The sequence below is a fragment of the Apteryx mantelli genome, chromosome Z, assembly GCF_036417845.1.
Source record: "Apteryx mantelli isolate bAptMan1 chromosome Z, bAptMan1.hap1, whole genome shotgun sequence".
NCBI lineage: Eukaryota > Metazoa > Chordata > Aves > Apterygiformes > Apterygidae > Apteryx > Apteryx mantelli.
In genome coordinates, this window is record NC_090020.1 from 60,705,951 (window position 1) to 60,969,134 (window position 263,184).

Genomic DNA, 263,184 nt, shown 5'->3' on the forward strand with positions numbered 1-263,184 from the left:
CTGAACCATTCACCAACTAACGCGTCTGTCTGGCAGTCAGCTGACTGTGGTGACAGCTGCCACCTCCTCCTCCTTCAAATCTGACCACGTTGCACATGGATGGAAATTACACTGTGCATATCCCATTCCTCCACCTTGTCTCCTACTGTTCTCTTCCGCCACTGCCTGACAGCAGGACACAGTAGGAAAACAGCTTGTGGTGACAGCCAAGGCGGCTGAACATGTTTCCCCCAGCTAGCAGGGATGTACGGCTCTCCTCCACCCCCTCAGTTTTCAGCTGCTACAAACCATTAGGAGCACACACTGTTTTAAGCGCTGGCATCATTTTTTTGTTCTCTTTTGGCTGCTTAAACTTTATGATCCATTATTTTAAAATGAAGTTTACAACTCGTAGCTCATAGGTCCATCATCAGGCAGTTTTTTAACAAAAAGATAATGCAATTCATTGCACTGAATGCAGTTCAATACAAAGGAGTGGATGAAATCTCTACACTGTCAGAACGTATTTTCCTCCAGGTCAGCTCTCTTGTTTATGTATATTTATTAAGTAAAAACATCTGGATACACACAGAAGAATTACCTGAAATGAAGCAGGTGTTGATACAGCAAATACACCGATTCTCAGCTGGCAAGGCATATCTTCCCAGTGAGACACTATGGAGGAGCAAAACTGAAGTCTGAAACAATGCTTTTGATTTTAACATCTCTTAGGACCTACTGTCCACACTGGAGCTTTATCCTTTTGTACAAAAATGCTTTAAAGCAGGGAAGCTACATATATTTCCTGCCTATTCCCTTTCAGTTAGGATACAAACAGCTGCAGATTTGCCTCTTGCCTGCTTTTGTAGGTCACCCTCCAGAGTTCATGCACTGGATTCTGGCAGTTTCTGGTCAGGATGGTACTTAATGAGCTATGAATGAGCGCATGACCCAGTTGCCTTTGCAGTAAAAAGTAGTGTTCATGTTAAAATAACACAGCAACACACAGTGATTTTCCAGCTTGCATGCTTTTGGGCTTATTATTTATTGAATAGGATTCATTTTTCAGCAGTTGCAGGAAGCAAGTTAATAAAGACAGCACTGCATCAGCTTCTAACTCATAGACTAAAAGTGTTGTGTTACCTGCTCTCTACAAGAGCTATGTAAGATTCAAGTCTGCTCGTGTTGGAGTGAGGTCTAACCTGAAATTTTTTGTAGTCTCAGTTGCTATCAAGACTTAGTATGCAACAGCATGATGCCCAACAAACTAAAAACATTCTAGAAGCACCTGGATAGATTGCAGTGACAAAAATAATCACTGTTTTGAGTGCTGAGAACAAAACTTGAAAGGCAAAGAAGCATCCCATTTTTTCCAACAACTGAAAAACAGGAGACAGAAGCGTGGCTACAGTTTTGGGGGCTGCATCATCACACACTGCAAACTCAGAAGCTGTCATCCTCTTGGAGAATCTTTCAACTCTGCAAAAAGCAGTTATCAAGGAAAGGCCAAAATTAACAAAATTGCATCTGGTGTAAAAAAGAAACCAATACACTACTTCAAATAGTAGACTGAATGCATACTCCCTCTATAGGCTAGTGCATGACTAGGGACACATCAGCCAGCAGCATCGGGTCTCCATATTTGTAATATAGTCACTGTTGCCAGTATTATTCCAGGTTTAAAAACTATTGTGATATATTTCTTGATTCTGGAGCAACATGTAAAGTGACAAAGGATACAAAGTTTACTGTTGGTCAGCAATTAAGAAGCCTTGTTCTCATCAGAGACGAAGCACAGTTAAGAAACAGAGCTCAGTGAGGTAAATTATCGTATTCAGATGTGGCTATGGGGAAAAGTCCAAGAATCCTCTGCAGCTGCTTCTAGCAACCCCAGTATTGGAAATTTATGCAGGAGTGAAAAACTACAATTCTTTACACAGGTTTAACACAGTAGTCTTGAATGCTGTTAAGACAGCTAAAATTGAAATACTCTCAGGACGCTGCAGTTTCTAGCCAGGATACGAAATAGTTCTTCACAGTATAGACTGAAAAATTGCCAAAAAAAAATGGGAAGGAAAAAATGTGCTGTACTTTTGTACAAGGCTATGCTGTGTACAGACAAGGCCTTTGGCTAGACCACCACCAACCCCAGCAGTGCAGTCGTGTGAAACACAAACACAAGCATCCAATGCTCGGATCAAAGGCAGACACCGGGCTAAAGCTGTTCAAAGATTTTGAACATTTTCAGCCCTGAGATGGTTTCATGCATGCTTTAACTCCTCATTTCTCCTTAGCAGCATCTGGGCGTCACCCAGAATTACGCAGCTCCCACAGAGAGCAACCGCTGCCCTGGGACGGGGCCTCCAAGGGCCCTGGGGGCAACCAGCTAAATATTTACGAGTTTTAGTTGAAAGTTGCTCCCTTTAGCTTTCGCTCTTCGTAGCTGTTTCCGTCGGGCGCCCTTTCCGGCCGCGTTAACAGCTACTACAAATTCTGCAGTGGGCCCCGCCCCTCCCCGCAGGCCCCGCCCCCACAGGGTCGCTCAGGCGTCGCCTAGCAACCGCGGCAGGGGCCAGGCGCCTGCGCGCCCTGCGCCCCGCCGTGGCGTCCCTTCCTGCTGCTGCGGGTCCCTTCCGGGTTGCGCCGCGTTCCCCCCCCGCGGGCCGGTGCTGGCGCTGCTGCGGCGCCGCTGGGCCGAGCTCGCGCGCGGCGGGGCGCGAGCTCGCCGCCGCCATTGCTGCCCTCGCGCCCGGCCGGGACGCCATGGCCGGGGCCGGCGGGCGGGGCCGCGGCCGCCGCTTTGTCCCGTGCGCCGGGCGGCGGCTGGGGAGCGGGCGCTGAGGAGCGGCCGGGCATGGCCTCCCCGCCCGGCGCGGAGCTGCGGGCCCTGCGCGACCAGGTGGCGGCGCTGGAGGCGGAGCTGGGCTCCTGCCGCGGGCAGCTGGAGCGGGCGAAGCGCCGGCTGCGCCGCACCGAGCGCCTCTACCGCGAGGCGCGGGACGGCGGCGAGGCGCTGAGGAGACAGGTCGGTGCCCGCTGCCCGCCCCGGGCCCGGCCCTGCCCTGGGCCGTCTCTCCTCCGCCGCGCTGGGCGGCACCTTCGGCCCCCGGCCCGACCCGGGGGCTCCCGCCGCCCTCCGAGCCCCCGCTGCGGCCGTCCCCTGCCCCCCTGCCCGGCACTGCCCCGCCGGTGCGCCGCCCCGGCCGTACCCCTGCTGCCGCCCCCGCGCCGGTGAAGCGGGCCGCCCCTGGGACCCCTCGCCGGGCGGGCTGCGCTCCTGGGCCGGGCACAGCGCTAGTGCGGCTGGCGGGAGCTGGCTTGCCCCAGTCGGTGCCTCACGTCTGGCTCTAGCAGCCAGGACTGGCGGGTGTGTGGGGGGAGGATGGTGAAGTCTTCAGAGCCACGGGTTGGTGTCTCAGGAAAAGCGACGTTAGCAGAAGGAAAGTAGCTCAAGAAATGAGGAGAGGTAAAGGAAGAGTGGAAGAACCGCCACACGGATACTTGTGGCAAAGTAGAGAAGTTCTGTGATTCTTATTTGTTTTAGGTCTTGTCAAAACTGCTGCCATGTGGTTTGAATATCACAGTTCATCACTGCGTAACAGTGGTTATTGCTTGAAATTCAGCTTTGCAAGCTGGCTATTTTAAAGATAACTTGGGTTAAGTTTTCTCCCAAGTGTTTGTCTCTAATTAAAGTAATTGCCTTTACTCTTTGTAAGTAGAAATTATGTTTTTCATTATCATAACTATTCACGTGGAAAATTGTCTCCTGCAAAGCAGAGATCAGTTGGAACAGCTATGATGCAATTATTTCTTGTCTGAATTGTGGAAAATAAAATAGGGTGGTATTTTTCTCTGACACCTACCACTAGATCATTCTTTTGTGTTCTGTACCATGCTGTTTTTCTTTCAGGTAGAAGAGCTCACTAAGGAAGTCCATAATAGGAAGAAGAAGGAGAAAGATACATCTAGTGTGGAAGTACAGACAGATGACTATGCTGCATGGTCACAAACAGGTAGAGGATGGTAATTGCTTAAATAGGTGCCTAGGACAGTGACATTAACTGATATATTTTTTGTTTGTTTGTTTGTTTTAATAAAAATTACATTTTGGTATCCTTAGCTGCATCAAACTCAGTAATCTCATACAGTCTTTCAAACCATTTCCTGTTCACCTAAGCCATATATTTTAGAGCTTCTGTCATATCAAATACTGATATATTGTTATGTGAGTAGCTGTTGTGTTTGTTCTGCCAACAGTGTAGCTTAGGCTGTCGTCCTTTCTTTGAAGCCTGTGTTCTTTTGCTATCTATGCTTATGTGATATCCCTGCACAGTTTGGAAAGGGGTTTTCAGTCAAAGTTTTGCTGATGAAACTTGTGTATTTCACTGACTGCCTTTGATTTGGCAAGCGTTGAACTGAAACTTATGCTTCTGAAAGAAATTTGAGAAGCATGTGGAAAACATGATAAACCAGCATTGACTGTAGCAGAATTCATGCCATAGTAATCTGATAGTATTCTTTGATGCACAGTTTGAGTTTCTTTTTTTCTTTGATGGGAATTCATAATTTTAATTTGTTTGCTCTTCCAATTCATTCTTTTGTCTGTTTCTCATGTTCTGTGTCTCACTTAAAGGCTGTAAATTTCCAGGATTGTGACATTTTCATGTGATAATTTCTTGCAACAGTTTCTTTACTTGTTTGTATAGTGTCCTAGTGCAGTGGAATTCTGTTCTGTAAGTATTAGTTTTTAAGTTTTTCTGGAGAAAAAGAAAAAAACATACATATATGTGTGTTTTACCAATTTTTGAAGTACGTTAAAGCAAGAATTGATTTATTCAGTGAGATTAAAATAAATACAAATTGGTGACACTATCTAGTAGTTGATTTTGGTTAGACTACTTATATGCATACATTTTGAGATTAAATCTAGGATCCTTAAATTGTTTTGTGTAAAATACTGCTTTGCTGATTTATGTAACTTCAGCTTTTTCCCTGCAGATTATTACTACTATGAAAATTATTACAATACTGACACTCAAGATTGTGCATCTGAACTATCAGTGCAGCACAATCAGGGGACTGAAGGCACTGAGCATAATTTGACAGAAGAATCACAGGCAACTGGTAATATTCCTTTAGAGGTGGATAGCACTGAAGTTGCCGAATGTGGGAAGGAGGAAAACTTCATCCAGAATTCACAGGTCATAGAACTGCTTGGGGTTTTACAAATTTTGAAGTCATTACTTTATTAATGTTTCTCACTTAGTATACACGCTTTTGATTTTGATGTCACATGGAAATGATTTTTTTTCTTGTGATGGTCTGATGCTAATAATTGCAGACAAGCATCTTCCTTTGTGCTTTGGAACTCAGGGTTTTTTCTAGTATGTTCCATGTGTAAGTTTAGTTCTAGAATTGTGAAAATGTGTGCATGTTCTGAAGTGTATTTTCATTATATTTTGTCAATACCAAATACTGTCATTGGACATCTAAATAAAGGTAGAAAGAAGTAGTTGTCTGAGGCTGTGTTGTTTAAGAAGGCTGTGGGTAGCATTTGCCCATGCTAAAGACCCCAGAATTTGGGGAGGCCATGACCAAAAAAAAAAACCAAAAAACCCCACAAAACTTAATTTTCATTCTTTCAGCCTCTCCATCTTTGATTATGGTGTTCTAGCAGCAGTGAAGTTAAAATGATGACATTCATACATATGGAATAAAATTTGATTCCTTTCTGTTAAGTGTATTTTAAAGAAAGTATTCATAAATGTTAACAAGCATTCTATAGGTGTTTTAATACATTAATAGTTATATTCAATCCATTAGTTTTCCTTCAGTAGCCACAGTTACATGTAGGGTTGCATAAATAACTTGCCTCTAATTCAAGTTTCTATACTCAAATCTGTAACATTTTCATTAGTCTTTAAGCTGTTGGTAAAAACACTTTTCATATAGCATGTGGATGAATTTTTATATGGTTTAGATAGCATTAAAACTTCGTTATGTATAAGCATTCTCAGTGTTCCTAAGAAAAATGTAGATCATACTACTGGATTGGAAGCACTGAAAGCATGGCATGTTTTTATCAACAGATTATGTTTAATATGGCCATGCAGACTCTTGCTTTCTCACATTTATTTTTTTTTGTTTCCATTGATATAAAAGGGCAATGTATAAGGAGAAGGTAATTGGTTTTCTGCTATTCAGCCTTCTCCTTAGATCATCTCACTCACTTGGGTTTTTTTGCGATTTAGCTTGTAGCAACTAAAATGAAACTGGTAGCGAAAATTTATTTTAGAAATGTAATGAAATACACTGTGTTTAGTTTTGACATGAACTACTTTTGAAAATGAAAGGCATAGGATGGCATCTTGGTCGCACTGAAATCAGTGGGAGTTTATCAGCAAATTACAACTAGAGTTAACCTTCCTTCTAATATTCCCTGAAACAATCTAAATCCATAGAGCACTAATTTGTTCTATTTAAAATAGAACATTCTAAAAACTCATTGGTTAAACCTTTTGTTATTTTCTTTGTGGAAGAAAATTTAATTTCTTGCTTCTTGGTCTTAGGAAGCAGAAAATACTTCAGTACCAGAGGGTTCATTGGCAGAGAGCTTGAGAGCTGCTGCAGAAGCTGCTGTTTCACAAACTGGATTTATTTATGATGAAAATACAGGATTGTATTATGACCATAGCACTGGATTCTACTATAATTCGGTAAATATCTTGTTCAAAATCCGTAGCATTTTCCTCTATTGCAAAAGTCAAAGTAATAAAAATTGATATGAATGGCGAAGTAAGATCCAAGCTGATCTGATGATTTGAAGAGTATCTTAATGAAGGCTAGCAATAATGAAAGCTTGTTAATTAGAGTTACTGAATTATTTAGGTCAAATTAAAAGTGTCGGGCTAAGAAATAAATGTAGGCTTTCATCCGGTTCTTTGATGTCTCCTAGATTTTTAACTTAGCATTCTTGTAGAAAAATTAAATAATATACTGCAGAAATTTTATAATATAAATCTTCTTTGTAACTCTTTCGAAATTAAGAACTTGAGCTAAAAAGATGTGACTAATTTTGAACAAGACAAATTGCTGAACCTGTGTCAGTGACTTCTCCACAGTGAAAAACATGTTGAGAGAAAATACAAGAAATGGGTAATTTAAATGAGTACTATTACCAACTAGTTGCTCGTTATAGGAAAGAAAATATATCTATAAAAATAAAGATGTCAGATAGTGGATCCATATTCCATAATGGTTAATTTCTGCAATACATTTTTCATAAGACAGCAGTTTTGTTTTGTTTGGCCTATGAACTGTGTGTGTATGTATATATATGAGTGTAGAGATATACATATATACCTATATATATCTATATATATTATTAGAGAGAGAGAGATGTATACACATGCACTGTCACAGAACCTAGTGGAACTACTCTGCTGAAAAAGAAAACTGGTATGTTTGCAGTACTACGTACCACTCAAAGTTATATATGTAGTGCTTCCAAAAGAAGTCAGGTAGACTAAAAGTTGAGAACTATTTCATATGGACTTTGAAGCATTACTGCTATGTCTCTATCCCCACTACGTGGTGTTTCAAAGGGAATGTGCAGTGTACTCTGAATAGCCACAAGTTTGGGGGTCTAAAGTTGATGTCACTTGAACTCATTTGCACAGGAGCCACCTGCAGCTACAAGTGTGCTCATTAGTTGACCTAAGAAAACAGGAGGTATTGTTTTGCTTGCAAGGATGTTTCTGTACTTTGATTTTGTTACTTATTTTTTAAAGTTCTGAAAATGATATCAGAAGTGATGATATTATTTGTGGATGTAGTTAGGTATGTAAATGTTTGTGTGATTGGAGTTAAAGATTTCAGCTTATAAAACAATTACACAAAAAAATAAAGTAAGTTTTCTTTTCTGTGCCTGTTCTGAATTACAGGAAATATTCTTTAGTACCTCAATTATTTCTTAAAACTTAGTGTGTGGTTAACTGGGTGTTTCATTAAACTATTTATTTATTTAGCATTGTATTTATCAAATAATGATAGCATTGTGCTTTGTTTTTCTTTTAAAGGAAAACCAACTGTATTATGATCCAGCAACCGGAATTTATTACTATTGTGATGTGGAAAGTGGCCGATACCAGTTTCATTCACGAGTGGATCTGCAGTCTTATCAGGCTTCTGGTACTCAGCATGCCAAGGATAAAAAAGGGAAAAAGAAGAGAAAAGATCCGGAGTGGATTATCTCAAATGAGTATAAGGTAACTGTAGAACTGAAAGATATGAAATGCAGAACCTATTCTTTCATGATGCAAATTAAGCTTTATTGGGGTTTTTGTTGTTTTGGATATTTTTAGTGGATATATGTTTATGTTCTGAAGGATTCAAATGTCTTTGAACTATATACAACAGGCTGCTGAAAGGTAGTTAAAATCAAACCCTATCACAAAAGCATTAAAATAACTTTCCCATTGAATGATTAAGGATAGAACTTTAGACTTGGATTCTGTTACTCTTTCAGTATTATTTTAATAAAATACAACTATAGATCTTTACATTGGCATGTTAATGAAACTCTAATAGGTAAACACATTGGGGTGAACTATGTTAGCATGTGGACTTAAGTTTTAAATATAACTGGTTTTGTGTCAGCAACTCAGTGTTACCTTAATGTCGTGTTTTTTTAATTTGTTTGTTGAATACAAAAACTTAGGGTTTTTTTTTTTAAAACAACTTCTTTGTGACTCTGTATTCCAAAACTCATTCCATTGATGTTTTACTGTATCTCTTCCATCATTGGGATTGATGAAATGTGTATGAAGTTTTAATTCCTTTCATATTACGCTCTTTGATTGATATTTTATTTAAGACATTTTGTTGTCCACAGTGTGAGTTAACTGTACATCTTAACAAATAAATGCCCACTGTAATTAACTTGTATTTTAAGTTATGAAAAATAACACTTTCCTATCTATTGTCTTCTGATTGCTAAGAAAGCATACCATATATTACATAATTAGTGAGTACCTTGAAAAATATTGCTCGCTTCTAAACACCAGAATTTCTGTTGTCACACATCTGTTAAGATTCAAGAAGCATTTTCTTGATGAATGTTATTACCAATGTTGAATCAAATTCATCTGGTGCTCTTCCGCAAATCTGTTTTGTTACTTAAGATTTAGTTGAATGTATTGGCTTCTTTAGTTTGCAGGGCTCCTTAGCCTGCATTTCTAAAACTGTTTGGTTAACTATTGCATAATTTCACTGTATAGGCCTCAGCCAAGCTGACAGGTTGAAATCCGAAATAATTATGTTAGTGTACAGGTATTCTTACCCAGTAGTTACACATCATCGGTGCAGAGTTCAAAAAAATTTGCGTAGAGAGTTAGGCCTTCTGAAAGATTTGAAAAATGGAAGCTTTATATTAAGAACTGGTGAAGGAAGGTTATGTGGATAGAGGTAATTGTTCATTAAATCCATGATGAACCAGCTTGTGGCTGATATGGGAATTTCTGCTCTGAGGTCACTTCAAGTGGGCCGTTCCAAGCTTGAGGTGGGATACTCAGCAACAACTGAGTACAACAATCCTGTAGACTTGTGCGAGGGAACTAATGAGGTTGAAGCTAGGGGTTTTACCAGCATTTGTGTTCTGTACCTAGTGTCTGCTGTGTGCAAGTATTGAGTTATTCTGCCACTCTAAAAGGCATCGCAAATACAGAATTTAATTCATTTTCTGTCAGGCCACAAAATGGAAAAGTTGTACGAACAAGCCTTTGTCTTATGGTGCAAATAGTAAGCCATTTAAATTTAGTTCTGTGATGAACTGTTACATATTGACCTAAATCTAAAAGCATATTTAGAAAAGTTCTGTGGCATTGCTTTGACCTAGCAATTAACGTTGGATACTTTCGGGAATCCTGTCACCTTCCACTTATATTGTCTGGTTGTACTGCAAATAGCTACTTCTCCTGAGCTCATTTTATATTAATAAAACATTCTTATGCAAAGGGTCATTAGTGCAAACTTCACATGAAAGATCTAATTTGCTATCACAAGGTAGGAGGTAAACATCCACTTTTTACGATGTGTTTTATTGATGGTGAATTGAGTACTTACTTTTATTTGTGAATTAATTTGTTAGCAGGAAAAACAATCAAAATAAAATTTATGGTGCACAGATTTGTGCATCTCTAAACAGTAAATAAATGATGGTATCATAGTAAGAAACAAGGCCGCCTTCAGTTTTGGAAAAAAAAAATACAAAGTGAAATTTAAAACAATTACTCTCCACTTTGAAACTTGAAAAGAATAGAAAGCCTTCTGTCAGTGCGCTTTTCTTTAAATGTACTGTTAAGATTCAGAAACAAAGCATCTTACTGTTGCATCTTGCAATTGGGTGCAAACACAATTGCAAACAAATATTCTCAGTGTTTTATCATTAAGAAATGCATTTGTTATTTTAAAAACAAGTTACAATAGATTAAAAGATAAGATGGTGCCCTACTGTGAAGGATTTTTCAGTTATAAAACTGAAAAATAGTTTGTTAGCTGCACAATGCAGTTTATAGATGTATGGTATTTCTTGGCAATATTGTTGTTGTCCAGTTCTGTCTGGTATTGTTAAAGGTGTTAATTAGTTCATACTAGTATTGTATCACTTAAATGTATCCAGAGACAAAAATGAAAAAGCTCTTTTTTCAGTAGTATTTTTATGATCAAAGTATTATATATTGAAATGCTTTTCTGCATACCTATGCCCAGCTGTTCTCTCTTTTTCTTTCAGTCCCTCTTCAATGCTTGACAAAAGAAATATAATGTTAAAATATAAGCTATCCCTGAATATTGATTGATTCATTAAAGTTGCTACAATTATTTTGAAAACTAAGTATTTCATTATTGTTTTTCCCAGTGTGTTAAAGTGCACTTTTAACCTGAAAAGTGACTCCAAACAATAGTTAATTTCTTGACTAAAGTAAGTTTTACTCCTACCTACCTTTACTGGCTGTAGAAAAGGAAGTAAAATTGAGAATGATGTGGGATTTTTTTGGCCTGTGTACTGCCAACAGGGTTCACCCTGTTGGGGTGAAAGCAATACCAGAATCTAATTCTGGGAATGTGTCAGAACCCACCTGAGCTGCTTTATTCCTGGATGAAAACTGGCAGGTTTATAAGAGTACGTATCCTAAGTGGAGAAAGACTTAAATATAGAACCTCAAGTACACGAACATTTGTTAAACTGGTTTCCTTTCTTTTTCAACTAAGGGATTAGAGTATTACAAGTAAACAAGTATTGATATATATTCAGAATTATTCAAGAGTTGTCAAACACAGAAAATAAGGAAATTCAGTAGCTGAGTGGGGTTTTTTTTACAGCAAATATATAAACATATACAATACTGGTATCTGTCCAGTTTTTAAAAAAAAGCCTGCTTTTTAAAAGACTTATTCTATTTAAAACAAAGTTAATCACTTTTAATCTAAAAAAGGCAATAATGGACCAGTCTGTGTTAATCTTCTGTTTCTGGTCAGCTGGGTTTTTTTTGTTGTTGTTTGTTGGGGGGTGTTTTTTCAATTTAGTTTGCAGCCATTGTGAAGCCTTGTATGCTTAGCTATCTTACATATATTATTATTTTTTTTAAAGTAGCATGTTGGGATACTTAATGCTACAGAAATAGCAAATGTTTTCCTCAGGAATAAATCAGTGTTTTTAAAAAAGTGAATATAAATCTGAAAATTCAAAAAAATAAAATGTAATCTGTTGAAATAGTATTGTATTTTTAACAAGCTGAATTGCCAAACAAGAAAGAACTAGTGAGCTTTTGCCAGAGTGAATGTACTTTTAACTGCAAAAAATAATGGAGGGGAAATCGCATGTTTAGTATCTCCTAAAGAGTTTTCCTGACTTATAAGAAAGCTTTCCTTAAAAACAGATTCTTTTCAATCACCAAAATTTTGTATTACAAATAGCTTTATTTTGAATTGTGAAACTAAGCATTCTGCCCACATGCTTTTGTTAAATAGAGAATCAAAGTTTGTATTTGACAGGATGGAAAATTAGATAGCCTACATTCAACTCACTTTAGGGGGATCAGTTGGATACTTAAGAATTTTTTAGTTCAGTTCCAATTTCTTTTTGTAGTGGTAGGTCAAAAATTTTTGAAGAGAATTATTATAATTATCTGCTGCAAGAGGAAGACCTTTAAATATGTTAACTTGGAAAAGTTAAGGGAAAAAAGGAGGGGAGGGGACTTTTTAAAAAGGTGACTAAACAACATGGCATAAATAATAATACAATCCCTGGGCTAATAACTAGATTCAGGGTTTTCATGCAGGTTGAAGAAAAGTCGGTGTGCAAGGGTGATGATTATTTAGCTCTAATTGCATGAATGGGACCTTCAGAAATACGGAACAAGATTGATATATGGAACCTTTAGAAATATATAGCAAAATTGTTATGTCAAAGCCTGCTGGCTACATCCATGACATTTTTTTTCATAAATGATTTTTACAAGTCTATGCAAACAGTTCATTTTAAAATATTGTCTAATAAATTTTATTCCAATGTGCTGCTGTAAATTCACTTCTGCTGTCATCTTTTCCATTGTAGATGCATCCCAGGTACTTCTCTAAGAGAGGCTAGGCTTTTGTAGTAGTATTTCCCATGGAACTCTTGAAGCAGTGATTTTTTTTTTTTTTTAACTATTATTATTTTTAATCATGTGTAGTTTACTTTTTGCTGATATTCATCCCATCTTTAGGTACGTCAGTTGACAGAAACCATGGCTAATCTGAAGATTTCTTCTTTTGGATTGGCAGCTTCTGGTGAAGGTAGAGTTGAGACACCAAACACACTCTGTGGATGTTTACCTTTAACCTTGATATATTTATTAAAAAAAAATAGTACCTGGTAGTTAATGTTTAGATACCTATTTACATAGAAGAATTACTAAATTTTTTGCTGGTTTTTGTTTGGAATCAATTCATTTGAGAAGTAGTTTCAGATATATTTGAAATATTGTGTGAGTAAAACATCTGAAGAAAACTTTGATGGCACTCTATAATATTTGGGAATAGATATATTTAGCTCACTGTAGTAATATCAAGTGTCTCGACTAATCACTTTATGTGTTCTTTAGATAAGGCAAATTTGTGCTTGTACTTCAGCACTGCCTGCCAGTTGATAAAATGGCTTCTTTATGATATGGGAAGAGGAATTTTACTCTAGTATAGCTTTTAATCAGTTTTTTTGCATTGGAAATTCCATCTTCCAGCCTACACGGTACTGGTAACTGGAGTGCTTGTAAAATAGTACTATCAAACAAGTGAAAGACCCATTTGAAGCTCTTAGAAAGTGTTTCTTTAGTAAAATACTTAGTTTCAGATTAATATTTCAAATTGAGAAATTCAGTGCTAAAGATTTAATATTCGGCCCTTTCAATGAGTGTTAAGTACCCGTGTTATATTCAGTTAAATCATCTGCTGAACTTGCAGCAAAACCAAGAAGCAACAGACTTGACGTTTCTGAAGAGCTGCTTATATAGAGATTTTGTGTAAATTCAGTTGAGCTAGATAACAATATAGTTGAATCAGTGCATTTGCTAGAACTGAGCCAACTATGCTGATGATAACTTTAAAGTTCTAATGTGCAGACATGCTGAAGAGCTGCATGAAAATATATGTAGATCAGGCATAATACAGAAAAATAAGGTGTTCTGAAAGAGAAAATGTTTGGGTTTTGCTCTGTCACAGAAAAGCAAGAACTTAACAAAAAAATCAAAATTTTAAGCATTTTTAAAACTCTTCAGTTATGATTATTCATGTATATATTGTAAGTAGACCAGTCTACACTTCCAGAAGGTCTTTGTTACCTGTTCTTTATAAAGCAAAACCGTCAATTCTTATCATATGACAACGACTTGTAATTCTTAAAAGATCCCCACTTTATGGGATACATAAAATGACATGCTGGTCACGAACCTTTTCACAGAATCATAAAATAATTGAGGTTGGATGGGACCTCTGGAGAACCATCTAGGCCAGCCCCCTTGCTCAAAGCAGGGTTGACTAGAGCAAGTTAGTCGGGACATTGTCCAGTCGGGTTTTGAGCATCTCCGAGGATGGAGACTCCACAGCCTCTCTGGGCAGCCTGTTCTAAAGTTCAACCACCCTCACAGTAAAGAAGTGTTTTCTTAAGTTCAAGTGGAATTTTCTGTGTTTCAGTTTGTGCCCATTGCCTCTCATTCTGTCACTGGGCACCACTGAGAAGAATCTGGTCCCATTCTCTTTACACCCTCCCCTCAGATATTTCAACATACTGTTAAGACACTACCGCCCCACCAGAGCCTTCTCTTCTCTAGGCTAAACAATCTCAGCTCTCTTGACCTCTGCTTCTCATATGAGAAATGATCCAGTCTCTTTGTCATTGTTATGGCCCCTTTGCTGGACTCACTCCAGTAAGTCCATGTCTCTCTTGAAGAACTGGATGCAGTACTCCAGATACGTCTCACTAGTACTGAGTAGAGAGGAAGGATCATTTTCCTTGACCTGCTGGCAGCACTTTCCCTAATGTGGCCCAGGATGCTGTTGGCCACCTTTGCCGCAAGGGCACATTGCTGGCCCATGTTCAACTTGTCAGCCAGGACCCCAGGGCTTTTTCTGCCAAACTGCTCTCCAGCCATGCGGCCCACAGCCTGTAATGGTGTACAGGGTGATTCCTGCCCAGAATTCACTTGCGTCTTTGGCTGTGTCTTTGCCAGGAATGTAGAACTATAAATTGACTCCATCCTGCAGTTAAGAAATAGTTTATTGTGGAACAGATTCATCTCACCTCTCAACTTTGTTCACACTTTGTTAGCGAAAAGCCAGAGATTGTGTGGTGATACCCAGTAGAACAAAGTTATTGAAAGCCGCATCAGGCAGAGGCGGTCTCTCCCCAACATAAGGCTATTGGGGTAGGCCTACTAACCATTTAGATATATTGGGCAAAACAGCATACAAAGAAAAGTATGTGCCTAGTATTATGGTGTAATAAGAACATGGCTGTAAAGGAGCATGGACTTGCATATTTTTCATGATGTGTCATGAGCTTGGGAAGAAGAGTTAAATATCCTCACACTGGAAAAGAAAATGTATTGCTATTATTTCTTAGATAATTCAGGGTTATATTCACAGCATATTTTGTTTACTGCTGGTTCCTTTTTCTAAGCAGTGGCAGTACAGAGGGAAGTTATTAGCTGTTGTTTCCGTAGTTAGACTCACACGCACTAGTACTACAAGTCATATATAATGAAAAAGGGCTTCTTCAGCACAAGTAAAGACACCCCCAATGCTTTGAGAATGCATTTAGCATCCCCAGGCTTAACATTTAGAGAGCATCAAGGTGTGCATTTTAATAGCGATCTGTGAAAATATAAAGGGCTCAATCCATATTCTTTGGGAAAATAATATTAAAAACCTCAAAATCTTGTACAAGGATTTCTAAACATATTTGTTGTATCTAGAACATTTCAGAAGCTTACCTAAAAGTATAAAGATAATAACTTCCCCCCAAAACAACTTTGTTTTTGAGATCCTGAACTTGCAAAGGAGTCTCTTACTGTAAATCCTTGCCAGAAACAAGCTTCCATGCTTGACTTCAGCAGAACAAAGTATATTGATGCTTTGTGGCATCAAGTCTAAACTGATGGGTTCAAGGAATCTGCATCCTGCTGATTCAAGTGTTTAAACAAGAACTGTATTATGCAGCTGTTCAGCTAATTCATCATGTGTGTTTCACTTAATTTCAGTGAACAATACTGTCCTAAGTTTGTTCTGGTTGATCTCAATAGGAGAAATAGTGGGCCCAGAATTGTAATAACTCTGACATTGTTCATATTGGTTTGAATACAACTATCTATGCTTACTGTTACAACTTCAGTAAGTTTTTCTTGCCCTAATTAAATGGGCAAGTAGTCATTACCTCTCGTGCTGACTTGCTGTTTTTCTTTTATACAGATGTATTGAGTCATTTTGACTTGTTTGCTTGAGGTGTGTAAGGATACAGTTTCTTCAGAAGATGGGGAATGTGAAGATTACCTTTATATCAGCACTTAATAAATAACAGAACTATTTGCTTTCTTAAGAGCTGATTATACTAAAATCCAGAAACTGCTGAGAACAGGTTTAATGGTCATATTGGCAGAATGATGTATAGTCTTTGATCCATTTACAAGAACACTTTTTTAAATTGCTGCTTTCATTCCAGAACAGAAAGAGTATTGCCTATTTTTCAGTAGCCAGGCTTTGAAACAATTGACACGTTTTTATTTTGTAACTTAAAATATATGAAGTGTTCCTAAAAAATCAGTATCACCTGATCCACTGTGGGGAAAGAGCTGAGTGGCTGGAGTGTTACACTTGGGCGGCAGCGCGTCAGTCGCTTGCTGTTTTGCCACACTCGTGATTTGAGCAGACCACTTAGATTCTTTGACTTCAGACTGGATTAATAACACCTCTGTAGCTCGCAGTATTGCAGAGAGAAATACAACCAGAATTGTAGAGCACCTTGGTTTGGCTAGTGTGGACCTGAAGTTCATACCAAATAATAGATATAGACAAAAGTACACTGGAAAAGATCACTGGTAAAAGCTATAATTTGGTTTGTCAGAAAGGCTTCTACAGGGATATTATTTATCTGACACGAATGAACTGTGCGGTCTTACTTTTGGCCAGGTTACTACATCACTTGCTTAAAATAAAAACATAGGCAGTAGCCTTATGTTCCTGTCTATTCGTAGTTACAATACTTGTAGTGTTCAGGGAGGAGGGCTACTGATGGTAGAGAATCCCTAAACAAGCCTGAGTGGTGCAGGTTGATAGTTCTTCAGTTAAAGCATTGTGAGGCCTTTCGGTATTCACTGATTATTAATGAGAATCTGCTGTGCTATTCAAAATGTCTCAAAAGCACAGTGTAAGGTGCCATCCAGTAGCTTGACTACAGAGCTGAGAGGAATTTTTGTGTTTGTCTTAAAGCTGTGCCATTGATAAGCTTTTACAATTTTGGTCCAATTCACCTTTTATACTGGTAAAATAAGAATGCTTTAATAATTTCCACAGGGTTGATATTCACATTAATTCATGTATCTTAAATTGTAAAATATTCTATACTTGATTGGAGGGAAAAAAAGGAAGCTTTTTGCTTTATCTTCTGTTTATTGTTTATCTACAATTCAGGACAATTAAATGCATTCATTCTGAATTCAAGATGGCAAATAATAAAATCTAAGGGTTTTTTATTTAACTTGTAAAGTCATTTCGTTCCTCTTTAAGAAGATTGTCAGGGTTAGTCAATTGAGAACTACATTTTCAAGGTATTCTGACAAAATTGATTTAAGTTTTTGTGAAGAGATTTTTCAGTTCAAGGAATCTTGATTTCCCCATCCCCCCCACCCTCATCCCTGTTCGTGCAATCAAGTGGTGATGGAAGAACCTACAATAAACTGGTCTGTGTGGTGTTACAGTGGGGAAAAAATATCTCAGTGAATGGCTTTGTTAAAGCTGCAGTTTGAAAAGAGGAAGACTAGATCATTAGACAAGCATTGGTGGACGTTCCAGGTGTTTGGGACCATTATGGAAAAAAATGAGAAGACAGAAACAGGAGGAAGATATGAAGATCAACTAAAGATGTTTAAAATGAGTCACAAGAATTAAGTAAGAGAGGGACAAAAGTAGGAGTCATAAAAACAAAACCTGAAAATATTCAAGATGGTGTCGTACAAGTTTGAAAGTGAGGACAAGGATTTTGAAGTTTTGTGTGAGAAAATAAAAGTAAAGGTTAGAAGAGAGTACAGTCGCACTTTCCCAAATAGAAGATGATTTTAGTCATGCCTAATAGGATATGGAAAAGGTTTCTACTGAAATGTGTCCGTTGTCTGCATGCACTAAACTTTTTTGAATTTTGAAGTCATTCCCTAGCTGTTCCTAGTGAAAATAATTGCTAGTGAAAATTTTGATTTCAGGCTAGTAGTAGAGTTTAGAATAACTCAATCTGTAAAGAATGTCACATTCCTCAAGTTTGATTTCTATAAATCTTCTCCAGGATTTGGACACAGAAGAGCAGAAATCTGCTAACAGTCTGAATTGCTTTTCCACTACTGAGCAAGTAAGTTCTACTGAAGAAGAAGAATCTCCAAATGTGAGAAAGAAGGCTAAAATGGACACAAACATACGAAACAGTACAATAGCCAAAGAATCAGTTTCTACAGACAATGTAAATTCACATTCAAGGAAAAGTACACCAGATACTGCAGCATGCACAGATGACAGTAAAACCATAGATACAGAAAGTGAGCCAGAAGAAGGTGAAATTATGGATTCTGAGTGTGAAGAGTATAGCAGTGAGGAGGAAGTGACAAGTGAAGAAACTGCCGATTCAGAAGTCTCAGAAAATGAAGGTGAATTATTGTGGCTTTTATGTACAATATTTATTTTTTCAGGAGCCCATTAACAAGAAAATAATTTGGATATTTAAAAGTAAAATAAAAGTGTCTGACTTGAGATATTTTGGGTTAAGCACTGCTGTATATATTAATAATGTTTGTTTTCATTCTCTCCCCTTCTGCTATAGTCAGAACTAAGCAGTAATGTTTTTTTCAAAGCTGTTACAGGTGTAATAGAATAAGGTTTGTTCAGATTAGTGACTGGGGAAGTGAAAGTGTATTGCTAAAACAGATTCTAGTACAGTCCCTACGGTAATTCTGTGGATTAACTCTTCAATTAATATATAGTATTTTTAATGCTCTTGATAAATACTCATGTATAATTCAATGCAAGAGTGAAATTCACTGTGGTGAAAAGGTGAATGTGAAATACTCTGTACTACCCAAAATCCTATTTTCTGTGTATTTCAGTGGCAGTGTGTAAGAAGTGGGTATAGAAAGGAAACTGTATACTTTTTTTGTATCAAAGAAAGTGTTTTCATAGGTTCTCAAGACCTCCTCAAAAATTGAATAGTCTCACAAAAAGATTAACCTGTGGAAAAGGGACCATGTATATGCAAAGGCTATTCCAGATCACAGAATGAAATACAAGCTATGGAAGTCTTTACTGCAGCCTGTTTCCTGGTCACAGTTAACAGTTGCAGTTTCTTTCTCTTCCTTTTATTACTTCATTTACTCATCCACTCAGATTCTGAGTGATTAACACCATTTAAAATGTGCTTGCTACACTCAGGCTTTTCGATTAATTTTTCTTCTTTCACTATTTTTCTAATTATCAACTCTGCAACAATGCCAGAGTAATAGAAACTGGAGACAGCTTCTCTCCTAGTATTTTGTGAGCTGGTCTCTTCCCAGCTTGCCCTGTCTGTTCCTATATCAGCTCATTGGAGGCTGTTTCTACAAATGTACGTCCAGGAACAAAATTCATACAGCTGTTACAATGTAATTAACACATACTGAGACAAAGAGCGTGTGCATCTGTAGTCCCATCTATTATCTCTTTTATTAGCACCAATACAGATAAAAACATAGTAAAAATGCAACATTTGCCAAGAAATAATAAGGTATAAAGGTTTATATGCATTGGGATTATGATTTGGTGAACAAAAAGGTGTTGTCAGTGCTCAGAGTAAAATTGTGTTGATTGAGGCAGTATCCCTGGTCAGTTATAACTAATGGGCCACAAATTTATTGTGTATTAGTTAGTTCTGTGAATTTATTTATATTTTATTGCTGTACATATACATGTGTGTACATGTAAATCAGAACTAGGAAAACCTTTCTAATTGATAATTTAGTATGGAAGCAGAAAGCCTTTGAAATGGTAGTTACATCAGAGTTTTCTCTCAGATGTGCTTATGTTTCCTTTTTTGAAAGATTTTTGCCAGATTATTTCAACTAATTGTGATTCAAGTTTTATGGCCAAATGTAAACCAGTTGTTTGAAAATCATGGACTATAGAAGTAAAATTGTGATTTGGTAGCAATGATTTTTATTATTATTTATTTATTTTTTTGTTACTATAGATGAAGAAAAAATTTGGCCTCCTTGTATCAGAGTAATTGTAATAAGATCACCAGTACTACAGACTGGATCACTTTATATTATCACAGCTGTGAAACCTGCTACAATTGGAAGGTAAAACTGAATGGAATTTATTATATATATCTTCAGTTATCCCTGGCTTTGAAAGCTATATAAGCTGCTCAGTGTTGTTCCTCCCTACTGTTCATGCTTGTTCTAGCCTGCAGCAGTTTTGAGGTACTGTGATAAGCCTACAATAAGAGATTTAAGTCAAGTCACATAATATCATGTCTGCTATCCTAACAGCATGTGCATATGCAGTTAACATAGCTCAGCAAGCTGTGAAAATTAGTTAGCTAGTGGGAACTACTGAATTGTAGTGGATCATTTGTCTAAGGCTTAATGGCAGGCGTAGTTGCAAGTAATTTTTTGAAAACCCTTCTTTCTTAGACAGTGAATAATTTCTGGGCCACTAAGTGAATTTTTCAGAAATGAAAGAATACATTTCAGAAATTCAGGATCTCAAGGAAGCATAGTAGGTGTCTTTGCAAACCTGGACTCGTCACACATTCACATTCCAGTAGAGTCAATTCATCACTTTGAAATAGTAAGTTTAGTTTTGTGGTAGCCTGTATGCATTCTATTTGTTCTGTTATTTTTAAAAAAAATCTTGTTTGTTCATTGTGGATATTAAAGAACTGCTGAATTCAGTGATGCATTAAGGCTTCTTCAGTGTTTACTGAAATCATCACCTCTTTTCAGCTGCTTTTGGTTGGTGCTGGTAGTGTCTTTTGATTTGCTCTTACAACTGGAGCTTCCTAGGTCCATCTGTTGGAAGTTTAACAGATGACAATGCTTGCGATTTGCATGTAGGTCTTTTAATAACTGCACTAAGACACTAATCCCTTCCTACTTCCCACTGCAGTAGTTTTGACTGATTACATCTATACAGATTACGCTTTCATTGCTTGTATTACCTGCCTAATGCTATTAAGAATTGAACTCTATCCTCAAAGACTGATGTTAAGATGCACTGAAAAGCATGAATGATGCAGAGTTCGCAGGCTATTATTTACAGGACTTGTATGAGATTAAAAGTTCAGGTAGAAATATCAGATTTCTGGATAAACGTTTAAATGTACAACTTTATCATGTGTACATTGCCAGCTGTTTAGATTATAGTTTATAGATGGATGAAGGCATGTGAAGCAATTCTGTACATCATATATTGCAACACAATACTTTTACATCCGTAAAGCTCCCTGATACCTCAAAGGGAAACACCTTTTGTAAGTCATTACAAGAAATATTCCTACTTTGTCATGATTTATATGTCGACTTTCCCTTTCCAGGGAAAAAGATGTTGGACATACACTTCAGATTCCTGAAGTTGGAGTCAGTAAGGTAAGTCTTGTTTTTGTCTAATAGAACATAGATGAATATATGGATGAAGCTTTAGATTTTTATGGTTTTAAATTTTATCGAATCTTATGTTAATTTTTTTTAAAGAAGTTCTAGAGTAAGATGTGATTTCATCTACTTCTGTGAAGGTATAAAAATATGCAGCATTTTGCTGAATGGGAACTTGATGCAAACAGCAGTGTGAGTTCAGTGTCACACTTGCTTGAAGATTGAACAGGTTGAATTCAAACTCTAGGAAAGCTAAACAATTTTTTTTAATTGGAGTTTATCCACAGTAAAAAATTACACTCTGAATCTTGAATTTCTTAGTTAATGAACTTGAAAGTGTATTATTTTTGTTGGGGTACTGATGGTAAAATATTCGTGTTGGCTATAGGACTTTCTTGTCATAAAGTAGTCCAGTCCTTGCAGTTTAGCTTACATCAACATGCTTTATCTTATTTTTCTTCAAGGCAACGGTATGAAAAGTGACGTGCAGGTAGTTTGAAAATATAATAGAATTCTTTTTAGCAACAGATCATAATGGACAAATATCTTTTTCTAGTTAAGAGGGGATTAAAAATAAATTGTATGCTCTGTTATGCTAAATACTTCGGCACAGACAGTTAATATAACACTCTTAATTAAAGAAAATGAAAATTAACAAAGACGTGTGATCTAGACAAAAAAGTTGATAAAAACAACTGCATATGCAATTATCTGAAATACACTTTTGTACCATATTCGTATTAAAGAATTTCCAGTGAAAATGAGTTTTTCAGAGATGTATTTTAAATTGGGCATATGAAACAGCCAAAGGGTTTTTATTTTTCTGCAATGTTACCATTTTTCTCTATTGTTTTGTGGTTTGGATAACAACATTTACCAATGCTTTATGGGCACCTGATTTGCTTTAAAATACCTTTCATTCGAATAATTCACTGTCTGCAACTGTCTACATTAGAAGTTATCTCACTTTGCAGATGAAGATTCAAAGGCAGGAAGTTAAATGACTTATCTGTCTGTAGAAATATAAAATGTTAGTATCAATTTGTTTTCCTTCCTGTTCATAGTTGATAGATGTGGACTGTTCTGGTTGCTTTACATAAAGTTAAAATGAGGAATTAAATAAAGTAACATCCTGCAGATATAGCATCTTTAGAAGAAGTTTGGGTTTATCGTATTCAGTGAAACAGAGGTAGAAATTAAATTCTCTCTTAAGTGATCTACTCTGCCTTTTGACCATTATAGGTGTATTCCCATTGTAAATTTGTGGAATCCAATCTACAAAACACAGAATTTTTTCTTCTATTCCTGAATGTAGCAACTGTTCTTGCTCAAAGTTAAGCAGGGAATTGGTTTTAAATGAGAACTTTCTCCCCAGGTTGACTGCTGTTTTTTTTTTTCTCCACTATAGCAAAAGGAATTTTTGTTTGTCATATTTAAAACTATCACTGTTTTTAGACCCTTGTCTTTTAGTGGGAGCCTTAATGGCTACAGAAGTTAATATTTTGTTTTGTTTATTTGCCATTTTTATAGGTAGTATGTGTTTGTCAGTAGGTTTATATGTTATAATAAGACAAGTAGTTTGGCATGGAATTCTGTCTTTTCTACTCTATCTGGGCTTAGTGCAAGAAAGTTTTAATTAGACTGTTAGTCTTAATGTCAGAAAGGCAATAAAAGGAACAGCAGATGATGGACAGGAACTGTTGTGTCCTGGGTTTAAGGTACACATCTTAGTACATCTGCTTCAGCTGTGAAGGCCCATGTAACATGTGAAGCTGTGGAATGAGATCAGATTTAAAAAAAAAAAAATTGCAGATCTTCATGTATCTCTTGAATGTATGCCACGAGGACAGGAAAAAGTTAGAATGCTGTTAAAATCCTTTATTTCCTTCTCTTGGAATACTTTAGGTAAAACACACTTACCATACTGGAAGTGTATACTTTCTCAATTTTGAAATTTTATTTATTGAATTTAATAAAATCAACTTATAGTCACAATAGTTATACTATTAATAAAATACTTTAGTTCATGTTGTTGCAGCCCAGTCATTTACATCTCAAATGGCTGAGATCATAAAGTATGGCATAATGTGGCTATTAATGTAGAGTACCAGAACCACTCTGTTAAAAGGTCCCTAAAATACCTTCCGAAATCTTACTTTAAAATAGTGTGTAAACTGTGAAATATTTACTTAATGAAAACATTTCACTTAAATTCTTGTATTTATCAGTTCCATGCAGAAGTATATTTTGACCACGATTTGCAAAATTATGTTCTTGTGGATCAAGGGAGTCAGAATGGAACAGTTGTTAACGGAAATCAGATTCTCCAGGTGAGTACTTTAAGTTGTTATAATGCTTATGTATGTTAAAGCAAAGTGTAGTCACGGTCATTTTAAATATGTTAGGATAAATCACTAACAACAGGTTTCTTTCATACATTAATCGCTTCTTCAGTTCCCTTCTCTTTTTAGGATCAATTGTAACACTTTGTTTATTTTATATTATAAATTAGGAAAAATCCATTCCAGTTACAGTAGCTAGACTGAAATGCCCACTTGAAGTTTTTGCCTGGATTTATGGAGCCAAACTGAATCATTAAAGTATTAGCAGTATTCATGTAATACAGTTTTTGCCCTTCGTTAGTTACTGTTGTGACGGAGTGATGCACCTCATTCGTAAGAGGGAAGCAGCACTATGTTTATTGCGGTAAGATAGCAACTTAACAAAGTTCAATCGCAAATAAGAATGATTTAACAAAGTTAAATCAAGTTGCTTGATTGGCAAGGTTCACTCAGTTATTTACTGCATGAAGGACTGGGTCAGATGCATGTGCAACGGAGACCCTCCCATTGAGTCACAAGGTTCAGAAAGAACCCCCTTGCTTTCTAAACTCCTTCTGAGAGGAGCCTAGGTGTGGCTGGATCCAATCTTAGTCCCAGATTTGGTCAACGGTTCATGTCTAAAGGAGTGTGTGCGAAGGGAACCCTTCCATTGAGTCACAAGGTTCAGACTGGACCCCCTTGCTTTCCAAACTCCCCCTTAGAGGAGCCTGGGTGCGGCAGGATCCAGTCCTAGTCCCAGACTTGGTCAACGGTTTATGTCTAAAGTAGTGTGTGTGAAGGAGACCCTCCCATTGAGTCACAAGGTTCGGAAAGGACTCCCTTGCTTTCTAAACTCCTTCTGAGAGGAGCCTAGGTGTGGCTGGATCCGATCCTATTCTCAGACTTGGTCAGCAGTTTATGTCTAAGGGGTTATGTGCACAATTAATCAGAGATAAAACTCAGCAAAGTTTCGCGAAGTTCGCAAAAGTTCAGCATGCTATTAGTCAGTTACCGAGGATCTGTTGCAGGTAAGGAATCTCACAACCTTGAGAGATGTCCCTGCTCAAGAGGAGGTTCTGCAGTGCAGCCTGCTGCCGTGCAGGAGAGCTCAAGGGGCTCTGGGCTGCCCCCTGTTTATGGGGGGGAGATGATTGACTCATAGTCATATTTGCATACTAGATGGGCCTCAGTTGGTGCATGCTCAATTAGCCCCTGCATACGTGCTGTTTATAGGGAGGTCAGGTTGAGGGGGAGAGAGCACATCAGTGGGGGGGAAAGGAGCACACCATCAGAGTAACCGATAAACATGCCTGCCAAAACTTTCTTTTGTTGTAGCCCAAAACAAAATGTGATCCCTACATCCTGGAGCATGGAGATGAAGTGAAGATTGGTGAAACTGTACTTTCTTTTCATATACATCCTGGCAGTGATACTTGTGATGGTTGTGAACCAGGACAAGTCAGAGCACATCTTCGCCTGGATAGGAAAAAGGAATCGTCTGGTTAGTCATGTTATCACTGGATATATTTTGACAATAGTTCTTTACTTTATTGACATAATAATTACTTCAGATGGTTTTAATCTTGCAATTTTCTTATCAGCTGGAAATAGGTCTACAATGCATGATGACGTATTTTCTTTTGGTATGTGTGTCTATGTGTAATAATGTTAGAACAAAATTTCTGTCCATCTTAATGTTTAAAAATACTGTTACCTTATTGTTTAATTAAGTTCAGTCCTGTGTTCTTCCTTTTAGTTTGCCCAGCACTTAGCAAAGAAGAGAGAGAGTTAGTCAGAAGAAAAGCATTAAAACAAATACGGGTAAAATATGGTTTACAGGTGAGTTTACAGTGAATGTTGGTTAAGTGTTTGAAGACTACACCCACTCTGTGATTCCTATTTTAAGCCATGGAGACTTCAGTGAATTAGCAAGTTTTTCAAAAACCTTGAGCCTGGTGGTTTAATGCGCACTTGTCTCTTGTATACTAACTAAACTAGTCATTATTTATAAATGCCTAAAGAGAGAGATGATGATAACAGGACATGGAAGATCTGTTTAAAATTTTAGGAAAGTATCATCTGTTTCAATGTATACAAGATTCTTATCCTTTTGCAGTTAATATTTCTTTGGACACTGTATTTTTCTTTCTGCAATTAAAATGCACTGCAATTTAGTGCAAACTTTATTTGGAAAGGGAAAAAATGATGGAAGTAAGAGGGTTTTTGTTTTTGCCATAAAAGAATGCCAACATGAATGTACAGGCAATATAGTGTGTAAGTATGCAAGTTACTTAGGTTTTAGAGGTGATTTTAGCTACAGAGTTGCATCTAGCAGTTGTAACAGTTATTCGTGAGGAAAAAAATACCATCATTTTTCTCATTCTTCAGCTACTGAAATCACATTGATGCAAAATGCGTACAAGTGCTTTAGTTCTGTCATCTATTCTGAAGAAGTAGGTGCTGAGAGACAGGCTATATGTTTAAAAAAAGTATCGTGGAATTTTCAGTGGCTTGTCGATATGATTTTGTGCTTAATATGAGGAGATTGATTCTTCATATGAAGAGAAGATTCAAGAGAATCTATTAATTTATAGTCTCTATGAAATTGATGAATTTGGCAATATTACATTATTATGTGATGATGGCAATAACAAACTACTGAATGAGAACTCTGTAGTATTTTGTTACAAGATTTAGAATTAATAAAATAGGATGAAGCTGCTGCACTTATGGGGGAGGAAGGAATCAAGTTATCAAAGAAGAGACCTTAAAGCCAGCCATCTTTGCCCTGATGAAATTTCTTCTGTTCATAAAGAACACAGAGTATGAAGACAACAAAGCAGTGAAGAATCCAAAGTACAAAGACAGAGCAGGAAAACGCAGAGAGACTATTGGAAGTGAGGGAACTTTCCAGAGAGATGATACTCCAGCTTCTGTCCATACGTAAGTTTGTAAAAATCTTCTTCTGTGTCCTTTGATGGTGGATCCTTAAAAATGGTGTACAGTAAATATTAATGGATAGTTTGTTACACTGTGAATTATATGAGCATAATGAGTTAGTGGAGCTGGAAAATAAGTTGTTATTCTCACTTTCCAATTCAGATACTATTATTAACTCCTCACCTTCCATACAGAACTTCTTACTTGACATTAGGAGTGCTTAAGATGACTTTCTTATCAACTCAAAAAATCAAGGAACTCACCAGATGCACTGCTGACATCTGCAACTTCAGTTTCTATTTTTCTATCCAGTCCCAGTAAAACCACGTATGCAAACTCTTCACTTGAATAGTTTTTCATTTTCAATATCCAGCCTATCACAGGACTTGAATTTACACACCTCTCATTGGAAACTTACTTTAATCTTCCCATTTAATTATTTCTTTGCATCTGTGCTTTTTTAAGGAACATGGACTTGTAGATCTAACTAAATTTGTAAGTTAGTAAAAGGAAGTTCAGGGCAATGAAATGAGGATTGGGATGATTTGGTGGTGAGGTATTTACTGCCTTTTCACTAGTGCAGTTGATTCCCACCCACATTGTATTTTGTAATTCCTAAAGTAACCAGGTAGTTCAGAAGGATTTTAAGAAGTCAGTAAAAAAAGATTTGGAATAGTAGACCAACGTACCAAAGATATGCATGGGAGAACTTGCAACAGGTAGCACTACAGTCTTCTAGATAGTTCTTGATGCAAGTAGGAACAGCAGAGTGGTAGTTGGTTCCTGATTTCTAGCACAGTGGATGCATGTGCATTTCTGTCCTTTAATATTTGAAAACAGTATATGCTTTGTATTAACTCTTGCTTATCAGTTATCTTAAACTTTCTTTAAAGTGAAATCAGCAACAGCAACAAAGGACATAAAATGTTGGAGAAGATGGGATGGAAGAAAGGGGAAGGCCTGGGCAAGGATGGTGGTGGTATGAAGGATCCGGTAGGTCTATCTGGTTTTTGCTTGGAACACATAGAAACTGAAATGCACTTGCAGTGATAATGTCCAGTTGTAAGCCATGATTCACTTTAAACACTTCAAAATCATCGGTAGTAAGGAATAGTCTCAGTAGGACTAATCTCAAATCATTCTTGACTTCAGTCAAATTTTGTGAAAGCTTTCAATGACTGCGTCAGTCCAGTGGAAAACACCGGTAATGTTTGTTGTTGTTTGTTATGAAACCAAGCAAGGGAAGACAGACAGTTTCTAGCCATGTGAATAATCTCGTGTTTGAGCCTGGAGGAAGACTGAAATCACTTTAAGTGATGTGAATTCATTTTAAGTTGGGCTCACTTTCAGAGAAGGATGTAGCGCAAAATTCAAACTAGTTGACAAGCGATGAGAGAGAAAAGCTGGCTATAAGTCACTGCTTGTAGCCTCCAAGGTCTGCGCTGCTGTGGCAGTCATCTTAGCCCCTTTTTTGTCAGGAGAGCCATGTGTTGTATTTTGGCAGTAGCCTGCTCAGAGCCACACCTTGCTTTGGGTTGCCAAACTGTGCCCTTTGCAGGGCTTATTTGCTATTTACTGCACTCAACGAATGAGGAGTACTTCATGGGTTAGGAAGTGGCAGGTAACATCATTCAGCACTTCATATTGCAATTTTAAAGATGGTAAGTGATTCAACAGATTGTTTTAATAGTACTTTAGATGTCAGTCTATGATCTGGGTTTATGACTGTTAGAACCTTAAACAGAAGTGTTTGGGAAGGGGGATTGGTATTATCAAACATGATTTAAAGTATTTAAAACACCTAACTTACAGTTACAGCAATTTTTAATGTATTTGACAGATCCACCTTCAGTTACATAAGATGCATGCAGGTTTGGGTACAAGTAGACCAGCCTCAATCGAAGATGTTCAGATCATCCAGAGCAAGAATAAAAAGAACTGGGATAAAGCAAGAGAAAGGTTTGCTGAAAACTTCCAAGAGGCTAAAACACAGAAGGATACTCCTAAGGTCATGCCTTGGGTTAGAGGGACTGCAGAATAAAAGTGACTGGTCCCACAGCAGGGTAATTCCTGCGTGTAAATAGTTGGGAGAGAATTTATTTTTATTTTTATTTTTTCTTTTGCTAAAGCAGAAGTTTGGTGATATGTAACATACCGTTGTGAAAAACCTCTTCAAGACTAACTCCAGTATGTTCATTGGTTTTCTGTAGTCTTCACGCTTTTATAAAATCACATTTTTAATAAGAATTGAATGAAATTTAGAGGGATATTTAAATGCAAGTACTTGAGAGTGATTCTGTCATGAGCAGGAATTTTCTTCAGTTGTGTTTTTAACACAATACTTCATGGAAAGTCAGACAAAACATCTGTTACATTTAAACTTAAAAACAATACCCTTAACTTTGGAGCAGTGGTTTAAAAGCAATCTGAAGAGAGGAAAAAAAACAACAAAACAACAAAACAACCCTCACCCAAAGCTGACTTACAGAACAGTGCAAGAGCTTCATATTGCCTTTTCCTGTGTGTGGAACGCTCAACAAGAGCACACCAATATTAAACTCATGCAATTCAGTAATAGTCAAATGCCTCAGCCTACATTCAGAGAAGAGAAATTTGGTATTTCTAATGATCCATCACTAGTGTTTATAGTAATAAATACTGTACTCCATGAAGTTAGTTGCCAACATTGGTGAAGAAAAATGTTCAGAGGACAGCTTGTAGCAAATTTTCTTCTGTGAAGAACCTGCTTGAGAGTTTAGTAAATTTGTATCATACCTTTAAAAGCGGAGGTATGTTTAGAGAACTGCTGTCTGTGTGCATTATTTATTAATTTCTTTGATGCATCCATTGCCGGCAATGGAGTTTATGCCAGAAAAAAAGAACCAACCAACCAGATTTTCAGTGGGAAAGGATTGCCAAACTGAAGCTAAAAGCTTGGTATTTATTGAATGTGCCTAAAGAGAATAAATTATTGTCAATTTAAGCAGTGTGCTTCTTGATACTATCTTGTGCATATGCTGGATACGAGTGTTCTTGTAAAATAAGAAAACTTAATCCAGTTTTAGTCAAGTTACAATTCTGATACTTGTCAAAGTAAAGTAAACAGTAGTCTCGCCATCCTACTGTATCATGCAGGCAACTGTCAACTAGTTTTTAGTAAAACTGGGACAGGTTGCTAGGTGTTTATCTTAATATCTTCAGACTCATATACTGTAAGAGAAACATTCAAGCTATGCTATTTAAATCATGAGAGCACACCTTTTCTAACAACCTGAAGTACACCTTACTTCAGCAGTGTACAGCTGGAGGTATGGCTGGGAGTGGTCTGAATGCCTGCAGCAGTATTGGTTAATTCCATTAAAATCAGTTTGCCATTTGCCTTTGTAAGCAGTTATCTTTTCACCATTATAACTGTAGTTATGAACTGCTGGCTTACTTTGCCATTACACTCCTTTATATTGACAACTTCAAAATTTTCAAAGGCTATGTATTTCTAGCTGAGAGTAAGTATATTCTTTATGAAGGAGTTCAGTATGTTTAGTTCCGTAGGTATATAAAAAGGCTCTTCTACTAGGAAAAAAAAAGTGCAAGTTAAAGGAATGGTTTTACTCTTACTTAAAAATTATTAGAAAGTGTGTTCATTAATGTTCAGTAGACGTCTGTGATCTTGATACTAAATCAAACCATAAATTTTATTCTGAAGTGACAGAAAGACATCCTGTACATACAGTAGTAACCTTAGTTTCTCCTCCCTCCAGTTATGTTACAGCTCTTTAAAAAAAAAAAAAAAAAGTCAATCACTGGTTTACTAGTGCCAAACAAAGAAGAACCTTGAAAGGATTTATTTGAATTTAACAGAGTTTGCATTTCATAAATTTTTTGAAGTAAGACAACATTCCCCTTTTTTGAGAAGCCTGGTCTGTAAGAAGCTCGTGGTCAAGCACTGAGAGCCTGTTTTCAGTACTGTAATTTCCTCTTTCTGCAAACAGGTTCCATATAAAGGGCTGAAGCTTAGACTCAGTTTAGCATTCACACAACAGATCCCAGTATGTCTTGATGCAGCCTGGTAAAGTGAAAAAAGCAGTGCCATTAATATGCACCATTGTTACCAAAACAACCAGAAATAAGGTCTGATTAATCAATTCTTATCAAGCAGTTGTGTCCCTTCAGTGAGTAAGAGGCCTTTTTGTGAGCTAAACGGGGCTTTTGGCTCCCTACCTTAGTGACCCCATAAGTGGTAAGTTTAAGTACCAATGACAAGTCTTATGTGCAAACACAGTACTGTTTTCCCTCAAGTCAGGAGGGGAACATGAGCTGCCATTGCACTACTATAATTTTGGAGGCTATAACCAGTAAGATACAGCATAAAGTATAACTGTCTTACCTTCTCAGTCCTCCAACCATCCTGTTGTCATCTTTTCAAATTCACACTACTTAAGCAATTTTGTCTGTAAGTGATGAATATTATCTATACATCCACAGTAAAAAGCTTTAGTAGTTTACTCTGTATGTATAAAGTAATGTTGCTAGTGAATATATATCAAGTCTTAAAGCTGTTCAGAATAACACAACATCAGTTTATATAAACAATTTTCTGTACTCCTAAAAGTGAATTTTGCAAAGCACCAACTTACCAAACATATTTCTGAAATTTAAAACAAAAACTAAGAGCAGCAGGTACATTCACACCTTCAGTGCTGAATGCCCAAGCAGGCAAGTAGAAACAGCACATTCATAATCTTCTGAAAGCCCCTGGACTAAACACCCACTGTTCCACCAAAGGCTCTGAATTATTGTAGAGATACAAAATATTTTTCCAAAACACACTATAGTTCAAACTGGAGTTCCTGTTCCAGCAAGAAGAAACTTTGCTGCTGCAGCTGGTTGTATTAAATGTACCCAACACAGGCTTTCAGCCAGCAGGTAACGAAAGCATGGCAGCAGGAAGAGATGTCAAAAATAGTATCCTATTATAAACAAGTTACATTTAAGATCACATTTGCATGCCAACAATTTTTCTGATTTACACGATTTTTTCTATTAGTTTTTCATATCTTTATGTGACAAAGAATGTATGTTTCTTTCTCATCCAGTTAAAAATCGTAATTTCTTTGGAAATCAGAGGGATATGGGCAGCAGAGCAACCCTGCCATCTTCAGAATCTGGCAAAACAACTACACAGACACCCAAACAACAGTCCTGGTTTGTAATACTGTCCTAAGGAAGCGGGAGTTACCATCACATGTAAAGCAACTGTCCGTGTGGCATCAGTTTCTAATGCTGCATTGCCTTCATCCTCTCTGCCCCTTTTATTATTTATAAATATATATATATATACGCACACATGTTTTTCATATATTGCACCTTATTTTAATCTGACAATACCTCTGTTCATAAACATACCTGTGTATTTGCCTAGGTGGAACAACTAGCATTAATCTTGATGCAGCCCTACAGTGTAACAGGGCATCTTCGCTTAGCATCTGTTGGGGAGGCAGTGTAGCTGGGTGGCTTCAGCACTGCAAGTAGGACATGCCCTGTCCCTGCTGCTGCTCCTCGAGCGTGTTGGTTAAGGCAGGAAGAAAATTAGGAAAGTTACACAAATAGCAAACAGGGCAAGTGCACCACTGGCATGGCTAAAAGACGCCTGCGAGCAAACGCCCGGAAGCGCGTATCCCGAAGGGAAGCCGAGGGTCTGCTGGGCCGCTCCCGCGGCTCCGCTCCGCTCCGCTCCGCTCCGCCCCGCCCCGCCCGCCGGGGAGCAGGCGGGGGCGGCCCGGCCCCGCCGCTGCCCCCGCGGCTCCCGCGCCGGCTCCCTCGGGCCCCGTCGCCGCCCCCCCCGCGGGCTGGGGTCCGGCCCGCCGCGGGCGGCCCCTACCTCGCCGGCGGCGCCCGCGGCCATCTTGGCTCGGCTCGTCTTGTCTCGGCTCGGCGGCAGGCGGCGGGGCCGAGGGAGGAGCGCCGCGCCGCGGCCTGCGCTCGGCACCTCCGTCTCGGTCTTCACTTTTCCTCCTTCCTCTTCGCCTGCGCCTCCTCCCCGCGGCCGCGCTCTGTGCGCTTCGGCGGGGCCGGGCCGGGCCGGGCCGCGCTGTGGGGCAGCCGTGGGCTGCTGGGGCGCAGGCAGCGGGTGCGGTGGCGGCTGGTGCCCTGCCAGCCCCGCGCCGGGCTCCCGCCTCCAGTGGGTGGAAGCCTCACGTGGGGACTGGCTCGGTCCTGCTCCCACGGCCAGACCTCGTCCATCACTTGCGTGGCCCTTGGTCGGTGGGTTTGCGTGGTATGAGTGACCCTGCATGCATCCGGGGCGGCTTTTTGCAATGTTTTGTGCGCCCTCGCGCTGGCCAGCCGTGCCCCTGGGCTCAGGACCCCGGGAAGGGGCACTGGTGGGGGCACCGAGGGGTGGCCTGGGCCTGGGAGAGGCTGGCGGAGGGAGCAAAGCCACCCAGGGCCACCTCGGAGGCACCACGGCGTACGGGCTGGCTGCCCTCTCGCCAGGGTACAGCCGCGCACGCCGTACCGCTCGCTCATCGCTGGGCCTGTGTGCCAAGGCAAAGATTTGGGATTTTATCCTGAGTTCGTAGTACGTGATGTTCTCCTCCTTAGCAGCTCTGAAGGAGCAGGATGAGTAGGGAGCCCTTCACAGAAGGGGGAGAGCATGATCAAAGGCCAGACAGCCACAAGATGAAACATAATCCATAAATACTATTTTAAAAATACATCTGAATGATTTTTTGAACAGTTGGGACTAGAAATACAAGAAAAATACCAGGGAGGGGCCAGCACAACTGACCAAAGGAGCTGGTGTAGAAGAAGCCTCAGCCTATTCATGGACCAGCAGTGTCAGTCCCACCAGATCATCTTGTCAAGAACTGGCTCTTACCATGCTGTTCCCTGCCCCTCTGTTGTAAATGTCTCAGGCTCCCTCTGCTCACCCTCCATGTTTCCTTTATCTTTTTTATTCAGGCTGTAAAGACAAAGGCAGGAATAGCCGCTAAAGCGCCCAACACTGCTGAGTTAGGTTTACTGTGAATCAGAATTACAGCAGTAGTTTCTTAACTTCATTGACAAACCACTAATCTTTTTGTTTCATTCTTTATCTGCACAGTGGAAATAATAGTACCTCTTTACCACAGAAGGTGTTGCAAGAGGAATTTGTGAAGAACTGTCTGGCAGTTGGGTACTACAGGGATGGAGGCCACAGATGTATCTATAGAGGCAGAAAAAAGCCTTGAACTAAAGACGGTAAGAAAATCAACAAAGAGGCTGAGTGAGAATGGCCAGTTCAAGACTAAGAGAAGGAAGTAGTATGTTACCCAGCCTACACTTTGCTAGAGGAACTCACTGCTACCAGTTATCCTTGAGGTCTGGATTCATGACTCCGGAGAGGTTAGGATATCTGGAGAACAGCAAGCATGTGAAGAGTTTGAACAGTAAGTATTAAATGAGAGTTTTGAAAAGTATATGAGTTATTCTTTAGTGTAAATGCCAACCTTTTGATTGGAAAGGCTGGAATGAAACTCACAGAGACAGCTTTAGTCATACCCTCTCAAACCTTCCCTGAAGCAGTTGTGCTACCACAGAGGCAGATGTCATCAGCCAACATCTCTTCCAGCATGGCAAGTCCAGTGTTCCTCTGTACAACATAACAAAGAAACAGTAGGTTTTAAAAAAAAGGAATACGGTTCACAATGCAGAAATAAGTGGCACAGCACTGGGTCATTTTGACTTTTTGAAACATTGTCGCATGTTTTATAATGAGCAATTCTCCCTTGCCTGACAGTAACAGCAGGAGTATAAACTCCTGGTGTTGCAGAACTTTTGCTCAGAGATGAGCATGAATAGGGCACCCTATTCCTAGAATAATAGTTTGTAAGTGTGACATTAGGTGCACTGATCCTCCACAAAGGCAGTGACAGGGAAAATACTGCTGAGGTGCTTCTGTGGTATGTTTTATGTTTGGGGGGGGAGGGGAGGGAGGGTGTTGAGAGATCTGATCCTTGTGAAAAAAGAGTTGTTTTGGCATGGCTGTTGTGGGAAAACAGAAGTTTTGGCTGAGCGAGTTACTTGATCATGAATTGTTGTTAGAGCATTCTGCTGAGGAGGTCTGTATGATATGGAAATGATGACCGGGAAGCAGCATAGATGGGATTCTTGTGTTTGAGTTGAGCACAAGACAGTTGGGTGGATGAGGCCCCTGTCTGGCTTTTTAGGGCTTATTTAAAGAACTTCATGAGAAGGAAAGTGCGGTTGGGGATTTTTGAAAAACACAAGTTTTCAGAGACAGTTGTTCCATTTTTCATTTTATTATATAAATGCTTCTGCTTCGTTTTAGGCTTCTTCTGTCTTTATAGAACAAAGACTTGACTTTGTAACGCTATGCATCAGGAGGAAAATCGCAAGTTCTTTAAAAGATCTTCAGCCAGCACATGTCCTCAGTGTCAAATATTGGAGGTATTTAAAGGATAGCTTTTCTGGTGAATTTGAAATATTTGGGATTTATTATGGATCAAGATATTCCATCTATGTTTTGACTTGACTGAGAAACATATGTGAAAGATGAATGTGACTTTCAGCTTTATCTACTTTCCCACATATTCTGTACATATGGCACCCTGCAGAGATCCTGCCACTGGGCTGAAACCTGAAATCCACACCTTACTTGTTCAAACACTGGTTTGCTCTGAGTTTTGCCACAGCAAGAATTGAGTGAAAACTGTATGTACTTTTGGGCTTGTGATCTTTTGGGTAGCCATTGCTGGTTCTTCCTGCAAAACCAAGGTTAGCCTTTTTCTTCTAAGACTGTATACTTGGAATTATTCAGGGGAAAGTGGAACAGTTGCAAAAATATTTAAAGAATTGTCTAGGAAATGTGATGTGAGTCTCTCCTGTTTCTTAGCTGTCCTATGACCTGTATTCAGGAAAATGCTTACTTTTCCCTAGACACTGCTAACACCTGGCTGTGGTAATATTCAAATTCCCAGTATTCACCATTAAAAATAATGAACTGTTGAAGCCTAGATAAATCATTTTAGTCATTACAAATAAAGATTAAGAAGGCTTAACTGAGTGTAAGGCTGATTTTAAAAACGCTGCAGTGGATGCATTGTCAGGAGACCTTTAAGTTTAAGATTTCAGTACACTTGAAGAGGCCTCTTGTAACACCTGGCAGTATTATTAATAGCTGCCACAATTGATTTAGATAAAGAATGTGTTTTCTTGGGGGATTTCCACTAATGAGTCATGTCATTTTGTTCACCTTAGTTTTTTGTTGTTGTTTTTGTTTTGCTTTGAAAGGAAGAAGTTTTTGTTATGCAGACACGGGAAATATAGGCAGTGCATCTGGGTTTGAAAGCTCAGAAAATCAGCCCACAAATTCCAAATATAAGGACTGGAGTCTCCTCTGGGGTTGTCAACATTGTCTTCGGTGAGTACATGCCAAATCACATCAGCTAATGATCTGGACCCAGATACTTCTAGGGCAGTGTTAGTAAATAAATAATAGAGTGGATGTTGGTGCACAAATCTTTACACATATGCACATGCCCTGACTCTTCAAACTGAAGGAGAAATTAAAATATTTATGCCTGGCATCAGAAGAACAACACAACCCCAAACTGAGAAATGTATCCCTCTTTCCCAGCACCATCCTCCTGCCAAATTATGTATGTGGCAGCACAGCAGTTAGCTAAGGAAAATCATTCTATTATCATTCATTTAGGAGCCATGATATGTTTGTTCACCTAAATGAAGCATTTACCCCCTGCTTGTGTTCAGCATTTTGGACGACAGCTGCACTAATAGTTGGCATAATCGTAGTGCCAGCCAAATTGCAGCAATGTTACAGGTGTCAGGATGCTTGCTTATTTTCAAAACACTGCACATTTCAGATTGAGCATTTCTCATTTGAATGATTATGTGTTTCATGTTCTTTTAAATATAGTTAAAAATAGTCCAGAGCTTGAAAACTGGTATCTCTGACAGCTGCGCTGGCATGATTTTTGACTGGCTTCAGTAAGAGTGACTCAGTCATTTGACAATTAGCAACGATTTTATATAAAAGCATATTTTGGAATCTGCAAGAGTCATTTAGAGTAAAAATCCTTTTCTGCAGAGTGAAGACGGCAGTCTTCACTTTGGGCTTTCACACTGGTGTTTTTCACCAGCTACTTGCTGCTTTCAGTCTCCATTGGTTGTGTAAGAATTGGGTATCATTTCATTGATGCTTTCATCAATTTTTTATGATTGCAGCTCTACTGTGTTCAATTCAGTTACTTGGAATTAACAGAAATAGAGTCCCACCCCTAGATCCCCAAAATGGGAGGTAGTTACCAAAATACATCTGAGCACCCTGATATTTATATCACACACAAAATCAATATGAAAAGTATATTGTTAACATGGCACTCAGGCCATCAAATATTGAAGAAATGCAAGAACCAAAGTTGCCTGTCCGTTTATTAGAATTTCCAGCTGCTGGATGCTTTACTGAATGTTGCTAACAGTGTTGTTTCAGATGCAGCTTTCTTGCCTTATGATTCAACGTATAATTATATTCTCGTGCCCTCTTTATTTCCAGAGGCTCTCTACTGCCTTTAGTGCACAGAAAGGAATGTACTTAGCTAGCAAGCAACTGAATGAGAGTTTTTCTCTTCACTTTCCCTTTTCTTTTCCCGACTCACAACTTTCTTCACATCTTCCATTCTGCACCAAAAATCCCACACTTAGACTTTCCCTTTTTTTCACCATTAGGATTCCCTTGTTGTCTGCATTGGACCATCTGTTCTACACCAGTACAGTGACAAAGAGTACATGAAATATGTCTGAAGAAGTTGCAGTAAATGGTGCTGAGAGTTGAATAAATTTAAATTTATAGTTTTAAATTTAAGCACATGAGTCCAACTACAGTTCTCCAGTCCCGTTGCTTATTCATGTATTTAAAGTCAGTCATCACACTTTAGTGTTTTATGTCCAAAGCCTAACTTTGAAGGCTCTGATCAGTATATGGCCAGCAGTTTATTGTGCTGCTGTCTTCTGAAAGAGATGAAAAAGCAATATCCTAGCCACTTTGGGCTGCTAAAGTTTCCATAAGAGTTTTTGTACCCATACAAGTATTCTGACCAAATTCCAACCTTGAGAATCACAATTCCGTATGGCTAGATTTTCCCTACACTTATCATTGTTGCTTCTTGACAGAAGTAGTCGTGCCATACCTGTGCACTGACATACCATTGCCTCATTCCCCTACAATAGTGACAGTATTACCAGGAGTGCAATACATTACGACCACTGTTTGTTCATCTGCTCTTTATCTGTACATGGCCATATCAGTGAGGAGTGCAGTCAGAGCAATGGCACAGAGGAACGGGCCTGCACAGCATCTGCAAGGCACAGAAGAGATTTCTGCGCTCACTTGGCATGGGCTGTTACAAGGAGCTGAGGCAGAAGCAGAGTGAAGGGATGCAGGGAATCGGTTCTCACCAGTCTGGTGGCCTCAGTACCCTTCAGAATTGCAGTGGCAGCTGGAAGGGCAGCTGCTTGTCTAGCTGATGATCAGGGGAACAAGATACCTGAGTTGCCTCAGCTTGGAAGAGTGGATTACATGTCTCTTCTGCCATCTTCCTTCTGCAAAGACAAAGCCTTTGGTCTGCATGTAGGAAGAATATTAGAAATTCTGCAAAGAACAGTTTCATCAAATGGATGGCAGTGCTTTTCCTGCTCATCTACAGCTTCATTTAAACAGCCTTTTCTTTCATTGGCCCGTTATCTGTGCAACCCCACCATTCACCCTGTACTGAGCCAGAAGTTAGAAAGGGTCTGGAGGACCATAGCAAGAATGACCGGAGGACTGGAAAACATGGCTGGGAGGTCAGGTTTATTCTAAAACAAAAGAAGAATGAGGAGGCATGGACACAGGCTTTGGAGGTATGGTGTTGAAGAGGTTGACAGTCAATTATTTGCCATGTATATGAGGAAAAGCCTAACGTGCAGCGAAAGATGACCTAGTTTGGAAAACTTTCCCATTCCATGGGCCAGTGTTATGGAATCTCCAGGCAGAGTGGAGGTTTCTGACAGTGGGTTGGACAGCTGTCCCCAGGGGATCCTCTTGTACCAGATCCTGCCTCCGAGAAGGAGGCTAGGTTAGAGCTCCTGAAACCTCCTTCAAGCCCTGTCCTCCCCGCTATTTCATGTTGCGGGGAACTTGCACAGGAGCCACTTAGCAATGTTGTTGGATTTCTCAGGGGTTAGCTTAGAGATCAGGTAGGGGTGACGCTAGTTCATCCCTTGAATTGCTCTCTACCCTTAATTGTAAATTTTAAAATACTCATGGATTTTTTTTTGATCTGCCTTTCATCCTGTTTTTGGTACCTCTCTCAGACTCCACCATTACTGACATTTGCAAAAGCTACAGAAACTTATTATTTTTCTGAAGACTTTCTCATAACTAAATGAATTCATACAATTTTACTGACTCTCATACTGTGCAACTTTTGCATCTTGATGGAGTCAGACTGCCCGTTTTGCATTTCATTTCAGTGCATTCTGTGAAACTAACTAGAACTTACTAGGAAATTGATTTTTTTCTAAATGATTTTTCTAATTTGTCTCCCTTGATCATGTTTTCCAGTTCTTCTCTGATTTCACATCTCTCCATGTTCTTGGTCTCAGTTTTTCCTGCTGAGTAGTGCTGACTGCTGTGCAGCATATATTTTTCCTGCAGAAACAGCTAGAATAGTAAATGTTTCTCTTCAGTCTTTTCTCTGCATTAAAAAAAAAAAAAATCTTTGTATTAATCAAGGAAGAACGTGTCCCCAGCAGCTTCTCTTCAATCTGAGTCTGACATGGAGGCTGATATAACAACTTGCAGTACTGATTTAAGTGCTGCATCTGTTACTGAGAAAGAAAAGTCTACTAAGTGAATATCCCTCCATGAAATGTTAACCCTTGTGTAAAGACTGGTTTACACATCTGAAAACTTGAAAGTATTCTTAGCTGATATAAATCAGCATAGGCCCAGCTATGCAGTTTTACAACAGCTAGTCAGTTTTACAACAACCATTCTCTTTTATGCTGGCATTTTTATTTCTGAGTATGCTGAACTATAATATATAGATCTGTGATGCAAACATCTGTGTTGGCACCTGGGGATGTAGCCAAGCAACCCCCAGCAGATCAAAAGCTCTGGAGCAAGATTTTCTTTTAAACAGGCTTCTTTCTCTAGCCTCACCTTTTACATTACTGTGTTTTGATGATTAGTCTCCTAACATTGCTCAGGGAGAACAAATTGAACAAATTCATCTTATGTTATTAGCTGCCAGGATTCCTGTTGCAGAGGTCCTTCAGGAGCCTAATGCCCCTTCAGACAGTTTCCAGAAATTTGGAAAGAGGAAGTGAATTACAAGATGTGGTTTTGAGCCTATGGTAGCCTGAATTCCTCCATCTGTGCAGGACCTGGGAGCAGGTCTTGTCTGCGCATGTTTGAAGTGGGTTAGTCAGAGCACTGTTAGCCTGTATGCAGACCTTATTTTGGTCTGAATGGCTTATTTCAAGATAAGCTTGTGCCTGTCTGACTTAAACATAATAAAAATAAGCTGAGTTTAAACTAAAGGAAGACTGATTTTCACAGGCTTTTGCACTAATTTGGATAAATCAGGTTTTAAATCACACTTTGAAAAAAGATCCTACAACTCTGCATGCAGGCAAGCCTTTAAGCTTGATTTTGTTTGTGTGATGTACAGACCAGAGAGTACAAAGGGCACTGTTGTTCTCTTCCAGGCTCTGATCCATGTGTCTCTTTCTTTCTTCACTTGTTATTTTCTGCTGGACTCATGAGGTCATCTCAGTTTGACTGTTCATTTGTGACTGCAATAATAATTTTTTAGAAAATGTCACGTGTGGTGAAAACACCTGTCCCAATACTGTTAACAGCATGGTGAAAGACAGGCAGATCTTTACTTGGACAGGGTTGGAAGCAGGCTCTGGAGGTGCTGTGTTTTCCTTATCTGGGACTGACTCCAGTCTCAAGCCTGTTTGCCTATGTGACATATCATCAAATCTGCAAAATACTCAGAGGAAAGATTTGCACTTATAGCTGCACACTGCTCAGTGCCCCCTCTACTACCCCTCCCCCAGCTCATTAACATGCATGTCTTTCCTTATTAGTGTTTGTCATTATGTGAACAGCTGGTAACTGTTCTGTTTTCCTTCTCTTCAAAAAGAGGGCTTCACAGTCATGAGGAAAATTAGTATTAGGTAAAAGCAATTTTTAATACTGACTGCAGGTTCATTAGTTTGTTCATTATCGTTATCATCGTCATCATGGCAAGGGTGGGCAGGTAGGCTGTGGGCCTGATTCTCATGTTACTCAAAAGAGTATAAGGGGAGAAAAACTCTTCTGGAGGTAGCAGGGTTACACCAATACAAACCTGGGGTAAGTGTGAATCAGAATCTGCCTCTCATTACTTTTTACATGGCTGCCTTTAAAATATGAGCAGTTTCTCTTCCAAATCCATTTTAACAGTAATTAACTGTAATGAAGATTTTTTTTCTGCTTGCATTTCTCAAATACATGCTCCACCAAAGATTTTAAATGATCCCTTTAGCTGTATATCTTATGATCAAGGTAGAAATTATTTTTCTCACTTGTTCAATAAGGAGAAGATGAATAAGCAAGAGAAAATTGGAAACTAGGATAACATGTTTGCTAGGGTCCTCACTTAGATTTTTTCCTCAGTAAATGACTGGTTAAGATGGAATAGGCATTTTTAGTGGATCATGGCTCTATTCAGGACTCTGTGCAGTGGCCAGGTGATCAGACTATGTAGACTGACTGAAGCATCTCAGATCTAAAGATCTCCATCTTGCAGGTTGAAGACAGTTCTGGAGTGATATTTTACCCTGGATTTTGAAACAGCACATAGGACAGTAATTGTCTTCCATGCCTTTCATCCAGGACATAGGAGCGTCTCCATTTTCACTTCTCAAGACACAACCCTGAGAGCTTATTTATTTTCCATAGGAATAAGCAGCAATATACTCATCTCCAGTTTTTCCCTGGTGTGGGAAACTCAGCTACACACAGTGTGGTAGAGGGGGTCTGTACTTTCCACTCTCCCCGTGGAAAAAAAAGGGAGTGGCAAGAGTCCTGGTCCTAAGGACATAGCCTAACTGAGGATAAGGGATGTCTTCAGTTATGTGATTTAATAGAGATGTGCCTCCATTCACATGATCTTACACAGGACAGGAGCACTTGGGCTGCCTTTCACCTTTTGAAGTGATCATTTTTTGTTGTTGCTCTTCAAATCTGGTAACTGGCAAGACAGGTACCAAAGATACATATCTCAATTGCAGGATGCCTTATCTATGGTTCTACCTTTCTTCAGGGAGCCTAGGCCCTGCTATAGGATTGATTTGATGTTCCTATGTGTTAAGCATCCCCACAATAACAGATATATCCCTCTTCTTCTAAACTGTTCTGTTTAGACAGGTTAGCATTACCTTGGAGGAGGTTGTCCACAGTCCCAGAGCTGGGAGAATGAAAGAACTGAAATTTTGTCTGGCAGTGCATGGGTTGAGAAGGAAGATAAGTTCATTTCTTTCTTCCTCTTCCTTTTGCTCACATTTGCACATGGAGGACCTCAAGAAAGGCAGATAAGATTCATCTTTTTGAAAGACTGCTTTGTCTGAAGAGAATTATTCTTCCTTCTACTAATGTATAGTGCTTGCAAGAGGCACAGATATCCCTAAACATCAATGCCAGACCTGTCCCACTGTGGCTTTGTCCTTTCAGCTCTTCCTGCACAAGGAGACCCAAGGCACAAGGAGACCCAGGGACCTTCCTGTCCAAAGCTGGCTTGTTCATCACTTCCTGATAAAAGGTGCCTTCACTATGGCAAAGTTTCCACCATGTGCGGTGGATCTAGAAATGCCATTTTGAATAGGATGTTTTCATAGGAAATAAGAGTTCTTACTCTCTCTAGGATGAATGATATTAAAAAGAAGTAAAAATAATTCATAACTCTAACACCATCAACTTACTAGCCTACATTTCTTGTATGTCAAACCCCACTGATAATAATTAGACACTGTAAGTCAAATACATTGTGGGAAAGACCAAACATGGAGTATACTCAGCACAGATATAAAATGCATTTAAAAATTTCCCTGAAAATATTAAACTATAAAGCTGTGATCTGTGATCACTGCATGATTAGACCAGTCTCCATTCCTTTTCCAGATTAAATACAAATGCGAAAGAGTGAAGAGCCTCCTCTTCAAACTGACAAACTTTGTCAGAATCTATCTGCAGTTAAGTAGCAATTGGCACCAAGAGGATTAGAACTCAATTGAATTGATTTCTGCTTGCTTTAAATCTTTATTCTTATAAAGATTTCTTTATTCATTTGACTCTAATCTTCCTTTCCCAAAGAACATTAGTTTAAAATAAATTGATAGAATACTTCTAAATGAATAGAAGTCTTTAACCAATAGGGTGACATGCAAATTAAGGAAATGTTGGGAATACAATGCCAGAAGATAAATGACAAAATATTTTGTGGCATGTTGAGTTACTTTGCTGTCTTTCAAGTGGAAAATTCATGTACAGTGACTGTCCAAAGAAAATCAACCAGATACTACATCTTCTGCTTATTTTTTCTCTCTGATACGACATATCTGTTTATCCTCAAACGTATACCACTAGAGGGTGCTCAGATAGCAGTATTCCTGGGAATTTATAAATTGTTGTATCTGGCTTGATTAGAAATTTTGGCTTTTATGCAGCTGGCTGGGGCCTTAATTCTCATCTTCCCAGTAACGCTGTTTTGTTTTTGTTTGTTTGTTTGTTTGCTTCTTTGTTTCCCTCTGTCTTTTTATTTAAAGTTTAGGCAAGCTGAGAGACTCCTGCTGAATGAGTTACTACTTCATCATCTTGGTGCTATTTGAATGGCATTCATCAGCACAGCATGAACAGTCTCACAGCGTCTCTTCTCACATCACAGCCAAATATGACTTACCTCTCCACAAAAATGAAACTAGCATTAAATAACAACTTTCAAGTGATGAGAATAGATGTGGTAGAATTCTAGAATCCAGGACTATTTCAGGGTAAGCGAACCTGAGTATTTGGCTTGCTTCTCCTCCATCCCCTCCAAAAACTAAGCATATTTATATTCTCTGGCCTTAATCATCTTCCATTTCCTGTACAGAGAGACATTCCAAGTCATAAAATTACTCACTTTGTCACCCATACTAAAAAGTCTAAGCAAATACACAACACTGTGTTAAAGAACCTCCACCAGGTAAGAGTGTTTGTGATGACTTTGAAAAACCTTGCATGTACACTGTTCATAAGCCCTCCAGGGACAAGGAGAAGAAATTCTTCGTAGTCAGGGAAGCTGAAGTAGAATAGTAAGCGATCAGCCTTGTAGCTGAACTAGTCTTTGTCAATAATCAGTAATCTGTGTAATACCACATAGCTACACAGTACCCAAGAAAACCAAAATGACATTATATTTTTCTGGGTTTGTTCCAGTCTACAAGATAGGTCAAGACATGGCAAAGAACAGGTATTGTGAGATTATAGCTGAAAAAAACCTTCTAGGGGATTTCTGGAATAAATGAATTGGAAGGAAAGAGAATATCTTATGGACAAGAACAAATGCATGCGTAACTGCAGGCAAGAGGATTCAGAGACAGGTGGGAAAAAGGAGGTAAAGCATCTGTAATGAAAGAGGCAAGGAAAAATGTCTAGCCACCCTGTGGATGCAGAACTGAGTGTTTCTGCTCTATACAGCTCTGCAGGCATGTGGATTAAATTGCTCCAGGGTAAACCATACCTTTTACTTATATGGCTAAGAATAAAATCTTTCAGGGACAAAGACAAGGAGTTTTCTTAAAGTTTCAATGAAGTCACTTCCTTTGATACTGGATTGTGCCTCAGATTCTTTTTCTCTATTGGGGAAGATCATTATTGGCTCTCTGTAGAAGAACAGGATATCACATTTCCTCAGGGAGGTTTTGTTGACCCTCTGCTGAAGAAAATATAGCTGTATAATGGTGGTCATATTAACTACTGGCTGATGTTAAACTACTTGTAGGAAGGATGATAAGAAGGCAATCCATTTGCCTTCAGTGTTTCCTATCAGTCTTATTTCAGAGCCATGTGAGTGAAAGAGCAGTGGTGGCTGTAGACAGTGGTCTTCTTGCAATGGACAAGAGTAGCATATGAATACTGTTAGATGGATTTTAGATTGATCATCCTGCTACCTGTGGCCGTGAAATAGGATGAGCATGCAAGGGTGGTCACAGATACGAAGAGACAGAATTGCTTGGGCTACTTTTGCTCCCTTTGTTGCATTTATTCATTCTTTGTTTCCAACTGATCTTCATTTTCCTGTACTTAGAATCATACTTCCGCCTGTGCTCAGACAACTGAGCAATCCTGATTCCCCTGTATGAGTGAATGGTCAGTGTCACTATTTACTCTTCCAGCAGTATGGGGATTCAGATAGATGGATATCATGATATGAGAAGCGTAGTTGGATGGAACAGAGAGAAAGCAGAAGCCAAGAGACCTGGTTTAAGGAATCATCATTTAATTACAGGAAAATTAAATAGCAAGAGTGAACAACATAATCCACAATTCTGTAGGTGAGAGAAGGCTGACAAGAGAAGACAATAGTTTGAAAACCAGTTATTGCTGAGGAGAAGGTTTTTAGAATAGAAAGTCCCAGGTCCCCTGTAGGCAAATGGAGGAAAAGGCAGAAACTGTAAAAGACGAACGGCTTAAAGAGAGAAAAGGAAAAAGATACAAGGCAAGGAGAAGTAACAGGATGAATTTGGAAGTTTGGAGGCAAAATGAAGCAGGATAATCTCAAAGCAAATCTCTTTTGTAATAAAAATTAACTGATACTGTCATAAATCTAAGGCAGCATGATTTTTCCTGGAGTTGGTTTCCTTCTCTAGCTCCAGTTGTGATATTTATTATTATCTGAAATTGCCCACTATGGAAAAATAATCACTCTCATACAATGCATTAAGAAACCTATTATGTCATTTTAAAGGTCAGATTTTAAAATGGGTTTGAACTTGGTTCATTGATATTAGCTTGGAAATGTTGCACACAATGATTTGTGTCTGCAGATAAAGAACATTTTCCCTACCTGACTTGTGGGTGAAAATGGTTTGGGTCATCAAACAAGTTGCAAATAGCTAAACATTGTTGCAGATGGTCTTGCACCCTGGATTACATGGGAGAATTAAAAAGCCTGGTTTTTTTTATTATTATTTTGTATTGGAAGTTAATTACATTTCCTGGAAAGAATTTTCCAGAAATCAGTAGGACAGCCCTCTGCCCTGACATTTCATATGCTCACTCTATTACCAGAAGAGAAATTTGTGGAGAAGTTGTAGCTTTCATACCCTTCGTCCTTATATCAGGAGCCTTCACTCAATTGGCAAGAGAATCAAACAGCATCTCATGCTACAGAGAAATCCTTCATGAAAGGAAGAGTCAGTCGATGCAGCAAACTTCATTGCTGTCTTATTTTAAGAAATTGCCACAGCCACCCCAACCTTCAGCAACAACCACCCTAATCAGTCAGCAGCCATCAACATCGAGGCAAGACCCTCCATCAGCAAAAAGATTACGACTCGCTGAAGGCTCAGATGATGGTTAGCATTTTTTAGCAATGAAGTATTTTTAAATTAAGGTATGTGCTTTGTTTTTTTTAGATATAATGCTATTGCACAATTAATAGACTACAGTATAGTGTAAACATAACTTTTATATGCACTAGCAAACCAAAAAATTTGTGTGACTCGCGTAATGTGAAATTCGCTTTATTGCAGTGGTCTGGAACCAAACCCACAATATCTCCAATATGCCTGTATATGTAGATAGCCATGATTTGCAGATCTGAATACCGATCTTTTGATCCAGTGGCACTGGGTTAGACACTGTAGTGTGGAAAGAAAAGGATTCCTTTGCTTTGTCTGTCTCCTTAACTGTTCAGGAATTTTTGTGTTCGTGCAGCTACATTCAGTTATTACAAACAGCTGAAAAAAATCAGAATATAGTTCTATATGCTGAGATGGGTAGTGGTTTCTCAGAGCTGTAATGCTGGATATATTTCAAACATACAACTGCTGGAGAGATTTCAAACACACCTGTTAAATATTTGTATTGTAGCAAATGCAGAAGCAGTCATTTGTAAGCATCACATTAACACTATTTTGCCCACATATATTGTCCTTCGTCCCATAACCCCAATGAGGTTTGCAAATATTAATGACTTGTGTGAAGTTTGTGCTGGCCATATCTGCCTCAGAATGAACCCTGTGCCTGTCCTCTCATGCATGGATGTTGCACAGGTACAGTCTGTGATGTAATCATTTTATATAAACATATACATACATACATTTACACATATACATATACATACACATATATATCTTTTACAGAGGATTACTTACAACACAGACCTGCTGTGGTTTGTTTTAAAATAGTGGAATCAATGTGTGTTTGAAGCATTACCCAAGAGTTTACAGAGACAAAATGATTCATGTTACTTCCTTCTTTTGTGCCATTGCCAAATAACAGAGTTCTGCCAAGTACTGTAGCTCTTGAAAGCCATGCTCATATCTTCAGTTAGTGAACAGCCCGCCAGAATGAGTAGAAAAGGAATGTCCCTCTGATGGCTAAGACGTATACTCTTAATACTATGTTATAGTAAAATGTATGTCTGTGGCTATTCAATGGCAAATCCCCATGCCATTAGTTTGTTTTGGGGAGGGGGCTCTGAAAGGGTAAGGAATATTGCTTGAGCAAGAGAAGATTTTTATTTCACACTGCTTTTAATATGAATTTGCTGTGCTGTGGGGAAATAAATTTCCAGAAAAAAAAATGATTTTTTGATGACACAGCAGTACAAATAAGGAACTACTGGGTTTCTTAAAACTGCTTTTTAGTTAGAGAATGCATCCTGCATCTGGTTTATTAGTGGCACAATTCATGCCAGAGCCAGGAGAGGACCAAATAATCCACAAAAACCTCCTTGTGTTTCCTCCTCATGAGAGAACAAGACAATGTCTTTGTGTGAACTTCACTGGCAAAAGGACCAGCGCTTAGGACCATTACAGAGGAAAAATGAAATCACTGTCATCTCCAGCCGTGTGGGCAGCTTTTCTCATTAATTGTTTATATACATCATGATTTTTATGTTCTATATTCTAGCTACAAATGTCTTAGTTCTGCTTAGTTTTGCTATATTGGCACACTGAGTTGAGTGTTTCTGTATCTTTAGTTCTTGGTGTGGCATAATGTTCTCTTCTGATTTGTGGTAAGTCTGTATCTATTGAGGTAAGTCCTCATGAGTGTTTGCTTTGTGTGATGTTTGTGGCTTTCTGAGTTGTAGTTTACAAATTTTCCTATGCTAAAGTATTTTTACAGTTCATTACTTTTTATTTACTTCATAAGAACATAAAGGAGTCCAATCAGACTTTCAGTTCAGGATGCATTTAACAATAAATTGATTGTCTACCAACCAAATGAACCACTACAAGGCAAGACAAGAAACTACTGTACATGTCATCTGATGCAATTTATAGCTGACTTTAAATATTATGGTGTTGACTGCACACAAAGAGTACACTGTAAAAGATTAACTAGGGCAAATTAAAAGCAAATTAAATAACTGATACACTCTGAAGCCTATAGATAACAACAGGATTAATGCAGGATCCTGTAGCCTTTTACTCACGTTAGCAGTCCCAGAAAAGTCAAAGGCCATCAGGACTATCTGAAGCCTGCTGGAAATTCTTTGAATGGAGACCTCACACTCACAAGTGAACAGTGGCTTCTTAGTACCATCCCCTTGTTTCTGCAGGCCAGACTCAAGAAGTGGGACTGTGAGTGACTCAACTCTTTTATGCTTATTTTTTTGACAAAAAGTCTATGGAGATGTGTGGCAGTGTGGGACAGAATTGGCCTTTCATTTCCCCTGAAGGTTTCTGAGATAGCATCAAGCAAGGGAGAAGCTTGGAAATGCAATGAATATCCAAGAACAGGGCACCTAAAATGCAACATCAAGCCCACAGCTTTATTGGCTTTATATAAAATAGCAATGACTTGTTCAGGAGTGCAAATCTATTACTACTACTACTACTACTACTACTACTATTATTGAATGACACTTCCTACTCTGAAGAATGGTCCTTTCATAGCTAGTGACAAAAGCAATGCTTTTTTGAGTACACATCACATGACATATCTGTGTTGGGCACTGTCCTATTCATGCAGCTGTGTTCTGCCAGGGAATATTGTTAGATATTTGTCTCAGCTTCTAATGTCAACCTTTAAAAATTTTTTTCTGTTTGCCTTTGTCATGACCTGAAAGCCTCAGAAGAGATTAAACCAAAGTTAGTGCAATCTATGAGGACTGGGTGAAAAAAAATAGCAAGAATGGAACAATATTCTCCTGTGCTACCATTTGGCTTGCAGTCTGGTAAATCATTGCCTTTTCAGGATTAATATTTTAACCCATATATAGATTATGTATATTCATAAATAAAAATTGTTCATTTTAAGCACAGCTAGTTTTGGATGATGATTTCTTATCTATTGAGATCCAACAGCATTTTCAATGCTGGCCAAACATAAATGAAAAAAAAACAACAGTTCTTGTTTAAGTGGCACAGAAATCCTGCTCCTGCCTACAATGAAATCAGAGGAGGAAACTCTAATGGTAGAGAATGAGTGAGGATATGTGTATTTTCATTTTTCATGGGAGTGGGTCTAACTGCAAGACCAGGAATGTTTACCATATGCTTTGCTAAGACAAAGCAGATGGTCAAGTGCAGACTTAGTCTGAGCTCTGGAGTCTGCTTGAGTGCCAATCTAGGAGCCTAGCACAGGACCAGGCTCTTGTCCTTGCAGTCTGGACAGGAAGGAGTGTCTGGACAAGCTTACCTCAGCCTGTCCGCCATACCTTGAGCTTGTGTCTTCCTAAACTAAATGCAGATGCTATGAGTACACCCAGGCTGCAGCCAGATAAGGAGGTAGAAATGGATTATGGCACTTACTGTACTTAGGCCTGGTTGTCTCCTGCTGGAGTTTGTCATTGACTTCTGTAGACTAGGGAATTCGCCCATAAAAGTAGTATCTTGGAACTTATCTATATGACATGGTCTTGGATACCATCTTAAAAAGTCCCAGAATCAGCGGGCATTTTGCTTGCATAAGAAACATGAGCTCTTTTATTGTCACAGTACGGTTCAGGCACAGATGATGTGCTCATCATCATCCCTGTCCCCTCAGGGAGACAGGAAAATGCTGACTTTCTTTCTTTTTGTACAATTGTAATAACTTCTCAAGAATGGGGTCTTCACAAATAGGCTTGTGGAAGACAGGTATTTTAACAGCAGATTCACGCACATCAAAAACATGAAGGTGACATATTCAGAACATTTCAGCACAGTTGGCTGTGTGGAAGAAAGAGCAACGATAATGTAAGAAAGAAATAAGAGACTTCTAGAAATATAAAAATGTTGAAAATTGCCTCCTTGATAGTGACAGAAGAAAGTCCCAAAGAAATGAACACGAAAATGCAACCCTAAGGAGAGCTGAAGTCTGTATACATTACCCTCTAGGAGGCACAATGTTTGCATACTAGAATTTAAAGATATTCTGGACACTAGAGTGTACTTACAATGTTCTTAGAACATAGCAGAGCACATTAAGAATGATAAAATAGATTAATAAAAATGGGAGTAAAAAGGGCATAAAGTTCAAACAAAGGGCCTGATTCAATCCCTATTAAAATATAAATAGCTTACACACTCCCATTAAGTTCAGTGGGAATAGGATACTGAGCCTGAAGTAGGGTCCTCAGTGCATGATAAAGTCTACATGCATGCAAAATGTAATACAAAACCAGAGAATTTACTTTTTATTTTACTTCTACGACTAAAAGAAAGTAGACAGAATAATCTCTTGCATTTGGGCTGTTTTCCCAGAAACAGAGCACTTAATTAATTTTTTTTCTTCTAAATCATTGAAGCTATTGCCAGCAGTGCAGTCCCAAACCAAAAATGAATAAGAAATGAGTGGGTCTGAGCCTGTACTCTTTGTTCAGGCAAAACTCTTGCTGACAGCACAGCTGCTGCAGAATGGTGTCCACCCTTTAGAGTGCATGCAAAATGCTGTTTGCCTGCCACATACTGAGTGTGGTTGTTAGCAACGGGGCTAATCCTTCTGTGATTCCTGTGTCAGCTTCTTGGTGCTTGGAAAGAGCTGACACTCCGGCTGGTCTCAGCATTCCTCTAGCAAGTCCTCAAAAGCCATGTCAGTTTGAAAGGGAAGATGCAAGGAGAAATGCAGGGAAAGGCCTATGTGGAAACTGTGGCACTGTGAGCACTTCTGAGCCCTTGTGTTCAGATGAGCGCCTTGGCAACATCCTGATTCCACATCTGGGTGAGATCTGGGCACACCCCAGCCCCTTCCTCCTTCTCCCTGTGTCTTAGTTGGGAAGGCAACCTGGATGTACAGAATGGCAGGAGTAAAAAGCTGGCTTCAATTAGTCCCTAATCTGTATGACTGGAGAAATGGGGACCCCAGGGCAGGCAGTGATGCTGCTCCATCTGGATGCAGCTAATCTAAAAATCTTATGAATTAACTGGGCAAAGCTGGTTCTGAGGTTTGCAGTTAAAGGCTGGTTGACACCTTGAACTTGTGCAGATGCATTGAACAGGAAAGGACATACCTCCTCTGAGACCACACCAGTGCTTCAGTCCCAGGTATCCAAGACCTTGGTTGTGCACTGCTGAAGTTACAGTAAACCTTCCTCATGAATCTAGGATCATGACCTTTGAGGGAGCGCAAAGCACATAGCTCCCAGACATCAGTTCTTGCAGATGTATGGCCAAAAAAAGGGGAATGTGCTGACCTCCTATCAAGGATATTTCAATATGTGCACTGCCTAGGGTTTCTGGGGAGCTCAAGAAGGATTGTGTTTGCTGACTATGTTTTTTCTCCTCTGAAAGTAGGGCAGCTCTTCACAGTCCCTAGCCTCAATCTGACATAACTTGCTGACCCACAGTGTTTCCACTTCTCCTCTGTAGAACTGGCTTTCTGTCCATGTTCGGTGCCTTGGATTTATTTTGTGTTGTGGTCTGTGATTTTGTGGGGGTTTTGCTAGACAGATTCTGTGCCTTGCCCCACTGTTCCCAGTCATCTTACTGTTACCTTACTTTTGTGGCATCCAGTTGCTCTCCACTGGTACAAGTTTGGGCTCTTTTTGGCAGGGATTGCTTTTGGTCATGTTTGCTGAGTGTCTTACACAGTTCCTTTGCTGAGGCCTTGGGTATCACTGCAGAGCAATGATAGCATTAACAGTATTAATGAACTCCCAAGAAGTAACAATACTCTGAAGAAAAATAGCAATATTGATAAGCTGTTCTTAAAGCAGGAAAGAGCAATGGGGTGAGAGAGTAAAGTCTAGTCAAGCCCAGAGACATCATTCCTGAGGTGACATATTCCACGTCCCTGGTACCTGTTGCAAACTAGAATATCTCAAAGATGAAAATACGCTCTTTGAACTCTAGTTTCAGCTTTGATTTTCTCTAGATCAGGGTCATGCTGCCCTCTTCAACTCCAGGCAATTCATCTCCCCTCTCCTTGACTATGATGCTGGATTTTGAGAATCCTGGAAAGCATGGGCCACAAGCTATCCTCACCCTGGGTGGATTTACCATGCTCTCCAGGGGGCTGTAAGGGTTTGCCATTTTCCAAAGGCTGTGTAAGTATTAGCATATTGAAGCAAGCTAGGCTCAGAGCACTTGCTTCACCTTACCTTTTCCGAGTGGTTTTCCCCATTCCAAATGTTCCTGATCAGGGTAGAAAATGAGCTAAAGGGCACAGGAGGGGGCAAGGGCTGGGAGTCCAGGACAACTCGGGCACCGGGAAGCCAGTCCGCCCTCTTCCCCATCAGTGCCCGGGGGGGGGACTCTTTCCCTGGAGCACTCCAGGGCGGGAGGCTCCAGCCGAGCGGCGCCGGCGCTGTCGGGAGGGGGCGGCGGGGGAGCCCCGGGCCGCGGGCCGGGCCGGCCCCAGGGGAGGCGCCGCTAGCGGCGGCGGCGGCGGCGGGGTCCCGCCCCGCTCACCTGGGCGGCTCGGCGGCCGCGCCGGAGCGCCGGTCCCGCTCCCTTCCGCTCCTCGGAGGATGAACGGGCCCGGCTGCGCGCTGGAGCTGCTGAACGGGCCCGGGAGGAAGGTGAGGAGAGGCTGGTCCCGGGGGCTGGGGGGGAGGGCCGGGCCGGAGCCCCCGCGGGCAGCCTGGATCCAAGCGAGGGTTTCGCGCTCCTTCCTCCCGCCTGCTTCGGGGCCCCCGGCTGCGTGCGCGGCGGGGCGACTGCCTGGAGTTTGCTTTTGGGGAGGGGAGGCCAAAAATTGGCTGGACCTAGTGGCTGGCGCCGATGTCCCGGGACAGCTGCCCCGCGGAGCGCAGGGGTGCCCGGCTTGGCACGGCGCCTGCTTGTTGGTGCTGCGCGGCTTGCTGGAGAGCTTGGGTCCGCACACCGGGGAGCTCCTCGCCTTCCCCCTCCGCCACGCCAGCGGGGTGCGCCTCGAGCTCTGGCGCGGCCGGAGCCGGCGGCAGCTGCCGGGCCCGGGAGCCCGCCCGGCACGGCAGCCAGCCCGCGGGCGCCCCGGAGCCTTTGCAGCCCGGGCGGCGGGGCCGTGCTGTCCCCGCTGCTGCATCGGCGCCGAGAGGGGCTGGGAAACCCTCCCTCCCGGCTCCGTCTGCTCGCCCTGGGGCTTCCCCCGGCGGTGGTGCCCTCGGGGCGATCCCCCTTGCCCGCACCCGGCGCGGCGGCACCCGCTAGCGGAGGGCAGGTCCCGGCAGCACCGGGGCCGGGCCGCCTCAGCCCGCCTCTCACTGTGAACCCTCGGAGCCGCGACCCGCCCCGATGCAAGCGCCTGTGTCCGCTGCTCTAAAGCGCCCGCTTGACCTCGTTCAACACAGCTGGCCGCGAGGTGCTTTTAGAGGTGCCTCATGCACATAGCACCGAGCCAAAAGCTTCCTACAAATACAATAACCACCCAATGGTATTTGCCTTGCAAATATGCCCATTGAACAATGAAGCAATGGAGAACAGTTGTGTTATTAAAACTGTAGCAATCAAATAACAAGCTTATTATGAGAAAATGACCACTGAAGTGTTGCTGGGGGACTTCTCAGTGCTGTTAGGAGAACAGTAGATTGTTTTGTTTTGTTTTTAAGTGCAGTGAAGTACTTGATGCAATCCTGTTCTAAGGCAAACCAAAGGGCTCTTTTATATGTGGCATCTTATACGTGACATGCTTGCTGTTGTCATAGAAAATTCACTTTATAACTAAAAGTATCCAGCCAGTATCCTGCCAAATATTGAGTTCCTCAAGGTGAATAATGCTGTCTAACAACATAATGCTACTGCTAGTGATGGAAGCACCGTGTATTTCTGTATGTTATTCTTCATTCTCAAAGCACTGTGCTAAAGCCAATGGGCTGGCTGGGTCTCTCAAGAACATGCTGATACAAGGACAGTGCCAAACTGGCCCGTGCTAGGGAATGGGCTGCAGGCGTCTGTCCCCAAGGGGAATCCGCATCCCTGCATTCCCTATGGCAGCTTGTGGTTTGGGCTCCTGTCCCTGTCAGTAGCGAGGAGGCAAAGCCCAAGGTTGAACCTTTTACCACCCCTGGGGAGAGAGAAGCAGCTGCAGCCACAAGAGAGCAGGAACTGCAGCTCTTCCTTGCTCTCGCAGAAAGGGGTGAAAAAGGTGAAGGAGAGCAGAGGTCCCTCCTGCCCCTCGGTGCACTCTCAGCACAATTTGTGCCCCAGCAGCATTTGCAGCAGCCCAGGGTGCAGGCTGCTAGCGGAAAGGGAACGGGACTGAGTTCCCTCTTCAGCTCTGCTTGCCTGAGTGATCTCAGCAAGAGACTTTTCTGTGACTCAGTTTCCCTGCTTGTAAAATATGCATAGTGTAAAGTAATTTAAGGTAAAAAGTGAGATAGTTTTTATTGTCCAAGCCAACCAAAATCTGCCTGTAAAAGAAGGCCAAAGTCTGACAGGTTTTATAATGTGAGGAATTATTGAGCAATTCCAGCAAATCCATTCAACCTGAGCAATGCTTACTTCCATCTTTACTCCCTGGGAGTATCTTATTGCAGAATGTTGCTATTGGGAGATTTTGCTCATAGCACTCACAGAATTTAGTACACATACAGAGTATAATAAATCCATAGTAAATTAAAACATAGTTTTGTTGTAGCAAATAATTTTTTCAAAATTATGAAGTGGAAGTAGCTTCGGACAGACTGAAAAAATACAGGACTTGATTTTGCTTTTGGTTGAATTGGAGGAAGTTCATTGCTTTCAGTGAACTTGCTCCTGATTACATTGGTGTAAGTGAGAATCATCAGATTTGTGGATTGGAAAATACATTCTGCTCTTCCTCAGGCAAAAGAAATAACCTTCACCTTTCATATTCAACATGTTTTCCAAACAACATAATTTCTTGTATTGTTGAGGAATAAAAGCACAAGGTTAGTGTTTGAAAATCTATTATTATAGTTTCAAAAAAATGGAGGTGTACATAGAAGGCTTCCATTCTAGATATCATGATTATTATTTTCCTTATAACTATTTTGAGTTAAAAACACAGTATGTAGTCTAGATAATTTAAATTATTTTTTAAGTATTTACTTTGCTCTAATCTAGGTATGCAGCATGTTAGTTTTCACTGTAGTTTAGAAATCTGGACTGATATGAAAGGACTGAGAAACTGTTGAGCCTCGTAAGAGCTCAGATCCTGTTCCTAGTAACTTTTTTTCTATACAGGCTTATTTATACATTCTTAAACTGGTTTTATGGTAAATGAACCAAGAATAGAGGTAACTGTCTTCAGAAGCTGGTTGTCAAGTTCCAGATTTTTAAGTCTCTGTAAAATGCAACCTCTGAATTAGTATATTCTTACTGCAATGAACTGGGATTTACAGACGTTACTTCCAATAATGCCAGCATAAACTTACCAATCTACTCGTAGCATAAAGTCTTAATATTGAGGTCTGTGTGAAGCTTATGACTGCTTTGGAAGGGATATAAAGTTTGGAGGAGTATATTTTCCTCATTGTGGAGGGATTTATAGGCTTAAATCCCATAGAGAATGTATATCCCCTGCTTTTTACTGGAAAAAAGACTAGATGCTTGTGTTCCGCTGACTTCTTCCAGAATCATTCATATGCTTAAATCCCTCATGCTAAAATTAGTCATGTAAAAGAAATTGTTTTCATGTAAGGGTAAAATTTGTTAGGATTTTTTAGTTTACAACTAAGGCCAGTGAAGGCACTTTTTTAGTAGGAAAAATTGCTGCATGTTAATGTCTGCCAGTGGTCGCAAGCACTGGCTTAATTCTGGAGCTATACAAAATGTAGGTTCCTGAGGGCAGTCTGCTTCAGTGCATTGACTGTACCTCCCATAAGTCCCCGGTGTTCACACATGCTGCTCACACTTAGCCTATATCAGTCGGGGCAGACTGCAGCCAGATGACAGCAAGAGCAGCATTTGATGGAGAAGTGTGTGCCATGAGAGGTGGAGCAAGTGAATGTATGTGAAAGTGTGTGTGAGAAATATTCCCTCTTCTCCAATGTTCAGTAAATCTGCAGCTGTCTTCTCACAGGAGAGATGCAGCAAGAATATAGATGCTATGAAAAAGAATTTCTAACATTCCTTTCCATTTTTTCACCTCCTATTTCAGCTGTAGACAGTCATCTTTCTCCTCTGCACCTGCTCACTTTGCCCCACTCCATGAGCCTGTGCTCATGCTAATCAACACTTACTTATACTGTCTCTCCTTCTGCTGTCAGATAAAGCATTACTCTCCTCTTTTCTGCTGCCTTTCAGCAATCCGTATAGTTCCCCCATCCTGCAGCCTACCCTGCTCTTAAGTGCTCTGGCACCTCTTACAGGCAGGTCCATACCCTTCTATGATGATCCTTCCCCATTACCCAGAACAGCAAAGTAAGAGCTACTCAAGAGTTATACTTGGCAAAGAATCTCCAGACCTGCAACTTCTTGTTCTTATGACTTATTCTCTGACATAACTGGAATGTTATTCACAAACAAAGGAAATCCATGTGCAAAGGGGCAGGTGTCTGCAGTCCTATCTGAAAACAATAGCAAAGCTGTCACAGAATTCAATAGGAACAGGAGGGAACCCTGAGCATTGGGATGTTAAGGAAGTCTAGGCATTGAGCGTCTGATGAAATAACTTCTCACTGGTGTTGATTTAGAAAAATGGACTGTGAATAGCTAGCAACACTGTTTAGAGTTCAATCTGACATTTTCACCAAGCTCAGTCTGCAAAATCGAGATACTGTTTACTTTCACGTTCTTTATTAAAATTCTAAATACTCCTGATACCTGGAGTAGGTAAATTCCTGTGAGGTAGGTCTCAAACCAGACACTCAACAGCTCTTAAAGGCCTTTCTGGGCAACTTCATTTACAGCTACTGTGTGGATTCTGACTGTGATGATCCTGGGTCCTGCTCCTGCTTCTGTTGCAAATCTCAGGTGTGGCCTAGGGCAAATAACTTAATTCCTCAACTTCACTTTCCCAGTCATTAACAGAAAGGTTAGTTCTATAGTGTAATGAGACCAAAATGAAGAGGGTCTTTAAAATATTGTAAGAAATAAATACTTCTTGTTGCTTTATTGATTATTAAATGCAAATATAGGATTTGTTTGTCTGCAACTAAATGCATTAGGTTCATCCACCAGCAACAAAGACTGCACAGTTGGGTGACAAATTGTAGTCTACTTCATTTTGCTTCTACTGAGCCTGTCTTCAAGCTGGTCCTCAAAGTGAGCTACCAGCAGAGCAGCGTGGCACCACACAAACATGCAGCATATGCAGATATGAACCACAACTTGGTTTGTGAACTTTGACAGCTGCCAGGGAAAAAAATTACTTGAAATTTGAAATTTCCAAGAAATTTGATTGCTAGGGCCAACACAGGCTATCTCCGGTAAATGAAAAAAAGTAGTTTGTCAAATAGGTTGATGATCTCAGTCCCATTCTTGAGGAATGAATGTCCATAATGGCACAACTACAATGACCTGTGGGCAGGATGAGAAGAGATAGAGGCGAACGGCTGATAGTCTCTCTAAACTGAGGCATCTTAGATGTGAAGCTATCACTGCTGCTGTAGTGAACAAACTGGTCTAATCATGAATGTACTTCAGGAATATTAGACATCAACATAAAATGTTTGGTGCATTTTGTCATTCTGCATCGCAATCTTTGCACCAACCATGCTTCATTTTTCTAGCATTTTTAGTTCATTTATTAAAACCTAGATGGAGAGGCCCTGCTTAAATATCAGGTAACACTCCAAGAAGACAAAAAGGTGAATAGAGAACTGTTGGTTGGTAACCGTGTGTCAGATGAATGCTTTGTTAGGCAGCAAGCGTACTGCTTGGATGTCATTACCAATTCTTGAAGGATTTATATTATGCCATTGAAAACAGAGGGATTTAAACTAAAATCTTGCAAAGACTTAAAAAACGCATGTTTAACTTTACACCTCATATGCAGTTCCACTGAGGGCAATGAAGCTATTCACTGCAGAAAGTTAAGTGTGTGTGTAAATCTCAGCAGGCTTAAGGATTTAGCTTGATTATCTCCCCAGGGATTGGAAACAGGGGCTGGTAGTTATCAGATGTATAGCCCAATAGATCAGAGACAGTTTGTGTCTTTGAATATTGGTCTAATTGAAGATCAGCATTAAATTGTTGAACAATCCTGTTTTTTTCCCCCTAAACTTGCAGTAGGTTTTGTGTGGCTACAAGCTCTTACTTAAAAATCCCCATATCAATTGAAATTTGCTTCCTGATGGCAAAGAAAAACAGGTGTGTTTTGATTTTTAAAGCAAGTGTTTTTAACAGCTTTGAGGGGAAAAACTAGTATTTGACACAGCTGGTGGGGAGGGTGGGTTTTTTTTTTGGGGGGGGGGAATATATTGAATGTAGCAAAGTCTGGAAACCAGCCCCTCCCGCAGGGGCTGTACCAGGGAAGAGAGCTCTCCTCCTCCTCGGCTGAAGGAGCCCACGGCCGCACCACAGAGGCCATGTGGTGGAAGGGGCCGGGCAGGTTCCTGCTCGCCCCTCTGTGCCCCGGGCAGCCCCGGGGCCCTGATCCCGGCACGCAGAGAGGCGGCAGCAGCCCCGCACCCTGGGGGGAGATGGGCTGCCCCCGGGCGGGCGGCACCTGCCGCTCGCCGGCGACGGCGGCCCAGGGCGGCTGGGCTGGGCCGGGCCGGGCCGGGCCGCGCGCGAGGCGCAGCCTGAGGGGCGCGAGGCGCCAACGGCCGCCCCGCCCCCCGCCGCCTCGGGGGCGTCGGCGGCGAACTGGGGGGCGAGGCCGGGGCGGTTCAGGGCGGCGGGGCGAGGGGGCTGGAGGCGCCGGGCGGACAGAGGGTGAAGAGCGAGGTCCTCGGGCTGCGAGGCGGGCGGGGGGGAGCCGCGGCCTCGCTCCCCGCGCCGGCGCGGCTATGGCCAGGGTGCCGGGGAGGCGTTGCGGGGCGAGGTGGGCGCTGCATGGGCGGGCGCGGCCGGGGCAGCGCCACAGGCGCGGCGGCGGCGGGAGGTGGTGCCGCGGGGTGCGCGGCGCAGGGCGGCGGCCCCGCAGCCCCGGCGGGCGGCAGGGGGGAGCGGGCCGCGCCGCGGTGGCCGGGGCAGCGGGGGCGTGTGGGGAAGGGATGGGCTGCGCCCCCAGCATCCACGTCTCGCAGAGCGGCGTGATTTACTGCCGGGACTCGGACGAGTCCAGTTCTCCGCACCAGACCACCACCATCTCGCAGGGCACCGCCGCCCTGCACGGCCTTCTCATCAAGACCGACGCGGCCGACTCCATCCCCTCGGTCCTCGCCTACCAGAGCCGGCAGCCGCCGCCCTGCGCCGGCCCCCGCCGCAAGGAGCGCGGGGAGCCCGGCGCCTCCTCCAGGGCCCGGGCGCCCCACTGCTGCCGCATCGAGGCGGAGACCCAGACCAGCCACAACAGCATCAAGGTAACAGGGGCGGGAGACAGGCGGCCCAGGCGAGAGAAGGGGGAAGGTCTCGGCGGGTCCCGCGGGGCCGAGCCTTGCCCCGCCGGCCGCGGCGCAGGGCAGCGCCGCGGGGAAGGCAGCAGCCGTGGCGGCGTCCTCCTCCTCCTGCTCCTCCTGGGCTGGGAGGGCGATGCCGCCGCACATGGGCTGCAGCTGCGAGGCGCCGTTGCCGTGGTGCCCAGGGGCTCGCCGCAGCTGCGGGGCCGCGCCGCGGGGCGCGTGGACCCCGGCGCAGCCCAGGGCAGGCTGGGCGCCGGGCGCTGGAGCAGCTCCTGGGGCTGCCCCGGCGCAGAAGGGCGTATTTCGACCTTTGCGGTTGATAGCGGGGAGCGGGCATCTGGGAGAGACGCCAGTATGCTGGAATAAAATCCCCCCCCCCCCCAGTATAATACTCAACAGCGAAAAGCAAGTACTTGATGTTGGGGGGGGGGGGGTTCTTCCTTTTTCTTTTTTCCTCCCCCCTGTATGTAGTTAAAACGAACTCTTGTTGCCATAGATGAATGTTCAGCTGAAAAACAAACCGTTTAGATGGGCACACTCATGCAAATACCCTCGTTGCTGTAGGGCTAGCAGTAACTCCTGGAGCGGGTGAGCAGAAGGCTGTGTCTGTAGGGTTTGCTCGCTTTCGAAGCTGGAAGCCTTGTGTCTGCCCATCGGTGGCTAAGGCAGGTGCCGCAGCAATCTGCACATCGTCTTCACTTGAATCTGGCAGTTAAAAAGATGGTTGCTCTGGATTTTGTTTTTTTTTGTTTGTTCTTTTAGTAATATGAAAGTAGATTCTTCATTAATTTCCCCCAAAGTTTTGTAAGAATTACATTTTGTGATGTTGCCGTATTCCAAAGCTTATAATTCATTATGAAATCTAATGGTGTCGTGATCGCCACTGTACCTTAAGTTACTTTTCTGTTGTAGTAATAAAGCAGGATATCGTGTCACAAAGTAATTCTATTGATTTAAATACATCATATTTGTAATATAATTAAGAAATTAAAAGATTAGTGTAAACTCAATATAATCTATTTCTATAATTAAATCAAGAAATCATCTAAGGAAAATGTGAGTGAAAGAGATCACAGGGGAAAAAAAAGAGAACAACTCCTAGTTAGGTTGTTTGGTTGTAGGGTGAGAAACTTGTAGGGATGTCTGTGGTTATGTTGAGTGTTTTTCTCATTCAGAGGCAGAACCTGCATAATCAGGGATATGAATACAAATTGAAAAGGACTGGAGTAATAACTTGTTAAATTTCTTGGGGGTTTTGAAGTTTTTAGAAAAACTTCAGAATGGGAGGAGATGCTTCTTAAAAGACTTTTTTTTTTTATGAGGAGAGCAAAGTAGATGTTCTTGCACAATTCTTTATAAGTTGTGATTTGGAAAAAGGCTTTCTAAAGTGGTAATACCTGTTTATTTTCTTCTAAATGGTTTATTATATGTTGTTACATAGTAATCTGCTCTTATAAGTCAATATATTTGTCAACTCTTTGGTTATTAGAAGTGAATGTACTTCAGATGTTGTTCAACTTTGTAATTGGCACTCTAATCTCATTTTGCGTAGTTTCAGGTTCTTTTTACAATTTTTGAGTCCCAAGCACCTCAGGTAAATGATGCTTTAAAAAAAAAAAGCTGTTTCAGTGATACAGCAAAAATGTTTCCATCTCATAAGAATTAAGATCTATAAAATATTTTTATATTGATTTTGAAGGAAGCTAGAGCTTCTCTTCTAGCCACTACTCCTGGCACAGTTTCATAGAGGGTGATACCGAGTTATGTATCTGTGTGAGCAAAGTGAGGTTTGAATATTGCAGAGCTATCATAAATACAAAATACTGTCTGGCTATAAGAAATGGAAAAGCTTGATGCTATGGTTCTCCTGTAATACATGTCGCAAAATTTATTTTCAAGGAAGTTAAAAATTGAAGAAAAATAGTAGTAATTTCAGTACAGAGAATATATCTACTAATAGCTCATGTTTTAATTTTTATAGTGCTTAGTTGTATATAAGCTGTGTTGAAATCTTGTCTAACTGTATTTAGGGGGAGGAAACACAGATGTGGGTTGAAAGGCTGCTAGCATTGTTATAGATTAATATCATTCTGGTTGTGTAACTATTCAGCACACTTAAACCATGCTGCTTCATTTGTCTTTATTTTCTGTTCTTAACTGTTCTTTCATTGTTTACACAATCAAGTACTGCTTTTGCATTTCACCTTATATTTCTAAGATGTTTTAAAACTTATCTGTATCATAATATTAAATTGGCATTAAAAGAAATCAATCTGTAATGATTTCATTCCAATGTAAGTCAAATAAAAAACAAGAAAGTTCAATTGTTGCTTGAACTACATGGCTTGCCTGAACTTTACTTTTAAGTCCATGTAATCTGTACTTGTTGGGGTGAGGTCAGTGTTACAAAGATATTCTGTGTTTTGTCCCCTTCCCCCCCCCTTTAATAAAAGAAGTTCTGAATCGTTCCAAGCATTCAGGTGTGCTGGTCAAGTCCTACTCATATCAGCTGTGAGTAACCATTTGATATTTCTAGTGTGTGTGCATGCTTCTTTGTGGGTGTCAGAAGTTTTGTAACAATTATCTACAGGTTAGTTGACAAAGATGTAAGTGGACTTGTTAAGTATTATGAGGTGAGTCTGTGCTGTAACTTGAAATAGCACTCAATTTCTGGTGCCTAGCTGTATGCTATGTTACTAAGTTACTTGGGTGCAAACACTGAAGTAAAATACAGACTTTCCTGGCCCAGGCTCGCTCCTTAATAAAGCCTGTACTGACCATGTCTTTTATGGCCGACGGAGAATTGTAATGTACATACAACTGGTGCAGGTATGTAGTAGATGTGTTCTTCTGTCAGGAGCTGACCCTGTAACATTTACTATTTCCTGCAGACTGTGAGAAAAATATCATGGCAGCAAGCAGTAGCCTGTGTCAACTTTACATAGATATACATGCCATTTTACTTACTTCAGTGAAGCGTAACATGGCGTGTGGGAAAACACTGAGCATATGATGGTTGCTTGACCCTTTGCCCAAAGGTTGCCACTCCTGAAGTGCAACAGTACCAGCTGTTTAGCAAGAAGTAAACAGTTTCTTGTTAAGGCAAGAAGTGAAGAATATTGCATCTAATTGAAAATTGGCCTGAGTAAACAGTTCTGTTCTAATGACTGAGAGCACTTTTTTTTATGGCAAATGGTTGGTGATCGTCCATTTTAATATTTCCTCTCTACTAAAAAATGGTAATTTTGTCTCTAGCATGGCTACTATATATACAGAAGGCTTTCAGTTGTTTATTTGAGTTTTCAATAAAAATATTCATTTAAACAGTTCCTTGGTCATCTGAAAAGATAATAGAAGCTTTACCTATTTATGCTTATTCTTTAGGACTTAAAGACTTATATGTGCAAACACTTTTTTTTTAATCATTGACAAGTACAAATCTTAAGCAAAAGTATGTACTTAGATATGCTTTTCTTTAACATCTTGATACTTAAATGTTAGCCAAACTTACAACTAGAAGAGCAAACAAACTTTAAGGCTATTGTTGTTAACCCATAGCCAAGTGAAAAAAAATGCAGTCTTCTACTGATTACTTTATCCTTTCTCTTTTGAAATGAGAAGCACAACAAGTGCAATGGCTTGATTCACTCATGCCACGTTCTTGGCGGAAGAAGAAGAAAATCTGTGTATGAACCTCTCTTGAAAGTCAGTCATAGCAAAAACAATTTTTGACAGTTTTCAGGCTTTTCCATATCAGAATAATTATTAGAGGCAAAGCTCGGAAATAGAAAGCAATGCAATGGGACAGACTCTCGCTTATTGGCTATGCAGTGTTGGCCTGTGTTGATTTCCAAGGTGGAAGCAGTGAGGTGAAGGATGCTCCTCAACATGTCAAGTGCTTGCTTTTACTGATTTTTAAAGAAAGGGGCGGGGGAAGAAGAAGGATGCAGCTGCCAGTTACAACTCTGAGGACAAAGCGCTATGGAGAGCTTGGAGAAATCCAAGTACTGAGAGAGTTGTATTGGGCCCATGGGCCCTGGAAAAATGTAACTCTAAGCATTGCCGTGATCTAAAATATGGTTCTTCTCTTTAAAGCAGTATCATGTCCAAGAACAGGAATAAATCACTGGAGTTCTTGTTCTGTTCAAACTATGCTATCATTTAACTGGCTGCTAGTATGTTCCATCAGCTAGATTTGAAAAAACTTAAGGCTGTGCCAACGAGAAATCTCCTTGCTTTGTGACTCAGTGTGACAAAGGTCAGTTTCACAACTAGATACGACATCTAAGGCATTGCAGTCCTCTTGAACATGTTCTGGGGGTGCAAAGCTGTCAGAAAAATTCTTGGAGCAGGCTGAAAAGTGTTAGTACATTGAGCTATGTTACAGTGCAGAGCCTTTTCAACTTAGCTGTTCTCTGAGAGGAGTAGGCCTCAATGACTCTTACCACAAAAAAAAAAGATCGCTAGCCCTAGAAGTGCTTTCTTTGGACTAAGTCCAGACTTCTTAAATGAGTACTCTAAAAAGACTTGCAGAGAGTTGCTGCTCCATATCTGACCTTTCTTTTTTTTTCTTTTTTCTTCCCTTCCCCTTCAAGTGGCACAGGTGAATTTTAACAAGTTCTGTAACCGTTCTGTTAAGCAGTGCTAGACAGGAGAAATGCATATATTGAAGTGTTACAGGATGGAGGAACACTTTTCCATAGAAAATAACAAGCCACTTGACAAAGAAAACAGAGCAACCGGGTAGATTAAACTTACTTGGTACTGAGTCCTTAAGAGAACCATCTGGACTTCCAAAACTGTTCTGGGTGATAGGCATTTCTATCATTATATACAAAACACATCTTTTCTTTCTTAGTTTTCAGCTGAATTGGTTCCATGAATGCGCTCATGAGTGTTAATGCTGCTACAGAGTACTACTTTTCTCCTGCTCATTCAAGGCAGCACTAGCTTAACTGAACACTTGTTCGGGCCGGGGGGTGGAGGGGGGTGAGGGGAGTGTACAAAAAAAGTTAATTATCTTTTCATCAGATAAGGTGAAAAGATAAGTTATTCAAAGGATTTCTTGGATTGTTCCATTATTTCACTAATCATTCACCATAAAATTATTTGTTTTAGGAGCATACTGTCAACCTTATAGAAGGAGAAAAGGCTACTAGAGAACAATGACCATGTGGGATAATTTTAACATATTAGACAACAGAGGTGCGGCAAACTGATCTGCTGAGATAAGCTCATGAGAGACCAGTCCATTTCCTGGCTCTCAGTTTTTTGTGATTCTGATGTTCACTTTCCCTCTGTGGAAATGTTCATCAGTCCTAGCTATCAGCTTAGGAGAGTCAACTGGAGCAAAAGAGAGGATAGGAGAAGAGATGTTGAAGACACTGATTGTCAGATGGAAAAGAGAAACCAGTTGTTGCACGTAGGCAGAGAGTAAAATGTAAGCCCCTCTTGGAAACTTTGAAGGGAACAATGTACTTTAACCACTCAGGCGTTTAGAGTCAACAGGCATCTTAGTACTCCTGCACCCCCCCGCCAAGTCCTCTAGCAAAAAGTTACCTGGGAGTATCTGCTCTCTATACCCAAAGGATCCAACTGTTTTAGCTAAACTGAGCTTGTTTACTACTTTTTGTCTGTTTTCAACTTTGTGCCATTTGCTGTGCACAAAATGAGACTGTGAGGCTTTGCCTTCTGATATGGATCTCTTGATAATTCCTAATGCTCCTTGACCACGCTGAATGCAGAGCAGAGCAGGTGGATTTCAAATAAAACTGACCACATGGCTGAAAGTAATGCGAACAGAGAAGCTGTGCACTATAACCTGGGGAACAGTGCATGTTTCTGGGGTGCAGGAGATAGGTTTGAATTCCTGCAGCTGAGAAGGGTCTAGAATACCTTCAAATTCCTGCATGCTTAATAATCACTAGGGTGTTATACAGAAGATGGACACCATTTTCCTCTCTTTCAGGAGAGTAATAATCTAGTCATCTTTCATACCCACAGTAGTGGTTTGGGCAGTAGAAAATGGAGCAATTTTAGGCTGTGAATCTAAATATTCCACCTGTTCTGCAGGTAGTCTGAGAGACAGGCAAAAATATCAAACATCTCTTGTAAGCATTTCTTATCAGTTGGTCTGATAAGAACTCCCCACCCCTCCATGTACATGTGTCACATTGAAGTGCTGATCTTGCCCCATTTACTGTAAGGGGCATTTAAGAGCCTGACTCACAATAATGTTTGCTGTTGCTGGTTGAGGTCCTTTGATTTCTCATCAGAGTTTATTAGTTCAGACAGATTGCCATACCTCCTCTACTTCCAAAAGGGCACAGTTGGTCCTAGATCAGATCGCTAGGGTGCACTGTACAGTGTAGGCATTCCTGAAGTAGCGAGTAATGCAAGTGCATTTTTTAGTAACTGTAATGTTCTGTAGAATCAAATAGTTATCAATTTTATGTGACAATATCTAAAGCCCATAGAAGTCAATAGGAGTATTTTTACTAGATCCTGGTGATTTCCCTACAACAGGACCTAATATTTTATAAGCTTCTTAAATGAACGCTGTAACACAGCCCTAACAAGCCACACTCACATGCTGCCTTGGGTTATATCTTCCTCTTGTGTCACCTGCACTGCTGCCAGATCTTGGGGTATTTTATTTTCCGTATAGATCATTCTCTGCTTGTATTTCCTGTCTACCTCTTGGTCACTCCTCTTTTTTCTCAGAGACTCAACTCCGTCTCAGTTATAGGCTTTCTCAGTGATGCCTGAAGTGAAATGCATGTTGTGTATGTCAGTTTTGTCGAATTATCTTTAATATATATGTAACTTTCTGAAATTGCTTTCAGTGAAGCCTCTATATACCTGTGTGGTTGCTAGGAGATAGCATGTGAAGTGTTTCATGGTGTAGCAGAATTTAACTCATTTGGGGGAGTGTTGTCATGGTGACCAAAATCAGTATTTTCTGGACTTCAGAATAACTCAGTGCTAGCAGGATTATGGCTTTAGAAAATATATAGTCACCTTTATGGATGTAAAAATAAAGGTGCTATACTGAGACCTTGTAGAATGCAGCATGTGCTTAAAATGCGTTATTTTATGATTGAGAATATGAGTTTGCAGTAATGATTGTCAAGTGATTGTCTCCTATGCGTTACTGCCCTTCCCTTGCCCAGTTTAGTAGCTGCATTTCTATCTCAGTGAGTCATCTGTCTTGCCGTGTAGCAATAGCTGACTCTGTTTCCCCATTTTTCTGGGAGCAGCTTGTTCGGGGCAATTCTTACAATACTAGAAGCTCATTCTGTAGGAGCTTTCACCACCCCCCGAAAAGCTCTGTTGCTTTTGGCTTGTGAAGCTTGAGTCACCTTTTCTTTCAGGAGAGGAAGGAGTGCTATCCGGAGGTATATTATTTTTTCTGAGTGACATAACATGCTGCACAGCCTTCTGGAGGTAGTCTCTAGTGCAGGTAACTATTTTCAGCTGAGAGGAGCAGTTAGTCCATGTGTTCACAAGCTGTATTTTTCCCTTGCAGAGTCAACCACTGATACAGCCTTTCAGCATCCAAATATTTCTAATTTTTTTTCCTGCCTGTACTGTCAGTTATTAAAGAACAAAATATATTAGAGACATGGTGTTCCTTTAGGTCACCTTAGTTTTCTGTGAATAGAGAGTTATTCTGTAAACTGTTCAAAAAATCCGTGCATACCTCTACTCACTGATTCGCTCATCCAGTGCCAAGTATCCTGTATCTTGAATATGGGAAAGGTAGAGCTTAGATTTGCTTTGAGAAACCTCTCAGCTATATGGTGCTACTTTAGAAACAGACTCAATATGAAGCTCTTCATTACTTGAGTTACTTGCTTCTTTCAAAGTACAGAATGAATTTTGATGCTGATTTACATTTTTGTTGATGGCTTTCCGATACAGTCTCTTGCCTTGGATTCATACTGCAGCTGAGGAAGCAGCACTGTTTCTAAAAGGGTGGGAAAGTTGGACCAACATCAGTTTCTTTCATAGCATGGAAGAGTGGGAGCAGGATTTGCAGAGATATGGGACATCTGAACTCCTGCGCAAAAATCCCAAGTAGATCCCCTAGAATAGCGTAGAACAACTGTTTGCTCCTTGGTTTCTATGAATTTACAGAGTACACAGCCAAGCGTGTGTGTGCATGTATATTATAAAGCAGCATTTAAATAAGAAATCCAAAGACGTTGCAGTTGGCTTAGACACTCTGCATTATTGGAGTCAGTAATGTCTGTTATGAGGTAGGGGAATGAGATGAAATGGGCAGAATGGAGTTTTGAAGCAATGTAGCTATTGGAAAACAAGCTGTTAAACAGCTATTTATAAGCCTAGGACAAACTGTGCTTGCAGCCAGTTTGCATGTAGAGCTGTAACCTGTTAAACTTAATTGCAATTTGTTTGGTTTTTTTGGAGGGGCAGGGAGAAGAATGAGTGTGAAGGTCAAGGGGCTGATTCCCTCTTATTTTATGCATGTTTTAATCAAAATAGCGAAATGCTTACCACTAGCATACAATTCAGTGCTGAAAAAAGATCATGTTAATCTGATGTGGAACTGTGCACTCACTCTCTAAAGTTAACTTTGGAGCTCCTTCCAGCACTTGCTTTTCCCTTTGTTCTTAGGTCAGCCAGTTTGCCACAGGGACTGCTGAAGAGGCTTTCTTCTCCCCACCTTTGCCGATTTAGAAGTCTGTCTGTTGGAAGGCACCACTGAACTTGAACTTTGTCAATGCTCATCATTCTCCTGCAGTTATATTTAATAATAATCATTGTGCGCATTTATAAAATGCGACTTATCTAATCAAGCCATTGTGCTAGCCAGAAAAACAAGAAATCTCTTTTAGAAAAACAGAAGTAAAATGAGGCTTCAGAGTTTGTGCATGTTTATTTTTGAAGTGTAACAAAGCTCTTTTGAAACTTTGAGATAGAAGCTTTCCCCAGATTAGATGATGGCATGGTAGCTTAGGTGTTTTCTGGAAATGGGACACCCAGGTTCAGTTCTCTGTTTTGCAAGAGTCTGAAGAGGTTCTCCCCCTTGAGTTCCCAGCCTCCTGGGTTGTTGGCTATTGTGGATTTGTCTTCCTCTAGTCTCTAAGAGCTTCCCTGAAATCTGTCCATTTCCAAAGAGTTCCTGTCCTGATGAATTACTACTTCCTGATGTCACAAAGAAAGTAGTTTCATGAGCTATGTAATTACATTGGAAAATACCACAAGCTTTCAGGAAAAGGTGTTATATTCCATTTCAGAATAAAATCATTCATATATGTTAAGTAGTTAGAGCTGTGTTTTGTGCTAAGCTGTGTTGTAAACTTGTGGAAGAGGTGAGCAAATGGGATGCAGAACACCTTGCCACTGATTCATTTCAGGCTGCTTCCTGTTACCTCAGAGGATGCAGTGGGAGAGGCCAGGATGACAAGGCAAGAGATCTCAAGAGTGTTGATTTCTTTAGTTCTCAAGGTCTTACAGCAGTGGGCGAGTTGGGGAGGCAGAGGGGCTGGCTGCAGCTGCTGGACAGCTCACACGCTCCCCAGCACTCTGGTAAGGGAGATGCGCTGTGCTCACCAGCACCTTGCAGGCTTCCTTTAGGAGAACTGAAGGACCAAGTTGGCTGTCTTTTTCTTTCTTTTTTTTTTTTTTCCCAGACATAAAAGCTGAACTAAAGTACAGAAAAGCATCAGAATGCAGTGGCTGGTTAGAGAAGAAGTAGTTGAAGACCTGAAATGGGCTAAGCAGAGTGCGAAATAATTATTTAAACAAAAAGAAAGCAATCAGTCTAGCAGAGGTTGGGACAGTTGTGAAAGTATCTGTCATGGGATGGAGTAGACTGGAATAGGGACTTAAAAGGGAGTGGGGCTGGAGGGCACATGAGAGGAATTTTGGAAAAAAGATAAGTCTTGGTGGCACAGAATGCTCATGAGACTTGGGAGTCTTGAGGAGATGTGGCATCTGAATTTAGTGATTTCTGCCCAGATCCTATAGCTACACAGCAATAACGTAGCTTGCAACTCAGTGCTGAGAATTTTACGTATTATAGCAATCTTCTTGGAAATACTGTTTCTGGAGTTTATTTATAGGCATCTTACTGAGCTTATAAAGTTATTCAATATACATCTGTTTCACTGCAATAGGGAATGTATAGGAGGTGTTCTGTTTTGTAAATTTGTAGTAACATGTCCACTGCTGCCTAAAGCCACCTAATCATCTGTGCTTCTCTGTGTTTTTACTTTTTTTCCCATCAAAACAACAGAGAACTCTCTAAATCTATATAAATCTATATAAATTTATATTTGAGAGTGAGAGAGAGAAGTATGTATTTTTTATCCAGACAAGTTGAAGGCTACTAATCAGTCTGTTTGCCAGTGCAAGCTGTACATCCTTGAAAAGAAAAAATTTCTCGGCTTTGCCTGTTTTTTTCCTTGTCTGAAGTGCTGCTCCAGACAAATCATACTACCTTGTTGTGGCATCAGGATATTTGGGGGAGAGATGTTGTTAGCTAAATGGATGTTTTTACTGTAAGACAGGAAAGGGAGCTGACTGGGAGGGTCTTGCTGCCCTGAAGAGAGCCCTGAAAAGAGAGGCATTAAAAAAAAAAAAGCGGGGCATAGCCATCAAAATTATTGTGAAATAAAATGGGAATACTTCTGGTAAAACTTAAGTGAGATGACATTGTTTAATCCTGGGCTCCAAGCCCAAATGGGATATTCCCAAGAGAGGATTTGCACAGTGTATTAGCTCTATGGGTCTGATACACAGGAATGAATTTAATCCATAGTGTCTTCTTTTGAAAGTGACTTTGTATAAAAGTTGTCATTTTATTTGGCGCAGCAGGTTTTTTTGTGGATTCTGACATTTCTGCTCATTTCAGTTATAGATAAGCTGGAGTGAGCAACAGAACTTTTTTTTTTTTCATGCACCATCAGTGGAGTTGTTCACATTTCAAAAAGATTTTATTTTCTAATGTGATTGAAAACTCTGAGTTTGATAGATACCACTAAAGGGACAAACTGAAGACAACAGTTGTGCCAGTCTTAAAATAAAAATATAATACTTAAAAATCTATCATTTTAAGTTAGATTATGTGCATTCAGGTGTTGGAGATGTCAGGCTTTTTCAGGCAGGCAGCAAGCTTAGTTAATTAACTGAAGATTTCAGGTATGAAGCCAGATTCTTAAGCTTTAAGAAGGTCAAATATCATACAATTAGCAATAAAATAAAAACTAACCAGACTGATCAATGTTACGCTTGACCAGAAAGTGTGGGGATGTTGTATGGCCTTTAGTAAGATCATGCAGTGAATTAGACCTACATGCTGCTCTTGGAGGTCTGGGTCTTCCCTGATGTATGAGGAACAAAGTTATGTGTTTCGAGGGTGTTCATGGGTTTTGTCCTAATACCTATCATTTTGTCCTGACAAATGCTTACAGAGCTGGGGCGGGGGGGGGAAGCAGGTGATGAGAAATTCTCTTAACAAAAATAGTTCAAACCAGCAATTTTAGGCTTTAGGCTTAAATTTGTTTCTTTCTTTCCTGCCCTATCAACTTAGAAGGTTCCGTTTTCGCCTGTTTGCACATACACTGTTAATTGAAACAGCTGATCTACATGCAGATCTTTTATGGCCCTCTGGCATTTTAGTGGCTTAGGGACCATCCATACAGTTCAAAGAGCTCAGTGATGAATCATCGTCAAAGAGGGGAATCCTTTTCTTGGGTTCCACCACATTTATACAAGAAGTTATTTTTAGATCAAGGATTTTTTTCATTTAGAGCATTAAGACATCTGTGGCCTCGCCTTAGATTTGAAAAATCTGCTATGCTGAAAGTAATTCCTTCAAGGCCATCCTTTTATGTTCACTTTAATGTTGGTTTTCATTTGATTGCAAATAGTCTGCAGACATCTTAAAATCAAAGAGGGCTCTGTATTTCTATAGCTTGTGCGTAAAGTCCTGTCAGAGAACACTGTTTTCGTGTATGGTTAATGCAGATGGTTGCCTATGTTAGAATGACGCTTAATCACCATGCTAACATTTGCTCTTTGGTGTCAATGCATGATGCAGTTTAACTATTTGAGTCTGAGATACATGTATGTTTACAACTTGGTATTTTATGAAGCACGTGCAGTTTTTGGCATATAGCATATTAAATAGCAAGTGAATAAAGAATGTCTTCAGGACACCCTTGTTTTATTTGGGAACTTTTGAAGTATAGCTGCACAGGATCCACTGGAATAAAATGAAGGAGGATGGAGGCAACACGCTCATAGTTGCAAAGTGTTTCAATCTGTGTTACTGGTGAAGTAAAATGGATGTTAGAGATACGTTATCACCTTTGAGTTTGGGCAGGAGAGCTACGCCTGGAAGATATTGCCATCAGGCAGATTTAGGAATGTCTGAGTGGTAAAGAAGAACAAAAAAACTGTGCACTTCAGAAACTTTTAGGAGAAATCAGGTTAGCTTTGACTATGGGTATACACTGTAAGAACATTTAACATTTAACAGAACTAGCTTTCTAACTGGACACCAGAACATGAAGAAGATGTGGGAATTTTTTTTTTATATCACTTCTTATCAATAAAGGAAAAACAGTATTTTATTTCAAAATTTAATAAAAGCTTAAAATACAAAACAGTGTTCAATGATACATCAATAAAAACTTTGTACCTTTTTGTACTTTCTGCCCCAGTGCAGAAATGTGCAATTCATACATGTAGTCTGGGAAGAACAGCCAAATTGGCATGCTTTTGAGTGAAGCATCTGGACTGATGCCTGAGCCACCTAGGAGCACCCGGAGGAAGAGGCAAGTGATAGGAGGGAGTGACTGCAGGGGACAGAGGCACCCATCTGCTGACCTGACCTGCTCTCTAGAGAGGTTTGCTGCTTGCTGGGGGCTTGGATCTGAGTTGTTGTGGAGAGACTGACAAAGTTTGTCTGCCCCTCTGACTATTAGCCGCTGCTGCTCTTTGTGGGCATCAATGATATTGCCAAGAGCAACTTGGAAAGTATCAAATGTGACCACAGAGCTCTGGAGGAGGTGGTCAGGGGTATGGGGGCTCAAGTGGTTTTCTCCTTGATCTGGCCAGTGAGGGGGAAGGATGTGAGAAGGAGTAGAAGGATATTGCGAGTCAACAATTGGCTGTGCAGCTGGAGTTGGCAACAGGGTTTTGGTTTCTGTGACCATGTGACCCTATTTGAAGATCAACATCTGCTTGGGAGAGATGGGATCCACTTCATTAAGCGGAGCACACGCATTCTTTTCCAACAGTCTGGCCAACTTGGTAAGGAGGTCTTTAATCTAGGAAAAATGGGCAAAGAGGAGAATTATAGGGATCATGCAATCAACAAAACAGGCTTAAGCGAGGGTACCTCAAGCATTTGCATGCAGGCAAGGAAATGCCTACAAGACTATGGGGAAACTCTTGCACCCCTTCTGGGAAATTGGTACACTTGGATGCTTCTCTGAAGCACCTGTATACAAATGCATGCAGCATGGGGAATAAACAGGAGGAATTAGAAATCTGTGTGCAGTTGCAGGGCTATGATCTTATTGCAATTACAGAGACATGGTGGGATAGCTTGCATGACAGGAATGCTGCAATGGATGGCTACAGGCTCTTTAGGAAGGACACACCAGGAAGGCGAGGAGGGGGAGTCACCCTTTATGTGAGAGAGCAGCTGGAATGTGTGGAGCTCTGCCTAGGGCTGGACGATGAGCTGACTGAGAGCTTATGGATAAGGATTAAGGGGCAGGCTGACAAGGGTGACACCGTTGTGGGTGTTTGCTGCAGGCCATCTGATCAGGAAGAAGTAGATGAGGGCTTCTACAGAAAACTGGAAGTAGCCTCACATTTGCAGGCCCTGGTCTTCATGAGGGACTTTAACCACCTGATATCTGCTGGCGGGACAACACAGCAAGGCAAAAGCAATTCAGCAGGTTCTTGGAGAGCATCAGTGACAACTTCCTGATACAGGTGGTAGAGGAGCCAATGAGGAGAGGTGCTCTACTGGACCTCAGACTTGCAAACAAGGAAGGGCTGGTTGGAGACGTGAAGGTTGGGAGCAGCCTTGGCTGCGGCGACCATAAGATGGTAGAGTTCGGGATCCTGAGAGGAGGGAGCAGGACAAAGAGCAGTATCATAATCCTAGGCTTCAGAAGAGCAGACTTTGGCTTCTACAGGGACCTGCTTGGAAGAGTGCCATAGGATAGAAGGAAGAGGGGGCCCAGAAAGCTGATTGATATTCAAGGATCACCTCCAAGCTCAAAAACAGTCCATCCCAGTGAGCAAAAGTCAAGCAAAGGGGGCGGGAGACATGCATGAATCAACAAGGAACTCCTGGCAAAACTCAGACATAAGAAGGAAGTATACAGATGGTGGAAGCAGGGACAGGTAACCTGGGAGGAATATAGGGCTTGTTTAATATAGTTGTCTGAGTATGCAGGGATGGGGCTTTGAAGGCCAAGGCCCATCTAGAGTTTAATTTGGTGAGGGATGTCAAGAATAACAAGAAGGGCTTCTATAAATAGTAACAAAAGGAAGACTAGGGGAAATGTGGGCCTGCTGCTGAATGAGGCAGGGGCCCTGGTGACAAAGGATAATGAAAAGGCAGAGATACTGAATGCCGCTTTTGCCTCAGTCTGTACTGGTAAGACCGGCCCTCAGGAATCCCAGGCCCTGGGGAACAGGGAGAAGGTCTGGAGAAAGGAAGACTCCTTTGGTGGAGGAGGAGGATTGGGTTAGGGATCACTTAAGTAAACTGCACATACATAAGTCCATGAGCCCTGATGGGGGGGGATACACCAATGAGTGCTGAGGGAGCTGGCTGATGTCATTGCAAGGCCACTCTCAATCATCTTTGAAAGGTCATGGCAATCAGGAGAGGTGTCTGAGGACTGGAAGAAAGCAAATGTCACTCCAGTCTTCAAAAAGGGCAAGAAAGAGGACCCAGATGGAGGACAGCCCAGTCAGCCTCACCTCAATGCCTGGGAAGGTGATGGAGCAGCTCATCCTAGATAGCATTTCCAAGTACAGGAAGGACAAGAATAAGATCAGGAGTCATCAGCATGGATTCTCCAAGAGGAAATCATGCTTAACCAATCTGATAGCCTTCTGTGATGGAATGGCTGGCTGGGTAGATGAGTGGATGTTGTCTACCTCAACTTCAGTAAGACTTGACACTGTCTCCCATAACATCCTCATAGGCAAGCTGATGAAGTATGGGTTAGATGAGTAGACAGTGAGGTGGACATGGACTGAAAACTGACTGAATGGCAGAGCTCAGAGAGTTGTGATCAGTGGCACAAAGTCTAGTAGGAGGCCTGTAGCTAGCAGTGTCCCCCAAAGATCAATACTGGATCCAACCCTGTTCAACTTATTCATCAGTTACCTGGATGAAGGGACAGAGTGAACCCTCAGCAAGTTTGCTGATGATACAAAACTGGGAGGAGTGGCTGATACACCAGAGGGCTGTGCTGCCATTCAGAGAGACCTGGACAGGCTGGAGAGGTGGGCGGAGAGGAACCTCATGAAGTTCAACAAAGGCAAGTGCAGGGTCCTGCACCTGGGGAGGAATAACCCCCTGCACCAGTACAGGTTGGGGGTTGACCTGCTGGAGAGCAGCTCTGCCGAGAAGGACCTGGGAGTGCTGGTGGACACCAAGTTAAGCATGAGGCAGCAATGTGCCCTTGTGGCCAAGGACACCAATGGCATCCTGGGCTGCGTCAGGAAGAGTGTTGCCAGCAGGTGGAGGGAGGTGATTCTCCCCCTCTACTCAGCCCTGGGGAGGCCACATCTGGAGTACTGCGTCCATTTCTGGGCTCCCTGGTACAAGAGTGATGTGGCACTACTGGAGCAAGTCCAGCCAAGGGCTACAAAGGTTATTAAGGGACTGGAACATCTCTCTTATGAGGAAGGGCTGAGAGAGCTGGCACTGTTTAGCCTGGAGAAGGGAAGACTTGGGGAGGATCTTATCAATGCATTTAAATATCTAAAGGGAGGGTGTAAAGATATGGGACCAGACTCTTTTCAGTGGTGCCCAGTGATAGGATGAGAGACAATGGGCACACATTGAAACACAGGAAGTTCCATCCAAACATACGGAAAAGCTTCTTTCTTGTGAGGGTGACTGAGTGCCCAGAGAGGTTGTGGAGTCTCTTTCCTTGGAGATATTCAAAAGCTGCCTGATAGGGTCTTAGGCAACGTGCTGTAGGTGACCCTGCTTGAGCAGGGGGGTTGGACTAGATGATCTTTAAAGGTCCCTTCCAACTCAACCATTCTGTGATTCTGTGAATTCAAAATTCATTGCTTCACATGTTAGGATTGAAATCGTGCTCCTGGAAAGACATCAGTGAGATGAAGGTTTTGTCTTTGTCAGATAGGGAGGTAGCGATAGGGTTTGGTTAGCAATGGCTAACCAAATTTTTGAAAAGGTCACAATGTTTTATTTTTAATTTGATGGAAATAAATGATTGAGCCCTGATATCTCCTCTCCTGTTTGATGGGCAGTCAGGGACCAAAACAGCTGACAGCGCATCTCCCACTCAGCCCTTAGCTATTCCAGCTGTAGCTAGCGGTTGGGCTGGGTAGTGCTGCTCCTCCAAATGCCTTGTTCCCAATTCTCCCTGATAAGTGTTCAACCTCTGTTAGTGAGTAAAAGAGGTAGTGGCATGGCATAGATGCAGCATTCTAGCTTTGTATGACTTGAAGGTGTGAGCAGCACTTCTTGCCACCACACTCTTTTGTTGATCTGACAATCTTTCTCTTACAGGATCTTTATTTTCCACCCATTCTTTCAGCGTAAGATCACTGAAGAGGATAGTTTGTCTTCTTTGGATGGTGGAAGATCTTTTTGTGTGTTTTTATGCATGCTTCGTAGTCTGCAGGTTGATTGAGCCATCTCTGGTCATCTCTTCTCTTTATTTATTTATTTTTTTTCCCCTCTCCATTGACCAGTTGCAGAAGTGTTTCCATTTCTGCAAGTGGGATCAAAGCAGGTTACTTTTACATGTGTGGACTTCTTCCTGGTTCTTTTTGGTCGCCTTCACATCCAAATGTGTCTACCAGTTGCCAAGTCTCTCCATTCATTCTTTAATGATCAGTTACTTTCTCACTCTGGATGAGAGCAGTTCTACCTGTGTTTATTCCAAGTATCATAGAAACTGATGATTATTGACAAGGGTAGACAGATCTTTTCTCCCACCAGCGTGTATGCCATGGACAGCATCAGACAGGGAAAAAATTGTTGCACAGTTATGTGACTTAGAACAGTACTTCCATTGCTGCCCTTCAGAGCATAAAACAAGAAGGAGAGTTTTTTGTGTTCACTCTCTACACTCCTTCTAAACATTTTGTTGCTTGTCTGCTCAGCAATTTGCTTGGCAGCTGACTTGAATGTTGATGAGAAGTTTGTGGGAACTGAATTTCCTGCATATTTGGAAATGTCACTTCAAAAAGAGAAATATTTCAAAGACAAAACTCTGGAAAAATGTTTCAAGTCAACCAGAACTTATTACAGTCAATCTTAGATTCTGTTTATATTTTGATAAAAATGTCCACCTGACTTATTGCTTCTGCAAAAGGCTTCAGTTCTAACAAAGCAAAATTTTCTAGGGGCTGAGAGGATGCAGCTGGAAAACTTCTAACTGCTAGTAATGCTAACCTCACTGTTCAGCTGCAGTTGGGAGGTCTAATGACATGTTACTCTAGAGATACCTACAGTAGTTTTAAACCAACTTTAAAATACTAAAACTTGAGAGCTAATAATTACAGTAACTGTAAAACAGCTGTAAAACACACTGGGAGGCTGAATATATGCTTCAGCAGCTGACTGCAGTGTGTACTCCTAATTGCAGCCCAGTTTTGTATGCTTTGAGATTTGAAACACAGGACACCAACAGCCTTGTATATAGGGGTGGTGACCAGGTGCCCAAACCTCTCAGCTGTATCACCATTGTAGAGGACAAATGAGTGACATTTGACAAATGGATCAGATCTACAAATGTCTCCTGGCTCCAAAAATAGGATTGCATTGCTTGCTGCTGCCCCTTCTCATCTTCATTTGGTAACTGACTTGATTTTTTTACTTTTTGCAATGATATATCTTGCCTCTTTGGTTGTGGTTGAGCTGTTAAATCCACGTTCAGAGTGAGGAATGAGTGACTCTTCCTATGGCCAGCTGTAACATCATATTCATTGTTACAGATTTGGCTTTGCTGTCTGTGTTTAATGCTTGCAACTGTATTTAGTGAGCCATATGGAAATGAAAAATCCTTCCCTTTGAAGGAAAAGATCAATTGGAGCACTAAGGAGAAGAATTTAGCAAGCTACCTTTAAATAAATATGGCTTCTGACTTGGTTTGCATCTCAGTCCAAATCGGTCAAAAGAAGCCAAGCAAGGTTTTGAACTGGCCCAGTAGGCTGTTACTCAATCCACTGTTGTTATGTTTTTTTTCATGGAGAACCTTGTCATATGAGGAAGCATATGAATGAAATGCTTATTTGATATTACTGTCAGCAACAGAATTGTGAAGTGACCAACAGCCAATAGTGTGTGTTCTACTGTACAAAAAAATTCATGGAGACTTCTGCAACACTTCATGTTGTACACATTTTAGTGATAAGTAATAATCTCAGAAATGTCTGTAATCTACCTTTCAACAGTAGCATAGATAATCATTAAACCAAGCCATCTTAAATAAGATAGATAGACGCTCTTGCAGCTGTTTCATTTTCTCAGAATGAGTCTTTTCACTAGACCTCAGCTATAAATCTGTGCCAAGTAGAGTGTATTTATTCTATTTCTGTACACAGTCACAGTATCTTCACTAGTCTTGCAAAGATAATGAAATTATTTGTGGTGGGTACCATTGAAATCCTATTGTTCACAGTATAGTCTAGTTACTTGAACCTGCCTACAATTCATTGCAATTTATAGCAAGCGTCTTTTGCAACATAGAAAAAATGAATTAAAGTAACTGGCATGTGTAAGAAATGGAGGAACAATTGTTATTTGCCATGAATGTAGGTAAGGCTCCCATTCTAATATCATGTTTTCACCTTCTTAATCTGCTAAAATGATCAACAGATACAAAACTGTAAGTTTTATTAAGTGTAGAAATAGGGTAACCTTTTTTGTGATCTGATATACACAAAGTCAGTTCAAGAGTTCTGTGTCCAAAGTTCTGAGATTGCCTGATGTCTTTAATACTGTGGCTTTTGCCTCCTCTGAGATAGCCGGCTACAAAGAGAGTTCCTGCTTTGTGATGAGGATTCCTGCTCCATCACAGAGGTTTTTCCAATGCAGTTAAGTGGGAGAAAGATCTTACCTAACTCCTACTTGGTTGGGAGGATAGTTCCCAATCCAGAGAAGATCCCACTCTGGAGAAAAATGGGAACTGTGTCTAGAATCATTAACTTCAAAAACTTCCCTAGCTGGCTCTGGTAAGTGTTTTGTTGAGAAAACCCTTGTTGTAAGAATTGTATCTGCAAATACATGTGTCTCATTGTTGGAAACTGAAAATATTCTAAAATAGGAAACAGTAAGGATAACCCAGCAATCAAACTTTTATATGGGAATGGTGCTTTTTCAGCATTTTGTGTGTATCCATTTCACATTAAAAAAAAAAAAAGAAAAGAAGTGGATCAAATGCAGCTTTCCATAAGGTCCCTACTGTTCTTGTCACTAGCAAAATGACTTCTCCCCATCTTTCTCATCCTTATTCCTTTTTTTTTTTTTTTTTTTTTTTTTTAGGCCTAAGGTCACTCCTAAAATCAGATAATGGTCCTAATTCAGATCTAAGCAGCAACATTCACACAGTTTCTGTAGGGGAAGAAAAATCACTGTACAAGATGCACGTAAGTGGTGAACCAAGGCCCCTTTTATTTTAGAGTACACAAGGCCAGCTCCCATTTCTGAACAGAGCTCTCTGCAAGATAAGTTATCATGCTGGCTGTTAAATTTTCTTAAAGGCTAGTAGAACAGTTGTCTCAGACCTGGTGTAGATTCAGGAACATCTAACTGTGTTGAAGTAATGTTGAAAATATGACTTCATCTTCACAATCTTGAGGACTTGAAAGTGGCTTTGCTTGATTTTTAATGTAAGTTTTCGGAGTAATCTGTACCCCATATATGGTAGTTTCTGTGAAAAACACAATGATTGCAAACAAAACAATGTGTCAGACTGTGCATTCCTTTAAACCTATAAATACAAAAAGGAGGTAGTCTTCCAAAAAACATGTAGCATGAGTTCACAAGGATACTAGACAAATGAGTGAAAGAAAGATCTTTTGAAGATTAATAAATCAAAAATGGCTTGTATATATGTTAGGAAATATCTGAGGCTTGCATCCCCCCTTTGGGGAATGGATGCAGGAGGTAACATGTGCTTGCCCTGGTCTTATACTCTTCCCTTGGTGTCCAGTGTTGTCCATTCTCAGAGACATGATATTAGCTCAGTGGCTTGATGTGACCTAGTACAGCTGCTCTTATGTCTTTGTGATCCTGGCCTCCATCGAAGCCTGACTTAGCAAAATATTAAAGCACTTGAATAAAACCATGCAGCTTGACTGGAAAAACCAGCGCACTAGTTTGACTTTACTTTTCCTCAGGGTCATTGCACTTGGAAGAAGTCTAAAACAGCCTTGGGGCAGTTTTAACCTGTGTCTGGCATCTAAATATAGAACAATAGGTTAGCTCTGTGTCACTAGAAAGGTCTAAAAAGGAGTGCAGTGAGAAGTGACATTTCCCTAAGAAGAGCTGTATATGTAAGCATTTTTTGTTACAGTAACGTTATGTGGATCATGAAGACTTGCGGCCTAATTCTGTGGTGAGCAATATTAATGTATTTGCAATACCAAAACTGATATAGTCAATGCTATGCTTGTGTTACTCAGTGTGGAGAATCCAGCTATCCTTACTGCATTATCATTTAATCACAGGGGTTCCGCAGAGGTGGCCAGACTGTTTTATGTATGCCCAGAAATGAGCTTTTTAGGTTCAATGACCATAACAATTACAGATGTTTCATTACAGATGTATTTTGTTGTGAGGCCCCTAGCCCCACGTCTCGTTTATTTTTGGAGAAGCATTTAAACTTTAACAGCAATTTGCTGTGTAAAGTAAAGTGCAATATCTGGAAAGGTCTCCTGGGTCAGAGAAGAGTTCCCTGCAGTTTTAGGAAACCATCTTCTGTAATCCTTTTATTTACCAAAGTCGTGAAAAAGTTTACTTTTGGTCCTCTCTGATTTACTGAACTGGAGTTCTAGAAGATTACTCTGAGGAACAGAAGTTTCCCTCTACTTTTCAGGTAAGCTCTCCTCTCCTCTGGTCATCCCTGCTTTTTCTGTTATATCCAGCTAAGAACCTTCCAACATATAGTAACATACCCAAGTGCATGATGTGGCACTTCATAGTGTTCAAATTTCAGCCCCTTTCTAATACTCCTGCCCTCAAGGTTCACTGTGATCCTGCCCACCTTGCAGTTCTTTTACTTACCCCGTTTTTTATAGCTTTTAAAATAACTTTTCCTTTGACATCCCAACAAATGCTGTTCTGCAGTCTTGAACAGGCCAGATTTATTGAATTTCCTCTAGAAAATCACTTTGCTTTTATCAGATCTTATATTAGGCCGACCCAGTAAGTTTGGTAAAACTTTATTGAATTTCATCTTCTATTCAATAAACTCAGTGACTTTTTTCTTCCGTACAACTCTGGAACAGATTTTTAGCATGAATGCTAAAGTGTTGGGCCTGTAGTTGCCTGGATTGCTTTCCCTGCTCTCTTAGCAGCTCATTCTCCCCAGCTCATGTCAGATATTTCTCAGCTTAGAAAACTGACTGTGACTCAGCAAGACATTTATAGATGTTATTATTTTCTGTATTGTGATGTGCATTCATGAAAAAATAGAATATTAAGAGGAAATAAAACATTTATCTATTCAGAGGCCATCTAAAGAGAGTTGTAAAGTAAAGATATAGAGAACTCCAGCAGTATATTCTCCTTCTTCTGAGTCCTCATGGGCTGTAGTGTCAGACTGTAAATAATTTATGCTTAAGTAGTTCTTCAGTGGAATTGTATAAAACACTGAGTCTAATCCACTAAGGTGAAGAAACCATACCTGAATAAAAGCTTTGTTGGTGAAAACTTTGTCGGTTAATTGGAACTAAAATCTTGCATGACTTTTAGAGACAGGAATTCTAGGTAAAGTGGTTGGAAAGTGTGAGGCTTTGAACTGTTTGAGAATTTCAAAACCTATCTAATCTCTTGAAAAAAAGGTTAATATTCTACAGTTTATTGTATATATATTTATATATGTATGTTTGTGTGTGTATATATATGTATGTGTATATATCTATGAGATAAATTCCTTGGGACAGGAACCATTTTTGGTATGTGTACTGCCTTAGCTCTTGCAAGATTGTTTTCTGTGAATGGGGATCTTAGATTTGTTTGCACTCCAGTAACAGAAATAAAAATAATGCCAGAGAATTTCATGACTCGGAACAACAGTAGATGAGGGAAGGGTGCAGCTGTAAGACACAAGGCTCCCTGTGATCAATATAAGAAATGTTTCCCACAGCTCTGGTTTTGCTTAATTCTGCGAAATACTGAACGTTCTGGCCATGCTATCTTTAAGTGTACAAGAAGCCCTTTTTGTCTTCAGTGATACTGCTCGTAAAATAAATAAAATTTAACAGGTCGCTGGACTGAGACCATAGTGCATAAGATTAAGATAAGATTTCTGCAGTGTAAGGTGGGTGATGGCGTTCAAAGTAGACACCTGTACCTACTTTGGGGGGAGAAGGTGTGGTAGTCAACACTGCGTTCTGCAACCAGAACTTCTGCCTTTAACTCTTGAGCATGGAAGTTCATGTACTGTCCATGTGCAGAATCCATGGGAGAAATCCACTGCTGACACATTTTTTAGGGAATTGTGTTTTGCTACCTGTGAATAGTATAACAGGGTAATTTTCTATTCTTTGAGTAATGTGTTGGGAGTGAGTTGAATAATACATCCTAATGATGGACAGGCAGTCTGCTCAAATAGATCTTAGCAAATAAAAACTGGAGTAATAGTAAGAGCTCTCTGTAGAACATTTGCATGTCTCTGTAATGATAGTTCTGGAAAGTGACACTTAAATTTGGTTGCATTTCCCCTTGCTAAAACTGGAATAAAATGACAAAAAAATATTTTTTTCAGAAAACTTTTAATGATTTCCCCCCACCCTGTGAAAATAATGATGACTAATACAGAAACTGTTATTGCTTGCTGCATAAGTAATAATTTGCTCTGGTGCAGCAGGACAGCTCAAGGACTATGCAATGCCTTCTTTCTGTACTTTTGCAGAGTTTATCTGGGATGCAGCTGTATGCAAAAATTAAATTTTAACATTAGATGCTGATCCTACCAATGTTTACATGAGTTAAATAGGAGCAGTGAAGTCAATATGACTGCATTCTGGTTTTTAAGACTGGGTAATTAGATCTCCAGGTTTGTAAGACTGGGTAAGTAAGTTTACAGACTTATCAGGGCAGATCTTACCTTGCAAGATATGAATACTTCAGGTACATCTAACACGCACTATTTTGTGTTCTGCCAGGCTAGACCTTCTCCTTCCCCTGACCACTTCATGATGTGCTGCTTTACCCACCTTGTATCACTACTATTTCCACTCTTACTCACTCTGCATTTGTATTTGGGTGGTGCTTATAGGATCAGTCAGCCTGTGTGCCCTATTGTACAAGGCATTATAAAAGTGAGAGGTGATCTTTGCCTCTGAGACTTATAACTTAAATAGATGAGACAAGCTGCATTAACATTTTAGTTTTGAATGACAAAATAGAGAGGTTTAAAATGCTGGTTTTGGGTAACAGCCCTGTGGCTCAGTTAGATAACTCACCAGCAAGCAAGGCACTGTGTTCTTTCCATAAGGTGATATCCAGATGCTGCTGGCTGAATTATCTGCAATAGCTTCATCAAAATTAAAATAGAAACTTAAACAATTAAATGTGATCATGAATAAGTCAGTACAAAGGTCTCTGAGATATTTATTTTGATGATAATTTGGCTTTAATTTTTGTTATCCCCACATTTTTTAGTGTGTGACATAGCACAAACTTTTATGCTAATAATTTATAACTGTGTAATAAAAGGATTTGGTGAGCTGGAGGCTTTGTTATTGGGGAGAGCATCACCCTTGATATTTGAGATTGTAGGGTCTACTTTGGGATTACTTGTTCTCTTTATAGGTTTCTGATAAAAGGATTGGCAGCAAAATTTAAACATAGTTAATGAAGACATTTATATGCTAGTTTTAGATTTTAGAATCAATGCTTGACTGTAATGGAAGAAGTGCACATACAGATCGGTTATCCTGAAAACTCAGGAAGCTAATACTCCTTGCTTTACCTGGTGGTTGTACTGTGTATTTACAATTTAGAAGTCTTTATTTTTATATATATTTTTAATAAAGTTTCTAGGTATAATTCCAGGGCATACCCTGTGGATGCTGAAACTCGAATTAAACAGGCCAAACTAATGGGCTTCAGCTGCCTTTCCCCAGACTCAAGCAATCAAGACAGAAGAATTGTGAAGCAAACACTGCCTGACAGTGGGAAGGAGTGGGGGAGAGAAGCTAAAGAGACAATATTATGTTTTTGAAGAAAGTGAGGAGTACCCTATTCTTGACTAGTGCTTATCTTGCCGATTATGTAAGATGTAGATCAAAGTTCACATCTGAGGTTTTTTTTAAGTGAAAATTCAGAAAGCTACAAGAAGTGACTAACACTCATTGCAACACCTCTTTGTTATGTTTTTTGTTTTCTGTGTTCCAGCAGGAGGAATATAGTGTTGTTTTGGGGCTGAGATAGGATGTAGATGCCTTAAAGGGGCTGGCAAAGGAAGAGATAAACGGTCTTTGCTGAACCTGGAAGTATTTCTTTCCAGCTATGCCCAGCTGGGATAAGAAATAAGAGGAAGTGGTAGTAAGCCAAAGCTCTGGTAGTAGTGTCTGTCATTTGTCTCTAAAGGAGAAGCCTGCTAACTACTCAGGCTTAGTAGATAGTAGTACCTGCATTGAATATTGTTGGAGAAAAGGTAAACTAAAAAACATGCATGCCTTAGGTCAAAAAGTTGTCTTGCTTTTAACCCTTGAAGTAGTTAGTGTCTGGCATAATACTTACGTTTACACTTGCAAATCAGTATTTGAAGCTCTGCTTCTGACTGCTCTCAGAATATTGAGAGGCATAGTCTTAGTGCTTTTGAAGGCAAGAGAGAACATTCCCATGTTCTCTCAATTATACTATCGTAAAAGCAGTGTGAAATTATTTGAGAACACACCGTTTCTTGTCAAAATCCCCTTGAACTAAAAGAATCCTCCCAAGAAGCAGCAGCCAAAGGCAGCAGTATATTAAATGAAGAGAGAGGAGACAAACTGCCCATTAGTAGTAGAGTACAGAGCTGTGGAAAACTCCTGAATATTTATCATATTAAAATATTTAACTTTCTCCTTCCCTAACTTCCAGGAGGAATTTCAGATATAGTAACTGTCTTCCAGCAAACTCTTACTGATGTCACAGAGCCCTGGAAGTATGCCCCCCTAACGCAGCACAGAGGAGGGACTTGACATTTCTTTTGGCAGCACCTTCTGTGTGAGATGAAGGGAACTGAATAGGCTCTCAAGCAAATGCTAAGCTGGCAACCCCTGAGGTGTATGCATACAGCCTCCTGATGGTTTTCTCTTGGTCATTCTTTGGAAGGCAAAGTTAATCCTACATTTTAAAATGATTTGTTTGATTTCAGCCTAATAGTATGTTTCACAAGTTATGAATATTTATCTAGGCCAGGAGCTAATGGAAGGACATTAGGATTATTTAGTTAGCAGCTTGCTGCAAATTATTGTTCTTGCTGTTATTTCCATTTATACTTTGTACAATCATATTACCCAGATCTTCCAGTATTGAAATTCGCTTCATATCTTTTTGTATCAATTTTAAGTCATGCCCAAGATTACTATACTGTATCAAACTGTAGTTCTGCCAGCCCAGTACCTTGTCCTCAACAAGAGCAAAGAGCATTATCCAACAGGTAGGTAAGGGGGCACATACAAACTGATCCTTCCCTGGGTCTGTCTTCCCAGCCTCTGTTAGCCTGTAACTTAAGGGTTTCTGAATTGAGGTTATGTTCCTGCTGTCATGTTTCATAGCAACATACAGGCCTATCTTGGGTAAGTTTTGTTCAATTGCTTTTTGAACAGCACCTCCTCCACCCATCTGAAGTGGAAGCTTCCTACTTCTTGTATTCAAAAGAATACTGGAGAGTCATTCTTCATTCAGCTCTACACCATTCATGATTTCATAGATGTCTGTTCTATTCCTCCGTAGCTGCCTTTCTTCCTGGCTGAAGAATCCTAGTCTTATCAGTTCTCTGGAGATATCTTGGCATATCTGTGATTATTTTTGTTGCTTTCTCTTTAATTTTTCCAGTTTTGATTTTCTTATCTCAGGGGAAAAAAAGACAACATACAGTGTGGAAAATGTGGGATCACCATGAATTTAAATGGCAGCATAGATTTGTTGTTTAGCTCTTTTTTCCTTTTGTCATGTTGGTTGCTTTTCTAACTGTGGCTGAGCATATGAAAGTGAAAATAAGATTAATTACAAAATCTTGCTGTTTCTAATCAAAGTTTTGGATTTTGCTCTCTCCTAAGCACCAGCAGGTGTATTTCTGTAACAGTTCGGGCTTAGTTGCTGTCTTTTTCCCTAAGGCTGACGTAACCAAATTTGACTGGATTCATCAATAACATGTGTGACTCATTCTCTTAAGAAGTTGAGAATGGACAGTAATGACAAATGGATTTACAGAATGAGGTCTCGTCGTGCTGAGATCCACAAGTTTTGGGCAAATTCTGCTTACTTTGACAGATGTTCAGAAAAGTTCATTTTCCCCCGCCTCTTAATATTACAAGGATGCTAACGTAACTTACCATGTGTATTTAGTGACATGAATGTGTGTGCTAACAAAACAAATATCCTTTCAGAGAAACTTTTTTTGACAAAGTCAATATTCAAAATAAGCCCCATGTCACTGGGGACTGCATTCTGTAATTGGTTTTCTTTCCACAGGCCTAAAAAATTTGCTACTCATGAAGTGAGCCTGTCTGTTACTTGTTTGCTGCTAGATTAAAATGCGGAAGTGTATTTTTCTTAAAGAAGTTGTCATTTGTGAACTTGTCACAACTGTTGTACATAGAACTACTGAAGTTTCTTATCTCTGGAGGAGTGCATAGGGTCTGTTCAGCCCTAAAACATTTGTAACTGGAACAGCATTCACTTTTTAAAATATTTTAAAATAAAATTTGTTTGCAGTTTTTCCACAAGATGTACAAATTTGGTCCAAATTTGCTCAATATTGCAGGCAGGGGGAGGGAGTGAAATAAAACAGGGCTACATTATGATGAGCAGGTATTCCCCTCTTACACGTTAGTTCAGAAAGTTAAAGCATTTGGCCAGTATATAGATTTTAATTCCTTTCTCATCAGTACAGGCTGGGAGATGATTGTCTGTGCAATAGTCATGCTGAAAAGGGCTAGATAAAGGCACTGGTGACCTGATCTAGTGTTGTGATAGCACCACTTGGAGGTACTAAATGGCCTTCAGACCAGTGTTTCTGTGATTCTTTACCCACTGAGATTTGAATGTGCATCTCAAAGATGTCATGACTCTTCTTCCTATTCTGAGTACTAGGGGGGAAGGGGAGAAAGTTTCCTACTGTTGTAGACCTTGAGGCCTTATGGTTCTTAAATTAGATTCTCTGAATTAACCAACTAGGAAGCCTAGGCTTTTAAACCGGGCACTACGTTAAGAAATTGAAAGATTGAAAGTTCTCTCCCTCTTATTCCATAATTAAATATCCACTTCAGCAGGGACTGGAACCCAAATGTCTGACCTCCCAAGGGGATATCCAGCCACTAGGTTATAGAGTCCTTCTTAGTTGTTGACTTTTTGTCTTACAAATGTTTAAATATTTTTATATAGAGCAGAATAGCTCCAGCTGGAGAAGTCAAAGAATCCCCTGTATTGGGTTTGCTGGGTATGGATCTGAAAGGTAGAAAATCCTTACTTCAACTCCATTCTCTCTCTGGTTCAGGTGGTTTTCCTAGAGGTGACTAGGAACTCTTCAGAAAAGTGGGGAAAAAAAGACTGAATCTCTCAACCACAAGAATAAATAAGATTTATCTGCTGTTCCTGTAACAGTTTTGTGACTCTAGCCCTTGGTTTTTCCTAAAGTGCCATTACCAAAGGATTCCATTCTGTACTAAACAGATGGTCTGTTTGGCTGATGAGGGAGAGTGGGAAGTGTTTGAGCCAAATTCCATAACTATGTATTCACATTGCTTGTAACATCCTATTGTTAAATTGTAAAAATTTGTAAAATTGCAATTAATCTTATGCTGCTACATGAGCAGGAAAACATAGTCAAAATCCGTAGTCAAAATATTGTTGGAAATGAATGGATTAGATTTTTTGTCATGATGTATTCCTCTGATTAGGAAGAAATTTTGCAGGGTTTTTGAACAAATTAACCACATATGTGGATAAGTGGCTGTTATCTTAAAATGAAATACTACTCACTACTAACTTGTCACAGCCAGTTTGGTTTCTCAAATACTGAATTCCTATGATACAGAAATCTAGCCCAGTTCTAGGCAAATATACCTTTAAACTTCTAATCAAACACAAGAATAAGAAACCCGTAATATCTTAAGAGTAGCTTAATGTAAAAAGGAATAAATGCTTTGTTTTCTCATTGAAAGACAGGAGATAAGCCAATTGTGCTGTATTTTTCTTGTTTCTGTAGGCTTGTTTGTGAGACATGAATGAGAAAGACCATTAAGATATATTACTTTTTTCTTAAAATCAATGCTGAATTTAGATTGAGAAAGACAAGATCCATCAAAGATAGATTTTTCTCGAAAGAAAAATGTTTGCTATCAGACTGTGGTGCAGCATTTTGTAATTTGATGTCTTCCTGGGTATATATTTTACCTATTAAAATACATGTATTTATACATTTTTGTTATACTTAATTTTTTCATGGCACTGACATAAAAATTTCACTGACAGTGAGTACACTGACAATGATAACTATATCCTTTGGGACCACGTCATGCTTAAGCAATGCAAACAGCTCAAAAGTCAGCGGAACCAGCTCCCTGTGCACTCTGCTCTTGAAGAGTCGGTGGTGAAGAGTCAGTTTGGCTTTTCTAAAAGGAGGTCAAACTGAGATGGTCTATCAGGGACAGTGTTGCTCTGTGCTCTGTGCATTCTTCCACTTGGCATCTGCTGATGGCCACTCCTGGAGACAGGATGTTGGGCCAAGATTGATTTGGTCTGACCGGTTTTGGCTGTTTTTCCAGAACCCTTACGTGGACTTGGGAATGTGTCTAGAAATCTCCCCTGAGATTTATGGATTTATATTCAAGGATGTCTTAACAGTGTTTGACCAACCATACATAAGGATAGCTTTGACTCAGACACCAAATCTATTTTGTGCTAACATCAAAAAACAGAGTCCTAATACTGGTCCTACTAGGACCAATGCACAGGTGAAGGGCCTTGAATCCATGTAAGAAAAATCTGGGTGGGGGAGAAATTGTCTGTACAAACTTGCAGGATTGCTTCCAACTTCTTTTGGAAGCCCTAATTTACAAATTGTGGCAATAAATGGGACTCAGACTACTCTTTATGGATTGTGTGTGTGTGGTTTTTGTTTTTTGTTTTTTTTTAATCTCACAGCTGCTGCTGTGAGCAGAATTGAGGACTGATCCACAATGGCAGCTTGTATGCCTAAATTAGCAAAATAATACAGATGTCTTTTCTACTTGAGTATTTTACTGCCTATTATGATAATGTATTCATAAAGAAGCTGCTATCAGTGTTTGAACAGAATGCAGAAAGTCTTAATATAATATTCTTGCTTCACTTGTCATTTTATACCAGGCATACATTTGTTACATTAGAGCTCAAAGAATTATTTTACAAGTGTCAGCTTGCTTGTTCAAGAGATTGTCTAAAATCACTAGCAATTTGGTGTCAGTGCATTTGGTCTTTTTCAGTTCCTTTTTTCTTAAGGATGTTCCAGGTTTTGTGACCTGTTCTTGATAGCTGCCCTTTGTTCCCCTCTCTTTCCCCCTTCTCTTCCAAAGGTTTACCTACATCCCACTGGTTTACTTCTCTTTCCTTACCACTGATTAGAGATTGCATACAGCAAGATTTGACTGTCACTACTCTCTATAATTGCTTAAAAATTGATTAGTTATGTTGCAGGGGGAAAAACAGAGTGAGAAATACACAGAAAACAAATCTGTCTTGTAGTACTTACTTTCCTAATTTTTAATTTGAGACACAAGGTAGGAAACCATGTAGAGTGGAATGAGGATGAAGGAAGAAAGATACAAATCCTAACATCTGTTCCTGCAACTCACTCCAATCAGACAGATCTTTGCAGCTTTGCACAGAATCAGTTATAAGGGCAGACTCTGAGAACCAAATTCAAAAACAACTTAAACATCCAATATGTTGTCAGCTGTGTAATTCATGGAAATCCTGCTTAGCCATTTGATCCCTAGACTTCTAGGTTTTTATGAGTAGTTCTACATATCCCCAGTGGCCTGCTCCAATCTTAGCTGTGCTAAGATAGGTGGTGTTTGTACATACCTCACACTGAAGAATATATGGAGGTCACAGCCAGAGACATTTCTATAGCAGGTCTCCTGAAGGACCCAGTCAGGTTAGAAGTCTCAGAGTGCATGTGACATGCAGGGACAGCATGGGCTGGCTCTGCAGCAGTGACCACTTTCATTCAAAAACACGGCTAGGGTGAGAGGGAGAGAATCATTCGTCTGGTGTATGATATCCTGTGCCCAGTCTACCCTGAAAGCTTCAAATGCATCTCTCCTGGGAGAATTCTCCCCCACCAGGTGAAGGCAAGGTTGGTGAGTGCGAGGGACGGGGAAAGGAAAAGGAAAAAAGAAAGGAAATTGCCTAAGGTCCCTGTTAAGGCATAGATCACTGCAAAAAGGAATGCAAGGATCATGGGTGAGGGAGAGAGTATGCAACACGAACCTGACTTCGTAGCCCAGTGGCGAGGGCAGTCTTGGAAGGGAAGGGTCTTCTTTCCTTTTACATTCTTCCTCTCCCTCACAGATTTTGCATTCCCTTGTGTGACACAGCTGTAATAGGAGGTATTGAAAGGCCCCTGTCCCAATTATGCTTGCTTTTGGGAAGCAGCAGAACTGATTGCAGGTTTGTAAACTCTACCCTTGAGCTAGGTGCATGAAAGTGAGGTAGAGCTTGCCAGGCCTGTGTTTCTTTGTGGCTTGGGTCCTATTTATTGCCCATATATATCATGTTTTCATGCTTCAAACCTCAGTTTGTGGTGTCCTGAGCTGAGGATTTGACCCAATTGTCATTGAATGCAATGAAAGTTGTATGCATGATAACTACATAAGTAAAAAACATTATCTTTTCAAGGAAATTTTGAGCTTTGTTGCTTAGCAACAAAAAATGTATGTAGTATCCTTAAGAGGTGAATCTGTTCTGAATCATGAATTTTGCTTGTATATATGTGAAGAGTACTCTCAAAACTATGTAGTAAGACATTCCTGACTTGTAGATAAGCTTTAAATGATTAAACCATTAGATGGGGGAAATGCTACACTGTGAATTAAAACTAAGGTATAAATATATCACAGACCTCTTAAATGAGTGCCAAGTTACTATATTAAAAAAATCTGCTTATCTTAGAATTTAATATTATTCTTCATGAAACATGCTGTAGGAAAAGATTTAATTCTTGGGTTTTTATAGGATCAGATAATTTGAGGTACTACATTTTAAATAATGCCTTCTTAAAACAGAAGCCATTCTGAAATTTAGCTGAAAGTTTTGCAGACCAAAAAGACCTACGTTCTAAGCAATCAGACCCAATTTGCCCCAATTTGTAATTGTATAATCATGGGGAAAGAGGGGGTTATTTTCAAAATATTCCCAATATCCTTTCAAGAGTGTCTGGTTCTGTTTGTATTCTCTGCAGTAGTAAGAGCAGGACTGATATCTGAATACATGGAAGATACCAATTTTTTTGCAAGGTTTATAAAAATTTGGGGCTTTATTTTTTATAAATCAATATCTGAAAAAAGTTGGTTGCACTTCCCCTTCTAATTTACAAAATTTTTGCACTCTGATGCTTTATATAAATATGTTGGAGTGGGATTTTTCTGTTTTTAAGGTAGAAAAGTCATTAAAATTTTCTTGGGCCCAAAAAGTATAAAGTGAGATGATAAATTTTAGTTAAGAACCCAAATATGCAGAGAGCCTTCAAAAGAATAAACTAGCAAAATGATGAAAATGTTGCAGGTACTGACTTTTTTGAACATACTGGCTCTGGGTGTGTTTGCTTCCCAACAAAGCAAAAAGCCCAGCCATGAATATCTGCTGTTTTTTCTTTATTTTTTAAAAGGCCAGGGTCCCACCTGTGGAAGGGCTGTACAGCTTGTACAACACAAGCTGGAACAACTGTTGGTGGAGTTTAACAGAGGCACAGATGAGAGGAAGGAGGCTGGCGTATCAGTAAAGTCTAAGCACTGTCAGCAGCGTGGTTTTTTGGATTGCTTTTTGTTGTTTATAGGCATTGCAAAAAAGGAAACTGATTTTTAAAAAACAGAAGTTAATTCTGTGTATGTTTGCAGAGAACTTCACCCAAGCATGACAGAGGATTTGGTAGAGCTCATGAAAACTTGAAAACTTAACAGACAGGACAGCCTGACATCCCAAGCAAGACGTGAGACCGTTACCAAAGTCAAAGGGTATTCTGTGGAGGATCTTCTGAAGGGATGAAAAGAAAGGTAGGAATGATCTTAGGGTAGATGGGGATCTATGAAAACCAAAGTCAGGCTAGATTTCAAACAATACAATGTCAGTAATGTGAAAGGAAGTGATGTGAGCATGGAATAGGACCATAGGGTACTGCTGAGCTTTGACTCTAGAGAGGGACTAGAGACTCCTGTTTGAGGGGAGTGCAAAGAGAAACTGAGTTCAAGACAGTTAAGGAAGGAAAGGGATGCAAGTCTTATTAGGCTGAATCTAAAGCCTAGATAATTTTGTGGTCTTGGTAGCAGATGTGTGAATTTGTAATCATTTATAAACAAGGCCTGTGAAGTACAACCAGTTATGTTACTACAAATGGAAGCCCATGCAAGGGTTACAGATACATTGTGGGTCTGCAATGGTCTTGATTTCTTGGTTCCAAATACTCTACACAAAGACGATACTTGCTGCTTTTGCTAATGTTTCTGACTTGTGCAAAGCTGGTCACATGTGCCAAGAATAAGTTAGCTCCTCAAAATGCATATGCATTTTTTGCCAGTTCTGATGCACTTGCTGTTTAACACTGCAAAAACACTTCATGACATATTGATTGGTAAGGCTTCCATTATAGCTGCATGCAGAATTTGCAGTGGCTAATCAGCTAAGTCAATGATGAATCCTTATCTCTTCCACTTAATATGTGTGTTTGATCATTATTTTTGGTTAAGAAAATAGCATACATTAATCTTAGACTTGAGCTATCCAAATGTTTATGTAGAGGCTCCTCTGGACTCCTTGGAAAAGTACCAGCTGGATACATGCTGGCACTGAGGGAAGCAGCTTGTGGAGTAGAGTGAATTAGCAGCCTTCTGATGGGAACCAGGGAGATGTGGGGCATAAGCAGGTGAGAAAACAAAAGCACAAATCAACTGGAAGTCATAGGAAGGGAAGAATAAAAAATCAGGAGGGAGAAAAATGTAAAGGTGTAAGCAGTGCTCAGATTGACTGGGCAGAACTTGGCAAAAGAGATAGTAGAGAGCAGTGCTTGCTGAAAGAGAGCTGAGAGAGCGGCTCTGTTGGTGGGAGAAGAGGATGACCTGAGGCAGTTATCAGATGAATTGGAGAAGGATGGTGCGTGGAAAAGCCATGGAGGTCAGGCCAAAAGCCATTTAGCTCAGTACCTGGTCTTCCACAGAAGAAGCCCTGGGAGGAGGCAGGCGTGCAGTGATATATCCCTAGTTTATTCTCTGAGCCTTTATCAGTTTATGATTAAGGGGCTTTCTGAGTCAGAGGTGGTATATTTGGGATAATAGCTCTTCATTTTTCTCCTGTAAATTTATCCCTTCTTGAAGCTGTGTAAATTGCTATTCAGGCCAAGTGATATTCTCTGTAACAGCTGGAGTTGACAAAGAAGCAAGTGGGAGACTGCAAACAGAGAGAGAGTGGCCAGGTGTTAAACTACAGAAAAATGCCAGTGGATGGGAGTTGAATGAACCAGAAGCAACAAAAACATAGAAGGAAAGAAGAAAGACTGGGATATAGGTCTGTTAAAAAAGACAAGACAGAAAGAAAAGAAGAGAAAGAAGAGAGGAGTGGAAGGTTGCTGAACACTGGAAGAGAAGCTGGATACCCTGGTCATAGACTGATCCACAACAGGGATGTTAGAGAACAGCTGTGGACCCTGTGTCCCTAAGGGAATTCAATGTTCTGAGAGAGCGTAAGGCTAAGACCAGTGCTGAGGTCACACTTTTGTATTTTTTTTCAGAACTGGAGTTGGGCCAGGAAAAAAGGGAAGGGATTAGAGGTTGTAAATAGTGACATAACAGGGTATGGAAATGGGAATAACCAAGGGATGGGCTTGAGGGGTCAACCCTAAGCGGACATGTGGATGGGAGGAGGGGAAAAGTTGAACTGGAGAATACTGTGAAGGAGGCCTAAGCAGGAAAGGTAGAGCCAAGGTGTGAAAGGAAGCAGGGAGCGCAGTGGTGTATGTAGTGAGAGCCCTAGCTCAGTTACCAGTTAGAAAACCAAAGGGACAGAAGTCTGAAAATGCACTACAAAGGTGAAGGGAAGAGGTGTGTTAGTACGGGAGTAGTTCCAGTGGCTCACCTTGGCTGTCAGTAAGTAATAGAGGAGAGAGATGTAGCTGGTAGAAGGAAGGAGCCTTCAGGACAAAGGAATCTCTAGGCCCCCTTGGCATCTGCACGGTGCCAGCTGCCTGCCCGTGTACAGATACGGCTTCTCAGCCAGCCTTTCTGTCTGGACCTTTTCCAGGAGACTGAACTTCCCAAACAGATTTGCTTCATCTCTAGTTGGCTCTAGTTGCTGTTCATTCTCTGGAACAATGAAGAACTATCCAAGACCTTTTCACTCTACTAAGTAGTCGTTATCTTTACACTGTCTGTGTCACTGATTACTGATGGTTTGTAGGTTGCAGAGGCTGTGTACATCTTCAGTCCTTTGGTGGGGTAATGAGTGCTGTATTGGTGATTTAAAAGGGTGGAACTTCAATGAAGTGGTAAGTACGTTTTGCTTAATGGTACTGCTATGATAATAAGGTAATGGATGATCACTGATTTATTTAAAAACAGGATTTAAGAAAATACAGTTAACTTTGTCTTTTATTCCTTGCTTAATAGCTGATTCCTATGGAAATGGTCTAGGAGGCTACAGAGATATTGGAAATAATATTGGACAGTTTAAAATGTTAAAACAAAAAAAATTTGAGTGTTTTTAAGCTTTTATTATTCTCAGATGGTTTGTTTATTTATGATTTCTTTGCTTCCAATCCCGTGTCTGTTCCTTTGCTCATTGAAATCAGGAATTTCTGGTTCCTCTGTGGAACCAGGCTTGTCTCCACATGTTTTACCAGAAAAGTTTATCATGAGCTACTGTACTAATTGATTTAGGTTGCAAGTCTATTTGCAGTCCTTCCTGGCAGTCAATAAAATAGTGAGAGATTTATTGAAATTGGAAATCATCAGCAATGAGATATTCACTTAAGTCAGGAAATGAGCAGAGATATGGTTGTGGTATCACTAATATGCAACATCCACATGGTCAGATTCTTCTGGGAGTTAGGAAGATGTGAACTTGAGTTCCTTCAGGCCAAGGAGAGACATGTAGGACTTTTATGGAGGCTAGGCACTCATATCATCATTCTTGCTGCCTCCTCCAGGCGTGTTTTAAAAGAGAAAAGTGAGTCAGTCATTTGTACCCAAAGCAATTTGGGCATACAGATCGAGTGATTCAGCTTGTGAAACCAAGCTCAGAACTCCAAGTTCAGGAAGGAGGATTTCAGACATACTCTTTGCTGTTTCCAATTAGATGGTTTATTAATCCTTCCTCTGCTCAGGATCATTACCAGTCTTAATTTGGGGGTCCCAGCTGTCTCTGTGTGTTGTATAAGAAAGGTAGTTGACCAACTTAGGGCCTTCTGTGGAGGTTTATTTTTGTTTGTTTGTTTTAAAATACCCAGGCTAAGGGAAGTGGCCACTCTTTGAAGGAAACACTGTGAAGGGATTGGTAGACTTGCATGCACAGATCGATGTTTTAGATACAATTGTTCCCTTTTGGACAAAAATGAGTAAATCAAACCTGGTTGTCCTCTGAGGTGGCAGCACAGTGTAAATAGTGCATTTATGGTGTCAATTCCCTATTAACATTAAAAAAACAGATAATAAAATGGGTATCTGTGTCCTAACTGCCTTTTGTGGAGGCTCCCAGGCTCTTGATCAATATATTTTAGGATAGTCAGAGCTGTGTATTTTTAAAAAGAAGCTTTTGGCTGATATTGTGTCTATTGTGTATTCCTCTTATTACAGAATCTTCTAATGAAACTACTTAAACTATTTATTTTTTTTAATCAAAGTGAGTCATGATAAAAGAATGTATTTAGGAGTTTCCTGTATAATACCACTGGAGGGTGAATGTGTTTAGTTTTTCTTTTTCTGTGTGTGTGGGGGGGAAGTTGGGAGCTTTCAGAGAACTCTGTTTCTGTAACCTTATTTATTACCTTTTAGTTGATGTTCAGTGTTAACTTTCATTTCTATTCTGATACACTTACTTGCATTAAGTTCCATTCCCACACAGCAGCAGCTCAAGTGGGAAGTGAAACTTTTGTATGAGAGAAGGAGAGGTTAACTACAGATATATTGGGGGCAGTTTTTGCTTTGGAAAACAGTGACAGGCTCTTTGTAGTTTAATCTCTTGGAGTTCTGCCTGTAGCCACCTTCTGATGTACATTGTTGGGCTGAGAAGAATCAACCCTCAGTGATGCATGAAAGTCCAGCATGTCAGTAATAGCTATACATAATTCCACTCTCACATGCAAGTAAGGCTGTTAATACTTAACAAGGTATTGTATTTTATAAGGAAGAAAACTGGTTGCCAGTAACTTCATCCATATTAAATGTTTATACACATTTGAAAAATACTAGATTTAAAAACGAGGCAATACCCCAACAAAAGACTCAAACTGACAAGCAATGCAGAGCAGAGTGCTGCAGAAATAAGATTCCAGGATTCCTGAGTGTCAGAGCCAATCCTAGGAATCTGCCTGCAAGCAGGGTTTTTTTCTATACGTGACTTGTAGGGCTTAGGTACTTGGGGGAACTGGTGTCAGAAAAGCAGAGACTCTGTCCTTTTAGAGACTGTGAACTTGTAAATAATCCTCCGTACGGGTAAGGGGAGGAATATTTTAAGGATGCACTGATTCTTTTTCGTTACATACACACATCCATGGGAGGATACAGGTATTGCTCAGTTGGTCACCAATATTCTGTAACTAATGATCTGAAGTGAAACAAATTAGTAGTGTACAGGAGAAGTGTATTGAAATGTATCAGTGCACAAGAAGTATAAAAGGTTGTCCAGCTCCTAGGAAATATGGCAATAAAGCAGCCATGACCAATGTTTGCTGGCTTTCTTGTGGTAGCATTAAATTATGATGTTCTCTCATGCTCTCATGTCTTCTGAAAATGTCATGACTCACATGGTAGCAAAGTTTTTTTCTTGCAAACTAAAGGCTATGGTTCTGGAAAACAATTCTAAATCTGTAATCCAAACAATTTTTCTTGTCTGGGAAATTACTTTTTTTTTAACCAAACACAATAAAACATTAGTCTCAAATATATGTCACAAGATTTTGAAGCTCTGTTTTATGTTCAAATGATTTTTGAAGGCAATTTTTTAGCCAGAAAAAAGAACTTTGTGTAGTCTTAAGCAAAATATAAGTCTTTTCGTGTAACCAGGGTACTCTGTTCTGGGGAGAGGAAGAAAAGGGAGAGGTATTTCTTCTTCTTTAAAGCCCTACAATTTTTCAACATAAAGGCAAAGACAAAATTAAGAGTTTAGTAAAACATGTTCATCAAAGATGTACTTCAAAGTAACTAAAACAAGGCTGCTAGTCATGTGCCTTTCTTTGAGAATCCTTCATAGTTCTTTCTGATCTTTCATTCTTGCTTCTAAAAAGCAATCTTGTTAAGAACTAGACTGAAAAAAAATCTGTATTACTCTTATTTAGCAGGCTTCAACTACAGAGATACAAATTGGGCCCATGAGACTGACACAAGATCCAATTCAGGTAAGATGTTCTTTCAGTTTCTTGATACAATCAATTTGGTTTTAATGGGTGAAGAAATTAAGGTTCAACCCTTATAGTTAAGCATAATGTTTTCATTTTGCTTGTGCAAGGACTGTGAGATGGATAATTGGTATTTTGGTTTATCTAATTGCCTGAGGAGAGACCTGCAGGTAAAGTAAATTGGTAAACAAGGTGCTCAGATTTCCACTAACGTAAAATCATTCCTTTTATATGTCCTGTCAGTAGGAATGTGTTTGTATGTGCATTAGCAAATCTGGCAAGCATTGCACACGTCCACTCATTTAACAACATGTGCATTAATCTTATTCCATCTTAACAAGAGTTGCGTATTTCTCTATGCAGTGCGAACAGCTACTGAATATCATGTTTTAAATGTCTGTTTGTTGGTGCTTAATTGTATCCATAATTGTCTGATAAGTTAGTTTAGCTTACTAAAACAATTTTCTCTGAGGCTTTTCTTAGCAGTGTTCATTTATTCTGGTGCATGTTTTAAACTATTGTTTGGCACCAGAACACCTATGCCAACCTGGAAATGGCCTGTATTTTTTGCCTGAGAGGTGACCTTTGTTGTGACTATGACCTGCCATAAACCATTTAATAGATTCCTAACTAGACTTTATGACCATCTGTGTCTAGAGGACAAATCTATTTTGGTTTGTACTAGATTATGACTCAGGTACTCTAGACCTGAAGAGAAAAGGACAAGGGGAAGTGTCTGAAGAAAACCTACCAACTCCTACCATCCAGAAGCCCTCCCATCCTGTTTCTTGTACATGCAGCTTATGTGCATCTACCCAAATTTTGTGCTCTAGGCTGGAAAATAGGCACAGATTAGTTTTGAGACCTTAGAAATGACCCTGAAAAAAGTGTGTGTAAATGTGCTGTGTCTCCAGAGTACACAGGAGAAAGCTGTTTTGTAAACATTTGGTACACACAAAAAGCTGTCTTATCCGTCTGCAGAACTATTTATTAGGGCTGTCAAAGATTTGGATGTAGTGCTTTTATATAAGATTCTTGAGCTAGCACCATACATGATTAAAAGATCAGAAGAAAAGGCTAAAACAGGCCAGATGATAATTTGGGAAAATCACTGGATATGTTTAGTCTTGGAGCTTCTCTTGGATTTTTCCTTTTGGTAGAATGAAGATGGTTTCTGATGGCCAAAGAGTTGACTTGCATCAAGTCTCATTCGTGCTTGTGGCTGAATTGATTGAAGTCAAACCTTTTATGCAGCTGATTAATGTGAGGTTAATTTGTGGGACTGAACAATAGATAAAATCCATTTTCAGTTTCTGTGGAGTACCTTGCAAAACAAGGGAAAAAAAACTCCATCTGCAACCGTAACTGTTGATAACTGTTAAAATAAAGCCAGAGAGTGAGTGGACAGGCTTTAATGTGACAACATATAAACCAGATGTTTTTAAAGCAATGACCAATGGGAATGTTATTGCACAGTTTTAATTCTTATTTTTATTAAATTGAAACCATGTATGTGCCGGTATTTTCCCTAATGACCAAAGGGTTAGAGGTTTGGAGTGGGATAGAGAGAATGGTGGGGCAAGGCACGGAAATTGTAATAATAAGCACTATCAAAGCAAGCATTTAAGGTGAAGTTTGGCATCATCTGCTTAGAACTTTTCATATACAAATGTAATTCTGGTTGTGTATTAGTAGACTTACTGTGGTGCTGATCCTGCATTCCTGGATTTAACGAGGGCACTGAAGCACTGACACTTTTTTTTATCACTGTACTTCTTGTCTTGCATACTAGTAACTGCATTCTCTCTTTTTGGTCTTAGCAAATACAGCTTGCTTTCTTTCAGAAAACTGCTACAGAGTTTTTCTGGCACCTATGATCATTTCTTTACCACATAGTCTTGTCCCCCATTCAAATACCACACTCCCCTCTTAAAGCCTTTGTTGCTCATCACCTCTTTTACAGCATTGACGTCAAACTCCATTTCTGTTCTGCTAATGATGATCTCCCCTACAGAACTGTGACTGAAGCATTTATATGATGCCCAGCATTTAACTATTCTCGCATGCCAATTTTAGGTGTAACAAGAGCTTCCTCTTAACTAATTCAAAGCCATTGATGGCTTCTACTTTTAAAACTCTTTTGCTGTGATGCCTGCAAGTACTTAAAAATAATTAGGTAATCTGTGCTGTGACTTCTTAAGTTGCTGTTTGTAACATTTTCGTTGTTTCCTTGTGGTATCCTACGTGTTTTTTGTTTTATTTTGAGATCTTTGAGGCAGATCTGTCCATTTTCTATATTTGCATGATAAACTGAGGCCAAGACACGTAATAGCTGTGCAGCACAAATACTCAAAAAGATGGTAAGATTTCAATATATCACCAGAAATGTGAATTATCTCAGCAGGAGAAGTCTGCACTGCTCCTAACTGAGCAAAATGATAAATTTACAATAAAAATGAATAATTATATATCAAAAAACATAAAAATATCTTTCACCAAGAGACATGCGTTGAATTCAAGCTTTTCCTTGACAGTGTGATTCATACAGATTGTTAAATTTTTACCTTGATTTTGAGAGTGTATCTTGCAGTATACCAGCATAGTTCTAGTTAGTCTGTTTTAATGGTTTAAAGTAAACTTCATACAATTTTTAATAAGAAAGCATGGTAATAATACTTTATTGGTACCTTTTAAAGTTAATATTCTCAGAAGGATTCACACACTCGTAGTTAGCTACCAGTGGGGGATTGGGCAGTTTAATTATGCTCCAGTATTTTGCAGCTGATAAATGATTGAATTTTGCAATCTTTTATTTCCAAAATGGGGATGTCAAGAGAAGGAAAAAGGCAAAAAAAATGCACCATGAAAAACCTGTTTGCTGACCACATTGTACTGATCAAACTAGGAAAAAAATAAAGCTAATAGCAGTTGGAACCAAAGAGAAGATTGTATCAGAGTAAGGGCTTGACCTGAGTATCCGCAGACAGAGGTCTACAGCTTAACCATGTAACTGCTTTCAGAGACTCTGATAGATGTAAGTAAGTGAGCAACTGGGTAGAGTGACAACTGTTACCTTGGATACTAAGTGACAGTAACCCAAATCTGCTTATTGTTAACTACAATTAAAAATACTTTTTCTAATAAATTAAAACTTCTAGATGTATTTTTTAATATTTATTGAAAATCCTAGCACATAACTTTCTTCTCTGTTTAAGGAAACCTTGAATGATAGTGCTGCCACAGTAATATTAATTGCTTTGTTTATTGTTTAGAATTCAACAATCTAGTCAGTTCAAGATAAGAGAAAAATTATGGTCACCTTGTCTAGCTTCTAGGCTGATGGTGTTGAATTTCACATGGTGACACCACAGCTACACAGAACAGCACTGATAAAAGGTTGTTGACCTTTCCCACGGGCATCTTGGGCAAAATATTGCATACTTTGCTCAGGCAGATCATTTCAGTGAAGTTGGGGGTGACTTTTATGTGTGAAATGAATAGGATTTTGCTTTACACATAGATTATTCTCAGTCTGATGCCTTTCTATGCGATTTGAATAGCTGTGGAAAAACTTTTGCTTTCTTGAGGCCTTTCTTTCTCTCAGCATGTTTCTGCTATACTAATCTTCTTCTGTAGCACAGGGTGGCATGGTTGGTGATAGACTGCTGTGGTAAATATGTGCAAATTGTGAAGGGGTGTGTGTACGTGACTTGCGTTGCTAACTATGTAATTTATACACTGATAATAAGCATTATAGGGCAAGACTGAAAAACTCTTTCCTTCTAAAAATGTGTTTTCTTAAAAATCAGAAGCACACAATTACAGCTGTGTTCAGCATGTATTCTGTGTGTCACTTAGCAAAGAGACTTCCTACAGTATCAAATTTGCTTTTTAGAACAGCATCTCAGCAAGCATCCTAACTGATGTTCTGTTTGTGTGTGAGCAGTTCCTTAAGTGTGCAGCTGACGTTGATAAAACTACTACATATAGTTACATAATTTAGGAAAAATTATTGGGCAAAAATTGTGATGTTTGGATCAGGGTTTTTTCCCCACCTGGCTCTGTCCATACCTGCCTGTCTGTTGCTGTCCTTTTTGAAGGAATGACTTACCTCCATTTTGCTGTACATCAAAGGAGAAATAATGAATAAAACAATGTTACGTTAATTATTTGTCCGTGAAGAGTGATAATTAAGGCTGTTACATTTCAGACAGTTTCTTGCAATTAAAAATATGTGTAGATGGGATGGCCTAATGAGAGTGGTAATGCTTTTGAACATTTCCTCCAATCTACCTTGGGTGTCTCCTGACTGAATTTGAACATGAGTTGGAAGAGACTTGGTTATCATCTGGAAGCTGATTCTGTGGTCTCGGTCCTAATGGATAAATGCCTGTGTGACAAAACCTTCCTTAATAGAGGAGGCGTTCCTGAAGCCATGATGCTCAAAGAATGAGCAAGGCAAAGTAACCTCTCATCACCTAGGCTAACTACAGGCACATTTGCATCCAGAACAAACACAGTGGATTTGAAAGCAGTAAATATCAGTCCTACAAAATTAACACTCTTAATAGATACAGTGATGATAAAGTCATGCTTCTACATTAGCTGTTTTAAAATCTGTAGTCCGATCTTTCTGCTTTCAAAAAAGACTCAATCTTTCATATGGTAGAAGTGTGTTTGTCACAGTTAAGATTTGCACCATGCAGAGAACTATTTTGTATGTTTAAGGTGGTGCTGCTGTTTTGCATACTTTACAGGTGTTGCTCATCTTTGCAAAAGAAGACAACCAGAGTGATGGTTTCTGGTGGGCTTGTGACAGAGCTGGATACAGGTGCAATATTGCCCGGACACCAGAGTCAGCGCTTGAATGTTTTCTTGATAAGCACCAGGAAATAATTGTTATAGATCACAGGAACTCCAGATATTTTGATGCAGAAGCTATCTGCAGGTAACCTAATGGACCTTCTGCTTCTCTTGAACTTCATAATATTTTGTACAAAACCCCTAATTGTACAAAAAGAATCTTTAAAGCCAAAAAACTGTAGTAAACTGGAAGTTTGGAGATTGGGGCCAGGAGGTTTGCAATGCTCTATCATTGGGAGGAAGGATAAAAACTGTGGTGGGGACTCAGAAAGTGAGATGGGAAAGAAAGATAGATTAAATTTATCACATACATACATCTGGAAGGAGAATACAATTTGAAAAATACACTTTTGGCAAGGCTGAAATTTGACTTGTAGAATTATCTTTTTAGGTCACGGGCTTCCATCGCAGCATAAGTCAGAGCTGTTGTGAAATCATTCCATGCAGTCTGTATCTGTTACAGAAACTTCTTCTTTGGGTTACTGCTGCAGCAAAACCTGAAGCTGCAGGGCCTCAAAGGAATGCTACTGTTTGTCCTCTAGATCAGGCACACTTCACTAAGAACTCTTCTTTTTGCAAAAGTTCACATCACTTTTTGATGCACATGACTGTCTTAATAGCTCTAAGTTTGTAAGCATTTAGTATTCTAACATTCTGTGCTAAGATACACTTTTTAAGCTGAAGCATACACTTTGTACCATATATCATGCTGTGCTTCCCAGTCCATCATGAGCACAATTTTGCCATGTTTGTCACAAATAGTATTTTAAAACTCAAATATTTGTGCTGACGGAAGTACTTCTAAAAGACTGACAAATAAATATATATAAGGACTCTTTATTCAGGAGAATGTGATGTTTGAAAAAAAAAGTCCTTTACCACTGAAAGATGAATGACATATTCTTCTGTATTTGATAGTTGGTCATATTTTCTTTCAGTTCCTTGGTAAGATCTCTCTCTCTTCAATGGTGGTAAAGTTCTGCTTATTTTTCTATCATAGACAAGTACTCAGTTGTTTTTGTTATACCCTCTTTTCTTATGTGCATGCCTCGAAAGCACTTCCTACTCTTTAAAGAAAATTTTACAGTCTCTGTAAATAATAATTGTAGGAGATTGTGATGGAGAGATTTTAGGGTAGATCAAGTAATGGGTATTGAAAACATGTTGCAGAGACTGACTCTTTTCAACTCACACATTCAGGGCAGTCTGCCCCAATTGAGCTAGGTGAACAGGGCAAACATTTGCTGGGTTGGAAGAATGTGTTTGAAGAGTTGCTGTTCATGCCCTATGTGTTTGAATCTTATTGCCTCTATATCCTCTTTGTGGTGCAAAAACGAGGAGTCTGGTAACAAAATGGAAACTGAGTATCTAAGAGGGGTAGGTAGCTTTTGGCAGTATGACATCCTATATTCTAAATTCAGTGGAACCTTTCAGGCTTGGTTTTCTTTTATATTGTTCATGAAGATATTATAAGTAACGTTGAGAAAGCATGTGATGCAGTTGAGAAATTTTTCTTCTTTAGGTCTCTTCGTGCCACAAAGCCATCAGAACACACTGTAATACTTGCTGTGGTTCCACGCACGTAAGTATTTCTCTTAGTGAAAGATTTTTATTTTTAGAAAAATGTAATGTCTTATAATTGTCTAATAACAGGTAGTATCTTATTAGCAAGTCTTACAGAGTAAGTTTAATATTAGTTATTTTTACCTGAATAGATAAGAGATGTTGCATATGGCCTACTTAAATATTTGATAACTTTCCATTAACACAGAATAAAACTATCCCTACAACCTTTTCTTCAGAGGATCATAACGTAATGGCTTGTGTACTAAGAAAAATTAGAAAGCTGTGTGTTAGTTTGTAAAGGAAATACTAGATGAGATGTTGTGGTTCTTAGGGAACTGGGTAATGGAATAAACTTAATTTCTGTTGATACTAAACTCACCAGAATGTTTCTTGAAATCCTTCTTCAGGAATTCATACCCTTATATATTCAGGCAAAATTCTTACTAACTTAAATGAATATGTTGTTTATCAAATGGCTTAGAAGAAGAGAACTTTCCTGTCTTTGTTAAAACTCCTGCACACTGCTAATACATTCTAATTTTGTTAATTTCCTAACTCAATATAACATTAGCAAATTGAGTGGAAGGACAAGAACTATTTCTGCCAAGATTAGAATATAGAGACCAAGTTTGGTGCTGATTAAGGTTTTACAATATGTTTCATATTTTACTTAAAAACACCTTCTAAGATTCTTTCTCACAGGGTGTCACAGGATATCTTTTATCTCCTTCATGCTTTGTTTTTGTAATACCTTTGTATGTTTGTGAAGAGAGACAGGACTTCTCTTGAATATCTATGAGTTTTGCCATAGGAATAATCAGCAGATTGTAATAACAGTTGCACATACCTATATAGGAAGACTGTGTAGCATCTTGAAATATATTGACAGGATCAACTTCTGGAATTGCATGATTTTTATATGTATTTTATGCAATATTGTTCTCACTGTAATATGTTTAGGTAACTGTCAAATTGATACCAAATGTTATGTGAGCATATCTTTTCTTTCTGCAGATCTTCTGACCAAGAAGAGGCTTCTGTTCTTCCCCTTCTTCATGCAGGCTTTGACAGAGTATGTATAAAACACGTATTTAATATAGTAACCATGATTGCCTATAAGTTACAAACACTTTGGCTTCTGCTTCTTCAAATGGAAAATGAATCCTTCATGTAAATCACACATTTGCTCCTATCAGAAATGTTATTTTTTTGATAGGAAAATAGTGGCTGTTGATTGAGTACCCTTTCTTCTTTTTAACAAAACACCTGAGAAGCATATGGCGTAAGAGAATCCGTACCTAGCTAATCCTTCTAGAAGAAGCAGGAATAGTGTGAGATTATTTTCTTGCAGGCAGGGCAAATGGTGGGGGGGTTTTGTTTATGAGTGCATTGAAAAAATAATGGTATGGAACCCTGATTAATATGTACTGCATGCCACAGCATGCTGCCTGATCATCTGGACCTCAGTGTGCCACTGATTGCTAGAATTCCCCTTCTAAAAGGAATACAAGCCTTGTCTAGCTCCTGCTGAAATTAAGAGGAATTCTTGTTTTCAGTGAGATTTGACTTGTCTGTTATTTGGCTTGAATCCTTTCTTTTCAGGACAGCGTTAGAAACTGTTCTGTACAGGAGACAGGGGAAAATCAACTGTTCATACAGTTTCTCAGCACAGCTTTGTAGAAGAGAGCAGAATAGGTAGTAGTTCTCAGCTCTGAAAATCACAGAATCACAGAACGGCTGAGGTTGGAAGGGACCTCTGGAGATCATCTAGTCCAACCCCCCCTGCTCAAGCAGGGTCACCTAGGGCACGTTGCACAGGATCGCGTCCAGGTGGGTTTTGAATATCTCCAGAGAAGGAGACTCCACAACCTCTCGGGGCAACCTGTTCCAGTGCTCTGTCACCCTCACAGTGAAAAAGTTTTTCCTCATGTTCAGATGGAAGCGTCTGTGTTTCAGTTTGTGCCCATTGCCTCGCGTCCTGTCGCTGGGCACCACTGAAAAGAGTCTGGTCCCGTCCTCTCGACACCCTCCCTTCAGATACTTGTACACGTTGATAAGATCTCCTCTCAGCCTTCTCTTCTCCAAGCTAAACAGGCCCAGCTCTCTCAGCCTTTCCTCATAAGAGAGATGCTCCAGTCCCCTAATCATCTTTGTAGCCCTTGGCTGGACTCTCTCCAGTAGTGCCACATCCCTCTTGTACCGGGGAGCCCAGAACTGGACGCAGTACTCCAGATGTGGCCTCACCAGGGCTGAGCAGAGGGGGAGGATCACCTCCCTCGACCTGCTGGCAACACTCTTCCTGATGCACCCCAGGATGCCATTGGCCTTCTTGGCCACAAGGACACATTGCTGCCTCATGCTTAACTTGGTGTCCACCAGCACTCCCAGGTCCTTCTCAGCAGAGCTGCTTTCCAGCAGGTCAACCCCCAACCTGTACTGGTGCCAGGGGTTATTCCTCCCCAGGTGCAGGACCCTGCACTTGCCTTTGTTGAACTTCATGAGGTTCCTCTCCGCCCACCTCTCCAGCCTGTCCAGGTCTCTCTGAATGGCAGCACAGCCCTCTGGCGTATCAGCCACTCCTCCCAGTTTTGTATCGTCAGCAAACTTGCTGAGGGTGCACTCTGTGCCTTCATCCAGGTCATTGATGAAGAAGTTGAACAAGACTGGACCCAGTACTGACCCCTGGGGGACACCGCTAGCTACAGGCCTCCAACTAGACTCTGTGCCACTGATCACAACTCTCTGAGCTCTGCCATTCAGCCAGTTCTCAATCCACCTCACTGTCCACTCATCTAGCCCACACTTCCTGAGCTTGTCTATGAGGATGCTCTGGGAGACAGTGTCAAAAGCCTTGCTGAAGTCTAGGTAGACAACATCCACTGCTCTCCCCTCATCTACCCAGCCAGTCATTCCATCATAGAAGGCTATCAGATTGGTTAAGCATGATTTCCCCTAGGTGAAGCCATGCTGACTACTCCTGATCACCTTCTTGTCCTCCACATGCTTGGAGATGGCCTCCAGGCTGAGCTGCTCCATCACCTTTCCAGGGATGGAGGTGAAGCTGACTGGCCTGTAGTTCCCTGGGTCCTCCTTCTTGCCCTTTTTGAAGACTGGAGTGACATTGGCTTTCTTCCAGTCCTCAGGCTCACCTCTCCTGTCCTCCATGACCTTTCAAAGATGATGAAGAGTGGCTTAGCAATAACATCTGCCAGCTCCCTCAGCACTCGTGGGTGCATCCCATCAGGGCCCATGGATTTGTGGGTGACAAGTTTGCTTAAATGATCTCTAACCCACTCCTCCTCCACCAAGGGAAAGTCTTCCTCTCTCCAGACTTTCTCTCTTGCCTCCAGGATCTGGGGCTCCTGAGGGCTGGCCTGAGCAGTAAAGACTGAAGCAAAGAAGGCATTCAGTAGCTCTGCCTTCTCTGTATCCTTCGTCACCAGGGCACCCACCCCATTCAGCAAAGGGCCCACATTTTCCCTAGTCTTCTTCTTGCTGCTGATGTATTTGAAGAAGCCCTTCTTGCTGTCCTTGACATCTCTAGCCAGATTTAATTCCAAACGGGCTTTAGCCTTCCTCATCGCATCCCTGCATACTCTGACAACGTATCTATATTCCTCCCAAGTGGCCTGTCCCCCTTTCCACTTTCTGTATACTTCCTTCTTCTGGTTGAGTTTTGCCAGGAGCTCCTTGCTCATCCATGCAGGTCTCCTGCCCCCTTTGCTTGACTTCCTACTCATAGGGATGCACCAATCTTGAGCTTGGAGGAAGCAATGCTTGAATATTAATCAGCTCTCTTGAACCCCCCTTCCTTCTAGGACCCTAACCCATGGGATTCCTCCAAGTAGGTCCCTGAAGAGGCTAAAGTTTGCTCTCCTGAAGTCCAGGGTTGCGATCCTACTTGGTGCCCTGCCTCCTCCTCGCAGGATCCTGAACTCCACCATCTCATGGTCACTGCAGTCAAGGCTGCCCCCGACCATCACATCTTCCACCAGTCCTTCTTTGTTTGTTAGTACAAGGTCCAGCAGCACACCTCTCCTTGTTGGCTCCTCCACCACCTGTGTCAAAAAGTTGTCACCGATGCTCTGCAGGAACCTCCAGGACTGTTTGTGCCTAGCTGTATTGTCTTTCCAGCAGATATGTAGGTTCAGTTGCTTGCTCTCTCCCAACGTTTGTGTGTGTGGCTTTGGGTAGGTATTAAAGGTTAGGTTAATGTAATATAAAATAGTTGCAGTGTTCAAGCTAGACCTTTATAAGGAAGCTGATGTATTGAAACAGTAGAAGCACATTAGTAGACACTGTAGTTAGGAGAATTAACTGTAGTTAGGAGAATTAATTGTAGTAAGGAGAATTAGAGAAGCAAAGGAATTAGTCCAGACAGAATGCCATGCTAATGTGCATATGTATTATGTGCATAATGTGCTTGAGTCCAATATCTGACCTAATTCATAGTTAGTTTGAGTTTCATTGCAAAGCAAGACATGCACTTCAGTCACCATTTACAGATAATCTCCAAAAGGAGGCAATAGATCTCGCCTCTCTTGGAGGGGTACTATTAGGACAAAAGCATTAAAGGTTTCTGAGGAGCTCATATGCTGTGATAATTGGAAAAGTAGAGGCTGAGAGAAAGGGTCAGCCCAAGAATTCAAGTGTTTTCTTAGTGTAGTTTGCTCTCTCAACCCAAAAAGCTTTAATGTTTCTAACAGCAGTCTTTTCATTTCCTCTGAAGTCCGGTATTCCATTAAAAAAATGCAGGGCAATATGTTCTGCAAGCTAGATGCACTGCTAGGTGCAGTACTGAGTACAGCACCAGGAGACACTGCGTGACTTTGAGACACATCTCAGAGTCATGCTTTCTTTTCAGGGAAGTAAAAGTGGTGCGGTCTTTCTGCACTTGATCAGTTGCTGTGGCAAGTGAACAGGAAAGGCTCTGTACAGCTTCTAGCCATTCCCTCCAGCTGTCTCCCTTTATCAGGGAGTTTGCATAACATAATAATTCCCCACTGGAATTATTTTCAAGCTTTTAAGACATGTCTGATGTCAAAGAACCTGTTTTGGCAGTAGGGTGGATGTAAAAATTGTTTCTGCTTGGATGGGGATCTGTAGGCCCTAAGTCCATTAACAAAAACACAAAACAAAAAAGAATCCCCAAACGCACCCCCCAAAAAAAGTCACAGCAAAAACAAGCAAACAAAAAACATCCCTCCCTAAATAAATAAATAAATAAAACCCAGCATATGCAGAGACTAGGATTTTTGAAAAATCCTATCTTCTGAAATTATATATTTCCCTTAACTATTTTTATTTTTACAGTCCCGTTTTTCTGGTAGCTTTATTTTGCAGTACCACTGTTCATCATATCAGCCTTTGTTATCTTTTTTCCTCATTTTCCTCCTCCTTCTCCCTTGACAAAACACTGATTGCAGTCACTCTGTCTAGTGGTGGCTGCCTTCTAAATGCATCTGCAACTTGAAGACTCAGATCTTGTAGTCAATTAGTATGTCACCTTTCTGTAATCAGACTTTTGACATCAGGTTTAGATCCAAAGGTTTATGAAAACTCCTTTAATCTTTTTGGGGAGGTATCTTGCAAATAAAATATATCAAATATATTTTTTTTTTCTGTAATGAATAGCTGGTTCTTCTGCTTAAAAATATTGTTACCTTCATTTGTATTTATGTTAGAGAAATATCTTTCTACTTTTATGTGTACGTATATAATATATTGTAAGTAATCTTAAAGAAATCACTTCAAATTTCTTCTAATGAAATTAATGATGAAAAGATGTTATGAACACCATCTAAAGAGACATTTCAGGAGTGTTTTCTGTTCATTTTATAAATTTGTTTGGCATCCTATCTTTTTTTTAATGCTGAGGAACAAATCATTTTGTTTATTCTTTTTTTTGATTCCTTCTTCTTAGGTTAAAAACCCAGGATTTTCTTATCTTCTGAATTTTTTCCTGTATCATTAATGGATTTTGTGTTATTCAATTAATGCTCTCGTTAATGCAGTGTCTTTATTATGCTTATATTTTCCCCCTCAGCCTCAAAGGTCTAACAGTAATGGCCTACTTAGGATGGACTAATTTAAATAATAGTGATTTAACTTCCTGACTGATTTTTAACTATGATTTAAATTAGGAAGCAGGAGGCCTTAATGTTTGCATTTGCTCAATTGCAGTCTTGTTTTGCATTTTGAATTTTAGTTCTTTTTGTAATCAAATGTTGATTCTTGTTGACCAATTACTATTAAAACTTTCTGGTTTGCAAATAAATAAATCTTTAATGTTAAACCTAGTACTTCTTGCCAAGCAAGATGAATGATGCATTTGTACTAGCTGATTAATCTTGTGATTTGTTTCAAGTTCTGTATAGGACGGAAGTGGAATACAATTAAAATGAACTAAAATGTAATTTAAAAGTATATGTTAGTTAAATAAAAATGTACTGTATAAATAGTAAACGTTTTGCTTTATTTTTTAAAAAAAGGAAGTCTTATTGTCTGCCTTCTAATATGTGAGAGTTAATAGATCTTCATCTTCTGATGCCTCATTTATATGCACAGATTAGAAAAAAGAAAATAAATTTCCTGCTTTTGTCAGCTCCCAGTTGGTTTCCCAGCTTTTGAGTGAACTCGAATGGGTGAATGAACTTAACTAGTGTTGTAAACTTAAATAAAGATATTCTGTGATTCTGTGATAAGGATATACAGCAGTCAAAAGCAGATTTAGCACTTCAGCAAACTTTAATTCTTGATTCCTAGCTAGTGGATTGTGCTAATATGGGGGTTTGATTTTTCTCTTTAAATTCTGGCAATAAACAGTACTACTTTAAAATGCATTTTAGAAAAAGATCTTTAGTATGTTCTAGTAAATTGTGTCCATAAAATAGATTACTGTTATTGTTTAAATTGTATTTTTAATAGATTTATATTGTCTTAAATTTAAAACAAGTATATTTGAATGTTTAAAATATTCATCCTAAAACTGAAAATCTAAATCTACAGTGCCATAGAAGAACAGTATGCTTGGGGACGGTTTATTATGCAAAAACATATCATTATTTGCACCTTACCTTCTGCCAAGTTGATACTGTGCCTTTTGGTTTCCTATGCATTCACTTATGTGAAGTGAGAGTTACAGAAATATTTTAAGATGTTAACACTAAGGAGTGAACTAGACCTGTGTTAACAGTTTGTTGGGGGGGTTTTTAATTGACTTTTTACATATTGCTGGCAATTTGGGATGAAGCCATTGATATGCCTTTTTCATAAAAGAGGGAAATGTAGGTTTTTCTAAAATTGGTCTTTGTTCTTCAGAGGTTTGACTGCTGGCTCACAGTGCAGCATGCAGCTGTACTGTGAGAACTAATGACATCACAGAGTATTTTCTGTGGAAAAACAGAAAATCTATGCATGTATTTATAAAGGGATGGTTTGGCTCTTCATAGTAAAAGTTTCCTCATGAGCAGTCTGCTTTAACTGAAATCAGAGAATCAACTATTTCTTTGTGATTGACATCTAATTTCTAATTTCAGCAGGACCAAGCACAATTCAGCTTACTACCTTTGCTGAATAGAGGACATTCTGTCCTTCATAAACATAAAAGTTTTGTTAACTGTTGTCAGCATGTTCCTTACTTTAAATACCTTTTCACACTTCAGAATTCAAAAGCTACAGCTCAGCGAGATTATTTGCAGAGCAAAGTTACTATACCTTGTGTGTTTCAGCTGCTATAGTTCTTGGGAAAAAAAAGTGAAATATCAAGTGTATTTTTTTTTTTCTGTTTTAGCATGAATGTGTTACATCTTTAAGGTATTCCATTTCCATTCTGAATTAAGAGGTAGATGTCCAAAATGAAACATCAATGCAATATTAGTTTTGTGTGAGACTGTTTTTTCTGTACTGTCTATACCTAACTGGGTTCGTAAAACCAAATGGGAAAATTCACAGTTGTTGTTTAGTATATTGTCATTTAGCATATTGTTTAACTAGCAATGCTCTCTTGACAACTATTAAATCATTCCTGTGGAAAAGATGATTACTGAACACAAAGGGTACAACTAAGTTAGAGTTTTGGTTGCAGGAAGAGAAATAATAGTTTAAAAACATTCAGATCTATTTTATGCACTCCTCCTGATTTCTCTTCCAGCGATTCATGGAGAATAGCAGCATAACTGCTTGTTACAATGAACTGATTCAAATAGAACATGGGGAAGTGCGATCTCAGTTCAAATTACGGTATGTAGAAGTGTAAGAAGCTGCAAACATAAATTGTTTGGTCTACATAATTGTATTGGTTTACTTTCTGCTTCTTCCCAACTATGTATATATGTGCTTTGTATCTATATGTTAATTAATTACTATAGCCTTTTTTTCTTGTTCAATCATTTTGTAAGGGATGAAGTCAAGCATTATATTGATTGGTACCCTGAGAAAGCTTAGTTAGTGTGTCTTATACCCTAGTGGTTTAGATGATAGTTTTCCTTAATGCAAAATGTAGTACATGTCCTTTATTCTAATACTTGCTTGTGCCCCATGTGTCTTGAGGTGTCCATATTGAATTTGGCAACGTTCTAGCAGCCTTTACTAATGCAAATCTGGGTGAGATCCTTTAGCAAAAATATTGCAGAATAACGACTTCTGCTCATGTAGTCAAGAAGGGAGCATTTTAAAAAATGCTGTCTTGTGCATAAGGTTTATGGGCTAAAAACTTACATGACAATAAAACTTCATGAAGTCATTCTTAATCTCATATGTCTGAGATTTCATATCTGACAGCTTGTGATGAACACCCTCTTGAGCCAGATCTTCATACCCTGAGTTTTTAGTTTTCTTGCTTGGACAAGATTCATACCAGGATCACTGATTTTTATCTTAGTGAGAAATTAAAGATAGATGACCTTCATTCCACTATCACTTTTTATTTAATGAGACTAATTATATATTTAATATAGGTGCTTATACATACATGTAAATGTGTTTGCAGTTCGACTATATGAGGAAACAACCCTTGAATTTGAGTGTCACACAGAGAAGATGCAGTTCTCTAGGTCTCGTCATTGAATTACAGTTCCATCTGCAGCAAATTCTATAATGTGACCTAATTTTTAATTTTTTTTATCATTTGAGTCAGAGAAGCAAGATAGGGGCCGCTAAAGGATTCAGTGCTGCTATTTAAGCAGCAGGCTTTTCTAAGACCTTGTTTTCGAAAGGATCTCAAGGTGACTTCATGTTCAAATGAATGTTTTGATACATGAAGAATGCAATTAAAATAAAACTTATAGACGAAAACAGGGTTTGTGCTTACACAGTTATTTAATAGGTGTTTTCCAAGGCTCACCAGGAAAATAAAGCAGTTGTGAAATCTTAGAAGTTAATTAGGTGTTATGGTGGTCCTGACTTGCATTACTCTTCGGCAGTACAATGTGAAATATATGACTGCTAAATTAAGTCGGCATGGTTCAAAAGCATTAGTTTATATTTAAGATTAAGCTGTCACACACACAATACCTGTAGTTTATATATAGTAGAAAAGAATTTGTAATAAGAGGAATACTATAGTCTGAAAGGAAACTTATTCAAGCTGTTGGACATAATTTTCAAGATTACTGTCCTCACAAATTTAGTCAATACTACTGTTATAGAACTTTGTTGCCCAATGTTGCTCAAAGTGAGATTCCTGTCAGAAACTGCAAATTTGTGCAAATGACCTCCTTAATTTCTTAGCTGAGGGGAGTTACTGCATTCTTCACTTTGTATTGTCTGTGTAGAAGCTTTTTGGCATTGCCACCTGTCTCTTACTGTTTACCAAAATGTACAAGCATTTAAATTATCCTTTTTTTTCTTTAAAGTATTAACAGAAGTGTCAATGGTCTCTTATTATATGTTTTGTTTTCGTTTGTTTTGTTTTCTACTAATTATTGCATCCTCCTCATTCAAACTTCCTGCTTTAACACATAGAATAATTCATGTCAAGAACGGAATGCTAATGTAGTATCTGTCACTGAGACAGGTTGTTTCACACAATACAAAATCACACTGTGGAGCTGGCCTGGATTGCTAGAGCATCCTTTGTAAAATGACAATAGGAGCTCTTTGTTGTACGAGCTGAAATACTGCTGTTTCCTTCTGTATGCAATACTTCTTCCTACAAATCGTCATCAACGTGGTTGTGTGTATATGTCTTTGCGTATGCTATTTATTTTTGAGTTACTTTCATGATGAGCAGAACTAGCAATACTGGTATTTCTTTAATCCTGAGGCAGAATGCTTCTCTGCTAATGAATCGCTAGTCATCAGTACTTAATTCAAACTCAGCAATGCAGTCTGTGAGTAAAATGTTCCTTTTAGGTAATAATTATATACAAGAATGTTTATGCATGGCTCTTGTTATGCTTCCTACAGTGAGAGATAGAACGATATACATAAAAGATATTTAGTTTGTGTTTAGTCCAAATCGAAGATAAAGTACTGGCATCTATCAGAGCAGAAATGTCTGGGATGTTTCTTTTAGTATGTGTTATATAACTATAGTTTGCTTTCTAATATTAGGAGCCTACATTAATGTTAATCCCATCCTGGGTAGATTATAATTTAAGCAATTTAAATGCTATAGCAAAAAAGTAAGTGTTTTGTTTTCCTGCATTAGCTCAAGGAGAGCCCTGAAAAAATGGGAAATGGAGATCATTTCGGCCCTTATTTAAGATCAGGATGTACAGAAATAAAGTCACTGAATTATTACATGGAGGCAAAAAAGTGAAATTTTTGTGGCTAGGACTTTGAGATGGCTTCAATTGTTTCCTCAAAATTTAAGCAACCAAAAATTGTTTAAATTTTATTATATTGCCACTTCTTTGATAGTGCAGATCTATTTACTATATTGAAAACTTTGTATATATCTGCTGCAATGGTTTTTGTATTCACTATCTTTAATGATCATAAAACTTCTACTATTCTGATGTAGCAGCACAAAATCATTTGTTATTTTTACTGCTAATTGTTAATTCCTGCTGTCTAGAGCATGTTTGGAGAAAGAAACCCACTATTAACATGATGCAATACCCGCGAACAATTTTACAATGTCATCTGCAGTAAAAATACGTGAAAAACAGGAATGTCTGAAGCTGAATTTCCTGAAAAAAATGATCATAATGGAGGTGGTTACATGGTTTAGTCAAAACAATGTACTAATTTGTGATTCATCTACTGATAAATACAATGTAATAATATATTTATAGTGAGGAAAATATTTTAACAATAAAACTAATGTGAATCATTTACTAATTTCAGGGCTTGTAATGCAGTGTTTACAGCATTAGAACATTGTCAGGAAGCTATAGAAATAACCAGTGAAGATCATGTCATTCAGGTAGGGAAACAAAAGCCAATCATTTTATAAAATGTGAAGAGAAGAATCCCAGAGAGATCTTTGCCCAGTAGTTCTTGTTTTATTTTGGTATTTTAGTTTTGTTGCCCATTAGAAAGCTCTGTGCAATGAATTGGCTTATTTCTGGATGCTGTATGTTAACACTGGCTGAATTTTTAAGACCTTTCCTTTAGTAACTTTATTTAAATGATAATTTCTAGTGAATTAATGTTACTTATGCTAAAACCAGCATGAAATCTATAACAGAACTAGATAACCTGTACAGTAAGGAGCTTTGTTCTGTTTCTGTGCTTTTTGATAACAGTTTATGTATCTCCTTCTGTTTTCAGAAATGTTTCACCACTTGCACAGTATTTTTATATGAAAAGCCCTAAATTGTAGGGATGTGTGGTTATGGCTTTAGGTGCATATCTTTTAACACTTTGATATTTTTATGTAAGTAAATATCTTTTAAGTATGTTCTTTTCCACATTATTCTAAAGTACTTTTCTGTTTGACAGTATGTTAATCCAGCCTTTGAACGGATGATGGGATATCATAAGGGAGAGCTTATTGGCAAGGAACTTACTGAACTACCAAAAAGCGATAAAAACCGTGCAGATCTGTTAGACACTATCAATACATTTATTAAAAAAGGAAAGGTAAGTAAATTATAAAATAAAGCTGTGCAAAATTTAAGTTTCTAATCTGCTTTATTTGTAATGCTGTAGGGTTAAAAACAGAAGATGGTACTTTCATGAGTTGCATATATATGACCAGAATTCTGCTCCTCTGATGTCTTAGGACCAGAATAACCCATTCCTCAGACCAGCGCCTACAAATTTCTTTAGCTTTTGCTTTTAGGGTCTGATTGAACCTCTCAACCCGTTTGTTGGTTTAAGATTAATATAGGGAAGTTTTCTGTGCTTCTCTTTTGGTGAGAGCACATGGCTCTTTTGGTAGTTGGAACATACTGTTTGTCCCTCAGTCAGTCTCTCAAGTAGCGTCATCATCCAAGCAAAAGGTTTAACAGTTCTGTCGTAACTGTGGAACCTTCACTCACTGCATGCTCAAAGCAACGTGTGACAATCTGTTGTGACCAAAATATATCAGCACCCAGTGCGGTTTCTTTTTCTAACTGTGGTTAGAATATCTGTGGACTCCTGTGGTGGCGGGCCATCTGAACATGACAATGAGGCTATATGTTCCTGGCCATACATCCCCCTGGTACATGGAACAGGCTCTTGTCCTGTCTCCCATGGGTTGCAGAAGTACCTCTAGTCCTTCCCTGCCCCCTTCTGCATCACAAACTGTGGGGCATTCTTCAGTCTTTGAGTCACTTTCAGCAATGGCCTGAGCTTTTGGGAGCCATTGCCTCCAGTTTGCAGGTTCACCTTGGTTCATTAGCAGTACCTGCAGGCCACTCTTGCTTTGCTTCTTATTGCTATAGGCTGCCCACCTGCTAGCATTGCCTGCTTAGTGGCCCTCTGCTTCCTCTGCACTGGGAGGTAGTGGTCTCAATCTTTGGCTGCAACAGAGATGAGAGAGCTGATCTTCCATCCAGTTCCCTACTTCATCCTACTCTGCTGTCAAGTAGTTCCCCCCTTAAAATCTCTCTTCTTTGAGGCGATAAGGGAAGGGAAGCCTTCTGGTTTCTCTTCCTTCCTTTTCCAATCCGTATCTGAGTATAGTCTTGTATTTCTGCATCAGTGGACTGCTTAATGCTGGTGCATATATGGCCCCCAGTTAGTTTTTAGTCCTCTTTATGTTTTCCTGTAGCAGTGGGAATGGAAAGGAAATGAATGGCTGGATAGACAAACAGGCATTTTCATGGGAAAACAGGATAAAAAAATGCCATAAAGAAATGGTTGCTTCCATGTGCTAGTCTAGAGAGCCTTGAATATCCAAGGTCATTGGAAAACAGTCATGGGGTGAAACAGATTGTTGGTTACCTGAGGTTCTGTAGGTCAACAGCTTCTGAAAACCTAGCATGCATATCACTAGAGGGACCGCTGACTTCAGAGCTGTATGGTGCTCAAGCAGAGCTCCATATGTATGGTGCTTACAGTTTGGATTTACCAGTACCAGAGAGATATTCTCTGGAACTGTTGTAGACACCACTGCTTATTGTGGTACCTAGCAAAAATGTTTGTAACCCCTTGAAATAGATGATTCCTAAAATTCCTTGTAAAAATTGTGAACTCTCTAACAAGAGAAACATATGAAACAATTTTACATTGTCCTTAGGTATGTAAAATGTCTGTTAAAGATGATACTCTATATTAATAAATTTTACACTATTAAAAAAATTAAAACTGTGAAATAGACTGTTTAATAATAAATGAATGTTTGACTGCAAGCTAAGTATTCTTAAATGCTGTCTCTGTTATGTTTGTTTGCTTAGGAATGGCAAGGGGTTTACCATGCAAGAAGAAAATCGGGAGACAGTATCCAGCAGCATGTGAAGATAACACCCGTGATTGGTCAAGGAGGGTAACTAACTTGCCCAGAATATAGTTGCTTTCTCGTTTTTAGATTCTTCTCTCTTCTTTTCCCACCTGTGAGTTTGGCATGAACCCCCATGTATTTAGTAGCAGGGTGATCATATAACTACTGACTATAAAGAATATGGACAGAATAAGTGATGTTCAGAAGGTCATGCTTTTTGCTGATGTTTGTCTGTTTCAGTGTTGTCATATGCTGGCTAAAAGAACTGTGTATAAAACCATAACAATGAATAGTGTCACTACTCCAGATACCTACAAATTGAAGTTTAGGTTCATGTTACCATGCCTTATTTATGCAGTTATTCTCCATTATCCAAACTGTTACTAAGTCAGTTGGAAATATCAGCAGCTGGGTGATTCTCTTGTTTGTATGTGTGCTTGTATGCGCTTGCACCTTTACAGTGTATTATATGCATATGGCCAAATTCTACTCCCAGATGTGCAGGTGAATTCCTGCAGGAGGAAAAGAACCAAGTATCCTGGGACAAAAACATACAACATTGAAGGAGTGCTTGTTGCTTAGTAGTCTGTTTGGTTTTGGTTTTGATATCTGGTTTCGTAAAGGCATCAAGAACTCTGCTTTAGGAAAATAACAGTATATCTTCTCTCATAAACATTTGCTGTGGTAACAATTGATTATTTCTATTGCTAGGAAAATAAGACACTTTGTGTCGCTCAAAAGGCTGCGTTGTACCAATGAAAACAACAAACAGGTATTGTATTTCTTTCATGTCATAAATTTCATCATTTTTATTCTTAGTAAACTGATATTTTTTTGTTTTAGAAATTAATATCACATCCTCTTGGGAAAATAATGAAATTCTCATTGTTTGAGCAAGCAAGAAAGCTTTTGCATTTGCTTCAAGCTCAGCTTTTTGCTAGTGACTTACTCTTCTTTTGTAGGACTGGTGAGTGGAGGAAAAAAGGTTTTTATTCTCTGGAGCATGGATATGACAGTTCAGTCTGTGATATTGTGGAGCAGCATAGACCATAGTTTGGAGGCAGCTTAGGGGCTTTTTTCTAGAGCTACTCCTGTTGCAAGTCTGAACTGCCATACTTATGTCTAATAATGACCAATGTTCAGCTGTCACAAGGTTTGCCAATATGTGGTTCTTGAATAATTTAAGCATAGCATTCATGGAGGATTTGAGATATCACATCCTCAACAGAACATGTGTGTTGTGAAGGAGTGTAATCTAAGCCACCCTCAGCCATGGGAGGAAGTATACCAGCAGTAGCTGTTGACCCTGTTGTCTATGGTCCAGGCACATCTTCACCCAAGCAATGGGTCCTGCAGTGAATCTGGTGGTGTGGGGAGCTGTTTGTTTTGATCTTCTCCTTGGCCACTCCCTTTGTAAGTGTCTCTGCATAAACTCATTGTATCTCATGTTTTGCCTCAAGAATACTGTACATGGCCTGGAGTCAGGAAGTTTGGACTTCTCTGAGCAAAGGAGTGAAATCTATCTTTAGCCTGTGGTCTGTAGGAATGAGAGACAGAAAGTAAGGAGCATAGGAAGTAGCTGGCAACATTTTAGACTGAGCATGTGTTTGGGAAACATCATACATTTCCGTGTATCTTGTTTTATCTAGAATTTTAAATATGCTTTTATTCATGATGTGGAGAAGGACATTTGTGCTTAAAATGTATTTAGGTGGTCACTTCTTTCTTTAGGTGCCCCTTCTTCAGTATATTAATCCTATCCATATTAATACATCATTGGAAAAATTCTACTATTGGAAGAAGTTAATAGGTGGTGTTCTGTAAAATTTGAATCTGTTAGTTGAAACCACACCCCTTGCACAAACTTTAATGGGAGCGGACAGTAACAAATCAAGGGAGACAGCTGCACAACTTTCAAGAGAAATTTGAAGCTCTATCACTGAAAAGAGAGCTCAATATACATTAAATTGACCTCAGCTTTGGACTAAAAACATACATTGGTGGTAAAGTATCATTTACAGTAGCAGGTTGTTAAATATGCTCAGCCTAGCTCATGGGAGATTTTTGAAACAAAAGAAGTGCTAAAGTTGTATGTATTTCTTTTTAGTTCATTAATAAAACATAATCTTTGATTTTGCTCTGTTTGCAGCTGCTTTGATGTTGATTTGACAGTGAGATACTATTTGATAATGATTTTTTTCTATAATACACACCCAGCTGAAGGACTGGTACAGGGAAGCATAGATGTGATACTGTTAATGCAAGATAGGCAGTACAAAACAATTACAAACTTGCAGCCATATGTAAAAAGCAGCAGTAGGAATATAGATAAAAGTTCCTTTGTTTTCTGTTTTTCATCTTCCAGTTCATTGATCTGCCAAAGCAAGTAAGTTTAAGAATAACATTTTACTTCGGAAATTGAGTATAAGACCAGATTCATATTCTCTATATTACTAGCCCCATCCATTCATGGTTTTTAGTATTGGTCCATGAACGGTTATTGGTAAATAAAGCCCTGATGGAACGGGTTTATAGGCAGGCCTGAGGAGCTTTACACATCTGGAGAGCCCAGGGACCTTTAAAGGGTTTTGAACTCTTAGAGATCTGTGTAAGGATCTACCACAAAGATTAAAGACCACAGCCTAATGGAAAACGTAATCTGTGGAGATTTAAGGTCCATAGGGGAAAAATCAAGGTGAATCCAACAGAACTAGATAATTATTCTTTTTCACTTTTCTGATGGAAGTCTCTCCTTCTTGTTGTAGGGTATCAGGTGCTCTGTTGCTGCAAAGAGAATTCTAACAGTGTCTTGTTTTGTTTTGTTTTTTTAATTTTAGATAGGGTGGTGACAGTGATGTATAATAATACCTATATTATATTCATAATACTTAAAATTATTTTTGTAGCAGTAATACTTTGATGAAATTAATCCTGTTCAGCCTTTAGACTCTGCAGTTTTGCACCCTCTGGTGGCAAAGAGTGGTTCAACCAAAGAGAAAGCACAACTCTTAAGAAACTGCTCCAAGCTCAAACTAAAATTTGCATGAAGACCTCTGCAGCAGTTAGTGAGGCAGACTGAAAATCCAGAAAAAGCTTGATGAAAAGGGAGAATTATTGCCAATTATTGAATTAATATTAATATAATGGCTCCTGGGATTTTATTTGATTATTTGATATAAATTTTAATTCAGTCATTTTTATGGTACCCCTTATATTTGTAATTTTCAGTATACTACATTTTCCAATGTAGTGCACCGTCCTCTTGGAAAAGTTGTCAGGGAAAGGAAGAGGTATGTCTGGGGTTGTGTAGGCTTTCTGCATTCATGATATGGAGAGGAATGTTTTTAGGGATTGAGAGATTAGACAGTTGCTAGCACTCTGTCTTCAGTTAGAGACAGCTGAGATGATAAAACCATAGGTGTAGCTTTTGCTGAGATGGAGCCATTTTCTCTTTCCTCTGCTCCTAATGCAGTGGAGATGTGCTGCGCTGGGTTAAAATGAGACTTTATCAAAGGATAAAATAGATTAAAGTCTCAAATGTAGGCAAGCCCATCGCTGGCACTTCTGTTGTTTGGTTTCGGAGCTAGTAACCTATCCCATCTATTCATTTAGACCCCTCAGAAGTCATTCTCAGACTCTGCTGGAAGGCAGTTCCTTGCTTTCATCTGCCGTTTTATATCAGTACATTCCTGAAAAAGGAACATCCCTCATCCTTTGTAATACAGCAGCTGTGCAAGTTGATAATGTGCCTGCAGGCACTGCAGATTGCTTAGGGTGCGACAGGGCACAGCTTGACTTTTCCTTAAGGTGGAGCTTGAATAGGCCCAGTAGCTTGGGCTTGACTTGGCTTCCTTTCAGATGAGGGGACCCACACAGGCGTTGAGAGGTCAGCATTTGAGCTACAGCTTCTGGTGACCAGGAGGCCTCAGTTAGCCTGCTAGGAGCATCCATAGCATATAGTGCCAAGATTCTGCCTCTTGCAGAGCCGTTTTGTCCTATCCAGCTGGTGGTGTGGGTGCAGTTTGTGAAGCTTTCAGGCTGCCATTCCCTTCCTCTCTTCTCTCTGATAGATTGATACCTTGTGAGGTGAACACTGAGACTGGCCTAAATTCTTTCTTTTCCAACACTGCAATAAATAGTCAATGCTTGGGTTCGTTGAGATTCATGCTTTATGTAGGACATCCACCTGGCTCATGATCCCACAGCACAGTGCTGTCAGTTCACATATTTTTGCTTCAGCACGATAGCTTCCATGACCTTTTGTGCCAGACATGGTGCTCACCAGCCAGCTGCGTCTGCCAGGCGGGTGTGAGCCTGTGGCTCTGGGCAGCAGCTGTGCAGCGAGTACCTGCTGAGGGAGCCTGGCCCCTTGAAGCCTGCTGCAAGAACGCCCCTTCTGGCTTTAGCCTTGTGCTGTGGCCACCTGTTGCACGACCTTATGCAGTGGTGGGGGCACAGTCTCTTCATATCAATGCACTGAACAAAGCCTGTTTGCTGATAAAGTTAAGAGGGCTAAATGCACCAAAAGAGTAACATGGGAGAAGGGGAGGCAATATGTTTCCAAAATACCTAACTCAGAAGGGTAGCTGATGGTGATGGGTTTGTTGTCTTGCACACACTCTACTCCAGAAATGCTTGATCAGCCTCGACAATCCACTTGTGGTCATACCGAGTGATTAGCTCTGAAAAATACCATCAGAAATTTGAGTAAGTTGGTTCCAATATCAGCTCCTTCTTATGTAAAGCTGGAATAACTCCACTGGACAACTCCACAGTCATCATGACACTATTGTATAATGAACTCTATACATCTGTGGTCTTTATCGCCAAGAGAGTTGAAGATGAAATGGGACTTCAGTTCTAAAATAAGTCAGTTGTTGTGTTTAATCACATTTTAAAGAGATGGTGTTTTGCAATAAAACTCATAATTTTTTTTCTCTAGCCATATGGATGTCTTTAGCAGTGAAACAAAAGAGAGTGCTACATTTCTTAACACTTAAATATTTCTTTTTTTGCAGAACAAAAGCTATAAAAACCTCTTTTGTGGCAAATACAATACTTGTGGTGCTCTTTTCTGTCTATAGTTAAACCAGCTTTCTGTCTATAATTAAATCCAGCTTTTGTTGATTTTTTTTTTAATTTTTCTTCTCAAAACAGTTTTTGGGGAAAATTGAGCCCATAAGGCAGTCAGGTATTTAATTAAATCCTAAAACCACACCTAAGTATTTGCAGCAGTAGAACTCTGTGCTAAAAAATTACTAGGTTTCTCTTCAAGCCAAAGATAATTCTTTATGGAAGGATTAGAAGAAATCGATGACTATATTTAGTTACAGGGCAATAAAAGCTGCCACAATTCGAATTTTGATCCAAATGCCTTGTGTTTCACTATGTCAACATAATCCTAAATGTCTTAGACTCAGCATTTAGGCACTGTGTGTAGACATATAAGCATCCTTATATTATTATGCATTGTTTCACATGAAATATTGTAGGCATGTTCTTTGTCATTACTGACAGTCTCCATAAGGGATATCACAGTACAGTTAGAAATCACTGTGTAGGAACCTTCATGGATTTCTGTACCAGATTTACTGCATACAAAAATTAAGCATGTTAGATTTATGCATGGAAAATAATACATCTGAGAATGCAGTAAGTGTTCCTACACTGAAGATTTATGAATGGGAATTGACTTTTCATGTGACTAGTCCCATGTGCTGAAGCCTAGGTAATGATTAATGCTGCCTTTGTGAACTGGGACCTGGCAGGTTTGAGTCCAGTGTTTGCACATTCATAAACTTATAGCAGAGGTGATGTTTCTCCTTTTAAGAACATGTCAGTTCAAGTTTAACTGTGTAACTGCCCTCGTAGCTTACCTTATGTGGCTTTTTCAGGTCATGCCTACTGAAGGGATAAAAGAAGTATTCAGAACTGGAATGCAGTTTGTTTTATTTTTTTGATGGGGCACTTTAGAGAAATGAGTCAAGGTTTTCTGTCAGTCATACAGTAGAGAGAGAGAGAGAGACAGAGAGAGAGAGAGAGAGACACATCTCCAAGCACTCTGAGAGAAGCTCTAGTTTGGGACCAGAGTGAGCAGTTCAGATGTCTTGTGTCAGTGTACCCTATATGATGAGCTTCCTCAGTATTACTCTGTTTGAGCCAGATGATTTCTTTGAGAGTTCTTGCAATTCCCTCTCTTTATGTGATTACAGGAGAGGTGTTCTAAGCTTTTAAAATTAGTTTTCTGTGGGAGAGTAGCTCCTTACCCTCCTGCAAACAAGATTTGTATGGAATATGAGTGCAGGATTTCCCCTTCCTTTTTTTTTTTTTTTTCTTTCTAATCATCATGTTAAAAGTTTGCCACTCATGAATTTTGTTTTTTGTCTTTCCATTTTCTTCTCTTTTGTTTTCATTGTCTTCTCCTCCTTCCCCCAGTAGTGAAAAGGAAAAAAGATGGGAGGGATGGAAGAATGATGGAAAAGAGAACTTGCATAATTCCTTTCTTTCCTTAATAATCCCCATTAGGACCCTTGCAGCATGTGGTGTCAAATACTGATATGAGCATTAAGAGATAAATGCAGCCTTGCAGTACTCTCCCTTTAACTTGCAAGTTGCAATCATGACTTCATGTTTCCATGCAACCTCGTGCTTTGCTATAGGCATGTGATGAATTTGGTCAAAGGAACTAACTATCATAGATTAGGTGACTGTGCTGGATTCCTAAATTTCATGTTTAATGTAGACTGCATGAATATCTTTTAAGTGCAGTGCCAAATACAGAAGTTTATTCATCTGAAGTAAATGGTGTGTATACCTTCTCTAGTGACTATAGTGTAAAAAAAAAAAAAAAAAAAAAAACCTTAGTCCTCTTCTTCTGTGGCTTTTTTAGCTATACCTAATTAGAGCATGAGGACCTGAAAGTTCTGTTCAGTTTTCCTATTTGAACAGAAGTACTTTTTGCAACCAAGTAACAAAGGAATGGGGTGAAGTGATTAACAGATATTAAAACTGTCACATATTGGACAGAATGTGCTGTTGTTTCTGAGCAGGTTGGAAACACAGAGAAGCATTTAACCTGTGTTCCTGGGGACCAAGCAATAGGTGTCAACTTTAAAGTGCTGGAAATGTCTTACCTAAATTCTATGAAATATTGAAATATGTATTCGTGGAGCTACCCAAGATGTTTCAGAAGCACAAAAAAAAAAGATTTTTTTATTTAACTTTTTCATTCATGGGGATGATTAAAAATCAGAATTAAAGAAGATCCCTCAGTTCTGATGGATTATACCTATCTCTATCCTCCAGTTGCTGGGGGGGGGGTTCTGTTTTATGAGAACTGTCCAGTTTATCACAGATCCATGAGAGAATGTTTGTAAAATTGGCTTAAATAGGCTAAGAACTGTACAAAGGGCAAGAATGAATAACCTTTTAGAATCTTTTTTCTTTTTGCATTTTATTCCTGGAATCTTTTAGGTTTATTTAAGATTTGTCCTTAAAACATTATTTGAAAATGAATGTCATTTCTCCTACAGACACAGGCATTAAAAAGGAACTTAGTACATAAAAGCACTATTGTGTTTGTGATTTCCTGCATTGTATGTCTGTTTACTTTCATATTAGTCCTCTATATCTAATTACACCTAAAGAAGAGTTTACCAATTTTTTTTAAATAACGGAACAGGAAATGTTGAATAAGAATGGTGTTGAATTTTGCCCTTTTAAAATCTTTTTGTATTATTTTTCCTTACATATGTTTTTTTTTTACTCTTGATGCGTCTTCAGCTCTACAAGAGCCACTGTGATGAGAAGTATACAGGAGACAATTCTCAGTCAGGTCAGAATATTATCATTTACCTTCACGTACTTGCATGCTTAAAACAGTGGCAACAGTTTCTTTGTTGGTATTAATTCTCTCTTCACTGTCGAGTCAAGTCTGTGGTCCAAAAAGATGGCCTGTGACTGATGCCAGCTGCTCTAATGATGCACCATGAATTGGGTTTGTAAAATTAATATTTCCATCTACTGTGCAGAGCTCTTGCCCGGCGTTCAGAGTTAAGATGCATTGCCCTTGGTTGTATTAAAACACTGTGTCTTTTCCCACAGCTGGTGTAAATTGGTATCCCTTACTGCTTGAAATAAATGTGGAACTGTACTGATTCATGCCAGCAGAAGATCTGCCACAGTGTTTCCAAGTTTATGACATGTCAGCAGGACTTATTAGTCTGGGCTCAGCATGGGGCTAAGATACCGGTGTAGTATCCAGGCCACAGCTAGCTCATGTCCAGTCAGTGCTGAGCATGATGGAGTTGTTGCTGTGTGTCTGCACCACCCTCTGTATCCCAGGCAGGTTTGCTTACTTGCAGACAGCACATTTGAGCTCTCAGTCAAAAGCTATCTGCAGAAGTTACTAAATGTTTTGAGTATAAGGGGATAATCACTTTCTCCAATGCTGTGTACTGTTTGGAATATCACTTTTCCCTGAGGAAGGAGGTATAAAAGGCCATTTTTGAGCTTTTAATGGTCTTCTATTGATCTAAGCTAGATGCAGCATTGCTGCCTTACTCTGAGTGAATAGTTTCTCATTCCTGTTACCCTTTAGCACCTGAAGCCCTTCCCACGCTGAAACAGTGGGCATGTTGCTGCACATTGTCAGCCAGCTTCTGATTTTCACATGGAAGAACATAACATATCAAAGCGTGTGGGAAGTGACCTCTTGACATTTCCTACTTTTTAAATGAAGTAGCGTAAGAGTATGTAAAAGCACTGGAGAGCTTAGTGGTGCAAAAGTATAATGGGGGTCAGGGGAGAGACAATATATGCAATTTGCTATTCTCATTACCTTCATTGCCATTAGAACTGATCCATGCTGTGTTGAACTGTTTGCTTGCTCCTGTGCTTCTGTAATAAATGCTATCCTTCTTTCTCACTGTTTCTTTCCTGGTTGTGGAGTCTGCAGACAGGGGAAGGTGGGAATGCCTGTGAATCAAATTGCAGAACACTGGAATAGAACTGTTATTAGTTTACTGATGTCTTTTACAGATTACATGAGGCATTTAGATTCAGTCGTTATTGTGACAGATTTCAGCAAGACTAGGAAGCCACATGACTTGACGTCATGTTGATGACTGTGGTACACTGAAAACGGGCAACTTTATCTCATTAAAGTCACATGGCTGTGGTATTGGCTATGCTGCAAGAATAAATGCCTAGAACCATCTAAAGGCATATGCCAGTATGTTATGAGGGTAGTACGGTGATCCACGTGTATCCTGCTGTTTGTGATGATGTGTTTCACAACACATCTGGATGGGGAGACATTTCACTCACCGAGAAAAGGATAAATTTTTACATAAGTTTTTAAGAGAAATCTGCAACTAAAACTGTAGCCTGGCATAGAGTAGCTTTTATGCACCTGTGTCTCTCTAGGTGGCACTAGCAAAGCTTCCAACTCGCTAGTTGGTATTTAACATGTAAGGAGTATCTTGTCTGCTACCACCCTGCAGCTGTGTTTATGTCCAAGGGTTCACTCTCCCTCAAGTGCCTTATGTTAAACTCTTGCGTATGTTAACACAGGAGAGGGGTTTAAAAGAGGAGACCTACCAAATAAATGAACAAAATAATAAAATAATTTAGCATGTATTAGCTATGGCTAGCTCTTCAGTGAATAAACCTACATGATAGTTGCAACAAGCACCAAAAGTGCAACAGAGGAAAATGCTTTCAGTTTCTCCAGTATGGTATAAAGCGAAACAAAAAGACCCAAACTTACTTGTAAATTCTTGGTAAAGAAAGTAATTCTTAACACAGAAACTGTATTTCAATCATTTTTAAGATTGATATATTTTTAATTCTGGAGCATTGGATGAAATTTAATTTTGTTAAAGACACATCACATAAAATTTATCTTATAACATGGATATGTAGCTCTGTCCTTATGTTGAGGATATCGGTTTTATGATGTTTCTGACTCTTCACATAATCACAGAATCACAGAATCGCTGAGGTTGGAAGGGACCTCTGGAGATCATCTAGTCCAACCCCCCCTGCTCAAGCAGGGTCACCTAGAGCACATTGCACAGGATTGCATCAAGGCGCGTTTTGAATATCTCCAGAGAAGGAGACTCCACAACCTCTCTGGGCAACCTGTTCCAGTGCTCTGTCACCCTCACAGTGAAAAAGTTTTTCCTCATGTTCAGATGGAACTTCCTGTGTTTCAGTTTGTGCCCGTTGCCTCGCGTCCTGTCGCTGGGCACCACTGAAAAGAGTCTGGTCCCATCCTCTCGACACCCTCCCTTCAGATACTTGTACACATTGATAAGATCTCCTCTCAGCCTTCTCTTCTCCAAGCTAAACAGGCCCAGCTCTCTCAGCCTTTCCTCATAAGAGAGATGCTCCAGTCCCCTAATCATCTTTGCGGCCCTTCGCTGGACTTGCTCCAGTAGTGCCGCATCCCTCTTGTACTGGGGAGCCCAGAACTGGACGCAGTACTCCAGATGTGGCCTCCCCAGGGCTGAGTAGAGGGGGAGAATAACCTCCCTTGACCTGCTGGCAACACTCTTCCTGATGCACCCCAGGATGCCATTGGCCTTCTTGGCCACAAGGGCACATTGCTGCCTCATGCTTAACTTGGTGTCCACCAGCACTCCCAGGTCCTTCTCCGCAGAGCTGCTCTCCAGCAGGTCAACCCCCAACCTGTACTGGTGCCAGGGGTTATTCCTCCCCAGGTGCAGGACCCTGCACTTGCCTTTGTTGAACTTCATGAGGTTCCTCTCCGCCCACCTCTCCAGCCTGTCCAGGTCTCTCTGAATGGCAGCACAGCCCTCTGGTGTATCCGCCACTCCTCCCAGTTTTGTATCGTCAGCAAACTTGCTGAGGGTGCACTCTGTGCCTTCATCCAGGTCATTGATGAAGAAGTTGAACAAGACTGGACCCAGTACTGACCCCTGGGGGACACCGCTAGCTACAGGCCTCCAACTAGACTCTGTGCCACTGATCACAACTCTCTGAGCTCTGCCATTCAGCCAGTTCTCAATCCACCTCACTGTCCACTCATCTAGCCCACACTTCCTGAGCTTGTCTATGAGGATGCTCTGGGAGACAGTGTCAAAAGCCTTGCTGAAGTCTAGGTAGACAACATCCACTGCTCTCCCCTCATCTACCCAGCCAGTCATTCCATCATAGAAGGCTATCAGATTGGTTAAGCATGATTTCCCCTAGGTGAAGCCATGCTGACTACTCCTGATCACCTTCTTGTCCTCCACATGCTTGGGATGGCCTCCAGGCTGAGCTGCTCCATCACCTTTCCAGGGATGGAGGTGAGGCTGACTGGCCTGTAGTTCCCTGGGTCCTCCTTCTTGCCCTTTTTGAAGACTGGAGTGACATTGGTTTTCTTCCAGTCCTCAGGCTCACCTCTCCTGTCCTCCATGACCTTTCAAAGATGATGAAGAGTGGCTTAGCAATAACATCTGCCAGCTCCCTCAGCACTCGTGGGTGCATCCCATCAGGGCCCATGGATTTGTGGGTGACAAGTTTGCTTAAATGATCTCTAACCCACTCCTCCTCCACCAAGGGAAAGTCTTCCTCTCTCCAGACTTTCTCTCTTGCCTCCAGGATCTGGGGCTCCTGAGGGCTGGCCTGAGCAGTAAAGACTGAAGCAAAGAAGGCATTCAGTAGCTCTGCCTTCTCTGTATCCTTCGTCACCAGGGCACCCACCCCATTCAGCAAAGGGCCCACATTTTCCCTAGTCTTCCTCTTGCTGCTGATGTATTTGAAGAAGCCCTTCTTGCTGTCCTTGACATCTCTAGCCAGATTCAATTCCAAACGGGCTTTAGCCTTCCTCATCGCATCCCTGCATACTCTGACAACATTCCTATATTCCTCCCAAGTGGCCTGTCCCCCTTTCCACTTTCTGTATACTTCCTTCTTCTGGTTGAGTTTTGCCAGGAGCTCCTTGCTCATCCATGCAGGTCTCCTGCCTCCTTTGCTTGACTTCCTACTCATAGGGATGCACCGCTCTTGAGCCTGGAAGAAGTGATGTTTGAATATTAATCAGCTCTCTTGAACCCCCCTTCCTTCTAGGGCCCTAACCCATGGGATTCCTCCAAGTAGGTCCCTGAAGAGGCCAAAATTTGCTCTCCTCAAGTCCAGGGTTGCGATCCTACTTGGTGCCCTGCCTCCTCCTCGCAGGATCCTGAACTCCACCATCTCATGGTCACTGCAGCCAAGGCAGCCCCCAACCTTCACATCTCCAACCAGTCCTTCTTTGTTTGTTAGTACAAGGTCCAGCAGCACACCTCTCCTTGTTGGCTCCTCCACCACCTGTGTCAAGAAGTTGTCACCGATGCTCTGCAGGAACCTCCAGGACTGTTTGTGCCTAGCTGTGTTGTCTTTCCAGCAGATATCGGGTTTGTTGAAGTCCCCCATGAGAACCAGGGCCTGGGATCGTGAGGCTACTTCCAGCTGTCTGTAGAAGGCCTCATCAACTTCCTCATCCTGATCAGGTGGCCTGTAGTAAACACCCACAACAGTGTCCCCCATGCTAGCCTGCCCTTTGATCCTTACCCATAAGCTCTCGACTCGCTCTTCATCCACCCCTAGGCACAGCTCAATACATTCCAGTTGCTCTCTCACATAAAGAGCAACTCCACCACCTCGCTTTCCTGGCCTGTCTTTCCTAAAAAGCACGTAGCCATCCATGGCAGCACTCCAGTCATGCGAGCTATCCCACCATGTCTCTGTAATGGCAATGAGATCATGGCCCTGCGACCACACACATATCTCTAGTTCTTCCTGTTTGTTCCCCAAGCTGCGTGCATTGGTGTACAGGCCAATAGTTACCTCCTTTTGAAAGCTTTCTGTGGTCTCTGATCTTTGAGTGACATTTCAGATAGTCTGGGAATAGGCACTTTAGAGACCCTTGCAAAGGGATGCATAGATATCTGGGATTGTTGTTTTTATAAACATAAGAGAGCATGCAGACTGTAAGGTTTTAGAGACAATTGAAACTTATTTATTGAGAATCTGTCCAGGCATTTGTATGAGTAAGTTTCATCTGGCTTTTGCATCTGTCTGGGTGTGATGATTTCTCTTGTTTCACTAAACGGCAGTTCCAAGAATGACAGCTTGGTGTGCAGTTAATTTTGGCAGTGACTAAATAGATTATAAATAATCCTTGTCATTGTGTTGGATTTGTCTTAAACTCAAAATACAAATAATTATTGAAATAAAAAGCGAAAGCTGTCTGAGTATGAGGAGGCTAGAATAGTTCTTGTACTTGGGCTTCCAAGGTGGGAGTTTTCTCACTTAGCCAAATTTCTAGGCAGCTAAAGGTACATAATCCTGAAAACTTACTTGTTCAGTGGTCAGTGCAGCGCAAAAGGAATTTGCAGGAGGGATTCAACCCACCTACCTTAGACATCTCCTAAAGTAGACTGAACTGTTCTGTGGTTGTGCCCCAGCCTGTCCCCATTAATTTAGAGGCATCTTTGACAACTACCTTAGACAAAGACAATCTGAAAGACTGCTGCTTTTAGGCAGCTAAAGTTAGGTGAAGTGAGTCTGCTGTTCAGTAAATTGTCTTGCCTTTCCTGAGAAACAACTTCCCAGGTGACTTTAGACAAGTTGCTATAAGTTGATAGATACTTAGTTTATGTCTCAGTCCCTTGTTCTGAAGTGTAGACATTACAATATTTCCCTGCCTTATGTGACGCTGAGATCATTTAACCTTTGTAATTTTTAGGATGGAGGAGGCTGTAGAAGTATTTATTACAGACACATTTTTAAAGCTTTTGTTTTGTATTTACAGAATCCTATTCCTTCAGATGCAAGAACAGAAGAAAAGACTCGATTGATGTTAAGTCAATAACATCTCAAAGTAGTGATGGTAAGAAAATAGAAACCTATCAAAAGAAAGGTTAGAAATAAATAATGTAATTGCCCTAGGCAATAGAAATGCAGAGTGAAAGGGGAGCCAGACAGATTCGCAGCTGATTAAACAGAGATTTCTCTAGTTTCTTGTAACTTCTTAAAAATCTCTTTATTCTGAATTGTAAATCATTGCCCCATCATGAGCATCCATGTCACTATAAGATGCATGGCAGTGCATGGTGCCTTTACAGAGAGGAGGGGCTTGCTGCAGCAGAGAGGGTGTGTGTGTGTGTGTGTGTGTGTGTGTGTGTGAGTGTGTGACCTGCTGGAAAGCAGCTCTGCGGAGAAGGACCTGGGAGTGCTGGTGGACACCAAGTTAAGCATGAGGCAGCAATGTGCCCTTGTGGCCAAGAAGGCCAATGGCATCCTGGGGTGCATCAGGAAGAGTGTTGCCAGCAGGTCGAGGGAGGTGATTCTCCCCCTCTACTCAGCCCTGGGGAGGCCACATCTGGAGTACTGCGTCCAGTTCTGGGCTCCCCAGTACAAGAGGGATGCGGCACTACTGGAGCAAGTCCAGCGAAGGGCCGCAAAGATGATTAGGGGACTGGAGCATCTCTCTTATGAGGAAAGGCTGAGAGAGCTGGGCCTGTTTAGCTTGGAGAAGAGAAGGCTGAGAGGAGATCTTATCAACGTGTACAAGTATCTTAAGGGAGGGTGTCGAGAGGATGGGACCAGACTCTTTTCAGTGGTGCCCAGCGACAGGACGCGAGGCAACGGGCACAAACTGAAACACAGACAGTTCCATCTGAACATGAGGAAAAACTTTTTCACTGTGAGGGTGACAGAGCACTGGAACAGGTTGCCCAGAGAGGTTGTGGAGTCTCCTTCTCTGGAGATATTCAAAACGCACCTGGATGCAATCCTGTGCAACGTGCTCTAGGTGATCCTGCTTGAGCAGGGGGGGTTGGACTAGATGATCTCCAGAGGTCCCTTCCAACCTCAGTGATTCTGTGATTCTGTGATTCTGTGTGTGTGTGTGTGTGTGTTTGTTTTAAGGAGCGTATGGTGAAGCACCAGTTCCACCTGCCTTGGAAAGCTGCAGCTTGTGCTCCATAGATAGTGTTTTGATTTCAGTAGACAGTGGCACATGAAGGAATCTATTGCTACTGGTTACTTGAGAACAGCACTTCTGCTCCTGATCCCATTTGTGGTTGGCTGCCAGGCTGAGATGGTGGCAGAGATTTCTTTTTGCCACAGTATACAGTGAAAGAAGGACAGCTTACAGGGAGCAGTAATGGGTTTCATTTGAGCAGCTGCCATCACTGGGGTGAGATGGGCACACACTCTCACAGGACAAACCATGGCATGCAGAGATCCATTTGCAAACAAATGGAGAGTGGCAAGTGCTGGGCATGAAGGAGCATAGCTGGAGTGAAGGATGGATAGAAAAACTGACAGTGGAAGTGAGAGGTGGCTGCAAAGGAGACAGGTACCACTGTGAGAAATGAAACAGTAAAGAGAGAAGTGGCAGAAGGGGACATACGGGAGAAATAGGAGACGAGCCTGGATTCTGTCATGCTGTTCCCTAATGACAGTGTTTGGCACACTTGAAATGGCATCATATGATTTACACTCTGCAGCGTGTAAACAGTGCTCTCTTTAATGGCAGCCCCAAGTTTGCAGACCCGTCGGTACTCTTCGATGGCAAGAATCCACTCAATGACAATAGAAGCTCCTATCACAAAGGTGAGTCCTGAGCATTGCTTTCTCCACAAACTTGGATTTTAGAGTTGCTCTTATAGGGAAATACATCATTAATGGCAGTATTTACAGCCAAGGGATTATATATACTGCACCTTGTATCTAACAGAATAATTAAAATCAATCCTCATTTTCTTTTTTCCTTCCAACTTTCTGCATCTCATTCCTAGTCATAGTCATGAGGAAGGGTGACCTTGCTATGTTTGTTCAGCTACACTGCTTGTGGCAGGAAGAGGACCCTACTCTGTTGGGCTGTGCATGTGCAGGAGGACATGTGCTTCCAACAGTCTCTGCTGTTACACCACATTCCGTCACCCACTTTCCTGTACTTGTTCTTCTCCACATGTTTTACCCAAATTCTGCTGTTCCAAACCAGCTGCCTACTCACCCTTCCCACAAACCAGGGTGCCTGCCATCTTCCACCCGCAAGTCATTTTTTTTCTCCCCATCTTCTCTTCCCATCTTCAAGCCCTTTGCCTCCAAGCACCAACCTGCCTGATAAAGCAACTAGTTCCTTTCCTTTTCTTTCACCCTCAGGATCTTCACATACATGCAGGGAGGTCTGTAGTACCCCTAGAGCAGCTTCTGGTTGCTAGAGAGGACACTGGGGCTTTATTCCTCTCAGTCCTAGTGCTGCTGTGTCATTGCTGATTTTCCGATTTGCAGCTGAGATGCATTGTGGAAGGCAGGAAAGAGCCATCGTTTTCTCCCTCAGCCATAGCCTGGTTGTTGCTGCTCTCTGCCCTTCCTTTCCATATTGAATAAATAAAGCCTTTACATCCAATATCAGGATATCTGAATCCTGTCCAGCAGTCCTTTTATTCTCTAGGGACTATTTGATTGGGTCTGAGCAGCCCTGCCTATGTTGAAGGACTATGACATGGCCAGTTGTTGGTCCATCCATCTGGGACTGCTTAAGATATTTTGCACCCTCCCTTCTGCTGCCCCTTCATAGGAGTTTGCCAGTTACAAACAGTAGCTGGGTAGCTGGGAATCAAAGCACAAATTTTCATTTTCATGGTTGTACTCAGAGGGTTAGGGGGAATTACATAGGACTTACTAAGTGGGAAGTAGCATAACATAAAGATTTTGCCAACAGTAAGATTTTGTAATAAGAAAAGAAAAATGTGGCACTCACTCTTCCTAACCCACCTCCCTAATCTGCTTTCAGGTTATTAATATAATTAATGCTGCCCAGGAGAACAGCCCCATCACAGTAGCAGAGGCCTTGGACAGAGTTCTGGAAATCTTGCGGACAACAGAACTTTACTCCCCTCAACTAGGTACCAAAGATGAAGATCCTCACACAAGTGATCTTGTTGGAGGTCTGATGACTGTAAGTAAAATGAGTAAAGAATAAAGTAAAGTCACTGCTACTAGTGTCCTGCATCACTGTTCAGTGATCTTCTGGGCTAAAAGTTTTCAAGCAGTGGGAGGGAGAGGTTGCAATTCATCACAATTTCACTGCTTAGTATTTTGGCCTCTCTACCAACAATAAGCACCAAGATGTAGTAAGGTATATTATGGCAATGTGTTAGTCCACTGGATGCTTTCATCCTCATATATAAGTGAACTTGGATACCACTAGAAACTGTATCATCTAATCTGCTTTGTCTCAAGGAGATACTTTTTAGAAGCCCTAGGAGCTTAGATGCTGCATTAGAGGGATTGCTCTACATCTGCTGTACCCAACAATTAGGTGAGAACAGTAAAACTGAGTTTTACTTTCCTCAGGTTCTAACTTTAGTTTCCTAACAGTAGCAACACTGCCTTACAGAGAGAGATTAGATTAGATTTCATCATAGATTACCTTGTTTTTTGATGAACACTGAGCTGATCTGTGTCAAATTAATATAAAGAAAATGAAAAATAAATTGTATTAGTTAATGTGAATGACAAAGTCCTGCAGACACCAATAAAAGGAGCAAGGAGGGCAGTACACTGTACAGTACACTGTAGACTGTATCAGATCTCTTTTCTGGAGTCCAGTTGAAAGCAGTTATCACTTCTGTCAAACTTGCCAAATCAGAGAAGACGCAGCTGGAATTTACAACCTTCTTGTTGTGTAGTGGAAGACCTCAAAACAAAGATGGTGCTTATGACACTACAGTAGGAGTAATGTTCTCAATACCCAGTGCCTGAAGAGAAAATGCATGTCGTGTTTTTACAATTAATCATGCATGTGTACTGTGTTTGTCTAAAACTTGCATCTTTGCTTATTTCAGGATGGCTTGAGAAGACTGTCAGGAAATGAGTATGTGTTTTCTAAGAGTAAGCTGCCATTTTAAACTCCCCTTTACCGGTGTTACTTCATTTGCAGATGATGATGATGTAGAGAGCTGTGCTAGTTTGCAGTGTGGCATAAATCTTTGGAAATGGTTGTCTAAGTGACTGTAGAACAAGTGCTGGATTGTGTCTATTTCGGAGTTGAAGCAGGTTAAAATGATTAAAATAACACATTTTAAAATGCAGAAAATCAAACTAAAAAATAACTAAGTTCTCACTCAAAGAGATGATCACCAATTTGTTTGTTCTTTTTGGTGTATGTCCAAATAACATATAATAATATAAACCATAGATACTGTAGGTTTTTACAGATTTTTTCCAACTAGATTTTGTCTTGAAAAAAGAGTTGTTTTCTAAATTGAATTCTACATGCGGAATAAAATCCAGAAGTGTTGTAATTCACATTCCATTTCAACAGATATGAACCTGAGCCATAGTCACCTTTCAGTGCCAATTACCATCAATGATGTTCCACCTTGTATCGCGCAGCTCCTGGGTAATGAAGAAAGCTGGGACTTCAATATTTTTGAATTAGAGGCTGTTACAAATAAAAGGTACTGGACCCCTTTCCCTGGGTGCCTCTAATAAAGCTGTTGAGGTGCTGTGGCAGAAAGTGCTTTGCTCTGGAAGAACTGAAGCAAGATATAGCAAATCTGTGAGAGCAATCTTCCTTTTTTTTTTTGTGCGTGTGTGTGTTGATATTACTTGTCCCATTTATACAAGCCACACACACACTGTGGTCAGGATGCATGCACAGGCACTGAAGAACCCCATGCAGACTGTTGTCTTTCCTGACAGCATCTACAGCCCTTCACAATTGTTTCCTTTTCAATTTTTTGCTTGTCTGTACCCCATCTACTCTATCCAGGTGACACTGTTTGGCATGGACTGGTGGTGTTACATTCTGGATGTCCCACAGGTGCTCCTTTTTCTGCTCCTGCACAAATAGTCTTGCTGGAAAAAGCAAGCCACTCACTTCATCCCCCATGATTTAAGCAGCTCTGGGGCAGCTACGGCTTTTGATTATGGCTTGGAAGATTGGGATGGGGGACAAACCAGTTAAAGGGCCAAGAGAGCCTGAGATTTTTGAAGACTGTGACGAAAGGAGGCACCAGTATATTTGGTCTCATACAGATCATAAAAATAAACATGTCATCCAGAGAGAAAAGTGATTTTGATTCCAAGATGCAAGGAACTGGGGTGACTAACAGCTCTCTGGTATTATGTCCCAGAGGTTAGTCACCTTGTCTGTTTAAAGAAGGTGTCTGTTTTATGAATTTGCATTTGTCTGGTTTTAATTTGTAGATGTTGGCTTTTGGTTATTGCTCTTCTCAGCTCAGGAGCTCTGTAGGGCATCTTGCAGGAACAAAAATTGTGACAGATACATGTGATTCTGTCACGGGCAAGACTGTAAATAAATGACAACCTGTAGTGGATCTGGATTTAAGAACTACTGAGATGAGAGCTTTTACCACACTTGCTTATTTCACGCACTTGCTCCCCTCTGCCAGCATTACCCACCTTCCCTCCCCAGCAGGGAGATCACTGGTGGTCTGGGAAAGTTGGGCACAAAGTGAAGCCCATCTGTGCTGTGCAGCCGCTCGCAGTTGCCAGTCTCAGGCCTCACTGGCCAAGGTGCCTGGGCATCTCCAGCATTCACCTCCATGCAGCGCTTGGATCTGCAGGATCTTCCCCCACTCCCAGGATCCTTCCTCCAGCCAGGAGCTTCACCTGCTTGTTTCTAGGCCCCCTTTTTCTTTCCAAGACCCCTTCTGTTTGGGCACCTTCTTTTTCAGCACCAGTTCTTTCCAGAATCCCAAGCCCCTGGTTTTCCCAATTTAAATAGTTTGTGTGGAGAAGGATGACGCGCAATCAGCCTGCAAAGTGGTGCTTCTGTCTCATGTCTCTTTATTAACTGAGGGATTCAGGAAGTGCCACTTTGGTTTAGTCCAGCCTGTACCAGGTGTGGCTAGCAAGTTGCAGGCTTCTGCTTGAGAGTTCAGAAGTTCAATTTCAGACATTAACATACATGCGCACGCACACACACACACACGTGCACACTCTCTCTCTCTCTCTCTCTCACCTGCTGCCTGTTAGTACTCCCAGTGCAAACTTTTTTTTTTGTCTCTGACAGACTCCTGTCTCATTTCTAGAAAGAGATCCAGTCCTGCTAAAGCTGGAACAGTTTACATGAAATAGTGACCTGATGCTCAGAGCTTCTGCAAGAAACATCAATATACCTTGTATATTACCAGCTTTAAATATTCAGGGTTAGGAGTCTGGACCCCATAAAGTCACAATGTTATTTAAAACAGTAAATGTTTGGCTCTTTGTTTTGTGGCTTTTTAGGCTTCGGAATGTGCCTGGGTCATGTTTCAAGTTTGTTTCTTCTTTGCAGAAAAAATGTATTTTTGATTGATTGACAAATAATTACAAGACACAAGAACCAAGCTTTTAATAAATTTTTATGTTAGGCAGCAAAAGGTTTAAAATAAAATCACAGTAATTGGTGATGCTGCAATGGAACTTTGCCATTTCTGCAAAACATTATAATAATGTCTGAAAGGATGGTAAATTGTAATAATTTGTAACCTTGTTGGCTAAGCTTTTTAGAGGTTATAAATGTGCAAGTAAGATTTTTTTTCCATTCCCCCTCTTTTTTTTTTTAATAGTGTGTTCAGAAGGTGTCCTGAAGAGGAATGTTATGCATTTAATGCGTTTAAGGTGTTGTTGATTTCTCTGTTGAAAGGCATCATCTTTCAGAACTTTGTGTTTTATGATGGTATAATTTTCTTCTATGATTTTCCAGGCCATTAGTTTATTTGGGCCTAAAAGTTTTTGCTCGGTTTGGGGTCGCTGAGTTTTTAAACTGTTCAGAAGCAACACTACGAGCCTGGCTGCAGATGATTGAAGCTAACTACCATTCCTCCAACTCCTACCACAACTCCACGCATGCAGCTGATGTCCTGCATGCAACAGCGTTCTTTCTTGGCAAGGAGAGAGTTAAGGTATAACTATCACCTAAGAGTCCTTTGGGTGAGGATTTCGGTGTGTTTGCTCAGGTGCCAGCCTGAACACCTGCAGCTATGGCACTGCCATTTTAGATTTGTCATTCAAAAGTCAAATATTTATATAAATAATGGTCCTGGCTTCATAAAGTTGCTCTACCCTTGAAGCCTTTTCCTGTGATGCATGCAGGCCCACCAAGTTTCTCTAAAGAGCCCATTCATGTGAGGAAGGAATTTATATTTGTAACTGGCAACAATAGAAAAAAATGCTTCTTTTTTATCTTTTGGTAACTGACTGTTAGTTCTTTATAAAGCTTTGCAAGAGGCACAAGCTCTGTAGGAATACAGAGTCTCATTCAGACAAACGCACAAAGTGGAAGGACACCTACAAGAGGATGCAATGTAGAGCTGTTGCTTAGGTGATGGCACAGTGAAAAGCTTCATTAAGGAAACAGAGTTTGGGTGAGGATGGGGTGGGAGGGCCTGAGTGAGGGTAATCTTGCTGCACAGTGAGTGGAAAATGATTACAAAGAGGTAGGATCCCTGCACTCAAGCTTACACACTTGCATGGTTATGGGTACATGGAAATGATCAGATTTTATTGATTTTTGTGACATATGATGATTTTCCTCTCTCCTGTAGGGAAGCCTTGACCATTTAGATGAGGTGGCTGCATTAATAGCTGCCACCATTCATGATGTAGATCACCCTGGACGGACCAACTCTTTCCTGTGCAATGCAGGCAGTGAATTAGCTGTCCTTTACAATGATACTGCTGTATTAGAGAGTCACCACACAGCACTGGCATTTCAGCTCACAGCTAAAGACAGCAAATGCAACATTTTCAAGAATATTGATAGGTGAGTCTGCTGTAGAAGGGAAGGGAAGGGGGGGAGTGTTGGACTGGTTATTTTGGGGGTTTAGTTTCATGGGGATTGAGAGCTACTTTCCAGTACAGAAGATGCTATTTGAATAGGCACATTAATTAATATGCAACCTCTTCCCGAAACCTATGTAGACATTAGTTTTAAAAAGGCTTTAATTTTTCCCCATGCTCTGCATTTGGTAGCATTGCATGTTTTATATTGTTTGGAAGCATACAGAGATGCTTTTATGGATTACAGTGGCACGGTCCAATTGGAAGCCTCAAGGCTGCATCTGGTGCACTGCCTTCTCATTGCAGGAGCCAGGGAATGGCTTTTTGGGCATGTTTGTCACTCAAGCAGCCAGGTGTTGTGTGCTGTGCCTGTGCGCAGCCCATGCTTACTGTCGCTGCTGCAGTCACATGTTGAGGGGAGGGAGGTGAAGCTGTGGGAGACACAGCAGCCCCCTACTCCTCTGCATACCCATGACCTGGGGGCTGCCATCGTGTCAGTGTAGCTTGTGCAGGGGCAGGGTGGGAGGAAAAGGAATCAGGGCCTGACACTAACAGCTAATGGATTTGTCTACCCCACATAACATTGTTGTTTTTTAAAAAGAAAAATTCTGAGTTTTAAGTAGAGTTCAACGCTAACATGCAGTACAATGGAAATGTGTTGGTGCCATTCCTGGAGAAATTGTCCCAGTATTACAGCATTTTGAAATAGAATTGTAATTTTTATTTGACTTCAGGGAATTGCTTTTCATCAGGTAAAAATAACAGAATAAAGGCAGTACAGGAATTCAGGGCTGGAGGAACTAGAGGAGTGATTTAGTCCATTCCTCCAGCCCCAGACTGTTCATAATTTTTAAGGAAGCTGCTCGTGTGGCTGCAGCCCCCAAGCCGTGTTTTGCAGCGCTCTCTGGAAAGGGACAAGGAAAGGGCAGAGTTCTGTCTGGCAAGCTTGTGAGCAAGAAATATTTTTCTTTCCTAGAAATCACTATCGGACATTGCGCCAGGCCATTATTGATATGGTTTTGGCAACAGAGATGACAAAGCACTTTGAGCATGTGAACAAATTTGTGAACAGCATCAACAAGCCAATGGCGTCTGAGGAGAGCAGCTCACATGTAAGTGCCAGCAGGGCACCCCTTTAGGCATTTTGGTGAAGTTTTCCAAGACAACTTTAAGTATTGTTTTCATTCATGTTGTATTGATTTCTGTTGTGGTAATGCCCGAAAAACAATTGAATTTTTGACCTCACGCCTCCGAGTGTGAGAAAATACTTCAGTTTTTCAATGTTTTCTATAATGGCTGTGCCCTGAGCAGATTTAAACACTTCCTTTTACAAGCCTTGCTTTCAAAGCTATCCTGTGTTCACAAAACATGGAGACTGAGGCTTTCGTGCATGCGAAGTTCTGGGCATGGTGCCAAGCTGGCACTTGTGCCTACAGTTACACACGTGGTATCATGCTTCTGAACGGTGGGGTTTGCCTGAGCCAGCTGGTACCTCTGTGGAGGCTGTAACCGGGACCCTGCGCTGACAGGCGCACTGCGGTGTCGTCTGGAAGCTGCCCACCATGTGCCGTGACTCCATCGCTTCTCGAGACCTCTCCACCCAGAACCCTGCCCCATTCCTGCCTGCACCAATAGGTGTCTGTGCCTTATTCCCATCAGTTACTTGCACCCTACTGCTCCATAGCCAGCCAGGGCTATTTCCTGAGATGCTGCTGGGTTCCCCAGCCCAGGCCCTTCTTTAGCTTCTGTCGTTGCTTCTCAAGGTTGAGCGCTCAGTGTCTGACCAGTTTCTCTAGGGCAGTGTTACCCACCTAAGCAGAGATCATCTTATCCCTGCTTAGTGAAAACAGTGCTTTGTTAGAAGCACTGAAAAAAATCAGATGAGATTGAAGGTCAATAGTATAAAAATAAAAAAAAATAGCTTCAGTCAGTTCTCCATAACTGGACCATTTACACTGTAGACTGTAATGGGTGCAGAAACCAGTCGGGACAGGAGGTGGTTTATGGCTTTAGGAATAGCATTACATCAGCTTAGCTAACCTGCTTCTAGGGAGAGCTGAGCTCCATTTTCACAGCAGTTTGAGCTGGAAGTCACAAATGCTGCTGAACTTAATTGGCTCTGTGGAGACTTGGCACTGTCCTGCCCAGCACTCCCAGGCTCCTGAGGGCTCTGCGTGTGGCACTGCGCCTGAGGTAGCTCGATCCTTCGTAGTGCCAGGACGCCCACCGCACAGAGGGCAGGGTCTGGGCACTCCTGGGGCACGGTGGAGCCTGTCCAAATCAACCAGGGGCGGCTCTATCGCTGTTTCTGCGTTGTGCTCCCAGCACATCTCGTAGCACTGTATTACATGGGGTTTCTGTTGCAGTATAGGCTAAGCCAGGACAGCAGAGATTCCACTTCAGCTCCAAGCAAGCAGAAAAGAAATGTCCACATCGGCAGGCCTCTTTGTGTAGAATTAGCCACTTCGGGTTTCTCTGTACTTGCTTGTGCACCGGACCCCAGCTTGCTGTGAGCCTCTCAGTTTCTTTTTATGCCCCCCGAGGTGGCACTGGGAAGTCTGGGTTCTTGGACCGCAGTTCATTTCTCCCTCTCATAGCTTAAGCATATTCTGAATTGTTTCCCTACCTCCCCTCCTTTTAAAATCTTTGTTTCCTAAGTGGTCCTGTAGGACTTAGATGCACAACCACAGCATTCCCAAGCTCTCAACACATTTCTGGGAATCTCCCTTTTATCCCAATAATGCATTTGCTCTAGCAGTTGCTAAGGTGCATTTAAATGTTCTCCACGCATTCCCCTGAAATCAGCACTTTTAAGCTATAGAAAGCATTTTCTTTGATTCACTTTATTTTACCAGTTTAGAGCAGAGGTTATTTTAAAAATGTACAAGAGTTGGAGAGCAATAAAACTGCAGCACAAAGCTACTCCTATTACCAACCTTTTTTTTTCCTAGTAGCAGTTTGTTCTGTTCCTTATTGTTAATGGTGCCTCTTCCTATTTTTGATCTTGAGCAGCAGTTAAGAAGCAGGTCTAATTTGGCAGCTCTTTGCTGGACTACCCATGCTGAAAAAAACTAACTGTTAAACATAAAGTTAGAAGATTAATGCCCCAATTGGCAAGAGTCACTGCAAAATATCTCCCCATAAACCACAAAGGCATTAATTTAGCAGTGGTGTTCAATTTTTGATTCAGAGTTAACTTAGCAGCAAAGGGAAGCCATAATTACAAAAATATATTATTTTGAAAATAGTATTAATGCCATGGTGAGCTGAGGTGGAGGCTTTTTATTACTCAATACGGAATGTAATATACCTGTGCCCTTCTAAGCTGCTCAAGATCCAGAAGATGATGCCACAGCAGACTTGTAACAAATTTTGTCTCTTCCACCCTCTCTCCAGAGCAATCACTAAGCAGTCCTGTATTTTACTGCAATCAGTCTGCCGCTCTTGCATTTTCCAACTGTTAGGCTCATAGGTTAGCCAAGATGCACCTAAGGCCAAAAAACTATTCCTGGTCTATGTTCAAAATCCAGCACAAAAAAGGCACAGAAGATATTTTTTATTTCAGAACATACTAAAACTGAATGGCACAGACTTGCTTTTCTGCCTCTAAAAGAAACACAGGCAATTCTACAAGTCAGTTTACCCTCTGTGCCTGCCTCAGTTTTCTCATCTGTGCATGGAACCTAACTGTAAAAACTCAGGTAAGCGAAACAGCCCCTGCTGTCACCACCCCTAAAGCTAAACATGTCGCAGTGACAGCAGCTCAGCAGCCACGCGCGCACGCACACACAGTGTGCCTTCTTCCTACCTAACTGCTGTAGAGCTAGTAATAATGATGCATTTACTTGTGCCAGCAGGGATGCGGGCCACCAACCCTTATAACTGACTCTGTTACAGCGTGAAGGCAGCGACTGTGAATGTACAGCCAATATCAAGAATTTTCCAGATAACCAGACACTGATCAAGCGCATGATGATTAAGTGTGCAGATGTAGCAAATCCATGTCGCCCCCTAGAGCTATGTATTGAATGGGCAGAAAGGATTTCTGAAGAGTATTTTGCACAGGTATGTGTATTTTTTTTTTTCCACTGAGAAAATGCATGTCAGCTGGTCTGCTAGTCCACATGACATCTACCTGGCCTTGTTATAGAGTCCAAACATGCTTTTCTTCCCCACTTGGAACCAGCCCCTCATTTTCATGCAGAAGAATTTATCCCAGTCAGTCAGTCAAAGTTAGCTAGTTTAAGTTTATCCTGAAGTTTGCAGTACCAAATGGTGGAAAGGAGGTTTTACAGTTTTAACATTCTCTGACTGGCCAAACAAAATTATTTGACTAATATTAATCCATTTAATTGGCTACAGTTCAAGCCTATCACTGTTACAGGTTCTAGTCCCAAATCCCTTCCCTGAAGAGAGTGTGAGGAACGATTCTGTGCCTCGTGAACCACTCAACTCAATCATTGGGCTGGCCTTTTCTCTTCCAGGCCAGTACCTGAACTGTGGTCACAGGAGGCAGATGATATGGCAGTCCAGTACTGCAGGCATATGGGCAATGTTTATCACCTGGGATCCTTAAGAACAGAACTGAATATTTCTTAATATTCAATTTCTCTAACACAAATGCACTAGTTTCCTGAAAGTTAAATACTCTTTTAGCTCTTTGAACAACTGGTAGACTCTTAGTTTTTTATTTGCCACTAATGTGGAAATTAGCAGCTACAACTGGAGAGACAGAAAAGTGGGGCACACCTACCATCCAAATTTAGATTGCAGGTGCAATAGTAATTACTGAAAAAAGTAGTAGATAGAGCCTAGAATATGTCTGAATTTCATTTTAATCCTAGTGAGTAAATCCTTTGAGTATTTGATCGCTTTCTGGGTAAGAAAGATGCACACAGGTCACTTAGGTTGTATCCCCTTAGCAGTCAAGGTGTCATGAGCTAGTTTTAACTTGGCTATCTTTGGTATGAGTCTGCCAGCAGTAGTATGAGGTGCTGAGAACTGTTCTGCTCTTCATTCACCTCATCTGATAATTTTTGGGACTACTCTGGTGCCTAAACTACTAAAATGGTTTTTTGTACTTAGATACTAAGACTGTTGAGCTGATTGGCTCCTCCACCTTACTGAGCGCAAGGAAAGGAAAAAAAAAAAAAAATCAACCTTCTCCCATTTGTGGGCACAGAGTTAAAGGGCATAGTCTGACTTCTATTAATCTTATACAAGACACAAGCAGAGAAAGTAGTGACAACGTCTCTCTTACTTAAAAGATAAATAGTTTGGAACAACCACCAGATGTGGAGGAGAATTCAAATCTGTCCTCTACTAAAGGAATCCAAAACCCCATCGTCCATTTTTAGCTGCTGTGCCCTAATCACCAGATTAGAGTGTGTTCTGTCTCACTGGAGCTAAGAGCAATCGTGGCACTACCCTAATGAAGTACTTGTGGAAGGGAAGAGAGAATGATTTCAGTCCCTCTTTCAGAAGAAATAGGGCACATGAAACTACAGCAGTTCACTTCTGAGGTTCTAAGTTTTGTCTCAGATCTCCTACTGCGCTGGTTTTAAGTAATCCATCTAATCCCTTGGCCTTTTGCTATTCTAGTGTGAAAGTCAGCAAAGTGCTGGAGGCTAACAGGAGTTTTGTTTTCTTAGACTGATGAAGAGAAAAGACAGGGTCTGCCTGTGGTAATGCCAGTATTTGATAGAAACACCTGCAGCATACCCAAGTCTCAGATTTCCTTCATTGATTATTTTATAACAGATATGTTCGATGCGTGGGATGGTAAGTAGTTCTGTTTTTTCTTCCTGGCTCTGAGGCAGAAATTTCTATAGCTTAAAACTAATTATTGCAAGCTGGTGATTATTCCATTTTTCCCAGGGGCAGTAATTGTATATATAAGCATTCAATATGCTACAATACATAGAACCTGAGCAATGATTCTGTTGAAGCTGGTTTCACTGTACACAGTACAAACTTCACAGAAGTTAAATACTTACCAGATGATCTATGTAAAGAAGGAAGGAGCAGTGGCTTAAAACTAAGTTTTCATCTATTTTTTTCCTTTAACAAAGTATTTCTTTGAACAGCAGAAAAATGAGATTACGGTGGTTTTGTGCTAGAATAATGTGACAGTCACCATACTTTAAGAAAGGGATTTGCTTAAAAAGGAACAGACCAAAAAAGAATAGAATTTTCCCTCTTAGCATTAACTTACAACTGAAAGAGCAGAAGAGATTAGTAAAATGTGAATTTCAGATGCAGGCAAGGTTGCACTGTTGTGCTGCCCATTCTATATAGATCTAGTACAACTGTTTCCTCCTGTTCATTTCAGCATTTGCACATCTGCCTGTTTTGATGCAACACTTGGCTAATAACTATAAACACTGGAAAACATTAGATGAGTTAAAGTGCAAGAGTCTCAGGCTTCCATCGGAAAACAACAACTGACATTAAGGCAAGAAAAACAGACCTCTTGATCTACCAGTTTCACTGTGAATCACTTACTAACTCGGATACAAGAGGATGGTGTTTTCCTATCAAGTGAACTAAAGACTGCAGCAAGAAGGAAGTACTTTATCCATCACTTTTAAGTTGCTCTAAATTCTACAACAAAGATGTTTTCATAAAGGGTATGTATGTAATCCAGAGATGAGTATGAACTCTTTGGAACTATCATTTAGTGGCAGAAAAGGTACTTTTAAAGCTAATTTCTACTACTGAATATGCATTAGTCAAGTCTTGTAACTGATAGAACTCTATTCACTAACACTTCACACAACTGTTTCTCAAGCAGAAGGGTAGTGTATTCACCAGTAGAATGAGAACAGGTTGACTAATAAGCATAAAAACCTTCTGCTTACCTAACATAAATTTGTTCCACCTCTGTGTATCTTCTTAAGCTCTTTGGCCCATAGTTCTAAAGACAACATGCACACCAGACCTCAAGAAATCAGATACAGTGAAAAAACCTGCACCATTTAAAACAACCTTGTTTTTTTATTACACAGGCAGAGTATAAATCTGTCAAAGCACCACCTGTTCTCTTTTCCATATAACATCTTGGTAGTAGGAGTCAAATTTACTTAAAATTGCTTAAATAATGGAGGAAAATAAGCATGTTCTGTATAATTGGTGCCATCTGCATTTTTCTCTGCCTTCTTAAGAGATGTTACTGTGCAAAGTTTTGTCAAATTTTACATATAAACCATTGTGGCAATGAATTGATCAACATCCTTTTTTATAAAGTGGTGTTTGTACACATGGTCATCAGTTTTATTAAAGCGAAATAAATTTTACGACAAGGCCATATATTGTGCTACTTACAGTATGACCCTGTAGCTTTTTAAAAAGTTTCCAGGTTATAAATTATATAACAGCATTATAATTTGTACTGCTTTTTCCCTCCTAATAAAATGCTGTTTTGTTTTGTGATGTAAAAAGTATTTCAAAAGATGTAAATAAGTCAGAAACTGGACATAGTTTTTCATTAGTTTTAAGACATGAAATTTATGCTAAAGCTTCCAAAGCACAAATGCATATTTTTGTACATCTCATTTTAATCACACACAGAACATGAACATGAGTTCAAATTTTAGACTATTCTCAGATTTTTCAGTTAATAAATACTAGCAAAACTGCTGATTTTTAACACTGTGCACTCCAGGCTGCAGGTGAGAGTGTCAAAGCTGTGGCTTCAGTTAAGGAGCTGGTCCATTACTCATTAAAAGGAAAGGTCCCGAGATGCAGTCTTTACCTCTCTTGTGCTGTGTCAAGAATTGAACGAGGTAAAGAAAAAAAAAAAAGGAACTGAGATGGCTGTGGAAGAAAAGTGACAGTGATTGTTGTTTACTGCAGGTAGCTTACATAATGTGCCAACCTTTTTTCTATGTTTTATACCAAATTCCTGAAAACAAAAGGAAACATTCATAAAATGTATGTGCAGAGAAATGTATATAAGCTATATTTTTGTTAGACTTGTAACAGAACCTTACTTTTGTCATACCTAAGGCATGTTGCTGTGTATTAAAATGCTGCATTGTGTATATTTGAAGAATGGTGGTTTTGGTAAAGTACCTATATTAATTATTTCTTAATATGTATTTCAACATTTTTCAATGGATTTTTATTCAGATAAGTTGAAACTGTTTTTTGTACCATAAACTGTTTGCTTTTATCATTCCTTTATTTAGAACTAGTGCTCTCAATGGTTGTATGTTTAATATCTTAATGATTGAACTCTAGCTGCAGCTTGCATTAGAGAAAAGAATTTCACAAATTTTCAAAGCTTTGTCATCTTAATTTAATTTGTTAAATACAGCATCACTGTAAGACCACAACCCTATAAAACACTTTTGGTTCGTTATTTTGTCACATTTCTGACACGCGGAGGGAAACGTTAATGGTGGAATGAACCTAAGAAATAAAGTTTAGCCTCCGTTCTGGTTCATGAGTTAAGGCTTTAATGTTTAATCAGTAAATTTGTTGTGAGATCCTCCTGTTTCTTCCTCCAGCCAGACTAAGCAAAAACGTAATTTGCATGCAGTGATGTCCTAATGTAGTCAAAGCTTCTTTAGGAGCAGAAGAAGCAGCACAGATTAAAATTAATGTCCCAGTTTTGTCAGGTTTCCTGGACTCTAACCGGTCTACTTGACTAACAACTAGTTGTTTCATGCTGTTGTCAGTGCACAGATATTAAAACAGCTTCCTAAGTTTGTAAATATATTAAGGATAAGTATGATACTTACCTTTGTGTGGTGAAGATATGGAAACTTATTACAAGCTGAAAAATAAAATTTAAAAGGACACTAGCTGGAAGCCACATTTCTAACCTGGTCACCCTAATTCTGCTCACTGTACTTCTCAACAGCAAGTGAAAAAGTCTTATTTAAAATGAGTTGGCTAATAGAACCTTACTATCGTCATTGTTATGCTCAAAGTTCTGGTGTAAAACTTCTTTATTCAATTTAATACCTCTAACTCAACCATGTTTAAAGAAAGAGACCCTTGAGAGATCTATTACCAACTGGGTGTATCTAAGAACCACGGCACTTTTGATAGATGTAAATATATTTTAAGCATTTAGGAGTATTTAAGAATGCATTACATCCCTGTAAAATGCACAATATGAGTTTTGTGAGTAGAACTGTTCAGTTAAATAGGTCTGTTTCTCTACCAGGTATTCACTTAAAAGCACTCACATAAAAATGAAATAGTTGTTTCTCAGGGTATAGGAAGAACAGATAATAAAAAGATGATGCGCCTTCTCTCCAGTTATAATTGATGATAGCATCTCCAGAAAAATTAACTGTTTTATAAACTTTCTCTGTAAAGTTTTAGTAACAACACACACACACACACATACTTTATATACAACTAAACAGTTATTTCTCACTTGAAACAAGAAAAAAAGAGCCAGAGAGAAAGAGGTCTCCCCTGTGGTCATACCTCGCAGAGTAGCTAGAAATGCAATGCTTGCTGATAAAGACCAGATGAAACCATGTATTAGCTGCAGGCAGAAGGAATTAACATGCACCCCCCACCTGTTTAATATAACAGACCCACAAGGAATGTTATCATCAGCTGTAATTCAACTTCTTTCCTTTGCCAGTATATAGCTACCTTGAGAAAAGAGCATGCAGTTCAAGATTTAAAGCTGAGTTATCCTTCCTGAATAGAAAGGCAAGGGGAATTTAACTATATCGCCATCTGCTTTGTATTTTTTGGAAATGACACCTTGGGATCTACACTCAACAGGTAAAATTAGCTGTACAACTTCACAAAAGGGGTGGTGGTGGGGGAACAGAATTTTACCATCCCTCTGCTCTGCCTTCCAGGGATGATTATGGTAGGAATCAAGAGGCAATGCCTGGATTGGGGGGGGGGGGAGGCAAGCACCCACAGGGCTAGAGAAGCAAGTCTAAAAGGCTCTTTGGTTTCTTCTGAGAAGCTGGAGCTTTCTCCTTTTGCTTCTACCCTTGTCAGGATCAGCTTATCCCTTTGTTTTAATTGCACTTGATGCTGCAGCAGCAGCTTACTTACTTAAGTCTAGAATTACAGCCCTTGACTCTCCTGTACTGAAAACAGCTTTCACTGATTCAAACAGAAGAGATGGCACTGAAATGTTCTATGAGAAGCACTCCTAAACTATTTCAGTGCTGGGTTTTCTCCAAGTAGAACTGAGGACAAAGGAGCCTTATTCTGCATAGATTTATGACCAAAGTTCCCAAATTCCTCCCTTCCCTAGCTTCTCTCTGTTTCAAAGGTAATTTACCACTCACTTTCTCACCTTCCCTCCCCCCTGTGTCTTCATCAGTCTTAATGCCTCGATTTTTTTTCCCCAAAGATGCCTTTTCCCTCAGATGATTATGTGAAACAGTTGAACAACTGTTATGGGTTTAACTCTGCTTTTTTGGGGGGGGGGTGGCAGGGGTTATTTATTTTTATGCCTGTTTAGCTTTGTAGGTTACTTCTCAGAACTTAAAAAAAAGCCCTGAGTACTTGAAGGCTTTATATTTTTCAACTTTAAAATATTATTTGTCCTTGCAGACTTTCTGCATTCATGTTTCAGCTGAGAATTTAGTATTTTGCTGGCAGACGTGTTTTGGTTGTAAGTGAACACACTAACCCCTGTTGGCTATGGAAGTATTTTACATCCTTAAAATCCATGGTAGGGTCAGTGCTTTTTTTTTTTTGCTTTTTTTTAATCAGAGACAAATTAGATGAATGCACTATAGAAAGACTAGGCTAAACCAATCACACTTCATGATAGACATAGTAATGGTGCTATATAAACTCCACTGTAGATTAACCCACAGTAAAACTACACCTGCTGCAAACTAGCAGTATCTTTATACTACTACATTTTACCAAAAAATCAAAACCTGACAAACTGATACTGCTCACTTTTCTTTCTTCCTCTTACCCTTGGTACAGGATAGCAACTTCAAATGCAAACATTAAAACTATTTGAGAATAGTCTTTTTTGTAGATATTTAAGTCTGAGCCATCAGTGACTATATCTAGCTTTAAGAAATAAATTACATAAAGCAGGAAGCCTCAGATTTGCTTCTATGCCTCCCTTCTGCACATAACACTGTGGAATATCCCCAAAACTTCCTTAGTTACGATCCATGTAAGGCAGTTAACAACTCTAATTTTCCATATCCATCCACAGTGTTTTTAAACATTAGAAATAATACTAGAAACTATTTGATTTGTCATCACTATCTTCAGTGGTTTAAGAGAACACCATTTCTGCTGACAGAAAAAGCCAAGTAAGTTTTAACCTGCAAAATTCTCCTTTGAGAAGAATAGCAGCAACTAACAAAAATACCAATTTAACATATGACATTAAGTGTAAACTTTAATGATAGTCACTTGCTATTAGTTCAGACTTTCCTTTACACTCACATTTAATGCAGATCCAGTTTATGTATATTTACCCTGTATTCAAGTAACTTAGAATTTGAGTTGTGAACCACCATTTTGTGCCAATTTCTGAAATAATGTTACACTGCGGAGTCTAGATTCCTGTTCACCATTCTTCCACAAAATAATAAGATGGTCAGCAGAGCACGTAGCCAGTCCTAGTTCACCAAAGTACAGGAACATCTGCAAAAAAACACAACTTGCTTTTAAAGTGCAGATTACAGCTGGACTAAACAAATCCATGAAATGAAACAATTGTCTGAAATAGTTCTTTTTGAAGTTGAACATCAGGTATGCAAAACAGCAACACATACTGTTTGCAGTCTGCAAAAAATCCAATACCCAACCAGATTCTTCTGTAGCATTCACATGTATATCTATGCACATGATCCTCAGGCATCAGTCACTGCTCGAGTTCAGTGAGGACTTTAAGTCACTATATGTTATTCTTTTCACATTGGACTAAATATATCACACAATCAATGCATTATTGTTGGTCATTAAGTTTCTCGTGAATTAGAAGGGCCCAAAGCTAAGGGCCTCCCACACAGCTCTGCAGTGTGATAGACACATTCCCAGCCTCCAGAGCCACAAAGTCATAAGTTATAGCTGTTTAAGAACACTTCCAAAATTACATTAAGAAGTAATACTCGCTTTTTCTTGCTCTTACTAAAGCTGACCTACCTGCACAGCTGATGAATGACCAATCAAATCACCAACCAGCTCCAAGAAATACATAGTTGTGTTCTCCTGTGTCTTCTTAGCAGCTTGGTTTGCCTGCTTGTTTGCCCTTCCAAATCCCCACATGTTGAAAAAACCTGGAAAAAGAGTAAATCCTTCCTTTTATTTTGGCAATAATCACAAATACAATTTCTTTCCTCTAGCTAAAAAGAGAACTATGAGAGTCACTTAACTCAAAAAGCAGGACAGGCTGTAGGGCAAAATGACAGAAGATTTTACTATGCAGCATTTCTACATCTGGATTATTCATCTCAAGGGGTAAGGGAAATTTAGCTACTTTGTTCCTTGTCCTTACTAAACATGATAGGGCAAACATGTTGAATTACTCACCTGGATGACACAAGACACGGATTTAGCAAGAAATCCAGGAACTGCCTAAATGAGCTAACTGAACAGCAAGAGTAGCTACCAGGCAATGATGTTTACCTTTGCTCTGTCCTCCTAAACTGACTGGTTGTCACTTGTGCAAAGACAAGGAGAAAAATAAGGCAGCAGTCTCTCCCCTATGTGTCCTGCACTAATGCATTAGAATGCTGCCTTATGGGTAACAAGCAAGTTTCTGGTGCTGAATCCCTGTTTTTATACTGCCCATTGACTTTCTCCTTCAGATTTAAAACAATCACCCAAACTGGAGTGCAAAGATAGCCTTCTGCATGTTCCGCTAAGGCTGCAGGAAGATACACATCCGTGCCCAAGCCTCCTCCACAAGAACTGTTTAACGATACTGACAGAAGTAGGAAAGTTGGGTGCTGTACAGAATGCAACTCTTCCAACTCAACCTTCTTCCTAGCTTTACTTCAGCCCCCTCAGCACACAAAACAAGAGGTGTGCTAGACCATGGCCCTGGTGCAAAGGAGATACCAGAGATGAACAATTATTTAGGGGATTCCTTAAAAAGAAAACAGCAAATCAACAGCAGTTCACCCATCTCAGTACTGTATATGGTTTCTTTCAAATCTCTCTCTCTGATTATAAAAGTTCCAGACAGCCAATGTGAAACCAAATACCACGTCACAATAAGAAGCTGAGCTGTATAGATCAGCTGTGATTGGCAATACTGGGGATAGAACATCCCGAAAAAGTGTTTCTCAATCAACCCAGACAGTAAAAAAACCTTTGCAAAAATACTAACATTAGACAAGATCCTTGCAAAAATTACTATCAGCTGCTGAGCAGCCAGACAGACTAAATGAATCCAGAAAACTATATGCATCTCTAATAAAAATCCTAGAAGAGAGAAAATAACAGCTCATGACTGTTCCCGGTCACGCAGTACACGTGGCTCTGATTATGCTGTCCAGAGCATCTGTCCAAGACCACTCGTACCAGTGCCCAGAGCAGCTGCTGGCCTAGTCAAAGGCTAGCAAGTGCTATGCAGGCAATGTCTGCATGCAAAAGTGCTTCTTAAATCACAAGCAACTAGTAGTGAGGACTGCAACAGCCAGAGGTAGTATGCAAGTAGGGCTGTGCGGACCCTCAAAGGGAGTCCCAACGTTATTCCAAGTTCAGGGAGGAGATGTGGAAAACATGTTCTTCTGTGCCAACTACTCATTTCCAAACTTGTCTTTAGTTTTCTTCAAAAGCTCTTACAGTCATTTACTCTTGCATGCTAGAGTATCCTGGCTACACTAGCACTATCAGTACAAGGATAGAAGTAGATCAAGGTTTGTAGGGAGAGGTAATAATTTTTGTTAGACCAGCTGATAAAACTGGAAACTCTCTACAAGCTTTATGGCACACAACTGCTTCAGTGAGATCTAGCCTCCCAAATCAGACCTGGAGAGCTTGTACGCCCAACATCCTGTTTAGTTTCTCACCCACACCTGCATCAGCTGGTCCAACACAAGACATTAGCTCTTCTGAAAAAGCCTGCAAGCCTTTCTACCACTGAATATTGAGTTCCCTACTTTTTTATACATGCTCTTTCCCCCACCACCACTATGGGCAAACCTGTTGGAACTGGCTCGGCTCGTAGCTGCTGCTTTTCTCGGAGCTCCCAAATGCGAACACTGCCATCTTCTGAACAGGATAGCAGCTGCCTGTCAAAACAGTTAATAAGCAGCACTAACTCAGATACTCATCTGCGCAAGTCACCTTGTGAAGTTTCTATAAAGGGCACAGCAAGTTCCTCAGGTTCTACGCAAGTTTATTACAACTCTTAAAATGTAGCAGGATGCCCAGATTTTCCATATAAAACAAACTGTATTTGTAGCATGAGAAACTATAATGGACTTGGAAAATAAGTGGGGGAAAAAAATACATGTTTTCAATCACATTTTAAAAGCATACTGCTCTGTAAAACAGAAGAGTCTAGACTCTGCAAACACAGACGCACAAACTGAGTCTAGCAAGCTTACTTATGTTAACATGTTATATGTTAACAGCTTAGAACAGCATATATATTTGCAAGATAAAGGTCCTAGTTTTTATCTTCTGATAGACTTTTTATATAAAACAAAAGTATAAAAGGATCTAACATCACAACCATTAGACTATATATAGGTAGCAAGTTGGCAATTTTATTTTGATGAATTTGTATCTTGGCTGTCAAAAATAAGTTCCAGCCAGAAATCTGGCACTAATGAAAAAAGACTGAAAGTTATTATTTTCTGTTAAGACATTTTGACTGTTCAGAAATATTTAGTGAAAAATATTTAATTAATCTGCCATAGGCCTTTGTGTTGCTTTACAGAAGTAAAATGCCGTTAAGCTATATTTTCACAGTGTAGACAAAAGTGTTTTACTAAGTCTGATTTTTGAAAATAGGAAAGCTATTTTACTTTGAACTTGTGCATCATGCACACTGGATTATGTTATTTCACATTGAATTATAACAATATATTTTCAAAAATCAGCTCAAACAAGCTCTATCTAATAAAAGCAGATCAAACTAAAGATATTAGATGCAGCTGTGCAGACTGTCTCTAGCCACACTTCCAAGTCCTGCATTTCTTTACTGCATTACAAAATGTAACATAACTTGTACCTGTTTGGAAGTTTTGCAATGTGCAGTACAGAGGAGTCATGAGCAGTTTTCTGGCAGGCAATCACATGCTTCATTTGAAAATTATATACGTATATGCCTTTCCCAACAGCAGCAAACACACACTGGAAAGAAAATTCAATGGAACAACTTACAGAAACAGACACTGAAATATCACCCTGCCAGTAATGGATTTCCAGTGGTGCTATGATGTCATCTAGCCATCGTTATCTGGCTTTTTTCTGTCCTCATGCTACTGCTTTGCCCTACACATATGGAAACAGCAAGTTACAGAAAAAGCATGGATGTTTAGGAAACAACAGGTACTCTGCTACACTCTAAGCAGTTGCTTCATCTTTGTATTTTTTTCCTGTATCTAAGTCTAAGAATAAACCAAGGATACCAAAAAATAAGCTTCTGCAAGTAAATATTTATATTCTCATACTGAAACAATACTCTGGCTGTACAATCAGTACACATGATAAATATTTGGTACCAAACATGGGAGTGCAAAACACTCCCATTCAGTACATTTTTGGTTTTTTGGGCATACCTTGTTTAGGTGATTACATGCTGGATCTTTTCCCTGAATAGCCTGCTTCCATCTGTTCAGCCCTGATACTAATGGCTCCCAAGCAGTTCACACTACACACTTGTCAACATTCTGTAAAACGAGTGTTTGCTAATCCTGTCTCTTTGGCTAAAACTTCCTTTATATATTCAACAATGTTTTGACAGACGCTGGTTCAACTCTCTTTGTCCAAGTTTCCATTTCTTATGCACATCTGTGGTGGGAGCTTTGATAGCTCTGAAATTAAGCTCAGATTTCAAATAGCACTCCCTCAAAGGAAAAAACACCAAGCCTGTTTTTATTATTTTCCCAATTTTTGTGTGAGGGTCAGTTCAATGGCCTTCAACATCACCTTTCATCAGCCTTTTCTCTCTACCAGCCTTCCACCTTGAGACAGGCTCCTAAGTTTTAAGTAATGTGACTGCTCTGCAAAAGGTGCTCTTCACAGATTACACTTTCATTTACACAACCTGGCAAAGCCCTGGTTGTCTCACCCCCTATAAAATAACAGGTGCTGAAGCATGAATTGTACACAGATCTTAACAGGCAAGCTAAAAACACATACACACCTATCAGGGCAGCAAATGCACTCCTTAGCACTCTTTCTTAGTAGTGCAGAGCTTTTTCACCAACCCAGTCGTTTCTGAATGATGTTTTGCCTACAAGCTCAGTGTCAAATTAGATGAGTTCATCTTCTCTAACTACTTAACTACCAAGCCTGCCAACAGAGTTCCTAACAGACAATCACTTTTTTTTTTTTTTTTTGTGAAGAACAGTGTTACTGCTTTTAGATAGCTGGTGACAAAGTAATTCATCATAGGAATCCATTTCTTCCCCACTTTTCAAAGGGGAATTTCACAATACAGACAGATCTCCCCTAAAAGCACCTTCTATTTCAAGATATCACACTAGAACCACCTTTTCTTCCTACCACTCAATAGCTGGAAACAAATAAAAATATACTCAGAAATTCATGGTCAGAAAAGCTCTGCAGCAACTTGTTCAGGTAACCACTATGAAGGGAAAAGAGTCATGAGGCAGCCTCAGATCCCACATTCAATGTTTTAACCACTTCTGAACTTCCCAAACAGCTTTTTTGATGTAAGCAATTTTTCTCCCTTAAATCTCATCTTGAGGATTTCAAGCAGGGGCTCAGAATGTTCTGAAGCCAAATCCTAGAACTTCTTCAGAACAAGATCACCTTGTTGCTCTTTCCAGAATTAAGCACCCAGGACAGAACTAGAGGAGATGCCACCTTTAAAGACAACTATGCCTCTTTTTTTCCCTCATCAATGCTTCTCTCTCCAGTGTTTTAGGGCTGCTCTTTTCATAAAGAGACAACTGCATTGAGTGACCTTTCAGCCCTCAGCATACATTCAGGCTTTTCTGCAACTTTTGCTCTGTTATAACTCACATCACTGAATGCATTTCCAGGAGTCTCTTAATCGTTCCCCAGCAATGCACCTACAGGCCCCAGAACAGAATCTCATTGTACCCCAACAACAAAGCATCTTCTCTTGCACCACTAACAGTTGATAACATTTCACAAAAGTAAATAATAACTTGAGGATCCTTAATATTTCTAGAACAATAACAGGGTTCTGACTAAATATTGTGACCAAGCACTCCTGGATTATCTCCAAGACATGATTACAGTAGACTCTGCATTTTGGACCCATCTTTGTGCTCTTTATAATTAAGTATACTGCTCAAACCTGTCTGAACAGAAGCAGCAGTATTTATTTACTAATGCACAGACTGAAATATGCCTGTTGTTTAATTCATTTTACAGTACCCTCAGCTGTAACTGACCAAGAGGGACATATTTTGGAAACTGCAATTCCAGAACCATGGATTAAGAAAGATGTATGCCATCAAAACACACACCTCTTGTTAATATTTTTTCCAGTGGTACTGTAAACAACTAATATGTCTTCTTTTGTCAGTCAAAAACAAATGCTGTTGTGACAGTCCATTATGTTAGTTCTCAGACCATCAACATATTATAACCTTGATTTGGCTCAATGACCAAAATTTTAAATAAAAACTGCTGGTTGTATTAAAATAGTTATGCACATTTTAAATAATCCTCTTACATTACTTACTGCAACAACCAAATTGAAAATAGAAAATGAAAACACTCAGCCTTCTATGGTAAGGTCATGCTGGCTTGCTCAGAGTAGTCTCTATTTAAAGCTTTTTACCTCCTCATCAGAAGTTAAGTGTTGAACTGAAGTTTCATTTGGACTTTGAGATAACTTTATTTCTGGCTGTGCATCTGTGTGGAGAGAAGAGTCCCAGAAGCTGCACTCAGATGCTTGCTTTGTCCAGTCAAGTGCATCCCAAACTATTAATTCACCCACATGAGAACCTGTCACAAAAGTCAAATCTAGAAAAAAATAACACATAAAAATCATGTGATATAAAGAATACATTTCACATAAGGTTACAGCCCTAGAAAATTATAGTAAGTGAGCCCTAGTGAGTGAGTCAAAAGACATTGCCTTTTTAAACCCAACATTGTTTCCCTTTTGTAATCAAAACAAGAAGAAAACAATGGAAACACACAAAAAAACCCAAACTACTATCATAGAATACAAGCCTTCTTCTTTCTAGCTGTCCTCACTGTACCACAGTCCCTTTGTCAACTTGGCTGACACAAAAAAGCCAAGGACAAATGTACACTCTCCATCACCCAGGGAATAACCTGTCCTGGGCTCAGAGGGAGCTCCAGAGAAAGACAGAGAAGACCCCAAAGTAGAAGGGGTACCTGTAGTAGGGCAGACACAGCAGATGTTAAAAAAGGAAGAGAATTTCAAGTACTAGCTCAGTACTGCCCTAAGGAGCAGTTTCAGATTACATCAGCTTCCAGAGCCTCTAAACAGTGGATGTATATGCAGGCCCACATCCTCACACCCAGAACTTTCAGTTAGCTTGCACTACAATTGCAAAGGGACATGGCTGTATATATTCAATTTCAGTTATCAGAAGGAAAAAAAACCCAACATTTTAAACTTTCCCAAGAGGAAGACCAGCTGGAGTTCTTCTCCTGTCACTGACATTGCCTCTTTTGAGCCACTTCTAAATCATAATCTGCCTGGTTCCATTTCACCACTAATACATATGTAAAGCCATTACATGTTTACATTTTGCTATCTTTGTAGCTACACAGGAAGGTTCATCTACCAGTTAGGAAGTTTCATTCCAGTTATGAGTCTGGTCGCAACAAAAACACCATAGCTGAAATATTCCACTAACAACTAACAACACTACTAACAAGTCACCAATCTTACCATTGACACTGACCAACGACAAGATGTTATCCTGATGGTCAACAAGGCGTTTTACTTCAAGGACATTCCAACCTTCAGGTCTATCAATCAATCTAAAAATGACTTCAGAGATATACAGAAAAACTGTCTAAATAAGCTTTATCATTCAGAGTAAAATGTAGTTATGTTTAGATTAGTTATGTTTAATTAAAACACATCATTTTTAGATAGTCACAGACTAACGCATATTATAAATGAGAGTGCAAGATGTACAAGGCAGCTTATGACAGTCTCTTTAACTGGTTTCCTCATAACATTTTTCAAAGAATTTCTTGGAAAAGCGGTTTTATAGTCTCAAGTAAAAACTCAGATACTTTAAAAATTAATAGAGGATTTTCATTTTTAACTACTGTAAAACTGGAATCACTTGTGGTGCTATTATTAACATCTCTCATTACTGCAACTATAGGATAAAATGTTTCAGCCTAGTAATTTTGGAATTCAGAGAATCAATCAACATCACAAGCTGTAGAAAACAGAAGTAAAATGATTAGGTTTTTTATGGATAAATAATCTAAAAGAGAAACAATTTTCTTAAGCACTTCATATGACTGAATTATAATATTCAAAAGGATGCAATATTCTCCAATAAGTCCATCAAATTTTCCAGGAATTAAAACTTTATTTTAACTAGTCTTGGAGTTTCTTTTATGCGATCTCAGGGGGACTATAAGAGAACCATGGGAAGTTCAGATGAAAGTTTACATTAAATACCAAAGTCTGAACACAAGAAGTCTATTTTATTTTGCTCACAATTCTTTGATCGGAACACCAGATTGCTAAGTATTTAAACATATTGAGCAAAATCTGTTGTTTTGTTGACTCAGTGTATACTTTACCTCCTGGAATGTTTTCCATATTCTGATCTTTGAATGCTTTCATAAAAAACTCTCATTTTCAAAGACCCTCCACACTGACAACTAGCAAAAGATTCACAGTTTGCATACCTAGAAAAGCCTCTCTCCGAGCAAGCATCAGAAACCATCACATTGTCTCATTATATTCTTGGTATTATTTCAATGGCAGTATCTTGCACTCATGATCCTGGAATAAGGATGCTCTAGGGAAGTCTAGTAAGAGCAGAGTCAAACTGGGGAAGTAATCTGACAGCTCAGATAATGAGTCCTAGACATTCCCCAAAAGGAGAAATGCAGGTCTCCACAATCAGAACTGGACAGGTGGCATAACAGTAGTAACAAAGTATATAGAAGAGTTTTATCTGCAGATCTCAAGGAACCTCCTGAAGGAATAAGCACGGTCTGCCAAGTGAGGGAGAAGGGAAGGAGGCTGCTGATCACAGCCTGATATCATTTACTTTGCCTATACAATTCCAGCAGCATGGTCTGCACACAGATCTCTGATAAGCAGTCGATTACAAAACATGAAGATTTAACAGAAATGCAACATACTCACTTAGCTCTTTGCCAACAGCTGCCGCAACACAATTTTTAGGCAATTCAACCAAAGCACTGATACCTTTGAAAAATACAGTAAATAAGGGAGAAAAGGATATTCATTGATGAAATGAAATCACAATGAACTAACAAATACTTTTTTAATATATATGTGGAAGGGGAGTATGAATAACTTCAAATAAGGTAATAGCAAAATAAAAGCGTAGTGCAAGGAATGAAAGTAAAATTGCATCAAAAAAGAACAGATTACCTCAGACAGAGGTAATCAGGAAGTCTGATTCAGGATCCAGCAGAATTTGAAGACCAAACTTCAGGTAGGAGGTGAAGTTGAGAATCAATAATCTTTTTATTTTAAACAGGGCTAAGATGTTTATGTTCTAATGGTGGAAAATATTAAGAATACTGTGGTAATTATCAAGACTCTAAACATATGCAGTACCAAAGTTATTAGATATTGATACTACCACAGTATGCATGAGACTAAACTTGTGCCTATTCTGGTTCAGCTGGCCCTGCAGTTTGACACAATTTTTAAAAATCAAGCTTTGCTGTTCTTCTGCCTTCACCATGCCTAGACTTTCCCCAACCTGTGCTGCAACACATTTATGGGAAAATTCCCCAAGCAATAAGTAACCTGTCCATTTTCTCACAAAGGAAGCAAGGTATTAGCAGGGAAGAGAAGGCCCATGCTATAAATTCTATTGACTCCTTACACAAAAGTTTCAATGGCACCTCATGCTAAATACTACAACACCACTTGCAACTCATATTTGGCATGATACCCCCCATCAAACCAAAATAAGTATCAGTATCCTGAAAGATTTGGAGGTTTTGCCTACCACTACTCTGTTCTATGACAAAAAATATAGAAAAACACTGGTTCTGGCTTTGAATTTGATTCACAGCTTCCTAGCTCTCTTTGTTAAGCAAAAAATAATAAGCAAAAATTTTCTTTGCATGGCTGGATAATACATAAGCTTATTACTAGAAAAGTATGATTGACATTGAGATCTGATTACATTTACTATATTTCTATCACAACCTCCATTTTGTATATAAAAATGTACGGATTTTTAATAATAATAAGAAAGCTTTACTACTTTACCACTACTAATCTTTACTAAAGGAAAAAAAAAAACTCAGGCTCCCTCAGAGAGAAAGCCAGCCTAAGGATCTGGTCCCCATTACAGTGAACACGTATAAATCACTACCTGAGGGCTAGACCTGCAAGTCCAATTTAATGTACAGTTACTGAGATCTGATATATTCTAAAATTCACACAGCACAAGAGATTAAAAGTAGTCCTAAATTTGAAATGATTAAATTTGACATTTTAAGAAATAGATAGACTGTGGCTTTAATATATAATGTTATCATTAGAATTAAAGAGAATTTGCCAAGTTGGTTTTGCATCATTATACAGATCCATTTTACTTGCACTTTAACAGCTATAATGAGTCATTTACATTTTTACCTGCATCAGTAAGATGACTGGTCTTACACAAGAGATCTAATTTTTGGTTCCAAACACATAGATCACTCCCTCCAGACAACCATACATCCAGTCTTCGAAGAACTGTCAAACACTGCAGAACAAAAACTAGATATATGTCCCCTGCAAAAGTTCTACAGGGAATTTTTCAGTAAAATGATGATCAGTTTTAGCCTGCTAAGGCTTTAAGTACTATGAAATACAGTAGAAAAGTGTCACTTTCCTGAGAAATACAGAAAAAATGCGCTACATACTATGTTACATAGTACCATTTTTCAATCAACAATGCAAAACAATTTTTCAGTGAATTCTTTATACTATTAGTATTCAAGAACTAGTTTGACTGTAGATTGTCTTTTCCAATACAGTAAAAAAACGAAGCCATAAACCACCTTTGTTCTACAGCCTTTTGAAAAATAAATTGATGTATTCAGAGTTCCACAAAAAGAGATTTTAAGAATTGCGTCCGCTTCTCAGCCACTCTTCTGTTTAAGGGTTATGTGCTCTTGACTAAATCAAACACTGCTGTTCGTTTTAACACTCCCCCCCGTGGCACATGAGCTGTTATACATAACAGATTATGTATACAACAAACAGACATACCTAGGGTTTCTCTGCTTACCTTTACAGTAGAATGGAAACATGACACTTTCTGAATCTGTTTGCCACTACTGCAGTCCCAAACCTGACTTCATTCATTAAGGAAACCATGAAGGATTTTATATATTATAAATATAACTGCTACATTTGTAACTAAATGACAGATACAGAAATAAGTACAGAGAGACTCAGTCTTCTAAATCTTGATTCTCTTTTCAATATTTGGCCAAAATGACAAATTCATAATAGTTTGTTACGGATTCATTTTCACAGTAGAGATTGCATCTACTTGTGGGCAATGGCTAATAAAACCCTAGTGTAATCCAGTTATACTATTGGATGTTATTATCCAATAAACTTAAACAGCCTGCAGCCTGAGTCACTGCTACCTTTAAAAACAAAAAACAACAAAAACTCCACAAGAGCTGAACCTCTCCAGATCTAAGGATACAATAACTGTCCTATCAGCTGATGCTGTTAATATCAATTGATTGTTTTCTCCGGAAGCATCTGACAAAGAAAATGGTGCAATAGCTGTAATTTTGTGTGTGTGTCCATGTAGTTCAAAAAGTTTCTCTCCAGTCTGAAAAATAAACACATGAAAAATGAAGGGTAAAATCTGGAAAATACCTACTGTATCATACTGTATCAAATTACTTTCAAGAAGAAAAATTTCTAAGAGTCTAAAATCTCACTTTCTAAAGTCATTTACAGATTTACTTCTTACTAGACCTTTATCACTTCTCAAGATTTTACCCTGTAATTAAATAATGTATTAAGTATACCACTCTAGGTGTAAAAAAGAAAAAAAAAGAAAAAAGAAAAAAAAAGAAAAAAGAAAAAAAGAAAAAAAGAAAAAAAGAAAAAAAGAAAAAAAGAAAAAAAGAAAAAAAGAAAAAAAGAAAAAAAGAAAAAAAGAAAAAAAGAAAAAAAGAAAAAAAGAAAAAAAGAAAAAAAGAAAAAAAGAAAAAAAGAAAAAAAGAAAAAAAGAAAAAAAGAAAAAAGAAAAAAGAAAAAAGAAAAAAGAAAAAAGAAAAAAGAAAAAAGAAAAAAGAAAAAAGAAAAAAGAAAAAAGAAAAAAGAAAAAAGAAAAAAGAAAAAAAGAAAAAAGAAAAAAAGAAAAAAGAAAAAAAGAAAAAATCTCTGGAAGAACTGAAGAATGTAATTTGTATATTAAACTCATTTCAACAGAAATATTGGCCATTAAGCCTATTCAACTGCTGTCATGGCAATTCTGAATCGCTAACAAACCCTCCCTTGAATAAATGTTTTTATTTTAGTGATTTGAAAAACTTGAACTATCTTTATTGGCAAACACAGTATTGCCAAATTCCTGACAGCTTTATTTACTATGAATATTATCTACAGCTTCAAGCTGGTGGTTTAGATAATTTTGACTACTTCTGCTCTGTTTGTTTAGGCAAAACCTGATAAACAAATATGCAGAAATATACTGTTCGTTTAAACACACAATTAAAATACTGAGTAGTTATAATTGTACACTTCTTTACACTTCTAGGTTAAGTTTTTAAATTAAAAATAGAAGAAGATTTGCTTTAGCAAAAATGTAGTAAGAATCCTACAGAAGTAGAAAATAGAATTCTATTCCTAAGCTGGACATCTAAATCAGTTTAATATTCATGAACTGCTCAGAACACCAAGTATATATACTCACATACGTGTGTTTGAACATTCAAAAACAATTTCCTTTTTCAAATAACTAGGTTATAAAAGACCTTCAACAACAGTAAAGAACTAAAGTAAGAAAAGTTATAAGTTCCCCTTCCGTATTTTAAAACCACACCATCACAAATGTCATAATTTTTTCATGATGTTTCCGTAACAGTTTATGGTCTGAGATTTCTTTCTTCCTCAACTAGAATGTTTGGTATTTCCAGTTTAGACAGCACACTGTATCTCCCTTTTAGACTTTCTATTTAACATCTACCTTGCATACTAAACGCAGGTCTAACACTCTTCTCTCCTCTATAATTTTCTCAAGGACATGGAGACACAGAGCAGGGGAGCAGAATGAAGGATACCACACTTACAGAGCACTATCTCCATGATAAACCTAACATCCTAAAAGGTTTCCAAAAGTTGAAATAGGATTTTTATCATAGCAAGCAAGTAAGGCCTTGTTTCTGCACTGCATGAAATGTTTAACTTCCACTGACTTTGGTGTCTGTCCAGTACTGTTTTGTCGTAGCTCTCCACTGAGACTAATCAGTACATTGTAAATAGTCATTCCAAATACAGTTATTAAAACATAGTTAAAATGAAAGTAGCTAGCAGAGAGCAGCAACTAGCTACATATTTGTGGAGTCAGGAGTCAACATCTTAGCGTTAACAGCAAACATTGAACATATTTTAAAGGAAGAATTAAAGTCACATGTTCATACACACTTCTGTTTTTCATGTCAACATTTCATCTCTAATTTCTGTGAAGTCACTACGCTCTCCCAAAACATTCTAACTTTAAAAATTTATCATTCTCTTGGGTTCACAACACAACTTTTACTTGCCAGGGTCTTTTTTGTAAGCTAAAATTGGACTGACACAATCCAGTTTTACATTATGCAAACAATAGCTGATATGAATCCATGAAGCAATTCTTATTTATTCTGTTAGAGCACACAAGCTATCCAAAAAACAAATGAACCTGAGCATTCCACAGAAATATGATTCCATCATCTCCTGCAGAAGCAAACCTGATAAAAAAAAAAGTGAAAATTTTAATATCACATAATGTAATGGAATAGAAGTAGACAGTTATGCAAGATAAATATTTGCAAGGTATATCAAACACTGACTTTAATCTAAATAAAAATATATCTGAAAATCCCAATTACAGTTTATAAACTGAAGTCAGTACATTTAAATATAAGGTATTTGTTAACATATACTTAATAAAGAACAAGGCTTAAGAAGTCCAGTACACGCTATTATAAATATAAGCCCTCGTTACAGAACCAATTCGCTTGTTGATCAAAAATTTAATATGAGATCTTATACACTGAATGAAACCAAATTCTAAAACCAAATTCTATTAGTCAGAGCTGACTGACTGCAAGACATCTATTAAGTTACAAACCACTCATCTGAGTTCAGCCCATGAGTAGAGGAACCCAATGTTTATTATATTTTAAACAGTGGCTTAAAAGAACTCCCAAAGGGAGTGCATTTAATGAGCAGATTATGACCTCTGCTAAAAATTCAGCTAAAGGGTATACCCTACTAGGAAAAAATGGGTTCATTTTAGTCTGTTATTAGATTGCTAATCTAATCTTAACAAAGTCTAACTTAAATTCAACCTTTTACCTAGGCTAGACAGAATATCCGTAACAGTCTGCTTACATTTGCACCTTATCACCAATACAGCTACACTGAAGCTGCAGCACAGACGCAAGCTTTTCTAGTAAAGATGTACTGTGAGTTAAGAGAGCCTAGAACAGAAGCAAGACCATCCACAGAAGTTTGATTTCAGTTATTTGGAAATATACCTACCTTCTAAATTTTTATTTTGTTTTAGGTGTTAGCCAAGGGTTAAATGCAGTTAATACTGAGGGACCTAACTAAGATTTGCATTGTTTGCAAAGAAGCCATGAAATAGGAGAAGTTATATCACTTCTGATTTTTTTTCCTGTTACCAGCTTTAAATGTTTTCATTAACTGTATAAATGATCTTTCTTTTAGACTCTTACTTAGCAGTCATGATGCTTATGAAATTCGCTAACAGAATAAGTTTTCTGACATAAAGCCGTAATTTTTTTTTCCTTCTTCTCTAAAATACCCTGGCTTTCTTCTAGTATAGTAAAAAATGTGCCAAGTGTATTTTCTTCTTTTCATTAATTTATATTCATTTATCAAGTCCCTTCTTTGAAAAAGATTAGGGCAAAAAATCAATTTTCTATGCACACCTCTGATAAAATTAGTTTATTTTTAGTTCCCTTTCAGTTGTATTTTATTTTGTCATGAGGTCAAGAACTTAAAACAGTAGAACTTTCAAATTTGAGCAACCCCCCTTTCAATTCCAATTCATTTTTCAATTTATATTAGAACTGTGTGCCACTTGAACTAAATTCTTAAAAGACAACTAATCTTTGAAAGAAGGAATGAGGGTAATTCATCAACACAGAAGTTGTATAGAGTGCTGTTTTGTGTTTTTATTTTTCCTCTTCTAAGCAGAATTTCTGTTTAAAAATAAACGTATAGAGTAGAATCAGTCATCCTACAGATGTATTCTGTTCACCAAGGTGGAGTTTCATGGGTCATCTGATTCTTTTCCAGTCATGATCACCATCCTCTATAACCTTGTCTGTTTCCTGAAGGAGCAAGGAATGGTCAAATGAGCAACAAAGAAAGCTATTCTTAAAATGTGTTATGATCTCTGTTTAGTTTAATGTGTCAAATGCTAGAGTATTACATGCAATTTTATCTCAGTTCATTTTTTGGAAGACTTTTGCTGAGGCTTAGCCTTTTTTGGTGGTCTTCCAATCAATATGACCCTTACTTCATGTTCAAAAAATACAACAGAAAAGAAGAAAAAAAGCAGCTTTCTGTTACATTTATACAGGATTTATTTAGTATCTTCAAAAACCAATCTGAGAAAATTTTCCACTCACTGGTTTTAGCTGCGCCACTGAGAAAACAAGAAAATCCTTCTGCAAAATTCTCAATAAGATGATATTATCTAAAGACCTGAAGCGTGAAACTTGGCTTACAACAGTTGACAAAAAGCACACAATGGAATGGCTGCAAAAACTAAATAAAAATATTTCAGAAGCTGAGTAACAATACTAATTTTACTGAAAAGAATCAAGTGAAAAATTTTATCAGCAGTTTAACAATGCAGAAACGACTATATTCTTGATAAATAAAAGCTTGGAATTACCGTCCAGTGAAGTGTTGCATTAAACTCCTAACTCTCAACATATTAACAGCCTATATAACTTACTCCTTATCCATATGTTATTTTATAACCTATCTGCAAACTGACCACCCAGGCTTTAGTTTTACACTGATTAGTATTAGTTTAGCTTCAATAATATACCTGCTCCTGTACATTGAAGCCCAGAATAGTAAAAGATTTTTTTGCATCAGTAAGTTCCTCCAGTCTGAAAATACCCTGGTATTTCCATGAAGACCAATTAGATTTATTCAGTGTATATGTTTTGGAAAAGAATGTATTTAGAGGAAAAATTATTAAAATAACTTGTCTGAAAAGGAAAGGACTAAAAAAAATATATATATATATATTCTATTTTTATATGAATCTTCTGGTGGACTATTTTTATTAATTTGCATTTTATTAATGCAAAAAATAAATTTGATGGAAATGCAAGCAACTTTTCTGGAATATATTTATGACATTAAGAATGAAAACTGACAGGCTAAAAATTCCCCACGAAGCCTTCTGTGGAAATTATATATATATTTACAAGATGATTTGGAAATAAGAATCTGTGGGCATTCCAAATTGGATGAGACCACCTGCCTGATCAATACACATGGGAAAGGAGATAATCTTCCTACACAAAATTCCTGCTATACACTGTGAGGCTATAAACCAAATCCTCACTCATGTTATATTCGTCTAATCTATTGATGAATGTGTTAGAAATCCTCTTCTGTGCTTAACCTATAAAAGATATAAACTACTATAGCTCCTTAACAGACAGACTCTTACCTATTACTTCACTTCTTAGTTCTGAAGGTTTCCTATCTAATTCTCCACATCAGCCAAGAGTCACTATGCTTATTACTGACTAAAAGTTTCACAATCTTACTTTTTAAGGCAGCTATATATTACTTCCTCTCTTGCAGGATTAAGTTAAATGAGAGAACAAACAAGGCTAATTTAGACGAAGCTAGGACAGAAGTCAGGTCACCAATGTGACAGTGTTATAACTCATTCTCTCAGTCACACATACAAAGTGACAATGGTAAATCCAGTGCCTTCATCTTTGCTTCATAACCAGTTTTCCAGCTTAGATGACTCCTCACACAGCGTTCATGATTAAAATTGGAGCTGGTTACAAAGAACTAAGAACAGAACAGTTAACGAAAACTGTCATGCACAAAATGCACAAAGCTAAAAATTAGAAGAGAAAAAAACAAAGGAACTGCAAGGATTGGAAGCAGTAAAGCAGGCTGAACAAGAGGAAACTGGAGGAGATATGCAATATGGAGATATACATATGTTGAGTAAGGTTGAGTAGGTAGCCATTCTGAATAGAATTAAAGTGGTGAAAAATTCAGAATCCGAGAAATTCACAAAAAAGTTGCATTAACCAAAGCTCAAGTGAATGAAGCACTAGAGTTTCAGAAGAAAGTACAAAACACGTGGCTTTAGGCATTACTAAAAAAGTAGAGATGTGGGAGACATGACAAAAGATTGGAAAGAAAGGAATTGGAATAATCAATATTACTGATAATGTCATCTTCAGTTGCTACATTCAAGGTATCTCCAGGAGTCCATTAAGTTCTTCTGTAAAATCAAAAGCTGAAATAACAGTTATCTTCAAATCAAAAACATAAAGCACATAAATCCACTCAGAACAGAAGCAGGCACTACTGTGTGTTGCCCTGGGAAAAGTGTGTGCATGCACGTGGAGAAAGAAAAGTTCAACTCAGAAACAGCCTGAAAAGAAGGACTGAATTAGCTAAAGGTATTTCTTGTAGTTAAATGAATTTGTATCAAGAAACCTAACTCCATCACCATTGTTTTCTCATAGAAGTATAACTCATAAGAGAAGTCAAAAGAATTAAAAACATACTGTGAAAAAGGGGGCTTTTACTCTTTGCCTTTTTTTACATACGGCCTCTTTTCCTAGCCCCCCACCAAAAAAACCCAAAACAAACAAAATGTTCAGAATTTGGATTTTTTAATTAAGTTCCCGCAGGTTCTGGCAGGAAAAAAAAAAAGGATTAAAAATACTTCTACATTTTTATAAACATTCATAGAAATATTCCCAAGGATGCTCTGAAGCAATTAAAAATGCAATTTCATACCTGCAGTCATCTATTTGTACTAGAAATCGTACTATATCTTGATGACCTTTCAATACAAGGAGCTCTGTGTAAGGATTCTGTATTTGTTCTTCACCAATGGTCTGTACAGATGATTTCTAAAAATTCATAAAAAAGGAAAATAAATTTTATTACTGACATAATTGTTTTCATTGGGTCTTTGCAATGTCTAATGCTATGGGTATATAGATTTGCTTGTGAATGTGCAGTTATATTTGAAGTTATATTAATTTAAGCTTCTGAATTATAATTTTGCCTTAATGAAAATCATAACCAAGAATCACTTCTTTTATTTCAAGTAAATAACATCCTTCTACAGCAAGTATTTAAAATTATGATATAAGCAGTTTAGTCACCAGCTATCAGGTGGAGTCAGCTTCATGACACAGTACGCCATCCACTCAGTTTTTCAATAAACTACACATCTTTGAGAGGTCTGTGAACTTCTCATACCCTTCATCTACAATCCAATTTTTAAATCCTATATAAAGACGATATCTTTAAAATAAATACGAACAAATGTTTTTCTGTTATGTAATACATAAATCATTCCTTGGGTCTCTATTCACAAAGTACCAAAGCCAACAGCTTAGAAAGATGCAAAAAAAGATTAATCATTTTATAGAACAGCATCTGTAATTACCCCAGCTAGACTATTAATTAAAAGTACTATCAATCACTCAGAGCAAGCTGATCACTAGTCAGGGTCAACAAAACATTGTACAGGACTACAATTTCAAGGCAGGACAGTTCTGCTAATCTCAATCATTGGTTTGTTTCCATATGACAATTTTTACATGTTTAAAGTCTTCAGCATTCTGGAACAACTTGTTATTAGACATGATTTTAAATAAATAAATAAATAAATAAATAGCTTGGTAGTAACTTGGTGACAGCATTCTCATGCTTCCAGCTTTATTTTACATGACAGTCAACATTGTCTTACTTCCAGGACTTTTTATTCTTTGAAGTGTTCAAAAGAATCTACTCCTAGCACTACTGTAAAACAGCAATTACATTTAGCTGTAATTACAATTACAGGAGAGGTACACCTATACAAAGAACAAACATATTATCCTCAGAAAGGTCAGCATTTTCTTGCAGAAATAAAAAATTATTTTCTATTACTTCTGTATTGGTCCTATGATATTATTCTTCACAAGTTAAGAATGACAACATTAATAAATAGGAAAAGTAATCTGTGTTTATTTTTAAAACTAAGAGGTTGTCAGTATCCTAGTTTTTGTGATTTTATCTTGGTTTTGTGATATCTGAGGCATTTCATGAAGCAACTGTTCCTCATTTTATATAATTATGTTAGAATAGCAGTTCCTGCTTAAAATAATGCAAGTCTAGTCCCCACAGTTATAAAGAAAAGTGCACAAATATGGAAACTACAAGTTCAGTTGTGAAAATCCAACCCAAAAACTTCTTTAAAAAAAAGTTTGAAAAATCTTAGGCAAATATCAGCATCATTTAACAGATGACATTAACTATATTGTAATCAGAAGACTTCCAATTTTTATTTACTAATAGAAAAACACATTCACAAGATTGTAACACTGTTTTGAACAATTTTTTTTTTAGAAATGTTATTTCTAACATTAACATTGCAATATTATATTCCATTGTTGCTTCATAATCAATACAAGATGGTGCTACTTCTTTTGAACAACCTGTCCAATCTTAATTCTGCCATTTCTAAGAATGCCTCTGAATACTGAAAGGTACAGTGCTGATGAAGTACTATAGGTACCAACAAAAAGAACTGCAGTTTTTCCTCCAACACTGTCATATCCAAGATATTCCCTTTTCAAATCTTCATTAATATTTACTGAAATGTTGGGTTAGGTGCATTTTATTTAAATAGAAAAATCTATTTTTGTATAAATAACTATTAATTGAACTCTCTTGTAGTACCATCAAATTTTTAGAAGAGAAAAATAGATGCTGATGCTAATAGAATCTATTCCCTGTTTGTACGCTTTCATGTAGGACCTATAAGCATCACCACGATAATCAGTAAAATAACCACAACATTGATCTCAGCTTCAGAACTTCCCATAATCCCTGTAATCTGAGTATTTAAGAGTGGGATTTTCAAAAGCAGTTCACCAAAAATACATGTGCAAGAGTATACAGACATACCTCTGTATGTATCACACAGCATGATAAATTAGCTTATATGGAGTGCTGTGCTACTGTAGTTAGATTGCTCCCATTACCAGAGCTACTCTGCTTAGAGACATAGACCATGCCCATCAACTTAAGAGATTTAGGTGCTTAAGTCTAACTGATTTTCAATTCCATTGTAAAGAAAGAAATGGGTTAGGATAAATTTACATTTCATCAATTTGAAACAGCTTTGCCAAAGGGCTTTTGCCTTTCATCCAGCACAATGTCAGACTTGAATACATCTGGCCTCTATCGCTGGCTGAAGGCACAGCACATGAAACAAAACTAAGTCTATGGCCCACACACTATTATGGGCTTCTTTAGCTATTTCATGAGAGGACAGAGAGAATTAAGGATTATGAAGATCATCTTTAGATGAAAAAATATTACCTAATGCAAAAAAAAAAAAAAAGCATTTTGGGACTGACTTATATATTATTCAGTTTTGTACAGAGAAGCAAAATGACCACCATCATTCAGCAAGACAGTAGCAGCAACGGCAACACAACTCCAGTGGATCAGATTTAAGAAAGCTATGAACAGCAGAATGAAAGAACTGGACTGTACCTTGATTCACACTCATAATCAGAGCTTAAACTTTGGAAAGGGACACATAGCAATGTAGCTTTCTAGCACATCACAGAATGCTGTTATATATTTCCCATCTTCTTTTTAAAAAGTACTGCACAGAAACCTGCTAAACATGACCATAACATAATCAACATTTTGTCTGAGTACAAAAGTCAGAGGCATTCCTGGACATCCATATTCCAAACTGGTACAGATTCAAATTTCTACCAAAGTAAACACCAGCATTTACTACACCAGAGTGTAGTATTGTCATGGCATACTCATGTTCAGTAGCTGAAAAGGAATCACTTCTTCCTATTTGCCTAGGTTGCAAAAGCACCAAGGGCAAGGAGCCCAGTAACAGCATTCATCAACTCTTGTTAAGGAGAAGTCCAGGCTGAGAAATTCGGAAGTGTTAGGGACAAGGAAATCCCAATAAAGTATCCCTCAAATCCTGTAAAGTTGCATTTTGAGTAAAACATCAGGAGGGATACCTGTATTTAGTGCATGACATAAGCCCAGTTTACTTTATGGGTGAGAAACTGAAAAGAAATGCTAAAAAAAACTCTTATAGACTACAACTAAGCAATACAAATAATCAGTTACAGCCCATAATTTATATTATCGATGGGGGGTGCTGAAGAAGGCCTCCACACGCCGGCTGCTGTACAACATAGCCGCCCGCTTCGCCAAGGCGCGTGCTGAGCCGGCGGGCAGGAGCCGGGACCGCCCCGATAGGGACGGCTCCCGAGCCCCTGGGCTCCTTGCGGGGTTTGCTGCTGGGTTTGGGGTGGGTTGGGGGTTTTTCCCCCCTTCTTCTCGCTCTCCTTCCCTCCCTTCAGCGAAGCTTCCACCCCTTCCTAACAGCGAGGAACCTCCCCGTGCAGCGCACTGCCCCTGAAGGACCCTGGCTCTGGAGAGCCCCGCGCAGGGCCGAGCCGTGCTACCCCCTGCCCGGCTCCGCAGGCGGCCCCATGCCGCCCCCCAGCTTCCTCACCACGCCCCGCCGGGGCCAGGCTGCGGGGGGGCGCCCGTCGACACCGGCGGCGACACCGGCGGCGGCTCGCGAGAGCCGGGGGAAGCGCGGCCCCGCCCCCCACCAACGGCCCCAACGCTCCTCTCGGTCCCTCCTCCCGCGCGAGCCGCACCGCCCCCTGCCTCCCCCCGCCGCCTTACCTCCGCCAGGCCCTGCGGCTCCCGGCCGCCCCCGATCAGCCACCGCAGCATCGGCAGCCGCGCCGGCACGCCCTCCCGCACGGCCACCCGTGCCGGCGCCGGGACTGTCGCTCGCCGCCGCTGCAACCGGCGGCTCGGCAGCCTCCCTGCACCGCCCCGGGCCTCCCGCTGGGAGGAAGGCCTTCTTAATCGAGCTCCGCGCGCAGACCAGCCCTCGAGCGGGCAGGGCCGAGACGGGCCCGAGCAATCGACCGCCGAGTGGGCACGGCGCCGCCACGCGGGGGCGCGCCGCTGGCAGAGGCTGTCCGCGGGGCGGGGGCGGTGCGCGCTCGCGGCGGCGGGGGCGGCCGTTAGGCGGGAGGCGGGAGGCGGGAGGAGGCACCGAGGCCGGGAGAGCGCTGATCTGCGACTGCCGGGGTCCATAGGCGCGTCGCGGGTGTCCCTTCCACCGCTCCCCCCAAATGCTTGGCTTTTTTCTTACCATAACCCTGCCAACGCTTGATTTCCAAAGAAACTTTGAACTCCTGCTTGGACTCTTTGGAAGTTCTTGGCTTGAACAAGGTCCTGTTGACTAATTCTGTAGTTTAATTGCATAAAGCAAGCATATTAATTAGATACAATGAATAAGTAACAAAACATTTTCCTTTATTAGCTTTTACTTGTTGTCTTGTAATTTCAGGGAAAATTTGTTGTCATGTTAAAACAAAACAAGAATAATTATACCATTTTATCATGACCTTATTTATTTGTTTTCCAAAGTAAACAGCCCCCCCCCAATTTTTCTATAATAGATAGATTTTCCTTGACTGTGACTATCTGCATTCTCCATGTCTGAATTTCCTTTCATTCTGCCATGTCCTTCTCAAAACACACTAACAAATACAGTACACTGTCTTCAAAATGAGGTTGCACCAAAATAATGGCCTCATGTAATTCACAATCCTGCTCCTTCTGTGTCTTTATAAAACGATCTTGTCAGCCTTTTTGAATTTTAGATGCACATGGAGCAAGATCTTCACAAACCCCATTCCTGAGCTGACACAGGTAGTGGAGAATCCCATAATGTGTAAAAACCTATCCAGTGGGCACTGCTTTGCATAGCCGAGCAGTAAATTTCATTTGTTATCTGATTGCCTGTTCACCAACATTGTTACAGGTAATCAATGCTTACCACACAGTGTCATGAGGCGTAACTGAGATTTCCCAAATACCTAGAGCAGGAAATAACAGTGATTTATTAAAAGCTGAACTTCTAGTAGTGGCCAACCTGTGTGTGAAAAGCATGGTTAAGTCTAAGATGAAATGCTGCGGTATTGAGGTAAGTTTGGCAAATTTTGGTGGCATGCCAGCTGAATGTTGCAGGATGTTAACTTTTGAGAATTCTTTGCAACTTCTCAGTAGACTAAAGTTTAGGACAAGCATAAACTGCTTTTAAAGTAGGGCATGTTTACTTCTACTTTAGCATACACCTACTTTTCCATTTAGTCATCATAAAGTTTCATCATGCTAGATTCACATTCCAGTTTAGATGTGCTGTTCCTACAGACAAAGGACACAATCAGTGAGATTACTTTGGGCATGCAGTTACATCTGCCAGAATTTCCATGGAACTGGAATCCTCAACTACAGTATCCTTACTGATACTCCTTCCAAAAACTGAAAATAGAGGGGAGAGCACTCACTACCCCAGATGCAGGGGCAGGGAATGCTGCTTACTCAAACTAGAAATATGAGTAAGGATCTTCTTTCTTCTTTAATGCAGTGAGGAAAATACACTCCTTGACTTTAGACCTCCTTTCCTGCCATACCTTCTTATTTTAATCTATGCCATTGTATCACAATTGACACATTTGGAGGCAGCAGGGTAGAAAAAATGCAGTGCAGAAAGCTATGCTGTACAGCATCTTTGTAGATAAATACAGAGCCTTAACCTTTGTGGCAGCCAATCTGGAAGGTTATAAATGTTATACCATCTTTGTAAAGGCTCCTTAGAATGCATTCTTCAAAACAAGAATTGGAAATACACCAGGTTCTTACATGGTGTAAATGGAGCCAAAAGCCTTGTATGGCTTTGTTGGACTTTAGAAGACCGCCTTTTGTCTCAGTAATTAAATCTGACTTCAGAACTCAGCTTTTGGATATCTTTGAATTTCTTCCTTAAAATAACAATGCAGGTTGCTTCCAGCTCTTTTACTTCACTTTCCATTTCACTGACTTTGTATCTCTTATGAATTTCTGTGTACTTCTTTTTTAAATAGTTCTTTCAATCTTAAAAAAATGGTATTCCAAACAGCTAATGTATTGTATACTTCATGGAAGCAGAAACTTCTTCTCTGTTTCCCAGGTTAGTTTATATAATTATTATATTTGTAGCAATGTCTAGATAATGAGTGGAATTCACCATAGCATCCTGGTTGCCAAGTCTAGATGCAGTGTTTTCTTAAATGTAATGGCATATTATTGGCAGTCATTAGCCATTGGCAAAGGGTTGTGTTAAGGCTCTTCAACAATATGGAAATGATGGGTCAGTTTGAGGGTAACTCTCACTGTGTGAAACTTGCCACATATATTCTGATTACACTTGCAAAAGGAGACCCCTCCCACAAACTTAGCACTTCTTGTCCCCTGGCCTTTGTAACTTAATGAAGGAGTGCATTTTCTTTCTTCCTTGGAACATGATGGCTGCCTTTTCTATCTAGCCCTGATGAGAGCTTGACCTCTATTACAGTGATTAGGCTCTCTTCCTCTCTGTGCTCTCTTAATTAACATTTTTAACATGTCACTTTAATTGTACATGTCTTCCTGCTTGCCTGGCTTCTCTTGTTGTATCAACCAAAAAAATCAAGATAAACCCTTCAAAATCCTATGTCTTGAGAAATAGCCATTTTACAGTCATCTCATTAGACATAACATTAATGTTGCTGTGACATTTTCATGGTGAAAGTACTGTACAGCAGTTACACTGTGTTAGGGTGCTTAGCATTTGTAACCCTCTCCTCCAAACACTGTCAGTTTAAGGCAGGCTCAGTAACATATGGCATTTTCATTTTCTTATCATCTTATCCCTGAAACAATCATTAATAAGAAGAAGCTTTTCACACAGTCATCTGCAGTCCTATTAATAAACTCCTTAATGGCTTATTTACTGTAGACATCAATGCATTTAAACAAAAGGACCAATTTGTTTGCGGCATGAGCTTGTATATCACAGAATCACAGAATGGTTGAGGTTGGAAGGGACCTCTGGAGGTCATCTAGTCCAACCCCCCCTGCTCAAACAGGGTCACCTAGGGCACGTTGCACAGGATCGCATCCAGGTGGGTTTTGAATATCTCCAGAGAAGGAGACTCCACAACCTCTCTGGGCAACCTGTTCCAGTGCTCTGTCACCCTCACAGTGAAGAAGTTTTTCCTCAGGTTCAGATGGAATTGTCTGTGTTTCAGTTTGTGCCCATTGCCTCGCGTCCTGTCGCTGGGCACCACTGAAAAGAGTCTGGTCCCATCCTCTTGACACCCTCTCTTCAGATACTTGTACACGTTGATAAGATCTCCTCTCAGCCTTCTCTTCTCCAAGCTAAACAGGCCCAGCTCTCCCAGCCTTTCCTCATAGTGGAGATGCTCCAGTCCCCTAATCATCTTTGTAGCCCTTCACTGGACTCACTCCAGTAGTGCCACATCCCTCTTGTACCAGGGAGCCCAGAACTGGACGCAGTACTCCAGATGTGGCCTCACCAGGGCTGAGTAGAGGGGGAGAATCACCTCCCTCGACCTGCTGGCAACACTCTTCCTGATGCACCCCAGGATGCCATTGGCCTTCTTGGCCACAAGGACACATTGCTGCCTCATGCTTAACTTGGTGTCCACCAGCACTCGCAGGTCCTTCTCGGCAGAGCTGCTTTCCAGCAGGTCAACCCCCAACCTGTACTGGTGCCAGGGGTTATTCCTCCCTAGGTGCAGGACCCTGCACTTGCCTTTGTTGAACTTCATGAGGTTCCTCTCTGCCCACCTCTCCAGCCTGTCCAGGTCTCTCTGAATGGCAGCACAGCCCTCTGGCGTATCAGCCACTCCTCCCAGTTTTGTATCATCAGGAAACTTGCTGAGGGTGCACTCTGTGCCTTCATCCAGGTCATTGATGAAGAAGTTGAACAAGACTGGACCCAGTACTGACCCCTGGGGGACACCGCTAGCTACAGGCCTCCAACTAGACACTGCGCCACTGATCACAACTCTCTGAGCTCTGCCATACATATGTGTGAGTTCTCTGAGCTCACACATACATATATATGTACACACAAAACCAAAACACATAGGTATGGATCTGTGTAGCTATATCTAATATATATGTACATCAGAATTTAATTTTATATAGGAGAGAGAAAAGCTGATTATTGTACCAGTGCTGCTACTCTGTTTACAGATTGCTGCAGTCCATTACAGTTTCCTTAAATTATGTAATTTAAATTTTTCTATAGACAGTATTTATTGAATTAGATTATGAGTAGTAAGTGCAAGTAAACAATTTCTTTAGAATCAGTCTTATTTTAAAAACAACTTAGAAAGATTTTTATGAAGAATGAACTAGAATATGTTTTTTAAAGACAAGTTCTCTAAACCTAGCCATACCTTTGAGATATAATGTGTTGTGCTTCAGTTTCAAAATCCATGCCTAATCCAGACAGTATGTTCCGTTATGTCTAATAAATATATCAGTTGAAAAGCACCTCCAAGGATTTCACACTCTTCCAGGATCAAATACAGTCCAAAATATTTCACATGTTAAAGAAACAAAGTTAGAAGCAGAGTTGTCCAGCCAATGTGATATTTTAATGAACAGTATTATACTCCTCCATGCCCAGCATATATACCTTAAAAATCTGTTCTGCTGTGCTTTTTTCTTCAATTTCTCCTAAATCCACCCTCTTAGGCTAATAGGTCATTGCATTCCCCAGGTCAGGTAACTGGTACAAATGCTCAGACATCCATCGGTCCTGCAGAAAAGGTGTCCCTTTCAAACAGTGGGCCATCTTAGAGGTACGATGTGTCACATCACTACATTTCTCAACCTCAGGATCAGCATACAGGTTCAGGAGGAGGAGGCTGGCTATGTCCCCTCTGTTTGCTAAGGACTGGAGCTCATCCTGCAGTGCCACCCGAGTAGACTGGGTTCCCCCTCCTGGCCTGAGCCCATATTGTGCTGGGCCTAGGAGATGAGCTTCCATTAGGTGAGCTTGGAGCTGGCTCCTCCAGGAACTTGCTAGGGAATGGGAGGGAGTTCAGCAGCGAGTGGTAGTTAACTACAATCAATGCATCCTGAGTAGTTCCTGTGGTGGCAGCCATAGTGTTGTCTGTGAGAGAGGGAAAATGTTTCTCCCCTGAAGGAGGCATCAGCTGTTCCCATTAACAGTAGCTGGAGTTGCCCATGGGCCAAAGAGCATATGGATTCACATCCAGAGATGCAAATAAATAATACTGCATTTTATAAGATACAGATTTTCTGGGCTGCAGGAAGGGTCTTTGTCATTCTACTAGTCAACAGCTCCAGCTACCCTTGAAACGACATTGGGAACTCATGTGTTGCCCATTAATATGGGATCTCCTTATCATGATGTCTTCTTTTTTTTGCTGTTCAGGTGACGCATGATGTGCACAAACACACAATAACCCTGCCTCTAGCAACAGAGGTCCCTTGTGGTCCACCTTGCCCCACAGACCGCGTGGAGTAGGACTGCCGAGTTCACGGTTCTTTGGCACCTGGGCAGCTCACTTGATGGAACAACCCAGCAGGAGGTACCCAAGTGCTTCGGGTCTGACAGCGGTGCTGCAGCTCCTCATATAAGCTGTGAGGGAGTCAGCTAGCCCAGTGCGCCCATCCACTCTTTCATGGAAAATTTCAAGGGGCTGGGAAGCCAGGGAGGAGGGTTATTCTTAATGAAGCTAAACTGGTGACTTGTTGCAATTCTCAAGGAAATGGAATTACCTCCTTCTCCCTGGCTTTAGATTTAACATCCAAACATGCAAAAGGTACATTGAGTTCTTCTGTCCAGTCTGAATCATAATCCAGGATGTGAAAATTCACAAAAGGTGCAGATGAATGCTAAGAGGTAGGAAGAAATTATCCATATTTTTCTAACAGCAAGAATATTTGTGTTTAGTTGTAATTTGTGGCAAAGATTCAGGTAAATTCTCACTTTTGCTGCACTGGGTTCATAAACTCCTAGTTTAAAGTTAAGCAAAGACTTATGTTAATACTAATTTACTTGATTAGAAATGTGTTTGTATATTTCCATTTTTAATGCTTTGATTTGCCACATTATCCAGTTTAATTGTGCTTGAATGATCACTTTTCTGTCTCCAGGAAACCTATGGTCTTCGCTGCTATGTGGCTGATGTCATTTAGTCTTTTCTAATGCATGTTTTGAATAAATATGCTTTTTTTTTGTATCTTGTGTATCTTGTATTTGTTTGATTGTGTGTGTGTGTGTGTGTGTGTGTGTGTGTGTGTGTGTGTGTGAAAAGAAACAGAGTATCATACATACAGCCATATTGCTGTGTTTCACTTTGCAAAGTGTATTGGTACACTCTTCGTTGCCAAGTTCTGCTATTGTACTTTTGCTGAAGGACTAAGGAAGCAGATGCTATAAGACAGAATAAACATTCACGGGTTCCTAAGACTCTTACTCTACTTCGTAAAGAAAATGAAGAGAATAATTTTTTGGGACTTGCAGTAAAAATTGCAAGATGCTCTGGTCTTAAGTGGAGTGTGATGGCAACATAAGCCCCCAGGTGGCATTCTAACCTTGTTTTTCTGAATCATTTATGTTCATAAAGAATGGATCTGATTCTTTTGTTTAAAAAGAAATTTTCCTCACCCTTATGGTAGATTTGAACAAAGAAATTAAAGCTGTACTCTGTTCTATTTATTTTTAAAGTTTCCAATTTGTACCTGTTTTGGTAATTCAAATGCAGTAGCCTCAAACCCAGCTTGAAATCTGATAGACATCTAATGCAATCATGTAAATTGTGCTATATTCCAGATATTAAAGTCTATAAGCTAATGACGTCCTGCAACAGCTACTTAATAAAGGATACCACTGAAATTTTAAAGATCACAATTACAGTAAAATTAGTTACATTTCAACAACTTTATGAGAAAAGTGTAAATCCAATTATGACTAACACTTTACAACACATGGGTATTAACTGATGCTGGGTCACAATGAAATCCAGACAGAATTCAATATTATGGCTACATGAAACCAAAGAGACCAATGGGATTTACATTCCCGTCTAGAAGTAAAAACAGGTAGCCCTTTGCAAGGAGCAGGATTTGCACATCCTAACTTAGGCCCCCTGTTTGGGTACTGAAGATTGACCTTCAGCTCCCTTCATCCTCAGAGGTACAAGGCTTCTACTCAGATTGACTCAGAGTATCCCATGTAGCTCCTAATCTGAGTTACTCTCTGCTGAAGCATCTCTCTCCTCATCAGCTTCACAGTGTTAAGGTTGGTGTCTAGTGTCAAGCAGTTTAAGTGCCTCCTCATATGATGTTTTTTCTTCTTCAACCATCTCATGCCCAGTCGTTATTTTGCAGGCGAACACATATGTGCTTTCTCCTGCACTGAGGGTGGGAGGAGTGCCACAAAGAAACCTCACTGGCCCCCTCAAATCCCCTCTTCCAACTCGCCTTCATATCGAAGCCCCCAACTTCCTCAGAAACAACCAGGCTGATGTGCTACAAGTTGTGCCTATGGCCCTGACCAACACTGTCACCATGTGCTGCCCCATCTGCATCGCCTTGTGATGTCTTCTCTTGTAGTTAGATTATAAACTCTTTGAAAGATGGACAGTTTTACCCTGCGTTTGTACAGCACTCAGCCAAACAGGAACGTTGTCCCTACTTAGGATTCCAGTGGGAGAGAGCAGCACAAATACACAGTAATCATATTTAATAAAACAAATGGAAATAATTTAAACTGCTGCTTAAAATACATTGGCATGTAATAGGTCATAAATAAAAGCAAATCTACATATTGCCTTGGAAATCTTTCAGAGTATATTTTAGGAGGAGACAGTACATCTCAGTACCATCAACCCCACTTTTTGAAGCAACAAAATATTGCTGTAGCAGTGTAAGGTTGTTGGTAGCCAAGAAATGCAGGAGGAAAGTTTGAGTTCAACTTTTCACCTGCTCTGCCATGTTTCAGACCTAAAACTCTTAACAGCTCACCTGAAAAGTCATTTCACTATATATTTAGGGACTAAGCCTTAGTCCATACTAGTCACTTACAAGTGACATCATTGGAGCTTGGATTTGGCAAATGAAAAATTCCTTTGGATTTAAACAGATTCTGAAGCAAAGCCCTGCATAGTCATGCACAATGGCACATAAATAACCCTTTTTAGACTGTTTTCTACTGTGCATGTGACATATTCTATTTAGTTTGTCAACCCTGTTTGTCAACCACATTTTTTCATGCTGTGTTTTCTAGTGGCATTTAGGTACAGTTAAGTGTTAAGCATAGATTCATAATTTTAATAGCTGGTCCCCTTCATAATAAGTGCAAAAATGGTTGTGGGGTATTCTTTTGTTCCCTAACTCAAATGTGATTGAGAGAGTTGTTTGCCTTTATAAGAAATAAGAGGAAAAGTATAGCCTGACAGCTGACTGTAGTAAATAGATTCATGCATGTAGCAAAGAGGTCCAAAATGGAAAAAGCCTCACTGTCTTAACTGCCATGAACACCGTGGTGGCTACAGCAAAGGTCTTCAACACTTACAGCACAGTTACCTAAGTAATCACAGTGAGAGCACTGGCCACTTCTTGGTGTCCTCTGGGGTCCTGCCAAAGAAGAAGGTATTGAATTTCCTCTTCTATTAATTGTTAATTCCCTTTGGGTGATACTCTTTTCCTGGGTATAGGAATACATTGGCAATATGAGGCAGCTATGCAAATAATCTATGCAACCATAGCAGAGAGATACTTCTAGTACAGATATGGACTTATAAAGACCAATGTACAGGACACTAGCAAGATGTCATTCACTGAATTATGTACAAGCCTGGTCACTGAGTCAAGAAAGATTAATTCACACCGGTACATGAGCAAGAAGCATTTATGGTAACCCTCAGGGGCATGGAGAGTCTATTGCGCCAGATGAACTAGAAATTCAGCTCAACCAAACCCAAGTGGAAAGGGGAGAACAGGTCTCTCCTAATGTATCAGGGAAATACACACCAGAAAAAGGTGGGGACAGCCAATGTGGACAGCCTAAATTGTCTCCTTGAGATATCAGAAGGTAAGTTTGTACTTAAATACATTGCAGAATCTCCATGTTGGCCACATTCTGATTCTGGTTTTCGGGTGGAATACCCTTTCTGTTATTCAGGAGGAATCTTTGCACACAGACCATGAGATTAAAGCCAAATTCTTGAAATTTTTTCAATATTTCATTCATTCATTCATTCATTCATTCATTCCAGTCAAGTTACTGGGAAGTAGCCAACTAAATATCTTTAAGAATAAAAGCTTAGTCATTAAAGGGGATATCTGAGTCTGACTATAAAGTCCAGCACTCCCGTTAAGAAATATACTGAAGTGTAGATTACACATGCACTGTATACTGAGAGGGTTTTTTTTTTCATATTTCAAATCTACTTCCTTTGAAATAAAATGTAATTCAACTTTATGTAAAAGTTCAAGCAAAATTATAATTGATGAGACATAATGATTTAGAAGATTAGCTATGAAACAGCTCTTTTCTACACATACCATGGTTAAAAAATATTACTATATTAATTCATACCACATCATTAAATAAAATGGTTTTCTAGTTCTGACTCCCTTCTCCATCTGGCACTACCAAAATGCCACAGAATGCCAGCAGTACTAGGCCAGATCCTTTGCTCCCTTTTCATACAAATTCCCCCTTGAAGTAAAGAGTAAGGCTAATTCAGGAGAGGGCCACATTTTCTTTGGCCTTGATCTCATAAATCCTTGTGTGATGTACAGTTGGAAGTGTAAGAGTGTTGCTCTCAAGGCTAATTTTGAGACAGAAGAGTCTGGATGGTGTATCACAGTCTGTTCAAGTGCCTGCTAAACAGCTGTGTCGTTTGTCCTTTTGCTGTGCCGGCTTTCCTCACCTTCTCCTATACAAAATTTGCCTTGGTTGTTTTCTAGCCCAATTATGAGCAGAGTCTGCATCTAGGCTGCAATGGGAGTTAGGTGATAGATGCAGTCTTGAGTTTAGCCTTAATCAAAAGAGCAAAGCATACCCCCCCCCTTTCTCACCTTGCTCTTATAATAAGGCAGGCAGTGTTCATATGAGAAAAGATAGATAGAAAAGATAACACTAAGTTCTTTTCTTTCAGTACTGCTTTCTTGAGTAATGCACTGATCTCTATGGTGTCTTGCTTCTAAAGACATTTTAATAGGCTCTCAGTCCTTTCTAAACATTCCTTCTTCTTTTCTCCCAGGCATTTTTCCTACAAAAGTCTTGCCCTTCAGTAATAATTTTTAAGCCAGGCAGAGCTATTGTGCTCAGTAACTCTCATCTATGTAACACAGACCAGAAAACTTTACCTAGCCATTTCTATAGCAAGCCTATCACTTCCATGCAAGCTGCAGCAAGTCACTTTATAAAAGCAGCCATTCTCCATGTAGGGACAGAATCCAGCACATTTCTAGTTAAGCCATTCCAGGGGCTTAACCTCACTGTTTCAAAAAGTTTAAAAACTTTAAATTTGTCTGGCTTTAACTTCCAGCCATAAGATCATGGTGCACCTTTTTCTGCTAGATGTCCATACCTAATTCATGCATTCCTAGTCAAGTCAACAAAGTGAGTATTTCCTACTGAGGAACTAAGTATTACCGTATGCTTGTCTGTACTGCTAAAAAGTTTTTGCTCTTTCCCAGATATATTTTTGCTCTCTGCCTCAGTAGCAGGGCTCTCCTGCCTCACCTCTTTATCATGCTAATGCTGTGAGCCTGCACACCTGCTTATGTCCCCTCCTGTGTCCACAAACCTGCAAGAGCACAAGGCCTGGGGCACTTGTCTCACCCGGTCTCACTACTCATCTTCAACTAAATAAGGAATCAGAGAATGGTATCCACCAGACACCATACATGTGTGTGAAATTTTGTGAGAGGTTTGTACTTTAGGGAATCTACAGAAGTAGAAAAGTTAACTTCTGTCAGTAGAGTAACTCTGAGATGACCAAAATGGAGGACCTGAGAACCACTGAGCCTGACTGATAAAGATCAAAGCTCAGACCTCAGATGAACACCATTTTATAAAAAACAATGATCAAATCTTTGGTAGAGGCTTATGTATCCAGAATTCATCAGGAGACAAGGCTCCTGTTTCGACTGAGAGAACTTAGCCGTGACAGAACATAACCCAGTTATGATAATGATACTTATATTAAAGCCACCAAGGAACATTCACAGATGCTTCTGTTCTGAGTCTGATGGTTTCAGCATTTTGTTGTGCAGCATGCAACAGAAGAGACAAAAAGCCCACCTATCATTCATGCAGTCATGAGCTCCCTGTATATGAAGAGCCACATGATAGGTAGCTTCAGCATGAGTGAATGAATTAGGAGGACAAAAAGGATGTGTTCCTACTCTGGGGTTAGCCTGTCACTTGTTGTCTTAAAGATGGTGTTAAGGAATGGGGAGATATCAGCCCGAGGGCTCTCTTCCCATCTTTAAAGGCTTTCAAAACTGATGGAGAGGGAGTGGTGTTTCTGGGCAGATCCAGAGCTTGGCCCACATTCAGCACACCAGAGGGCTCCAGGTTTACCTCCTGAGCCTGGGCTAGGGAAAGGCTGGAGCCTGGACAGAAGCTTCATTCAGACAAATTCTCTCTCAGTTGGAGCCAAGAAAAATTGGGGATGTATCTCTGGGGACAGAAGTTTGTCTTCTTGTGCAAGGCATAAGAATCCCCAATGGATTTGCATCACCCCAAAATAGCCCAGCTGTGCAGAAAAAGTATGGGATAGCCTTTCCTGAGCTGCAGTGCTGTTTGGAGGCTACAGGTCAGTGCAAGATGTCGGGAAGCCTGGCTCCTGCATGTGGTCTTTGGCAGCATGGAGACCCAGATCAGCCCTCAGACCTTGCCAATGTGTTGCTGCAGTTGGTACCAACACTACTCCACTTGCTCTCTGCTCCCCTTGACAGCTTTTGGGTGAGACTTGGATGCACAATCTACTGGATGACCTTTTTGCTTTCTCAGCTCTGGATTAGAGACATCTCTGTGATGAAAACATCTGTAAAGCAAAACTGAGTTACTGGATTTGTGATTTAAAACCTTTCTTGTGTCACAGTTTCACTCTGGCTGCTACTTCTTTCTCTCCTTAGCTGCAGGCAGTGCAGAGCGCTTTCCCTGGTCTCAGGCAGCCAAGAGGTATTAGCAAATAAGTGAATGCAAAATTACAAATACATAAAGCTTGCAACTCTATGTAGACAGACATCGCCACCTTTGCCAGGCAGCTCAGCTCCTCTTGTCATCGCCCAAGTTAGACAAAGAGCCTGTCAAAGCCAAACAGATTGGTACATTCAACAGAAGCCCCTCTGACCCACGCTCTTCTCCCAAGAGGCTTCAGTACCTCTCAGCTTTTACATCATTAGCACTCTCAGGGCAGGCAGGGGGTCATTGCAATTTGTGAATGCCCTTGGACCACAAGCTGGGATTTTAATTTGTTTACCTTGCATATTAAACAGTTCTCAAAGGTACTGTCAATAAATCCTCTTTGAATAGGAATCTCTCTTCCAAAACTAGTCGTTCCTTTAACTTTTTTTGATTTGATTAGATAAGATAAGAAAATCATTTGGGGCAATCTCATTCACCAAACAGTGTCATCACCAAAAGCCCCTGAGGGTTGAGGGCCAACCAAGGGCACTATGATGTGAGGGAAGAGCGCTGCTTTGCAAAGGAAAGGTCAAACCATGCTGCTACTTTGGACCCAGAAGTGAGCACTCTACTTACAGGCACATGGCAGCGAAAAGTGCCTTCTGTCCAACAGGAAGGAGCCAAGGGGTTGTGTCACCCTGCCCAGCGTACCTGTGTTATTGATCCCCAAAACTCCACGTTCAAGGAATCAACAGGGAAATCACAACAAATCCATCAGTTTAACTTCCCCTCAGAACTCCATGCCATGTGGGACAAATATATCCCCTCAGACCTACAATCCAGCTGTTTCCCTTATGGGCTGGGAAGAAAGCTAGGCAAAGAAAGCATCAGGGATATATGAAGGGTCTCAGATAATACAAAAAGAATGAGACACATATCAGTTTCTTGAGAGACAGGCTAGCTGCTGGTAGGATAGCTGTAGTCATTGAAGTAAATGCCCTCATCTAATCTTATGCTTTTCTTTTCAAGCCCTAGATGTCATTCAGTTTATGAAATCTTGTTTGTGTGTTTGTCCCTCTTGTTTCTCTCCTAGGAGAAAGTAGGAGGGTTTTTTTTTTCAGCTTTTCATTTCCCAAAATACTTTTATTAAGCTTACATGACAAAGAGGGGAATGTTTCCGTATGGTTGAACATAAAACCATGCAGCACAGTATATCAGTAGTGCGCTCTCTCACTCTCTCTCTGCATGATATGTGGTATTACAAGGCTATTGAACTGTGGCATTGGTGTCATAAATAGAGACATGTGGAACTCGACAGTTTTGGTTCACAGGATTTGTACTAACTTCATTCCCAATTTAGATCCTTGGAGGTTTGTTCACATATATAGAGAAGACCAGGTTTGAGTTTCAGGACCTCTAAAAAGTTGGAGCAGAACTCAGCTAAAGTCATCTGTGCTCAATTTCTGATGGAAACTGTGGCAAAGCCATTGAATGTTTAATAATACATTATCAAATGACCCTTTGAAAGAGGTGAAGTCAAAACTGCCCCAGATTTGCTCCTCCTTAGTCCCAAAATATTGCCCACATTTTCTAAGGGTTTGGAAACTGCAGTAAATCTGTGTAGACCCAAGAGATCCCCGCAGAATGTAGGAATGTTACAGTAAATTAGGCTCCCAAGTCCTACTCTGGGGCCTCTCAGTGAATTTCATTGGCTTCTTCATAGGAAGCTGCAAAAGAAAACTATTTCACAAGCAGTTATGACTTGACCTTCTCCCCAGGGTAAGCTGCCATATCTGTGTTTAGAGGTTGATTTATATCCTGAAACATCAAAAATTTTTTATAACACAGCACGGGAAAAAAAGTCTGTTGTGAAACCAAACACAAATTGAACACAACTTCCTTTCCTACCTGCTAGCCTTGCCAGTGGCCTCCTAGGACTCCCAGGGATGGCAACTCTTCAGCTGCCTTGCCATGAAGAAGAGGTGGTTTCCTCAGGCAGTCTGTCCAGTCCAGTGAGGGTAACAGAAGTCTAAACAAGAAAACAAGGCAAAAAAAAGAGAAAATAAAGGCAATGGCTGATCCTGTCCCAAGACCAAGAGGGGTCGCTTCCGTTTGCAGAACATCTCAGTATTCATCCTCCCAGCTGCGTCTAGTCTCTCTGTCCACCTATGTGTCCATTCCTGTGTTTGGGGCCGTTAATCCGGGTGCAGAGGTCATGTAGACTTTGGGTGCATGCACTTTCCTGACATGCACCACCACTGTTTCATGGAAAGTCAACCAGTGCAAACCACCCTAAACTCTATATGTCTAACATGGCAGTCTGATGGGTAGCACAATCAGTGCTGTAGCAGCCTCCCTGAGCCCCCCCGGGCTGGGTGAGTGTGGCCACCTCAGCACTGGGGGCCATGCCCTGAAGGCCCTATGTGGGACCCCTCCAGCCAAGTGAGGTGGTAGCTGCGGTCACGCTGCCAGGAGCAGCCCACTGGATAGACCAGGCCCTCTGAAAGGGAGGGAGGGATGCCAGGAGAGCCCCTTAGACAATGAATTATCTACATCAGGCACTAGGATGTGTCACTGATTGAAAAGCTTGCTCAGATTGCTTTCACTGTGATTCACAAACTCTTCATGCAAATTCATATGTTAGGATGAGCACAAAAATTAGAAAGCTGGAATAAGATTGCTTTAATTTAAATAAGAGACATGGTTGTGAATATTAGGCTTTTACACTATTAGCAGTAACCCATCAGATGTTAACAAAATCTGATATGCAACAGTTTTACATATCCCCTTGTGGGAGAAAGATCAACTTGCAAACCGCTTTATAAATCAGCCACAGTGTTAGACTTGGGCTACTGTATCTAAATGGCTTTTAGATATGCTTCCTGTTTTAAGCTACCATATTTACAAATGAAAGCTTTTTCAAACCACGTCTTTTAATATAATTTGCATATTTAGTAATACATTGATTAACATTAAACACGGATTATTGCAATTTATTTCAGAAACAGATGGGATGCATTAAGGGAAAAGCCAGAGCGTTTAAATAGAGCACACTCACAGGCTGACTCCTGATGAATGATGAATACAAAAACTTTATTAACTGACAAGAAAAAGAAAAAGAAACAGGAAAAGGAAAAGGAAAAGGAAAAAGAAAAGGAAAAGGAAAGAGAAAAGAGAACAGAACACTTTACACTGTCTCCTTATCAGGTGCCTTCCTCACCTGAGTCTAAGAAACTGCTATTAAAGAGAACTGAAATCAAATAATATCAGTCAAAGATGTGCATGGGTTTAATGAAAGCTCTGGTACAGGTAAGACAAAATCCTGCCTGTGGGTCTCAACTGAAAGGAGAAAAAAAAAAAATCTAAGTGAAGTTAGAAATTTCTTCCCCATCCTTTTTTTTTTTTTTGCAGAGAAAGGGCCCGTCCGAGTGCCAGCAGATGGCACCCTACAACAATGCACATTTTTTCTGGTCTGTCTTGTTTTTCGCTTGCCAGGGAACTTCTCTAGCTGGGGAAAAACTCCGTTTGCTCTCTGCCTGTTTGGAGTGGCCTCAAAGCATCTGTTTTTCAAACTATACTGCCTTTAGTTAGCACTTGATGATAGGAACACTCATGTCCCTATTATAGGTTGTAGCTATTGTGTGTGTTTGTGTTTGCAAGTATGTATATGTGCACAAATAATTTGATTTACATAACCTGCATAGAATGATCTATTAATCAGCCAGAAGAACATAGATTTTAACAGCAAAATGGACATTTAGAGCAGCAGTGTTATTCACATTTATGAATATTCCCCTCTAAGAAGAACATTCCCCAAAACATGTCAGCAATACTTTCATATTTATTTAGAAAAGTACATTTAAATAGCTTCAGTAAAGGAACAGACAAACTCCTGAAGGGCAGGCCCATCAGCGGGTGTGAAACATGACGATTCCACATGGGACTCGGGCAGATTCCCACAGCTGTGGAAGTGCCGTAAGGGACCGAGCACCTATATCTGGGCCCTGTTTCCTACATTCTTTTCTCATGAAGCTGTACCCACTTCTGAGCACCAATGAGCCTTTAGCCTGACCCAGTACATTGCTTTGTATTTTATTTAAATTAGCTTTCTGTATAATCAATGGTGCAGCCAATTACTCTGTCAAAAGCTGAAACACCGTAGTTAAAATAAGCTTCGGCAGTTCAATAGATTTGTTCATGCAGATTGCATAAATGTTATTTATATACTACATATTCAGACCCATTCCTTTTGTTTTACACATTTACATTTCTAACAGAAATTCCCAAAGGAAGAGGTAGACATTTCCAAAGGGAAGCAGTTCTATTTTCCCTATTCTGGTCATTTTATTTCCAAAGGGGCCTCATTCTCCTTATAAAACTCGTGTGCAGTAGGACATGAGCCTAGCAATGTAGGATACTGAAGGCAAACCATCCTGCTCTCCCACAATCTCTGTATGCCACACACACAAGCATGCAGGCTATGTATGAACACTCGATGCAGCATATTTGTATTTTTTCTTTCTCTGTTACAGAACATAAATTACTCTAGAACTGGGGAAATAAAGACTCCATCCATCAGAGCACACCATTCACTCTAAGGAAAGGGGAAGGGCTCTCCCTCGGTAAAGTCTGGAGGAAAGCACCCTGGGAAAGGAAAGGCATTTTTTCCTGGAGTTCATGTAGGGAGTTTGCTCCAAAATTGTTCCAAAGAGAAGGGGCTAAATCTGTGGAAGGGTGCCGGCGTTTAGCTCCCAGATCCCCGACGTTCCTCAAGCCCTTTGTGAACCTGGGGGAGTTTGCCGAAGGCTAGGGCACCCCAAACACAAACCTGCACTCTCAGATCCACTGTGGGTTAATCCACATCCCCAGCGGTCAGGCTCCCAGCCAGTCGGTCCCAGCATTTGCCTTCAAATGGGGCTGCACAGGTGGAGGAGACTCCCAGCTTCAGGCTCAGGGATAGAGGGAGATCTACCACTGGCAGCCACATGGGAATGAAATACTTTTTTTACCTCTATCACTGCACTTCCTTCTCTGTTCTCTTGAATCTGAGGAGTCCAAAACAAGGAAGCAGTTTTAGATTCCACTTTCTGCAAAGGAAGAGGGGAGAGCTGTGTATAACATGGCACGTCCTGCACAGATCCCCATGAGAACATCCCCCGCTAATGTCCATACGGGTGTTTGGGTTTGCCCTCGGCACTGCCATACATCTGCTGTCTCTTTGGCAACCTTACTGAAAGAAGATACATATCTTAGTTCATTCAGACCCTGCTATTTTAATATCTCTTCATCTCATAAACCGTAATCGGTAGACTACCTTAACTATCTTACTTAAGCCTCTTAATCTCTCTGTCTTTTTACTATTTGCCCCTCATTTTGCTTTGTGCTACTATTACAGTGTGCAATTCTGAACATTGCTTTGGGTTATATTTTTTAGGAAAGATACTGCTCACCATAAAGTTGTTTTGTATCTTAAATCTCTTTTCAATTGATCAACCAATTAAAGACACTTTGGTAAGTTTCTTAATGTTCAAAAGAGAAAATTATTCAGAACAGGGAGCTTTTATCTAGGAAAAAAACCTGAACAGAGAGAATTAACTCACAAGCTTTTTAAAACATATGAGCTCTCCCAACACCGGGAGAGAAATTCTTTGTTAACACTTCAGCTCGCTGTGGCACAGAGCCAACGTTTAAGTTACAATATAAAAAGCACCCAAAAATTACCAACACCTCCCTCCCCCTGTCTTCAAAGTTTTATTAAATACTCAAAAGTATTTAAAAGGTCAGTTACCCATTTCACTGCTATCGGGGGATTACTCTAACATGATATGTTTGTCTCCTATTGTGAGTAGTGAAAATCCCCCTGTATCCAGCGTGTTTTGTTTGGATTGAGATGGCATGCAGCTGATGGCTGTGACCTTCATGGTGGCTTAGATCCCTCGCTGGCACTGATTTTTGATTTAGTGCCGATCTGCTGCGCTTGTCACAGGCTGCAAGGTGCTTTCCATGCACTAATGGAACAGCTCAAGGGCAGAGAGGCCCTGTAAATGTCTATCTTTCACCAACACTGTGCTAAATAGAGAGCTGAGTTTTCTACATGTGAATAACAGACCCTGAGATTATATACAGTAGTAACTGGGAGTTCTTCCGCCTGTGCTGATGCTTGGCGGTAAATAAATGTCACTGTAAAACGGGAAGTTTTTATTATTCTGAGTGGTAATGAATATAAGTGTAGTGTTGAACAGAATGCCTAATATTGCCTATATATCCACACTGGATGGCAGGAACTAGCCATCAGACCACATGCCCAATAAGCAGTCATGTATCTCCTTGGGGTCCTAGAGAATTTGCACCAGGGGCTCAGTCTGATTCCATCTGCATTAATAAGTCATTAATAAATGCATTAATAAATTTCTTTAATGACATATTCAGCTGAAAATGAATTCACCCAAAGCTCTCCCTTGAAGGAAGCCAGGACACTGGATTGCAAAAGGCGGAGGATTCCAGGTTAGCTCTGTGCTGACTCACCAATGTCAGGAATGGATCAAAGGCCAGTCCAACAGTGTCTACTTTGGGAAAATCTCCTATTAGATTTGTTGGAAGTTTCTTTTGTGTAAGAGTGCAGGGAGAGGCCGTTAGGTTTGCTTCAACAGTGTAGAGAGTAGCACAATGCAGTTCACTGTCATATTAATCTTATCACTCTGGCATTTTTAACAAAACAAGTCTTTACAGGAGAAACATATTCCTAGTACTCAGAACATTGTATTGAGCTGATTTGTAATTTTCATATATTAGATGCAAGCTGGAATATTCAGATTACATACACAAATCTAATAATAAATACATGTCCTCTTAAGTATAATGGACCAAACCATACAGAATCACAGAATCACAGAATCACAGAATCACAGAATGGTTGAGGTTGGAAGGGACCTCTGGAGATCATCTAGTCCAACCCCCCCTGCTCAAACAGGGTCACCTAGGGCACGTTGCACAGGATCGCGTCCAGGTGGGTTTTGAATATCTCCAGAGAAGGAGACTCCACAACCTCTCTGGGCAACCTGTTCCAGTGCTCTGTCACCCTCACAGTGAAAAAGTTTTTCCTCATGTTCAGATGGAAGCGTCTGTGTTTCAGTTTGTGCCCATTGCCTTGCGTCCTGTCGCTGGGCACCACTGAAAAGAGTCTGGTCCCATCCTCTCGACACCCTCCCTTCAGATACTTGTACACGTTGATAGGATCTCCTCTCAGTCTTCTCTTCTCCAAGCTAAACAGGCCAAGCTCTCTCAGCCTTTCCTCATAAGAGAGATGCTCCAGTCCCCTAATCATCTTTGTGGCCCTTCACTGGACTCGCTCCAGTAGTGCCACATCCCTCTTGTACTGGGGAGCCCAGAACTGGACACAGTACTCCAGCTGTGGCCTCCCCAGGGCTGAGTAGAGGGGGAGAATAACCTCCCTTGACCTGCTGGCAACACTCTTCCTGATGCACCCCAGGATACCATTGGCCTCCTTGGCCACAAGGGCACATTGCTGCCTCATGCTTAACTTGGTGTCCACCAGCACTCCCAGGTCCTTCTCAGCAGAGCTGCTTTCCAGCAGGTCAACCCCCAACCTGTACTGGTGCCAGGGGTTATTCCTCCCTAGGTGCAGGACCCTGCACTTGCCTTTGTTGAACTTCATGAGGTTCCTCTCCGCCCACCTCTCCAGCCTGTCCAGGTCTCTCTGAATGGCAGCACAACCCTCTGGCGTATCCGCCACTCCTCCCAGTTTTGTATCGTCAGCAAACTTGCTGAGGGTGCACTCTGTGCCTTCATCCAGGTCATTGATGAAGAAGTTGAACAAGACTGGACCCAGTACTGACCCCTGGGGGACACCGCCAGCTACAGGCCTCCAACTAGACTCTGCGCCGCTGATCACAACTCTCTGAGCTCTGCCATTCAGCCAGTTTTCAGTCCACCTCACTGTCCACTCATCTAGCCCGCACTTCCTGAGCTTGTCTATGAGGATGTTATGGGAGACAGTGTCAAAAGCCTTGCTGAAGTCAAGGTAGACAACATCCACTGCTCTCCCCTCATCTACCCAGCCAGTCATTCCATCATAGAAGGCTATCAGATTGGTTAGGCATGATTTCCCCTTGGTGAAGCCATGCTGACTACTCCTGATCACCTTCTTGTCCTCCACATGCTTGGGATGGCCTCCAGGATGAGCTGCTCCATCACCTTTCCAGGGATGCAGGTGAAGCTGACTGGCCTGTAGTTCCCTGGGTCCTCCTTCTTGCCCTTTTTGAAGACTGGGGTGACACTGGCATTTCTTCCAGTCCTCAGGCTCACCTCTCCTGTTCTCCATGATCTTTCAAAGATGATGCCTAGCAATAACATCTGCCAGCTCCCTCAGCACTCGTGGGTGCATCCCATCAGGGCCCATGGATTTGTGGGTGTCAAGTTTGCTTAAATGATCTCTAACCCACTCCTCCTCCACCAAGGGAAAGTCTTCCTTTCTCCAGACTTTCTCTCTTGCCCCCAGGGTCTGGGGTTCCTGAGGGCTGGCCTGAGCAGTAAAGACTGAAGCAAAGAAGGCATTCAGTAGCTCTGCCTTCTCTGCATCCTTTGTCACCAGGGCACCCACCCCATTCAGCAAAGGACCCACATTTTCCCTAGTCTTCCTCTTGCTACTGATGTATTTGAAGAAGCCCTTCTTGTTGTCCTTGACATGCCTTGCCAGATTCAATTCCAAACGGGCCTTAGCCTTCCTCGTCGCATCCCTCAGCATTGCATACCATCAGCTTCTGCACAGAACTCCCAAGTGAAATCAAAATGAAGCAGAACTCTGCACTGAATTGTAGAAGAATGAAGAATCCTGCTTAAAAGCCAGATATATCTCTCTCAGCCTATCTGCTTTCTCCTTATTATTGGAAAATGGTCTATTTATTAACTACTTATCTGCTTTTTTATTTTAATTGTTGGTTTAATGATTAAAGTTGCCCTCACTAATTTCTAAGGTGAGAGAGGAAAGGAAAGAGAGACTGCCTCCTTGTTCTGACTCTTGACAGCTAAGATGTGTGTTCTCAAGGCTACCCCAAATTACATTTTTCTGCCTGTTTCCCCTTGGAGAAGCGAGGGGTAACTGAAACCCTGGACTGTTCTGTCCATGGAGCAGTGCTCAGGACCATCTTTGCTGACTCTGTCCCTGTCCTGGGAGAAGCTACCAGAAGCCAGTTTTCCAGCCAAAGGGGCCCAAACAAACCATGGAAGATGGAAATGTTTGGACTTCTTTTCAACCCAGTTTTCATCCTTATGGTAAAAACCTATGGAATTGAATAAAGATATCTTGAGCATGTGAATTATGAAGTCGACCAAGGAATTTTTATGGGGAAGGTAGAAGGAGTAATATCCACTATGGAGTTTTATTAAAAAAGGGTTTTAGAGCAATTCCCCAAAGGCCTTTTGTTTCCAGCAACATGAGTTCTCTAAGAATTTCTCTAAGAGTTTTCCTTTGGGCAAGGATTCTCATTTGGCCCAGAAAAGTATTTTCACTGGTTGTGGCAGGCAGAGACCAAGCAAGATCTGGCTATAGGCTATGGGGTCTCAGTTTCCACATCTGTGACGTACAAGAAGTGCTTTTCCTAAGGGTGTTGTTGGGCTAAATTAATTATCATTACAAGAGTGCAACAAGAGTCTTAGATAGAAGATGCTACATCAGAGATACAAAGCTGAAGGCAAGACTGTGGATGAAACAGCACATACTACAGCAGCAGGCAGAAATGCCCCTTTAGAGGGAGTGACTCCAGAGAAAAATGAAACTGGACCAAAGAAGCAAGCATGAGAAGTCCTACACTAGCACATCCACAACTCAAGGCTCAACCCACCCCACAGTGCCTGGCAGTACGTCTGCCTGCCTCATATCACCTTCTTACTCTTTTTCTTCCAACAGCCATTTGTATAGCCCTTTAGCCCATTGTCTGCGCAAATCAGAGAAGCCTTTTTTGAACTGCAGACTAGGGGATGCTCACAGCACGTAAAACATCACACTGCCACAAAGGAAAAGAAGGTAACATTCATGTGAACCAGAGGTAGAGAGGAGGCTGTAGACCCATATGGCAGTGCTTCATCCTTTCCTGGAGTATTTCATTTAGGCCAAGATCTGGAAAAAAGGGATCTTGGGGCTTAAAAGAGTTCGTTTGCCTAATTCATGGCTGAACAAATCTTTTCTGTTATAGAAAGAAAGAGATCCTGCCTAAGGCTGAGCTCTCTGCTCCACTTCAGCTGGCGCCTCAGTTTAGAGGAAGGTGATTTAGAGAGATGCAAACGATACAGCATGGGTTTGGGCTGAGGAGGACTGAAGTTTCCTTTCTGCTCCTACTGCTGTCAGGGGCTCTTTCAAGCATTCTCGTTGTTTGGGAAATGTTGACAAGGGACACCTGGAACTATTCGATTCATGTATGACTCATAACTGCCAGGGCTGACACCTTGTCTACAACCAGATCATGACTGGATGTTCAGCTCCCTCCACTGGCCATAACAGAGCCAGTGTCTGGCAACCCCATATCATAGAAAGTCTGAATTGCTCATTCCAACTTGAACTTAGACACCACAGAAGTTGTTAGCCTACCATAGGATTATGCTACATGGACTGAGTACAGCACCTCACAATTTTGCTTGCCATGAAGTCAGGGCTTATTTGCAGTTCAAGTGCTGTGAAGGGTGCTATGCCAGGCCAATGCCCCAAACCACTTGCAATGGTCTTCAGGCTGAAGACACACAGGCCACCTCCTCTTCACTGGCACCATGTCCAGGTGCTGTCCCCTGCCATAGGCCCAGGACCCCTGGCGGTCTGGACCTCTTGCCATAGCTATTTAAAAGATACTGGGGGGTGACTGTCCCTGGTGGTGAAATTGGGAACTTCCAAGCCTAGCAACAACTGCTGTGAGAAAGGCTTGGACATCAGTAGTCAAGACTTTATGTAGAATGCCATAACAGCTGTTGGGCTGCTAGGGGACTGCAAGCAGGCATTTTTATTGATGGTTATACTTCAAAGGCAACGTGCCTTTTGCTCTGGTGCCAGCATGATGCTCTTGCACAAATAAATGTCCCTGAATTCTCTTATATATTCCAAAGCATGGGACTGTGTTAGCAAGGAACCATAATAATGGGCCACTTCTCCTCTTAGTATCTTCCTGTAATATAAAAAGAAATCAGATATAGAGAGTAGATTTTATCTGCCCCAGCCACTATCAAGAACAGGAACATTCAAGACGTATAGAAAGCACATGAGAGCATGGATTTACCTAGCACTCATCTTTACATTAACTTTTCCCTTGTACAGCTGCCAAGGTCAGTAAGACCTTGGTTCATCTGCTGCATACGTGCTGGTTGCTTAAGTCAGAGCTGCTGTGGGACAAATGTTTTCAAAACATGCCTACCCTCCAAATTTCTGAATTGGTGTTGAACCTTACTTACACATGCCAGGGCCTTTTCCGCCTCGCCTTGTCCCTGTGTTCATTTAGATTTTCTAATGCAGCATATTTCCACATGTTCCTCTGTACATACCTGCATTCTGTGAGAAAACTGAGTGTTAGTTAAAAAATTGCTTTAGCAAAATTTACCAGAAGTGTTCATTGCGCTCCTTCTTGTTCAAGTAAAAAGCAGTGTGTACAGTAATAACGGCATGTAAAACATAAATCCCTATGGCTGATCCACTCCACAGAGGTGTCGACAGATGGATTATGCAGTCTTTGGAACCTATGAAAGACCCTTTTTATTTTTTTTAATTTGTCTTTTTAAAGTTTTTACCTTAGGCTCACATAAATAAGATCCAAATTCTGAGGAAGTCACTGGGCTTGGAGCCTGAACTGGCTTTTTGTGTGTGTGAGGCCTAACACTCAATCCCTGAAATGGCTGGAGAGTCCCAAAGTGAAGTATATTAAAACCTAATTTTCAGTCTTTATTTTAGAAAAAGCTGCTTCAGTGTTATGTGGTACAGAGATATCTCATTAGCTCTTGCCAGATCCCTGTCTTTGGAGGGCTCTTTCACTGTGCTAATGGCACTTTGACATTTTGTGGATTACTCTTTCAGGTTCCATAATCAATTTAACATTAACATTCATGTAAACTATTAATGAAATAATATTAAAAAAGAAAAATGTTCCTACAATACTGCAACATTTTAATGCCTCATTAAAACCATTAGTAATGCTAATATTAAAGAACTTACTTCATCTTTCAGAGAACCCCAAAATAAATCATAATCAAATGTTTGCTAACGTACAGCCAGAGAAATAATTTATACATTGCTGGCATATAGGCAACACGTACGCTCAAGATGACATCGTAAGGTTGTATTATTAAGCACTCTCAACTGGTTCTGGCTTTGGAAACTCATTGTACACAATATTATTTTATAATTATCATTAAACATACTGAATATCGTTTGTGTTTTTTATTTATAAGAAAAATATATAGTGTGCCTCTCAGGCAGCCAGTGCTTTCATGGAATTCAAGTTGCAAACAATGACATGCTTCACTGACCTCAATGACTTACAAAAGCCATTTATATTCAGTACTCTCATTTATGCTATCTTTAAAAATGAGTAAGAGACATATATTAATAGCAAGAAACTGGTAGAATGATTGCATCACTACCCGTCTCCAGACTTATTGCAACACTTCATTCTCCATCAGTTGAACTGACATGGGAATGTAAATGTCGTATATAATAGTTATATAAAATTTTACTACACGTGTAAGAGAAGCAAGGAGGTGCTGTGGTCCTCCCTTGGTTGGCCAGCTTTTGCACCCCGTCCTGAAGAGCTGTAGCCACGCAAGCAGCCTTAATCCTTAATTGGAAGGATGAATCCCGGGAGCAACCCGGAGCCTCTCCGGTGTCACGGGCCCTGCTTTAACGGCGGGCTGCGAGGGGAAGCCGGCGCCAGCTGGCGCACGGTAAGCCCGTTTCATGCCAGCGCCAGCCAGCCCAGCGGTTCCCATGTCCGGACGGGGCCAGCGCCACTGGCACGGCTGCATCTCGCCCGTCTGCCTGGCCGAGGCCCTGACGCCAAGCGCGAGGGCTTCGCCGCCCGGCGACGGCAGCCTCCGCACAGCACAGCCCCGCACATGCAGAGCCCTGCCGGGCTCGCGCCAAGTGAGCCTCGCCAGGGTGTCCCCTCCATCAGGCAACAACCTTCAGCAGCTCCCTTGAGCTGGAGTAAAACAAACTGTGTTTTTAAAAATCTCCTCCTCACCGGTGATGTTTGCTGCTGGTTGAGCAAGTCATTTATTAGGGCCAAATCTATTGGACTAAACGGGTGCTTCGGTATTAACTTCAGAAAGTGAAATATGAGGCCTTTCCAGCAGAGTACACCAACCTACTTGCCCAATGCAATCCCCTTTACAGAAATTCAGCCTTCACGTCCTCCCATTATCTTGGACGTTGCCTGACCCAACCCCTCACTGCCTAACACATTTTTCTTTGAAAATCTCATGGGGGAGCTCAACAGATGAATCCAACAGCGTCCCCTTGCGAGTTCGAAATCCGAGAACTGATTCTGGCTCTGTTTGTATTTTCTGTTTTAATTTGTCATTTGGTTTAGATGAAAGGTTAATTTCATTTTCTCTTAATATATTTAATACATTGTGGTAACAAGCAAGCTCTAGAAATGATAAAGTCATTTGTTAAAAAATTCAGCTACATCATCTTTAGCCATTCATGTTCCCTTCAGAGAGAAAATTAATTGTTCCAATCTAGTAAGCTACAAAAGAAATGCAGTCGACAAAGGGTGAAATATGAACATCAATGGTAAGTTTCGAATTTACCCTATTTATTTTGAATGTAAGATCTCATGACCCACTAAAATTCAGTTCACAGTGTTTTATGAAAAATAATGGCTGAAATTGAATGTCTTAATTTACATTTAATGCAATTAAGAATGGTTTAAATTATGACTGATGAACAGCACACACAGATGTCAGTCAGTTTCATCAGAATAAATTGAAGTCAGTGTCAATGAATGCTCCACTGATAAATCCCACTTTACATAAAATTAATAAAAATAAGGAAATATAATCCTTAGCTAATTGCAAAATGTTCTGGAATTCCCCAGAATTTTGGAGGAAAAAAAAGTGTAACTAGAGAAAGCCATGAAGTAGTTTATGAAAAGTGATTTATATTCAAAGGCGCATTGTGCGAAATTGTCAGAAGTGCCATTTAAATGGTCTGAAAGTTTACAGCAAAGGACATTTCTGTGCAGAAATATCTGTCTGTACAGATGTGAGTCACAGCAGGGCAAGAAGGGTGTTTGTAGGCTGCAGTTGTGCATGATCTCAAGAGTGCTGCGCTCCTTGTAGCTCCAAGAGATGGGGGCTTCTTGGGGAGTGAGAGGCACTGTACGTCTGCATTGCGTGCAGCCAAGCTGCACTTCAACTTGCTAAGGACCTGACTTACCTCCATCACTGAAACTGGTGGCAAACCTCCCATTGACTTCAGTGATATGAGACAAAAAACAGCATCTCGAAGATGGAAGGTCAGTTCCCAGGTTTATACCCGTGAGAATTAGCCCAGAGTTTATCAACCCGTGTAACATACATGATGCAAGTATCATTTAGGGCACTCATGTAGAAGCAGTGTCAGTTCAGCAACACAGGGATCATCTTTTGGTTCTCTGTTTATATAGGGTCTGGCACAGCAGGATCGTGACTGGTCCTCCTAAGCGCTTCCACAGTACAAAGAATAATAAAAAATAATACAAATGCAAGCTGATTTACAGACTGGTTTTAAGATTAAGCTAGTATATACCAGAATCTCACCATACATTTGATAAATGATTTTCTTGCTAGCACAGGATGGCAGCTTTCATTCTGAATTCTGCATTCTGCTTAGAGGAGATGTTGTTGCTTTTTAAATTAATACAAAACGTATGAACCATTTTTCACTGTGTCTTCCAGGAGCAAACATCAAACACAGGGAGTACCAAAAGCTCAATACTTGGCTCAAGAAGTAATTATGGTGTGGTCCTGCAGTCCTTGCTCAGGAGAAAAAAGAAACCCAACAACCATTAAAGTCAATAGTCTTTTGAACATTTTTTCTGTCTGTGCAAAGACTGCAGAGGCTGATCTTAATAACTCTAAATTCTCAGGGTAAACAAAAACATCTTTCCTTGGAAGACAATGGAACAATATTTGCATGCAGGAAAATGTCAGGCTTCCATATCACAACACGTACTCATGACAATCACAAAAGCTTCTTTACCTCTGTACATCACAGTGTGAAAGCTCAATATATATTTTGATTCACTGGGTTTTAAGACTCTAGGCCCTATATCCGGGGAAGCTCTTGAAGACAAGCTTATCTTTAAACACATGAGCTGGTCCATGGAATTTAACTTAAAGTTATGCATAAATACTTTCATGGGTAGAGGTCATAGGCTGATGACCATTTATTTGTGTGTATTTAAAGACAAATGTCTCTAAGGTATTTCCATTTTCACATTAAACTATTTTTAACAAAGATATGGTTGTTCTTTTAGGTAAGGGAAACCATAATCTTCTAAAGCCAAGACACTGCATTTCCTAAAATGTATGCAAAAGCAATTTATGATGCTAGTATAACTAAACTTTCAGATAATATTTTGCAGTTAGAATCTTCTCCTTTCTTGGGACAATTTTAGGACAAATGGCAACAGCCCAAGTTTAAATTGGCACTTAAATGCACATGGTATATGTTTTGCATAGGTAGATAATCACTCTCTACCTCTTTCAGGATATGCCTATTCCCCATCGTACCTCTGCTCCATGATATCAGATTAATCAGGATGCCTTAATTGTGTATTCTCTCTGGGTGCGGGTGTTCATTGTCTGTATGTTAAGGAGTTGATTGTCCTACCTGTCCTTATACAATATGGCCACTGGGCCAATCTGTGTCCTAGATAGGTCAATTGAAAAACATGTCATCCCAGAGGGATTTGAAAACCTTATGCAGCCCCTTTCTTGTGCCTGAAATCAAGCAAGTGCAAGTTTAGTCCACCACAGCATCATACAGCCCTACTCCCACTTTCCATCCCGGCGCAATATTTACCTGCTGCACCGAGCTCAAAATGCTGGACTTGCATTTCCACAGCTCTGCACAAAACAAGCTGTTAACCTGGAGAGCCTTGGGAAGGGCCTGCCCCAGAGGATGCTGAGCACAGCTGCTCCCCACTGAAGCCAATGGGAACTGTGGGTGCTCGGCACTTATTTTCTGTGGTCTCTCTCACTGCTGCATCTAATGCTTGAGCCACGCCTGGAGTGCATGGTGTCAAACACAGCTCATTTAATTCTTGCCAGAGACTGTATAGCTACCAGACTAAGCAATTATCAAGGGCCAGATTCTTGAAATGTAGGTGCCTAAGACTGCAAATCAAAAAAAGAGGTATGTTCAAAAGCGCACTCAGAATTGCATGCAGTATTAGTACAATGTGTCTTTGCTATGTCCTTATTATCTTGTAGATATATAGTGTAATTTATGCTAATAGACTGACTCCCAAATTTACCCTTGCTGTGCTAGTTACTTTTCTAGAAAGTACAAATGGACACTGTTATCAAAGAACCAGAAAAAAATGGAAACAGAAGAGTGGCAGGGGGGAATAGTCCATGGTTATCTAGTCCAGCCTCTGGCTGTGCAGTAATGCACCTTATTTTTTTATATCCTTATATTTTCTAATGCTTTGTCTAATTTAGCCTTAAATGCATAGGGCTTCATGTGATGGGGCTTCTCTGCTTCCCATGAGAAATTGCTCCAGAGCTGTATTATATATTTTGCTGCCAGGAAGCTTTTCCTGATTCTTAACCTAAATTTTTCCTGTGTTAACTTCATCCTATTACTCCTACTTATATCTCCTTTGTCAGCCTAAATAACTTTCCCACCCTCATTTGATAGCTGTACCCTTCAAACATTTGTAGCATGCCATCCTGTCCTCCCCACTTAGTCAAGCTACACATATTTTGTTTTTTTAACCCTTTTTTATCAGTCAGTTCTTTTCATTCCCTTACTCACATTTGTTGCTGTTCTCCACACAGTTTACTCTTTTGTTCAGACCAGAAAGCAAATGAATTCCATACACGTTTCTTTTGACAATAAATGCTCTACGTTTGCCTGCTTGCCTCCTGTGTCCACAGATTTTCCCCTATGCAAGCTAAGCATATAGACAGAAGCACAAATGAAGGAGGCAGGATTTGCATAGGCATGGAGACTGTGTTGGAGTGACACAGAATGCTAATAAAAATGGTTTAAGGGGTTTTTTTATGTACATTTTTTTTTCCATTTGACTTTAAGAGATCATCACTCAATGTTATTTCTTAAACTGAAGAATCTAAGGCGAATGCTTTGACTTGATTTTAAAGACATTGAATTTTTTCTGCTGGTATAAATAGTATGGACACAGTAAAAGTACTTGAGAGAGCCTAATGAACCATTTCTTACACCCCATTACCTTTAGTCTGATATGACTGAGAGTACGGGCACTAATTATCCTCTCTTTCACAGGCACCGACATAGATCTACAGTAGGTCTTAAAACACAATATTCCATACAACTCTTAGCAGTTCCTCATGTAATACATTTCTGTATTTTTTTCTAATTGAAATTTAAATTAGAGGCATGCCACTTCCCATCTGCCTGTCACTTATATATGTTTTATGAACAATTCTTTAAGATGATTTCCTACCAAAAAAGTGCAGGTAGTACACAGCCAGTCACAGGGCAAGTCCTAAAAAATTAAAGGATTTTTATTTGAAAGGAGTGAGGCAACCATACTGCTTTAATGGCAGAACAGCTCTGCATAGTGGATATTTGCACAGGAAGGCTGCCAGTCAAGGGATTTAAGTGAATGTAAGATGAGCACAAGATCAGAACTGATCTCCCCTGGGTCCCTCTGAGAATGGAAAATTGCTTTTACTATTTTGGCTCTGCTCTTCTGTACAAGAAGAGAGCCAGGAGCAAGGCTGATGTAAAATCATGCATCGCTCTGCATTGCTTTGCATTTCACACAGAGCTTTGCCAAGGCAATGCAGCTGGGTGAGACAGTGGGTATGCCCCAGTGCTACCCATGGCTATGCTTTTGCAAAGAGCATGCTCTCCAGCTGAAATGCCCAGGCTCAGCTCATGTGAGGAAGCATTCTAGCATGCTTCAAACCCTACCCCTTGGCGGTACAGCCTCAATGCAAAGTGCAAGGCACAAACAGCTCACTGCACTGGGGGAAACGCTGCTCCCAACTGGAGCACCAATTTACACTACTGTAACTGAGCTTGAACCTTTATCTCACGTCAGACAGAAGATGAAGTTTGCTGCTGGTTAACAAGGAAACACTTGGAAACATATGAGCTGCATATTGGGATGCAGATGGTTCTATAAAACAGTACATACATTTATAAAGGAGACATGTAAGGTCATTGGGAACCATCTGCTTTAAATATTTAAATGTCCTTACAGTAAACGTATGAGTAGTTTTGCCCTAGACTTGTAATATTAGCTGTCTACTAATTTTTTATAATAACGATGAAACACAAGAAAAATGGGAAGGTAGGAGACAAGGCATGGCAACCAATTTACAACATCTGGGCCCTACATGGCCAGCTCAGAAGCAACTCGAACTGTCCAGGAGCAGCTGAAACTCTTTGTGGTGGCTCAGCCCAGCATACGAGTGCAGAGCGCATCTGGTAAGGGCGTCCCAGAGGCCTGCCCCGGGCACTGCACCACCCCAACCCTGGGCAGGAGGGCAGGTGCTGGGCAAACTATGTCACCGGAGACCTAGTTTATCCTTCTCAGACAGGCTGTTTCCATGCAGTGTAATCTGGCATGATTTGTCTCGTCCCAACAGGAAGATTTCCAAAACTTCTCTTGTCAAACCAGGCAGTAGTCTAATGTGAGCTGATGTTGGGAGCTACTGCTTCGGAAAGCCTCACCGCTGCTGCCTGCGCGTGAACTTTGCCAAGTAGCTGGGTTCCCACTTTCTTTCACCTCCCCCATGCTGCAGTTACCCTCAGTTACCATCCTAAATAAACCCACTCTCTTCCTCCCTCTCACTGTACTCCTCACGAGCTTCCAGAGAGCTATCCTTGCAGGCAATTATGCTGACGCTCGGAGAAAGCCATCATCCTCAACTGGCGGCAGCCCAGGCTGTACAGACCCATGCTGTTTGTGAAGACAAATATAGCAATAAGTCACTTTTGTCCTCTTTCTTTTGAAGCGCTTTCCGCTAAGCAGGATTCCCCCAGCTGCAGCAAGCAAAGCCCAAGGGCTCCCTGCAGCACCCCAAACGCAGTGCTCACTGCACGCTGGAGCTGGGGGCCACCCAGGGAAGCCCCCGCAGCCATCTGGTGCACCTGAGAGCCCCCCAGGGAGGAGCAGCCCAAAGGGTCCCCATACTCCGATGGCTGCATTGCTTATTGCAGCTCCCCAGTGCTGACGTTTGAAGGTGGAGAGCACCAGCTTCTTTCTGTCTCTGCGTTTCTCTTCTAGGTCCACCAAGCCATGTGTCTTGGGCTGTCTGGGCCAGCACCTCCTGTAGTGTTGGCTAACGCCACTGGAGGGCCAAGCCGGACTGGCTGGACACTTTGGCCACAGTTAGCAGAGCTGTTGTCCTTGCCTGTGTCCTTGGCAGATGAGTTTCTTTATGGTTTCCCAGTGCAACCCATTATCTCTACAGTCGGAGAAGCAGCATCGACACAGCAGATATCGAACTACTCTTTTTTAAAGGCTCAGCTGGACTGGCACCCTTGCCTGGGATTACACTCACCCCAGTCTCCCTCGAGGCCCTCAGCTTACAGGGTTCCTGGGGCTATTGCCACGCTGCGGTTCTTCCTCGCCAGGCTCTCCAGCAGCCGTATGCAGGCATAGGGCTTAATGAATTCACTGGGGTGGCTGGATTGGTTTGGATGGTTCCAAACAAGGGAAAAGCTGATTATTGCTCTCCTCTGAACAGGAGGGGGGTAAAACCATGACCTAAACCATTTGTGAGGTTTTTTTGCCTGAATTTCTCACTTTCTGACTGCCCTAGGCTATAGGAGATGCTGTAGCTGCAATTGCAAAAGTCTAGGAGTAGACTAGGACAATCATATTGCATAATATGAAGCCTTGAATCATTCTAGTGAAAAATACAGTCGGTTGTTGCTGCTACTGCATTTCACTGATATTATCATTTAGAGCCTTGTCTTGCACCTATTGAAGGGAAAAGGCAAACTCCAACAGCTTTCTGGGAGCCCCCATGCTCTTCCAAGTTCTCTTTGAGATTGCTTTTTTTTCCCCGGGAGGTATTAGTCTGTGTTATTACAGATTCACTCCATCTATCTTGTTATCTTCATTTCAGTATTTCTGTCCTTTTTAAAGATCTCTTTACAAATATTGTTTGCAACATCTTGATAGCGGTTTTCAACTCAGAGCAACAATGTGACTTTTTAATGAAATGTGTGCATCTATCTATTGTTGGATAATATTCATAACGAGCCCCAAACGGCTACCAAGAGAAAAAGTGAAGAATCTGAAGAGAGGAGAAGCAGCAAAAATGAAAGATGAAAAGCAAAATTGTAAGAAATAGTTGCACTGCTCTGTTCATGCAATTAAGAAGCCTATCAGAGGAAAACAGTTAAATTAGCTTACTGAGTGCTTACAGGAGTTTTAAAGCTCTACTGTCAGTTCAATTAAAAAATACCCTAACAACAGTACACTGATTTCTAAAGAAAATGACATTCTCCAGCAGCCTAAGATGGTCTCTGTGACACTGACAGCCTCTGCTTCTCCTTGTCCTTTGGAGCATTACAGCCTTCCAGAGATGATTTCAAACTGTCAGGGCTCAACCACAGCTGTTCCTTTTCTGGAAACCAAACAGCCCAGCCTTCCACTTTCTATGGCAACAATAGTGAGCCCTTCACAATCTGACCTGCTGAGGAAAACCTGCTGTTAATTAAATGTTAATTACCTTAATGCAGTCTGCATTATGTGGAAAAATGCAAGTTATTTTAATCTGTTTTTTAAAGAAAACATCTGAAGCTTAAAATGCCAGGCAGAGGCAGCTTATAAATCAATGGATACATCACTCTTGCCCCTTTGGTGTTAGAAGAGATTCCTATGAGTTTGACAGAGACATTGTGCTGTTTTTGTAAACATTCAGGTAGAGACAATTTAATATGATTTCCGTGAAAACTGCAAATACAGCATTAATAACTGATTTTGAAAGATTTTAAGATGTATTGATATTTTTATTACATCAATTATCTGTTTTGATTTAAAAATACATCAGAAGTTGGGTCCTTCCTGCTTTCCGCAGATAGCGACCATGATTTGAGAAACACGACCCCTGGACGGGCGCAGAAGCCCTTGCGCTGCCCCCTCTGAGGTGGGCGCGTGCTCCTGCACTCACCCCGCAGGGACCGTGCCATGCCGCGAAGCAAGAGGAAGCGAGATTTCCCGGCTCCCACCTCCAGGGTGTTCTGCCTCCCACCGGCAGGCTGCTGCCGAAGCCCCTCGCTCTCCCGCGAGCCGCCGGGCATGGCAGCAGTGCCGCCTCGCAGCAGCCGTTCTGCCAGCCCGCCCAGCGATGCGGAGCCGCTCCGCTTCCGAGCCGGCGCCAAAGCACGGGCAGGAAGCAGAAAGCCCCAGATCCCCTTCGGGATGACGCACAAACAGTTCTCCCTAGTTGCTGGCGTTGGCCAAAATCCAGTTAAGGTCTGATAGATCCTCAGCTGGAGGACTCTTCATTAAGCGCTTTGTGGAGGCAGGAGAGGGGCAGCGGGCGTGGGGTGGAGGTGGCTCCTGGCTTCCCCAGGGCGTCCCAAGGCCCAGCAGAAGCCGACGGCACGGGCGATGCCGGCGGGTACCCGCGGGTCAGGCCTCAGCAGAGGTTTGTGGACAGGCTTCTGATGAGCCTGGAGTAATGTGCAGAGCAAGGGAAAGCAGCCAGCCTAGGCCCAGCACCCCAATTCATCCAAATTTGCTGACCTTGGGGTCTTCTCCTCCTGGGACCCCATACCTCCAGATCTGTGGATTTACACCCAGCTCAGGCCAGCAGCAGGAAAGATTCCTGGCTGGGCCTGACTGAATTTATCACACTGCTTTTTCTCCAGACTGAGTTTGTTATTGTGTTTTATCTTATGTGGACCATTGCAAGTGCTGCAAGAGCGTTGCAGGTGGTGCAGCTGCAGAAGGCTTTTGGAGATGTTGGAATTCGAGATGCTGGAAATTGCTAAAGAAGCTATTTTCCCTGTGATTACCTGAATATGCTTCCATATTTAAGCTCTCCTTGTTCCCTTTCTGTGCTGATGTTAGCCATGGTGATTTCTGAGACATCACTGATGCCTGGCCTGAGTTCTTCTGTAAATTCCCTTCCACTCTCTTTCTTATAGCAATGATAGCAAAAAAAATATTAGAATTTGGTTTCTTCCTGTTTGCAATTGGTTGACTTGAAAAGCAGCATGGGTTAAATAAGGTACCCCACACCTGATGTTTGGATAAAACCAGTGATATGGTCACATACAAACATTGCCCAAACCATCTTTTGGAAGAACAGTTAGGGCAGCAGTGTAAAAGTTAGACCTAGCAGCACCAGGCAGAAATGTGTGTTTCTCTTTCCTTTCCTCTTACTTATTTGCAATTCGTCAAGGAAAAATATCAAAGTTCAATAAAGGCAATGACAGGTTGGATTCTTTGGTGGTGCAAACTAGTGTAACACAGTGAAACTGATGAAGTTCCACCAGTTTATACCAGCAGCAAATTTTGTTTAAAATAAGCTGTAGCGCTGCTGCAGTTGTCTCAAGGGGATATGGGAATACTGCTTTTGCGATCTACGCATTTTGATGTAAAACTACTTATAGCCTCAGAATGTAAACCCCTAGAAAGCAAGACAGCAGAAGGCAAAAAAATCACCAGCGGTGAATGCTGTGAGCAAAACTTCCCAAGAAGAACCGTCAGCGCTTCCAGGGCTGTTCAGACTCTACCTGAGAAACCTGTCCAGATACAGACCTAGCTATAGTGGGCACACTAATTTCTGAGATGTGCCCCTGCTTCTACCACATCTGAATATGATCCCATATGCTTACAAGTCTGGGGAGTGTCTCAGTGTTTTTACAATGTTATGTGCGTTATTTTTCTCATCTTAAAGCTGCCCATGTAGAGAAAAATACAGGACTTCAGTAACAGTTACCAGCATGATTTGCTTTTATTACCTTTCTGTTCAAGACCCTTGTTTCCCCTTGTAGCATGTCAAATTGCCCCCAAAACCATATTATACAGCAGAGAAATGTCGTTCACACTTCACTGGCTATTGATTCACTTTATTTATTGGCACAAAATCAGCTTGAGATAAACATTTTGTCCCCCATTTCCACTATTGTAAGCGATATAGTTCACTGCAAGATAGGCAAACCCCAATGTGCTGGGTCACAATTCGACATGGCTTTCTAATCAATGTGTGAAAAATTACCTAATGAATAATGGGTTGCACATTTCCACAAACAAATTAACCAGGGTGAGACTGAAACTAATGATTATATTTATCTAATGTAATTTCACATCTGTTACTAGTGCTAGTAATTTTTTTTTCTTCTTTCCATGGCGTCCTTAGAATTACAACCTAGCTTTTGAGAGACAGACATTTTGCATCAGTTTAAACAGAAAATGTTCAGATTTATTAGATATATGCTTTTAAAACCAAAAGGTAGTTGGGGAGTATGTTATTGTTTTGCAGTACTTTGTGGGGGTTGAACTGCCCTTTTAAACGTCATGTGGTTCTCATATTGGAGCCAGCATGCTTGGTTTCTTGAGATCTACTGTAAAAGGAACAACAAAAGTGATTTTTTTCCCCAAAATACAGCCAGTTAGATAAACCCTGTTAATTTTTATAGGAGTTATGCTAATGTTATTTGATCATGAAAAATCATTACAGCAGGAAGGAACCTCACAGGCTTGTTCTTCATCTTCTTCTTAAAGTAGATGTGTGCCTTCCTGGTGAAATGATCAGTTTGGTAAAATAAATGTTCCTGGAGTCCAACCGCTGACTCCACGCGGGCTCAGGAGGCACCAGGGGTCTGATGTGATAGTTGCTTTTCAGACTATAGAAAGCAATTGGCTCTGTGGGGTTTATTTTCCCTAGATGTTTTTATGCTCAAGACATGTTGAAATGTTTTGTTTAGGCGGTAAAGACTGGCTTAGGCATCCTCCCTGCTCTCCAGAATATAAGATGCTAATTTGCCTCTCTCCTTCCCCAGTGGCCCTTCTTATAAGCTCTGCTTTGAAACACCTCTCTGCTGCAGACGCCTTCCTGCCTGCTGCGATGGGATGTATCTGCTCTGTCACATCCAGCAGCTCACAGTTGTCTCTAAAGATGTTGCAGAAAAGCAAAAGTCTCCAAATGATGTCACCACTTGAGTCAACATTATTAAACAATTTCACAACCTGTCTCAGTTGTGGTGGCAGCTTTCATAAGGATTTATTATCCAGAGAGAGAAGAAGGGAGGGGGCTGAGAGTGCGCCGAGGTTTGAAAGTCATTGTACCGAGAGTTTAATTATTGTATTTTTCACTGAAGTTGAAAGTATTGAGGAAAAACTAGCCAATTTCATATTACCTCATTTGATTAAAGAAGTTGTATGATTGTTCAGAATGTGTAATTGCCATTTATTACAGCTGAGATGAAAAAAGCTTCTTGCCTTCGTATCTTTAATACTCGGCAGTATTTAGTAGCCTTATTGGAGTAGCCAAACAAAACTTTCAAAATGACACCAGCCATATTCTGGAGACATTTTGATGACTGAGTCAGCTGGAAATCATGAGTTACTCAATTCTTTTTTTCTGTTTGAGTTTGTTGGGTTACTGGGGCTTTTTGTTTGTTTTTCACTAATATACACTTTTCTCATCAACCATAGGAAAAGTTCTCCATGCAGACATGTCAGATACAGACAGTATGCAACTCCATGGGCCAGATTTTCAAACAACCAGGAAATAAAGTATGTCAAAATTTCATGTTTATTATAGATAGAAAGAACATGCAGACCTCCAACAGTCGTGTGCTCATAAGCCTACAGTAGTATGTTTATGTTGGTTTGGTTCCTTTATTGTGAAGAGAGACTCTGAACATGTGACATTAAGAATATTTTGTTAACTCCAGGTGTGCTTCTCAGGCATGCGGTGATCATGCACATCAGCAGCCACAGCCCAGTTCAGTGGTAATTTCGGTGGAGGTTTGGGGCCTGTGGATCGGAAGTCAGCTCTGAACACTATGAAAATAGTGTGTAACACCCTAGATGTCAGCTCTTGCAGGCCAAGCTGCCCTGAACACTTGGCTGCCTGAAGGAACCAGTCTTCCCGAAGTGCCTTTTCTTCCCTATGGTTTACTGTGGTGGCTGTAACATGTCCTGAGCCACCACAGCCGGAAAGGCCATGCAGCAGGAGGGCCCAGACAGGCGCTGCAGACCCTGGCGATTTCTGTATCCCTCGGGAACGCGCCTTGGCGGGGACAAAGCAGCTGTGAGCAGCTGGAGGGGCACTTCCCTGGGGCCTGAGCTCGGGAGAGCGTTTGGGTGTTGCTTACAACAAGCACCCCATTCAACACACTCACTCAGTTGTTTTTGTTTCTCCTTTATCTAGTGTCTTTGATTCAGTTAAAGCCACTGTAGCTAAGCTTGGCTGGCTCCATTCTGGAGATATAAACTATGTTTATAGTAATTCACTGATCAGTGCACGGACAGTTGTCATTGAAGAACGTAGTGAACTCTGTAGACAGAAGGAAACAAAAGATGCTAATGGAAACACAGTGAAGTGCTGTCCAGAGGGATTTGGAGCAAACTTCAGCATGTGTCTTGAAAACACACACAGCAAGATTAAACAAACGTCACCTTTTCTGGCAGATGTGTTCTGAGTCTCCCACCCCTGGTCCAGAAGGAGGTCGCACTGAAGAGACACCGCACTGCTTTAGCTTCCCTGCCTTTTCACGGTAACCAGACTGCACCATTTGTGTTTCTCATTTTCCCTCTGGTAGAAATTTCTCACTGAGGGTTTTGACAATTTTCAAATAATGTCGTGGAGAGTGTGACAACATGAAATGAGAGTAGAGCACAATGATGCAGTAAATAGTTACATTATTAGAAAGGCAGATGCTGGCATTGAAGCAGGGTTGCTGACCTAAAAAAAATAGATTAGGAGGGAGAAAATAGAAAAAAAATCTGTGAGGTATCAGAAGCAGCTGATAGCATAATAACATTCATATGCAAGCAAGGGATTTTTGTGGCAATGTGAATCAGCTCACATGCTAATATAACCAGTAAATAAACCATAGTAACATTCTGGAATTGATATTATTACTCACCAAATACATCTCCAGTCCAATGAATCATGTCTGGGATTGCATTTTGGACTCCAAACACTGGCACTTACAACCACCTCACAGCACGCAAGGCAAAGACCCTGAGGGCCCACAGCGGGGCCGGAGTCCCACCAAGCCACATATAGGCAGCCTAAACTCCACATGAACTCTGTGCCTTGTATTTCCTATTGGCTTATTTGTGGCGCTCTTTAGAGGCCTCAGAGGTACGCTGTGGATGAGCATAGGGATACTGGTGAAATTTATGACATCTGAACGCAGCCTTTGCTATAGTACCTAAATTGAGGAGAGCAAGGAGTGATTTGGAGCAAGGCTGCTAGAGCCTGGTTCCCCATGTAGTCAACAGAGAGGAACAGGGACTCTCTTTGCCTTGCTGTGAAAGCCTGTCACCCTTCTCTTGTGCCTATCCTCCTCTCTCTGAAACACTATAAATTGCAGTCTGAATTCAGCCCATAAGAATTAACTTCAAGTATCTGGGGAATTTCTCTGTGCCCCCAGGGTCCAATGACCCACACAAGAACCAGGGAATCTGATTTTCAGAGTGCCTTGGCACCAGTTTCTCCAGTATAAGTCTTGCGGAGGTTCAAGTGCTGTCACCTTGAAAAATCAGCACCAGCTGTATCGATTGGGGCACCCAATCCACCTGGGAATGTGTGAAAACACAAGCCTACTTTTAGGAGATGCAGGAGTGCTGTTATACTCCTTGGCAAGACCATGCTAAACAAGACCCATGTGTTCTCTAATGCCATAAAACAGAGCAGTCAAAGAGTAATTCACAAGTCAGGAGCACTCTAGCTGCCAACAGGTCAGTTGTCGATACTTAAACATGGTGCATTGTAAGTCTCTATGACATGCTGCATTATTTCTGTTTCTCCACAAAAATGCAAAAGTTAGAGAAATTTTCATACATTACATTCTGGTGCAAGGCAGGGCATGATCTCAGCTGCAAGCAGAGGCAGCCCTTCCAGGTACTCCCAAGATCATATTAGTCTCTTAAAAAGTGAGTAAAGGTGTGTGGAAGGGAAGATCCGTCCCTGCGCATCGCTATTCTGGCCAGCACAGCTCGGCCAGGGCACAAGCGAGACTCTCATTCCCTTTGCCGGTCAACTTGGCTCTCCTGGGAGTCTCTCAAGAAATTGTGCTGAGGCAAACAGAATTCCTTCAGGATTTGCTGCTGCTGCACAGACACTGATATGAAGCAGGGCCTTTCAAAACTGCACTGAGTATGTAAAATGAGGAAGTATTTTGTACATTAAATGAATTACTAATGGGGCAAGTGCCTGCACACTTGAATTTTTCTACCAGTTCAGAAATGAGAAGACCTAGACATGACCTACCTATCAAAGTCATTTCAAGGAGTTTCACCAATGGAGTGACACACAAGATGACTGAAGGTGAAGGTAAAAGGCACAGTCAAGAATGGTGCCCTAAATCCTTTTTTACCTGGAGTGATTCCCACAGGGAATCAGAACAGTGTGTGATGCATCAAAGTCCTCGAGGCATCAAAGAAAGCAGGATCAGGCAAGTACCTAATCTGTCATGTGGAGGATCCCAAACTGCTTTATGCAGAAAGTCATTTTGAGCTAGAGATAAAATATAATGATCAAGATGAGATTTAAAGATGAGTGAGACTTTGTGGTCTGGTAGAAAGAGCACTTCTGGAATGACTGGGCGACTGTGACGTCAAAGGTGGCCAGGATCAGAGCAGTGCAATTAGTAGAAAGAAAAGATTTGTGTATTGTTGGAGACTTTGGACAGAACAAGCTAACGGGATATTATTTAATAAAGAAAAATCTGAAATAGTTGTGGAGTTTGATAAGAAACTGGTAAAAGTAACAAGTCTTTTCATACCCCTCACAGCCAGGATTAAAATTAAAGGACCTTAGCAGCCTACATTACTTTGAAGAGGAGACTTAGGTACTAAGACATGTAGATGCTTTTGAAAAAAATACCTGTAATACTGGATGCTTTCATTTAGCAAGTAATTATGTAACCAGCTGCTGTCAGAATCCTGACATAAAGAGGGATGTGTATGCAAGGTATCAACAAGTAACAGACTGGCTTTATATTTTGGGTATAACTGATTAACCATATCATCCATGAATGAAATTTACAGTAGGGGCGCCCTACTGGAGAGGCTAAGAGAGGAGGAGATCATGACTGAAGGACTGTTAGGGCAATTAATTGTAGAAAGGATAAGAATCATCTCCAATGGAAATGAGAAAACTGTGATTTAAATGAGGATACAAGCCAGCTGATGAGGGGGTCAGAAGCAGCAGCTTCTTGTTTCTTAGCTTCTGGCTAAGAAAGACCAGAGCAATCAGGACATAGCAAAGGGTCCTGCATCCTTTATAAAGCATCTCCATCGTAGGTACCTTGGGATCCCCAGCGTCCAGCAGGATTCCCCACCAGTGCAGGCATCTGCTCAGCCACAGTTTATGGCAAATCTGAGCTTAAAATTGCACTGGAATTCTAAACAAAAAAGGAGAAGTGACAGTAATATAAAATATAGTGGAATAATCATCAAGTACATAATAATTAAAATTTCAAGAATAAAACATGAGTCATTTATTTGCCACAGGGACCTTAGGATAAAAACACAGGCTGACAACAAATACAGCTGTGGGAGTTAATTATTGCTTATGATAGACACAAAGATTGGAGCCACCAACTGTACCAACTGTAATTCTTTACTTAGCAATTTAACATTCTTCCCTACTCATCTCAATGCATTTTTATATGTCTGACCTTCTGTAGACTTCTCATTTTGTTCTTCAGTTGAAAGAGCAAAGCTGGTTAATTTCTGGTGACATTTTGTGGTTATGTAGCTGCTGAAATATCTTTCTACATTGACTTTTGTTTATAAATCTGTAGTCAGTAGATATTCAACTAACCACGCAAGCCTCTAAGCAGGTGTCATTGCTGAAATGACAGCCCCCTCCTTCTGGGGCCTCCATGGGCGCATCTGGGGCTCAGGGCCCAGAGGACACGTAAAAGCACCATGTGGTGGCCATGGCCATGGCAAAGAAAAGCTGGACAATAGTACATCACTTCCCGAACATTGTGTCTTCTACCTACCCGGCATATCATTGTGCCATATTGACAGCATGACCAAATCCTCTGGAAACAACGACACAGAGTCACCGTGTTATAGCCAAATTATGTTTTGCCTCAGCTGCGACAGAAGGCATGAAGCTCCATATCACATGCTTCCAGTACATAAGAATTTTATTAGGAAATTAGAAAATAATGTTTATGCCTTGAAACAGGAGATGGTAGTTCCTCTTAATAATCAGATATCAAAAACAGCGGATGGTAACTGTAGTCATTCTGAAATGCTCTTTAAAAAGTTAGCAAAAAATAAACCTTAAAAGCTTGTAAAGGAGCCACAGGAAACCATAGCTGCCACTTAAATTATATTAAAGGGCGATAAATTAAACCCAGTAAAAAAGAAATGTGTCCTTACAGGATGCATCGTCAGCTTGTGAAATTCACTGCAGCGGGAGGTCAGTGAGAGAAAGTCTGTGGTTTGTTTTTTCCAAAGTACTTTTTGGATCACTACCATGATGCTTCCAGTGCTGCAAGAAAAGGCTAATCGAACTTCATACTTCAAGGCACAAACTGTGTATGGGGGTCAGGGAAGAACATCACCCTCGTAGCCAGTGTATTAAGCATATTCTGCATTTTCCCTCTTGACCTTCGCAGGAAGGATAAGAATCTCTGCAGAACCATTTCGTTATCCAGAATGGCAGGTCCCGCACAAACGCCTCGGGATTCCTGCCTCCTCACAGGGCATTCTCCCTTGGCTGGTTTCAAAGCTTATAAAAGCATCATTTTAGCTCTGAAATACTGTGTTAAGCATAAGTGTTGATGAAAGAGGCAAAGTAAAAGTAAAGCAGAGCTGTTGAGCTTCAAACTTAGCCTCAGGAGAAGCTGAAGCAGGCACAATTTCTTGGCAAATAAGAGAAGCGACCTCCCACCCATCTCATTATAGCACATCCCAGGTGGAAGACAAAGCCGGCCTCATCTGTGCACGAGCCCTGGCTACAAGGAGGATGAAAAGAGAGACACCCTCCTGCAGTTTTTACTCTGAGGAATAGAAGTAAATTTCTCATAGGGCCTTACTTGGCTATTAATGCACTCCCCGAGCACTACATAGAAAAAAGAAGGATGGTTAATCAAAGGCAGTCCCCCACCTCGTCCCGGGCATGACCAGCTCCTGCGACTTTTGCTGCTGTTCTTGTTGTGATGAAGTGAAAAATTAAAATGGTGCCATCCCTGCACTGCCCCTCTGCCCCACTCTGGTTTTCCTCCTGTAGTTGCATCGCTGCCTGGAGCAATGACCAGTCTGTGATGTTTGAAAGGAGCCTGTGGATGCTACGTCTCTGGGGGCAAATTCTGCTTCTCTGCGTTAAGCCATGCCTGTCAGCTGTCTTGCCCAGAGATTCTGGGTATAGCATGTGCATGCATAAAGTCAAACTAGCTGTCAGGCCCTGGCTCTTACCTGTGACTGAACGAACTGATCTGGCGCAAGCTGCACTGCAATACTTTAACGTGGTCCTTGTGAGGAACCTCTTATTCCAGAATTAAACTGGTTGAATGGGATTATTTTAGACAAGAAGTTTTATGAAGTGGGGAGAAAGCTTTTTGCAGAACAATTTTGAGTACTTATCCTGCAAACCTTCACGCACATGTCTGCACGACTCACTTGCATCCAGTTAAGCATGGGTTTTAAAGACTGTGGGATCAGGGCCTTTGCTTCTTTGTCCCTTTTGTCTAAGCTGCAACTCTATTACTGTCAAACAGTTGAGATAGATTTGTGACATTATAAGATGCTAATTTCTGGGGATTTTTCTTTCTTTCGCTTTTGCAGTGTTTACATTTTTCATATGTTTATAACACTCATGAGGGAAAAACTAAAATTCCTTTGTTCTCCCTTACATCTTTATGCCGAAAGGCTAAATAGGCCATGCTTCCCAGACCAACTGAGCTGAGCTCAGAGTTAATGGCAGGCAGGAGGTGGTCCCCTCCGTGTCAGGGCTTGCTTTATAAAACAGGGATCTTAATTCCAGCATTGGAAATGAAGAGGAGTTCGCTATTAGCTCTCATATTAATAATTTAGAAAATACATGCCCAATCACTTGTGTTCTCTCTGAACACAGCTGCAAATGCATTAAGTGTTAGGGTGAATGGATATATTTCAGATGACATATTTGTACTGAATTATTAGGGTAGTCTGTATTACAAAATTACTAATAAACATTGCTTCTGGCTCAATTTAGCCTGAACTCAGTGAACCTAGCCAGTGGTGAGAAATCAAAAACTCCGAAATACCCTATGAATGAATCTAACTAATCAAGAAACCCTGCAGGAAGTAGATGCCAGGATTAATGAGCCAGTGGTTTCACCATGCCATGCTGTTATTTCTTCACATAAATGCCCTCAGATGAGATTACCTTTGTCATGAAAAGGAGAAAAGGAAGGTTACATACTTTCAACTGACAGGTTAACTGCCATACCTCCATTACAGTAAGATACATTTTCATGTTCGGAGATTTTTATTCTGAAAAATGAAAATTTAAAGACCACAACACAAATTAAACCACATTTTCATTTCTAGGAGCAGGGATCATTGCTGCTAGTACAATAATATAATCTCTACTGCAATGTTATCTGATCCCTTGCCTTGCACAAACTTTCTTCCGATGTTAATTATTGCTCAATGAATGCAATCTCCAGCAGAGGATAAGAGCAGATTCTGCCTTCCAGGGGGATTTGAGGGGAAGAAGACAGCAGAGGAAAAGTGTCAAAGTATTTCATCAAGAGAGCAAATGAAAGGTTCAGTGACATTATCATTATGTATATTCCTTAGACACTAGAGGTGATGTTTAGAGGAAAGTAAAGCTATGTGGATATGTCCTGGTGTAGAAATGAATCCATATCTATAAACTTAGATCTGAGTCTACTTACAAGCTGGATGGGTAATCGCCCAAAGCCAAGACACATCTTAAGGCAGGCAAATAAGCCCAGCTTTTACAACCCCAATTCATTGTATTAGCTACTTAGTCAGTAATAGGCTAATTGTTATTCAGCATAAATGTTCCCTCAATATATATGGAATTTACTCATTTATTTTGATCACTTTACTGAATGAAACAAGGCTGTTCCTTGTTGTTAGGTGGAGCTGGTCAGTTTTGTTTAATTTTTGTATTTTAACATCAGTGTGAGTGAGATTTTGGAATAAAATCCTTCACACACAACCTGTAACATGTATGAGTGAAATCTGCAGTTCCCTTTTTTTCATCCATGCTAAATATATAAGTGCATCAGCTTAGACGTTTTATGTTGCAAAGCTTCAGCTGGTGCTAAGAGTATGTATAATTTCAAAAATCTCCAGGACTGAGAACATGAAGATCTATTGCCATGGAAACAAATGTTACCTCAAAGTTCGGCAGGATCAAAAAGCTTTGTTCATAACCAGGACAACAGTTTCATTAGAATATGGGGGGAATGATGGGTATTTTAGGAATGAGAACTGAAAAGAAGGGTCTCTGTAAGGCCTCTTCCAAAGATTTACAATGCTTGGTGTCAAGAGTGGGATCTTACAGGTTGTCTCTCAATCCCCTGCCCCCAGCCAGAAAGAACATTTTTCTCTACCATTAAAAAGCACATATTTTTTAAAGATCTTCCATACCACACTTTACTACGTTCCTACATCATAAAGCCGTCTTGCTTATAGCAATATAAAGCAGCTGTAAAAATTACATGCTTGTAAGCAGCCTTCCATAGATCTGGAGGAAGCGGGGGGGGGAGTGAGTGCGAGCGGAGCCCGCTGTCGCCGCGGCAGGCCGTGGCGTGGGCAGGGGGCTCGCGTGGGCCCCCGCCCGCGCGCCCGGGGGCGGCTGCTCCGCGGCGCCGCGGCCCGAGGGCTCGTGTGACCCCGCGGCAAGTTCACGTCCGGACCGGGCCCTGCGCGCAGCGGCCGCGGCGGGGGCCGCCGCTTTGCCCGGCGCGGGCGGGAGGGGAGGGGAGGGACCCCGCGGCCCCCGCGCTCCTGCCGCCGCCGGTGCGCACTTACGGGGCGGCTGCTCCGGCCCGGCCCGGCCCGGCCCGGCTCGGGACGCCTCGGCACCGGGCTAGCAGGCTCCTGCGCAAGGGCGCGGGGCTGCTGCTCGGGTGACCCCCGGCGGACTCACTCCTGGCCTGGATCTTCGGTAATTTATCCTCCTTTTATTTCTCTTTTAAATTAAATATGCATACGTAATATGCACTTTGCAGCAGGCAAGGACCCTTGTGCGGGTGACTATGGAGCTGGGCACTCTCAGGTGTGTAATTAAGAGGTGTGTAATTGATGTACAAGGGGAAGCGATCTCAGTGCATTGCATCAAAAAAGAAAGGGGAGGGGGGGGACCCGTCCGCGAGAGGCTTGACAAAGCCCTGGACTTTTCTTTCCCTGACTCAAAGTTTGCGGAGAAGTAAATGGAGTGTTTTCTGCTCCCTGGGATTAGCCCCGCCAGCAGCCGCGCACTCACCTCAGAGCTGGCGAAAAGATGGATGGCGAAGCGCCCCTCCCGCTGCCGCTCCGCAGGGTCACCCGAGCCCCCCGACCCCGCCGGCAGCGGCCCCGGGCGGCGCGGCTGCCCGGCCCGGCCCCGGTCCCGCCCGCCCTCGCCCTGCACCGCCTCCGCCCTCCCCTCTCCCCCTCTCTCTTTTTTCTCGTTCTTGTTTTGCAGCGGAACTTTTTGTTTCTGGCAGTTTAAAGGCCAATTACGCAGAAAGATTAACAAAAGTTTATTAATCATGAAGTATTAAAATTGTGATAAATGAAATGCTTCAATGCAAAATTCAAGCAAGCAAACCATTCCCAAAGGTATGACAAAGAAATCAGTGAATCTGAAATTAAGAAGGAAGTCTTTTTTCGTCTTTTTTTTTTGCCTGCGTTTCAAGACACCTCTCATATCTCACACGCCACACCAAAACCCATAATTCTTCATATCACATACTGAAAATGATTTTATTTATCCATTTACACTAACTTGATATAAACGTGTCCGGAAAAGTCAAATAATATGCTTTATATTAGCTCAAACATTTATTAAGAAACCCAAAATTCAATAAATAAGCACAGACAATAAGTTAAAACATATCACGAATCGACCAGTATGTAACAAGAATGCTTTATCTACACAAAACATCCTATTTCACATTGTTTGTTCATTCCTCCAGCGGCCCTGCCCTGCGGCGGGGTGACCGGCACATGCAGGCGGGCAGGCCGCGGGGCCGGGCGGGCGCCTCCGCCGGCGGCAGCGGAAGATGCAGGAGGGACAATAGCAGCAGGAACGTAAATAAATGCATAAATAAACGTGGGGCAGATTTGCAACTCAAGTGTCACAAAATCAAAGAACCGAAAAAGGGAAGTGCTCTTGCTTTTTTTTCTTTATCGTGTATTTTACTTTTACAAAAAGAAACATTACTTTTTTTTTATTTTCCTCTCTCTCTCTCTCTCTCTCTCTCTCTCGCTTATAAATGCTTTATCAAAATGGATTCGATTCCCTCTGGGTTTTTCGTACCGCTTCAGGAGCCCGCCCAGCACCCCCGTACGATGCTGCCGGGGCCGACACCGCCAGGCCCCGCCGCGCTCGCTGTATATGGGGCCGGCGGGAGATCGCTGCTCTTAAAAAGAAAAAAAGAAAAAGAAGGAAAAAAACAGAAAACCCGCATTTTTTTTGCAAAGCCCGTCAGATGGCCGGGTGGATGAGCCGGGGTGGTGGCGAAGGGGTGGGGGGCGAGGAAGGGAGGCAGGGGAGAAACCAGATGCGATCCCAAACGCCCAGTGAGTCCTTGTGGCTGCTTCTGCTTCGCTGCCGGGGCGGAGGCCCGCGGGCGGCCCCGCTCCCGGGGCGCGGGCCGGGGCTGCGGTCGCCCGTGTGCGGCGGAGGGCGCGGGGTTTCTCGGCCCACAAACCAGTCCGTTGGCGTCTGATTTCAGATCCTGAGTCGACTCCCTGGTGAGCCGGGGGGGGGGGGGCGGGGGGGCGGCGGCCGGGCCGGGCCGGGCCGGGCGAGGCGAGGCGGAGGCGCGAGGCGGCGGCGCGGGGGCGGCGGCCATTAGGTGAAGCTCATGGAGACTGTGTGCTCTAGTGCTTTGCGGCGGAGGGAGGCGATGCTGGTTCCCCGCCACACGTCGCTGCTGTCCGGGGAGCTGCAGAGCTGCGGCGAGCCCGTCACGTTGCTGGGGCCGGGCAGAGAGGCGGGCACCATGCCGGGGAAAGCGGGCTGGTAGAGGTGCGACTGCAGCCCGGCGCCGTTGGAGCCCGCCAGGCTGTTGGAGAGGCCCATGGAGTTGGGCGGCGGCCCCGCCGCCAGGCTGCACTGGGACAGCGACTGCGCCATGGCCTGCTGCCTGCCCAGCGCCGGCGGCAGCGGCAGCTGCGACACGCCCGGCATGGCGGCGGCGGCCCAGCGCGTGTCGTTGGCGTGGAAGGAGCAGAGGCTGTCGCCCATGGCGGCGGCGGCGGCGGCGGCGGCCGAGGGGAACTGCGGCAGCCCCGGCGTGGGCAGCAGCGTGCCCGGGGCGCGGAAGACGTTGGTCGTCTTCTTGCGCTTCTTCCACTTGGCCCGGCGGTTCTGGAACCACACCTGGAGGCGGCCGGGGCGAGAGACACCATTAGCGGCCCCCGCGCGGGGCCGAGGCAGGAGACACTGCTAGCGGCACGCGAGGGCGGCCGGCGCGGGAGAGACCGTTAGCGGCCCCCGCGCACGGCCGGCGCGGGAGAGACCGTTAGCAGCACAGGGGGCGGCGGTCGCCGCCGCCAGGGGGCGCCGTGGGGCGCGGCGAAGGGAGGGTGGGGAGAGCCGCCCGGTTTTGTGCCGGTCCCCGCGGCCGTGGGGCCTCGCGGGCGTCTCGGCAGCCGGCCGGGAAGTCGGTCCGTCTGCCGCGCGTCGCCACGGCGGCTGCCGAGGCAGTTGGGTCGTGCCGCGGCCGTGGGGCGGCGGGGGGCGTTGGCGCGGCTTAGCGGCCCGGGGCCCCGTAACGCTTCAGCGCCCGACGGTGGCGGCGGGAGCCCCGCAGAGACGCTGCTTCGACACATTTCTTCCCTCCCCAGATCTCGCCCGCTGCCGTCACGGTCTTTACGCTCTCCCCGTGGCCCCTCCGAGCCCCCGGCCGCTGTCTCCCCGTTTGGGGCTCTGCCGTCGCAGCCCCGCAGGTTGCGCGTGGCGGATCAGCGGAGCCGCTGGAAGTTTTTATCGCGGCGGAGATGTGTGTGTGTGCCTGGGGCTGAGCCGCCCGCGGCCGCCTCCGCGCCCCGCGAGGCGCGCCGGGCTCCCCCGCGCCCCCGGGGACGAGCAACAGCGCACAGCAGCCCCAAGCCGCCGGCGCGGGGCTCTGCCGCGCGTGGGAGAGCGGGGCGGTGGGGGGGCGGCTTCCCGGGCAGCCCCGGCCTCGGCCGCGGCAACCCTCGGCCCAGCCGCCCGTGCTGTCTTGGGCTGGGCTGGGCTGGGCTGGGCTGGGCTGGGCTGGGAGTGAACGAAGGCGGTTTTGGTAAGCGGCTGCTTTGCTCGGAGTTATGATGCCAGAAGGGGTGCATTCGCGGGTCTCGCTGCACCGTCACCGAAAACACCGGGGTGGTTTTTACGGGGAGAAAGCGAATCCGCTTGCAGCGCCGCGGACGGCCGTCGTCGGACCGGCCGGGGCTCGCCGCCCCGTGCGACGCACCTCAGCCGGGAAATACGGGCTGCCATTAGCGAAATGAGCAGCTGTTAAGGAACTAAATGCTATATGAATAATCGAAAAATCGTGTTCAATTATGTTTTAGGGTTAATAGTTAAATTGCGGCTACAAAATCTTTTATGTTTCATGGTTTACTGGTGTTGTAAAGAATCTCCATCAGGTCTGATCGCCTCAGTTCATAGCTATACTGCATATGCTTTTAAAATGTGAATGTTTCCAGTTGAAAACTAGTGCATGACAGATTAAAACGTAGGGAAAACCTGGGGGAGATTTTGAAAATGCACACATGACAACTCCAGAAATATATTAACCACAAGCATTTGGCAACTTTGGACCCCTTTTAAAATGCAACTAGCTCCTGAAAATTATTAATACAACAGTGAGAATCTAATGGAGGTTGGAATCTAAAAATCTTCTTTGATGATATCTGCTCTTACAGTAATATAGACATACTGTAAATGTATTTTAAAATATATAGTCCGTTTAATTCCCCAGCTATAAATGGGTTAGAAATAGAGGGTTAGAAGGGGAGAGAATATCACTTTTCTTTTCCTTCTTTTTTTTTTTTTTTCCAGGAGCCAAAGCTTTATGAAGATCTCATTGGAATCCAGCAGATGATTAATGTGAAGATTTGGTAGGAAATCTGGAGAGCTGTATTAAAGCTCAGATCTCAGGTTCATTTCGATCAGCCAGCCGTGAACTCTGGGCCGAATTCATTACACTTTAATAGTACTGGGAGAGGAAGAAAATGCAATTTCTCATTCCATTAGAAAACTAGAAAATACTCTCAGCTTGTCCCCTATTAAGATGTGGCAGGTGACGGGACCATTGTGGGGGACACGGTCAATGGAATTACAGCACATTATTTTTGTTCGTATAAAATATTGAAAGGCAAGCCTGACTGTGCAGAAGTTATTTCACTGATTTGGTTTTTATGTAAATAAAATATTGAAAGTTAATTAATCCGTGCTAGAGACTAATGATTATGCTTATTATATTGCATTTGATCGCGTAATTTGCATGATTCTCGCATTGCTGCTTAATAAGCCATTCCACGTTATAAATAATTCTGAAATTGGTTTCTAATAATGGCATGCTATAAAAAGAATGGTTTTATTACACCAGCCTGAAAAGCAGAGCAATATCAGACATGGAATTGGACTCCTGTTTAAGCACCAGCCGCTTTAATAATTATTTAAATATATCATATACATTAAATATAGATCTAAAACGAAGAAAGAGGTAATTTATCCTAGCATCTAAAACCTTTAAAAACATATACAGCTGCTATAAATTAACTATTTAGATCATTTCTTAATCAGTATGGGACCCACATACTGCAAAGACCGTGTAGGCAATCTGTTAACTATAAAGAAAACTATAAAGTACTCATATAAGAACGTAAACCAATTACTATTTAATTTAAATTTGGTCAAGGAGCAGTGATACAGTGGATTGTGAAGTAAATACATTTTACATAAATTATTTTGCATTAGATTACATAATGTTAATCATTTTGAAGTGTTAATTAAGAAGGTTATGTTGATCTGATTACTTTTTAAACTACAGAACATTATTGTAAAAAATATTTAAATTGCCACTCTATTAAACTGTTTTTATCAGCAGTCTCGAGCTATTATCATTGGTTTAGGATTATGCCGAGACCATTAAAACACTTTGTCTTTCTTCCTACAGATTTCTTTGATGTGCTGTTAGAAAATAACTATTTCCATTTTATATTTTATATTTTACTTCATTTACCACACTCCTAATATTGAAATTGGTATCATTAACCTTTGGGAAACCCAATAAAGTTTAATAGACCTCGTTTTCTTTTTTCATAAAGTCAGTTGTCCAATTATATTTTATTTGTGAATCTAATTTCTTTCTTAATTTAAACTAATTATAGTCTTGTGTAGGTTGAGTCAAATTGTTTTACTTTTTAAAAGCAGACGTGCATTTTCTGTCACATCCAAGAACAGTCAGTTTCTGTTTATGAAACGCTCATTTAGGGAGTTCTTTTAGCATGTCTTTATTTAGCTGAGGAGCCTGGGCTTGCTGAGGGAAATTTTGAACACCAGCTCTGGCAAAGTGCAGTGACATTGCCGGAGCACTGTGCTGTGCAGAGAAAGCACATCCACAAGTGCTTCCATTGTGCACGTTCCTCTTCCTCTAAAGAGACTCACGCAAAAGTCGCTAATATAACCTTTTACCCACAAAAGCCTCATTTGAATAGTCTAATAGTTATATTCATCTCTCCTATTTCCGAATTTCTCCTAAATGTATATGACTAAATGGTTTTCTGTTCACCTATATATATATATATACACACACACACATATATACACACACACACACATATGCATACATATACACATATATGTACACACATATACATACATATAGAGAGAGAGAGACTCTTTAGACAGGAGAAAATACACCCTAGATGTTAAAGTTGCTCGTTACTCCCGCGGTCCTCCAGCATTATAAAAGCAAGCACGGGGAAACTCGGGTTCCCAGCGCACCTGCGTGCATCGAAGTGCCTTTTCATAAGCCTCTTTTCCTTTTGTCCCCTAAAGCCGCCGGGGGCACTCACTCGGCGTCCCGCCCGCCGGACCCCCGCGCCGCCAGCACCCTGGACAGCGGCGCCGAGGGGCAGCGCCGCCCTCGCCGCCGGGCGCCGCCTGCCCCGGGCACGGCCGCTGCCTCGCCGCCGGCCGGGACCTGCCCCCGGGAAGGGGCTGCTGCTCGGCGCCCTTCAGCCTGCTCGTTAGCGCGGACCTGTCCCGAGCGGCGGGCTGGGCTGCGGCGGCGGCTGCCGTCACACGCGGCTCTGCGGCGGGGCTGCCCGCCCGGCTCTCTGCCTCCCGGCGGGCAGCCCCGGCCGGCCACGGAGCGGGGCAGAGCTCAGCCCGCTCCCTGCTCGGCACCGCCGCCTTGCAGATGGGCAGGGGACAAGGGGACACCCCGGGGCGCCCTCCCCCCGGCCCCGCCGCCCTGCGGCCGGGGCGGCTTTGCCCTCGCTTGTGGAAAGGGGCGGAGGGGGTCCGATTTAAAGCTTTCTGCCTAAACTGTTGCGTTCGGGGCAGGTTTCCCCGCGGGGCGGTGGGTGAGGTTTTGGGCACCGACCCCCTCCTCCTGGGTGCCAGCCTGGGCATGGCCCGCCGGTCGTCGGTGCGCTGAAGCGCGGCGGTACCCCGGAGAAGGGGCCAGCGGGAGCCCCGGGAGGACCCTGCGAGGGGGCAGCGGCTCCTACCTGCACCCGGGACTCGGTGAGGCCGATGCGCAAGGCCAGCTCCTCCCGCATGAAGATGTCCGGGTAGTGGGTCTTGGCGAAGCTCCTCTCCAGCTCGTTGAGCTGCGCCGGCGTGAAGCGGGTGCGGTGCCGCTTCTGCTTCTGCTGCCCCTGCTGCTGGCCGGCCTGGCCGGGGGTCTGGCCGCCCTGCTGGCCTTGCTGCTTGTCGGGATCTTTGGCGCTGACCGCTAAGGAGCTGGGGTTGGATCCCACCGTGGTGATGTCCTCCCCCGGCAGCAGGGTGGTCCCTTCCACCGTGTCCGAGTTGGGGGCCATGTCTCCCGGGTGCCCCCCCGGGTCCGAGCCCCCTACGCCCAGCCGACACTTCACCGCCTCCCGGTGTCCCAGCAGCTCGGCCGCATCTTTCATCCCTGCAGAGGCAAAGGAGCCGCAGTCACTCCCCTGCGGCCGGGCAGGCGCCCTCCAGCTCGGCCCGACTTGTGTCCATCGGAGCCGGGCTGCGGCGCACCGGGCCGGCGGCGACCTCCAGCCGCTGCCTCGTCCCGGCCCGGCCCGGCTGCCCCCGGCCCCGGCCCCGGCCCCGGCTCCGCAACGCGCGGAGCCCCCGCCCGGCGCAACTTGGGGCGAGAGAAGTAAAACTTTACACCGAGCATCTCCTCTTCCTGCTTAAATAACCAGCTCCCCGCCGGGCCTCCCCTTAAGAAACCGAGGGAGGGGAAGGGGGGGGGCAAATTTGGCCGTATTTGGCTTGGGTTTTCCAGTGGGGCTGATGGAAGGAAGGAAGGAAGGAAGGAAGGAAGAAGGAAGGAAGGAAGAAGGAAGGAAGGAAGGAAAAAGAAAGAAAGAAAGAAAAAGAAAGAAAGAAACATTTAAGCCGCCTGGCTGCCGGCAGCTTTGCCTCCCTGGCAGATGTGCAGAGACTTCCTGGCCACCCTTCCCCGCTCCCCCCTCCGCCACTCTAAACAAACATCTGAATCACCTTAAACAGATAGATATAGATATTTCTTTTCTTAAAGGAAAGAAAGAGGAGAGGAAAGGAAGCAGGCAACCAGAAAAAGCCTACCCCAGACTCCTTCATAAATACCATCGAGCTCATCTGTCCTAAAATAATAATAATAATAATAATTATAATAATGATAATAATAGTAATAGTTTGTGGATATGCGTATAAAAAAACAGGGGGAGAAAGAAATTAAATTGTCCACAACTCGCTGTGGATCTACATACTCCATAGGTCTCCCTCTCTCTTTTTTTTTAAAGACGATGTTAAATCAAATTAAACTTTAATACAGTACAATTACTTTTAAAGGAATTAGCCCATTTAGATCACATTAAGGTAAAATAAGGAACAAATTGTCAATTTCCTGCCGCGGCTTCCTCGCCGCCGCCGCCGCCGCCGCCGCCGCCGGCGGTGCAGCCGCCGCGGGCGGGGGAAACTCACCGAGACGGGCGTCCAGGAGGTCGGCGTGAGACAGCATCGCGCACCGCTCCAGGGCGAAGGCTGTTCCCCCCCAAATTTTAGCGGCCTCAAGTTATTTAAAATAGATATAAGATATAGATATATATAGATCGCCTAAATGAAAGAAAATTCGGTGTGTGGTTAAAAAGGGGGTCTCTTGCATTATAATGTCCTTTAGAGAGACGGGGAGGTGCTTAACACTCCAGTGAACCCGTGAGCGGCTCGGCGCAGGGACCAATCAGGAGGGCAGCGGCAAATGGCAGCGCCCGCCGAGCCCGCTCCGCCCGCCGCCGCCGCCCGCCGCCGCCGCCCCGGCCTCCCGCCGCCCGGCCCGGCCTCCCGCCGCCCGGCCCGGCCCGGCCCGCCGCTCCTGCCCCGCCGCCCCCTCCCGCGCCGGGTCACCGCTGCTTTGCGGCTTTTCCTGCTGCTTTGGCCTCCTCAGAGCGCGCCCGCCCGCCCGGCCCGGCCCGGCTCCCCGGGGCGCCCCGCAGCCCCGCGCCGCGGGGGATGTAAGTGGGGAGCGCGGGCGCGGCGCGGCGCGGGGGGGCAGCGCCGGCCCCGCTCGCCGGCCCGGCCCGGTCCGGCCCGGCTCGGCGCTGCCCGGGCGCCGCGGGCGGGCGCGGGGCGGTAGCCGCGGCCGCCGGGGCCCCTCGCAGCCGGCTCCGCCGTCCGCCCCCGGGCGGCCCGACGGCGGCGCGGCGGCGCGGGGCGGGCGCTTGTGCGCGCTGCCCGGCGGCCCCGGCCCGCACGGGCTCCCTCGCCCCCGCGTCCCCTCCGCGGCGCGGCGCGGCGGCGGAGAGAGCCGGCGCCGCATGCTGCTGCGGCCCAGGCAGCGCTTCCTCGCGGGCCGAGGTTTGGAAGCCCGCAAGCCCTTCTTTTCGGCTAAAGTTTCCAAGTTCGGCGTGCCTGCAAACTCAATTTAAAGCAGTAAATAAAGTTGAATGCTTTTTATTTTCCTCTTGAATATGTTAAACTACTTGAACAATTTAAAGCGCTTTGCACGAGTGAAGCGAACCATTTCTAATGTTCTGATTTTTCAAAGCCAGCCAACAACAAAGTTTAGATTAGTAATATATTTCTAACCAGAGTAATTTTCAAGATCATTAGGCATTTATGTAATTAGTGCCAAATCTATAAGCTTTTATTACGATTATTAGAGTAAAATCAGTATAAATTTGTACTAATTTACTACTGTTTAGACTTGGCTGTCAAGCCAAGAGGTTCTTATTGTAAATGATAACTGAGGAAATTAAGTGCAAAATTCTGTACCATTTCTGATCCGCTCCTAAACAATCCGTTTCAATTGTATTTGTAGCAGAACATAATGCCCTTTTAAAGTTATTTGACTTGTATTTTTATTTGCAAAACAAGAAAAATACCCTCTACCCAGACACAATGAAAACTGATATTTACTACTTCCAACTTGATTAACATTGATTTTTAATTCAAAAGTGATGCAATTAAGATTATTCATTTAGTGCAAATAAAGCTTCCACCAAAAAGGGAGCCAAGTGAAGTCTGTGTTAAATAATACAGCGCCAATGGCTTTTTTTTTCCCGCCATCCAATTGACTTACACAAAACACTGTAAATACTGCATTCGAACAGATGCAAGAGTGGTTTTGTTTGCAGCTCAGATGTGCAGGGTTTCGGCAGCGACTGAACAAGGAGACAAAGGAACCGGCCGACCGATCTCTAGGGCAGTTTTGCTCCCTTTTCTTTTCTTTTTTTTTTTTTTTTTTTTTTCCCCTGCTCCCTGCTCAGATCTTTGGCTACAATGATTCGATTCAGCTTCCGAGACGTCGGGCTGTTGCAGTGAACCTGTGTGCTCGGGGACGGCCGCTCAGAGCAGGGAGAGCCGGGCCCCAATTTAGATGGAGAAACAGAGAGAGAGAGAAAGAAAAAAAAAAGGTGGAGGTGGGGAGGGAGTTTGGGGATTTTTTTGTCGGTTGGCTGTCGGGAGCGGCGGGGACCGTTCATTTGTTTTGTTCTGTTTTGTTTTCCTCTGGAAATTATTTTATCTGCGCGCCCCCCGGCCGGGAGGGAAGCCCCGGCGGTGCGGAGCGGTTCTCCGGCCGCCCCGGCCGCCGCCCGGCGGTGCCGCGGGAGCCCCGGAGCGGAGCCCGCCGGGTCCGAGCGGGGCGCGGGCGCGGGGCGCGGGCGCGGCGGGGCGCGCAGCCCTGCGCGGCGGCGGGGCGGGCGCGGGCGCGGGCGCGGAGCACAGCCCGCCGCTGCCGAGCGCACCGCCCGGCGGGTGCGCGCGTCTCTCCCGCGTTGTTGTATGTTTCAGGTCGATAAATAAATGTACAATAGTTAATGTGCAGACACATCAGAGTAATAACAATGGAATGAAATCAAAGGATTATCAATCTCTGTTAGTAACTGCTGAATAACAATGTTGCAGTGTGATTGATAGCGCGCTTCATTTTATGTCTTTTCTATTGCTCTTGATTTTTATAGCAGTATAAACAAACTAAATCATTTCTTCCAAGACTTCAGAGCACAGTCGTCTTAGGGGAAGGGGGAAATCAGAGCAGGAAGTCTGCAGGAGGGAAGAGAGCGAGCCTGTCTGACACTTAAGCGTGTCAGAGAAAATGACAATGGGGTATATGTAAAATACCCTAATCGCATTCCTCTTCCGTACACTCTTGTTTTGTCAAGTGCCTGAATTCACCTGGGCAGTGCTGGAGATGTATTTACAAGGATTTTATTCCCCGTCATCTTTCCATCTTCCCAGTGTAGCCAGAAAACTGCCAGTCAAGTCCATTCCCTGTTATAATTTAAGGTATTCCCCGCATGATCAGAGGAACTGAAGTTCCTAACAAGGAAAGGCTTTAGCACAATGGCCCAAAATCTTCAGAGTGACAAGAGTGTCTTCAGAAATCACTTCACAGCAAAGTAAAAGGATTTTCTATGACGGATCCAGTGATTTTTCCTCAATAAATAGGTTTTAGATTGTTACACACACGTAGAACTGGAACAAAGGGAACTACCAGAAAATATATTGGTTGCCCCTAATAAAATTTATTTAGACAGTTTACTTCTCATAAAAAATAGAGATTGAATTTCGTACAGGAGTGCCTGCCAAGGGGCCAGGCACTGGGAAATCATTTCCCCCCACCCCTTCCCTTTCTCTCCCCTCCGCAGAGCGCCCAGGAGGCCCGATCCCGGGGTCCTGCCTGGGCCGGCTCTGCCCTCCGCTCCCGCCTCCTGCCCGCGCTGGCCGACCTGCCTCAGCGAGGACCGCAGGATCGGGGCGGGTCGCGTTTGGAAGCAATATAACCCTAATCCTCCAGTGCTGTGACCCTGGGAAAAAAGGGGAGAGAACTTTCCAACCCCCAGAGCTCCCCCCTCCTCTCCCAGCTAAACTCAGGCCCTGATTGAATGAGGTTCTAATATAAACAAGTGTATTTAACCAATTCTGCTCTGATTTAGGAACAGAACCTTCTTTTATCAGAATAATTATATTTGGAGCAAGAAACACGATAAAATAAGGTTAAACTGCTAAAGTCAGCAGGGTGGCTTGGCGTAAATGGCTGATAAGGTTTGTAATTTGATATTTTATTTATGTATTTATTGAGCATCCATCCAGCTAAAGGGACTGCCGTATGCAGAGCACTGTAATTGCTTTTTACACTTAGCACACGCTCCCAGCGTTTATCAAATGTAACTTTTGGTTGCCTGGCTTGTTTGTGCTGCTTTTTCTGGTATTTCCAGACAGTAGTGCTGAAATATGGGGTATTACTATTCACATTCCTGCTCCTCAGTGCTGCATTGTAACATTGTTCGCTTTAATGAGAAGCGCCTCCCTCAATAATTAACGACCTCACATTTCCCTATTTTCTTGCTTGATGAAAAGAATCAATTTTAATTCACTGTAAATTACAGCTATGCTTTTGAGCGTTATTTGCTTACAGAAAACAAATCAAGTGACTTAGGCTCCTGTTTACTTTTTCACATCGGCATAGCCTAAACACAAATGACAAATCAAACTATATCCTTTCGTTAGGCGTAATATGGAGTTAAGAAATGGAAAAACATAAACACGTGTTTTTATTTCAATCAACCCTTTCGAAAATATGACTTATTCGGAAGTGAAGGACAAGCCTGCCAGCAGCTACACATCCCAATTTAGCCATTCTAGTCAGAGCTAAATACGATGATCATCGCTGCTTTATGACATTAGACTGCATGCAGCATTTTGTAGCTGTAATAAATACACTTCCTTGAAAGCAACTTTTTGAAGTTTAAACACATTCGAGGCAAGAATCATCGCAGCTGATAAGAAATGCAGCTGTCAGATGTTCCGAAAATAGCCTTTCTGAACACGGCAAGGGAAGCGCGAGTCTCTTGTCATCTATTTTCAAATACGTTTAAGAACATCGTTTTCCTATTTGCTTATTTATCTGAATATCTATATCTGTATCTCACTCAAAGGCAACATCTCCTATTGTCTCCTCGCTGGCAGACTGTGGGGAAGCTCTCGACAGTGGATCGGTTGCTTTAGATTGAAAGGATGGCTTCTATCAATTAATTTTCATCAGAACTATGACAACCAGTCTTTTATGGGGAAAAAGCTATTTTAATAAAAGGTATGCCTGACACCCCCCTCCGCTCTCCCCCGTCCAAATGCAAACTCTTTATATAATAAAGTCACCTCCCCTCCTCCCTCCAGCTCTGTACAGTACGTATGTGTGTATAGTCTTTTAGCACAATATTAAGTTGAGAAACTTATAAAAACCGAACCCAAACATAAAGCAGTGTGTTGTAGCTTACTCAATCAGATACGAATTATCGGTGTTATCCCGAAAGCGAAGGGAACGCTAGTATAAAGCATTTTTAAGATACATCTTTATTTTTAGGAAGAGATCTCAGTTCCAGGAAAATTATGCCTCCTGATATTTGAAGAATTTATTTAACATATAAACATTTTTTAATCCGAAATCTCCCCAACTTGCTGTATAAATAAACCCTCAGGCATAGAAAAGAAAGAATATACATCGGTGATTGACTTGGAGTATTTAACTTTCTCCTTTTTAACACCGTATTTTTAATGTCTTCAATTACATAGGTGGTATATAATAATAAGGAACATACATATTTTGTTTGTATGTGTTAAGTTCGCTGCTTTTCTGATTTCTATTTACTCAAGATAAATAATCATATATCAGTTATTCAGTTAGGTGACAAGTCTAGTAATTGGAATAAAAAGAAAACATCTCATCCTTATCTCTTCCTATAACTAGATATAGCGCTAATAAGACTGCATCAATCTTATCTGGCAAATAAATAAAATAGACAAACAAACAAATTCGCCTCCAACAAGTTAATGTGGTGTATCTGAGTGGAAAGTAGATATTTTCACGCATTCTGGAGATGAGGAGTGACTTTTAATAAAATCACAAGAAAAACAAATGTAATTCTGTAAGCAATTTCAGAGCTCAGCCATCTCTCCCGCGCGCCGTTAGTTAGCATTCTCTAGCCGTCCTAACCTTTTCTTTTAAAAACCAGTTAGTTCCAGAAATATGACTGTCACTCAATCTGGGACCTTTCGATCCACCTTCCTTTATTATTTTGGGGGCAATTCTGGAGGTAATATGGCTTATTTTACAAGGATGATTTTTGTTGAATTTTTTTTCCCCTCCCTCTCCCCCTTCCCTTTCCCTCTTGCCCGAGCGCGGCTAATTCGGGGCGTCTATATTCACTCAATTAGAGAAATCTAAAGAGAAAATCGATCTTCCATCTGCAGAAATGCCAGCTTAACAAATTAGATTCTTGTTTCGTGCAGGTGATTTGGTGACAGTCGGGGAATTAGAAGTAATAAGTTGTTGTGCTGGAGACCACCTCCCCGGCCGGGCCCGCGCCCGCGCCCGCCGCGGCGCCGCCTCCTCCGGCCGGGCAGGCGAACAGCCACCGCCACCGCATCTCCCGCTGTAATTAGTGCTGCTGCCCTCCATGTGGGCTCGATTAAACCGTGATTTAGCCGAAAGAAATATAATTATGGCTGCAAATAAAATAATCAGCATTGAAGAGCGATTTCCTTAATGAGATGGAGCGGTTGCACGTCACGGAGTAAAGGGGTCTCATTAAGAGGTGGTAATGAGGCTTGGGTGAATATTGGGAGTTGCACAAAATATCTAAACTGGTGAGAAAGCCAGCGCCGGGCTCCTGCTCCCGGGGCCGGAGCCCTCGGCGAGGCGGCAGCCGCGGCGCCGCCCGGGCGCCACCCGCCCGCCGGGCGCAAATGCCCCGGCCGCGCTCTGCCCGCCGCCCCGCGCCCGCCCTCCCCGGCCACCGCGGGCGGGCGGCGGGGCACCCTCGTCCCTCTCCCCGCGTGAGAGAGCTCGGTTGTTCGCTGCTAGTTTTTTGAAAGCCGTTAGTGCAGCCATTGGTACCGAGAGGAGCAGCAACGCTCAACAGCGCCATCTTTCCGTGCGGTGGCCGCGTCCGCCCGCTGCTCCCAGCGCTCCGCTCCCCGCAGCCTTGCGCCCAGCCCGCAAGCAGCGCCGGCTGTTGCTGTTGTTATTATTACGGTTATTATTTCGACCTCGCCACCCGGCCCCGGCCTCCCTCCCCCGGGGCAGGATTTGCCAGGGCCCTGGGCCGTCGCGGCTCCCTCAAAACCAAAGGCAGAAGCCGCGAGAAGGCCAGCCCTACTTTACAGGCAGTAAAGCAGGGGCGAGCGGCAAAACGCGGGAACGCAGATGAGAACCAAAACAACTAGGAAAATCGGTTACAGCCCCCGCGGGCGAGCGCCGCCGCGCTTCCCCTCGCTAGCCCCAGCATACCCGAAGCCGCAAGATGGCCGCCGCCACGGCCACCTGCCGCGCATGCGGGGGCGGCGGGAAGCGGCGGCCCCGCCGCCCCCGGGCCGACCGAGGGCGAGGAGAGCGCGAAGCGGTGGCCGCAGCCCCGAGGGACGGGGACGGCGAGAGGGGCCGGTCGCCGGCCTCAGCGAGGTGCCCGAGCTACTGCAGGAGGAGCGGCCCGAGCCGAGCCAGCGCTGCCGCTGCCCGGCGGTTTCAGCGCGGGGGCGCCGGCGCCGGCCCCCGCGGCGGCCGGTGAGGGCCGCGTGGCGCCGGGCCGTGGGGCGGTGCTCGGCGCCTCTCAAAGGGAGCGCCCGGACGAGAGCAAAGTGCTGTGTTTACATAAAATGAAAGGGAAGCGAGTGGGATGGTAGCCTGCCTGGCGTTCCCCAGGGAGATTACGTGCTGCCTCTGCTTTGTGACAGAGGGAAAAGCCTTGTTTTGCTTTCACCCTCAGCTTGTTGTTGTTAATAGTGGAAAATTGGCACATTTTGATGCTTTTCCATCTAATCAAGAAAAACGTCTTGCATATGAAATACTAAAATAAAATAAAGGCCAGGCTATTTTTCTTTCTTTGCTTATGCTCTCAGTAACAAACATGAGATGGACTCTACATTTTGTTCTTAATATCAGCAAAAACATTTGTCCTTTCAGCCTGATACCTTAAATACACAGTAAAGGTCAAGTTTCTTGATTAGGAAAAAGGTCTGTGTGACATTAACAAAAAATCAGGGAGAGCTGTGCTTGGCAGTTGGAGAGCTGAGACTCATGAGAAGGCCGGCGGTCACTGGGTGAAAGTGTGGGACGGCGCCTGTAACCGTGACGCGGTTTTTACAGACTACTTTGTGTGGTCAGTGTATTTGTGCAGGCAGAGGGCTTGTGGCCCTAAAGGATCTACTTGCAGCTTAGCGTTTTAACCTACTGAGGAGTCATGGAGAGGACGTATGCTGCCGGTGATGTCCGTCTCCCATTTTGGTACTTTCTGAAATGATGGAGATGTGCAGGGGCTGGCTGACTCTAGTTCAGGATATCTCGGTGATAGTACTTATACTTATGACCATAATCCATGTTAGAAATTCAAAAGTAGCCTCAATAAGCAAATCAAAGTTATGGAGTTTTTGTGTTTGTTTTTGTTTGTTTTTAAATGACCTCCATCTATGAAGAAACACTTTGGGATTTTGGATGATTGATCCTGTTGGAAGAAAATGTGAATGTTGTTTGGGGGGAAAGAAGAGATCAGGAGTCTCAGAAGACTCCGTTACTGCTGTAAAGAGGTGAAGAACCGCTTTCTCAATTATTTTTTTCTGCTTTCTGTTAGGGTTTCATTTTCAGTCCTTCTACTGTTGTTTGCTTAACCACATGCTCCTTTCTTTTCTGAGTCAACACAAACTCTTTGCCTCCATGTCTCTCTTCCTGATTAGTTTGGCCAGTAGCTGATGTTTTGATGATGGCTTCCATTCTTTGAATTGACATTCTCCAAAGAAGAAGTACCTGGGCTTGCTAAAATTGTCCTGAATGTAGGACAGTTCTCTCATACTCCATCTCTGGTAAAGTATCATACAAGACTCAATGTAAATTTTTTGGATTTCTTCACAGTTAAACCTATCTGTCCCTTCTCAAATAAAAGTGAAGAATTTTGTGTACTCTGTTGCTAGGGAAGCTACAGTACTGACAGGCATTTTTTTCCTTTATGGTCCAGTTGAGGAGGAGGACAGTCAAATCTTGTAATGGGGAGAAGGTGCTTGTGTACTGGGAGAAACAGAGTGTGTTTGGGCTCAGAGACTGGAGTACTGTACAGAAAAAGTATTTTATTTAACTGTGCAGTAGTGAGCAGGCATGAAATTATTAGATCCCTAAAACTCCCTTTGCCTCCCTTATTTAAAGAGTGGCATGTGCTTGTGATTGCAGCCAGTGAGACTGCAGGTGCCTCATCCTCTGATGACAAGCACAGCATCTGTACTCATCTGATTAATAGAGGCTTTCAGTCAACACAGTGGAGCAATAACACATCACAAGTAGTATGTGTGTGTGATAAGTGGCTGACTAGGTTTATCTTCACCTGGCATAAATGCAGTCCCTTGCAGGTGAGTTACTTTCAACCTTGAATAGTAGCAATTACTTGGATGGGAAAATTGCATGAAAGCACACCTGAGAGAGTCATTATAACAAGAGGGAGTTTGGCCTTGTTGCCACAGAAAACACAGAACATGATGGCAGCAGTGGCACCTTGGAAGACTGGGCTGAAAGAGACCTGGGTCAGTGAGTCCATCATACTGTGCTTTTCGTACTCTGGTGGCAGGCTCACAGCTGGGAAGTGTGAGAGAGGATTTAGATCAGAGGTATTAGCTTTTCTTTCTTAGCGTTGGAAGCAAGGGTGGCAGTGATAATGTTGTTATTGTCTATCTCCACTGTTCTTTGAGGATGAGGAACCGGAGAAAGAAGGTCATGTGTTAGGGCATCCAAATCAGGGAGGGAGTCAGAACACAATGTGGGGCTTCTTTGCTTGTATTCAGCAAATCAAGTCTCTGTGTACAACTGTGGTTTCTCTGAATGTTAATAAAGTTCTGCTTCCTTCCTAAGCCACGTCATTTTACAGCTAATGAAACAGTGAGGGGTTGCAGGAGAGAAAGCCCAGCACTGGGGATGGTGACATGCTGGGGGAGGAAACCTTCTGCAAATGGCCTTCTTTACTTTGGATGGCTCCCAGCTGTCACTCCTCTCTTATGCTGCCTTCAGAGTATGTCTTCCTTCTGCTCTGCAGGGGAAGAATTAGAGAGGCAGAGATAAAATAGCCCAATACTGTCAGGATAAGTGTGTTCCTTTTTGAACTCAGTGTTTGAAAACAGTAGCTTGCTCCTTGGACTGCTTATTGAGATTCCTAGGGGGAATAAGAGCTCCAGGAAGGTCCGTTTATTTATAAGCAGTTGTAAAACTTCTTTCACCAAGTTGTATCTCAAAAAATAGCTGGCAGGAGGGTGAATGTTTTGTCTTGTAGCATCATTATAAAGGCTTTATCCTGAATGGCAATGCAGGTGATCCTTTCTTAATTATATTGCCACAATACCATTTTGGGCAAAGAATATATGCTTTCAGGAAGCTGGTGGGTTTTGGAAGGTAGGGCATGTTTCTCTGTTTGCCTTGAGATATGCATTCAGATTCATTCTCAGCCTTGAGCCCGACTCCTGTGTATCCAAAGTCAGCCTAACTATCTGCTTTCTGGCTCTTGCTCCTCATCATCTTGTCCTCTCCCTCTGGACACTTCCGTCAAATTTCCCACAGTTGACAACCTGAGTTCTAGTGCAGAAGATTTAAAGAACAGCTAAAGATTGAAAGTACCTTTTTTATGTGTTAATCTTGCAGTGTGTGTGATTTTTCTCTTTTTATGAGGATAACGGCTTCTGCTTGGTTAACAGTATTAACTATTTATAATACAGCACACTGCATACTCAAGGATCTTGGGATGATTAAGCTCTGCACTTCTTAAAACTGTTTAAGAAGTTCTGAGGCTTGTACATGTGTGTATCAACTTTTTAAAATGATTTTGAACATGAGGAAAAACTTTACTGTGAGGGTGACTGAGCAGTGGAACACATTGCCCAGAGAGGTTGTGGAGTCTCCATGCTTGGAGAGATTCAAAAGCTGTCTGGACGCAATCCTGTGCAACGTGCTTTAGTCCAACCCCCCTGCTCAAGCAGAGTCACCTAGATGATCTCCAGAGGTCCCTTCCAACCTCAACCATTCTGTGATTCTGTGATAAAATGTTTCTTGCTTCTTCAGTTAGTAGTAATTTGTTCACTTAACTTTCACCAGAGGATAGGAGTACTAAACTGAAATAAGTCAGACAGGAGAGCAAAACTTAAAACCTGTAGGTATTAGTTTATGGAAAAGCTGACTAAAGTTTGGAGAGACTAAGTGATTTGTGGAAGAGCAACAAAGCAAAACTGTGGCACTATTGGTAGCCTGTCCCTAATAACATCTCTCTAAAGAGAAGCAGAGTTTGTCCATGCCTGGCTCATCAAGCATCTGGCCAGCATGCGAGTTTTGCTTTTGCCTATAAAGCCACAGCAGAAATTTTTTTTTATGTTTTCTTGTTTGAGCTTTGTGGGGAAAAAGTAAAACTCAAAAGTAGATTGGCTATTTCTGAATGGTGTCTATAGTATATAGGGAGTAGCACATCTCTCGAACTTAAACCATCAGAGAAGTGCTCTTGATTATAGGCAGCTGATGATGTTGCACTTTTTGAGTAAAGTTTCATATTTGAAAGTCTAAATAGAGAGTATTGGTCCAGTTCCAGCTGAGTTTTTCTTTAAAAAGGAATCGTAGACTTTGTGAAAAGTGTGGTGTTCAGGGACTGAAATCTTCTGTTTATCCCCAGGACATGTATAATCTTGGCAAAACTGTGTGACCTTCCTTATACTGACTCTTCATTTCTGTAATGTGTCTTCACCCTGGTCTGGCATTACTCCTTTTAATGTGAAGAAGACAGTTTAAGGATAGAAAGTTAGTTTAGTTTCCGCACCAACTCAGCTCGAGGCTCCTTTGAAGGGGGTAGTATTTAGGATGTGGGTGCTCCCCTCTTTCCCCTCTGTTATCTGCAAGAGAAATGGCTCTGCTTTTGAATTCTTCATAGTTCAGCAGTGTTCCCTTTGCCACACGATACGACAGGGTATTTTTTGTGATGTCTGCTCTCCCAGCAGTCCTTTGCTTCCGTAAGGCTGCTTTTTTTCCTCTCAAAGCTTCTGTTGCATGTAGTTGTTGTTACACAGGGGCTCGAGTTCAAAGCCAAGTGAAAATGCTGGTTGTCCTCCTTCCAGTTACTGATCCAATCTCAGCTCTGCCCATTTATAGAAAGTGACTTCCAGTAGCAGCTAAGTAATGTGGCCATCATTTCCTGCTGGCTAAGAATCTTAAGGTCTTGGTTACCATGGGTTTTTTTGTTTTTGGGTTTTGGGGTTTTTTTTTGAGTCTTTGCTTGTCTCATTCACTTGTTCATGAGTATTGAGACCATAACTCCTTTGGATTATCAGTCTCCTGTATTTGTACAGCCTCTGGCACAATGGGGCTCTAACGTGATGGCTCTTTAGATGCCATCTCTGTGTAACTGCTTTAGGACTGGGTTCACCATCTCACTTGATGTAGGCTGTTCAACAGTATGTTGGTAGTGTTGCATTGATTTTACATTGGTTTTGACCAGGTAATCTGAGCTTTCTTAGCTTTGATGTGAAAACACTTTTATTCTGATCACTTCTTGAGCTTCTTTTTTTCCTCATTAGTTCCATCTAGTGCCACTAAGGGGATGTGGGGAATTTCAGATATCTTCAACAAGGAGTTTTGTGGCTCGTGAGCCCACAGTAGCCAGGAATTTAAAGTTGATTCAATATTCCTCAAAGCTGGGGGTAGTGCTCCAAAAATAGCAGAGTCAAAGAAATTAGAGTTAGTGATCTGGATGCTTTAAAAACAAATAGGTTAATTCATTCAGTACAGGTAGTTGTGTCTTTTCAGTGTCACTGCTTAAAACTTCATTTTCATCTATAGCGTCTTAATTTAAAGGATTTTAAAACTTAAGTTTACTGCTTTTTAATTTACTCAGCTAAGAATAACAGTTATATTTTAGTTATTTTTTTACACTGTTTAGAAGACAATTTACTCTCTTGTGATGGCTAGAATTCTTATTCTTACTGCAGTTTTTTCTTAAACACTGCAATTGCATAAATTGTATTTGATACATTCATGGAGGTGAGGTCTGTCAGTGACTATTGGCCATGATACAGCCTTCAGGAGAGGAAGTCTCTTACGTCATTGATCCCTGGCAGAACCTCCTAGCTGTCAGCAAAGATCACTGTTATACTTGTTTCTGATACTTTTTCCCTGAGCATTGACTACTAGCTTTTGTGTCCCCCATCTGTCCCTCAGCCTGGGAGAGTGCGAATACAGCTCCCTACTGCCACAAATGATGCAGCCAAGTTTCCTGCATTTGGAGAAACTGCAGGACTTTGCATGCTTGTAGTGTGAGGGTTGAGCTTCACCCTGAGAAAACTGTGTCCCTGCCCAGGACGTTTCCTCTGGCTTCTGCTGGTGACAGAACGCTGGAGAGAGGAGCTCTTGGCTGGGCCTGGTAACGGGAGCAGTGTGCTTTTGATAGCTCTCGTATCTTCCTTTTCCAGGTTCAGTACTGGTTCAGCTGGCACCTAAATGTCCTGGTGACAGGTATTGCATAAACAACCTGAGGGAATGAACCATAGTGCATTAGTCCTTTTGTGGAGGCAATTACTTTTATGCAAAAATATTAAATTTATCTTATAGGTTGAAAACAGAGGAAAAAAATATAAACTTAACATATCCAATATGTTTTTTTTTGAAGGTACCATAGGTAAATGTAGTCTTCCTTTTTTTTTTTTTTTTAATTTTTGTAGAACCCATAAACAGCAGGAAGCCAAGTCACTGAAAGCATCTAGATGAATTTCCCATTATTTTCATAAACTAATCTAACCACTCACATCTATCTGTGTAAACCAATTACTTTTTTAATTAGGTAGTCTTTTTGATTGCTTATGGAGAGCTGTGGTGAAATTTACCACTAATTATGCTAGGGCAGGAGGAGGCCACTGGATTGTTAGGAAGGATGAGAATATTTTATTTCCTTTTGTTGAAATGGGGAGCAAGTAGTAACTGATATAAAAATATGCTTATTTTTTCAATTTCAACCTATATAGCTTCTTTTAACCTTACTAATTGAGGCTCTTTCTGTGGGTCAGTGGATTTCCTTCTATCTAATGTAACATCTATAGGAGCTTCAGAACAAGAAGGAAACCAAACTGTTGCAAAGTTCAAATTTTTCTTCCTCATATTAAATGTAATGCCTGTGCTAATTGGTTCTAGATTTTGGACTTCGGTGAGCTCTGGTGATATTCGATCCAAAATGCTGGATTGTAGGACATGTTAGGAAGTAATTTTCAAAGTTTAAGTGCTTTTTTTTCACTGTGGTTGAATATATATTTAGAAAACATGAGGGAGGCAGGGGTTGCACATCTCTTGTGCAATCTCCTCTGCAGTCCTTAGTCCATCGTTTGCATTTAGTGTGAGGCCTGTGTTCCATACAATAAAGCAGAATAGCCACGACTATGCACAGAAGACAAAAGTCCTTTTGGTGAGGAGGACCGTTTTCAGCTTTTTTCCGTCCTCTGCTTTGTACTGTGCAGTGCAAGGTTTGAAAGGTCTGATAGGTAACACTGAGATCCCCTCCCCTGAGGGGGCTCTGGCAATCACTTCTTCCTTGTTGCTGTGGAGAGCAGGAATTCAGAGCAGGTCACTTCAGTTGTCATGAATCCTGCCTTTCTTTAAGTTACTTTGTGTGGCGGTGAGCCTTATGGGATGAGTTCGGCAGAAGGATGTGTAGGTGCTCCATCCACCTTTAGGTGCCTTTCCCTAATGCTGAAGTACAATGACAGGATCAGCTGTACCTGTACCACGTGTGACAGAACTGGCTAGTCAAGAATCTTAGACCTCTAGCAACATGTTTCCGATGGTCTCCCTACGCAGCCTGTTCCAGAGCTTCATTTGTCTTCTAGTTGGTATTTTTCTGAGGAGGGAGCAACGCTTCTAACTTCTCCTCCCGCCTTGCTATAGCTTAAACCCATTGTGTCTTATCTTTTCTGCCAAGCAAAAGATTATTCCTTTCCTCCATAATCTTTTATGTGCTTGAAGGCTATTACCATAACCATAACCACCCTCAGTATTCTCCAGGTTAAACTGTCCAAATTTGTTCCATCTTTTCATAGGTACTGTTTTTTAGTCTTTTGGTAGTTTTTGCTGTTTTCTTCTGAATCTTTCCTATTGGTTCATTTCTTTCTTAAATCATAGCACCTAAAATAATGCTTCTAGCTGACACCTTGCACATACAAAGGAGAATGTAAGGGCTGTTGACCATGTCTTATGAGCTAGGCTCATGTTTTGCATCAAATTTACTAAAAAGCTAGATCTTTTTCGGAAATGCTGTCTAGCATTTACCTTTTTCTGTATTTATGTGGCAGATAACTGCTGCTGCCATGTAGACTTTTGCATTTTTCCTTATTGAAACGTGTTCTAACTGAAATGCCTCCTTTTTTCTACCCTTTCTTCAATTTGCCAGAAACCTTTTGATTTCTAATCTTGTCCTTCAAGATATTCAACAGCCCTATGTCACCCATGGATTAAATATGCACACTTCTTTCATCGTCCAGATTCGTTGAACAGAACTGCACCCTTTTGGATCTGTCGTGTCGGACCTGTTCTAATAGTACTTGGTGAAACTTAGATAACTACTTGGTGAAAGCCATGCACCTGCCTGGCCTACTTAGGTGGGAATTCTGAGGACCCTGGTCTACTGGGAATGAGTGGCAGGTAAAGAGAGCTAGGGAGGGAGGTATGGCCCAGTAGTTAAGCACTTTCCTGGATCTGAACCCCTTTGCTTGCTTGATTTAGACCAAGGCGTTGAACCCATTTTTTTCTGTTTTGAACCCTGGGTGCTAGGTATTCTGGGACAGAGCTCTTGGTCTGTGCTATTAAAGCCAGTTCAGTCAGTGTAAAGGGGGGAAGGAGACTGACTGCAGCTCAGAGCTGAGGGCTTTCACCAGAGGCGTTGGGGATGTATTGCCAGAACAGTACGTTATTCTAAGGGGGTGGAACAACTCTGGACAGAGAGGAATCTTCTGAAGCTCAAGAAAGAGAAGTGCAAGGTCCTGCACTGGGGGAGGAATAACCCCAAGCACCAGTATGGGCTGGGGGCCCACCAGCTGGAGAGCAGCTTGGCAGCGGAGAACCTGGGGCTCCTAGTGGACAAGTTGAATGCAGGCCAGCAATGTGCCCTTGTGGCAAAGGTGGCCAACAGCCTCCTGGGCCACATTAGGGAGAGTGCTGCCAGCAAGTCGAGGGAGGTGATCCTTCCCCTCTGCTAGGCACTGGTGAAGCTGCATCTGGAGTACTGTGTCCAGTGCTGGGCTCTCCAGTACAAGAGAGACATGGACCTGCTGGAGTGAGTCCAGCAAAGGGTCACAAAGATGAGTAAGAAACTGGAGCAGCTCTCATAGGAGGAGAGGCTGAGAGAGCCGGCACTGTTTAGCCTGGAGAAAAGAAGGCTCCAAAGGGAGGAGGGGGTGTCTTATCAGTGTCTGTAAACATCTGAGAAGAGGGTGGAAAGAGGACGGGACCAGACTCTTCTCAGTGATGCCCAGTGACAGGACGAGAGGCAATGGGCACAAATTGAGACACAAGAAATTCCACTTGAATGTAAGAAAACAATTCTTTACTGTGAGGATAGCTGAACTTTGGAACAGGCTGCCCAGAGAGGCTGTGGCATCTCCATCCTCAGAGATGCTCAACACCTGACTGGACATGGTTCTGGGCAACCTGCTCTAGCTGACCCTGCTTGAGTAGGCAGTTGGAAAACGGGTCTCCCAGATGTCAGATGAGGCCTTTACCTGTTCCAAATCTTGGCATTTCCTGCTGGATAGAAACTCCTCGCTTAGCTTGTTGCCTTCTGTGAATGCCATCCTGAGGGCCTAGCCTTCCTTTGCCTGAAAGCCAAAAATCTGACAGAGGGTGTCAGAAGAGTTTGTGGCATGGGGCACATGGTAATGCTCATCCATCAGCATCAGCCATTTATGAAATGGTTGCCCTTGTATTCAGTGGAGCTGCACTGATCAACTCAGTGCTCTGCAGTCCCCTTTTCCTACCTCAGGGCATTTAGCAGGGCTTCTAAAAGTGAACAACTGTACCACCTTTATTCTTTTTGTGGATTTAACCCAAAACCTGTATGTATAATTAGCACTTTCCTCCTCCTAAAGGAAGCTGGGGCATAACCTTCCTGGAGATATACATTGTAGTCTTTCTCTGCAGCTAATTGTGTACCTACAGAATAAGGGAAGGAAGCTTATTCTATTCGGTTGTAGCTTTACTTAAATCTTGGATTTGAGATATGCTCTGTGGCTTCTGAAACTCTGGGTTTCAATGAGTAAATCTTCTTTTTACCTATGCTGCAGGATCTTGGTGAAATTCAGCTAATTCAACTCAATGAGCAATGTTTTGATGGAAAAAAATAAGTGTAGTCTCTTCCCTTTTATCCTAGTAAACCATGGCCAGGAATGATCTGTATGTAGGGATGCTCTTTGTGTAAGTAAGTGCTTCTGGCCCAGACTGTGCACTCCCCTGCTCCATATACTGCTCAAGTCACTCCAGTTGCCTTCTATTTACAAAATAGTTTTTGGAGTGTTAAATTTCAATTGTCCTGTTTGTGTTGTTGGTTGGTCTCTTAAGCATAGTGTGGCCAATAATAAGAACAGATTTCCATATTTCAAGCAAGTGATAGCTGTTTGGCTAATGACTAAAAGGGTGAAAGGAAGCAGCTTTGCTTGTGTTTTGGGAGAAATAACTGAATAGACATCTGACTCGAGGAAGGGGTTTAGGGGTACAAATCCCAATCAGAGAAAAGTACAGCTTAGAGTTGTTGAAGAGTTGGAAGAATAGCGGTAATGAAGAGATGTTTGTCTTATTGCGTATTTCCTATGGTTCATGCTAAAGTGTGGGGATTTCTTGGCTTCTTTTCGTAAGTATTCAAATAAAGCATGTGTTTTTCAGGAGAAAATTAAGTTTTCATCCTGGATCTTTCTCCAGAACATAAACAGCATGGAAAAACAACCCAAAAGGAAGTGCTAATAAATTATAAGTCTTGCTTTTCATGTAGAATATTTTGAGGGACTTTGAGATGTACTGTATCAGAGAGCTGTCAGAGACTACTTTTTTGAATGTAAGAAACTTACCTTCAAAGAAGGGAAATTATTGCTGGGGAAGAAAGTGCTGTGTATTAATTAAAAACTTTTAGTAACATAACAAAAGCAATCAGCCTGTAAATTAGCCATTGCAAGTAATTACCTGAGTGTTGTGGAGGTTTTTCAAGTGAAGGAAGGAGTTTGAATTAGAGGACTAACAGAAGAGTTTTGAAGCTACTTTTAGTTTTCAATATGCAATGTAACTGAGGACTTGAGAAATACTAGTTTCCAGGTAAAGGTACCAAATTTGTATGTCTCGTGCTTGAACTGCCAGTAGAACTATAGATTCAGTGCGTCCTCTAAAGTCAGAGGACAAGAATCTTAACTGTGCAAGAATAAACTTAAGAACAGGTAGTAGCTGGCAAGCCCATGATCAGAGCAATGGGCACAGGTCTTCTATTGAAAACTTCCTTCCAAATTTTTTTTTTCTGTTTACCTTTTTCTTCTAAGATGAGCTCTTTTGTTACTTCAGTCAGCGTGTGATGTTGAGGAAGAGGAAATGGCTAGGGGAGAATATAATCTTGGTTCTTGATGCAATCAGAGGGAGCTAGAAAATAGCCAGGAAAAAATATATATGCAAACATGGTTCAGGTCCTGACAACTGCAGACATGACAAAGTATCCTACCATAGAAACTACTGCACTAAGGAACTTTCCCCAGGAGTCTGGCTTACAGGTTAAGTACTCCATCCCATGCACTCTTAATTCTAAATGCCAACTTAAGCCTTACCACAATGTTACTGCCACTCAGCCGCTATAGGTAACATCTGTGTTGAACTTTCATGCTGACCCTGCATTTCCTGTGGAAGTCAGCAACTGTATTTCATTTTCCTGTGGGTTTGCTTTTCAGGAATGTGTATTGTTTCTTCAGAAGAAGAGTAATTTTTTTTTTTTAATTCTACCTTACCCAACAGACTTGCCTCCCCCAGCACACCTTTTCAGCTCAACCTCTAGTCACCACACTCCACTCAATAGCCTCAAGCATTTGCTAAGCAAAGGATTACTGCTACTCAGGCTGCAGCAGGTCAGCTAAGGCACCTAGGCTGCTTTGTCCGTTCAGCTGCCATTTCTGGTGAAGGTCCACAGAAAAAACTGACTGAAATAAATGAGAAAAGACAGGTGATCTCCTCAGTAGCAGTTCACTTGCACTGTGAGCAGGGCAAAAGTGTCCTCTGCTGCCATCCAGCAGTCATGCATCTAGGACACAACACTGCCAAGAAGGTAGACGTACACTTTTATGAAACTATAGTGTTGTCACAAATGGTTCTACCTCTTAGCACTATCTAGTATAGGTCTGAGTTCTAAGGTCATCTACTTCAAAAATAGATCATTCTGCAGTCAATCAGAAATCTTGCATTGTTGGAAGTTGGTCACAGCAATGCTTAAGAGTGATGAGAAGTGGACTTATTACTCTTGATGAAGACCTAGCAGCAGAACAAGATGACCTTTAGTCAAGATTCTTATTTTCTTGCATTTTTGCTCTGCTCTGAAAGCAAGAGACTGTGCTAGACTGACATCTCAGACTTTTTCAAGGGAGTAGCAGCAAGTGGTTTATTATGCTACTTATACTGCTGTAATGCTGTTATCTACGTTATTTGTGTCTTTCTTACCTGAAATAAGATAGGTCTGAAGACATACCACAGTATTACACAGTGATTATCAGTACAACCTTGTGTTTATAACCGTGTGCAGAGCAGGTAGATCCTTAAGGCATATAGGTGTAGGTGAAATTTCAGTTTATCTGAACCCAGTCACATTAACAAAAAATTTTATTAGACTATTTCATATAGCACCACACAAAAGGTACACTGTGCTTTGTGTTGCCCTTAAAGAACATGCCAAAAAACTTTCGAACTGTAAAAACTAGAGAAGTCATCCTGAAAGAGCCACAGGTTTTGTACATAATGTTTTAATAGTCCTCCAGGCAGGTTAAGCATTGTTCTCATACCCATTAGTTCTCTCTCAACTTCTAGGTTTTGAGCTTTGCTCAGAAAAAGTCACTTGGCCAAGATGAGCAGCTGTGCTTTCAGGAAAAAGGTTCACTTCAGAACTTCCACCAGTAAGTCCAGCTGACAACATACTAGACAGCTGCTAAATTTTGTTTCTTGAGAAAAGCCACTTAATCTTGATTAATGGTAATAATGTGAACTGGGCTCTACAAATCAACTCCAGGTAAATTAAGAAAGGTTTGGAATTGGCTCTTAATTCTGCCTTATGTTCAGAAAGAAACAAGGAGTAATACTTTGTATAATTACAGATAAATAGTATCATAGAAAAAGATGAATGACTTAGGGTCATTTAGCCCATCCACTGTTTCAGTACAGATTGCTGTAATAGCTTGATAATATTTCCAATATAAGGTGCTTCTAAAGCATTGATTGACTTGTCACATTTCTTACATAGCTAGACACTTGAACTGTACTCTGTTTCTTAGCCTGAATTGTTCAGAATAAGTTTTGTATATTAACTATTACAGTATTAGGCTTACATTAAATAAGCTTTTTTGTTGTTCTTTCTATAATTCAGGTGAACTGGCAATATTTCTATCTTGCCTGAATATGGAACACACAGATGTTTCAGAACATCCTTTATTCAATGCATTTTGGAGTTAGGGAAGGGCTAGTTATTTGCATAAAGGGAACCTTAGCAAGTCAACAATATTAAGAGAGTTGTGGTCAAACACAAAAGTGTGGAATGGACCCAGTGCTAACGCATATAAAGTGTACTGAAAAACTTCTAGGCTTCCAGCTTCACTGACTCCAGTATGCAACGTGCTTCTTTATACTCTTCAGCTTCTTCCAATTCTTTTTCATTTTCCTGGAATTAAAAGAGTCTTTGAGTACTTCAGTAATAAGTGACATGTGACTAAATATAAGAAGGAAACCATGAAACAAAAAGGTTATATCAAAATTGAGAATATTAGTTTTACATGATTCAAAGCACAGGTTTAAAGTATAATGGCAGCCACGTGTGAGTAGACCTGTGTGTACCTTTAGTCTATTAAATAAATATTTAAAAACAAGTACATCAGAATTGGAACTAGTGACAACAGAACTCAGAACAAGAGTACTATTAGGAAAAAAGCTTAAGCAGAAATTGACAATTGAAAAAACATACTTCTTTAAAGTTCATATTAAAAAAAATTGAAGGTAAGCTAAGAACAGAACGCAAGTCTGCTGCAAGAAAGCAAGTCAGCAAGTCTTTTAGACTTCTGAATTCTTGAAAACAATTGTAACCCCTCCACACATGCATTTGTCATTTTAAGTTTGCATACCATATTGTACAGATTAATAGCATCAAGTATAAATCACTTCTGCATCCCACTGAAGTCTAAACCAGCTAACTGTCAAGTAGCAAGTTGTCTAAAGGACAAAAGGAGCCTAATCCTGCCAAATACTAAGCATCCATTTTGGAAGACACTAGGGGCATATCACCTGAGGACAAGAGAAGTTGAGTTTTCCTTTGAAGAGAGTCCTAACTGATCATTGCTACATTTTAACAGTCACATGTCAGAGGCTTAACTTACAGGATGTAATATTAGCTCACAGTAACATTTACATCTATAACAGAATTCTTGGTGAAAAATCAGCTTTTAAAGTGAGCATGATAATCTCCAAGCTTAGTTTACTTTCTGTGAAACTATTTGTACAAGATACTGTTTACTCCTGCAAGTAATTCATATCCTAAAAATGGAGCAGTCATGCCCACCTCACTAATAAATCATATAAGCACTACTCAGCAAGGACTTCTGCTGTTTTTTCACTTGGCCATAGCAAAATAAATGCGTTAAGCAAGGTATTTTGAATATTTCAGGTCACTACAAGCATATTATATATATCCTCACAAACTAGAAAAACTATCTAAAGCAGGTAAACTGTTTTACCTGATTGTATAGCTAGCACAGGAATTCAGAGTCAGCACAGTACTTAAGTGTATGTTAGGTATACCTTCCATTAAAGACATTTCTAACATTCTAACACATACAATTCTTGTATGCTACAGATCAAGTTTGCATAGACAGTTATCTGAAATGGAATACTGGTATGTTATAGGATGCCAGTCCTGGAACTTATAAGTAATTCTTCAATCAAGTTCTATTACACTTCAATTACACTGCAGGCTAAACATGGTTTTACAGTTTCACCTCAGAAAGAACACTTCATTATGTGAGGTGTTCTGCATTATTTGATAAACAGTTTTTGGTGCAATACTTACTAATAGTTGAGTAAGATCTGCGTGTGCAACTTCTAATCTGCGCTGGCAGTCTGGAATCATCATTCGTGATTCTTGCAAGATCTCAATCTGTGAAAATTGGAAGCCAGTGACATGAAAATGTGTTCCAGATGGAAATTTTAGTTTTTAAAAGGAGCCTTTACTCTGAAAACTCAGTAGCCCAGTCATCATCTAGAAACTTCAGAACAGTTGCATATTTTCTGAATAGGCTTTTTTATTAAAACGTACCAACTTAGCATAATTGCTTAAAATTCTATTAGTGTATATTAATAAAGATTTTACAAGACATTTCCATTTCCTTTGTGTTTAATTAAATACAATTAATTAAGTGGAGAAAAAGTATTTAGAATAATTTTTTCCTTTAGAAAGAAGTAGTACTGTCTGGTAAGGTTTCCGTATAACATTTGTTAAAAAACACTATTTAGAACAAACTTTCTCCTGCTGTCACGAAGCAGCTTCATCCAAAATAGGATCAGCTGGTTATATAAATATCTCCTGCATCTTTTGGGTAATAAAGAAAAACAGTGTTCAGATAATACCACATAGAGATAATTACTGCATGAAAAAAGTTATTGAGTTATTGATCACATTGTGTGCACACTGCAGGAGGCTCTGACTGAAAGACAAAGGTAAAGAAAAATGAAAAGCAAAGACCAGCAGGCTCATATTTTTGATGCTTATCATGCATAAAAAGTTATTACTTATCCTTGTGCTTCATTTTAGGAGAAAGATTATTCTCACCATGCACTTTGAACAAAATTACTAAACTGGCACCCCACTGAATCTGAACATCCTGCCTCCACCTACAGAAAACAACTTCAGCTTTATACAAGGGAACGCTTTTTTCATGGAACATTTCTGGACCTGAAATCCATCCACTGAAAAGGAAAGGTGTGCAGAGTTGTTCAGTAATGTTAAATCTATGTAGAAGTGAAAATCAGTTAGATATTAAAGTACTAAATGTCTTCTGCATTCAGGATAACCTGCAACAGAAGCCTTTCACTTTAAATAGTCTCACTATATTCCGTCATTCCTATGTTGTATATTCCTTTCAGTGTTAATGCTGCAGTGTTTGGAAGTACTGAAGGGAACACTAATCTTTAGAGGGAAGATGAGCTATGACTAAGAATTTATTTATGCATACAGGGACTCCTTTTGTATTAAAACATTACCATCATGCATTTATGTCATTGCTCAAGTTCTTAGTTCAAGTCATTTTTGAAAGAATTTGCCATTTTTGTTTCTGACTTCATTTCAGAGAACCTAAGGCAAAACCCATCTACTTTAATGAAGCAAGATAGATGACAAATGCTAAAAAAAAAAAAAAAAAAAAAGTTAAGCACCCCCAAGTTCTAGTTCTCGACAGCATTATCACTTTTCTTCAAGCATTCAGTATTAGATTGTATTAAAAATAAATTAATCACTCTGCATATTACACTGTCAGCAGTGAATGAATAAAGGTTTGTAACTTCCATAGAATATAGTGTGCCATAAACTGCATGAGATGATGCCTTCTGCCTTATGTACTACTACTTTGTTCTATAAAGAATACCTACAGGGCTGAGCATATCCAATACTGACTTCCCTGGGCTGGTACTGCTAACCAGTTGGGCACTGTGAGGCTGGTGGATGATGTGGAAAGCAGTAACTCATTTTACATATGCCATCAACAAGCTATCTGGGAAGAAGTATAACCTGGAATCTGCAAGCTGTAGCCCTGGCTTCTGCAAGACAAGAACATAAGACTACCCAAATCACTGTTTGAAACAGAATTTGGATGGAGATCTGAAGGGGTACCTGAGTTTTACTTACATTTGCCTGTTGCTATGCAATACTAAATACCCCCCCCCCCCCAAATTTAAATCTTAGAACCTCTACATCCAGTAGGTGCAAACAGTTGGAAAACAGGAGTGGTTAGGGAACCAGGCAGTAGTAAACCACCGAACTAGCTACTCAGATTTTGATAACTTTTGCCTAAATACTTTTTTTCAAATAATCTTCTTTAACAAAATAATCCCAGGCTGACCATTTACTGTTACAAATCTATATAATAAAGCAAAGTCAAAAGCTTGAACAATTAGATAAACTTTAAGATTGGAATTATAATAAAGCATTTGCTCTCCAAATTCTGTGAAAATTAAACAGCAGTCCTACTCCCCTTTCCCAACATACTCTAGAAACTTTCTAGCTGAATTCTAAGCAGTTTAACTTACAAACAGGTCGCAGAGAAAGTTACTATGTGAGAATGATCTAACTTTGGAAAGAACCATAAAAATCTTCAAGGTTACTGTGAATTACAATGCCAAATAAAAGTATTAAAAACTGGAATAACTGAAGTGCATCTAAATAAAGTGTTAAGACAAAAGCAGTAAAGCACAAAAATATATACAAAGACAAGCAAATTGGATTTGTTGTCAATAACTGCACACAGGATCAGAAGAGCTATTGTGACTACAATGAGGATGACATCCCAATTCTTTTTACACGTATTGAAAAGCCAGTATAACAAATCTCTCCAAACAGCCAAATTTCTAGTCAATTGTCTTTCTGTATTGAAGGTATTTCTACTAAGAGGCCTGGCATCTTTCAAAAGAAAGTAGTCTGCTCGTGTTTGATGGAGCTCTTTAATGGTTGGTGTATATATAACCTATTTACTAAACAATGTGGATTTTTCTTACATTGGATCAGATGTCAAGAATTGGTGTCTTAATACACTATTAATAGCCTTCAGTCTGTTTCCCATAAATTTCAGATTGCATTGACAGATAACCCTGAACAGAAAAGCCAGATGCAAATATACAGATCCACCTACCAGTCACTTAAGTGGAAGTGCACCATAACAAAAAAAATCAATTTTACACATTCAAAATAAGCCCAAAGGCCAAACACAACTCTGTGAAAGACATTACCTCCTCAGCTGTTTGAGGTGCAAACAACTTAGATTTTAGCAAGACCCACAGTAACAGAAGTTCAAAACCACTATTTCAACTTACCAAGGCAGATTGGAGATGCTCAAAGGAGGGAAGAGTCTCTAATTTAGGATCATCCAAGCACTTATGTTATATTAAAACATCAAATTTCTGATACTTTAAGAATATGCTTAGAATAGAAATAAATACTACTGTTTAAGAACATCAGTATCAAGTATTCTGCAGCAGGAAGCAATTTCATTCAGCCTAACTGACATGTATTGTATAGTAGGGACAACAGAGCTTCATCAGCTTCAAAAAAGATGGAAGCCGATTTCTGTTTTTTTTTCAGCTGACCCACAACTAAACAAAAGATTTAGAGATGTACAGATCCACAAATAATCTGAAGATAATAATAAGAAAACCTCCATAGGGTGGTCTGTCATCCCTTTATCTTAAAAGGAGGATAGCCTAATAAACTACTGGGTCACAGAGTGTGATGACAGTATTGTTTTACATGACAGGATTGGCATTCTAGCCACAAAAGATTGGCTAAGAAAAAATAGATTTGTGAATTAGTGTGTATGTGTGTATCTCTCTCTATGCATATATATATTCATATACACACAGACACACACACATATATAAAAATAAAAAGAGTTCTTTCTTGTAAGTGAGACAGACTAAATCACCAGAGGTTCAGTACAGGACTGGGAGATGGTAATTAAAAGGAGCTGCTTTTAAATACTGCCTCATAAACACTTGTCCTTTGACGGTTGCACAACTGAAAACGTAATCATGGCTCTCCTCACAGACAGGTGAGGTGAAACTACAAACTCAAAGACAGTAGGGAAAAAAAGAAAAAACATGCAAATAATTCAGTTTGTTGAGAAAAGTGTTATTCATTCAAACTACTTTTCATCAGAAAGCTTATAAAACACTTGAAATCTGTTGACCGGTTACAGCCACGTTTGACAGAATGGCTGAGAGCCAAAAGAAAAGAGACATCTCTAAGTATCACGAATACCAATGGTTCCAAAATAAGCCTATAAGGAAAAGACTGTAGCACAATGTAAACAGTAGTGTTAGGGCTGCTGGTTGGCTTATAGCCACAACACAGTATTATTTCTCACCCCAGTGATAATCAGGGCGCATAAAGATATTGTGCGCAGGGGTGGGGGCAAGAAAGGAGGATGAAGGGAGTAGGAAGATGTAGGGGCAGTGGGAGAAAGCTGGGTATAGGAAAGACAGGAGACCACAGGAGATGTGACACTAAGCTAAAGTTATAATTATTGGGGAGAGAGGGATATAGAGGAAAAAAAACAAACCATAGGAAAACAGGTTTTGTTAGTTCCACTTCCTATGAAGCAACATGACAAGACCAAAAGAGGCTCGAGTTATTTACAAATACAGGATACAAGAAATGATTGCAGTCTGTTACACATGAGTTCTTTGCCAAATTTATCGATCAAAACACTTCTGAAGGACCATGAAGAAAAGCTTACAGAAAAAAAATAGAGCACATGATCTCTTTTCTATGGGACTTGAATGTTTTAGGCACTGAAACGGCTGCGTATCAACTACAAGCTAACTACATTTGTAGCAAGAAACATGAAAGAGAAGAAAATCCACTAGATCTAAATGCCTCAGTATTTCAAACTTGGGCTTTCTCTGCAACTCCTCTTAGGTGACGGCCAATCCAGTTTCTTCTATAGCAGATCACTTTAGGAGGTACAAGGCAGAAAGGCACCTTTGGTCTTTCTGGAAAATAGTTGGTCATTGGCTGTTTTCTGCTAAGACACAACTATAAGGTTTTCTTCATTGTCAGCTGCGGGGGGGGGGGGACGACAGATGACTTGAAGCTCAAAAATGGAGATACTGCTCAAAGGACAGAAGCAAAATTCAGTGTCCCTCATGCAAAATTTTTTGAATTAAATATTTGTATAGTAAATTATAGATGCTGCTCCTTTAATATCATCTTGCAGAATGATAGTGGAATTATCAATTATAGAAAGTTGTCTTTTAATCTACAGGCACACATTCCTCCTAGCAGCTCTCAAAGCTCTACCTGAACAGACCGTACATGTTGGTGCGAGTGTGAACCTCACCATGTAAACAGATGAGAGGTGGCAAAAGTCTAAACAAAGAGGTTTCTTTGGAAGTGATGTGAGGAAAACACTGACAAAAGTAAGACTTGTTTCCCAACAAGAGCGGCTCAACCTTGTCAGAACAGATAGACAAATTTTTTCTCCATTTTCTTTAAGGGGGTGGATGTGAGGGATTTAGACTTTTTTTTTTTTTTAAGGTAGGATATAGATTCTGAACCCATGCTTAATGTAGTGCCTACTTTGCTAAAAGTTAGCGGGCTGGTTAGGAAAGGTTCAGAATAAACTTGAAGGTTTGGGGGAAATCCTCATTTTATTTTATGGAGGCAAAATACCTGGAGAAATATCTCTGCCAGAACTGGAAGCAGAACAGACATAAGCCAGAAAAGTCAAGTCCAGACTTCTTTTTTTTCTGTAGAGCAGAGGAAGAGTGAGCCCAGTTACAAAAGAAATGAATCCCCTCTCATCTCATGGGCAAGTCTTTCTACTGAAGGAGTGTTCTCATACTAACTTACTCCAGATATTGCACAAGCATCTCAAATCTTCAGGATAGAATCTGGAATACAAAAAGGTATTTTTATCTGACTGGGGAAAAAAAAGAAAGAAAGAAAAACAGCTTTTGGAAAACAGAAGGGGAAAAAATAAGATAACAGTAATGATGTTTCAGGAAAGCAGCTCTGCTGAGAAGGACCTGGGAGTGCTGGTGGACACCAAGTTAAGTATGAGGCAGCAATGTGCCCTTGTGGCCAAAAAGGCCAATGGTATCCTGGGCTGCATCAGAAAGAGTGTTGCCAGCAGGTCGAGGGAAGTGATTCTCCCCCTCTACTCAGCCCTGGGGAGGCCACATCTGGAGTACTGCGTCCAGTTCTGGGCTCCCCAGTACAAGAGGGATGTGGCACTACTGGAGCAAGTCCAGCGAAGGGCCACAAAGATGATTAGGGGACTGGAGCATCTCTCTTATGAGGAAAGGCTGAGAGAGCTTGGCCTGTTTAGCTTGGAGAAGAGAAGGCTGAGAGGAGATCTTATCAATGTGTACAAGTATCTGAAGGAAGGGTGTCGAGAGGATGGGGCCAGACTCTTTTCAGTGGTGCCGAGCGACAGGACGCGAGGCAATGGGCACAAACTGAAACACAGACACTTCCATCTGAACATGAGGAAAAACTTTTTCACTGTGAGGGTGACAGAGCACTGGAACAGGTTGCCCCGAGAGGTGGTGGAGTCTCCTTCTCTGGAGATATTCAAAATGCGCCTGGATGCAATCCTGTGCAATGTGCTCTAGGTGACCCTGGTGGAGCAGGGGGGTTGGACTAGATGATCTCCAGAGGTCCCTTCCAACCTCAGTGATTCTGTGATTCTGTGATTCTGTGATTTGTCATCAACTGCTCTCTTTCAGAAAGCACATTAGGCAATTAACCACAAGTTGAAAGCCTTTTCAGTACCACCTGTATGTCAGGAACATTACTCTGTAGTTATTTCAGAGAACTCTAGGTTGCTAAGCTTTTAAAGAGACACATCTGTACTTGTTAAGGATACTATCCAAATACATGAAGTGGAGCATCAGACTCTTTGTTAGCATTTCCACTGTCGCTTTACCTAAACAGCTAGAGCTACAGAGTTCAGATTATTAAGCAGAGGTCATCTATTCTTAGAGAAAACCCAAAGGGTTATGAACACAATCAGACTGCAATGAAACTAGGTGTTTCACCTAATCTTGCCATACTTGATTTGTAAGACTGAGAAAATTGTGTTTGAACTGACAGAGTGGGGGATGAAAAGAGTTAAAAATTGAAAACCCAACTGAGGTAACTAGAGTACTTCTTCAATGCTTAAACAGACATTTAAAATGAAAAAGTTACTGAGCATTCCAGCGTTCCATAATAAGATATGTAGCTCACTCTGATCTTCCATACTGATTTTCCAAAAACAATATAAATGATTTCCAGGTGTATATCCTTTTTAGCTGTTTCAGGAAATATTCTACCTCCCACTCAAAGTAAGAGAATACCTGACTTTTTTGCTAATACTTGGGAAAAAAACTATTAGCAAGATTGTATGTACTCTATAGCATGCAGATATTAAATTCTATGTTGAATTCATTAGATTTTTACTTCATTTGGGAATGACATTACATGAGAAGTAATTTAGAGTTGTAGGATAACTATTAAAAAAAAAGAAAATCAATCATTTATCAGTAAAAACACTGATAGTTAACTGAAACTCCAAAGTAGATGCACAATCCCACTGAGAGGAACCAAAGAGTAGATACCTCAGACTCCTCCCACACTCACGAGTACTCAAGATAAAAGCATTAGATTGTAAAGGGTGTTCATTAAGTTCAGAACAAATCAAAAACATGAAAACTATTGTTTCCTACCGTTAGTCTGCACTCATGGGTGACTAGAGTGTGAAAAGTTTTTATTGCAGATAAAGTATCATGAAACCCTGTGTAAAGTCTTTATATATTGAGAATCAGTAGAACTGTGTAGAAAATAAGGCTTCATTACTAAAAAATCCACACTGAGTACAGCTGCATTACTTGCTGGAACCAGTCATGGTTTTTAGTGACTCTTTGCAGAAATTATATTCATCATTTACAAAGAATTAAAATGCTTAATAACTTTTCTTTGCTAAAAGCCTTTTGGTTGAGGATAGTATGATTTTGAGATACAGCATTAATGAAAATCTTTTCTTTCATAGTATTTTTCAAATACTGCTCTCATTTATGTTTTTCTGCCAATGTGGCTCAAATAAAACTCTAGTGAAAGCTTTCCCTGAATTTCTAAATCTCTCATCTACATTTTGTAAGCAAAACCAGATGCTAAGAGTGTTTTTTTTTTTCTTTTTAATAAACTATAAGTGATGAAAAAGGAAGGGCTTCCCCACCCAATAAGGCTAGAGATTCTCATCCTTGGTAACACAGCCTACCATGCACATATAGCAGCACTGAGAGCCAAACTGTCATTTTTGTTTCTCTGAGATAAATCCGCTCTTCATGAAACGAGTCTTCCTGCAGAGTGCAGGCTGGAGGCTCGGATGTAACTGCTGCCAGCAACCCTAGTAGGTCACTGCTACAGCTAGAGACCACCCAAATTCCCAGGAACCGCAAGCTACTCCACTCTGTAAGACGTTAGGAGGAAAATACTACTGAGTCAAACCCTAACTATTGTTCTGCAAGGGGACTGATCCCTCCTCCTTACAGACCAGACACACATTAAAGCTACTTACGCCATAGGAATAGCATTATTCATGTTAAAATACAAGTTTCTTTGGTCACTTCCATATTGTTAACCCATAAATTCTTCTGCAGAGTTGCAACCAAAGAACTAAATGAGAAAAAGCACACTAAAAAGCTTAAAAGCACCCCTCCCTCAACTGTGGATTGATTCTATTTACATAGCTGATTTCCTACCTCAGCTAAAAATATATATATATTGTTAAAGTTATTATTCTAGTCTCAAATGATTGAATTTATTCCCCTTCCCAAATGCTATTTTTCATTACTGAAATAAAGACTATAAACATATTTTAAAATAAATACAACAATTATTCAGATTAGAAATTACTAACTAAAAGCAATTCTTAAAATGTGTAACTACAGATAATTTTCCTGAAGAAATTTTTGAAATATTAACTCCATCCAAAACCTACTTTTGAGAAAACTCTCCTGCTATGATATAATTTTCTTTAGTGTAAAAGATTTGATCCTGTAACAAGTGCACACATTCTTTCTGAGCCTCCAAGTTCACCACAACTTAAAATATTTACAACTTTCAGAATGTGAAGTAAAGTGTGCTAAAAGAACAATAAATGAAGATGTCATTGGAGGAATTAATTGCTTTCAAAATGAATTCAGGCAGTTTCTGAATGAACTGGGACTGTTCACTTAGAAGGCTTTTGCCACTGTTCTTTCTGAAAATATCCTCAAATAGTACGTTACAATTCTTTCCACAGCAAAAGTTCACAGCCTCTGCTGTTCTTGACTTTGATGATTTTTTGCATGTCAGTGAGGAAAATCGTGCAGTCAAAAAGCCTGATGAATGGGGGACACTAAAAATGGGGATTGCATTCATTAGTTCTTGTTAGCATCAGCAGATCTTCAAAGACTACTATTTCTGCAGCATCTTGGAGTCAGTTAGCAATCAGGCAGAAACTCAGCTCTATAAATACAATGTTTTCTGCAAATTCTACATTTGTATTTCTTTCCCATGTTAAAGCAAGACAGACCATGCACACATGGATTGAAAACTGAATTTATTCAGGAATTTGTTTTAGCTTCTTCTAAAAGGGCTTTTTCCTAACTTGTTTTTGTTAGGTTGTACATTCAGGTTTTCTTTAACCTATTCTTCCATTGTTCTAACTCACTGTTTCTGTGAAGATTTAAGTGAATATAACTGGAAAATGCTTGGGAGGGGGGGTGGGAAGCATGGTTAAAAGTTAACAAATTTACTTGAAAAAAAAATAAAGATCACAAACTCGGACAAACCAAACTTCTATAAAGAATATAAGCAAACCTCCCAAGCCCAAGCCTTCTTTCAGTGACAAGGAAACTTGACATTCCCTCTCCTTCCAAAAGGGCATGTACCAACTGCCTGCAATCACCCACTGTCCTTTGTGGGGAACCTGGCAAGAAAAATTCCACTGCACTGTAACTGTGACTTTAAATCAACCTTTTGAGCACATGAAACTACAGCATGCACATTTCCAGCTAGTGACCCCCAACAACTCTAGCAGCTGCTAGGAGTTAACCTACCCATTGCTCTCTGTGCTACATGCCTATGATTTTTACCAAACGCATGCTAGCATACTCAGAGTTTATGTTTCATCTTCATATTAGCTAACAGACGCTCTAAATTTCACAGTAACATTCATGCTTACCACCAAGCACTTAACCTAATTTATCTAGAATGGTTCTTTTCAGGTTCTCAGCATTTTTGAGAAAGAGTTCGTGATGGCCTCCTTCTCAGTGTCAGTGATAGCCATCCTGTCACCAAGTGCTAAATAATCCATGTCCAATCGCTGTGTAATTTAACATTTTGGAAGAAAGGAAGTTTCTGCAAATGCAAGTTATGACTTTTAAAATTAACAGAATTTTTAGTCTAGTATTTATATAACAGGAGCCTAGAAAGAGGTACAGGTTATTCTCTTATTTAAGGATGACTGTGATTAAAACAAAGCAAAGAAGCAAAGAAAACAAGTTTTAGGATGGCTTACCTGCTTCTTAATTCCATAATCATCACATGCTTCAGCTTTCATTTTTTCAATCTTTTCTTCTTGCTGTTTTGCTTCTTTTTCGTACATAACTTTTTCTTTTGCCAGTCTGCAATTAAACCAAGCGACTGTGTTAATCTGGCTCTGTTATGGTAAAAAGTTACACCACTGATAACAAAAAAAACCCCTGAAAGCTGCAGCTCTAAAAGATATTAGTTTTTACCAAGAGAGGCTCTTTAACACTTGAAGAACTGTATCTAAGAAATGCTGAATTTAGCTATTATGTACAATAGTTCTGATAAGAATATTTTCAATAAAAGTATTTTTAATTTAAAGGTTCAGAGTAGGCTTATCCGTATAGACTATCCTAAAAGCTATATATTGGTACTTCATTTCAAATACGTAACAGAAACGGAAGAGAAGTTGCCTTGTAGATCTGGATGACAGCTAATAAAGGAGAAAGCTATCTTTGTATCACAAAAAAAAAAAAAAAAAAAAAAAACCACCCCAAACCACATCATAGGTAGCTGAAACAAACTTAATATTAAGATGTCTGCAAAGGCAACATTGTTATCATTAGCTTTTAGATCAGCATTTGTCAACCCTTCTCTATATCATCCAGGTTCTGATAGTTTTGAACCTACCGAATAATGCTGCTGTATCAAGTACAACACCTTAGATGAAAAATGATGCTAAGGTGGCATCCCTCTTAGTAGTAACTTTGAAAAAAGGTATCCCATTCAAACGAAAAGAAACTGCAGTTTCAGGCTCACAAACTATAATCCCAAAATATCTTTTCCTGATCACAATTACATGTCATGCCATTAAACGCAATATTTCACAAACTAGTTTCGGCACAAAATACTAAAAAGTAAATTTCCCAAATAACATGATAGCCTCAGAGCCCTGTGATCCTTAAAGTACTTGCTGCGTTTATGTTGATGGTGGTTTTGCAGACAAAAGTAGCATTTCCATAATTTACCTAATAACAATTTTCTTTATGGCCTATTTTTCAAAAGGGAAAGAAATCTGAATTTTAATCCTAATGATGGATCCATATTTGGAAGCAGGATGCTTTTTGCTAACAAGTGTACATTCAAGAGTAATGTATTTTTTTTCTACTTTTCCTGTATTTCCTATAGAGAAGAATCAGCGTGCAGTTAAGAATACGTACAACAAATTTCTGTCACCACTGAGAAAAAGTAAAACTAAAATTTGCTTTGAAGGTAATGTTTAAGGTTATTAAAGAAATGCAGACCCTGAATGCTCATAAAAATGAACAAGCTAAGAACATTTGTAGGTCTTAAAATGTGGATAAAAGCAACAATGAAGTTCAATCTCATGAGACTAACAGGATTTTATCTGACTTCAATATGCAAGGCAATTTCAGTTTCAGATGCAAAGTGAGGGTTTTTCACAGGTTCAATCAAATACAGCAACTGATAAACATAAAAAATTCTGAAGGTCAGATGGGAATATTAAGGTCATCTAGACTGATGCTCTGTAGTAATTTTTACACAGTAATTCCATGTTCATATACCTATATGCTGGATCGCATAATGCCAGATTCAGACCAAAACATCCTTCCAGATCTGAAGAATGATGAAGCAATTCCTGCCTGGCGCATTCAAGACAAAAACAAACACTGAGATTCTAATGCAAACCTGAGAGCGTGCCAAAGAAAATCCTTCCCCTAACAAGAACAAGAGTCAGATTAGCCTATATTAGATAAGATTGTTTAAGTAGGAGAACTTACCAGTCAAAAGAACGTAACCAGATCCAAGAAGCAAAGACTATATTATACAAATGAAAAGAGAATAAATAAAGGTCTTGTAGAGAGCTTCATGGTCACGTTAGTGCATCAGAGCAAATTAATTCCTAATTTGTCACAGTTAAGCGCTCCACTAGAAGTGCTGCTGAGGATGGACAGTTCAGAACAGTGCTGGGATGATAGGGACCTTTTGCAAACTACAGCTGCAACAGAAGGAGCACCCCAGTAATCCCTTGGGAAAAATTCCTAGAGCACGTTCTAGTATTGTAATATCAGGTACTCCTTTCTGCTTTTGACAGAGTTTAATCATCCAGAATTGTCTTGCCCAACTAGCTTTATGCTGTGGTTCCACAACAGTTGATCAAAGTTGGGCTCTGGCGACACTCACTTGAACTGGTGCAAACTGCCGTGGAGCTCCAGTCTCAGAGGGGTCTTCAGCCCTACAGAGAGGCCGTGTCAGCAGACAGTTTGCAATGCAGGTAGCACCTCGGGCATTTTCTAGAAGGCAGCCAAGTACTAGCTTTGAAAAGTAATACTAGGGAAAGACAGCAGCCTAATTACTACTAATAAAGACACTAAATCAGTGGCTGTAATTTCAAGTACTGGAACTAGCTCTAGTGTTAGCATCAGCAAATATTGATTTAATAGAGGATGAGTTAATTGTTTGATCAAGGTTGCTTGATTTAATTCCACACAGTATTATTTGCTCTGCTATTTCTAGGTTCCAAAAAAAAGTTAATTTTAATGAACCAGTGAGACAACTGATTTTTTGAATGAGGACAGCAAATACCCTTAAGGGTGTGTGTGTGGGGGGAATATAATTAAAAGCAGTTTTTATGTTCATCCACTTATTATAATGTGTCTACTATTAAAACTAAAGATGACTTGCATCACTAAAACTTGCATTTGAGATTATTTTCATTTTTAGCTAAAATAAAAACCACAGTATGTTTGTCATTACTTACGTTTTCACATTATATTTTCATATTCACATCTCGGCATGCTAGCTTTTCAAAATGAATGCCATTGAAATTTGTTTACTTTTATCAACAGGGAAAGGACAGCATGTTCTGGCCCACTTTAGCAATAAATTTAACTCAATGATTTTTGTGCCCACCTTTTTCAGAGTTGGAACCCTAAGAATTATATATGTATTTATTTACCTACTTCTTTTTCTGTACTAATTGCATATTTTAGAAGCAGAACATGAGATATTCTGCTTTCAAAACTGTCATGAGAATATTAACAGATCCTGGGAACATTACACAAAACCTGGGAAAGAGGCTAAATTAAATCAGTATCTTTCTTTCAAAAAGAAAGTGAAATTTCATAATGGAGCAATACTATCTCTTAGTCAGCTCTTCCTAATAATTTCAACAGAACTCTGCACAAAGGTACCCACAAGATGCTTCTGCTCCTCTCCTC

The 263,184-nt window shown here is 41.0% G+C and overlaps 5 protein-coding genes, 3 long non-coding RNA genes and 1 other non-coding gene across 15 annotated transcripts in view; 2 read left to right on the top strand and 7 right to left on the bottom strand.

The window, feature by feature from the left end:
• Positions 1 to 2,734: 2,734 nt before the first annotated feature.
• AGGF1 (angiogenic factor with G-patch and FHA domains 1) lies at positions 2,735 to 28,985 on the top strand. Of its 2 annotated transcripts, none has more exons than XM_067316748.1 (14): positions 2,735 to 3,004; positions 3,890 to 3,992; positions 4,978 to 5,180; positions 6,549 to 6,695; positions 8,058 to 8,246; positions 18,062 to 18,416; positions 19,988 to 20,099; positions 21,338 to 21,389; positions 23,624 to 23,725; positions 25,052 to 25,217; positions 25,473 to 25,555; positions 26,532 to 26,659; positions 27,550 to 27,649; positions 28,497 to 28,985. In XM_067316748.1, the coding sequence occupies exons 1-14, from the start codon at positions 2,834 to 2,836 to the stop codon at positions 28,695 to 28,697; spliced, it is 2,112 nt and encodes a 703-aa protein (XP_067172849.1). In that variant the 5' UTR covers positions 2,735 to 2,833; the 3' UTR covers positions 28,698 to 28,985. The 2 variants fall into 2 exon arrangements, with proteins under 2 accessions (XP_067172849.1, XP_067172850.1); XM_067316749.1 differs by lacking the exon at positions 18,062 to 18,416 and adding an exon at positions 12,744 to 12,813 and having other exon boundaries at positions 2,737 to 3,004.
• A 1,461-nt stretch (positions 28,986 to 30,446) lies between these two features.
• Positions 30,447 to 32,907, bottom strand: LOC136995459 (uncharacterized). 2 transcript variants are annotated; one of them, XR_010887049.1, is made up of 3 exons: positions 32,535 to 32,907; positions 32,060 to 32,205; positions 30,447 to 30,719 (listed from the first exon to the last, which is right to left on the bottom strand). It is a non-coding gene; the product is annotated as an uncharacterized lncRNA (long non-coding RNA). The 2 variants fall into 2 exon arrangements; XR_010887048.1 differs by lacking the exon at positions 32,535 to 32,907 and having other exon boundaries at positions 32,060 to 32,386.
• LOC136995471 (small nucleolar RNA SNORA47) lies at positions 30,917 to 31,055 on the bottom strand. Its single transcript, XR_010887061.1, has one exon. It is a non-coding gene; the product is annotated as a small nucleolar RNA SNORA47 (small nucleolar RNA).
• Positions 32,908 to 59,442: 26,535 nt separating the features above from the next.
• PDE8B (phosphodiesterase 8B) lies at positions 59,443 to 146,914 on the top strand. Its single transcript, XM_067315268.1, has 22 exons — positions 59,443 to 59,751; positions 98,187 to 98,246; positions 103,004 to 103,194; positions 104,632 to 104,691; positions 105,690 to 105,747; positions 112,828 to 112,916; positions 115,968 to 116,046; positions 116,565 to 116,705; positions 118,448 to 118,536; positions 119,203 to 119,263; positions 126,274 to 126,325; positions 132,296 to 132,373; positions 134,027 to 134,103; positions 135,290 to 135,454; positions 136,344 to 136,389; positions 136,823 to 136,958; positions 139,214 to 139,412; positions 140,055 to 140,272; positions 141,266 to 141,401; positions 144,187 to 144,354; positions 145,941 to 146,070; positions 146,621 to 146,914. Exons 1-22 carry the CDS (start codon positions 59,443 to 59,445, stop codon positions 146,734 to 146,736), a joined length of 2,658 nt encoding a protein of 885 aa, XP_067171369.1. The 3' UTR covers positions 146,737 to 146,914.
• A 130-nt stretch (positions 146,915 to 147,044) lies between these two features.
• WDR41 (WD repeat domain 41) lies at positions 147,045 to 173,979 on the bottom strand. Of its 5 annotated transcripts, XR_010887047.1 has the most exons (15): positions 173,804 to 173,979; positions 169,865 to 169,980; positions 165,513 to 165,561; positions 163,302 to 163,433; positions 162,873 to 162,935; positions 162,233 to 162,344; positions 160,757 to 160,819; positions 159,305 to 159,406; positions 158,216 to 158,400; positions 155,444 to 155,565; positions 154,408 to 154,496; positions 152,401 to 152,534; positions 151,731 to 151,899; positions 149,034 to 149,068; positions 147,045 to 148,052 (listed from the first exon to the last, which is right to left on the bottom strand). XR_010887047.1 is itself a non-coding variant. In XM_067316752.1 (14 exons), exons 1-13 carry the CDS (start codon positions 173,852 to 173,854, stop codon positions 151,747 to 151,749), a joined length of 1,371 nt encoding a protein of 456 aa, XP_067172853.1. In that variant the 5' UTR covers positions 173,855 to 173,979; the 3' UTR covers positions 147,047 to 148,052; positions 151,731 to 151,746. The 5 variants fall into 5 exon arrangements, 4 of the variants coding, with proteins under 4 accessions (XP_067172853.1, XP_067172852.1, XP_067172851.1 ...); XM_067316752.1 differs by lacking the exon at positions 149,034 to 149,068 and having other exon boundaries at positions 147,047 to 148,052; XM_067316751.1 differs by lacking the exon at positions 147,045 to 148,052 and having other exon boundaries at positions 148,063 to 149,068.
• Positions 173,980 to 221,588: 47,609 nt separating this feature from the next.
• Positions 221,589 to 227,946, bottom strand: OTP (orthopedia homeobox). The gene is made up of 3 exons (XM_067316063.1): positions 227,910 to 227,946; positions 226,469 to 226,878; positions 221,589 to 222,119 (listed from the first exon to the last, which is right to left on the bottom strand). The coding sequence occupies exons 1-3, from the start codon at positions 227,944 to 227,946 to the stop codon at positions 221,589 to 221,591; spliced, it is 978 nt and encodes a 325-aa protein (XP_067172164.1).
• A 12,364-nt stretch (positions 227,947 to 240,310) lies between these two features.
• On the bottom strand, positions 240,311 to 247,105 carry LOC136995277 (uncharacterized). Its single transcript, XR_010886822.1, has 3 exons — positions 246,572 to 247,105; positions 245,971 to 246,081; positions 240,311 to 240,955 (listed from the first exon to the last, which is right to left on the bottom strand). It is a non-coding gene; the product is annotated as an uncharacterized lncRNA (long non-coding RNA).
• Positions 247,106 to 247,284: 179 nt separating this feature from the next.
• The window catches only part of TBCA (tubulin folding cofactor A), a 34,369-nt gene continuing 18,469 nt past the window's right edge, over positions 247,285 to 263,184 (bottom strand). Inside the window, exons 2-4 of the mRNA XM_067315247.1 lie at positions 259,992 to 260,097; positions 249,749 to 249,835; positions 247,285 to 248,350 (exon numbers count right to left, since the gene is read on the bottom strand). Coding sequence (XP_067171348.1) covers positions 248,270 to 248,350; positions 249,749 to 249,835; positions 259,992 to 260,097 — 274 coding nt within the window. The 3' untranslated portion in view covers positions 247,285 to 248,269. The remainder of the gene's footprint in view (positions 248,351 to 249,748; positions 249,836 to 259,991; positions 260,098 to 263,184) is intronic.
• The window catches only part of LOC136995276 (uncharacterized), an 8,241-nt gene continuing 6,669 nt past the window's right edge, over positions 261,613 to 263,184 (bottom strand). The window contains exon 3 of the long non-coding RNA XR_010886821.1: positions 261,613 to 262,294. This is a non-coding gene — a long non-coding RNA (uncharacterized lncRNA). The remainder of the gene's footprint in view (positions 262,295 to 263,184) is intronic.

Excerpts from the sequence above, each read along its gene's own strand:
- AGGF1 (XM_067316748.1), top strand. The coding sequence starts at position 2,834 with ATGGCCTCCCCGCCCGGCGCGGAGCTGCGGGCCCTGCGCGACCAGGTG. Across the intron at positions 3,005-3,889 it reads GCGAGGCGCTGAGGAGACAG|GTAGAAGAGCTCACTAAGGA; the intron begins GTCGGTGCCCGC and ends TTTTTCTTTCAG. Across the intron at positions 5,181-6,548 it reads ACTTCATCCAGAATTCACAG|GAAGCAGAAAATACTTCAGT; the intron begins GTCATAGAACTG and ends TCTTGGTCTTAG.
- OTP (XM_067316063.1), bottom strand. The coding sequence starts at position 227,946 with ATGCTGTCTCACGCCGACCTCCTGGACGCCCGTCTCG. Across the intron at positions 226,879-227,909 it reads CCTCCTGGACGCCCGTCTCG|GGATGAAAGATGCGGCCGAG; the intron begins GTGAGTTTCCCC and ends TTGCCTCTGCAG. Across the intron at positions 222,120-226,468 it reads TCACCGAGTCCCGGGTGCAG|GTGTGGTTCCAGAACCGCCG; the intron begins GTAGGAGCCGCT and ends GGCCGCCTCCAG.
- WDR41 (XM_067316752.1), bottom strand. The coding sequence starts at position 173,854 with ATGCTGCGGTGGCTGATCGGGGGCGGCCGGGAGCCGCAGGGCCTGGCG. Across the intron at positions 152,535-154,407 it reads AGCCGAGCCAGTTCCAACAG|GTTTTTTCAACATGTGGGGA; the intron begins GTTTGCCCATAG and ends CTCTTTTTCCAG. Across the intron at positions 151,900-152,400 it reads GTCATTCATCAGCTGTGCAG|ATGTTCCTGTACTTTGGTGA; the intron begins GTAGGTCAGCTT and ends GTTTTTTTGCAG.
- PDE8B (XM_067315268.1), top strand. The coding sequence starts at position 59,443 with ATGGGCTGCGCCCCCAGCATCCACGTCTCGCAGAGCGGCGTGATTTAC. Across the intron at positions 103,195-104,631 it reads GATGCAGAAGCTATCTGCAG|GTCTCTTCGTGCCACAAAGC; the intron begins GTAACCTAATGG and ends TTTCTTCTTTAG. Across the intron at positions 132,374-134,026 it reads AACATCTCAAAGTAGTGATG|CCCCAAGTTTGCAGACCCGT; the intron begins GTAAGAAAATAG and ends CTTTAATGGCAG.